Here is a 243,793-nt window from a genome sequence, read left to right as displayed (position 1 = left end):
ATTTAAAGTCGAGGCAAATATATTAGACTATACTATCGGTAAATAACTAAGGTAGCGAAACGATAATAGTAAGCTATATCCGGTAGCTTTCTTTTCGAAGAAACTTAATAAAGTACGTTAAAACTATTTAATTTATAATAAAGAACTATTTACTATTATCGAAGCGTTCGAGAAATGGAGGTTATACTTTAACGATATTAAATATAAAGTATAGGTCTATATAGATTATAAAAATTTACGGTACTTTATTACTATAAAGGTCCTTAACGTACGGTAAATATAATAATTAAAGTTTTTTTTAGAATTTAATTTTTAAATTAATTATAAAAAGGGTTCGGAGAACGCTAAAGTAAACGTATTTAGCCGGCGAACCGACTATTATAAGGATATACCTAGGGAGTTACTATTACTACTTAAAAAGGCGTTAAATAATACCTTTAAGTATTTACTATAGCCGTAAATAGAATATTATATAATATATTGCGAAAAAGCTACTTTTAATAAATACTAAAGGAAGTTAAGTAATAATATTATAAAGTAATATTAATAGGAAAAGCTAAAGCTATAAGGTATTTAAAAGGATAGTTAGGGAAGATTATAATATAAAAACTAAACGTACGTAAGGCTAGGTAATAGGACGGTATTAATAATAAAGATTTATATATTAAAGCTCGGAGGATATATAAGTATCGTTAAAATTATAAAAAAAATTAAATAATATTTTAACTAGCTAAGGATAAAGGACGACGTTAAGGAAACTATTTAGTTATACTATACGTATAAAAGAACGAAGGTTATAAAATATAAACCTTATAAATTTTTAAAGCTACTACCGGTAGTAGAACGGCTATAGAGTTTAGTTACGATAGACTTTATTATTAAATTACTAAAATCTAAAAATATAGTAACCGGCGTTAAATATAATAATATATTAACGGTAGTCGATAGGTTTATTAAATAAGTATACTTTTTACTTTATAAGGAGACTTAATCGGTAAAATAATTAGCGGATATAATATTATAATATATTATATTAATATATATATAATTAAAGAAGTTTATTATAGACCGCGATACTAAGTTCGTATCGAAGTTCTAGAAAACGTTAATAACGAAATTAAAGGTAGTAAGTAAAGCGTTTTCGGTTTACTACCCTTAGACGGACGGTTAAACGGAACGGTTTAATTAAATTGTAAAATAGTATTTACGGAATTATATTAATTTTAAATAGGACGATTAGGTTAAACTATTACTTACGGTATAACTAGTATATAATATATCGTTAATTAAGATAATTAAAGTTATATTGTTTTTCGCGAACTTCGGTTACGAGGTAAACCTATAGTAAGGACCTACGGTTAAGGTACCTAGGGTTAAAATTAAAATAAATTAAATATATATATTTTACGGTAAGTTTAAGTAAAAACTAAAGTTTATAAAGGAAAAAATATAGAAATATTATAATATTAAAAAGCTCGAGGGACTTCGCTTTAAAGGAGAAAATATAATATTTCTTTTTATATATAATTTACGTACTAAAAGACTTAGTAAAAAGCTAGACTATAGGAAAATAGAATTATTTAAGGTTAAGAAAAAGTTATCGGAGACGGTATTCGAATTAAAGTTATTTAATATAATATATTTACGGTTATATACTTTTTATATTTTACTTTTAAAACCTATACTATATATAAGTAAGGCTAATATATAGGTAATAGCGAAGGACGAAAAAGAAAAGTATAATATAAAAGAAATACTAAATTTACGGTTTAATAAAAATTAATTAAAATATTTAATTAATTAATTAAAATATCCGGCTATAAATAACTTATAGGAACTATAGGTATACTTTAATTACTTAAATAAATAAAAAAAATTCTATTAACGATATCCGGACCGATTAAAACCTAAGTAAATAAAAAAATTCGGCCCCGGCTTATAGCTAAATAACTATAAAACGGAGCTAAAAGAACCTCGACGGGAGTCGAACCCGCGCCTTCGACGTAATAATCGACGTACTATATATTATATTACGAGGTTAAAAGGTATAAAGGAAACTAAATATAAGTAATACTACGCGCCTTAAGTACCTTAGGAAATGGAAGGCGCGCTATTAACGGTACCTAGCGCGATTAGGAAGGAAGAACCGGCCACGCTAGGATCGAAGGAAAGGTCGGAGGGCTAGTCTAGGCCTAAGGAAGGATCTAAAGCGTAAGAAAACTACGGAATAGTATCCTAGGCAGCGTCCGGCCGCGTAGGAGTATCCGGCGAAGAAGTAGGAGGCGCCGTAGCGGCAGACTACGCTACCTGGGTATCCTCCACCTGGATATCCCGCGCGAAGAGGCGCTCTTTACGTACGCGAAGAGAATAATATATTCGTTTTACCCGGATAAGTTAAGTAATTAATTACGAAAGTTAGTCTTTAAACTTTTATTCCTTACGCTCGAGTCTATTTTACTCTTTTATCGTTCGGGTTACTATAGAACGGTTAATTATAATATAGAAAGAAAAGAAAGATCTACCTATAAGCAAAGCTAATATTAAATCTATTATATAGGATCTTATAGCGTACGTACTTAACGTACTATAAAGATTTAGGGGCCATAATATAAAGGGATTCGGCGGTAAAATAGGTAGAATATAGTATTACGATAGAACCACAATAGCGAATTCAGGAGGAAAGGGCAAAGGCCTATTTAGTTTTATAATAACGTTTCTATATACGGTTAAATATAATAAAGGTAAAAAGAAAAAGGAAGGAAAAACCTATAATATAGTTAGTAATAAAAGAAGATTAAGCCGTAAAGGCTTCGGCCTAAAGAGGGAGCATTATATTACGGTTCTAAAAGATAGTAAGACCACGAGGGACTAATTAAGACTGGACCGCGCCGTTAAGCGGGGCTTACGGTCTAGAAGAGCAACGGACTAATAAAATAGGGACCGGGGACCGCGGTGGGGCTTACGGTCTACGGTCCGGCATTAGCTAATTAAAAGCGGACCGAGGACCGTCTATAAGTTAACGATCCACGGTCCACAGGTCTATATATACGGAGGAACTGGCCGGTATAAATAGATAGTTTTATAGTATATAATATAAATTATAATCGTTAGTATTTAGACTATTATAATAGAGATAAGCCGTTATTATATACTATTTAGCTATACCGGACCAGGATTATTCAGAAGTGCCTTTAACTAGTATTCCTTTCAGAGGTTCTGGATAGGGGTTCGTCACACACTATCGGCTCTAATTATAATACAATATCTAGTTCTAACCCATCGTCGACTATGCTCCTCGGATAAGGCAAGAAGCGTTACACTAAGATACTGGTTAGAAAGAACTTGGATCTGAAGGCCCGGGTAGAAAAGCTAGCGAAAGAGAAGGACTAAATGTTAAAAATGCTCTCGGGCATATAGGAATATACGGACGCTACTAAAGATATATTAGCTTACTTACTAAATTAACGGAAGGATAAATATAAAGGCGTTTATAAATTAGTAAAAGGCCCCTTTATATTATTTAAGTTAAATATTTTCTATTAATTACTTTTTTTTAAACTATAGCTAAATAGAAAGTAAAAAGATTTTAAAAAATAAAGTTATTAGCGTCGTCTATGTAAGATAGGCGTGGTGTAATATAGTTATATAAGTCCGGATTAATTTTAATTAAGGTATTAGAAGGAATATACGATAGATCGGTTAGTTTAGATAGCTAGATAGATAGCTATATTAAGTAGTAATTTCGAATAATATTTAAAATTTAATAAAGCTAGTGCGATATTCTAATTTTAAGATTCTAGTTTAAGGAGGCTTTAACTTTACTCTATTATCTCCTTCTAAATATCTTATCCTTTAGCTTATATTTAAAGTACCGTAGATACTTAAAAGAAAGTCTATATTTATTTCTTTACGATATTTAAGTAAAAAGATTATTTAAGGTTTATAACCTAATAAATTAAAATAAATTATAATAATTTTAAAATAAGTTAAAGTATTAGGTTACCTATCCTTTTTTTAAATTCTAATTAACGTCCTTAAAAGCTTTATCCTAATATATATCCTCCTAAGTAGAAATTAAAATTAAAAGCGAAATTATAGTTTTCCTATTTTAAAACCTATTTAAATCTTTTCCTAAAACTTTATAAAAACTTTTTTTAAATTTATCCTAGAGTTTGCCCCTTAATAATATTAGTAGTATATATAAAGAAAACTAAATCTATTCTATTAGCAATAAAACTACTAAAAAAACACTACCCCCCCTTCCCCCCCCTAAACCCAATTTAGGTTTCTATCCTAATTACTACTATTATAAGAGTAAACTACTATTTAATACTACCTCCACAATCTAGGCATCCTTACCCCCTTAAGTCTATAATCCTAGCCTTTTCCTCCTTAGGGCGCTAGCGAGCCTCCCCATCATAAAAGTCAGAAGCTAAGCAGCCGGTCACGGCTAACAAAGAGCATACCCTCTGGTACTACTCGATCCCTGCATCTCTATCCTCCACATTACTTTTCAACCAAGCAATAGCAGACTTGCTTTAAGCAGACTTGCTCCGAACAGTCTTAGGCTGAATAGTTTTGGCCTGCCAAAATAGGCAGAGTATTACCTATTCGCGCTACTGGATATTAGAAGTTAAAATGCAAAGATAGAGATGCCTGTTTGCGTCGGATAGTTACGGAGGGGCTATTTAGAAAGGCAGCGATAGACTACGTCTAAACTTATGACTAAAAGTAGCGTAAGTAGTTACCGATACCGTAATTTAAGTATATAGGGAAATAAAAATAACTAATTAAAACTTTGTTTTTAAAATAAAAAAGAGGAAAAGAAGTACTAATAATAATGGATCGATATAAAAGAGATAAGTGCGAGAATATTATAATTTAAAATAAATAATTAAAGTATAATTATATTTAAGATAGATAGTAGGCTAGAAATATATAAAGTTAAAAGATAATTAATATAATATAAATACCGTTCGTAATAAAGATATAAGAGTAATAAAAATAAATATAGCGCTAGAAAGATATCCGGAAAAATAGTAATGGCCTTTAGATATAATAAATAGGCCTCCGTAGATAAGTAATATCCCTTAAGAGATAACTACTTGGCCTTTCTAGGTCGTTTAAAGGGTTCTAAAAAAGTATTTACGGCCTCTAAAAATATTAAAAAAGCTTTATAATATAGTTTAAAGTCCCTAAATAACTACCTAAGACGTTTTACGAGATAGTCTTAAAGAATAATTTTAGTTTTTAAAGCCTTTTAACCTTATACTAATCTTTATTTTCTTACCTAAATAACCTCCTCTCCGACCTCCTAACTAATACTATAACTATAGTCTAGACTAACCTTTTTACTACCCGGTCTAATACCCGTATATTCTCTAGCTCTATATTAGCTACCTTACTCGCGTTAACGGGAGTAAAAATCTTAAGGGAGGTAGGCTAGTCGGGAATAAAGACGTACTTTACCTTCCGTGTAACTACTACGTAGGTAATTAATATTAATAAATATTATAAGTAGGTAAAGGAGTTAATTATTCGGTATCCTAGGGCAAAGATAGTTTTATTTAGGGAGGGGGCGGTGACGGAGTATGCTAAAAGGGAAGGGTAGGTAGTAATTGCTTATTAGGTTATGGTTATTAAAAGGGTAGGATAGGTGGGGAGGGAAAAAAGGGTTAAGTTAGGAGGAATATAGAGGGGAAATAGGGAGATAGATATTAGGTGATAATAAGAAGGTAAATAGGGAGGAGGGGATTGAAGTGAGGTATATAGACTTTAAAAAGGAGGAAAAGAAAGAGGAAATAGGTATTAAGAAGGTTATAGTTAAAAGTAAAGAGAGGGAGGTAATAGTTTTAAGTATAGACAATAAGGTAGACTAAAATAAGGACGTAAGTTTCTATTATAGGTATCTTTAATATTATATAAAAAACTAATTAACGTTATAAGAGTTATTATATATAAATATCCGCACGATTCGCGGTTTAATATTTACCTATCTTAATAACGAAGTATCTTTTTACCCCTTCTATTGCTCCGCCTCTTACTTTATCCCTTCCACTTCTTTTACTAGCCCTCTAACGGCTAATACTAGGGCCTATCCTCCTTAAGCTCCTTACTCTTTACCCCTAAAACGTAACTTATAGCCCTATTTAACTCCTTTACCTAACTTTCTAAACTCTCGATTCTAGCCTTTAAGCCCTCGCCCTTAACCCTTAACTTCTCGCCCTCCCTCTTTAAAGCTGTATTTTCCTTTTATATATCTATAACCGCGGCGCGGTTCTAGATATTAATAGTACTAATGTCGCTATTAACCTAACGTTTAGCTTTACGAAAGCGCTTATATATATAATGTAAGCCTTTATAGGTAGACATGGCCCTGCAGGAATTCTCCCGATCCACGATGTAGGGACTGGAAGTAGTGGCGGCGGGAGCGGCAGCGGTAGCTTCCGGTTAATATTAATAAGGTATAGTTAGTATAGATCTTTAATAGTATATAATACTTTATTTTAAATAAGTAATTCTATATTAGATAAGCCTTTTAAGTAAGGACTAAATATCCGGATAGGTATATAACTAGTGCCTTAGTTTATATTCGTCTAACTTTTATTTAAATTCAAGTATAGCTAATATCCGGATTTTAAAATGGCTGGAGCAAGAATGCAAGGACACAGAAATATAGTATTATTATAAAAGGGAAAATTTATAACCGGGGCAGCAGGAAGATCGGCCGCGGTAAGAGCGGCAGCAGGAGCGGCACTAACGGGCACGGCAGCGGGAGCAGACAAAGATTAGTGATGGGAGCTTTTAAGGCGAGAGCTATATTGTAGGTATAACTAAAATCGAAATCCCGGCTTAAATTAAAGCTTTCGTCGGGGTAGTTTATCAAGTCCAGCATTACCCAAAAGTCTAGACCTTTTCCTTTTCCTACTCGACGTATGTAATTCGAAGCGATATATATTAGAAAACTCCTTATTGACTCTTTCGCTTTAGTAAGGTAAAAGCTAAAGTTACGGATATATTACTTTTTACTAGCGTATAAAAAAATAAAAAAGTTAAAAGTATTATTATTACTAATGTTTATAATATAGTACGGGAAATACAGCTAATTAAGCTTAACTAAACCGCTAAAGTACTTAAATAAATTAAAGCCCTATAATAGAAAAAGAAATTACTGCCCCTGTCCTTACTATTTAATATTACTTCTCTCTAGTTAAAGGCCCCTATCCTAATTATTTAAACTTAATTTATTATATTTCTTTTATAAACCTTTATACTTATAGATCTCCTTACAAAGCTCTCTTTAATAATTCTTTAACTAACTCCTTATTACTTTCGATCTTAAGTCCGTTAAGAGTTTTGGCCCGAGAGAAGGCTATATATATTTACTTATCCTTAAAAACGTTTTTAAAATTAATAACGATACGCTTTAGTATTATACCTTACGCCTTATTGTAACGAACCCCTATTTAGAACCTCTAAAAGGGATATTAGTTAAAGGTACTTTTAAATAATCCTGATTCGGTATAGCTAAATAGTATATAATAATAGCTTATCTCTATTACAATAGTCTAAATACTAACGATTATAACTTATATTATATATTACGGAACTATTTATCTATACCGGCCAGTTCCTCCGTATATATAGACCCGTGGACCGTAGACCGTTAACTTACAGACGGTCTTCGGTCCGCTCCTAATTGGCCGATACCGGACCGTGGACCGTAAGCCCCACCGCGGTCCCCGGTCCCCATCTTCTTAGTCTATTGCCTATCTGGACCGTGAGCCCCGCTCGACGGCGCGGTCCAGTCTTGATTAGTCCCTCGTGGCCCCACTGTCTTCCAGAACCGTAACAGAGCATTCTGCAGGATGCAATGTGCTAGGAAATGATCGAGGGTATAGCACGACGAGCACTTTAGGGCCTTAAGGTCTATATATACGGAGGAACTGGCTAGCGTAGATAGATAGTTCCGTAATATATAATATAAGTTATAATCGTTAGTATTTAGATTATTATAATTAAAATAAATTATTATTATAATTAAAATAAATTATTATTATATATTATTTAGCTATACCGAACTAAGATTGTTTAAAAGTGCTTTTAATTAGTATTCCTTTTAAAGGTTCTAAATAAAGGTTCGTTATACGTTATATATTTACTTTAATTTTATTATAGATAAATTAAAGGCGTTTTTTTTTAATTATAGCCGGACCTAAAAACGTTTAAATAGAAGGCGTCCCGCTTAGCCTAGGCGCCGAAGGACCTTCTAGATATATACCCTTTACCGTAAAGTAAGTCATTAAGTATTTTAAAGAACTCGAGGACGAAGCTTAGTAGACCCGGAAATAGATTTTCGTTATTTCGATTACGTTTAAGTCGACTATTAAGTTTCTAGTACCGGAGTACTATAAAAGAGAAAAAGTAAAGCTTAAAGGGTTTTTAATTTAATTTAAAATTTATTTTCGTTAATATTTAAACTAGTTTATTAACGAAAAAGTAAAGGTAATTTTATAACTATTAAACTTAAGGATAAGGCTCTTATATAATTCGAGCCTATCCTCGACGACTATTATAAATAGAAACCGGAAAATTAAAAGAAAATTATTATAAACTATTTCGAGAATTACTATACCTTTAAAGTTAAGCTTAAAAAGGTATTTAGGAAGTATAATAAGGTAAGGCGCGCGTAAAAAAGGCTTTTAAGCCTATACTAAACGCGCTTAACGGCTAACTACGCGGTTTAATTTAAAATCGATAACCTATATAATACTATTAACGATAAAGGGTTAATATAATTCTTTTACTATAGCTTTAAAAAAAAAGTAAAAAATAAATTATATAAAAAATTAAAGCCCAATATTATCGATAAATATATTACTATAGCTATATAGATCGACGATCGGTAATTCGAGCGTTATACGGAGAAAAGAAACTATAGTAAAGGTATTTACGGTAATAACTATAAGGAATACTTTAATAATAATTATTTTAACGATAAACCTAAACGGAAATATCTTAATATTAATTACTCCGGTATTATATATTTAAGACTAATAAATATTAATATTATATAGTAATAAAGGCCGTAAGGCCGGAACTAAAGTAAAAATAATTTTAAGTATTTTAACTACGGTAAAGTAAAATACTTTAAAAAAAATTATAAGGTATTTAAACGGCTCGGATAAAAAAAAGAGATTATATTAATTACTATATTAAAGGAACCGAGGGTTATAAAGGTAATAACTATCGAATATTAATAAAGTAAAGCGGTAAGCTCTAAAGAAAACTTTAATTAATATACCGGATAAGAAAATATAGACTTTTAGGAAGTAAAAGAAACTTTAAAAAGGCTAAAGGTAAAGTATAAGGAAAAAGATTTTTAGATATAAATATTATAGGATTAATTAATATAGATCGCTATAAAAGTTATTACGGAAATCGTTAAAGACGAGAGTCTTACGTAAAAATTTATTAAATAAATAATATTTAAAAAGTAATATAATAAATATAGAATTATTATTTTATAAAATATATTATAGCCTATAAAGCTTTTATATAAAAGCTAAGAAAAGTATTAAAAAGGAAAGAAGGTCGTTAATATTAAAATCGTAAAGTTATTAAAGAATATACTAATACCTATATAATATATACCCTATAAGGAAGATACGATATAACTTTACTTTAAGTATCCGGAATATTAGAAAGTACCTTAATTCTAATATATTATATATAAATATATAGAGTACTATTAAAGTAAGTCGCTATATAGTTATTAGTTAATACGTAAAGTAAGTAAAGAGGGTAAGCTATAATTAATTAAAAAGATTATAGCCCGATAAGAAAAGGTTTAGTAAAAGGACTTAAACGACTATATTTTCTAAAAAGTTTAAAATTTAATTAAATTAAAAGATAGCTTTTAAGTTATATAGATTATATTAAAGTATATAAAGTATTATATTAAATATATAAACGGTTAAAATATAAACGATAGTATACGTTTATAAAAAAAAGTAATATTAAAATTGTACCTAAACTTAAACTACGTTATATACCTACGGGAGAAAGTTAAGCGATATTATTAAGCTAAAACGCTTAAGATTAAGTAAAAGAACCGTTATCGAGCGTAAATATAAAAAAAATATTAAAGACGGAAAATAAAAGGAAATTAAGTAAGTATAATTAAAAAACTTTATATTATTAATTAATCTAAAGTAAAAGGATATTCTTAAACAATATAACTATTTAAGAAACGACTCGCGGTCCTTCGCGGGAACCGTTAATCTTTAACGGATTATAAACGATATCTTCGAAAGTATTAATATAAAGCAAAGGTATAGAATAATAATCCGGCGCTTATTAGCGAGGTTACTACCGTATAAGGAAAAAATAAAAAAAATAAATACTTTTAAATTACTATATATTAAAAAGATCTTTAAATAATAATATTAATAAATAGTAATATAAAAATAAATTTAATTCTATTATAATTTATATATTAGGCCCGTATATTATAAAAGAAAAAGAAAAAATAAATCGTTATATAAAGACTATTTTTTACGTAAAAAGTTTATAAAAAAATATTACCTTTAAATATTATAATCGAAAGAAAAATAATATTAATTATATTTAATATTATAGATATAGGACCCTCGAAGGATATAATTTTAAAATAACTATAATATAAAAACTATAATCTAAATATCGATTAGAGGGATAATATTTACTTATAATTAAAAAATTCTTAAAAATATTTAATTAACGATAAAAAATTAAAAATATATATAAAGTAAAGTATAAAATAAATATCCTTTACGGTATTACCGTAAGGAGTATAGAAAATAATAATATACTTTATCGATATAAATAGTAAGATCGAAGAAATAAGGTTAACGACGTTAATAGAAATATCGGAAGTTAATAAATACGTTTATTATAATAATATAAATAAAGGTAAGGAAAAAGCGGTATCGGTAAAATATTAAGGATATTTAGCCTTTACGGTTAAATATTTAAAAGGGCTTCTAAAATAAGGACCGTAGGATTACGAAATTAAATTAAAAAAAGGAATTAAACTATAATTATTTAAAGTTTATTATACTAACGATAAGTAAAGTAAGGAGCTACGGAAATATTTAAATAAAAATTTAAAAAAAAAATATATTAGGGAGTTTATATCGCTAATAAAATATTTTATATTTTTGGTACTAAAAAAAGATAGTAACTTATAATTATATATAAATTATTATTAATTAAATAATAAAATAATAAAAAATAATTATCTGTTACTATTAAGATTTAGGTTACGAAGTTAATTAATAAAAGCGCGATACTTTATACGCTTAAATATATTTATCGGGTACGCCTATATATAAATTAAAAAAAGAAATAAATAGAAAATAGTATTTTATATATTTTATAATTATATTAAGTATTTCGTAATATTATTTAAACGAATTAATATACCTACGACGTTCTAATCTCTTATTAACTATATAATATAAAAGTACCTCGATAAAATAATAATATATTATTTCGATAACGTTTTTATTTACTTACGTACTTTAAAGAAATATAAGCGGTACGTATAAAAGATATTCGACGCGCTATTTAGAACCGGACTTTAAATTAATAAAGAAAAAAGCGAGTTTTACGTATAAAAAATAATATATTTAGGATATTTAATATCGTTAAATAAGGTTTATATAGAATTTAGGAATATTATAATAATTAAAGATTAACTTACGCCGTAATTATAAATATATATTAAAGAATTTTTAAGGTTTATAAATTTCTATCGGATATTTATCCGGGGCTACGTAGGTATTATAAGGTTATTTAATTATTTAATTAAGAAGGATATAGAGTTCCGGTAAAGGTAAGAAAAAGAATAAGCTTTTTAAAAGTTAAAAAAAGTTATTTTAAAAGACTTAGTATTTAAATTATTAGATCCTAATTAATTATTCGAGATCGAGGCGGATATATTAAATTATATAATCGGTAAATAATTAAAATAATAAAATAATAATAGTAAGTTATACTCGATAACTTTCTTTTCGAAGAAATTTAAAGGAATACGTTAAAACTACTTAATCTATAATAAAAAATTACTCGCTATTATTAAAGCATTCGAGGAATAAAGGTTATACTTTAACGGTATTAAATATAAAGTATAAGTCTAAACGGATTATAAGAATCTACGGTACTTTATTATTATAAAAATCTTTAACGTATAATAAATATAATAATTAAAGTTCCTTTTGGAATTTAATTTTTAAATTAATTATAAAAAGGATTCGGAAAATACTAAAGTAAACGTATTTAATTAAAAAGCTAATAATTATAAAGATATATTTAAGGAATTACTATTATTATTTAAAAAGATATTAAATAATACCTTTAAGTATTTATTATAGCCGTAAATAAAGTATTATATAATATATCGTGAAAAAGCTACTTCTAATAAATATTAAAGGAAGTTAAATAACGATATTATAAAGTAATATTAGTAAGAAAAGCTAGAGCTATAAAGTATTTAAAAAGATAATTAGGGAAGACTATAATATAAAAATCGAGCGTATATAAAGCTAAATAATAAATAATATTAATAATAGAAATTTATACGTTAAAGCTCGGAGGATATATAAGTATCGCTAAAACTATAGAAAAAATTAAATAGTACTTTAATTAGTTAGGGATTAATGACGACGTTAAGGAAGTTATTTAATTATATTATATATATAAAAGAATAAAAATTATAAGGTATAAGCCCTATAGATTTTTAAAGCTATTACCGGTAATAAAACGGCTATAAAGTTTAATTACGATAAACTTTATTATTAAATTATTAAAGTTTAAAGATACGGTAATTAATATTAAATATAATAATATATTAACGGTAATTAATAAGTTTATTAAATAAATATATTTCTTACTTTATAAAGAGACTTAGTCGGTAAAATAATTAATAAATATAATATTATAGTATATTATATTAATATATATATAGTTAAAAAAGTTTATTACGGACCGCGATTTTAAATTTATATCGAAATTCTAAAAAGTATTAATAACGAGGCTAAAAGTAATAAATAAAATATTTTTAGCTTATTATCTTTAAATAAACGGTTAAAGAGAATAGCTTAATTAAATTATAGAATAGTATTTATAAAATTATATTAATTTCGAGTAAAACGATTAAATTAAATTATTGTTTATAGTATAATTAATATATAATATATCGTTAACTAAAACGATTAAAGCTATACCGTTCTTTATAAATTTCGGTTACGAAATAAATTTATAGTAAGAACCTACGGTTAAAGTACTTAAGGCTATAATTAAAGTAAATAAAATATATATATTTTATAATAAACTTAAGTAAAAACTAGAGTTTATAAGGGAAAGAATATAGAAATACTATAATATTAAAAGGTTCGAAGGACTTTACTTTAAAGAAAAAATATAATATTTCTTTTTATATATAATTTATATATTAAAAGATTTAGTAAAAAGCTAGACTATAGAAAAGTAGGACTATTTAAAGTTAAAAGAAAAATATCGGAAACGGTATTTAAATTAAAGCTATTTAATATAATATATTTACGGTTATATACCTTTTATATTTTATTTTTAGAACCTATACTATACGTAAGTAAAGTTAATATATAAGTAATAATAAAGGACGAAAAAGAAAAGTATAATATAAAAAAAATATTAAATTTATAGTTTAATAAAAGTTAATTAAAGTATTTAGTTAATTAATTAAGATATTAGGCTATAAATAATTCGTAGGAATTATAAATATATTTTAATTACTTAAATAAATAAAAAGAATTTTATTAATAATATCCGGATTAACTAAAACCTAAATATATTTAGAAAAGCCTTATCGGGTTTTATTAAATATAAAACTTTAATAAAAATCGAATTTATATTTTTAATATAATAATTAATATATTATATATTATACTATAAAATTAAAAAGTATAAAAAAAGTAAAATATAAATAATATTATATATTTTAATTACTTTAGGAAGTAAAAAGCGCGTTACTAACGGTATTTAGCGCGGTTAGTAAGGAAAGACCGGTAATATTAAGGTCTAGAGGAAGGTCCGGAGGCTAGTTAAAGCCCAGGGAGGGATCTAGGAAAGAAAAGTCGGAAAAAGAAATAATAGTGGAAGAAGGGGTAGTAAAGGTATCCGCTGCCGGCGGGCTATGCGGGATAATAGGCCGCGCGGAAAACTCTTTTTCTTTTTCCTCGAGGAGTTAAGATTTACGACGAAAAATAGCGAGGGCTCGAACTTTAAAGGTACGCGATTACGCCTCGAGGTAAAGAAGCTTATTTAAAGTAGCTTACTTTTCGGTATTTAAATACTTTTTTTCTTTAATAAAAGGGCAGACTATAGAATTAATAAAAAAAAGTAAAATAGCTTAAATAAAGATTTATAGTTTATACTATAGATATCGTAGTAAAAGTAACTCGATTTAATATATAAGAGGTACCGATCGTACCGAAAGGAAATTACGTACTAAAGGCTATTCTTTTTATAATAAATATATTTAGGTATAATAAAGTTAAACTTTTTAAAAAGAATATTTAATCGCGATAACGGTCGGTACTCGTACGGATCGGTTTTTTTATATAGTTAAATATATTAGTAATAATAAAAGGGAAAAACCTATTAGGAAAATATAAAAAAGAAAGTAGGGAATAGAAATTATTTTAGAAATAAAGTCGCCGGAGTATCGACCTAAGAGGAAAGGCATTATATTATAGTTAACCTAACGGTAAGCCGTATAATATATAAGGCGTAGGACGTCCCTAACTAATTATTAAGGAAGTTAGGAGATAGCCAATTAGGGCCGGCTAAAGAGTATTATAGCGCTAAAACCCACGAGTACTCTGCAGGATGCAAGATACTTAGGATAATCGAAGGTATAGCACGACGAGCACTCTGCAGAATGCAAGATACTTAGGGTAATCGAAGGCATAGCAAGATACTTAGGGTAATCGAAGGCATAGCACGACGAGCACTCTGCAGGATGCAATGTGCTAGGAAGTGATCGAGGGCATAGCACAACGAGCACTTTAGGGCCTTAAGGTCTATATATACGGAGGAACTGGCTAGCGTAGATAGACAGTTCCGCAGTATATAATATAAGTCACAATCGTTAGTATTTAGACTATTGTAATAGAGATAAGCTATTATTGTATACTATTTAGCTATACCGAACTAGGATTATTTAGAAGTGCCTTTAACTAGTATCCTTTTTAAAGGTTCTGGATAGAGGTTCGTTACATATTTACTAATATAGTCTTTAATAGCCTAGTTCCGACTTAAGTCGATAAAAGGATTTAAGTAAAGGTCGGGTTCCGGGAGAAAATCGTATTAAACTAGCGGAAAAGGTTTATATATCCGTAACTTTAGTTATAGAATATAATCGAGTATTTTCCAGCTAGCTACCAAGCGGGTATATTTTCTCCTATATTTAGCTATAACAGTTAGAAGACGAATAATATAATAAAAATCTAGGTCGGTATCCTTAATATTATTAATCTACCTGCGGATCCTCCGCTATTCCTCTACCGTATTTAAAGCTTATAGAGTAAAGAGACGATTCTATAAATTAAATTTAACGGGTACCAGTCGATTAATGCGTCTATAAGTTACATCGGGGCTAGCCCTTCTCTTCCTGCTTATTATAATACTTTAATAAATCTCGCGTGTTATTTAAGCGTGTTTTATTATCGTTCGGATAGCGACCGTAGTCTAGTTAGAAAAGGAAAATATACGGTTAAATAAAGGAAGAAATAATATTATAGACTCCTGTTAAATCGTATATAAAGTATAAAAAGGTATTAATTCTATTATTTTTACGAGGGTAAGTTGCCTAGTTAATTGGCCGAACCTAGCGGCTTAGGTCCTACTATTAAGATATTAATTCCTTAATAGTAAACTTTATTAACTATTCTATTAACTCCCAGTGAATTTCTTATAGGGCATTATACGTAAATGCTACCACAGTTAGCGCTTTAGTATAATTTTATTTTAACGTCTCTTTAATATATATATAAGTATATATCGGATAACTCTCTAATCTATTACCGGCACTATTTCTATCTCTTTAGATATATCTATTAGGAAATATAATAATTAACGGGGGCTATTAATAAACTATAGTAGAAACCTATATATATTATATTCATTTATAATCTTTAAAATTAACGAAATCTTTAGACCCTAATAGGTATTTGTCACGGTTCTGGAAGACAGTGGGGCCACGAGGGACCAATCAAGACTGGACCGCGCCGTCGAGCGGGGCTCACGGTCCAGAAGGGCAACGGACCAATAAGATGGGGACCGGGGACCGCGGTGAGGCTCACGGTCCACGGTCCGGCATCGGCCAATCAGGAGCGGACCGAGGACCGTCTGTAAGTCAACGGTCCACGGTCCACGGGTCTATATATACGGAGGAACTGGCCGGCGTAGATAGACAGTTCCGTAGTATGCAATACAAGTCACAATCGTTGGTATTCAGACTATTGTGATAGAGACAAGCCGTTGTTGTACACTATTTAGCTGTACCGGACCAGGATTGTTCAGAAGTGCCTTTAACCAGTGTCCCTTTCAGAGGTTCTGGATAGGGGTTCGTCATAGTATTTTAAAAATATATATTTAATAAGATTTCTAATTTATAGCCGGTACTAGTTAAGATAAAGGCTTTCTTTTTAATTACCTTTATTCCTTCTTTTACTCTCTTTTAAGTTAGAATAAATTAATTTATAATAATATATTTTACCTAATAATAAAATACCTTATTTTAAAAAAAAATTACGAATTATATTAGTTTTTATAAAAGATTTACTATAGAGTTTGCTTCTTCGGTATATATTTTCTTTAAGTAACGGTATTTTTATGATCCGGTTATACCGCCTATATAATACTTGACTTTTCCTTTTATTATATTAGGTATAAAAGGATTATCTTTCTTTAGTAACTAAAGAAGAATATCTAAAGCTAAAAAGGCTTAGTTAATTATAACGAATAATAATAAAGATATATCCCGTTAGCTAAAGCTTAAAAATATTAAACGATATTTAAATAAAAGATTATAGGGTCTAGTTTGTTAAATAAAGTCTTTATCTTAAAAGAATAACCTTAAAGTCGTTCTGGCTAGTAGATATAAAGACTTCGAACAGCCGTTAGGCTGAAAGTTCTATTATTGGAAGGTTCAAATTAGTAGTTTATCTTTCCCCCCTACACTATTAATATCATTACTTATTACTCTATCTAGGGCTTCCGTCATGACCCTTCTCGGGGCTGCTCTTGAAAGATGGGTCCGTGTGACTCTCAGCAGTCCAGCTGAAGCAGCAATATGACTATCCTCACTGCCTCAACCACACCAAGAGCAACCTGGAATAGAAATATGTCCAATAACCTGAAGGTAGTCAATTCGAGCAAATGTGAAGTTGCAAGCGTGCACAGACTATCTACGTGGGGGTATTATGTTGTATGTGTTCTTCCCAGTCAAGGGAAATGTATTGCCGCTTTTGGACTTGGGTGGGGTGTAGTTAGGAGCAGCACTGCCTCTTCCACCCTACCCCTCTGTCAATTTCAGCTTGGGAAAAATGTTTTTGATTCAAAATGTCCAAATTAACCAGCTTAAGTTCGAAGATCTAATTTTCAAGTTAAGGTAAAGACCTAGTTTGTAACGGTCTGAGCCCTGGCATGGACCTCGGCAACCCTCAGCCCTAATGAATCTATTCCCAGAACGCACATTGGTTCGCCGTTTCTAGATTCTTTGGCGATAGAATTGACAGCGGTACACCTTCTTCCCATCCTCCTCCATCTCGGATTCCCCCTGGTCGTCGGGATTTTCCCAGTTGTAATTTTGCCAGGTTGGTAGTGCGAACCATCCACCACCACCCCCAGGCCCCCGGCTGCAGATGTCATGATCGCCGTGGATTCCATCGTCTTGGTATCGGAGTATGCTGAATGGTGATGGTTACAGTTATGGTTGTGGTTGGCTGGAACTGTGGCAGGGTTTTGACTGTGATGAGAGAAAAGAAAAAACTTCCCAGGTGGTCGAAAATGGATAGTGAAGGATGTAAACAAACAGCGGAGGGGGGCAGGGCAGATATACGCGCTTGACCACGCTCACATTGAGCTCAGGGCCGTCAACGAACTTGGCCACTTGTGATTGTTCAATTGGCACCCCCTATCGTAATGTGGTGCTGTCCACCATTCTTACGAGTTTGTTCAGTGCTTTGGCATAGGGACTGGGAGTCGATAAAATGAAAACCAGCATGGGACCAGGAATGGCTCGAAAAGAAAAATGTCCAGAAGAAGGGACCGTTATTCCTCCTTTACAGTCCACCACATGTGATATACCACATTAATCCTACAACTATTCTCCCTTATAAATGAGTGACTGGCCGACCCCTTTCATTCCCTTCACCTTAAACCCCAATATCTTGATACACCTCATTCAATATCGTACAGTGATAAAACATCGTTCTGGCGTCTGGATAACACACCAGGCCAACTTAACAACTGGGCCCTGGACGTGGGGGCGCACTCTCGTGCACTGGAAGGGTCGGGTCGACCAAGTGATCCGGGATCGAGCCCCGGCTCATGTCGTTGTTGTGATCGGTTGACGGGGGACCCTCTTCCAAGGAAGCCTCATTCACGCGTTCCTCCTCTTCATATCCTTGTCCATATCCATGGGCTTGTGACACCCAATCTGGTACCTCAACAACTGCGCCATGCCTCTCGAGAGGCCACAAGGGGTACTGGCTCTCAAAATGGTCGGTGGCATACATCACATGCTGTTGCTGAGCTAGGATGAACCGCGGCGCGGCTGGAAACGCTGTCTCGGCGGCTTGCGAACGGTTGGGCGGCTCAGCTGTCAGTTGCTGCTCGGCTAGTGAACGCTGTCGATACCAGTTAGTTTAGATGACTTTGCAAAGTTGAATGAAAAAAGATCGAAGCTTACACTTGAGGCATCCCGAGGAGCTCTGGCTTTGCGAGGCTTCCGGACCTTCCTGGGACGACCTTGGCCATTTCCAACGTCGATGGCCCATTGATGGCGGTTCCGGTGGTCACGGCCATGACAGGTGATGTGGTGTCTTTTTGTGTTTGTCCGGCGACCTTTGATGGGCTGTTGGCAAAAACGGCAGCGGTAGTAGATGTCCCCATTTTCATATTCGGTCTCCTCCTCTTCTTCAGGGTCGTCCCAGTTGTAGTATGGCCCAGGATCGTAGCGATTCCCGCGGCGGCCGCCTCCAAAGGGAGGGGCATCACCGCCTGGGGCACCAGCTTGCATAAACATGGTCGCCATTTTGTTGGGCTTGGCGGGGCTGGCTGGTGTTTTTCCTTTAAAAAAATGGGACGTTGTGGAAAGGATGAGAAAAGAGAAGAGTCACAAAGAGAAGGGAGCAAAGTTGGAGGGAGGAGAGAAGAGAGGCACAAGGAGAAGAGAGAAAGGTTGTAAGGTGCTCGGAAAGAAAAAGGCCAAGTTGAAGGTAAACAAGCAGTGGAGGGGCAGCGCAAAATATTTGCGCGCTGCTTGACCTTTCCGTGGCAGCCCACACAGTTGACGAACACTGGACCTGCTTGTTATTGTTGATTTCACCCCTGGTGTCGCATACCATTGTGTTATTCACTTGACCAAGCTCTGCTTCTTCCCCCACTACTAGCGGGTCCAGTTGGGTTACCATTTTGAAGAAGATGATGAAGGGCGGTGGCCACTTTGGGAACGAGGTACAATGCGTTAAAGCGGCAAGGAGTTGTGGGCTTCAAGAGGAGGCTTTTGTAGGTAAAAAGTAAACAATCAATGGAAGAAGTGATGAGGATATCTGTATGTCGGTCGACCGTATTTCTATTGCTCAGACCTTGGGCTCTCTTGTTGTTATGATCCTTTCCCCCTATCACCAACTGCTTTATTTACCGAAAGACCACAGGTAACATAAACGGTCGGTCCTCTCGACGATTTTGGCAACCAGGGGCCAGACATTTTGACCATGGCTGGAGGGGTGAAACGGTAGGACGCAAAGCCGAATTGAAATGGACTGACATGGCAGGCGAGAAGCTACATCGTGAGGGGTTCACAGTGGCGGAAGAACTACCCACAAAGTGAAAGTTCATGGGTCCAGGATTTGCTGTGAGATTTAAAGTCAAATGTCTCCTGGGCCGTTGTCATAATTGTAGTCACCTCTGCAGTCATCAAGAAATAAGCCTCAAGCATTGTGCCCCTCTGATCACTTTGAATCAGAGATCTGTAACTATTCCCAGAATACACGTAGAGTATTTGCTATCACCGCCTGTCACTGTCTATCATCGCCGGGTTGAAGTGGGGGACACCAAGACCTCAGTGACTCCAGTCAAAATAAGCACCATGTGGGAAATGCAAAGATCACCTCTGTTAAGGGGGTGGGATGATGGATCTTCGAAATCACTCATGTCTTGCGACAATCAACTTGACGTAATTGACAACCTCATATAGCCGTGATGAAGATATAACAACGCAATCCTATTATACATACTCTACAAGACAAATCCTTTTTTCTTTTGTCCGGTATCCTTCCTCCTTCCCAACCCCAAACTCAGAAGGTGCTCCTCCAATCCGGCGCTTCTTCTCTCCAATATCCCAAAGCCACATATTTCCTCCTGTCAAGCTCAGGCGACGTTGTTGAAAGGTCGGGTCGTACCTTCCCGGATGAAATCGATGCGAAAGAGTCCCTACTCGTACTTGGCCGTCGGCCGTTCCTCAGCGGACCACATTCCCGCACCCATCTAGTAATTCAGAGCGATCGGTTTCCCAAAAGACCACCGTCACAACCCTGGCACCCTCTAATTTAAAATGCAGCTATAACCCCAGCTCCTAGGGACCCGGCCGATGATGTTGTCGAGCTATGAGGTGTTTATGTCCCAAGTGTACCTATTGGCATCGACACAGAAGAGTCGTTTCGTACTCGGCAAATTGCCATCCAAAGCCGACCACATTCCCGCATCCATCTGGTCTCAAGCAGTTGGTCACCCAAAAAACCGAACGCCAAAACTCCCCGATTCTCTCCAAATTCCATCTGCTAGCCATCTGAGCCTTCAACCTTCCCCGTTGAATTTCCTTCGGTCTTGAAGTTGCCGGCCCTGGGTAATGACCAAAGATCTTTGTTCAATATCCCACAAGTCTTTTGTGAAGACGTATCCTTGTGAATATGTATTGCTGTTGATAGACCCCTCAATATTCCCTGCCTGCTTAGCGATGGAATGACTAAGCTCTTGATGCTCGGTATGATAACCGCAGTGTGAGCAAAGCTCATTTGTGTCGATAACTCTGCTCAGTGCTGGCTGGGGCGATTAATCTTGATGTTGTATGTTGACATAACGAGCCTGTGAGGTGCCCGATCTGATGTTGGTACAATGTTGATAAATGTGACGCGGATAATGTCAGTCGTAATTGATGAAGGGGTTCGAAAGATCCTCTTCATCGCCCTCCCTCGCTCTTGTGCAGACTCTGGTTAGCTCCCGCGGAGGGGTGCGCTTGCCGCTGTGGCTCGCTTCGGCCTGGCTGATTTGAGCTTGGATGACCACGGTGCTGAGAGCTGGATCCATGGGAATTGAAGTCTGAGCTTGGGGAGACGGCCCAATGTTGAACTCGCCCCTTGAGACATAAGGGTTCCAGTTGTTCACATCTTGCATCGGGCCATGAACTTCTTGATTCAATCGATCATATGCAGACAATTGCGGGTTTCCGCGGACGACGGCATAGCGTTGGGAATGCAGATTTTCAGCGCCATGGAACATCTGAGGGTATGATAGGTGGCTGCATGTAGAGGTTAGTAACATTCAAGCTTGAATGTTTGGAGAACGTAAAATACGGTGTTGAACTGGGCAAGAGTCTGCGGGGCGGGAAACTGTTGGGCATGCATCTGCAGGGCATGCACCTGCTGGGCCTGCATCGGGGGAGGCTGTATCTGGGGAGGCTGTATCTGGGGAGGCTGCATCGGGGGAGGCCCAACCCGTACGCCGGTACAGCAGGGGATGGTTACAAAACTTGGACGCTGTGGAGAGCAGGTATGACCGGGGTCTGTGTACAAAGTTAGAAAGGTCTCGATTTCTTATGCTTTGGAAATATAACAAACATTACTGGGCTGGGATCTCATACCGCAAGCCATAGCTTGTGTCTGAGAAGGCCTCTGTTCAAATTCGGCCGTAGACTGTGTCCGAAAAGGGCTATGTGAAGTCTTGATAGCTCTGCTGTCAGAGGGTCGCTTGATGGCACGTTTCGCGCTGGATTGCTGCTTTAATTCTGCGCGCCATTGCTGCGGCGTACTGTTTGTGTTAAAGGTTTTGTGGCTGTGCAACACGCGTCGTCTTTAGATCCCATACTCAGCTATTTCCCAAAGTAGTGAAAGGGCCTCGAAGAGCCTCAGAAGCATCAGTTGAATGGTTTCTGAACTGCCTTGCTCTTTTCACCCCACCGTCATACACAACCCCCAGCTTACAAGTTGATATCCATCACCCCTCCGTCATCGACCATCCTCCATAAGCCCTCCATCGTAACCCCTCCTCCATCACCCCTCCTCCAACGGACCATCATCACATGCGCCACCATCACGAGTTCAGAAATTTTCCAAACAAAAAAAAATATATACGTATACACCTGGGCTATCTTTACACTAAAGTACCATGAATAACTGCCTATCGAGCCCCATTGGAGCCTCATGCTTCATGCCAGGGCTTGTGTCCAGGCTTGAAAGTGGTGATATATGTGGGCATATTGCCCTAAGTGTTGGACGACATCATGTATATACTATATAGCCACCACAGCCCCAACCTATCCTCAGATAGGATCTACGTGCTCGGCGAGCCGGGCGGGCCAATAAACGTCACACACACACACATCAGGGCTTGTGTCTCTCTGCCAATCATCGCCTAATACATAGAAAACCTTCACATTCCTAATAACTGCATCCCTGAGAAAGTCCTTTCCCTCATAAACAACCACCATGTCCCTAGTCAACTCCATTATCCTCAAAATCACTGTGCCCCTCCTGATATTGACTGATGTTGACGAATATGATACACTCCCATCCCCATTGGCAAATCCATGCTCCCGATAACTCCTCCATATTGCTGAAAAGCAAATTCTCTCATTCCGCCGATAAACAAATTCCGCTCCGCTGATATCCTCCATACACCTTCTTCTGACCGTACAATACACCCCCCTCATCAAATTCCTCCAAAAAGAAAACTCTGAAAAGAAGCTCTGTGAGAATTCCTTGGACCTGAGTCAAAGCCAGGGAGCAACTGGATTGCAGCTTGGATGTAGCTCACTCCTTTTTCTCGGAGTCTTCGCCACCATTATCCTCGTCATCCCCATTATTGCTCTCGTCATTCTCAACGGCAGCACCATTCCCCCTCATTGCTCTCAGAATTCTAAACAGCGGCACCATCCACATCGTGGCTCTCTCGGTAATCAACCGTCCCCATCTCTGTTCTCAGCATTCTGAATGGCAGCACCACACCCACTGTTGACCAGAGACTCACCGGCCTCGTTTCGCGTTGGAGAAGGACTGGTGACTCTGGGCCGGGTCAACAGTCGGGGATCGACAAGTTCGTCGCTTGCTCGACGCTTACGGAATCGCATCTGGGGACCACTCGAGTTGGAGAGAGGTTCAGGGTTCCTGAGCTGAGGCGTCCAGCAGGAGGTTCGTTGGTCCCAGCGGCATTGTCGCTGATGAGGTGACCGTAGGCATTGGCGTGTTCGGCATTTCTCACCGTGCGCCCAGCCTGTTGGGGTCATCGAGGTAACACCATTGTTGATGTACACGCTATGCGGCAGGTTGTCCGTCCTTTGGTTGCTGAGAGTCACCTGGTCGGAGGCTTGATGGCTCTTGTAGCTGGAACAGGGGGAGGTTTGATGGTGGCTCATCGGGCCAGCATTCCAAGTTCCTGCCGGTGTACCCGCTATTCGAGATGTTGGCCATGACTCGGTTGTTGCGGTTGGTTCCGTATGGAGCTTGGTGGTTAAGCGGATCAGCAGGGTACCGAGAAGGCGCGGAAGCTGGACGTTGACTAACCAGAGCATTGTCTTGGGTATACCTGCTAGTCGGCAGGTTCCTCAACCCCTGACTGTTGACATTCAAGCCATAGCGGGTTTGATGGTTCGCCGCATAGACGGGGTAGGCGGAATGAGCGGACGTGGGGCGTGGGCTCATCACGCCAGTGCTGTTGCTGATGTACCCAGTACTCAGGAGATTTTCCCCGTGGCTGTTGACATTCATGCCGTATGGGCTTGATCGTGGGCCGGATTATATATGGGGTATCCAGAGGGGGCGGCAGACGAATGGGCCAGAGCTGGAGTAACACCGGGAAGTCCAGCAGTGTTCACTGCGGCCGGCTTGTGCCAGGACCTGAGGCACAATTCCGGAAGACCCAACAGTGTTCCCCGTGGCCTGTGTTGCGGACTGATGCGGGACGGGGTTTGCAGCAGCAGATTGGCTTTGCTCAGCTTCCAAGGCCTCCTGCTGTGCTCGGCGGCGCGCAAAGAACCAACTGTTTTGGGGCTCGTCAGGCCCGGGCCGGCCATGGAACTTCCTCTGATGGCGACGACGATTTCGTGTCTCGGGTGTAAGAGTGGGGCTTGTCGCAAAACTCGCACAAAATGGCGATCCATCTTCATCGGATTGGTAGTTTAACCAATCGAAGTCTTCCATAACTGTTGGTGGGATTCTAAGTGACCGATCTATTAACCGAAGTTAGAATAGTTCAGAATAAAAGTCAAAATTGTAGCAAAAGTATGATAAGACCGGATCGAAGCCGCTAGAAATCCATGGAAGCATCTCTCAAGGTGGTGAGCGAAGGAAGGAGTCCTTACTTGACGACTTCTTGCTGCAGAAAAGCTCAATTGAGCGACTTGCGTGATGATAGCAACACCGGAGGTCAAGTAGGAGGTAGATGCCGAGCAATAAACTAAGATGTCCAAGTAGGAAGTGAGTGCCTTATAGGTAAAAATCGCGATCCAAACCGAAAGGCTATGTATGTGGGATGAGAAGGCTTCCGTAGGATCAGACGACAAAGGTTGCGACGGATGAAGAAAGCTGTGTGAGCTACGATGGTGGTGAAGAGCAAAATAACTAGGCCCAACAGGCAAGAAACATTTTATATGGGCCTCACACAGGTGAATACTGTTGCCGCCGAGCTGAGTATTGTCACCGACAAGATGGATACTGTCGTCGACAAAAGTGGGACCAGTTAGCACAGGGCTAGGTCTTATTAGCAAGACAAGGGGAGCGCAGGGGACAGAGACTTTGCTCCGATGATGACCGGCACGGAGGCTGATGGTGTTTGTGCTCCATGAAGAGCGAAGTAATTCGAACAAGATATGGGCCTGAAGTCTGATTAACAAGAAGGTGCATATAAAGCATGCCTAATCTCCCCATCAGCCACTGCGACTGGTAGAAAGTTCCGAAGTCGCTGATGCTTTGGATGGTACTAAACCTTTTACCGGGCTGGACACTGCTATTTCTCCTTTGAGGGCTAATATTTGACAAGAAGTGGAACAATTTTGACAAGGACATAATTTTAGGGAAACATTGAATATCCTGTGCTCTGCCATGACAGTACAAATATATAGCAAACCATCTTATGACAACTTCCTTGTGTTTATTTTCCTCACCGAAAACCTTCTGTGAGCAATAATAATATGGACCAGTAACTGATCTGTCACGGCCATCAATGGAGCATGACAGGCTCTGTAGCATGCCAAAGACCAAGTACCAAGGGGATGCTCATCACAGCCGGAACTGTAAGCCTTGAACAAGCAAACGTTATGTATTCATAGTATCACCTGGAAAACTCACGAGGGCAAGGAGTTCACAGCCCTGAATCATTCACAAGTTGCTATTCATACTTCCATTGCCGTACTCAACCGAGTCCCATTACTGAGACCCCGTCTTTTCAGACCTATGTATCACCGTAATTCCCATCGTCCTTCAGGAAAAGGGTTGAACCACCCCAAGAGGGCGAGAAATACTCATCTAGACTTGACGACCCCTCAGCTCTATCATCTCTCTCCCTTCACATACAACATCCACCTCAGTCCCAATCCTCCTCTTCGTCATCGCTACATACCCGACGTCGCGGCCGATGCCCTCCCCCAGCCGGTCCTTCATTTTCAAGCTGCCGCGCCAGGTTGTCAATAATAAAGGCCTCCCTCTTCTCCCTACGCACGTTCAAGATGTGACGCCACCCCCCCACCCCCAGGGGAAAGCAAGCTCGATCTTGTCCGGGTGATAGTACCCCCCATCCACGAACCACTGCCGAAGCCTATCCGCCCCCCAATTTCTCTGGTTGTTAATCGACGTCAACATTCCCTTCACCCTCGACTCGCTGCAGTCGTTGCAATGTCGCGGGACGGGGACCACCAGCTCCTCCTCGGTCCTCCTAAGCCAATCCGGAAGCGGCGTGGCCCTATGGCGAGACAGAGTTTTGGGGATGTTGTAGTACGGAATCTCACGACCGATGCCATAGACTGTGAGGGGGTGTCTGCAGTATTTGTCGTCGAGAAAGGACGGCTTGTGGCGGCAGATTGGGCAGAGCACGACGATGGGGGGGGTAAGGGTCGTCGATGTCTGGAAATGTGCTGTACCCTTCGATAGCATTCCAAGTTGAGACCTTTTCCCTTGTGAAGGGCGCACGGGGGGGGGGCATGGTGGTGACTTTGGCTGGAAACCGCGGAGCGTTTTAGTCAAGGTAGGTATACCAAGGTCGAGTATACACCTCGAGTATGAGCCAGCAAGAAGTCGGAATCATGGCCGTATGCAGATACTGAGTATATACGTAGACCGCCCTTTTTTCATGTAAGTTGGATTCTTTCGTTCTGTTTTTCTCTTCATGCTATCATCGTATTCTCATCTGGCATATATGTCCGCTTCTGCCGAGGGTGGACTTGCATAAGAGGAGACAATGGCATTGTCAGAAACCGGAGATTGACACCAATATGCCCTATGAGTCTTTGTTGTAGCATCCGAAAGCCAAGATTTCTCGCGCTCAAACCGTGGGCTTTGACCCGAAGACAAAGAAACACTTTCCTCAATGCCGGGCTGGAGGAAGAGCGGTAAATCAAATGAGAAACAGTGATAAGCTGTATCTACCGACGAATTGAGGGTAGGTAGGTAAGCTTCCAAACTCATTTCCAAAAACTGCCCAGCACAGCTCTCATACATCAGGTGCCTCGTCGAGGCTGTGTAACACCCCCAAGCTCAAGACGTTGGAATGAGCAGTTGAATAGTCCAGGGCGTTATCTTAAAAGAGGAGAGTCGTAGATGCTTGCGGTTGGCGGATCTGTGGATCGGAACCTAGTACAGCATGTCCGCCAGTTTTTCGATGATGTCATCGCAAGCAAAAGTATAACATCTTTCTCAAAGTGCGACATAAGAGTCAAGTGCAGCATCAGGAAGATTGCAGGCCACATCCAGGAACCAGGCGACTCCACCGTCACATACAAGCAATCACCTTCCTACCTTAGCTAGAAGATGGCAGTTACCCGGTCGCTCCTGCCTCCTTGATGAGTTTCTTTATCTGTTGAACTTGCTTAACCATGGAAAGCATCTACCAGCGTCTCGGTAGATCCAGAATCGGAAGGAGGTGACTGAAATACTCTCCCAGCCCCAGCAGCCATACATGGAGGTTTCAAGCAGGGTGCGAAAATTCAAGCGGTCAGTCAGCTTGGGCAGAGAAAGATGGGTGTCTTGAGCGAAGGGGAGGGGTAGTGGTGGTGAGAACATGGAGAGTTTGAGATCCAATCAACAAGTACCTAGGGGCTTCCCTTTGGATGTGGTGTTGTTCGAGGGCATATTGATGGAGATGATCTGGAGTTGGTGGTGGTGATGCTGGTTCGGCAAAGTCTAGTTTGGAATATAGGGCTAGTCTGTGTTTTGATGCGTTAGACCTTGGTTCAGTAGATTCATGAGGATCCCAGAGTGTGACATGTTCTCGGAGACTTAACGAATTACTTAGATACTCTTCTGAAGTAAAGGCCACTAAATGATTCTGCCAGGCATTTAAGGATGGCCTCTCCGCCCACAGCCTGTTCCTCAACACCCAAAAGTCGATTCCCCTGCTTTTATCAGCTTGTTTCCATGACAGTCCCGCCAATCATTACACCTCCTCCTGAACGAAAGACCATCCTTCTCCTATCAATCTCGCTCCACCGCTTCTCCGCCTCTCAAACCCACCCCTCAAACCCCCTCACCCCTTGCTTAACTGTCTCAATCCCCACCATGATATTCCCCTCCACCGCAAAGAAAACCCCCATCTTGACTCTCTCAAACCCCCTAAGCAGCAGGTCAAACTCCCCCCTCGACTCCACAGCAGGTCGTGTCAGTGCCGACGCACCCCAGCCTCCCCAGCCATACTCTTCAGCCCATTGCCGCTCCTGCTCTTGTTGCATCCTGGCATCATGCTCCAGCTTCATGATCCATGCTTCGGCGATGTTCAACATCTTGTTCACCCTTGGAACGATGAAATCGTAGGTCTTGGGGTCGTCCTCAAAGTTGGAGTATTCGGGTCGGAGCACGAGGTCGCGGAGGGAGGCGACTTGGGTGGTGAGGTCGAGGAGCATTTCTTCGAGTTCGTCGGAAGGGGACATGTTTTCGGTTTTGGGTTCGTGATGGGATGTGGTATTCTGGTGGTTGATTTTGGAGAAAAAACGAAATGTTAAGCAACGGAGAAAAAGATTGGCCGGATGACTGTTTGGGATTGAGTCTTGCACTTAAGGTTGACTTGTGGGAGTTTGACTGCCAAACTGCCAGAAGCCTGCCCTCACTCCAAAAATGAAGCCCCAGAATCAGATGAATGAGAATGGTAGGCCTGGGTGAAGCTACAGGGTTACCCGCCCCGGCTGCCCACTCCAACCCTTACACAGGACGTCGATTCTAGTAGTCCCGTCAATGATGCTAAGCTGTGTCCTTTACGCCTAGTGTCGTCATTTTCAACTCACCACCCAGATAATGCATGTACCGCCCAAGGTACCTTAAATTTCAATTGAAGCTTAAAGACATGCTGCCTGAAAACCGAGGTTTGAGGACGACTTCCCTCGACTGACAGCGTCATACTAGGTAGGCTGATATTGTATGTAGGTAGGTAACTAATGGGAAGTAGATTCTCGAGATATTGCCGCTGGGAGGTTCAGGTCAACGTAGTCGGCTCCAATCTGTTATCGTGAGTGACAGCTCTGTCGTATCATTCTGATGTTTGTTTTGCACCACGTTACAGCCCTCGTTCCTACCTGGGAGAACACAGCAGGTGGTATGTTTAGGACACCCAGTGATCCAGGCTGATCACAGCTCGTGCCTGGGAGTACACCTTCATCAATCCGAGCCGATCTCAGGCCTTGCAGCTGCTCAAGGTAGCAGAGGTCAGTCGATCCAGCACTTCACTCGAATTCCAGACTGGATCCATCCCCGCTTCTCCAGCTCTATCCGTGAGCCTGCTGGCGACATTGCCCATCCCACCGACGATAGCCAACACTTGAATTTGAATCCCACCAGCTATGGCGCCTACGATGTGTATCTGCCCCGCATGTCTCAACCTAAACTTTGCCAGTTTTGATCCAAGCCCGGACGGCAGTATTGACGAAAGGCTCTTGGTTCTTGCCGCTGCCGCGCTATCGGGTGATTTCTTTGGAAATGGTCGCGGATGCTGCCGAGAACGGATGCGGTATCTGTTGTGATTTTGGAGCAGAGTATATCCCATTTTTGGAGCGATATGTATGGGGATGAGCATGAGGATGAGCATGAAGATGAGTATGAGGGTGAGGGTAAGGATCCATATCATGACAACACCGTGGCCGGTGGGGAGCTGACTCGCAATCATTCTGGGGGCTCAACCGATGGTCCTGCTTCACAAGACGGAGAACACGAAGCATAACCGCTAGAAAAGATCGCTGGCAGAGACGGGAAGCGTCGCCTCCATGTCTGGCGCGAATTACGACCGGGGAGAAACCTTCAAGTGACGCGGGTAGGTCGTCGACCCCACCATAATATGCAAAGAGTGGTCAGGCCTCGGCTGGGCCTTTTTGATGAGCCCAGCACCTATCCAGCCCGAGCAACGGGATGTCAAGGAGTATGTCTGCGGTCTGGTTTTTTGGATTCCTTTGGGAAGGCATCCATCGTGCCGGGAGTGACTGATCTCGAAGACAGCAGCAGAGTGAGACAGCGGTGGTTAGACGGGTGTAAAGATTACCCTGTCTGTTACGAATGGTCGGGGTATCTGCCGACGCGCCTTTTTGATGTCTCGAATTCGACACCAAGGTTTGATGGAGACTGCCAACCCAGCTGGCTCGGCGGCTCTGCGTTACATCACATTGAGCCGCTGTTGGGGCAAACCAGGCTTGGACGCACCTCCGCTGCGCACAACGAAAGAGACGTACAAATCAAGAACAGAGGGCATCGAGTGATCCGAAATCCCTGTTTTTTCCCGGGATAGCATCTCTCTGGCCCGCGTGCTCGGTTGTTACTTTCTCTGGATTGATTCACTTTGTATTATCCAGGACGGCATGGACGACTGGCTCACACAATCTGCCGAGAGGGTCGATATCTACGCCAATGGCTATTTCAACATTGCAGCTGCAGCTGTTACAAATTCTTTGGAAAGCCTATTTAGTGAGCGGCACCAGTTTGTATGGCAACAAACGGATTGTGAATGTGCTGGGCTCCTCTACAAACCTCTGGCTGCCCACACCATAAACTTCCGATTAGACGGGCAAGAATCCACCGCGGAAATCCACGTCCGACCCTCACACTCGGTCACCCACAGTTGTGTTTTGGGGACTTGCTCTATCGGTAAGAAGACCGTGAGCCCATTGTTTTACCGGGCGTGGGTGTTTCAGGAGAGAATGCTCTCACCCCGCGTCGTTGATTTTTCGAAATCCGAGCTTCTCCGGCGGTGCAGACATACCATGCATTTCGAATGCGGCGACATGGACAACATCTCAACGAACTTGACGCAAATCGAAAGGCTGCATGTGGCGGCGAGAAGGCAAGAGGATGGTTTCAGGCCCCCCAGCTACATGAATTGGGCTCGACGTTGGAGGACCACAACTAACAATGAATACGGCAGCATTCACCGACAATTTGCCGAGATGGCAGAAGGGAAGTTCTCTTCGCAACGGGCGCGTGACTTTTGGCTAGAGGCCATGTCAGAGTACTCAAGCATGGTGCTCACGCATGAGTCGGATCGGCCCTACTCTCGTGCCGGCATTGCGCGCCGGGTTCACCAAGTGACGGGCGACAGGTATCTTGCCGGGCTGTGGTTGGAGGACTTGGCACGAGGTTTACTTTGGGTGGGCATTGCACATCCCATCATCAGGAACACCTTCAGAATACCTGGAATTCCATCGTGGTCCTGGATGTCATTGACAAACCCTGTTACCAAATCACCTTCCGCCCATTTCTACATCTCTAATTTGCAAATGGATTCACGTTTGAGCATTTGTCGGGGAAGAACCTTTGCGCTGACGAAGGCTGATGACAACTTCGGGGCTGTTTTGGATGGCCAAATACATCTCGTTGCCCCGATGCGCGGCGCCGTGGTACATGAGGACGTCCATGGTCATCCCTTCTTTCATAATAAAGACGAACACGTGCCAGTGTACATGGATTGCCCACAGGACAAAACGGAGCCAGTCAGTGGTCGAGATGTTTTATATTGCCTATTGATCGGAACCGGGGACCCCCTCTTGGCAAGGCGCGTCAGTTAAGGGCTTTTGAGTGCTGCGGGCTATCGAAGGGGAAGATTCGGTGTATCGCCGCGTGGGGTGGGCTTAAATGATGACGAAACGCTCTTTGAGGACAGCGATGCGCCTGTTGCTAGGGTTACGATTATTTAGCAGATCTTTCCACTCAGTTTTATGTCAGAAGTTGTTAAATACCTATTCTTGTACAGACCTGGGATCTCAGTTGTACATAGTACGGCAATTCCTCAGTCGGGCACATTAAGGTACTTACCAAGATCATTTCATTTACCTCGTTGATTGGGCGTAGACCGCTCAATAAAAGCTTGCCCCTATCCTCTTCCTCATTGTCAATAGCCAGTGCCTCTGAGTGTAACTGCCGAGAGCGAAGAGAACAGACATTGACGCTACTGCGGATCAATCAGAACCATTTCTTCCAAATACAGGAAGAATATTCATGCAGCACTATGAGCCAGCGGCGCAAATGGCGGATACGCGAAGCAAAAAAACGAATGATTGGTGATTTATGAAACCCTCTTACATTCAAAGGTCACCGGACCTCCTCACCAAAGCCCACACGAGCTGTGTACCTGATATTCTTTCAAGTCTTCAAGTCTTCAAACCTTGAAGCAATAAACCCCATGGTCTTCAAACTTTCAAACCTTCAGCTTCCAAAATTTTAAAACCCCTCTTAATGGTGCCATTGACAAGGGACAATGAAAGGTGGCTCATGAACCCTGGCCTAAGGTAGCGATCAAGTCCAAAACAAACATTGGCGCACTGTCGTCCTAGCCTCGTGTCCAGTATCCACTTTATTCACATCCTCATCGTAGAAAAAAACCTTTCGAAACAATCATACGCTCATCATCTTCATCAGCAATCTTATCACAACTCTCTATCAAAAACCCCTCTCAATCTCCTCCCCTCCCAAAAAAAGCCAACTATGCAAAAGCCACCCAACAAGGCCCCGACGACCTCATCTATAAAAAAAATTAAAAACATAAACAAAACCTTTGCCCAATCCCCCAAAACGGGTATCAACCTTGGACCAAAAAGAAAAACAGCACGCATAATCCTACTGCGCAAAAAGACCAACTTCCACCCACAACAACCCCCCTCACTCCAACCCCATCCTAACCTCATCCCCAACCCCCCAACTCCCCTCCTCCTTTCCCGCATCCTGCATCGCCAGCCTAGTCTGCAAAGTCCCAACACCCGCATCGTCATAATCCCCCGAATTACTCCCCAAACTCCCACTAACCCCGCTCGCCCTCCTGCTCCCGCTCCGTCTATGTGATGACGAGAGCGAGCTCGCATCCGTCACCCTCTTCCTCAGCGAAGAGGGCTTGATAAACCGTGATGTCGACCTGCTAGACGTAGACAGCATAGAGGCAGAGTCGTACTCCTCCTCCCTCTCGAGCGCCAGGCTCTCCTTGCTTTCGTTTGTAGTCGGCGGGCTTCCCACCGTCATGGTTGTGGCTGTGCCAGGTGTGGTGGGGATGAGATCGATGGACGGGATAGACTTCACATCGCTGCCTGCAGCGGCGGCATCTTCAGTATCTGCCTCGACAAGCTCAGCATCGCGGTACCACTTTCGTCGGCGTGTCCACTTTCCCCACCCATCTTGGCCCCTCCGACCGTTTTGCCACTATCTCATCGTTAGCACCCCCAACAAAACAACGATGCCACAAAAACAAACCTTATTGTCATAATAAATCCACCCCACCTTCCCTCCGGGCCCATCATAATCCCACTCCTTTTCCCTATCCTCCGCCATCACAGCCTCATCCGGCACCCCATCCACCTTCCACCTACTCCCCTCCACCCACCTCCACCGCATATTACTCCCGTCCTCCACCTCGGGCAGCTCAAACTCATCCCGCTGCGGCACAGCATTGTTATGCTCATCCGTCCACGCCGGCCTCTCATATGCAAACAAACTCGTCGTCCAACCCAGCCCGACCCAGCGCCGCTGGTTCTCATAGATAATAAACGTAAATCTCACTCCGGTATCCTGGCCCCCTCTGGCTCGGCGCAGGGCCTTGGTCAGCTCCGACTCATGGCGAGTAGCCTTGATAGTGCCAGCTGCCGAACTTTTAGTTTTGGTCGAGACAGCACTGCTGCTGACAGTGTTGGCAGCATCGGCAGACGGTGTTGCTGTGGTTGTTGCACCTGCCTTGACAGGTATCTCAAACTGCAAACCAGTGATAAGCGTCAAGAACTTTCTGATAGTGGCGCTTCTCCAGAGGATAGCCCGAGTGACGCGCATCACTCGAGCATGCCAGGTAAGGATAATGGTTCCAAAAAAAAGAATCACCCGGCGGGTGGTGATGATCCTCAACGGGGGCAGCGTAAGCGAAAACCAAAACGGCGTGCAGAGCAAAATCCGGACAAACAATGTCGTCAACGCCGGCCGGGTGGTGGCTGACGTGGCCGTCTGCTGCGTGCTCAAGAAATCCGTCAACTCCAACAAGGGTTCCAGCAGGATATTACACCGAGCTGTGAACTCCTTCAGTGTCTCAACAATCTCATCCAATGTCTTTTGATGTCGTGTATTCGTCGCCTCCGACATCGAGCTTTGATTCCTCTTGTGTCCGGCCGTAGGAGTCGCCGCGGTTCCATTCTCTGTCTTGGTATTCTTTTCCGGCAGTCCATCCACCAACAAGTTCTTGCTCTTGCTCTTCTTCAACGTCTTGGCACCCTTTGCATCTGTCGCGACACCCGTACCATCCCCTGCACCAAGTCCAGGCTCGCTCCAACCGCTACTGCTCAGCGGGCTGAACCGCCGGCCGTACATGCCCATGATGAGGATCAACACCAGTATCAGAGGTCCGGTGGCGCGCACGAGAAAGTCCCCGTAGAGCACCACCGCCCAGAAGAAGGCCACGAGCAGGAAGCTCTCCCACGCATCGCCCGTTGTCCATGTCAATAACCCGACGACGTTGTTGAGCGGCAAGAGAAACGGGTGGCTGTACGCAAGGGCGCGTGTGATTTGGGGGGGTGTCGCGAGAAGCAGGGGTGACTTTTGGTGAACGAGGATGGTGCTCCTCCTCTTCGCGGCCGAGGCGGTGCTCGGGTTCGTCGAGCTCAGGGTCGCGGGGGAGAAGATGGCATAGGTGGGATTCGGGGCGGGAGAAAAGACGGACGAAGCGGCGCCATCACCTCGCGACGGGGTGGACGGGTGTTGCGAGTTGGGATCCAGCTGGTCGCTGCGCTGGGCGCGAGGGGGGGCCGACATGTGCGTGAGCCAAGGGGGTTCCTGTTCGTATGGGCAAAAACAAATTGTCAACGGATCAGTTCAGTCATCCCATGCTATGGTGGATGGCTGGAGTCGAAAGGGGAGGCTAAGACGCGCGGGCATCGTGGAGAGGTCCGAGTTTGACTTTCCGCCTCATCAGTGTCGATGACGCTGACGTAGGTGCCGTAGGCGGAAGCTTTTTGGGGTTGTTCTGGGGACGTGCTTTGGGGGGGCCATGACCAGCTGCCCACTGTCCAATCAACCGCCAAGAAATGTGCCTGGATCAGCCAGAACCAGTGCGACGAGTGTCTTGCGCCAAACCCCCGGACTATCCGGTAATCATATGAAACGGGGGAGAGAGAGAGAGAGAGAGAGAGAGAGAGAGAGAGAGAGAGAGAGAGAGAGAGAAGAGAGAAAAGAGAACTCAAGAACTTACAAAAGCAGCCATTCAAAAAGGTTGCTCGCGGGGAATGCGCCTGGAACGGCACCGAAATTGATGTTCACGTCATAGGCGACAACCGTCCTGACCTGACTCTGATGGGTGATGGTACGGAGACGATGATGACAATGCCACACAACCAGCCAGATAAAGAGCAGGGAGACAACACATGCTTATTTCTCTGGCTTCGGTGTCTCTCGTCATGGGATGGGAACGTGAAAGAACCCGACGCAGAATGCTACAAGCCCAGCACGTGAGAGAAAGCCAAACCGGAACATGGCGCCAGCTGGCGGCGCAGCTAACACGCACTGGAATGCCGACTTGCCTGGACCCCGCACCCGCCAGCTGCTGAAGTGGACGGAATCACATGCAAATCAAAGCACCTCAACGGGCAAAACAAGCATTTGACAAGATAAACAGGATAAATATGTGTGTGATTAGCAATGTATCTACAGTACCAGCTAATGATCAACTACTTTTCCCGTCCAACAAGAGCTAACTCTGCAGCCTCTAACCGCACCTGAACATCAAACAGCGCTAATGAGACATCTATAAACCCGCAGAGTGCTTTGCATTCCCTCGAATCCAAACTCCGAACAGTTGAGGATGCCGCTCGCTCCCAAACCAACATGTCGCAGAAAAGATATATCGAGATGAAAAAAGAAGCCAGACGAACAAATGAAGAGAAGAGCAAAAGGCAGAGTGCCAAGGGGACAAAGATGTAGTAAAAGCAAGAATGTGAAGGACACGCTTCACGGAGCGTTGGCGATACTGGGGCATTCTACCGCCTTGTTCCAGGCCAACAGACGCCGGCAAAACCTCCTGGCTTGGATCTTTCCAGACTCGAGGCGTTCTTCAATATTGACCCTACCCAGTTCAAACACCAGTGTCAGCGTTTTATCCCCAATGAACTCGATCGTGACCTCGCAGCTGCCTCCCTCGCCACGCATGGACCGAGCCGCAGTCTTGATCTGCTTGGGGTCGATTTGGAAAGACGAGACAGCTTCTGGTGACCCCAGGACAGCTTTCAGAACCCCGGTAGTATGATCGTCTTCAATGGACAAAAGGGTGCCGGCGATCTTTGAGTTGAATATTTCTTCGTCGCCCGCTCGAATCACACCAATTGTGAATGTTTCCGGCTCTTCGCCCGCTTCTGTCTTGATCACGGGGAAAGATGTCTTCACCGGGAACTCGCTAGGACCATAAGCCTCGCTGGCAGAGGGCGTTGCCAGAGGTCCAGCACTAGGGGAAGTCTCCCTTGCGCTGGCCAAGGATACGGTTGGGGCTGACGCGGACTCGGTTGCCGATGGGAGGGGGGTTGGATACTCCTGCTGCTGCGGTGGAACAGGCTCAACAGACGGCAAGTGGTACACAAAGGCCGGTGTGGCGGGAGTCGTCAGTGAGGCAGGAGTCAGGGATTCGCTCTGAGCGCGCTCCTGGTCTCGCTCGGCCGTCGTCGTACTCTGGTGGACCGGGGCTGATTCGGCCCTGTCTGGCTTCTGACCATTTGCCACACCGGTGTTGACGACGATGGACGACATGGGCTGTGGCGATACGATGGGAGTCGCTGGTTGAGTTGTGGCAAGCACATTCTTACTCCGGGCATGGATTTTCTCCACTCGTCTTCTTTCGGTAGACGCTCCGGGGACTGGGCTCTGTCGGGAGGGTGGCTCTGCGCTGGACGCGGCGCTCCGTGAGTTGATGGCTGTGAAGCCAGTGCTCCGTGCAGGCGTCTCGAGATTGATGAGGGCCTGGGCGGCAATGGCTTGCGCACTGGGGTGTGGCAACTCCTTCTCGGTCTCTGTGCCTTCGTCGGGATTAGACACGCTCGTCCGGCGACTGTCAGCAGTTGCCATGTCGATGTCATTGGTAGAGTTGGACATTGATTTGGTAACAGATTCTTGGTCTGAATCCGAACCAACATCCGCCATCTCCACGTCGTGTTGCTGCAAGGGTTGCGAAGTCGCCGGCTGTGCGGTGGCCAAGCCAGCGGTCGAAGATGGAAAAGACACGGATGCGGACGGAGACGGGCTATCCGCCATTTTCTTTGGCAACGGGGTCTGGGCAGGGCCGACGGGCTGTCCCCTCGCAGTCATATCTTGTCGAAGATCATCGTAAGTTGGGTACTTTCGAATGGTTTTGGCGTAGTACTCTCGCGCCACCGCCGAGTGGGGAATCTCAGAAGTATCGCCAAAATCAAAAGGAGTCAGGTATTTGGCCTCAATCCATCCAAGTTGCCAGCTTTGCCTACCCATATTGTTAGCGAGAAGGGAAGAAACAGAAAATAGTCGCGACTGTCTTACCGGTCATCGCTATCGATGATGAGCACTGGAAATTCCCGCTTCTTCACGAGGGGGCCGCCAATCCCGTACCCTTCGGCCCATCCTTTGATCCTCCTCACTTGACCCTTGTCATCACGGTCATACTCGTAACACTTTGGAAGCGGACCGGAAAACAAGCCAGCGCTCTCCAGGGTGAGCTCCAACAGACCAGCCGAGTTCAGATTCTCCTCGTCCCACGGCAAAATCACAACAGGGTGTTGCTTTTGATCGGCAGTACAATATCCTGTATACAGCCCAGCCGGTGCTGGATTCGCAATCCCAGAAGCCGCCTTCCGCTGTCTGGAGGCGGCTGCGCTCAGGGGGCTGTTCATGGGGGTTCCATTCTTGTCAAGCTGAGGGAAGCCCTTCTTTGCCCGCTCAGTCTTGTTGAGCTGGTTGGCGTTGAAGGGCTTGTAGCCATTCTTGAAGGCTTCAATGACCATCCTGTTGTTCATCTCCATCAACTTGAAGTCGCATCCTTCCACAATCCAACCCAGCGTTCTGATAGCCTGCGTGTGCTCTTTAGACATCCTCCCGTGTTGAGCACTAGCCAAATGCTTCGCAGCCCCTCGGAGTGGGTGTTCTCCAAAGTTGACGCCGTGCTCCTCGCAGCGAAGGATATAGTAATCTCCACCATCGGGGAACTGGATAATAATGTGCTTGTACTCTGGGTTGCCGCCTCCCCACACCTCACTAAACTGGACTGTCCGCTGCGGACGGACATCCTCACTGGCGGTGGGAGTTGCGCGCTCGAGATCAGCACTGCTGGGTGTGTGATCTTGCTTGGCTCGTTTGACGTCTGGGGGAGCCGAGTCGGTAAGGGTGGCCTTTCTCTTGGGCTGCTGTCCTTCCTCTACCGGACCAGGACGATGCAGCTGAGGGGGGAGGATCGGAGGCAGAACCTGGCGTTCATGGGCCGAAGGGTTGGTGGGTCCGTCACTCTTGGGGTATGTCGGATGGAGCGGTGGCATTCTGCCTGGAGGTGTAGAGTACATGGCAGGACCGTAACTAGGGTTCCTGTGCCAGCCATTTGTTGTTGGCGCTCCTGGAAGAATACGACGGCCATTACTTGTTAGCTGTGGCTGTGGGGGAGCCATCTGTGGCATGGGATGGTACATATTCCGCATGGAAGACGAGACTGGCGCTGGGTGGGCATGCATGGATGATACCGGGGGTTCTCGGGACCCATTGGTCTGGGGTGGAGGCTCCAAAGACGAGCGCATTGTCGGGGGGTAGTGTGGTGCAATCGTCAGAGGCCCGTGTCTGACAGGCTCCGAGGAACCAACGAAGCCTCTGGGATAACCAGACACGCTTGGAGCCATGAGCGGCCCATGTGGATTGTTAGGCGGGGCGGTAGAGGATGACAAGATGGGCGGCTGCGGCCTTTCGGAAGCAGGCAGCTGGATATCCGATGAGCAAATCGACACAAAGTTCTGGGCACGTCCATCGAAAACTTACAGGAGGCGGCCCCGACGTGGAAGGCGGCGGCACATCGATATTCAACACGTTCTGCCACTGGCTGGCCTCCATTTCTTCATAGCGTTTCCTCAGGGCAGCCAGTTCCTCGTCATATTCGCGGTCCAGATCCCTGGCCTTGAACTGGTTTACTTCCTTCAAAAGCTTCACTATCCCATTGAGAAGTTCAGGATGCCCCTCCAAGGCGAGATACCTTTCTCGGTCAGTCCGAAACCACGAGTCGAGGTCCATCTTCTTGTTATCAAGCTTCAGGCGCAACTGCTGCTCATCGACCTTGCGACGCTGCTTCAGTTCCAAAATGTGCGCATAGTTTTGCACGAGGGGATCTGGTTCCCCCTTGGAGGTAGCCATTTTGGGGTGTGGGCTTTGTCGATTCCCATGCTGCCGAGACATATCTGATGGATGACCCTCAGGTTGCCGGCTGTAGGAAGGGAACTCTGGAGTCCTCGCATATGGTGAGGTTGAGGTGGTCATTTTGAGGCGCCGGTCTGGCGACACGGCATCTGTGATTCAGTGTTAGCGGGGGTTGACGGTGAGTGATGAGCGATGGGGGAGAAGAATGACTTGAATGAGATGAATGAGGCGAGATTGGCAATTGAGATGAGGTGGTAGTCGCTTCGGGTGAGAAAAGGTTCACCAGACACATGTTGCACCATGGCACCGCGAAATGCCGATGGTGGTGCGTGTGCAGGGATCCCGTGTCGCAAAATCATCACACTCGAGACGAGATGGAAGCTGGGAGCTGGGCAGGAGCGGTAATGTGAGGGTGAGGGTGAGGGTGAGGGTGAAGGTTAGGGTGGAGGTTAGGGTGAAGGTTAGGGTGAGAGTCATAGCAAATGATGACGACAATGATCATGTTAATGATGGGGGGGGGAGGGGGGGAGGAAGGAAGGAACTAACATATGGTTACTGCAGCAAGCGAGAAAAAAAAAAAAAAAAAACAACTACACGCTATGCATGCGATCGGTAGTCGACTGTCTCTGACCTCTTTGTTGTAGCGAGGGCGAGTAGAAACAACACGAACTCCTACCTCTAGATGGGGAGTGGGAGGGTGTGTATCGTTGGAAGTGAATGAGAGGTGATGATGGCAGGTGGTGAAGGTGTGAGGTGGTGGTGAGGTGTGGGGGATGGAGAAAGTGTAATGGAAAGTGTAAAAGTGTAAACCAGAGGAAAGCGGGAGTCGAGGCAAAACTTCGTGGTGCAGGGAGCAAGTAGTAGATAGCGAAATAGCGAAACAAATTAGAGAATATTATTAGAACAGGGGGGGTGAGTGGAGCAAGTGGTGTGTAAAGTGCCTGGCATCTTTGGTACGACGGGGCCACACAGTGCTGAAGGCGCAGTCCAGCAACGCGCCTAGGCTCGATCTGAGCGGTTGGCGTAAAAACTAGCGACCAGGGCGACAGGGGTCGTGACAGGTATAAGATTGGCGCTAAACAGGTGTTCCGGACCACCAGGAGCCCCCTAGCAGGCCCCTGCTCTCCCAGCAGCACCAGCACCGTCGGGTGTGATGATATCTGCAGTTGCTCCCCGTCCCTCTCGAATATTTTGACTCAGATCATCAAAGGGAGACAAGACAACAACACAAAAAAAAAATGGAGCATCTAGTTCGCCTCCTCCCTTTTTCTCTCTCCCTTTTGTTCATTTCAATCATGCAACACCCGACCTGGGCTCTCATGGAGATGGATCCTGATGACACCTTTTCAAAAAAACAAAAGCCGATCCATGCGACTCCCAGAAATGCGAACTGATCCACCCTCAAAGTCCCGGCATGGCAATTTGGTGCGCGCCCAGCTCCGATCTAATTGATGCCAGCGGGGGAATTTTGTATTTCTTCTTACCTGTTAGGCTCCAGCCACGATCCATCCAAAGTGTCATTCACTCATCCACCCCCCGCATTCATCAATGTCGTTCCTTGACACTATCGTCGAATATCTTCATCATTGCCGGCCTCTAGGTAATTGCCTTGTCGCAGAAGGGCAGTGAGTAGCGTTCCCGTCTAACCCCTTTCCGAAACCAAAACTGCTGATCTTCATCGCCAAACCCGTCGCCATCGGGTGTTTCATCCCCCATAGTCTCTAAACATCTCTGAGCCCGCGGCTATTCGCCATCCCTGTCTCTACTAGGTACCGACCGGTACGTGCGTACGGCATATCGACTCGTGCCATGCCATGCCCTCTCTATGATCTTGTCGCGATTAGCTGCCTGTGTCACTCTGACAAAGCAGGAAATCATAAACAGCTCAGGCAGAACCTTGGACCATGCAGCCAAGAGTCTTCCATAAGAGGCTATCCAAAGCCGCATAAGCAAGGTGCGCTTAGACGCCGCATAACCAATTCACGCCTGCAGGGGAGCCTTTTAGAGAAGGGGAGGGTGCACCAAGCGAGCTGGACCGAACCACGGGACTAGTTCCTCGCGTCTTGTGTGGATCGTGGGTCCAATGATGCCATTGCCTCGGATTACGTGGGTGACTGTAGTGTGTATGTACTCGGGGTACGGAAGTAGATTGGGTGATAGCGACGCCGCTGATTTGTTGCCAGCTGAGGAGGGCGACACAAGCGCTGATACTTTTGTCATGCGGTACTCGCTCGTATGAGCAAGTCGTATCGGCCCAACCAGTCACCATGACGGTTCCACTAGCTAGACCTATCATTTTGGCGATGTACATGACGCCACCAATATATAGCCCGACAAGCTGCATCTCGCGCGCCATTGGGCTTTGATGGCTCCCGTCGATATCACATCCATCCGCTCTCCTCCTTTTCGTCGCGCTCGCAAAACACCACTGGTATGATAACAACACAACAAGACAAAAACCCTTGATGCTGGGATTCGACACCAGCCGGAGTCGGACTACGACACTACAATTCCATCATCAGCTTGGTCGGGACCCAGAGGATTGGACCAAAAGCCCGAAACGCGCAAGCTTCGCCAGCAGGGGCAGGGGCGTGGTAGTACTCGCCCCTTGAGTGGAGATGGGAAAAGTCCGGTGATGAACCGTGGCGCCACAGAACTGACTCGGTGCCACCAGAACAAAAGATTGATTTCTAGGAGGCAACGAAAAGGGACCATATCAGCAAACTTTGTTGAGATATCTGGAAGCTCTAGCGGACGGTGAGACGACTAGCCGGCTGTTGAGTCGGGTATAACGTAAACCCGGCGTGCATCATCCATTCATCCCCAACATGGTGAAGCTGAGAGCCTGAGATGCACCGACTATGCACGCACACCAATAAGTGGATTAATCGGTGCCCAATGGTGATAGTATATTTACTAAGATCTCGATGAGCCAGTCAGACACGATTGTACGAGTATCTGATCATGATTACTGATTTTCTCTGTCCCGCGTAATTCCCACTTCCGTTCGCATCTGACATTTGCAGGATGTCAGAAAATGCCACCATCGATGACTGAGCTACACATACTGAATCTCGGCGACCTTGGCAACAAACCCCTCCGATTTTGTAAGGAAGATCAAGAGAACGTTGCGTCCCCCCCGTTATTGTTCGGAGGCACTGTTTGCTTGGGGCAACTGTCTCGAACATCTGGCATGCAGCGCTTCGGGTAGGGTACCAGCTTTGGGGCAACACGAGGTTTCGAAAAAAAAAATCCGGAAATAGGGGTCCGACTACGAATGCTTGTACGAGAACAAGCCACACCCGCCACCTTTGAACCACCACTTACGGCATGTTTACCACATGTGCTCGCAGGGAGAGCTTGGAAGCATATCTGACACACCGAGGCAGGGGTTGCACTACCGGGATTAACAGTTTCATCGGTAAACGTCAAAGGAAGGAAACGTGGAGAATCCCTTGACAGGGATGCTGCTTCTTGCGAAGGGGGGAAAAAGATTGTGTAAAATTGTACGTACAACTCGGCTGCTTCCGCGGATGGATTTTGGCATCACATGCCATGCTGGCGACGCGCGAGATTTCTTCATACATCTACGCCTTTAACATTGTATCAAGACTGGATTCCAGCTCGATGCACAATCAGATCCCACTTCCTCTTGATCATACCTACCTAAGAGAATAGAATTAACCATCACTACATGTAACCTTCAACTCAAACCCACGATCAACCTCAATCCGGATCTGTGTCATAAGCAAAATATCCCCATATCAATCCAGCCATAACCAAAGACACCCCCTGCGCCACCCTATTCTGAAAGGAGAGATTTTGTGCGCACTTTGGGCATATTCACAGTGCTTGGTCGCACAGTGCGACCAGCCAACACAACGTCACAATTTGACACCAACAACACACACAAAAAACGAAACCTAATACAATAAAAGTGGGAACAAAACATGCCAGTACCTCAGGGAGAACCAACCCATCTCTTGATAGGCTCACGTGTGACCCAAGAGGATGGATAGATGCGTGTAAACGCCGCCAGTTGAGACTTTATCTGCTATACCCGAGCCACCAAAACGTGTGCAGCTGCCATTCTTCTTCTCGCAGTAGGTCCACGCCCTGGGCTTGGGGCCAACCGCAGGGATCACACAATGCCGATGATGTTAGTCCGAAAGGGGGCATATGATTCGACAGCTACTACAGCAAATGTTGTTGGTGATTGCGCCATCGCTGTTACGCCTGCTAGCGCATTGTCGTTATCATTATCCCCCGAGTCTGTCCGGAATTTATAGATGATATATCCCGTCCGTTTGCCTTCTTGCATCTGAGCTGGCATAAACATAGCAACTGAAAGAAAAACCCCCTAGTCCAGTCCGTACCGCGAAGCCAAGGGCTGTTGGTTCCAACACACCGAGTCAGAGACCGCTATCATTCAAGCAAAGACCTTCTTCTGCCCCCCTCTTCTTGGCTCAAAAGCCAATATTCGATCTTATGCTCGGGCACTTGGCAGCAGCAACTTGTTGATTGTAAGACTTGTGTTGGTTCAACCCTTACCTTACCGCTGGAAAGACAAATTTCATGCAGCACAGCACGGGGCGGGCTATTGTAACACCAACTCTCACACATACAAAGCGTGGCTGTGGCCCAACAACTGCTGGAGTTGGGGTTATCTCCTCTGGGTAGGGGTTTTCGTCCGCAGGCCGCACGGGGGTACGCACAGGAAGAATGAACGGTCGGGAGCCGAGTCGGTGTCAAGTTGGGGTGCTGGCATTCTTAAAGACGGCAAACCCGTTTGATGAGGGTATATTGTGATGCGCTTGTTGGTCGTTTCGTTTGTCGGTTTACTTGCAACTTGTAACTCACACGATACGGGACTGGAATGAAAGCGTAGCACCAACCCCATCATCTGTTTGTTTTGCTCCCGTTCTAGAAAGCGATCCCCTCGCACAACAACATTGAACCTTTGCTGTCTGTATGCGTAGTACACGATGCCGAGTCCTTCTGATCTCACAAAAACACAGAGAAAGATACTGGTTGGTGTGATGCGGGCACAGGGGGGGGGGGAAGGGGTTGGGTTGAGTTTCACAAGGTCCGAACCCTTTCAATACTGATAATAATGTCGTTTGGCGGGATTGATCGATCCGAGCAGGCCAGTGCGATGAGCCGATAGAACTCGGGTGTAGGAGATGGAAGTATAGGTACTCGATGGAGATAGCATGGGCCGAAGAAACTCGGATGATGGCTACAAGATTGGGAAAAGTCCGAGGTTGTACCCTGTATTCTTGGTTTCTAGATGCGCATGTGGGGGGGGACATTATCCTTTACTCTTAAGGCGTCTGCAGAGGTTTGTGTGTGGACAGGGTGTAACATATCTGCAGGTTAGGTGCCGTCATTGGGTTATCATCCAAAGTCATATAACTGCCGCCTATCCGCATATCTATGGTAGATATGATGATATGGTTCTGGGTGGGTTCTGCATATACCTAGTCTATGATGTATTGTGCGTGCGGGCGGAGTGAGTGGCAGTTTGATGTGATGCATCATCATTATGCTGGGGGTCTTGAGTCATCGTTTTTTGATGCACTTCTCCAGCTTGTGCATACTGCCGATGGAAGAACCTGGGATCCAAAGTATGCCTGCTTAGTTTATTGAGTTTCCCTGCAGACCGCATTCCATGCTCGGCAAGCGTTACTTCTCCCCAAAAAAGGCAGCATCGCGGTCGGGGCGAAGTAATAATCAACTCGCCATGTACCTCCGCACCGAAAAGACAAAAAACAAGGTTTCAGCCGATAGACCAAGGCACCAAACTTTCAAACCTACCTGCCTAATCGTAGACGTCGCTCGACTCATAGGTAGCCACTGCAGCAAAGTCCGGTAGCTCGGCCCGGAACGGCCGAGCTAGATTATAACACTCCAGTCCCCCGCCATCTACTAATCTACGGTTCCTCTCACGGTGGCGTTTGTCTACCAACGATCAAAGTACCTTACTACACTACACAGAATTTTTTTTTGTTTCTGCTTTCTGGGAGATTCTATTCCATAAGTCCAGCCACCCGAAACAGTGCGAAAGCACACCGTCACTTTTTGACATGTGGCTGGCTGGCTGGCTAGAACCCTAACGCAGTGCATCGGTCTTTTCGTATCTGGGACACACCGCATCATATTGATATCAGATTTCCCACCCCAAACCCCAATTTTCCCTGACCCTAAAATCCCGCAACTGAACAGAGGACAGCAAAAAAAAAATACAAGATAAGCATTGGCCGGGGAGAGATTGGCCACTATCACATGGACAATTAAACAGCCAATTACAGCGGTGACAGCTCAGCTTGATGCAGCTATAGGTTGAACTGATGATTTGCCGGCCGCGCACACGCGGATCGAAGAAAACAAGAATGTTTCGAGGTTTACAGTATTCTAGTTGGTCTGTGGAGGGGAAAACGTGACCAATGTGATATGCAAGACGGAGCAATTCATTTGGGGGGGGGGGGAGATTTGAAGCGCGCGCGAGTGACTATTTCTATCTGGTCTGGTCCACATGTTCTCCTCATGCAGGTGGGTAGGTGTTGGAGGCGCCATCATCACGGGGAGTCATGGCGTTGATAATAATGATCTTCTTGTTTCCTGGGCAAAGCGGTATCTTTTGGATATCTAGAAGATGTCAGCGGTCATGGGAAAGGGAAGGTGAAGATGATGACCTGGCCCAAAGGAGCTGGCCACATAGACCACCCCCGACGGGAACTTTGTTCACGGAATCCTTCGAGACCGGAGGAAGGAGGAGAGACAGGGACAGGGCATGAGGCCATAGTCGGGACGCGCTAGGCCGGACTAGGGCAATGTTGGAGATTCCGTTGGCGTCTTCTTTTTTTCTTTTGCGTTCTTGCGACTCGTCCGGAGAGTCCGCCGGCGGCGCCCGACAGGAGGCCGAGACCAGGACTCACAAATACCCGCCCCCTCCACTTCTCGGATCATATCTTCACGATTGTATCGACAAAAACAAATCAGGGAAGCTGCTATTTCGGGATTCGGATATACCGTAGCATTTCTCGACTCCGTAGTTGGCAGTGGTCTAGTCAGCACCAGCCAAAATCTCTGCTAGCGTCGACTTGGGTAATCAATGCTCCCAAAATCGGCTTTTTGTTTAGCGCTTTTTGTAATCGTGTCATCTTCCTTTTTTTTTCGCTGCTAGCCAAGACCCTGGTGTCATCCACACCAACCACCCGCATCCATATCTACCCAGACTGGCGGCGCTGAACTTGTGGAAGGAGGGAGGACCTGGGCTAAGGATTGAAACGTTGGGACGTTGTCTAACTGGATTTGGGGGCCGCGGAGTCCAAGGCATTGGTCTTGGTATTCGATAGATTCTTTTTCCAGCTCTCCAGCCGTTGGGTCATTGCGATCTTGTTCAAATTGATAGCACGCACACAGTGCGGCAATCCCATATCTATCTGGACAAGGTCACCATGTGGCAATATGACCCAAGAAATTATCAGAAGCCCATGTGTACGATCCGTTGTACAGTCTGGGTTACCATCGTGTAGCTAGAGCAGCAGAGCTAGACCCCCCCCCCCCAAAGTTGGGTGCCGACAACCGAATGGGGTTTGCTTGGCGATATTTAAAATCATGAATTGTTTTTCTTGGGTGGTGGGAGTCGCAAGCCAGCCGAAGCCGGGGTCCGAACTGGCGAACATGAACATGGACGATGCATTTTGGCTCGCGATCCTTCTCTTTCCGGAAATTAACACATGCAACCTTGACGGTGAGCTAGGGTGACAAGGACTGGAGGCTTGCACATGTTTCTTGCAGTTCCCATGTTTCGGGTGTTATTCCCGAACTGGGGTTGAAGTGATTGGGAATAGCGTCATCTTTTCCAGAATACGGGACTGGATGGGGTCATATCGTGATTCATGTGTGTATAGGTAATGTTGCGGGTTTGGTTGTAAGCAATTGGCATGATTCTGTTCATTGCTGATATGGGGATCAGTCATGATCGGTCATCTTACTTGGCTCGATGGACATTGGCTGCGTGGTATCGGATTATAGACACGTACCAGACATACAGATTGTTCAATCCAATCTGTACCCATCCGGGGCAAACTTTCTACAGCCTGACGTCCGAGAATACCCCCCCCCTCCACGGGGCACACGACCCCCCTGTGGTAGGGGTCTCCTGCAAGGCGGCCACAATCATCATCAAATGTTCTTCTTATGGCTGGATTGGGATATACGCATTGCCGCAATGATAATGCGATCGCGGTAAGATTTTTCCACTCGGCGGTGCTGTCGGTGTGTGGCACTGCTTCCAGGTATACATGCCGGCAGCATTAGAGATCAAAAAAAGAATGGGGCAATCTAGTGTCACTTGCTGGAGTCTTGATAGGTCGATTGGGGAGGGATTATGCGAGACCGAGAAATCGGAGAAGGAGAAGGTGTGCGGCGCAGTCTACGTGGCCAAGGGTTTGTTGCAGCATGGCATCACCTCAGGATGTCAGCTTCCGGGCCTAGATAGATGGTGGAGTGTACGGAGTACGCGCTTCCTTTTGTGAACTCTGGTGGGGGGTGGGGGGGGCATCTTACCCTTCCCATATGGAGTAAAGGTGGATGATAACTCGGACTTTTCTCTTTTTCTTATTCCTGCCTGGACGACTTGGTGCTTATGTGGTGATGGGCGCTTTGTTTTGCTCTTGTTTCGCATGTGATGGCATGCTACACTCCTACGCCCGTCTCGATGCTGTTTCTAGTTTCATTCTCGACAATCAATCTCTGCCCTTTGTTGTACCTCGTCCGATGTCGTGTTGTCTTTGGTCAAATCGAAATTTGTGTACAGAGAGTGATTGCCCCTCGACATTTTCAGGTAGCACAGGCTGCGCCGCAGCTGTCACAGATAGAGTACACGAGCGGACTCATTCGCACACGCACAGGATGTGTGTTTACGTGCATAGTGGCTTCATAGGTCCCTGTTTCTCACAGAGTGGTTCCACGAGACGTCCACAAGGTTCCAGCCAGAACTCCGTGTAGGTCCAAACCCATCCCAGTTCGAGTTTGGGTCCTGAGTTCAGGTCCTAGCCAAGATGTTAGGAGACGGATGGATTTACATGCCGTGTTACCCACCCGTCCAACCAACCACCCACTTTCATCTGTAACCTGCTGCAGAAGGAACGGGCCTGGCTGTCTTTCTACACTCTGGGCGGTCTTGGTCGTAAAGCACTGCATCAACTATTGAATGTGGAGGTCATAAGTCCGATGCATAGCGACACTGGTATCGGGCACGAGGCAGAGTGCGTCAACAGCTGTCGCGGAGAAGAGCCTTGGTCTTGTGCAATGTCCCTGATAGGATATGGTTTATGTGATGATATGCAATGCAACATGACGGAAACACGATATACGCCGGATCGTCGCCCCCTTCTTTGATTGGTTTCTGTTGTGACTGTACTGGCAACTCATCAGCGGCGGCGGCCCGAGAGTACGCCCTCGATATTATACGCAATTATATCGGGGGAGCACAGGTTCTACATCTACCCTACTACAGGGCGCGGGTTGACTGTGGTCCTTTGAGATGAATGCAGACTTTGGCGGCTGAAGGGCAGATCGATTCGGCTCTCTCGTCCGAGTCTGACGCAGTCGGATGATGGTGACTTTAGGGGGTTAAAAAGCAAGAAAAAGAAAAGACTGTTTGGGAATTGGCAAGATAAGAGCTAGATGATGTGATTGCTGACCCTTGTAGTAATAGACGGTGTGACATGCGGAACCCATAACCCGGCTATATGTAGCACATGTGACAGTGTTGGCTGGCATTCATGTTAGCCGTCGGTGTTTAGTGCTGATTCCCATCGTCTAGGCACCCATGGAGTTGTGTACCTAGGCAGCGAGAGGGGTGTCGAATGTCGATCTAATACACCCCTGCAGTTTGATCATGGCTCATCATTACATGTACCAATAGCTATTTAGGGACGGTATGGACTATTCAACAAAAAAGCGCGGAAACAAAGTTAGCACTGTTGACTTCAAGAGCTAAGTGTCATATCAACAACAAAGCAGCTTTTTGGTATGATGTGCAGATTCGGAAAGGCAGTATGTATGAGTTATTGTGAGCACGGTGGGTTATTCACGACATCGAGTCCAAAGATGCTAGTATTTGATTGACTTGGGCACAAGGCGACTGCCACAGCGTCTCACAGATCCAACTCAGATGCAGAAAGAGCAAACGTAGTCTACTGCCGTCTCAGCGAGAATGATGCGCTTCAATGATACTTGGCGATGAGATGCTCTTGTCAATGTTGTGGTTACCCCTTTTTACCCCTGAACTAAAGGTCCTCCTCAAAGTTGTGTCAGCCTCGGGGACTTGATTTTGATTTTTGAAGACGAGAGAACAATGTAGTTTGCCCTCCTTTTGTTCAGACTTGCAACAGTGTTAGTGTTGTGGCTGGCTACCTAAGCAGCATAAAGACACCTGCCGCGTTATGTTTCTTTGTTTGCCCTGGGCAGAGAGACTTTGTCAACCCTCGGGGACTTGCGAACCCCCGATTTTTCATTGTGGTGATTCTGACTCTGATCTCAAGAAACAAAACAGCTGGACTCAGACTTCAGGTCATCCTTTGCGTTTTTGAACATACTATAAGCTTGCTGGTATCTGTTTCCCACCAGTCTCTCCCTCGTGATAGTTCAACAAGTCCAACGAACCTTTTTCAGCATCACAGGATGGGTCCTAAAGGAGAAGGAAGAAAAACGACGCCTCTTCCCACGCCAACATGGAATTTCGCCAAGGTTGCTAGTGAGGTCGAAGAGTCAGGCAACTCCACGAACTCGCCTCTCAAGTACCACACTGGCGGTATAGATGACGTGAAGCACGACTTGCTCGCCCTTAAGAAGGGCGAGGTATACTCACGAGACGAGTTCTACAACCGAGTCAAGGCCTGGTACAAGGCGGAGATCGACCGTGTCCTCTTGCTGGAAGACCACAAGAGGGTATTGTACCAATTGTTGAATCACATCTTGCGAGTAGCGCAGTAATGCTGATGGCTGAACGTGGCACCAGGCGCGCGAAGAAAATCACGGGACAAGAGTCTATTGCGGTCTCTCAGAACCAGACGGCGTAGACTGTCTGCTACCTCCACGCTCGAGCACAGATAAAGTCCAAGCCCCAACGCGAGTCCAACCCTCCAGGGCAGCAAAGCGCAAAGTAGCTCCTACTACCGCTGCCCCAGCCACCAAGAAGCGAGCCACTGGCCGAAAGAAAAAGGAGGACCAGTTACAGTACTTCCCCTTGGTGGGAGGTGATTACGAACTTGACTCGTACGATCGGTACGTTGTAACCTGAAAGGCACCTTTGCAATTCTTCACCAGTTTCTACTAACTCTGTGTCATGCAACAGGGAGCGTGCCATCATCCGCTGTGATGGATTCTTCAAAAACGCCCCCGACAACGACGTATCCATCTTCATCCTCCGCGTCTCGCGCTATATCGCCAGCGAAACCACCCTGATCCACACGAACGGCTACATCCGCAGGCGAAAGGCAGGGAATCTCCGCTGCGCCTTGGATTCCGCTCTCAAGAGAAAAAAGTACAAGTTGCCAAAAGAGAGCAAATTCCAATCCGCGGCGGTGGTGCTCCCTGACGAGGACTGGGTTGACGAGGACCAGTGGGGGCCACGTCTCCCACCTTTCCCAAATGCAGGGAAGACCTACCTCGTGGAAGAGTTCTTGGAGGCCAGTAAGTCCACCGCTGAAATTCCGGTCCCGGAGGTCAAGATGGAGATTAGTCCTACGCTGGGGAAGTGGCCGTCTTCTGGTGAGACGCGTGGAGGCAGCCGGAGAAGGAAATCTGTAGACCTTAGGTTGTGGTGTCCGACTGAAGAGGTTGGTCAAGCGAGGGAGAAGAGGGAGAAGGAGTTGAAGAGTAATCCGAAGAGGGCGATATTGGAGAAGTTGGAGAGGGATTGCACGGTGAGTGTGGGTGGATTGAAATTTGCGATTGATTTGTGTGAGTCTGAGATGGGGAGTGAGGATGGGGCGAGGTTTGTCATGTTGTAGTGTTTCGCCATCAATCTTCTTGGGTGTATCATTGTTGGTTCTGTAAATTGTGTATACTATTAAAAAGGACAAAATAAAAAACAGTCCAAGTTTTGCTTCAAACTATCCTACCTTACCCCTTGTTACCATCCCTCCTACCTATTTCCCCAACAACCACCACCCCTTTAAACCCTCCCAGCCCCAAGCCTCAACCCAATAGGCCCCAACCCCAAATCAATGCTAATCCCCCCAGCCCTATTCCCTGGCCGTCCAATATCCCTAAGGATGCTGCTCAACCTCACCCGTCCACTAGTATAATCATTAACAACCTTGTCAATCGTCCCCGTAACCCTCAACACCTCCCTCCAAGTCCCCGCCTCGAGACCACCATCAACGCCTTCATCAATCGTCTTGGCCAACTAACCCCACAGCGTCAGCAAATATCCAAACACCCCCAACTGTCCCTCAAGAAGCTACTACTCACATCATAAACCGCATCCCCCCACCTCTCCAACCCCCGTCCCACCTTGCTCCCAACGTTAGAGAACAACCGTCCAAGTCTACTCTCATCGCCAATACGCTCATTCAGCTTCTTGGCCCGGTCAAACAGATTGCTGATAGCCTTGTCGATATTGCGGGCATCACGGCCGGTGTACTTTGGCTCGCGGCCGCGGCGGTCCTCGTCCATGATGGAGTTGCGGTCCGAGGTGGCGGTGGAGGCGAGGTCTTCGAGGCCGTCGACTACGGTTGCGAAGGGGCCGCGTTCGTTGTCTTTGAGGGAGGTTAGTAAGGGCTAAGGGGAAGGGTAAAAGACTGGCTAACATACCCTTGAACTGAACGGCGGCGCGAGTGGAGAGGTCACGGGCAGCCGGGATGAGGTCCCGGGTGGAGCGGGTGAGGAGCTCGAGGTTGCGGATGACTTCTGAGGCCGGGAGGCGGGCTGCTTCGGCCGGGGCGGCGACGGCGGCGAGGCAGGGGGTTGTGGAGAGCCCGAGGGCTAGGAGGGAGAGGAGTTGCATTTTGGGCAGGGCAGTACGGTGAGGAGAGAGAGTGGTGTACGGGGTGAGAAGGTGAGAGGAAGGGAATGATCGACGAGAGGGTGGATTTATACCATTGTAAAGGGACTTCGTTGTTTTGAAGAGAGAGGGTTGACATGATTGGAACGGAGACTAAAATGATCATGTCTTAGGTTTTCGTCGGGTTGTAGAGACGGTGGAATTTGGTTCCTGGGTTAAACGGACAAAGGCTGGAATGTGGACGGCACATAGCGGTAAGATTCACGATCACGGCCGCGATCGACGGGAGGAAAGGTCCGAGACTAGCATGAGGGAGAGGTAAAAATAGAGGTTCCCAGAGTGCCTGTTTCTTCTAAATACCTGTAAATGCAGACATAATATGGAGGGCCATTTACATCCCGGATATTCTGTCTACACAATGATCCAAATGCCTCCTAAATCGCATAATGCCCAGCTGCTGTCCTCTAAAGACTCGAGTCTCATAGACACCAAGAAGACCTTGGCTTCCCTTGGCTCCCTCCCAATCCACCCTCCTCCGAATTCCATCTGACAACCAGAATAAGCCCGAACTTGTCAGGACTCCGTCTGTCCCGAGCACAACTCCCTATCCACTCAGAAACTTCCCCATGGAATGTCCAGAATACCCCCTTAAAGAGGTGATCACCGCCTCCCACCCACAGTCCCAGCTCTCATTGGCGCCGGCCCCGCCCCCCTCACATCCTTCCCGCTCGGCGTCAAAAGCATCGCAATCCCCAAAGGAATCGGCAAAAAGAACGGCAAAGGGTTATACGGACTAGCCATCATAGTAACCGCATAAGTCTGGTTAATCTGCGTCTTTGTCGCCTGGTCCACCTGCTGGGTTATCGGCGGTCTGCCCCCTACCCCTCCTCCACCGCCATCCCTCCGCCCATGATTTTGTTGCTGTGCTGAAGGACGAAGATTGTGCCGTTGTGGTTGGGGCTGGTAGGTTGGTCCAGAGGGGCGACGGGTATGGGTTGGTGCCGAGGGTCTCCGTGGGGAGGTGTTACTGGACTGCTGTTGTTGAGAAGCGGAAGGGCGCCGGTTGTGCCCGTCTGGTGCTGAAGGGCGCCGGCTGGAGGCGAATTGGCCGATCGACTCCCCTCCTAGAGAGGGACGTCGCCTATGGCCTGTGGTGGTTTCTGTGGCGTTAGAGGGCCTTCGGTTGAGGGATTGGGCTGTTTGGAGGGGTCGGGGGGCTGCGGAAGAGCGGAGGTCGGTTCGCTCTCTTAGGTTGGAGGAGTACGGTGTTGAGCGGGAGCCGGCAGAGGATGGGATAGGTGAGAGGGGTGCTCTGGGGTCGATGCGTTCACTGGCTGATGACGAGTAGGGGGTTGACCTTGACGTCTGTTCCTGTTGAGGTTGAGATGACTGGGTTCCAGCTGTGGTGTTTGAACGCTTGAGGTCTAATGGCTGGGGCGCAAGCTTGCTCCTGGGGACTCTGGGGAAGGCAGAGCTCCCTGGACGGGGATTGGTAGAATTTGATCTGCGCGGGATTGTAGACATGTTCACGGCAATGGAAGATTTAATGTGGAAATTGAGCGATGTGAGTTCAAACCTGAAAAGACGGAAATAGTAGATAGCTGCTGTTATTTATGATTGGGGGCTTCAGGATGAGCTTGATGGCTCACTGGGCGATGGCAATGTGGCAGAAGCATATCGTTCGATGGGAGCTTGAAGCGATTCAGGGGCAGTTTCAACACCCTTGGAAGCACGAGCAAACGTACGATGCAAGAACTCTTGTGCCTGGAAATGACACTCACCAGCAGTGACCGTGGGGATTCTGGTTGTCTTTTTAAACCAGATTTCAAGGAACCGCCATTTTGGAATAGCTTCTATAGCTGCACTGAATCTATTTACTCAGCGTCTTTTCTGGTGCCATTTGAAGTTTTGGGGCGCCTTGACCACCTCGAAAATCAGATGGATCTGTGACATGGCCATGGATCCAACACGGCGCTCAGCCTTCCTGACTTGGGTCCAATGACAGTTCGTGTGCCGCGGCATGAACGGCCATCAGTTTAACATTCCGACCCCGAAAGGTGCCGGAACCATGACGAATGGAAACCGGTGGCGACCGAATCGGAACGGACGACCCACCCCCGGCGGTTTGCGGCATTGTGGACCTCGCATGTACCACAGCGTCGTGGGGGGACCCGAACCATGACGCCGTTCGCCGCCGTGAATGAGTGAATGATTGGCGCGCGTAAGGCCGGTGACCCCGCGGAAACCTCTTGAAAACGCTCGATCAGCTGAATCACCATCTCCTTTGGCTATTCACCACAGATACACTAGCGGTGGGATGACTGGCGTTGACTGGATGAAGTTCACGCACAAATATCGCAGACAGGGGTCACTTTTGGTGGGGGATGACGCAGCTGATCGGCCCTGGTGGACCGTGGCACAGTGACCCCGCACTTTCAACTTACAAGTGTACGTCAAAGGGTTCACGCGTGAGAGGTTGAGAAAGCCTAGAATCTTTCATTTTCAGGGTCTTGTAATGGTTCGCTATTCGTTCACCCAGTCCCGGTGTTAGTTTGGAATCGGTAAATAACCCGATCGGAAGACAAGCGTTGTAGTCTGCCCCAGGAACATTGTGATCTGCCGTACCCCGCTGTTAGGGCGAGCGGCCATATCACAAAGCAATCTCTAGCAGTTAGACGGTGACCTCAACGCCAACGTCCAACGCCAGAGCTCGCCTCAACATTCCGTTCTCAGTATCTACCTATCTTCTTTGCCTTAATCAATTCCCGTTCCAATTTGTCATGGCCATCCAATAACACTCTGCCCATCTGACGCCTGGTGGTCTGGTCACCAACAAATCTAGGTTGCCAAGGGGGTGGACCACGTCTCTAGCGCTCCCCAAACAGCTGCATCCCGCACAAAAGACGCACGCCATGATCCGCAGAACCGGCACAAACCACGCATTAGGTGGCATCCGGTTTTTTTTTTTTGCCATCGTATCTGCTGTGTTGCCTGCGTGCCTGCCTCTTTCTCTTGTCCCCCAATCCGCCAGATCTCGGTGTATAAATACCCGCTTGATCTCCCCTCATTTCTCCCTCTTATTCCACCATCAGCTTCCAATCATCTCACACTCATCAATACAAAACCAACAATTAACTCTTAACCAACAAACCCCAAACAACTATCAAAATGGGTGGCTCTTGCAACTGCTCCGGCTCCGCCTCTAGCTGCTCTTGCGGCTCTGACTGTATGTCACCCTACCCCATCACGAACGACCTCTCCTCTCCTGTCTTTCACATTATTAACAACTCACCTATAGGCTCCTGCTCTGGATGTAAATAAATCATTCCCTCACTCACACACAACACACACACACACACACACACACACACACACACACACACACACACACACACAACACAAGTTTTGCGCGATACCCTTTTTTCACACTCTCTTCAATCAACACACTTTGTTGCCAGCATGGCATAGGATATCTTGGGTCGGTCGGTCTGTTAGTCGGTTAGAGTTATGATGGGGACACAATCATGAGAATAACACAACTACTTTCCTTTTGACACGCTTTGTCTTAGAAGTGAATAAACTTTGTGGAAACCATTTTCCCCATTTTCTGCCCTCCTGTGAAGTGTACATTAGCTCCAGTTTGCAGTTAGGGTTATGTGTGACACTGCTCACATCCTCCACCCACCTCACCTTCTCGCCTTCCAACATCCCAAAAATGCAAACAATTTCCCATATTTATACTCAACAGTCCAATCACAGGAGAGATCTCAAACTTTTCATCTTTCTCAATGACACACTAAAAGCGAGCACCAACAACCCCTCACATCTCACATCCGGCCCCACCACCCACCGACCCGACCGGCCGGGCACGGTCCAAGCCCGGCCCCCAAACCAACAACAAACCACCCGTCCCTTCGGCCAAGGAGTTGAGTTGGTCCTGCAAAGTCCACCACCGCCAGCAACATCAATGTTTGCTTCTCTCCCTCGGAATTTTCCCATTGGTCGCTTTCTCGGACTCCACAAAACCATTCTATTTTTCCTCCCAGCCCGCCCAGACGACGACCGCAAATTGACCACAGCTTGTTTTGAGTGACGAGATCTACTGTACATATCCGTTCCCCCTTGCCTATTCCCATGACCAGGATCAAATGTAAGCTTAACAGAAAGCTGATGCCGAAAAATCCCATTGCTCCAAGGAGCCCGTCTCCTTGGGTGGCCAAACCCGACAACCTCACATCTGATACCAGACCAAAAGTTCGCATAATAACCAAAAACATTCATCCACACGGGGACGGGAAGGATTTCCAAGATTTGTATACAAAGCCACCTTTTATAAGTGATACATGGCCCCCCCAAGTCCGAGCCCGTGTTCACATGGATGTTCTTGTCCCCCTCTTTTTGCTTTCCCACTCTTGACGAACAGTTTGACGACGGGAGCAGCTAGCAAGCGATATACAACACACTTCCGGGAAAGAATGCAACATAACTGAGGATCTCCATCGAAAAGCAACCGCAGTCGCAGCAGGCAGCAAATGAAGACCGGTCGATTGCTACTTTCGGTTACTGTGGGCGTGATAGCACGTGTTGATGTAGTAGCGACGGTGGTGAGGGGGAGGACGGTGGATGTAAGTCTTCGTGTGATCCGACGCTCATGGCATTCATCAACTAACAACCCCAGCCCGCTATCCCACCAAGCAACCTCCCCCACGAACCCATCCACCACCTGTCTCCCCGACAAGACCAAGAACCAGACCCCCCGCGAAGAACGACCATAATAACCGCCCGCACAACCATCACCACCCGCCTGTCCTCCCGAACCCCATCCCCTTCCTCCACAACCGAAGATGACGATACGACAAAAACTGATGACACTCAAACAACCACCAGCGCGGTAGAAACCTCCACAACACTCAGCGCAACAGAAACCACCTCCTCCGCCGCAAGCGCCTCCTCCTCCGCAACTGGACCACCCCTTCCCCCTTCAGAAGAGGGAAGCGGTCTATCCCCCGGCACAGCAGCCGGGATAGCAGCCGGGGCAGTCGCAGCCGTCGCTTTCATCGCCCTCATCATCTTCCTCCTCTGGCGCAAGAAAAAAGGCGGGATCCGCGGTGCAGTCGTCACGGCTGATTACCCTGACACGATGAACATGGTTGACAATACCAAGCCGCAGCAATACCCTGAACCGACCCTTCCAGGTGATCTCAGCAGTAGGAACGGTTCTGTCACAAACGATGAACCCTTCTTTCACAAAGACGAGTACGCATTCGCTGCCGCGGGCGCGAGGAGGCAGTCGAGTTTCTCTCCGTCGCAGGTTGGTGTAGCGGTGGGTGGGAGTCCGGGGGCAGGGGCAGGGGCAGTATGGGGGTACCAACGGGAAGGGCAGCAGCAGTATGGGGCTTACCTACCCCCCCTACCAACACAAGAACAACAGAAGTTTGCAATGGTAGGATCGCCGGGTCAAGAGCAGCAGCAGCAGCAGCAGCACATTGCCTTTGCCCAGACTTCACCCGGCCAACCCCAGCAGCAGTTTGCTTATGCCCCGAATCAGGGATACTACCAACAGCAGCAGCAGCAGCAGCAGTACATCCCCTCCTCTCAAGTCGGTGACCTCGACGCAAACGGCGTGCCCTACCGCCCAGTAAGCGCCTTCACAGCTTATCCTTCCCCAGGGCACCCGGTCCTCCCGGTGTCGCCCCTGACGCCCCACCGGCAGTCGCTCGGTATGGCCTCACAGGCATCACCGTATTATCCGCCGCACCCATCACAGCCATCCCGACCACCACAGGGCCCAGAAAATGTTGCGAGCCCGAATCTACCCAACTTCATGATACCCGGGGGCATCAAGTCGAGAGCGATGAGTTTCAGCGCCTCACAGCCGCAGTATGAAGGGGAAGCAAGGCAAGAATGGGCAGCACCACTACCACCAGTACCAGCAATGCCCACAGCCGTGGCTCTGACCTCACCCCCTCTCTCTCCCCTAAGGAGAAACCCTGTATAGAACCTTTGTAACAACAGAACAGTCGCGTAAATAAAAGTTGTCCTCGTTCAAGTTGCCGTGATCAGTTGTCCGGTGATGTCAATACGATGCTGCCGAGCAAGCTTAAGGATCCCAATTCATATCGAACAACCCCGCCATCCACGCCTCCGGATCCTCGGCATGAAACAACGGCAAGTTCAGCTCATTCGCGTTCCCCGCATCCAGGTACTGTTCCACCGAGCTCGAATGATGCCCCCCGCCGTTCAGATCCACCCCGTCAATCGCCGCCAGCTCCGCCACCCACCCGCTCTTCATCGTCCGCAGCATCATGTTAAACTTGGTGAACCCATCCTCCTCGATCGTCGGGCCCGAGTCTAGCCTTCTTTTGGCGGAGAGCTCCTCAAAGCCTAGCTTGAGCTGGTCGCAGATCCGTAGCAGGTCGAGCTTGTTGCGGACGGCGCGGCGGTCCCAGGCGGGGTCGTCGAGGACGGAGAGCCGGTAGAGGGAGAGGAGGCAGTGGGCCATGTGGCACCAGTAGCTGAACGTCATGCCGATGTAGACGTATGACGGGATGGAGAAGTGGCGGTCGAACCAGTCTTTGATGGCGTTGAGGCAGGCCTCCATGGCGGCGTAGCGCTGGAGGTCGGGGACGGTGGTGGTTGGGGAGATACGGGGCTTGGCAACGGCGGCTTCGTGGATGGCGAGCTCGGTGTAGGAGATGTGGCTGAGGATTGTGTCTGCCGTGGTGTTATTAGCATTTGCAGTCCTAAATGAAGAGAGAGACGAGGGGAGTAGACTGTACCGTTTTGTTGCAAATGACTGGGGAGCTGGGTCTTGACGTTGGTAAGCTGAGTGTGGAGGGCCGAAAGATAGTACGAAGGTGGCGCATTGTCTATTGACTGTGATGTGGCCCTGTTGAGCTGCTCGACGATGAGTTGAATCTTGACCTGAGCAACCAAAAGATCATCCCCTTCCCACTCGTGCCGCTGGGTAAGGAACTGTAAGCTTTCTTCCATGTGAGACGTCCAGGTTAGGGCGTCCAGCCTCTTTAGGGAATGAGATATCTGAGATGTGAGCAGGAAACACGCCAGCACGGCTCGTCGTTCCTCCATCGTCTTTTCTCTTGGTGGAGGGTGGAAGGCCGTCTTCAAACACGCTGAAATGTACGGCTCACTAGGAACTTTGTTCAAGCCAAGATCAAATACTAATGACTTTGCGAGCGATGCCAGAAGGGAAAGGATGGGTTTTTCCCGCTTTATGTGATAATGAGTCCTGCATCTGGGTCAGCACCTTGCCTATTCAGGTCAGACAGACGACAATCCCACCAGCCCATGATGACCAAGAGGCCAAAAAGAAGGTCTAAGCTCTTCTCATGTTCCATGACCATCTTCTGGGCAATGAACTTCTTGATTGACTCGCTCATCACAAGACGTCGATCCGCGTTCTTGGAGGTGACAGTCATGATGCTGAACCACAAAAAGGGATATGTTTTTCGAAGCCGTTGCTCCGTCATGTTGGATGGCAGGTATACAAATGGGAGGAAGATCAACATATACTTTCTGAACGTCACCAGTCCATCAGCAGCCTCGAATGGACTTGGCTGATAGGTGCAATACGGTATGGCTGGCGGCTCGACCGGCGGGGGGGTTGGTGAGCGCGGTCCCACATCTTGAGGCTCAAATACGCTGCCAAGGAGAGTACCGCGAGCGACAGGCGTTGGACGGCCTTTTCCATGAGCCGGATGACAATCTGGTAGCTGGGGAGGCAAAACAGCAACTGGCACCGGATGTGGTGAATGATCACCCGCAACACTGGCCGCCGAACGAGCACTTGGTGCCGGTGTGCTAGAAGCAACAGACGGCTCACCTGGAGAAGGAGCCGTGCCACCCGGTCCGGCCTGATGACGGAGAAGAGATACAAGGTCCTCTAGCTTAGCCTCAAGCTGGGCGGCACGGGAGACATGGGTACGCTTGCCATTTCTCTTCCTGACCGAGACCGATGGGATGCACTCTTTCCGTAACCGATGACATCTGGTTCCATGTCAGCGTCCAAGCAATGGATGGAGCAATGTGTCAACGAAATAGAGGGGACCCCATGGGGAACTGCAAGTGGAACGACGATCACCGAAGCCAACGGCGGAGTTGAGCCTCGTCCGGACCTGTAACCCGGACCCGGTGCTCCGGGACACGGAGCCGCCAACCTGGGACGGGATAGGCGCCGTGGGGAAATGCGGGCAACCGCATACCATCATGCACACCTAGGTGGGGACTTGACCCGTCCCGGCACGGCGGTTTCAGGCTGTTTTGAGCAGATGACCAATCCCGTTCCTGTCTGTCCAACGGTCGTATGCTTATAGGATTCAAAGAGTACAAACAGAAGACGTTGAATAAACAGTAGGAGGCAGTTGAGCCATCACAACTCGGCCGAAAGTCCTCTCGGCCATTATTAGAGTGAAAACGGTGTTGGCCTACCTCTCACAGTCGGCACCGACGGTCCGGTAGATACACCTGCACTTCGCCCTCGCACAGTTTGTGCAAGCCCTCCCGTACGGGGCCGGCATCCCATTAACCGAGCCGTTAGTTGTCGTCGTTGAGGAGGACGATGCTGTCTCCATGATGTTGGAGGAACACTCTCGGAAGGGTTAGGGTTGAACGCTCAAGACGTTGTGCTGCTCAAAAAGGGGCACGCAAACCGAGAAAGGAGACGGGCACGGTTTCGGCCGGAATACCGGTTTCCGATATCCCACACGGTTGAGAGAGAGCGCCAATCTGAACGAGGAAAACTAGCAACGTTGAGAGAAGGAGAGTAAAAGAGTGACAATGGATTCAGCAGCCGGAATGGGTGGTATCGAAGCGCATTGGAGGAGGATTCGTGGCCATGTTGAATGAATGGGATCTCGATGCAAACTTGCCCGGTGAGCTCGGAAGTCGGGAAATCTCGATTTGTCCGAACTCCGCTCCACATGCCTGTGGAGCCGAAGCTTCCATTCCGGATCGCCCGGAACGGAGTGGCATTGGCAGGGTTAGGGTTGTGTTGTTGATCTCCACTTTTGACGACACTCTTGGTTCCGGCCGAATTGCTGCCAGGTTGTTGTAGGATGAGATACTTGATGTGATGCGATAAATTCGACCGCCGTATGTCCTGTTACTCCTGTGTGGTTTGAATCAGCGAAAGAGAACCAATGTGCTGTGAATTCTCAGTGGTTGGCTTGTCGTTGCGATGACCCTCACACTTACTTGCTAAGGAAAGGCGTCATCCACGGATGCGTACAAGTACTCCATGTGGTGTTGTAGGCTGAATGATCGGCCACTACGCACGTTGCTACATGCGATGAAGTTTCGTGTTGAAGCTCATGGCCCATGCGTTAAGCAAAAGTGGAAGGAGCAACTGGCGCTGCGGCCCTTACACTGAAGGCCGAAAATGACGGTGATTCCGCCCTGCTCCAGCCCAGGTGACCTACTGCCCTACAGTAGTTGCAATGGCATCTCCGTCGGCGAGTGATATGGATCTGTGTCTCTGTAGACGCGACTGGTTGAGTTGTTACTTAACAGTCCTCAGTACAACAACTGCCCTTTCGACCTAGTCGACTTTCTCGATGCACTTTTTTGACTTGGCTTCAAATACGACAAATTTATTTTTGCCCGAACTTGGTAAGCCTCCATGTAAAGACGACTGACAACAACAGCATCATCATCATCCTGCTACTCCTTCTCGTGTGAATCGCCGCCACTGCGATGGAGAGAAGGTCGCTTTCCCATCGCCGTCTGCCTTCAGATCCAGAACTCGATAGATTCCCCGGTCCTTCAAGAGCTGCGACAAGAAGCGACGGCCCCTCAAGTCAGCCAAGTCCCTCGAATGAGTTCACCGTGCCCAAGACTATTGAGCCCGAATATGTCGAAGGATTCAAGCTGGCCGCCTTGCTGGCCTCTGTCACAGTCGTTGTCTTTTTGATGATGCTTGATACCTCCATCCTCGCCACTGCAGTGAGTACCGCTATCAAAGCGCCCCTTTTCTCCGAGATACAGGTCGCTAATCTGTCGGAAACAGATACCTCGCATTACGGATGAGTTCGAATCCCTCGAAGACGTCGGATGGTATGCCGCCATCTACCAACTCGCCAGCGCCGCCCTTCAACCCCTCACAGGCAAGATTTACCAGAAGTTCAGCACCCAATGGACCTTCATCACCTTCTTCGCGATCTTCGAGATTGGTTCTGCCATCTGCGGCGCCTCAGTCGCCTCCTGGATGCTCATCACTGGTCGCGCTATCGCCGGGATCGGGGGGGCGGGCCTCATCAACGGAGCTCTCACCATCCTCGGAACATCAGTATCCATGAGTCGGCGGCCAACATACACCGGAATCATGATGGGCTTCTCGCAGCTTGGCATCATTGCTGGTCCCCTCGTTGGTGGGGCCTTCACCTCTTACGTTTCCTGGCGCTGGTGCTTCTACATCAACCTCCCAATCGGCGCTCTTGTCATCGTTGCGCTCTCCTTTGTCCACATACCAGACGCCTTCCAGAAACGGCGCGCTATGGACGTCCTTCGTCGCATCTACATCGAGCTCGACCTCCTCGGATTCGCACTGCTAACACCGGCAGCTGTCCAACTGATGCTAGCGCTGTCATGGGGCGGTGACAAATACCCATGGAACTCCCCCATCATCATTGGCCTCTTCTCCGGAGCTGGCGCAACGACGATAGTCTTCCTCGTCTGGGACTGGTACCTCGGCGACGTAGCCCTCGTCCCACTCTCCCTCGTTACCCAACGACAAGTCTGGACCAGCGCCATCACAAACTGCTTCCTCCTCTTCATCGTCTACGTCGCGAGTTTCTTTTTGCCAATATACTTCCAAGCCGTCCACGGCGCAACCCCCATCATGTCAGGCGTGTACGTCATGGCCAGCATCGTCAGCCAGCTCATCCTAGCTGTCATCGTCGGTCCGCTTGGTAAGTCCCTCCCCTCCCCTTTCCACCACTCTCCAAAGTTAACCGTCGCCCTCCCCTCACCAGTTCAAAAAACGGGCTATATAATCCCCTACACCATCTTCTCCGCCTCCATCGGCGCCGTCTCCAACGGTCTCTGCTCAACCTTCTCCCCCACCACGCCTCCAGTGCAGTACATCCTCTACCAAATCCTCGGCGGCATCGGCCGCGGCGCGGGAATGCAGATGCCCCTCCTAGCAATCCAAGCCATCCTCCCGCCGCAGGACATAGCAATGGGGACATGCATCCTGGTCTTTGTCCAAAACCTCGGTATCTCCATCCTCCTTGCTGGAGCTAACACCATATTTGGGGAAACCCTTCAAAATGAACTATCCCAAGCAGTTCCGTACAGCAGGGAGATCCTCCAAGCGGGCGCGACGAGATTTAGGGAGGTGGTCAAAGAGGGGGATTTGGATGTTGTGTTGGAGGCTTGGTCGAGGAGTATAGGTAAGGTGTTTTACATGGCTGCTGCGGCGGGAGGGGTGGCGGTTTTTACGGCTTTGGGGATGGGGTGGGTTGATATTAGGAAGGGTAAGGCTGGTGGGAGGGGGAGGGGAGCTGAAGGTGATCTGGAGGATGACTAGGAGGGTCCGCCGGTGATTCCAGAGTTGGATGTCGATGAGGAGGGGTATGAGCTGTCGGAGATTGTGCTTGAGGGGGCGAGCAGGAGGGTGTCCAAGGTGGGGAATGAGTCGGTGTTGAGGAGTGCGTTTGGAAAGTAGGAGAAGAGGGTTGGAAATGGATGGACTGCTTGGGTTATCTTTCCAGGAAAGGAGCTTGGTTGATAGCATGCCGTTGGAGTCTTAAGACTCTGTGTTGGGAGTCTTGGGGAATGGTAAAGAGTCTAGGATGAGATACCCAGATGGAGTTCAGGTGCTTTTGTTCGGGCGGTCCTGTCATTTTCCTTATAGATATCTAGATGACGGTAACACACCACAGAAATGAAAGTAATCAGGTAATTGTACAACGACATGAAGATAGGGAAAATGGCTCTTTGACCTGCCATCTACCATACATTCAAGGTTATTGACGGAATGCTATTGCAGGTCACCAGCAGCATTGAACACGCGACTTCAAGTTTGACAACGACAATCATTCCTGCAACAGCTATTCCAGTCGTCCATCAATCGTCATCAACATCATCCATCAGTCATCCATTGCCAAAAGCCCAACAAAAGTAGATAGCATCCATCGCCAATCAACGATAACCATCTCCCACCGCCAACAACCATCACCAAAACCATCAACATCTCTTCCCCATCTCCCAGCTTCTGATCGCCAAGAGGACAGTGAAAAAATTGGTAGCGTCTCTTTGAGTAGCGTGTCATCCTTAGTGCAGGGGCCATGCTAATCTTCTCTGTATCGTTTCAAATTGACCAAATGCCCCGAAGGGCGAGGAAAGAAAAGAAGAAACCGATCAAAATCTGGCTGGGTGGCCGAGATTAAATATCCCTTCCCAAAGTGGCCTGTGCACGCTTGCAAATCTAGGAGCGTGTGTGAAATGTCTGTGCTTTCTCGGCCCACATAGTGGGGCTGGTGAATAGTATGGTGGTGTGACGGGTGGGTGGAAGTCTGTGGCTGTGGTTGGCGGCGGCAGGCAGCATCATCGCATTGGCGGACAGTTGAAGGTTGGAGATAAGGGAGCGCAATCGCATCGCATCGCGTAGACGCCAGGAACGAATATCACAGCAAACCCCAACGGGAGGGAAACCAACAATATCAGGCCAACCAAGCTCGACGAACAAACTGATGATATAGCGACCTATCCCACCACCCAGTTCATCAACCACCACCCCCGTCATCCACCCCAACCCACCAGTCCACCGATCACCATTCCCTCCCGTCCCCAATCATGAAGCCAATACCCCTCCTCTCCACCATCTTCCTCCTCCTAGGAATAGCCTCAGCCTGTAAGCACACCCCCCAACCCCCAACCCCTAACCCCAACCCCTAACCCCAACCCCTCTCCCCGTTTTTCCTTTCTTCCCACTAACCCTTCCCTCCCCTCTGTCCAGCCGCCCCAACTTTCTGCAAATGCACCTGCTTCACAAACAGCACCATCATCCCCCTCGGCCCCCTCCACGACAACCCCCCCTCCCCCAACCCACCCCCCGGCTTCCTCTCCCCCCGAGCCTCCTCCTCCTCCTGCACCCAATGCAACCGCGCCTTCTGCCTCAAATACAACCTACCCATCTGCAAAGACGCCGAAGAAAAAGACGTCGTCACCTCCTGCTTCCAGCGCGACAGCAACAAGGACAAGATCATAGTCTGGGGTTTCATCCTCGGCACCGCCGGCCTGCTGAGCTGGGCGGGGGTAAAAAGGGTTATTGACTCGAGAATGGAAAGACAGAGGCAAGAACGTGGGAATGAGGGGGGAGGGGGGATAATGGGGGTGATAGGGGGGTTGGTTTCCGGTGGGAATGCCCCGAGAGGGGGGAATATTGGTGGAGGGGGGCTCACGAGGAGAGGTACTGGTGGAGGAGGAGGCGAAGGGCAGGGGACGTACAGTCCTTTGGGGGAGGGCGGTGGTGCACGATGATGGAGATGTGTAATAGGAGATGGATGCCATGATGCGACGCGGTGTTTTTGGCGTTTGAACGGGAATATAACTTGGGTTTGGCTCTGTTAAAAGCAATACATATCATACGACGTGTTATGGCCTTAATGGACAAATGAGTCGGGCTTGGTCTGTTGAAAGTAATACACATGGCACCGAACATGTTGACAAGATCTTTTTCATTTCTTTACATTACTCCCCCCCTACGGGAACCACCTTGCTCGCAAAAAACGGTTTCATTATACGGCACTCGACCACCACCCCTCCATCAACCCCGTTTTTGTTGTTGACCAAAAAAGACCGACATGGAACCCTGCTCATGTTTATTCCCCAAGCTTGCTTTTTGTCTCCCTTCCCATGATACGACGCACTTTTTTTTGCCTTCCTGCTTTTGAAATTCCCATTCCTTCCGCTTTTTGTGTTTTCATTGCCCAATGCTAAACCCAGAAACCCCTTGTCGAGGTAAAAACTCCCGAAAATACAACGTATTCCCCATCCGGTCAAAGGTGAGATCCTAATCCTCCTCCAACGGGGTGGTCTTGGCCTCGGCAGCGGCCTCCTTGCCAGCGTTGACCTTGCGGCGCTCGCGAACGGCGGCGGCGAGGTCCTCGAGGACGGCCACGGTGTTCTCCCAGTTGATGCAGGCATCGGTGATGGAGACGCCCTTCTTGAGAGCGGCAGGGCCCTCGGCAGGTACCTTCTGGTTGCCCTCGTTGATGTTGGACTCAATCATGACACCAATGATGGCGGTCTCGCCCTCGCGGAGCTGCTCGGCGACGGTGGCGGCCACTTTGGGCTGGTTGCGGTGGTCCTTGTTAGAGTTACCTAAATATTATCAGCAAAGATGTTCATGTTATGGTTCATCCGAGCAAGGACATACCGTGAGAGCAGTCAATCATGATAGCGAGCTTTTGACCCTTCTTGACAAGGGTCTCCTTGGCAGCCTGGACGCTGGCCTTGTCGTAGTTGGTGCCCTTGGTGCCACCTCTGAGAATGACGAAGCCGTGCTCGTTCCCACTGGTACGAGTGATGGCAGCAAGACCCTGTTTGGTTACACCCATGAAGTGATGCTTGGCAGCGGCAGCACCGATGGCATCGATAGCAACACCAAGACTGCCATCGGTTCCGTTCTTGAAGCCGATGGGGAAGGACAGGCCAGAGGCGAGCTCACGGTGGAGCTGAGACTCGGTGGTACGGGCACCGATGGCACCAACTGAGATCAGGTCGGCCAAGAACTGAGGAGAGATGGTGTCCAACATCTCGGTAGCGATGGGCATGCCGGTGGAGGTGAGGTCACGGAAGAGCTGTCTGGATACGCGGAGACCCTTATTGATCTTGAAGGTCTCATCGATATCAGGGTCGTTGATCAGACCCTTCCAGCCAACGGTGGTGCGTGGCTTCTCGAGGTAAGCGCGCATGACGATGACGAGGTCCTCTGAGAGCTTGTCGGAGAGAGCCTTGAGTCTGTGTGCGTACTCAATGGCGGTGGCGGGGTCGTGGATGGAGCATGGGCCCACGATGACCAGGAGACGGTCGTTGCGGCCCATGATGACGCCGACGGCATCACGTCTGCCCTTTACTACTGTTTGCAGAGCATCCTCGGTGATGGGGATCTCAGAAATAAGAAGGGCAGGGGGAATGAGGGGATCTTGACCCAACACTTTTGAACGAGTTAGTGACTGTTAAGCGCGTGCGTCTGAGGTGGATCGTACCTCTCATGTCATCGGCCTGAAGAGGCGCCATATCGAGTCCGGGCATGGTGAGCGATGTATTATAGGGTATCATAAAACGGTTGCGTGTCGAATGAAAGCAAGACAGCCCAAAAATCCGGGTGAGGGTGTATTGTGAAGGACGAGAAGAGACAACACGAAGCGATGTTCTCCAGAGGTGATGTTGTAGCTGCAAGTAGCAGGGAAGGTGCGGCCAGTTTGGAGGGTAAGATGGGCTGGGGTAGGTTCTTTAAGGCAAAAATTGGGTTGACCTCTGAGATCCGAGCAATTACAATTGTAGTGGGCCAGGTGCAGCAACAAAAGAAACCGAGGAGCTTGAACTTCGATAAACCAATTAAAAGGGGCTTGACTGATAAAGCTTTGCAATTGGAATATTTGAATCGGGACAATTCTGGTATTTCTGGAGCAAGTGGGAGATGAGATGATATTGACTTGTTCAAGTGACTCAGACGGTGCCCCAGTTCAGTGTCCCAAGACCAATATCGGTCCGGGGCGGGATGTCGGGCACTAAAATTTCCAAATGGTAACAATCCCTACCTGTACGTTGAACGCCGTGGCTGAGTTGACATGCCATCGCGAGCTCCAAGCAATGAGCGAGATATACCTTGGGAGATTTGCAAGTTTCAGCATTCTGCGTAGGCAGCTCATGAAATCCAACCCACGATGCAATACTGAGAGCATCGACAGGCTGGCGGGGTGAACCTGACTGGAAGAGGAATTGGCCACCCCGGGCCACTAAGACGATCCCTTCCACGCATGTGTGTCCGAAGACGGAGGCAAGCAGCAGAAACAGATGTCTTTGGCCAAATCCTAGGCTCAATGCAGCAGGGCGTCCGGGCGACGAGTTTGGAAATGCGCCGTTGTAGCGGGTAGTAACTTCGAAGGTGGGGGAGGGGTAAACTTTTTTTTGACGATGCAATGCTTCACCGCCTTCCATTCGTGGTCATCAAGCAGACGTGTAATCAACCTCGCAGCTCATATTGAGCCTCCGCCACCGCCCCGTGTATCAATCTGGATATGCTCTTCGAGCATTTGTGCTTCTTTGCAACACCCTGCTTATGATTGGCCAGAAGAGAATGGGATTGTCGTCAGTTGTGTGAAAGTGCGACACGGAAGATACTCGACCAAACCGCAAGATTTGGAGAAATTTGGAGACAGCAACGAGCCTCCGATTCCCCAAAAGAGGATAGACTGCTTGGTTGGATCCGAAGTTAACGGCTGGGTCCTCCGGGTTCCGGATCCGTACCCTTGGTTTGCATCACACAGCAGATGCTCGAAGGTGACGCATAACCAAGGGTCCCATCAATGCTCGATGTCATGAGCCTAGCAGAGTGCCACATCGGTCACTTGGCGATAATGAAGCCTTTCCACTCCCGAGACGACCGAGGTCTAGCAGGTCGTGATGTTGTGCTTGTGATGCCGACGGACTGGCGGGCTTCTGCTCCACTGGTCCGCAAAAAGGCCGGACCTAAGGGCGACAAGCCCGCGAGACCGGCCGTTCTTTATCGCTGACTGCCGGGTTCCAGGCCACGGCTACCGAAGCCATTGTCGGCCGGGGCCGAGGCCGGATGGTGATATGAGCATGAGTATTTTGAGTCGGCCGGCGACAGTCATGTCTTGAACTCTGTGTGTCCTTTGATTCTCCCACAGTCCCGACCAAGTGGCACTGAAGACATGTTCTTCAATGCTTCTTACACGTTTTGAATCTTCCGGGACTGGAACCACACGAGTCAGCAATAACACCATTGTCCGATACACCCACTATCCACCCATGATAAATCTCTCATCAAGTTCATGATTCCATCAGACCCGACCGCCGATGTCCCCTCCCTACTCGTGGACGGCCTCTCGAGGACCGACCGTTGACCAACGACCACCAACGGCCACTGGTTCCCAGCCAACCTCGCATGGCCGGACCGTAAATTATGCGTCAGCTTGTTATTTTCCATCCTATCTGTTTGCCATCCAGATTCCAAAATGGGACAGAGACAACAAACCGGAAATGGACGCGGTGGACAGTTCTTGAAGCAATTCTGAAACTGACGAGCTTCTCAACGGGACTTGACTGGTGAATAAGGCTTCCCAGCGAGCCGGGAGCACTGACGGTTGACGCCCGCCCCATGTTTATGGGGATGTCCGTGCGTGAGATGCGTCTGGATGGAGGTGGGGTCAACACGAAGAAGCAAGGTGAAATGCTTCTCTTTTCTGGCCAGGCATCTCGACAATGCTTTAGGTATTTTGGATGGCTAACTACCAGATACCTATCCCTCGATGCCCTCACCCTGCAACTCCTTCCCCTTTCCTGTTCATCCTGCTTCTCTTGTGTTTCCTGTTGAACCAGGCAGCTGTGACCCCCTGTTGCATCTGACGTCGGCTGTTGCCCAGCCCCTCATCGAGGTCGTCGTTGTTCTTCAGCTTGCAGTGTTTGTCTCACACTGCATATTCGGACGGCAAAAGTTTTGTTCTCACCATCATCCACGCTCTTTATCATTCTGCCCATCAACGATCACATCAACGAGCCAAATTAGGTATTCATCAAGTTGCATCGACATCGACTTCTCATATCATATTCCTGCCCGTATCGATAAGATAGCATCGTCGGGACTTGCTATCGCTTGCCTGTTCCCGGGGAGTGGGACAGCACGTTCCAGGTCTTGGGGTCGTGCTAGTGAGAAACTTGGAGTAAGCGCCAACCGCAACCTACCGTCATGTCTCTCGCTAACAGCCATTTGAACCCCAGCAGGAGCTGAGAAGACGGCCAAGGCCCAGCCCCAGACCTCCAATCCAGCCTGTCTGCCATTCCTCCCGTCAGCCCTTCCAGACTCCGCCCCCTCCTTTCCTCTGTTCTTCTTGCAAGACATTGAGAACGATACATGGTACTGGAGGGTATCGTCGGCAATTTATTTTAAAACATTCGTTCGCTATACGCACCGCGCAGAATCATTTCATCGACGACCATCATCTCGAATTTGCCGGCTCTCCGACTCCGCTCAACTATTGATAAACACGCAGTATACGACTCCGGTTGCTTGCGAACGGCACTGGTCGAGAGGTACAGGCATAGAGGGGACGCTTCCCAGAGCCTCATCGTCAACCAATTGCGCCATGTTGTCCAACGAGAGCTGGCCTGCGCTCCAGCGCAAAAGGGGGAGAGAAGAGGACCTTGCCGAGATATCCCCTGGTGGTACGCTTGGCTTCACTGAACACAGGAGTGTAAGTCTTGTCGCATCCCATCAGAGTCGACATAGCCGGGACGTCGCTAACATCTGGTGACCCAGAAACGCCTCCAAGCCCTTCCACTTAGGACGTCTCCCCCATCTAAGCGATGGGCCGAACCACCAAGATTCCATGCGCCACCAACAACATTCATCATCCCGAGCCAACCACGAACCATCACGCCAAACAGTTCGGATTCTGAGGAGCCAGGTCATTTTGCCTTCGCCGAGGAGCCAGAGATCGTCACAGTTCCGACCCTACAATCCCCGGTCAATGTTAGTATCACCATGGCAGACATGGACATGGACATGGACATGATGGACACCGCCCCCGAGCCAAACCCGAACCACCTCAACGCTTTCCAACCGGAGCCACTTCCCAGTGTCACCGGTCGCATCCCGACACCAATACATTGCAGCTTTGCAGCTCAGGTTCGAGGCCAAAACTGGAACGAGGCCCACGGTGCGCTGGCAACAACACCGGAAGAACCCACTTCCATGGCCTTTGACAGCAACGGCATGGTTGACGCTGCCGTGGCCCACGACTCAAATCTGACCACCAACGCTTTGGCAATGGCGGATTGGAATCACATCCAGAACCGCCGGCTGCCATCCCCGATCAGCGAAACCGGCGGTGAAGACAGCCCAGCCATGGTGCTTGATTCGTGCTGCTCCCCTCACCCTATCACCACGTCCCCGAGCGGACATCTCAGCCACTTGACGCACGAGCACCCGTTGCTGGCATCTATGAGGGAGCAATCTCCGCGACCGGGTTCACCAAATGGAGGAATGGAGGTGGAATCGGGCTCGCCATCACCGAAACGGGGGCACGCGAGGTCGAGACATACGGTCAATTCGTGGACCGCGGTGCCGCCGGGAGTGAAAAGGTCGTTCAGTATAGGGTACCGGGCGGATTGTGATAAGTGCAGGATGAAGGTGCCGGGGCATTTTAATCATATCATCATTTCTTAGAGGGATGAAGCTGATGGGAGGTGGAAGAGTAGGGTTGAGAGGGTGAGGGAGAGGATTGGGTGTCATGGGGAACAAGAGAAGGGATGGCTTGGTGGTAGGAGGATTTGTGCTGCTTGTTGTTAAAGGGGAGGTTGTCTGACAGATGATTTGCGGTTGATACCAAGGAAGCGTAATTAGGTTTTGGTTCTCACTCGTTTGCTTTTTTTTCTGTTTTTGGTCACTGTATAGGGCTTGGGATGGGTACGCTCTTTTGTTGCCTTTGGGCCGGCTCTTGTGCTTTGTTTGGGACGGCTGAAGGAGTGGGAAGGGATAGCATTGGTATTTCATGCAACGCGCACACACATCATTGCCAGCGAGCAGAGTGACTTCTTTTGTGTATAGTTTGGGAATGGGACAGCGAGCGAGCAGGGGAATTGGGAGTTGAGATGTCAAATTGGGAGGGGAGTGGAATCGGACACAACACACACACACACACAACACACAGCTGGGATTTCTTATATCCAGTAATTTGCATTGGTTGAAGCATTAGTATCTTTCCTGATGAGAAAAAGAATACAAAGCGGAGCGTTGTTATCATACCCTTCCTTGACTGTGCTGCCTTGGGATGTGAGACATGGGAGAGACATGGGAGAGACATGTGTGGGCTTCACTGAAGCGTATGACTTACATGAACAAGTACCACACATAATCTATTCTGCTCTCAATTCAACATCAAATGACTTCCATTATGGTGAGTGTACATGTATGTACAAGATGATGAATATGTCATACAAAAAAACAACAACAAAAAACGCCGGAGTTATGCAACGGTTTCCTTTTTCTCCTAATACACTATCGATACAAGCAGCGCCTCTTTCACAAAGCGGCCTGCTGGTCACAATCCCTCTTTGAAAGTGGTGATTATGGTTGCCTTACAACCCATCCAGCCCACCATCTTCATCCCTTTGCATTTCGAACCTTTCCTTCCAGTCGACAGCACAGCCCTCATCACCAGCCAATACGGTCGTTACATACCTCTGGTTGTGTGGTGGGAGGTCTCTACCAAAACCACCCCTTCTTCCTCTTCTCCCCCTCCTGTTTCTCCTCCAACCCAATCCGATCCAACACCCCCCCCCTCCTCTCATTCTCCTTCTCCTTCTCAAACGCCTCCCTCGCCTTCTCCTTCAACCCCCTGGCCACCCCCCTCCCCTCCGACGCCCGGACAAGATCGCTATCCCTCACGCCCATCCCATCATCCTCCTCACTCAACGACTCCCACCCTAACCTCCTCTCCTTACCCATCACCTCCTCCCCTTCCTCCTCCTTTTTCAGATTAGCAGTCAGCCAAGTCCAGAGCCCCTTCTTCTTTTCCCCCTCTCCCTGTTGCTCTGGCACCGGCGCAGCAGAAGAAGGCCAGCTCACAACCTCCGTCACACTTGGGGAGTGTGTCCTTTCCGCAGGAGCGAACCCGCTGGGGATTTTCTCAAAGAACGACGTCTTCCCCGCCATTCCTTGCTGCCGCTCTCTTTCCATGACTTCTTCTACAAGCGCGATTTGGTCCTCGTCCGCCTTGCCAGTCATGTACGCCAGTCTGGCCTGGGCGAGCTCGTCGGCCTCGAGTTGCTTTTGGGTCTCGATCCATTCTGCTTTGCGCTTGCGGTTGAGGACCATCATGTCGTAGAAGGTGTAGGCTGTTGCTACTATGCCGAGGCCTGGATGGAGAGAGTAAGTGACATACACCTGAAAAGGGGAGGGGGGTGGGGTTAAGTACCGGAGAAGCCTATCAGTGCCATGACTGACAAACGGTGCCCCTTGTCGGCTAGGGAGCGGCCTACGGCGAGGTACTGCTCTAGCTTGGAGACATTGGCGAGTTTGGCTCTTTGGTGGGCGGCGCGGAGGCGGGCGACTTTTTCGTCGGGGGTTTCGATCCGGATTGGGTTCCCTTCTGGAGAACCCCCTGATGGGGGCAGGGAGGAGGTGTTGGGGGGTTTGCTGAAGCGGGCGGTTTTGGAGTCGGCGTGGGGGGTTGTGGCTGTGAAGCGGGTTGCGTCGGAGACGCTGCGAGGGGTGGTGGATATTGGCATGGTGGTTTTGGTGAGTGGGTGGTGATAGCTTTGGTGGTGGTGGCGGTGGTGGTGGTGGTGGTGGTAGTGGGAAAGATATCCCCGGATGCGGGATGAATCGGGTTTGGTTGAAGAAGCTTGAGATCAAGGCGGGGTGTTAGGTAGCTGGTAGAGAAGTTGTGAGGCTGATCCCTGGAGTTGAGGAGCTCGTAGGTCCAGGTATATGCTACGAGAGCAAAAGATCGTGGTCGTTGCCGGTGGGAGGAGGTGGTGGTGGACGAGCAGACGAATTGAAAGCTCTCGACGGGCAGTTCTTCGGGATCCCAAAAGTCGTTCGTCAACCTCTGATCATCCAATGATGCGCCAAGCAAGTTTTTTTTGAATTGAGCTAACCCAGCTCGTCGGATATGTGGCTGGAGCTACCATGTCTTAGCTGTATTTTGCTGAATCTTGCACGTAAGCCACACGGCTAGTTGGAGAAAGTGTGGCTGGTGCACCGTCTCTTTTCCCCGGTTCATTGCCCCACATGTTGTAAAAAGTGCTTGGCATCCGATGGAAATTTTGGCCTGGATGTTGAGCGCTCATTGCCCGAGGTGCCTGTCGTCCACTCTGCGTTTGGGATTCGAGATTTGAGAGGACCGGGCAGAGCGAAATACCGACAACCTCTCCCAGTGCCTGAGCCTCCCAACTGTTTTGATCAATTGGGACACCAATAGCCCGCCTCCTCGCTCCGAAAGAATACACAAACCATGCGCCATCTCCCGAGGTTACGGGGCGCCGTCTCCGCGAGCCTGTGCTGCTCCTCTCCGACCCATATCCGTACCACCACCGCTGTAGCTGCCGTCGCGACGACTTCCTCTTCCTCCACAAAGACCCAATCCATTCAAAGGCGAACTCTTTCCACGTCCCTCCCCCGCTCCGACGCTGTTGAAGCCTACACCCCACCACAGGGTCTCAAACCACCCCCACAAGCACGGAAGGCTGCCGTCCGCCCAGACAAGATCACCGACCCCGCATATGAGCCGGCACAAGATGGATTAGAGCTGGAGGAAGTGGGTGGACTGGATGGTTGGTGGGAGAACCCAGACAACTATGGTGTTGGCAGGCAGTGGGTTGGTTATGGCCCCGCAGAGAAGATTACCGACCCAGCCGTTCTCGAGGTGGCGGTTTACCGTGCGTTGGTTGAGGCCATGGTTGCGAGACGGCAAATGAACACGCAGGACACGACTCCCGCTAGGGATGCTCTGCTCGAGTCCGGGTGGGGCCCCGCGGCATTGACGGCCACCACTGTTCAAACCAAGCTGTGCGGTGGCTCACATGGCACTCTTATATTGAAGCCAGCCGAAGACGTCGAGACAGCTACTGCCGCCGAGCAAGAGGCTGAGGTAACTGAGGAGGCCAAGGAACAGCTCGAGGCAGCTGTCGCCCCGGAGCAAGAGGCTGAGGTTGCGGAGGCCAAGGAGGAAGTTAAGACAGCGGTCGCTTCTGAGCAAGTAGCTGAGATAACGGAGGAGACCAAGGAGGAAGCCAAGACAGGTGTCGCTTCCGAGCAGGAGACCGAGACCGAGCTCAAGGAGGAAGTTGACGCAACAGAGGACTCGGCGGACCATGTTATCAGCACTGAAGAGGCCCGGGCGCTATTGAAGGAAATTGGTCATGAATGGAAGCGGCCCATGATCAAGGACCTCATCTACAAATATTTTGTGAGTCTGGCCCCCTCTTTTGCACAACAAACCAGTGCTAACCATATGATAGGTTGCCAAGCGTATCTACAAGCTTACTGGACACAGGATTCCAGATGGCAAGTTGGTCGCTATCAATTCCGGTGGTGTTCTTCTCAAGGAGATCGTGAAGCCACCTAAGGCCAAGAAGCTCGCCGAGGAGATCGAGAACAAGCAGCTCTTCCAGTCTCTACCCAACGTAAAGGTGTTCCCCCGCAGAGTCACACCCATCGACAAGGAGAAGATGGTGGGTCGCTGGAAGGTTATCCGGGAGGAGCTCGAGAGACGCGGCCTCCCTGTTATTGGCACTGCCAATATCGACAATGCGATCGAGAAGAAGTGGGTTACGGGTGCGAAATAAAGCTGCCGGAACCTGCTGGGTTGCTGTGTGTATATTACCGCTGAGGATATCCCTGTGTAACATGTATAATGTAGACAAAACTCAGGTGTCGATGTAACAACATGAGAATTGTGTCTGTTTTGTCAGTCTTTTTGCCGTCGTGATGGTGCATAATCCAAGATCCACCAAACCAAGGGGGAAGTGGCCAACGCCCCAAATGTCATGTGCACGGACCTCATTGCTCACCGTGACTGCACTTGAATGTTGGGAAGTCACAACTGACTTTCAACTGCCATTCTGATGAAGTTGGACCCTACCAACCGAGTGAAAGCAAACGAGGGCTGAACCTCTGCCTGTTCTCTTCTTCTCTTTCTAATAACAATAGCCCAGTATCGACATCTTACCAATCAGTCTTGGGTATCAGTTACATCCCACTACATTCGTTAATAAGTGTCTATCACATCAGCCGCAGAATCATCGCCAAGATGCCTCTCCCTTTGGAAGAGCAGGTTGCCCTCATTCTCAAGGGCAACCCCGGGGAGAAGCCGAAATTCTGGGAAGCAGTGCTGAGAAAGCTGGTTACACTTTTGCCACGCACCGATCGAGATGCGCTCGCTTGCATTTCTGGTCAATTTGCTGTTGCTGCTAGAGACCGTAAGTTTTTTTGCAAAGCTCATATTTCTGGGACGTTGCTGACTTTGTGAGTAGCATCATGGAGAGAAGTCATTGGGAAGTCGGGGCTTCTGTCATTCCTTCTGGACACTGTTCCCGTCTACTATGACGGTGTCTTTCAAGGGTCTCATCCACTCAACAAACAGGCTTTGAGGGTTATTGCCAATGCCTGTGTTGACAATGGTGAGTGGCTACTTCACATCATGTGCAAAGTGAACCTGGTACTGACAAACGGTCTAGATGAGAACAGAAAGGTCGTGGTCGCCTCTGGCAAGCTGACAAACATGCTCAAGATGTTTCTCTCTGAGGACCACCTTCTCCCTTTTGCCGTCATCACCATGCTCAACGTCTGCGTAGATTACAGTAAGCCCCCTCCCCTTCTTCTTCCTCTCTATCCCTATCAATGAGCTAACACTCCTCCTAGGCTCAGCCCAACTCCAAGTCTCCAACGCAGCACTAAGCAAAGTCCTCATCGACCTCATCTCCGGCGAACGCCTCCGAGCATGCGAGGCCCACCTCACCCAAATCATGACCGTCCTTGAACTCCTCACAAACCATGGTATTTCCCCCCTTCCTCGCATGCCCATAACAACCAGCTAACCGCCACCCGCCCTTTGTAGAATCCGAGTTCAAAATCTGCTACCCCCGCACCCCCGCCGCCCTCCTCACCCTGGCCATCAACAAAGAGAACCGCCTCTCGTCCCCCCTCGATCGGGAAATCTTCTTGTCGATCTGCACCTCTGCCCTCTCCTACCTCGTCAATAGAGGCCTCCAGATGTTTTTTATCCAAAACAAGCACTTTAGGCTATTGCAAGAAGCGTTTTTGCAGTCGTATATCAGGTTTGAGACCGCGGGGGAGGATGTAGAAGAGGAGACGAAGCAGCAGCTGAAGCAAGTTCAGCATGGATTTGTGACGCTCTTTGCGGATATTACCGACGTGGAAGGGTTTGGGGATGTGTATGGGATTGATAGTGAGGAGGTGGGGACGTTGGTGGGGTGGTTGGAATTGGAGAAGTTCCCTCAGTTGCAGAACGCGGCTTGTTTGGCGTTGGGGAATTTGGGGAGGAGTGATGAGTCGACTAAGAAGTTGTTGCCGAGAGTTGGTGAAGGGATGGTGAAAATTTTGGGGAGGTCAGTCCCCGGGAAGGTGAGGCAGGGAGAGCGGCCGAGCTTGCAGCTGACGCATGCTGCGTTGGGGTTTGCGAAGAACTTGGCTATCCCGGCGGCGAATAAACCGGTGTTGGGGGAGATGTTGTTGAAGAGTGGCACTTTGGCTGGGTTGTGGGAGGGGTTTGGGAATAGTCAGCCGAGTATGATGTTTGCTGCTGTGAGCTTGGGGAGGTTGTTGCTTGTGGGGTGTAGGGAGAATGTGAGGTTAGTTTGCAAGCCGGTGTCGATTGCCTCTGACGAAAAGGATGAGAACGGCCTGGCTTCAGCGGAGTCATCTTCTCAGGGGGGGACGGCAACATACAGGACGAACCTTGACCTGTTGTACCGCTCGGCTACTGGCTCTCCAAACGAGGATCCTACCAAGCTTGAGGCTGCCAGGGCGGTGGTTTCGGCGGTTTGTAGAGTCTTGTCTCAGGATCCTGGGGTGTTGGGGTCCTCGGGGGAGCTGGAGGAGTTCTACAAGACACACTCGGACATTATTGCTGGGTCGTTTACGACGATGCTCACGCAGGCAAAGTGGCCGTCTGTCAAGTCGGATGCAATTACTGTTTTGGCGCTCATGGCGAGTCAACACCCTGAGGGGTCCAACATGGCGCTCAAGGTGGTGGAAGACACGGCAGCGGAAGAGGGGGTCTTGAAGGCGCTTGTGAAGGCTGCGACGGGGGATGATGAGATGGTGGGCAAGTTTCTTGGGACTGGTGACAACAGAGTGGAAGAGCTTGAAGAGGAGAAGCAGGGTAAGAATGATGAGGAAAAAGAAACAAAGGAAGTTTCGGAGTTGGTCCAGGGGTTGGGACTGGAACCTCAGCAGGCTAACGCCCAGGCGCAGAAGCAGCCAGAGAGGATGGTCAAGGTTGACAGGGAGAATGCCCTAGTGCTGATAGCTATGTTGCTAGGGATGTTCAAAGATCAGATGTCACCTGCTAGGAGGAGGCTGGTCGAGGCCGTGCTGGAGAGAGGAGGGGAGTTGGTGGTGAAGGATAGGGAGGGGACGAGCTAGGTGTAGGAAATACCTGGGGGATATGTGCGCATGTCTTCGAGACCTCCCACGCCTGGAACCATGTTGGAGGTGAACACTTGGGGGTCGAACTCCCCGTTTGGCTTGCCTGAGGGGGGACGCTTCTATTATCTCGTATAAAGCCTGGATGTGTGACTGTTCAGAGTTGATGGAGGTATATCAGTGGCAGTAAACTCCAGAGGGACAACCTGTACAGCGTTGTAACAGCGAAACATGTAAACAGCATTCATAATTGAACCATTATTTGTAGAAAAACCCAGTCAATTACCGCTGATCACCCGAAAATCATGTGTGGCCATCAATCATGCTTTTTTTTTCCCTTTGTCCATTCATTTTGTGAATGCTCTAAATCCCTATGATGCGTGTTATCTGCCCGAACCCGAGGGTCTGCCCCCGAACTACACAGCCATGGAGAGAGAACGTTTTATTGTTCCCGTCCGGGATACCGGGAAAAGCAGAAATGCAGACCAGCAGAACCAGCCCAATGAACACCTCAGGGAATCATTCCTAACCGTTGCACCCCAACACAAAAAGAAGAACCAGACGCCTATTTCTTGGCCTTCTCCTCGTCGGCCTTGTCCTTGGCGCGCTTCTCGCGGATGCCCTGGTAGCGGGCATCGGATCTGGCCTTGCGGAGGGCCTTGTAGGCACCGCCCTCGACGTTCTTGGGGAGGTCGCTCTTGGAGATCTCGGTGAAGCCAGGAGCAAGAGGGGCACCAAGACCGAAAGCGGAGGCAATGGTCTTGACGGTCTCGCCGGACTGCTGGTCCTTGGGGGTGTCGGCCTTTTTGACCTTGTTGGACTTGCGGGGGAAGACGATCAAGCGGGCCTTGTAGGCCTTGAGGCGCTCGACATTGGCGGCAAGGGACTCCTCGGAGAGGTTGGCACGGCGGGGGTCGACGGCAATGCCGATGGTGGGAGCATAAAGCTTGGGGATACCGGCAGCCTTGAGCTCAGCGAGGGAGAAACCACGGCCGAGGCGTGTCCGACGGTTATACTTGATGGTGCTGCACAGAATCTCGTTAGACCACATCCTCCACTACATATTCCTCCGTTGCTGCTGGAATAAACTCACGGGCATCTGACGATGGGGCGGAGCTTGTCGACGGGGCGAGGGGCAACGGCAGCAGCCTTCGCACGGCGCGCCAGACGGCGGGTGACCTTCTTGCCGGGCTATATTTTCCATCACGTCAGAATTGAGGTTCCCATGTGTTTTCGAGATTATCGGCCGCTATCCCCAGCTCGATCGATGATTACGAACCTGGTCGAAGTGGCACCGCACGCGCCTCTGCCAATCCTTGCGGAAATCTGAAATTCGATGTCAGTCGCTGTGTTCTTCCAAAATCTTCGTAGCCCGGGTTTGGCATCGTCATCGTCTCGTCGGAGTCGCTGTCGGTCGCTGGACTGGGATGTGTAGATGAATATTGCTTACGGTTGTTGGGAATCTGCTGGTTGTGCTTGATCGCCTGGATTTCGAAGAGACTCGGTCAGTAAATCGACGAACAGCAATTGGGCCATCGACGGCAGCAATCGATGATGCCGTCGTTTGCAACAACGAGGGTACTCACCATTGTGAATGTTGTGGATCAAGCCCCTCTGGTCCCTCTGTTGTCGAAAGTATCACCGGTCGTGCAAGATGCAATTTGGGAGGTGGCTCTGCTTGAAGGGCGCTCACCAAATTTTTGGCAGGGCTTGAAAACCCTATGAAAGCGGTGTGAAATTCAGATTGGCCCGCACCAGAGGAAGTGGGGCAGTCGGCAAAAATGGCCTGTGCGGCAGCCGGGGTGGAGACCAGTTGGCAAGCAGCTGTTCTCCCTGCACCCTGTCACTCTGCAACATCATCAACACCGAGGAAGGAGCGGCAACAACACCATGCTGTTATTTGCAACAGCATCCACAGCTCTGATTCTGGAGAGATCCCGTCAGTATTCTCTGCGCCAGATTACTTTGGATAAGAATGAATTGTGATGAATGACTATCTAGACATAATGAGGTACCATCCATGCCTTTGTCAGGGTGTGAAGGCCATACGGAGTATGGCTGGTAGCTAGCTGCCTCGCGAACTTTATTGTCTGAGCATCGTTCCTTCCGTTTAAGAGTGACGCGCTTGATCATGGGTTGAATCCACTCATTTCCCGGCTTCCATCTTCTCTCTGCTACGATTCTCTCGCTCAACATCTTGTGTGTGTTGACTTTGACTGTCACGATGGCCTCTGACCAGAAGCCCTTGAACGGATTCCAAATGCCTCCCAGCAACAAGACTGAGAACTGTCCTCAAGGCACCGTCGATTCCCAAGCCAATCCCGCGATGTCTTCCACCAGCGCGACCCCTCCCCCAAATTCGCTGGCCCCTCATGTTCAAGTGTCTTTTGGGTCCCCTTCTACCATCACCAGCCCAGCCCCGTTCAATCGCGCCGTCTCTGTTCCCAGAGGTACCCCAAAATCCTTTTCCTCCCAATTAAATGCAGTGTCTTGGTCCACTCAGGACATCGCCGACGTCCGTAATGAACTCCGGAAAGCGCTACCATTCTACAAGAACATCTATGCCACCCTCGAGGTCCAACCCGAGGTCGTCTCCAGGCTCGACGTCCTCCAGCATCTGGGAGTCAACATCCACCACCCTCACATTGCTCGTCCTGGCGGCCTGGGTAGCCTGCTTGGAATCTGGAATGAGCTGGCTGGATACTCCAACAAGCAAATTCGGGATTTGAAGAACAAGAATGCCAGTCTGAATCATGAGATCAGCAACTTGAAGAGAAAGGTTGCCGACCTCGAAGCTAGTGACACAAAGCCCGATCAAGAGATGGCCGGTACCGAAAAGAAAGAAACCGCCAAAGAGCCCACCCGATTTGATGGCTCCGAGCCTAACAAGTATGTTCGGTATTTCAACTTTATGCTCTGGAAACGCGACATCACCCGCGCCTGGAGCGACAAGCCAGACACCTTCAAAACGGAGAAGGTCAAGATCTGCTACATCTTGTTTTTCCTTGACGGCGATGCTTTTTGGGATATTGCTGATGCTGTCGAGGCGATTGTGAACAGCGATCAGAGCAGCGATGCTTGGGAGTTCAAGACGGGCGAGGAGCTGCTCGATCACCTCACAGAGAAATATGGGAAGCGAGAGTAGCTGAAGATACTCCAGCGCTTGACCATGTTTATGGATTGTTACAATATCAAGGGAAGGGATATGGTGATTCTTGTAATGGGAGGAGCAGATTCAAGTGGGGAACCTATCTTATCTCTGACTGAAGGATACCTACCTTGAAGGATGCAGATTGGGATGGGATATGTGGTAGCGTCATACCTATACAGATCTGTTGAGCATGAGCTGTATCAAAACTCTGATTTGCGATAACTGGCAAACTGAACACACATGTTACGCTCCATAGCATTGACCACCTGTCAACATTCTGACCAAGTATATTGATAATGACGACATATATTTATTTAAATACAAGATAAGTGTTACTTAGGCATGTGCTGTTGATACAAAATGCTAAGCGTACAACATCATCCTCCTCTGCTTCCCACAACCCCCTCTGGCAACAGGCCCTGGCGTCCGAGTGACCACAGCCCTCTTGAACCCATTCACCAACCCATCCACCGGATCTCTCACCACCCCGCCTCCAAGGACCAACCCATTACCCAGTCTCTGCAACCCCGACAGCGCCCTCCCAACCATGTCATAATCCCCAAAGAACCCATGAGCCCTCACATCATCCCCTGTAGTCGAAGAACCGGTCATCCCATGCCCCAACGTAACCCCCCAAACCCCTCCCCCACCCAACATAATCGCATGCGCCTCCACGTCGTCGTCCCTTTCAAGCAAAACAGAGTAAATAAACCCCGTATACCTCACCCTCCCCCCCGCCTTCATCTCCCGCGGGAAAACCCACTTTTCCCCAACCCTAACAGGATGCCACCCCGTAACCAAAAACCTTTGCCGTCCCCCCTGAACAACTGTCATCCCCATTCTTCTCACGGGGGTTTTCATCACCGCAGCAACCTTTCTCTCTCCCCTCGGAGTCAACACCCTTGCCCCCCTTCGCAAAGAACCAATCTTGACGCTGTTGCCGTTTGCCAACGTGACGAGGGTGAAACCGGCAAAACAAGCCCCTTCTTCGTCATTGTAATCTGACATGTTGATTGTGACGTTGGCGGTGTTGTATACATCACCACTGTTGCCAGCACCGCTGCCCCACTTCCAGCCTTCGTCTCTATAATCCTGGGTGTCGTACGCCGGCGGGGAATCAGAGGCGGGGGTGTACCGGGCGTAGACTGGTGGCAGGGCATTGCTCGGCTTTGGGGCGGGGAGGTGGTCGAACGCGTCGTCTAATTTGTCTCTGCAGGTGATGAATAAAGGGGAGTGGGCTCCGTATTGTTTTGGGCCGGCGTCTTTGAAGGTGTTGCAGATTTGGCGGGCGTGGGCGCCGGCTAGGGAGGGGAGGTAGTGTTTTCCCCAGCGGAAGTAATATTGCGTGTTTGTCAGCGCGAGGGCGATCTGACCGGTCCAGGATGAGGGGGGGGTGGTTAAGGGGTCGATGTTGAGGCCGCAGAGGTCGATGAGGAGGGATTTGCAGCCTGGGTGGGTGGTGGTGTATTTCACGGCGGGGAGGGAGTTGACGAGGGCGGTGAGTTGGGACGGGATGTCGTCGGGGAGGTCGGAGAGGGGTTGGTGCTCGTTTTCGAAGTCGAGGGGGAAGAACTTGGAGATGAAGGAGATGAGGGAGGAGCGGGAGATGTGGTAGGCTATTTCGGCAGGGGGGAGGGAGACGGAGTGGTCGGTGATGTTGCGTTTGGCGGTGAGACGGGTGGGTTGGTTGGGGTTGAAGGAGTGGGTGTCTTCGTGAAATTTGAGGACTACTGTGATGGTTGGGAGCGGGGTAGAGCTTTTTTTGGTCTTGACGGACTTGATGTACTCTGAGGTGCAGTTGTAGCTGAGGTAGATTTCTCGGGATTGGCCGTATTGGAGGTTGCCGAGGGAGATGTAGAGAGTTTTATTGGGAGAGTCGTCCCCAGATGGTGAAGATGGTTGTTGTTTCTCCACGGCATCGCCTGTTGTCTGTCTGAGCTCCAGCGGCGCTGGGTAGGTGAGCTGGAGTTCGGCATTGGTTGCGAAAGTTGACTGGAGATTAGCGACAGCATGTACGAAGACAGTTCCCTGTATTCGTTAGTGCTCTGAATTCAAACCAAATGATAATAAAACTTACAATCATGCCGGCATCTGGAATGAAGGAGTAGTTGCCACCGCCGACCTCGGCAATCGACTTGAGCAGACCAGATCGCAAGCTATACCCAAATCCAAAAGTGTGAATGGAGGCAGGAAGGGTACTCCACTGCCTGAGTTTGGCCACATATCCCTGATTTGGGCACTGGTGATTCGGCATGCCATCTGTGAGAACTAACAAGGCCGGTACTCGGCCACTGCCAGGGTTGCGACGGTCATTGACTGCCTTGAGATTGTTATTGAACAAACTGAGGCCATCACGGATACCATGCCACAGATTGGTCATAGATAACGGCTGTAACGCATCAAGCTGCTTGAGGATCTTGGCCTTGTTGGCTGGTGTCATGTATGTGAGCTCTCGAACCACCTATTTTCAGCTGTTAGTCTTGAGGTCTCCAAGGCGCACACAGACGTAAACTTGCCTTGCTGCTGGTGCTGAACGTCACAATCCCCAACCTGTCATGATCGTCCAATGTCTCCAAGATAGTCTTGGCTGCGTGCCTCACAAGATCCAGCACCGACAAGCCATAATGCTCTCCTTCTGTGCCGTTCTTTGCTGGAACAGGTGCATCTGCACCCATGCTGCCTGACACATCGATCGAGAGGACCAAATCAAGAGGCACATGGTTTCGTTCTCGTAAGTCTTCAAGCTCGGGTTCTTTGGGTGGGTCAATCTTGATTAATACACCATCTTCGGTCTCAAGAGGGTGGATCTGAAGCATCGACTGTGATCTTGGGAGCTCCTCCTTCTCTCGGGTTCTCAGGGGTAGTGTCGAATTCGAGGCACTAGGCGTCCTTCCCCAGTTACAAAGATTGATTCGGACCATGATGGTTATTGAGCTGGAAAAAAAGGCTTTTCTGTGTGTAGGTGAGGGCAGGAGGTATATTCCCGGTTCTCAAAGTGTTGAACTGAACGCAAAGGCGGCCTAAATAGGAGTGCGAGGTGGAGGATCAGTAGGATCAAAAGAGGTATGTATCACTGGCTGAGTAGATGCTGCAGGCCACCAATGTCGAGTTGCTGACGGCGTCTGAATGGTGAGATGAGGACTGAATGTGCAACGTCAAAAGTGAGATGGTTATAAAGCTTCTTTGAATACCTAGAGGATCACTATAAACAAGAGGCCCCTATCCCGGGAGGCCATCAGGAATGCCTTGTGCCGCTTTCATGTGTCAGGAAGTCCTCGCATGACCCACTGCGAAGTGGATGACGGCTTTCGAGATTGCCCACTGCCAAAAGCCATTCATAGAAGGAATTCTGTTGCTGGCGGATATACGGCAGCACAGCCTACCTCGAATTCCTCCACCCTGTGGCTGAAATGCTGCCTTCAAAGTGCCGGTTGGAACCAGCTCCGAACGCTATTGTTCCATCATACTCGGGAAACGGAGATGCGGTGAGATGCGGCGGCTGACTAGTAGTGCTGTCCTCATCGTGGCCGGGCCTGGCCGCTCCTTTGCAGAGGCTGGTGAAGTGTTGGCGGGCATTGCGGCGTTGCCACGTCGAGGGAGCCGTCGACAACACCAGCCAAATTTGTAAATGCGGCCTCGGCTTCTCGGACCTCGAATTGCCCCCCTTGGGAATTCGTGCAAACCTAATCGGCATTAATTCTTAGCATCTGAGCATTGTTCAAGCAAGTAGAAAAGACAGGCACCCCAAGTCAAAAGATCTGGAGGGATGAGACGCCAACGGGAATGCCTCGGCGGGTGATTGGAGCACTTTTTAATTCCACTTCCTGGGTCGAATCCTGCAAGTTGCCTCTGTTGTGTGGGTTGGCACGGTTGGCCGTGTGTGCCTTGTGGTGGGTTAGTGGAGTGAGATTGTCTGAGCATACCGCCACCTGCCACACAACTGCGTATGGCTGGAATTTCGAGCCCCGGCTGGGTGGCAGCCAATCTCCACATTCCACCTTACTTCACTTCATTGCCTTTTCCAGCATCTCAGTTTCTTAGAGATGCAACAAGTCTGCCCTCTTCCTTCGTGCTGATTCGGTCACCGACGCTTGTGAGCCGCCGAACATGTGTTTGAGCCTCGTGTATCTCTCCCCATCGGAACTGCAGTGCTTCATCTCAGTTACCCAGCATTCCCGCTTCTCTCATAATCGTGTCGACAGTTCTCGGCCCAGAATGAGAGCCTCATGTCCTACAGACAAAGGAATTGTCGAGGCGGCATCTTTTCGGATACACCACCCACGTCAGTCCCGTCAGTGCGTTTCTTTGATCGTGTGTCCCACAGGGTCTTCGGGGTCGTTTCTTCCCTATTCGGACGATCCCCCACTCAATAGAAAGTTGCCGGCCACGACGGCGGCGAACCACAGGGCTGGGAATGGTGAGGGTGGTGATGGTGTCGCTCCGGGGGATTCCGGCAGCCCCCACGAAACAAAACGTTACCAAATCTCGAAAGCTCATGGCTTTCTCTGATTGGTGACAGTCTGGTGACGCAGCCAATCCCGAGAGCTTGATTAGCTGCGGGGAAGCTTCGATCACACCCAAGCTACTGCGGCCAGGGGATGCACTGCATGGACTGTGGGAGACATTGCAGTTCGCACCAGGCCATTTTGAACCTTCTTTGAGGTCCATCTCACGATTTTCCCAGAGAAAAGCGGCTGATCCAAGGGTGTTTTCCAAGACAATTCTCGGTCAACAGGGCGCCTGGGGAACAAAGACACCCCAAGTCATCTCCCGCTTCTCCGGAAACCGGCCTCAGCCTGGCTTCCTATTCGTTGTGGTCATGCGACCTCGACCTCCAAGCCATCACCCAAACGCCCACACCTTCCGGGGAAACTTGCCACCCCAAGGCAGTCCTGACCTTTGAGTTTCAGTATATAGCTCGGTAGCCCCCAACTGCGTAGCTAGGCTGCACTTCTTTTCTTTCTCTTCCCTACCATCATTGCTCCAGTCCTGCCATCTGCTCAAACATCAAGACAAACATAATCTCTGTTCAGCATCGCAGCCTCGAGCTAGTACCCTTGCAAACACCTCCATAATGTCTGCCTACCAACCTCGCTGCTGCCAGTGCGGAGCTATGCTCGTCATCAGCAACTCCTGTGTCCACTGCCAGCACCCCCAATGCGGCGAGTGCGTCTAAGCGCCAGTCACCTCGATACAGTCATCTTCCCTGGTGGAAGCCTTGACATGAGGACAGCGCTCTCAATGCGCCTCTTTCTTACTACACCCTACACCACTCGCCCCTCGCCAGCCAGGAGTCACATCACGGGACAGCCCCGTGACCTCCATCTCACCAACACCTCACCGAAACCTTTTCACATCATACCTCTCCCCTCGATATCTTTGCCCACTTCATCCCCTCTTGAAAACCAGAGGAGGATGACATCACCAACCGCTAGTCACTAGGGCTACACTAGCGGCATAAAACCTACTAGTGTCCTGGTGGAGAAGGGATTTATTTCTCGTCGATTAAGTACTCGAGCGATGCTACTTGCGTTGAAAAGGGGAAGGGAATAGGGTTGATTGTTGGCTTGGAGGGAATGGTTTGAGGACTTATTTGATACCCGCTATTTTTGTTCCGATTTGTGTTGATTTTGGTTAAGGAAGCCAGCGGTGACGGAAACAGGACGTTGGGAAGTACTTTTTCAAGGAAGTTTATGTTTGTGTATCATGAGTAGAATGGACTAATTGATGAACTTTTCTCGAATATATTGGTCTGAATGCACCTATTTAACATAAGATACATGGGAGCATGGAGACGAATTTACAACTCTAATCCAGATGCTCTGGCCAGTCGCACGAACCGGGTAATGTGCCATTGTCATACTCTGTAGGTTGAATAAACATTTTTCGCTCAGGCCTTGGCCAATGTTTACGTTCACCCCTCAACAGGAAGAGCAGGTCCAACTCATTCCCATATAGCCAACAGACAGACTGTATACGTATAGCAGTCAGGGATTGGGGAAGGAAATCATTAAACAAACGCTACAAGCAAATTGGGAATCCATGAACCATAAATAAAGAGACAATATACCTACCTGCCTAGGGTAGTCATGAGTTTGACGACTAGCGTGTTATTCAACTGCATCCACACTCTGATGCAATTTTTGAGGCCAACAAGGTGGCAGAGAAACCACTAACATAGTTGGGACGGATGCTACCCACCAAATCTGTAGAAGATCTTTATATCTCAATGTTCTCAACACAGTTCCCCCCGCCCCCCTTTCAATTTTAGCATCACACCCTAGGTAACACGATGTTGCATTTTCTTTTCTTGATAACCCCAGTCTTCTCTGTTCATAATCCAAGCTCGTTTATGTGAAACCATAGCTTCTTTGAATCTTGAGTCTTATACGACCATAGATGGATAAATATAGTATGACGTATGTGATCTCGCCTAAGGAGTCGCGACAAGAACACATGCCCAGAGTAGTGGAAACAGGTCCGTTGTGATTTTTATACACAGCATACAGGGCAACATTTATAATGTAAACACATGTCTTCATTATCCATTCCCAATTTTCCAACCCAGTACCTAACCAAGACACTAAATCGTACAGGACGCTATACTACCACACCCATCCCCCCCTTGGTTTGCTTACTCCCGAACGAAAACACCAGCCATACCCATACCAGTACCAATGCACATGCTCACAACACCAACCTCACCACCCGTCCTCTGGAGACCATGCATGAGCGTGCTGACCATTCTCGCACCAGTAGCACCAAGAGGATGACCCAGCGCGATAGCACCGCCATCAGGGTTGACCTTGCCAGCCGCCAACTCCTTCTCCAACCCCAACTCCCTCACACAGTACAGCGCCTGGGAAGCAAACGCCTCGTTAATCTCCCACCGATCAACATCCTCACTCTTCAACCCAAGCTGGTTCAACAACTTAGGAATCGCAATCGCAGGCCCAATCCCCATCTCATCCGGCTTGCACCCCGCAACAGCACTAGCAACAAACTTGCCCATAATCTGCCCCGTCAACCCAAGCTCAGTAGCGGTACTCCGTCTCATCAACAGCGCCGCCGCAGCCCCATCGCTAACCTGGCTGGAATTCCCCGCCGTGCTCCTCCCATCAGGCTTGAACGCCGGCTTCAGCTTCGCCAGCTTGTCAAGCGTGACCCCCTCCCTGATCCCGTCATCCTTTGTCACAGTCACCCTCTGCTCCTCCCCAACTTTATTCCCCTGCTTATCCACCTCTTGGAACCTGGTGTGGACAGGAACAACCTCCTTGTCAAACCACCCCTCCTTCACCGCGCGGGCAGCACGAGCATGGGACTCCACAGCCAGGGCATCCTGATCTTCCCTCGAGACGTTATACCTCTCGGCAACATTCTCACTCGTGATCCCCATGCTCATCACGCAATCCCTCGCCTCTTTGACGGGACTCTCCTTCAACTCAGGCCAGACATCAACTGGAATCGCCCTCGTGCCGTAGTTCCTTGTCATGCTCTCCATACCGGCTCCAATACCAACACTGATCATCTCGGTCTTGATCTGGCTTGCAACCAAGGTGATCGCCTGGAGCGACGAGGCACAAGCCCGGTTGGCGGTGTAAAGGGAGGTGGAGCTCGTGTCAAAACCGGGGGTGTGGTTGAGCGCCATGCGGGCAGCCTTAGACCCGCCGAGCTCGTTGAGGACCACGCCGACGGCGACATCCTCGATGAGTTTCGGGTCGAGATTGGGGTTGGCGTCGAGGGTGGCTTTGAGGACGGTGGACAGCAACTCTTCGGGGTAGGCGTCTTTCAGGCCGCCCTTGTAGGACCTGGTGATGGGGGTGCGCAGGGCAGAGAGGATGACCACGTCGGTGGGGGCTTTGGTGAGGACGGATTTGAGGCCGCGGGGGAGGGACATTTTGGCGGTTGTTTTTTTTTCTGAGATGTGGCTTCGTGGGTGGTGGAAAAAAAGGCAGACCGGTATAGGAGGGGGTTGTGAGTTCGGCAGTTGTGTTGGTGAGTGAAGTGATCGGAACGCTACACCAAGACGACAGACAGCAGGCAGCTACAGACAAACGGACGGACGTGGAGGGTATCGTTCAGATAAAACCAAAAAGAAAAGAAGAAAAAAGGAGGCAAAAGTAAGAAACCGGAAACAAAACAAAAGTAAATAAAAGGAATCGGGTTTTCTCGCGGCCGCGAAACCGGGGACGTGGATTCCACACCAGACCTCAACCGCCCACCATGTCCCCCGGCAACTGGGCGTGCTGGGGACGCAGCTGGGGAAAATCGCAAACCCGGGAGGCAAATTCGGGCACTGCGGGCAGCGGACTGGGGGTGGGCGGCACTCAATTTCGGCATGCGGGGTCCCCACACCCATAAATCTGTCACCGGGAGATGGATCACGAGGCGCCTGCAAACTGGAGCCATCCCCGGGATGGGTTCCGAACACTTGTCATTGACGTTGCAAGAGATCCGGCTCGGTCCGGCCATAGTGTGCATATCTTCTCCGAGCCGGGCCTTTGGTGACAGAAACAATGCTAGTATATATGTTCCATATTACCCTGCTTGCAATCCTATCCCACCCCATTCTTGACCCTTTTTCACCTGAACGAAAACGCCCAGTCATCAAGATATCTACACCTCAGCAATGATGGCACTTTTGATCATATCCAAACGTAGAATAATCCAACACATGCAAGAAGCAAGGGCTGCAAAGCCCGGCCATAATCATGACCCCATGAATGAACCACCACACCCGACCGCAATCAAAAGCAATCTGTGCCCATCTTATGTCAAGAAGCTCCAACTCCATAAAAGCAAAGGTCCCCAGAAGCAAATAGAGACAAGATCCTCCTAGGCCAATTTCTTCCATTGCTGCGACGGCCCCTCGCACCCATCCTCTTTCATCCCATTTCTCAAGCCGACTCCTGGCTGTACTGTATCCCCAGCCCAACCCTTCCATCTCTCAACTTTTTGCTTTTGACACCACCGACGGCATAGACATCCATAGTCCGCTCAAGCTCACCAAGCTTCCTCTTCCCACCCCCGGCCAAAGCACCACCGCTCTTATTCAATGGCCCAAACAGCTTCGCCTGAAGCTTCGCGCTCTTATCCGCCGCGGCTGGCGTCCCATCTCGTGAGTTTTGTACCGAAGCCGCAACCTCGAAGCTCTCCCTCGGATCCCACCTCAACATCTCCGACGCGGCCTGGCTGGCCTGACTCTCATAAATCTCCTCCTCTTCCACCTCCTCCCCATCTTGTACCCTCTGTGACCCGCGAGACCGCTGCGAGCTGACAGACGCACGGGGGGCAAATGGTGCCGCAGTAGTAATGGACCTCAGTGCTTGCCGTGCCAACTCCTCGTTATCATCCGCCGAGATGGTCGACTCCCTACTCCTGCGTTGCTCACGCTCAGCACTCTTGGGTGCGGTGGGAGTGTGGGCCAAAAATCGAGGAAATCGCTGTGGTGGTTCGGTCTGGGGAACTAGGTCGACTGATGGTAATAATCCTCCGTTATCACCGCGAAATCGCACCGGCGTGGTAGGGAGGGAAGACATGGACTGTACGTTTCGAGTGTGCTTAGGTCCTACGGCGGCCCGTGGGCGGTGACCAGTGATTGGCGTCGATGGCGCGCTGTTGTTATCCTGGCTGAGTGCTTCAAGCAGATCGGCCAAATTGTGACCACGGCCCCGATGATGGACCTCCTTCTGTGCTGACCTAGGCGTTTGTCGCGGTGTAGCCCGCTGCTGTTGAGGGCTCTGCACCTGTGTGACCTTGGGCGTCAGAGCCCCATGGAACATACCCCCAGGACTACAGAGGATATGAAAGTGTTCACGGTTCTCCCGGATGCGGTTGAGCATGACCTCCCGATCCTCCTGTAAGCTGGTAATCTGGTCGGCGCGCTCTTCCAAAACCTTCCTGGCGCCCCTAAGCCGCTGGTTGAGCGCCTTGTTTTCCTCTACCAACTCCTTGTACATCTCCTCGAGCTTCATGTACCGCGCCTGTGCGGTTTCGGTCGCTGTGCTGATTTCGCGCCGGGCTTGCCGAGCTGATTCGGCCTTTTGCAAAACGTCCACCTCCCGTCTGGTGAGCTCGTGCTCGACTTGCGCTCGGTTCGCATCTTCTTGGGCCTGGAATGTGAGCAGCACGTTCTGCATGCGGTGGTGGGCTGCCTGCATCTTGACCTGAGCGTGTTCGGCCACCAGGCTCTGGAGCATGCGACGAAGGGTCTCGGGGGATGCCTCTGAAATTTGTTCCTGCGTTGGTGTCATGTATCCAGGCACGCCATCTTCTCTCTTGACTGCTGCCAGGCCGGTTTCTGGGGGCGAGACGATGCCAGTGAGCTGTGAAGATCCATTGAAGGCCTGGACGTTGAAGGGAGCGGCAGCGGCGACGCCAGGTACTTGTGAGGAGGGGGGTGGGGTGAGAGACGAGGGAATAACGGCGGGTACGGCAAGATCGTCGGTGCTGTCAGATCGGAAAGACGCTGTAGTGTGGTGCAGCGGGGAGTTGGGCATCTCGGTAGCCGGGATGCTCTGCTGCGACATGGGGATGACTGTATCGTCGTCGAGGGGCGTGCTAGGTCCATCGACCATGAGGCGATCTTCATAGGGAATGCCATTCACCATGATCTGCGAGGACTGGTCCGAGTCCGACGCCATGTTTTGTTTGTTTGTTTGTGGGGTAGTTCAGTCAACCGGTCGGTCGGTCGAGTGTTTGGAAGCGGCGATTGCAATCGATACGTCTGGCCGCTCACAAATTTGCTAGGTAGACAGCCAGGCAGCGAAGCGGACGACAAAATAATAACGAGCGAACTGTAGAGGAATGAGGGGTGCTGGTGCAAATGAGCCGGCTCGTCTGCGACCGGGGGCGTTTGTGGTTGTGGTTGATGTGAGACTGAGTTGGAGGTGCAGCTTGGGCTTGGTTCTTCTGAGAATCCACTGGGACACGTCACTCGGACCTGGTTCGCTGCGGTGCTTGATATTCACGACAGCCAAGTGACACGACGACGCGACGGCGATGGTCAATTGAACGAAGCTCTCCGGGGCGGGCAGTGGGCAGCGTGTTGACAGCGGGCCGGCTGGAGGAGGGACGTGAGAGAGGGTTGGTTGAGGTGTGTTTTGGAGGGCTGTCGGTGGAATCGACGGCGCTTGGGTGGAGGAGCACGGTGGATGCTTCTGCCGTTGCCCTGTGAATGAGGGTGGAATGGAAAATTAGAAGGGGTTGGCCTGTGTCACTAAGCCGAAAACGTGATTACTGCCATCCGATACCGCCTTTGAGCCCGCCGACGACTCCAACAAAGAAGCCTGGCCAAGCTTGCATTCCAAGGCAGGGCAGTGCGGAGAAGCTGTGCTAACATGCAGTTTCGTCTTGATTCAATTCCTCCCTTTGGAGTTTAAACGCATAATTACTATCCAAACTAATTCACAGGTACCAACACCCTCTAGGCAACAAAAGCCATCCCCGCCGCAACACCAGCCACAACTCCCATCATCACCACCCCCGTCGGCGCCGCACCCGCAGTCGAAACCGAAGTACTACTGCCACTGCTGCTGCTCCTCTCACCCTCAGCATCACCCCCATCCTGCGCCCCCTCAGCACCCGCCCCCTCAGTACTCTCCACAACCTCCTCCACCGTCCTCGTCACAGCACTCCCATCAGCACTAGTCGAAACAGTAACCAACGTCGTCGGCTTCGGTGCCTCCGTCTCCTCCTCCTCATTTCCAACAGCCCCCGTCTCAACCGGCACCTCACTCTTCTTCGTAGTCGTCGCCTCCACACCCGTCGTCGCAGTCTTCACCTCCGTCGTCGGCTTCGCAACCACACTAGTAGTAGTCGGCTCAGCGTTGAACCCAGTCCAGAACCTCGGCTTGTACTCCTCTGTCCCGGCATAGTTCCCACAACCAGGGACGTTGGTCTTTGGGGGTGCGCGGCCGCCGCCGCAGTCGAGGATTTCGCAGATTTCGCCTGTGTCGGGGAGGTACCAGAGGAGGGAGCTAAATGGGGATGTTAGATTGGGGGGAATAGGTAGCTAGGGGGGTGGGGAAAGGGCAGGGCATACCTGTAAACCAACGTATCCTGCGTCATGTAGGGGACCTTGGTAGAGACGCAGCCTCCGATGTCAGTTTTGGCTGCTGCGCCGAGGGCGAGGGCCAGGATGGGGAGGAGGGTTTGGTGGTGCATTTTGAAGGTGAGCGAGTGTAGACTGTATGTTCAGTGTAAAACGAGTGATTGTGTGTGAGTGATGTGTAAAAGAGTGTAATGTCACGATGGACAGATTGATCAAAGTACACCAAAGAAAAGAGTGACGATGGTGATGAGTGAAAGAGGAGAGAAAGAGAGAGAGAGAAAGGAAAAGGATGGGATTTTAAAAAGAAGAACGATGATGCTTTGACATCATCTCATCTCGAAACTCCCGTATCCCGTATGCAGGGAACTTGTGTTTTCCGGGGTAGGCTGGTGGGAGATTTCCTGGGATGAAGCTAGACCGTCTTGGGACTTGTCAGCTGAAAGGGGTGATACAAGGACATCTCCGTTTGATGCTTGGATTTTGAGAAGGCCAATGTGTGTTTTGTTTGATCTTTTAATGTCTTTTATATTGTGTTTTTATGTCGAGAATTACAAAATTAAAAAATACTTCCTGTGGTATGTGTAAAACCTCGAGAAGATATCCAGCCAACCGCACCACGCACCTGACTCTATCCAACTTCAACCCGCTAACAATATCTATAAACAACCCGCAAGCCAGACGCTCTTGCTTCCATACCGGCCCCCAATCTATATCATATATAACCTACCTTATTTTACCTTCCCTTTTGTGCACAGTCCCTCGAGAAACTCTTAATAGACCCTGATCCTCTCCTTCTTCTCCACGGGCCTACACTGATTCGTCCCATTAAAATACTGGTACAGCCTCGGCGCATGTGTCGAATTCCCATACACGCTCCCCCCATAAGTCATATACCCCGAAATCGCCGTCGGCGGCAGCTTCCGAATCTGCTCCGCATCCCCCATCGTCCAAACCGACTGCATCCCCATCATCATGTGCGAAAGAATATGGCAGTGAATCATCCAGACCCCCGCGTCCGTAATCTTGAGCCTCCATGCCCTCCACCCAGCCGGCTCACCAACACCGACCTGCTCGCCATATCGGTACAGCATCGTCGTGTCCCGCCTGACAGCCTTGTAACCCGTCTGCTCAAGCTTCTTGTTATTCGCCTCGGCATCGTACTTGCCGGGGCCGGAGCCGATATCATAGTAATGCTTGGAGTGAGCGTGGAAGGGGTGGGTTTCAACGATGCCGCCGAGTTCAGAGCCCGTGTTTTGGAAGACGATCTCGATGACTTCGCCGAGCTTGCAGGGGAAGGACTTTGTCTTGGGGTCCCAGCCCCAGTTGGATTGGGCGGCTTCCCAGTTGGGGAGGGCGGCGTCGCCGTGCTGGTAGATGTCGACGAGCAAGGGGCTGGTGTAGGTGTGCTCGGTCCAGGAAAGGTGAGCCAGCTCCCAGACGACCTTGCCGGTGGCGTTTTCTTGCTTTTGCTCGGCGTCGATGATGATGCGGCGGGTGACTTCAGAGGCGGAAGGGGCTTCGTTCTGCTCAGGGAAGAGGGAGGTGAAGGTGTATTCCATCCAGTTGGTGGGATCTCTTGGCAAGTCGAGGACCTTATTGGCCGGGGCTGTGGGGATGGGCGTGGATTGGTCGTACCGGACCACGCCGTAGCCAGTGTAGGGCTCGGGACGCTCGAGGGTCTCGAACTGGAGGTAAAAGGTGGATTTGTTCCCGTTTTTCTCGAGCTCTTCGATGGTCTTGGCCTTGAAGAGGACGTCGAAGCGCTGTCCGGCGCCTATGTTGAGGCGGTCGGTCTTGACGGGGGCGTTGTACTCGCTGCCGTCGACTTGGATGATCGTGAGGTCGTCGTGGTCCTCGAGGCCCATGGTAAGAAAAGAAAGGCCATTGGCGCCGATGAAGCGGAAGCGGTAGGTCTTGCCAGGCTCGACGTCAATGACGGGGAGGGTACAGCCGGCGGTGATTTCGACTTGAGATTGGTTGGAGTCATCACTGCTAGTATCATCAGACTTGGAGTCACAGCCCTTGCTGTCGCTCTGGTCATCATAATCACCGCTGTGGTGACGGAAGTTGCCACCGAAACCATCAGGACGACCACCGAGGCGACCACCGAAGAAACCTCTGCCTCCGCCGGACGGGCCAATGGAGGCTTGTTGGCCGGTGGCAACGCCCTTTCCATTGAGAAGAACGCCGTGGATTTCACCAGCCCATTTGAAAGGGCCTTTAGTAACATCGCTCATCATCTCTTGATCTGACTTTTGGAAGAAGTCCTGGAAGTGAAGGATGCGCTCGTCATCATAGTGGTAAGGCGAGCTTCCACAGTCGTCAACGATCAAGGGGCCTGTACAGCTGATGGCCTGTATATCGACGTGGGAGTGGTAGAAGTAAGTGCCGGCGTCATCATTGTTGGTTGCAATCTCATAGTCGAAGAAGTGCCCTGGAGGAATGGGCCACTGAGAGGCGAGAGGCGTTCCATCAGCGAAGGGGGCCATTCTCTGTGTCAGGCCATGCCAATGCTTGTATCTTGGTCAGCGTATGCTCACCAGGGAGGGGAACTACCAGAGATTCACCATGGTCAGATTTTGGTCAGGCATATCATTGTAAACCCTGATCCAACTGCTCGTCCCAGGCAGGATGTGAAGAGCGGGGCCTGGAGACGTTCCGTTGACGAGGATATCTGTTCGACTCTCGCATGACAGTGGCACCTGAGCCTCTGTGACTCTGAGAATATGATCTGGGTGGAAGTTGTGATCGTGAGTGACCATCTCAGCCAAGGCGGCCTGAAGCCAGCTCCCTAACCAGAGGGAGGATATTGTGGCTGTTTTCATGGTGTTGCTTCTGAGGCTATACGGTGCTTGCGGCTGTGCGGGTATTTCGTGTAAATGTGAGAAGAATGACAAATGTCTGAGGTGGTTATTGATGACCTGAAGCTGGTACAGTATTCTCGAACTGCGAGACTTCTCAAGCACATATATACACTGGCTGTCGCCACGACCTCCAACCACTTCCAAACATACTCTTTGAACTCCTGCCAACCCTCTACCATTCGCCAGATCATCAACGGCTGCCTGATAGCCGTGATATCGTTCTTGGCCACTCACATTTCCGCGGCGGTGCCCGCACTAGACGTTCAACAAGAGAAGCCAGCCGTCCGATGAACACCAGGACAGGACCGACAGGCTGGAACATCAACGACTTCTCCTCGGCCGGTGGACGATGGCCGGTGAACGGCGCCGTTTGGACCGCAGCATTGATGGACAATTGCCAGCCGCTGCTGATGGACGCCTGTGCTGGCTCAACATTGGGACGTGATTGACTCGACGGTCACGACCACTGACCAGCCACAAGCGGTGCAAAAAGCCGTTCACTGGCTAGCGGGCAAGTCGGCCATCTGTCCAACCTTTGAGTGTCCAGCATTTGTCACCCAGGGCCCAAAGATGCAAGGCGGGCACAGTGACAACCGAACACTGGCAGATGTTGTTGACTGTGGTGTGACAGATACACCATGGTGACAGACATGGCGAGCAGTTTGCGCCGTGATGGAAGCGGCGTCAGAGAAGAAATTCCCGATCGATCGGGGTCGGACATTTCGCTTGCGCTAAGTCCAGGGGCTGGGTTAGGGTTGCCGCCCTGCCTCCTCCAACTTCCAAGAAGCACCCAAGAACCCAAGAAGGCTTCCTGCCTCCGAAGCCAAAAACGTTGCGTAGAAAATACTCCGACTGGCAGAGAAAGTGAGAGGTGACTGGGTGGCTGTTCCTGGCGGCTCCAAATCACACGGACCAGACCAGACCAGACCAGACGACGGTTCGTCCCACCAGTCTTCTCAACTTTAAACTCTCAGACAATCTTTGTCATGTTCTGCCAACCCACCGCCCAAAATGGTCCAACATGGTCGCCCGAGAGAGTCCCTGATTCGAATCGCTTCATGAATCGTGCAGTGGGCCTATTGCCTATGCTCGGGGATGAATGCATCCAAGCAGCCTGAATTCGACAGCCTTCAGCATACCTATCATCCTCTGCTCCAATCACCGCTCGCTCCTCCTGACGTCACCTCAGCTATTTGCGCCGCAACATCTGCCACATGGCTTTCAGTTGGATACATGCAACTCTAACCTGTGACACCTTCAGTCTCCCTCCTCCGACCTGTTAAATTCCCCTATGTAACATCAAGCAGTATACCCTATACCGACTTGTCTCTGTCCGTCTACACCCAGCACTAACAACGCAAGCTCCCGTCATGGAGCCGGCCCATCACCAACACCAGCAATCTGGCGACCCAAGTCCACGGAAGTCGGCCTCCGTAACCCCCCAAACTTTGAACTCGACCCAGCTGCACGCGCTCTTGGACATCCTCACCCATCACGAGACATATACAGAGGTCGAAAGCTTCAAGCACCCTGCCACCATTTCAGGGTATGGATATCCCTTTGCCCAACGCACTAAGAATGACAGCACTAGCGCACCGACATATGCCACCGACTCGTCGTCACCTTTACTAGCCGGAGTGCTCCGGACCATCGTTTTGTCATTTCCGGGAATTCGGGATCTGCCGCCAGAGTTTTGGCACCAAAAGTTTCAAGGCATCTTGGAAAAGCTTGCAGAGGCGAATCTTTCCGAGAGCTACGACAAGGGGTCGCTGGGTGCTAGGAAGACTTTGGCCACTGCTGCGTCGTCGATTCACGAAGTTGTTTCCCGGGGGATACTCGGAGGTCTTGAACAAGGAGAGAAGAGAGATCTCAAGGGCAACTATGACCGATCACAAGCGGAGGTTCTTGAGCGGGCATGGGAGGATGCTGTGCATGAGTTGCTGTATGGGAATCTGATTGATGAACTGTTTCGCTGCGCTGCTGAGCAGAAGAGTCTGGAGGAACACTCGTCTGGTGTTCAAGCTGCAGTGGACTACATCATTATCCAGTGAGTCCTATCTTTGAGGTATTTCGAAGCCATTATTAATAGGGGTTTCTAGTCTGGCAACACTGCTACATCATGTCTTCGTCCTGACCCCTGAGGGACCATATCTGCTCAAACTCATGGAAAATGTGCATAAGTTGCTACCTTATTCCATGGTTAAGCAGACTCTGCGCATAGGAAATGCCGCCACCATGATTCACGGCATGATGCGACTTTTGCTGGCCAAAGTGGGCGTCGGTGCACTTTCTAACTGGGTTGGACTCACCCAAGATGCGGATGATGGCATGAATCTGTTACAAAAGTATGCCTCTTTTGCCCTTATCCTGTCTCGATTGTCACAATAGCTGACTCTCTAGGATCATCTCAATGGTTCTCTCTTGGGATAACACCGAGTCAAGAAAAACCATTGACAAGATTGAAAAGACCAGAGGTCAACTTGCCTTGTCCAAGTGCCAACTTGATGCGATCAAAGTTCATGTTGACAAACCAAGGGAGGAGCACGACGAGGCCCGCAATCACAGCATAAGCACCCCAGAAACAATGGTGGTGACTATTCTAAGGAGGTCCAATCCTAGTTTGCTGAAGAACCTCACAGAAGAACAACACGCCCAGTATCTTGAATACTTCTCTACGTTGCTCATGATCAGAGACCGCGAGGAAATTCCAAATGTACTCTGCCGTCAGCAACCAGATCTTTTAACCAAAGCAGTCAGGGATCTTGTGGCTGCGTTTGAGCCGTTTATTCGCGTCCTGCATGAACACGTTGATCTGCGGGAGCATGTAGCGGCTGTTGAGGGATTCATTGGCGATTTTATCAACATCGGCAAGGCGAAACCAAAGAACGGGAACGGCTTCCTCAGCAGCTGGACCAGTGGTTCCCCCAAAAACGATACTGAGGCCCGGACGCCGTCAGTGGAGGATTATGTCATTCTTCTACGAAGAAACAGGCAGTTGTTGTACAATTTCCTGCATCAAGTGGCCAGCCAGTGCCCCTATCTCACCAACGACTTTCGAGTATGGTGTAACAGCACTATCAAAGTGTTTCAGCAGCACCAGCGACCGCCATCAGAACATGAGCAATCAACAAAGTCACCAGACTCGTCAAAATCAAGGAAACGTCCTGGAGGTGCAGGCGCAGTGAGTAGTAACCTCCAGCACCTCTTTAGCTCCCTGCCTTCTTCGACAAGAGAACGCATCCTTCCCAGCATCAACGCGCATGCGTCATATCTCTCTTCTTTGGAGAATCTTTCGAGAAAACGGATGCAGACAATCTTGGATAATTTACCACCGGACGACCCACCTTCTTTTCCGCGACCGACTTCTTCCTTGAGCAACAGTGGGTGGTCAACGCCGCTGTCTTGGGGGTGGTCAGGCGGCGGTGGTGATTCCCGGAAACCAAGCCCGCCACCCACAACAACAACAACAACAACAACAACAGGGAACACAATGCCGTTGAAACAGTCTTATGCCGGACCGGGAATGTTTCTCTCGAGATGGCAGCAATTGTTAGATGATACGGTTATTGGACCCGCAACGTTGGATGGGAAGTTAAGGAGTGGGAGGGATGTCAAAGGGCAGTTGGCGATGGGGAAAACAGGGGTGATGAAAGAGGGAGGGCTGGATCCAGCGAAGTTGGTGAGGATGGCGGAGGAGGAGGCGCCGAGGGCTCCGGATGTCAAGGTGGTGGTTGAGGCTTTGGGTGGGGAGTTTAAAGGGTTGGTGGGGGATATTTTGAAGGAGAATGGGAGGTTTGCGGTTGGGGTTGATAGGGTTGGGGAGAGACATGATTGTGGGAGGGTGAGGCATAGGGATAGAGTAGAGGTTTAGAGGTTGGGTAGAGATACTGAGGGCTTCTTTGATATTTCTCTCTGTTTGACATGTCATTGATTCTTGCCGCTGACTACGCAAGCTCAAATCTAATCATTATCTAGATTCCAGGTGGTTAATAAGGGTTTTTTCTCGCAAAGCCGACAGCTCGTTACATCTCACACCTCACACATCCATCTCGGCCCAGGACTGGATCCACCCCCTATTGCTGGCCTCATACAACTTCATCTCGACCTCGTCCTCGCCCCGAAGGAACCTGTTGGGCTGGAAAAACTTCCATCTGGGTCTCGGTTTCGAACTCACCCTCGACGGCACAAAGAGCCTCGTATAAGTCCTTGCGAGCTGAGAAATTTGGAGCGCAGCGCCAGATATGCAGGTGCAAGAGGTAGCGGCCCGCAGCGGGTTTACCGTGCGAGACGAACTTGGTGAGGTCGAGGTGGATGGTGACGGTTGAGTCCTCCTACGTGTTGTGGGAGATGCGGATGACGCCGCCTCCGTCTTGAAGCATGTGCTTGAGGATGGACAAATGGGCCTACGAAATACGAGTTACATTTGTAGGGGGTTCCCGGGGATCAAGGTGTGTATAGCTAGGTACCCGGTGGTGGACCTGGCCCCAAGCCTGGTTTTTGGGCAATGTCTTAAGAGCTTGGAGGGGCCATCAACCCCGATGTTGAGGTAGGTGACATATAAGACTACGTGAAGGGTGCAACAGGTTATTGGGTTGCCATCCTCAACCAGCTTCCGGATTCGAGTATTCTCCGGCCCGATTGAGTGCTTTTCCATGATGTCGGAAACCTTGGCAATCTCCTCTTGTGAAATGAGCCGGTCGCCAGGATAGTAGAGAAGCCAGTCTCCTCAGTGCCCAAGATGAAGTAGAACAACGATGGGCTCTCGGGGACGTGATGCGATCTGTTTGTTCTACGAAGGGCCCTGGGCGGGGGTCGAATGTTGCAAACGGAATGCAGCCAGCCCGGCGGAAAAAAAGAAGCGCCACTGACCGGTGGTCATTGGACATTTTGTCAGGTGTCAGGACGGAACTGGCAAGGATAACAGATATATTCGTGTTATTAGATAAGATACCTTATGCTTCAGGCCAACCGTCTCTCTAAGGTAGCTACCTAGCAGCTAAGTACCTTAAGCTTCCAATTAAATAGGATAGTGTGTCCCGCCTGCTCCTTCCCTCTGATTTCAACACCAAGCTCCATTCGCCCCGCTACCCATGTGAGCTCAAATTGTCATCAGTCTTTCTCTGTTTCGGTTGCGAATTTTGTCTCGCTGCAACTTGCTGGGGCGGATCAGCAGACGACAGTCACAATACCATATTGCCGTGTTGTCGAACCATCTGAGTTTTTGTCCCCTCGTTTCCAAGCCCGCCATTGGGGTGAAGCGCATACGATGTCTCAAGCACCGAGCTCTTGCGAACTTGAGCACCAAGATGACGGGTCGCAATCACGGTCATGATGAAGAATATCAGAGCGAGGCCAAGCTGCAAAACGATGAGGGTCAACCACACCCAGCGCACCTGCACAAATGTTTGCACCTCAGGGACAGTGCCAACCACCGGGAAAGCATTATCCGCCCCATCGGTCGAATTGATATCAGATCTGATAGAGCGAAGGCTGGAAAAGCGTTATCAACCAGTTTGATACTTCAACAGACTATCTGTCTGAAGGAACAGAGGAGGCTCGTCACTTACCCATTGGTTATGCTTACCGCCAAATTGGTGGCCACATTTTGCAGCCTCTGTCGTTGGATTTCGGTATCCCAGGTCTGCAACCGATTTTCGACTGTTCCAAAGTCATCGGTTCTGTATCCGTATATGGCATCAGCAAGCGTTGGGGTTGCGACATTTCCCACCAGAATCTTCACCGCACCACCATCCCAGGCCCAGATACTAGCTGAATCATGGGTGATGGCCGGGCTCAGGAGTGTCGAACTCCGCACATCTGCGGTAAAGTTTGAACCCTGAGCTGTCGGAAGGCTGCCCTTGAGTGTGAGCACCCCTTGGTTGGGGTTTCTCCCGTCCTGCTGACACTGTGTCTTCTGTGCCCCTCCACTGACCAGTCTTGGTATCGTACAGTTGATTGCTCTCACACCGTGGTCTGAAGGCCCAACCACGTCATGCGACGACAGAGTCACTGTGCGTGCAGTTCCATTGTCAACACGGACCGAGTATCTGTTGACGCAGGCGTAGTAAGCCATCTCGAAGGCCTGCCAGTTCCAAGGGTTCGAGCCTGTTGAGTTGCCGTCAGTGTATGTGACGTTGCCAGCGTTAGACCAGACAACCTTGTATCCGGCCACCCATGCAGCGGCAAGGGTCTTATCTTCGGCGAAGGCAATAGATCGAATGAGACGTGAGCTGTACAATGTGAAGGACACTGGGACAACGAAGTACTCGTCTTCCTCATCAAGGAAGGACACATTGTAGGCCAGGGTTCCGTTAAGCAGGAGGGGGTTCTTGTCAATCGTATTATCCCAAGTTGTCCAGTCACGGGAGGTAGAAAAGGGGACCTGCCCGACCCGTATTCGATCCGTAATGTTGGCTACCTTGGAACAAAGCGACAAGCTTTCAAATTCAGGGAATTCACAGGTTCCGCTGGGGCATACCGGAACCACCTTACTGATCAGTGAACCTGACGGATGCACAAGGCCGGCCGAAACAAAGCTGGTGATGTCGAGCGATCGTGGCCCAGCCAGACCAACACGGCTGCGATAGTTCTGGACAACCGGAATGGTAGCGTTTGGGGTGTCCGGGCGTGGGGGTGGAGATACCAAACGACTTGGATACTCGATGAGAAGCTGGGTGACAGGCGTTGTGACAATGCCCACAATGGATATCACCGCACCAACCACAGTTAACTGCCTCCTTTGAGCAACCTCAGCAGCAAGACCGACCCGGAGACGCCACGACTCACCTTATCAAAAACATCGAAATCAGTTATGGGATGCTCTTGATCGAACCAATTCCACTTTCTCTGGCTGATACACTCCACCACGGGGCTCATGAAAGCTGCTTTAGCTAGGGTGGTGAAGAAGGAAAGAAAGGTGTTGAGGGTGATGTGGAATGAAAGCTTGGGAAGTGGGTGATTGTCATATGTCTTCAGGACACTGATGATGACTGGGGGTATGTTGTAAGCATTTGTGCTGTGACCCTTCTGGAGTTGCACCCACTGAAGAGAGATCCAAGACTGACCACTAGACAGAGAAGCTCAAATATCCAGAATTTCACGAGTTCACCTCGAGGTCTTGGTGGGCAACCGGTGAATTGGTCCTCTGTACCGAGATGATCCTGACTGGCGGGCTGATGAGTATCAATGCCCGTCTTCTTCTCATTGAGGGCTGTCCCCATGGATTCTTGGGATGGAGATAATTCCGGGGAAGCTTGGGCCTGAAATCCTGCGGTTTCCATGATTTGTCGGTCTTTATTGAATATCCGGCAGGAGCAGGTTTGGAATGCCAATATGCCGAAATCAACACAAGAGTTGAGCATCCCTGCAGAGGTGGATTTAAAACCTGAAAGCCGTTGGTCTCTTTATGCATCACATATCTCGAACCACATAAACTTGGCGTCAAGCATACTCGAGTGCGGGTAACTAAAGTGGCCTCGAACTGCCTCACAAGGCGCACTTACTATCCTGGATCCAGCCCCACTCAATTTATATTGCAGCTGCAATGCTTGTGAGTGTGGAGCTTGGTCGCCGGATGTTTTGACCCAGCTGTCCCACAGACGGCTATAGTGTTCGGAAAGAGATAACAGGCCGGTATCTCGATACAACCACGGGCCACTGGCATTGGTCGGGATATGTACGAGACGCAGCACCCCAGATCGTCAAACCTGATAAGCACGCCACCCACAGTCATGGTTTTTTCCCAGCTTTTCGATCTACCGGCATGTTTTAATTACGACAAGGCATATTGACAATCCGTGTCGGAATCGCGTTGTAACGCCCCATTGCTTTTATCTATCAAGATCAACCTATGGGGGGATGGGTGACCTTGGTGACAGGCCTACATACCTACTTTAGGCGATGGTTGCACCGCAGGTAGCCTCTTAACCAAGATTTGGTAGGTATGATTACGCCCACTAGGCCAGGCAGGCGCTCTAAATTCTAGAGGCAATCACGAGACCTAAGTATATACGTATAAACATGACCCTGGTACGCCTTATTAGCTATGTTCATACGCCGCAAACCCTCTCTGTCAGGTCCCATTAACACTTACCTCCGTGTGAACCTTACACATCGGCTTTTTCTGGGACTGCTGTATCGTCATCGCATCTATCCGAAAAACCTGCAGTAGTGCTCGCTATCACCCGTCATGCCGCGTATGCGGCGATTGTTCTGGCACTAATTCTGCCCAGCGCCCTTGCCACCTTGACCACAACAACGGCCACTCCAGCTACCCAGACGCAGAGGCAACACAACTTTCCCGGGAATCCGTACGGCGTGTATAGTCCTCGTGACTGTGTGGCAAATTCGAGCTACACCTGGGCAGAGACATGCTCTTGGAGAGGAGGCCGGAGAGGTATCGACCCCGATGCTGCCTGGTTGCGATGCACCATCTACACATATCAGGTGAAATGGCCAAGAAAAGCCACCATCTGTGAGGACTACAGAGAGTGCTGCGCCAAGAGTCCCTCCTGCAGTCCAATAACACCCGGGTGCATGAGGTTGATAATCTGCGAATTCCACTTTTTCGCTCCGATGTGCTCTTCCACTTCGGTGTATCAGTGGCTGCCGACACGGAGTCAGACATGGACGGAGTTTGGGGAGGGTGTCACGACCGCTTCGATTGATAGATTTGGGGGTGGCGTTGTGGGCACTGATGGTGGTAATGGTGGTGTGTCTCGGAGCGTGGTTCTGAGTGCTGGGTACCGGAGTTTCAAGACGTCTACGACTGCGTCCACTACATCCACTGGGAGGAAGAGCGGCCCACCAGGGATCGGTGTAGCTCAGGAGACATTGCTGCAGGGAGCTCAACCGTTGTGGAACCCGAATTCCAGGAGGCAAGATGGCTATGCAATTTATTACGACAACTGTTCTCGCCTACCGACCTCGGGAGCAGCAGATTCTTAGGCCATACTATCTCTGTTGACCCGGTTCAAGGATTCAACACACTGAGAATACCCTTCTTACTCTGAGGTATCTGCATACACTGTGCCCAAGAGAGAATACCTGTACCAGCTAAGCGTTGCCGCTATGACTTACCCAATAACGGTGTTCTTTTGCGGTGAGTGATCAAGACTGGAACATAAATATCTTTACAGAAGGGTGAAGATTTTGAAACTGTTTATCACGTCAAAATACAGATTACAATGCAGATCCAGAACTTCCAGGTCTAAATCTTGGAGAGGCCAAGCTTTCAGAATTCACAGACCATACCACGTTATCGCAACCACTTGAACGATTGCAATGTTGTCTTGTATTTGCTACCTTCTCCCTATTCTTGCGTCAATAATACGCAAATTGCCTGTCTGTCTGCTTTACTTTGTCGAACTTCAAAAGAGAGGTCGACCCACCGCGTTGCTCTTCACCAAGCTTCAGCCAAGACAACTCACCTGTCTGCACCTCCTTCAAAAGGTCAGTTTTCCAACTTGTCGGCTGGTTGCATTCATATCATGGCATCAACAAGTTCGGAACTAAGAGGCTTGAACTGCCTCCCTCTTGAGATTCCACTCATGATTTATCGTTATATGTGGAAACCAGCATCGGTCGGCTTCGACCCACGGGGGTCGAGAAGGGCAGCCGATCACAGGTACGGAGGAAAACCACCCGTTACCCTCAGCATCAACATTGAAGCACGGAAAAGAGACTTTGAGATATTATCAGGCATTCTCGTATCTATACAGTGGCGATCTTGGCTCCCCAAGACTTTTTCAAGGCTGGATCAACCCATACATTGACACTCTGCATATCACCAGGATTGCAGTCACGTTCATGAAGTCATTGCAGTTCCATACTCTCCGGGAGCCCCTCCTTTTGGTCATCGTTGAGCCTCCAGACTATCCTACCACAGGCATGTATCTGTCCACTTTCGAGGGCCTTCATTCAAGATGTTACCCCGAGCTCTCCTCACTTGTCAAGGTGATGGACTTCCTGACTACACAGGGATCATACCGTGTCTGCAGGACGACCATCGAACAGACACTTGCCCTTATCAAGTGGGAAAACGCCGGGTTTCAAGCAGCCATCAGGGGCCACCGTGAAGAAACCCGGACATCCCGCCTGCACCCTGACGATGTCGACATCCTGAACGGCATCTGTCGGACTTGGGAATGGCAGTATGACCCACCGTCCAGCCATATGATTACAAGCCCACGGTCATCCACTATATCTCCAGAAGATGCAGCCTACATGCCAAATCCCAACCTCCAATCGAACCTGCGTCTTCCCGCGGCGGTATCCCACTTTTTCGACGGCCATGCCTCAGACCATTTCAGACAACACTGTGTAATGGTTTTGACAATGACCCTCCCACTTCGATTCAACACAACAAAGAAGAACGGTGGGAATTTCTCAAGGTTATTCCTTGGTGGAAGGAATTTTCGCATGAGGAAGTGGTCAATATGGCGTTTGATAACATGTTCCATTTCAGACCCGTGGATGGAAGCCCACCGCCGGGTCAGAGTGGCTCATTCGAGGAGGCCATAGAAATGTTTCAGCCCCCTCCCTCAAGGTTTGGGCCAGTTAGACGTGGACAGTTCCCCGCTAGCGGTAAGGTGGTACATCGGGGTTGCGCACCTGACTTTTGCTTTCCACCTGGGGAAGCCGGACGGGAACTGGAAGATGATGAGGGGATGGAAGACTGTCACTTTGAGAAGAACATGAGTTACTTTCAGGGCCGGGACGGGTTCGTACACACAGTAGAAGGGACGTGGTATGAGGTTTTGAAGGAGGACGAAGAGTAGTCGGTCAATGTTGATACTTGTGTGGTACCTAGATTTCAGGGTCTACATTAATTTGCGAGAGGAATGTGTAGATGGTGGTTGATAACTTGCTATACTACAGTCTATATGGGAATCTTCAAGTAAGTCTGGTATCGTTATAAATACCTAGTAACGTGCTTGTGGATCGTGGTGGTGGCATTGTACTTTTGATGTGGTAGTAGTGGTGATGGTGGTGATAGTGGTAGCTTCTAGCCCTGGGCAAATGGACAGGGTCATATATGGGGATGCACAGGAAGTGAAAGGGGGGTGCACAAGTAGAATTTGATTGCCCCCCTACCGACGAGAAAATCGTGCAGCGGGTAGTTGCAACTACAAGATCCTGAAACAGCCCACGAGGGTACCGATCTTCGGTTGGCATCTACTGTATTGACATCTGCCCCTCTCTCGACCAGTAAGTAGCCTTGCCAACTTTGAACTCAACCCGGAAACATGAATTGCGACCCGCAAAAGTGGTGTAAGCGAATCACCATTCCGTTCATCGACGGGGGCACCAGCATCGAGCAAAGCTTCCAGTACATACAGTCTCTACTCCGGTATAAGAGATCCTAGTTGCAATGGGCGAGACAGAACCGATTCGTTGCCGAAAGGTCCGCTAGTATGCTGCAGAATTCCGTCCACTTTGGCACCGTGTTCGGCCATTAGTCGTATCATCTCCGGTTTGTAGGTGAGGAGTACCGCTGTCATTCCGTCTTTGCGTCGATGGTTGACATCTACACCGGTGTTCAACACCAACTTTACCAGCTCCGGTTGCACCCTGAGGCAGTAGCGGGCGACAACATGAAGCTGTTGCCAATCATGGACGTGTCAGAGACGCAATCTGGCAGACAAGAGGGGAAATAAGCGAAGCTAAAAGAAATAACATACCAGAGTGCTACCATACTCGCCGATGTTATAAAGCTCGGCGCCAGCTTCAAGGAGTAACTTGATTTTCTCGAAGTGGAGGGCCTCTTCCTCACCAACACAAAGGTTAGAAGCTGTTCCATAAATAGGTGTTTGTCCCATCTTGTTCTGCTAAAGCTAGCCAGTTCCCTCGTTAAGAGAGTCATTACCATGGGCGTCTCTTGACTTCAACATCATCTCCACCAGCCGAAGAAGCCCGGTATTGACGGCCACTGTCAACGCGCCTGGAGAGGATTTAGACCAGCGATAAGCTTCGTACCATACTGGATAGTTATTCTGGACCCTGTAGCAAATCGCACTGAGCGTTTGCAGCACGGCTTCATCCATCTCCGACTTTGTCTATATCGGCCGCCTTTTCGATCAAGTCGAGTATCAAGTGCGCCCAAAGGTAAGTCCGATGCGGGACACTGAGGAGCCGGTTCAGAAGGAAGTGTTTCTCATTGTCTTTGAGGCCCAAAGAGTGAAGCGATACTTTACACTCTGGCTCGAATGAAGATGTTGATCTCGTCTGATATCTTCTGGATCTCCTCCTGACTTTCACCACGTAGGTGGATTACAGAGGAACCCGGGCTGTCCCTGAGCTGGAACTCCCGTCCAATGGCCTCAAGTGGTCGACTAGTCAGAATGAAGCTTAAATTCGGGCATGCTCTGGTTTTGTTCAGGCGCATGAGCTCTTGAAGCCCTCAGGATCTGTTTACAGTTTGCTTTTAGTGGCGGCCGGGAGGCAATCTGGGTTCGATAATACTAAGTAGAGCTGATGTAATACACAACTCAGCGCGCTGTTCATTGTCTTTTGATCCTCAACATCGTCTTTGAAAAAAAAGTAACAGGTTTTTCGAGCCGTGGTGTTTGGAATGACATCCTCCACCAGATGTTTGGCCAGGGCTGATTTCCCACACCCAGGGTCCGCTGATACCCAGAATGTTCGAACCCCCCCCCCCTTTTCTCACTGGCCAAATAATGAATGCTGTATAAACCACTTACAGGTACCCTGGACCTCATCGGGATTACGATTCTTGCGGTCTAGATATGGTGTTGTAAACAGCACGTCCAACAGGCCGTGAGCCTCAGCCGGGAAATTGCCCGCTTTTCTCGACATCCCGAGGCTCTAAATCTCTTGGGAAAGGTCTCCACACCCCAGCACCTTCCATCTCAAATGCAATGATGCCATCTCGCTCCACAATCTCATCACGATCCTTTCCCAACCTCATCACCGTGTCCCCAGAACCTACGCGTCCAATGTGAATGATAGAGCCACTCTGATAATCCAACCTTCGGCGAATCACAGTCTCGGTTTCCTTGCAGCCGAGCTGTTGACAAGTCATCTCAATCGACCGCATACAGACTCCATCATCACCTGCACACTCTTCACACTTCTCTTCACCGCGATTCTTGTGCAGGTAGTCCGATCTGAAAAGAGAATCCCAACGCGTACCAGGATAACCATAAGACCAGATTTTCCCTTTCAAGACCTCAAGATTACTGGCGACATCTGTCTGTAGCAGCTCCCATGCCTGTTCTGTCCGCAACTTCACCAGCACTCCCCGTATCTCCACGCCTGGTTCCAGGAGCTTCGTCTCCGGCACGAACCGACCGGCAAGCTTTCTCCCCAAGTCATGCTGCAGTATCCCGTCGCTGATGGCCACATCTCCAAGTAGCTGTTCCTGTTCCTGCGGCCGACTTTTGCCTCCAAACAACGGTAGAGGGCCAGGTGATATCAAATGTTGCATTGACAGCTGTTGCCTCAAGAGGGAGGGCACAAATAATTGCAACCCCGAATTCATGTCTTTCAGGCCAGGTATCCCTTTTCGAGGACTGCCTCCAAGGCTCTCCAGCATGCCGAAAGACCTTGACCCTAAACATGCCTGGAGATTCCATCCTGAGCGTCTGAATGATGAAGTTACTTGGGAAGAGAGCCGGCTAGGGTCGGGAGCTATACGTGAATGGCAGTCCTGAGAAGGTGGTGACTGTCAAGCACGCACCAGACATTGGCTTTGGACACTAAAGATGCGAGGTTTCGATCTTCCAGATACTTGGCGAGGTAGATACATTGGATGTCGGGTTTATAAGGTAAGAAAGAGGGGCCAGGCAAACTTTCTGGCATACCCCTGACCCCTTCCCACTGACATCCGGTCGGGGCAGAACAGGAAGGGTCAGCAATATCTTTGATTGGATCACCAGACCCAAAGCAGAACATCTGCACAAACATTCACACAACCACTTCTATGCACCTCTACCTGATCCCACCAATGGTTTTACCCATTCAATACGGGACTGTCAAGAAGAGCAAAGGTTCTAGGCTTTCCAATGCGTTACTTGAGGTTTTATTGTATAGACGGGCACTGTTGAAGCTATCTGTCACGGGGAAACATGGGGGAGGTTTTGAGTTATGGATCAAAACAAATGGAGATTGTTACTTTAGTTGAGGTCTCAAAGGGAGAGTCGAAGACAGACCTGTTTTACTCCATCTTTGGTCCACGACGTGGTTGTTCTGGATCATCCTTGGGATGGGAGGTAGTATTAGAATGTATGAGGGCGTGATTGTTGCAAGCTATCTTGCATGCCATACAGTGCGCACTGTAGCTCATGCACAGGAAAAGTCCAAAATGACTCGAAAATGAAAGCATCCCGACATTCTCTCAGTCTCGGCTTGACAATTCGCCTACTAGATACGCCTCAAAAGATAACCAACACACCTCAAAAGATAATTGACAGGTATTAGACAAACTTACACCATCACGAAAAAATATCTTCCACCGATACCCCAAATCAAAATATGCTATTTGTATTGGCAGGTACTCGCTTTCAGACATCAGAAGTGTGACAGAGCACTCCAAGATCATCTCCTACCTATCCAAACAGTCAGTTCACCTAAATGCAAAAAAGGCGGTCCAACCTGACGCTGAGCAAGACTGTAAAAACCAAGTCCCAAAAATAAATCATTCATACATCATAGATCTCATCACAAGACCACTCTATCAAAATGACAACGCGGTCCCACCAAAAGGTCCCAAACAACCCCTTACCCTGTCTATGTACTATCAATCAACACCCGCCCCTTTCCATCAGCACCACCCCCTCACTCCTCTTTCTCCCGTTCCTCATCCTCCTCCCCCTCCTCAACCTCAACCCCCCAATCCCTCAACCCCTCTCCCCTAACCCAACTGATCCCCTTCCTCCAGCTCCCCTCTTTAATCGCCCTCGCATCCCTCTCATACACAAGACCAGTGAGCATCAACGCCGCAACAAAAACCCACACATCACCCCCCTTCATCGCCCTCCACCACCTCCTCTTCACTCCCACCTTCCAGAAGCTTTCGACACTAGCCTTGGCGCTATACAAGAAGATCTGTCTGCTTCCTTGTCTCCCCTGCTCGATAATCGCCCAGAGACCAGCAAGGAACCCACCGAGGAACATCCGTTGAGTGGGCAGGAAAGTCCGTGGGAACCAGCTCTGGAAGAAGCAGATGCTTGACCAGGCGGTGGCAACGGCACCAGTGAGGAAGGTTGACATCCGGAGAGCGTTGGACACAAGGGTCTGGATGGTGGAGACGGGGAAGTGATAAAAGGACTTCATCTTGGGGACCATCAGGATAGAGTAGACCAGCAAAAGGATGCGGGTGAGTGGTGGGAAGGAGCGGAGCCAGAAGGTGAGGAATGTGCGTGTGCAAGATGGGTCGGAGGGGTGAAGTGTCGCACAAGAAAGCGACGTGATAAGGGGGTGGGCGCCCGAGGTCAGAGGCGCGATGGCGAAGAGCCCAGGGGGGAGGGTGTCCTCTTTGCCTGGGAAGAGGGTTGGCGAGATAAACGCCCTGAAAACGTGTCAGCACCATGTCTTCACCATATCTAGAATGCAAAGCTTACGGCCAGCTCAACTTCGCCATCCTCGCAATCCCGTCCACCACCACCTCAGTTGTAGGCCACTGCATTCCCGCCGGGAAATCCTCTGGCTTGGGATGCAAATACGTCAACGAAAACCTCTCCACCACATTCCCGAACCCCTTCGGGAAACACTCCCTATCAAACACCGCCGCATGCAACAACTGCCCAAACGCCAACGGCTGCAACATCCAACTCCCCCACCACCAAGGCCTCTCCCTCATCTTCCCTTTCCCACCCAACCCCATCTTCTCCCACCCCCAAACCATCCCATTCTCCTCTGCGCAATTCCACCCCCACTCCACAGCCTTAAACCCCAAAAACAAAGCAATCGTCACCCTCAACTGCTCCGCCGGATAAACCCCCAACGCCAACCCCGCCAAACTCGCCCCAACAGCCGGCGCGTACGGACTCGTCAGCGTGCTCGCCGTCTTTGGATTCCGCTTCCTAAACGGCGCAGCACTCGGCTCCAGCAGCTGCACCCTCAACCTCGTAAAAAACCTAAACAACACCCTATACAGAAACAGAATCGTGCTCAAACTCAACCCCAACCTCAAAGTAGGACTCTTGTGCAACCCCCCTTGCCTATCCTTCCCTCCCCCATCCCCCTTCTTCCCCAACAACCTCGTCTGCGCCAACCCCCAAAGCTTCATCACTGCCCCGGTGGCCATAAACACCCTGATGGAATGCCTGATGGCCTTTGCATTGTAATCATCCGCCCCTTGTGCTGTCGGCGGAGCGACATCCTTCCCTTTGATCGACCCCCGTCTCTTATCCCCCTGCCCACCAATAAACCCCTTCCTCCCCTGCTGCTGTGGCATTTGCTGAGGCCCATCCATCATATTCCTCACCTTCTCCACCGTCGGCGCTCGCCGCTTCAGCGCTCGGGATTTCGAAATGACATATTTGTGCAAGAGGGCATATTCGCGAGCGGAGATGGTGTATCGGAGCGCGTTGCGGAGGATGGGGTCGGAGGACGGCGAGCTGTTTGCCGTCGTGGCACCGGCGGCGCTCGAGGGCGAGGCCGCCATTGTGACGATCTCGCAAATTCGGTTGTCGGGTCGATATGAAAAAGTATTGCAAAGCAAAAACGCCGTGATATGTTGAGAATTGGACGTTCAAGTTCGGGTGTAGGTTCTCGGTTGATCCGGAAAACAGTACACTGAAGATGGATGGATATGCGGGCAGTAGGTAGGTAGGTAGGTATATGCACGTCAGGCCAGCCCAGCCCGTCAGGTACCAGACCTCAGTCAAGTGTCAGCTGTAATTTTAACTCGGCGCGCGGCGCGGGGCGCGTCTCTTGTTCCGCGCGGGAAGGCTGATCAACAAATAAACAAGACAGCCAGCAAAGAGTCAAAACTCAAATAAAAACAACCTCTCAATCGGTTGGCAGACGTATCGCGGTAATCTGAAAAGCTCAACACAGCTGTCGTTGATGATAAAAGAGGGGGGACAATGGAGAGTCTCCATCAAGACCTACGAGCTACGGGGAACTCCTCCTTTACACGTGCCAAAAAAAGCCGAGGTCATCCTGTTCCCCATGCACGAAACCCACTTGGCATTAATGCACGGGCCAGAAGACAGGGGTCTTCCCCACACTCTGCTCGAGTCCCATTCCCCACTTTCAAAATCTTGGGGCTCAATGCCGTCATCCAATGCCTCCCCTTTTTCTGCTGTCATTGCCCGAAGCACATGTCACCCCAGACGGACCGGATTTTGTTTACGGACTCAAATGCTACCGAGCTGTCACGTCCCGCCAAACTCCATTTTTACGCTGCAAGATGAAATACAGAAAAACTCCCAACTACGTCAAAGAGCTACCTGAAGCAAACTGTGTTGCTCGCCAGCCCAGTCTGTCCATATTCATGTTTCGTGACCCCGACCGACCAGCCCAACTCTTTTTCAGATTCCTGGAATACCCACCCCCCAATCTTCCTCCAAGGCGAATATCTTGAACCCCTACTCCCACTAACCCATCGACCATGACTCCATAATGCCACGCTGAAAGAAAAACAAAAGACATTAAAAGTGATCAGAGAGAGAGAGAGAGACCGCCAGGTGATGACAACCGACTGCCTCTCTCCAGCTCAGGCCTTTTCTACTGTTTACATGTTTTCATCGAAAGAAAGACCCCGAAACCGCTGGACATCGTCCAGGGACATCTGGTGGCAGTATCGAACCAGCATAGCAATCCCGATTCCGATAACCCCAGATCTTGATGCCAGACCCTCCAAGTCAGGGAAAAAGCCGTGCCAAGATGCTGTGAGCAAAAGACGAGAGGCAAAAAGACCCGTTCGTAAGCTGCACCTTCTGCCTTCTAACCAGCCGGGCAAAACATATGCCCAAATTTTGTGTAAACCATATAACGCCAAACGCAATGCAGTTCCCAAGTGTCAATATGAACACGTGGATCACCCAATGATGCCGAGTTTGTTGCTTGTAAACTCGAAAAAGAGGACCATATCCCGCCCACCATCATAATATCGTAAAACGGTGTCGCCTTGGTGATGTTCACCGCCAGACTACTAAACGTCGCTGCCTTCAGGACCAAGACTCCAGGTGCGAATAAGGAATGGCACGTCACCGATAAAAGTCTCTTCCTTGAAGCCCAAGCTATTGTGCCAAAAGTCGGCCAAATTAACCACAGGAACAGGCTCCGGCTGAGACGCGATCCGCTCTTGATAGACACGCACTTGCATGTCGGTGCTTTCCAATAACTCCCATCGTCGCTTCTCCCGCGCCGCCCGAACCGCATCAATAATCCGCAAACGAGGTCCCGGCGGAAGAGGCCCGGCGTTGGAGCAGAGATTGGGGTGCTCCAGGACATGCTTGAGCAGGTCAAATGGAAGGTTCAGCAATATCCTAGAAAAGAGACCATTGACCTGAGCGGGTGTGAATGGACTGCCGGGATAGAGCTGATCGACGTCAAATCCTTCTTCTGCCAGATCTCCGAACCGGATCTTAGACAGCCTCGGGTTGGCAGCAACACGCGACGACACGTGTGCATTAGGCGGATTTGGTCTGTAAGACGCCGACTGGTTGGCACGAGGGAGCCGAGAAAACCCACAGTCTCCCGCGTTCTCGTCCACATCAAAGCTCTGGGGAAGATGATAGATTATCCAGTTCAGAGTGCTGTCGAGGAACACATCGTGGGTCAAGCTGGGTCCCAGAGCCATGTTGTGCGAAACGAACCAAGCGGCGATACTGATCGTCTCCCACCCAAGCAATCTCCTTGCGCAGTCCGAAGCGATACCCTGAATCCGAGGACACAGCAACATCTGACCGGCAGCCCAGTAGCTAAGGGCGGTTTTGAGCTCGTCTTTGGCACTCCAGTAGCGTAATTGGCTCGGTAGGTTGCCGGCCGCAATATCCCAACCATATAGCGCACGGAGGCAATGCCAAAACACGTCCGGCCGAATCCATTCATCACGAACCTCTAATTTCAAGACACCGCCGGCCTGGACACCATCCTCTCCAATCTTCTCAGCAAGCATTGGACTGCGACCAAGCATAAGCCGATGCGCTGGCGTTCGAATGGCAGTGTTCAGTCGGCTGCAGTCGGGGTGATCCTGGAAGATGTGGCTGACTGGGACATTCACGTCCAGAGTACAATCACTGTACGAGTTGTCGCCCAGCGCAGCCCTAATGTAAGGCGACATCGAGTTCATATGGTGTGCTAATGCAGCCGCGGCCTCGGGGCTCATACCCCCGGTAGGATGATAGGGTCCAGAGCCGTTGATTGTGGGTTGAACACCATTGGTGGTAGGCTGAGGACCACGAATTCCTCCCTGGCCGCCGTTGACCGGGCCAGCGCCGCTCATGGTCGGATGAGTGCCGCTCATAGTGGGATGAGTGCCGTTCATGGTTGGATGAGTGCCGTTCATGGTTGGATGAGTGCCGCTCATGGTTGGATGAGTGCCGCTCATGGTCGAATGCTGGTTGTAGATGTGATCTCCAATTTGGGAAGATTGTGAGCCGTGGTAGCTATGGGGAGTAGGTGGCCCGTGATGCTTTATGACAGTCGGCGGATAAGAATCTACTGTCGGTGATACCAACAAGGGACGGCCGTAGGCGTCAACAGCGGTGACTGGGAGAGCGGCAGACGGTGGGTATGGCACGATCCCAGGAGGGGGGAAACCGTAGCCACCCGAATGAGGGACAGGGGAGGAGGCGTTAGACTCGTGATGAGCAAACACCAAGCTTCCGTTACTGGGGCGAGGATGGTGGAAAACTGGCTGATTCGCAATGGCCGGGTGTGGGGCGGGGAGAGGAAGCTCAGGGGCTGGTGTTCTCGCCGGCTGCTCAAATGCGGGGTTGTGATGACTGGAAGGAGGAGGAGGGGCACCTGATACAAACGGTTGCTCTGTAGGCTCGGAACAGATGGTGGAAGAATCTGTGCACACTCGGGGTTAGCATTGCTCACTATTCTATAGTGCAACTGGAGTAGAAGAGGTCATTGTCGCAAGATTTCGCTTGTGGGGTAGGAGGCAGACACGCCGTAGACCAAAAACCCACACGCTGCAAGTCAACAAGCCAATGGAGGACGGCCGTGGACACCATTCTTTTGGGGAAGGGGAACCATTTCGCTTATCACAGTCGATAGCGTCAATCAAAAAAAGATACACGTACCTGGAGTATTGCTATTCGATGCGGTAGTAGATGATGTAGACGTAGCGACGTGAATGGTGGCAGCGGACGGTGTGGTAGCGTCATGATCGCCGGAATTCTTCCTCTCGGGGCTGGCAGGTCGGGTAGAAGGCTCGTCAACCTTTTGGGTAGACGGGGAAGGTGTGGCTGGCTGATTCGGGAGCCGCTTCACATAGCTGAGAGGGAGAACAGGGACAACGGGAACAACGTGGGAAGAAGCTTTCCGGGTAGCAGGCTTCTCAGCAGTGCCATTGGAAGGCGCCATTATGGGCGGCGGGTTGTATGCTGAGATCGCTACGGTGAGTCGCTGCCGTGGAGGAGGTAAACGCCGGAGGATTCTGGCGAGGACGTGGTTGGTAGGCGGTAGGTGGTGGAGCTTCAAGTCGGACGACGGCGAAGGTCAGGAAGGCCTGATTACTTGGCAGCCATCAAAGATAGTACCTGGGGTCTGAGCTGGGTGCAACACGCTGCCTGGCTCTCTGTTTGCCATGTCAGGTGAGGGTTCACACACACAGAGAGAGAGAGAGAGAGCGAGAGAGAGAGAGGGAGGGGGGGTAGAGAGGATGAGAAAGGGGCATACCATGCGATTGCTGCGGAGAGCGGCAGCGAACGTGGAGGATGGTGGTCGAGCGGTTTGCTGTTGCCAGTGATGATGCGGGCAACGTTGAGAGAGAGTCGCTGGTCGCAGGAGGTGGGAGCAGCAGCCAGAGAAAAAATATTATAATGGGGGTTTTGATTGGTTGGTTGTCCGGTGGAACTCCACTTTTGGCCCCGGTTCGGGTCTTGGACTCTTTTGGCCTCAAGCTTCAGAGGTTGTTCGATGAAGCCAGTCCGGCGCACTGTAAGAGGTTTCTTTCCTACGATGAAGCTCTCCATTCAGACATCTCCGAGCTGACGGCATCAGAAGGCGACCCGGAGTACGTATGTGTAAACGCTAGGATCATATGCCCCCTTTGGTCCAATGCAGGCCTCAATTGCGTGCAGGCCTTGGTGCTTTGGATCGAAGCATAGCATATTTAGCGTCAGCCCACCTAGCATTGGTGCCTGAGCATGATGGCACAGGACTCAGGAGGACATAGGTAGGTGTCAACAGATGGGCATATATACAGGTTGTCAATGGAAACCACAGGCGTCTAAAAGTCGGCGTGCGGTTACACCAGGCATGCCTTATATAATGGCATATGGAAAGATAGTCGACAAGTCTTTCGACCATCGTGCCATCCTAGATGGCATCTCATGGATAGCTCCAACAGCTGATCCAGGTCCGGCAGCGAACCCCAGCCCAGCCCACCCACCACAACTCAAGCCCGGGATTCCGCTTCCTCCCCAGCTTCTTCCTCGTTATCGTGACAAGTATGCCAGTAACCGCGCAACTCGACCAGGCTCCCAGATTCCTGGAAGGCGGTCAGTAAGAGAGGAAGGGTCCCGGCATTAACCCGACCCAACCCAGAGACTGGAGTCACTGGCCGGCCAACCGTGCCCACATATTCCGTCATCAGCTTTGTGTGCCGTGTTGCGGTACTCAGCCGCGCAGGGCTCAAAGAGATATCAGGACAGTAAACAATCAAACGAACCAAACGTTCAGACGGAATGAAAAGTATAATATTGTCCCATCAGGATTGTTTTCTTGTTTAATATGATACCCATGGCGGGGGCATCTTCGCCCTCGTTCTTCCGCTGACGTACTTGATCAGATCTGTCTTGGCGTCAAAAAAAGGAACAAGCTTCTTTGCCCCTCCAAGTGGTCAGTGCTGGCCCCCTGTCTTAGGTGGCCACTAACATCAGGAGCCGAGCCACCGGGCCGGTCCGATAGCCATTCTTATCCGTACCGAGACCTCTTATCAAGGGCCAATCCATCTTTAAGTTGACCTCACTTGACCAACAACCACTAATTTGGACCAGACATACAATGCCTTCTTTAGGCATTCTTTTCATTCACTCACACATCCACGCGATTGCCAGTGAACCGAGTACTCGCCAGCACTTTCGGCATCTTAAACACGTCCCCCACATTTACATAGCCAACCCTGGCTTGCTCACTTCGTACTCACCTAACCCTTGGCTTGCACAGACCTGGCCTGTCCAGAAGTGAAATGTTCTTTCATATTACAATCAGTGTACATCCAAGTAGTCCATCCCAATGTAATCGTTACATCCTCATATTTGACAGCCCCGGAAAGAAGCGTGGTTTTGCTCCCTGCCCCTGTCCCGTATCCGGGCTTCTCGTCGTTGTCATCGTAGCAGAAGATGGGCTGATAAACCCATGTTCTCGCCTTTCACTTCCACCATGATGTCTGCTATCAATACCATTACCCTGCCCACCACAAACCACCCCCTCCATCTCCATCCCCCCTCCCTCTCCTTCCCCTTCCCTTTATCCCCCCCCTCAACCGGCAAGCCGGCCAGGAAACTGCCCTCATACTCACTATTCTCCCTCTCATCATCCTCATCCAACGGCGGCGGCCTCCTATACTCATACCCCGGAACCTGCTCCCCAACCCCCCAAACCCTCCTCTCCCTTCCCCTCCTCCAACCCCCCTCCTCATCAGCACCTCCCTAACCCCTTTACTCAACACACATCTCCCATCCCCCAACCCCCGTCTATGCCAATCCACGGCCCCCCCTCAAAGGCAACCCTCTGATCCGCCGTCCCCAGCCTCTGTCCATACCGATTGAGAACAATACTCTCCCGGGTGAAAAACCCCCTCCTCCCTCCTCCCCAACCCCCCCATCCCTGTGCTTTACAACCCCGTCCTTGACAACCAGTTCCCATCCTCACCCCCCCGTCAATCTTGTTATTGTCCCACTCCCCGCATACCCCACACTCCCAGCGTACAGGGTCGATAAACCGTCCACTGGTGTACAACCCCCCAACAGTCCTAACAAGAAATTTCACCCCCCGTACCGGGTCTCGGCTGGAGGCTGGGCCAGCGTATAAAACACAGTTTACGCACTTTTTGTGGTGGCAGCTGGATGGGCGGAACAGGCAGGTGCTGTACATCTCTTCTGCTTCACCCACGAGGTGGACTGTTCCTACCGGGTCGACGAAGCCCTCTTCTGCGCACTGGCAACAGAGCCAGCGGTTGGTTTGGATTTGGGCGGGGAGGTGGGCGTTGCTATCGGTCGGTTGTTGTTGCCGGGATGGGGCGGGGGGATGGAACAAGAAGGAGAGGTTTCGGAGGTTGGAGGTTGTTTGGAGGGTTGAGACGATGTGTCGCTGGTGGTGGGGGTCGGAGTTGTTGTATTTTATTGTTGAGGGGGGGTATCGCACGGGGGGTTGGGATGGGCGGATTATTCGGGGGGAGGGGAGGCCTGGGGTTGGGAAGGTGAGGAGGGTGCGGGATTCTGATGGGATGGAGGAGGCGGAAGGGGAGGGTAATGGTGGTGATGTTGTTGCGGTGATGAGGTGCGATGGGTGGTGGTGTTGGTGGTGGTGGTGTTGGTGGTGGTGGTGTGTCGGCTGCTGGTGTCGTATCGACGTAAGGGGGGTAGCGCTCGGCGGCGGCGGCGGCGGCGGCGGTGGTGGTGTCAAGGGTATCGCATGCGCTGATGGTGGTGGTCGTCGTGGCGCAGGTTGAAGCGGTGGCAGCCCAGTCGACGCCGGAGAAAACCCCGGTGGTGGTGGAGGCGCACCATGAGACGCAAACCCCCCCGTCGGTCGATGGTGGTATCGGTTGGCATGTTCGTTGTGATCGTGGTAGCCGTTCATCTCTGCTGTTGCTGCTGCTGCCACTTGCTGATGCGAAGGGCACCAACCACAGGGGTAGTGGGTGAACAAGCCCCTCGTCGCTCTTCGCAACCCAGACAGCGACCTCCAAAGCCCAGTACCTCTCACAGACACGAAAACCAGCACGCTTTTTAACCAGTGACACCACCATGCAGCAAAATGGGTCTGATCCGGACGTTTGGGCTCCCTTGACACGATCGATGACCAGATGCAAGAGATAGATGGAAAGGAATTAAGCTGTGCAGACCGGGGAGCGGCGGCCCGGACGGCCATGTAGCAGAACAAGATAGGGACACAAAGGTATGTATGCATTGCCAGCGAGGCCTGGCAGCTCTACTTTCTCCCCCAACCTATTCCTCGAATATCCCGCCGAGGCAAGCAGCTAGCCTTCGGCTGCCAGCATAATTGCAATCAATCCATTCACCGTGCCGCCGACCTCCTCGCTCCCAGATGCCCCGATCAAATATTGACTGCCCATCAAGGCCCTTGCCCACCCCCCTATGCAGCAGCCCGGTCAGAGTCCAAATCCCTATTTTCTTCTCCTTTTGCACAGTTGTCAAACCTACTCCCTCAGCCCGAGACATTGCCGAGTATGTGTAACCAGGCACCTGTTTGACATCCAGGAATGGCATCATCGCTTTGTTCACAATTCATGGATACCTTGAGGATACGCACAACAGTTTGCATGGTTAAAAAGACATCCCTTCAACATGTAGGGACCTCAGATTTAGCTACAACACAGTTCTTTGGTACCTTCACAGAAACTAGATGACGTATACCCGAGTGACAATCATCATACACGAAAACAGCAAAGATCCCATCAAACTTCCCAAGCATCCGTAGATGCCTGATGCCCAACCATAGGTATCCGCCACCAGCGCCGATCAGCAAACAACGCACCATCCCCTGTTTCTTCCTTGATCTACTTCAAAATCCAACTCCCAAGACTCCTGAACAAAGTGATCCTGGTCATCCTTGAAGTTATCCGTGGCCGGATGGATCTCTTCAACCTTGAGCTCATTGTAGAGCTCCTCCGAGAACACGCCGGTCTTCTGACCATGGCGCTTGAAGTCTTGGTACAACTCGTTGGTCAAACGAATGGGCTCAGCCCCAACTGCCTTGAGAAGCTGCAAATGGCGAATGCCGCAGTTCTGGTGCGTGTCAATATGGGGCGAGATACCCGGAACCTTGTAGCGCACAGGGCGGATGGACTGCAGCTTCTGGATGAGGTCCAAAACGCTTCCTTGGTACTGCTCCGGCTCCGGGAAGGGGACCAACCCGGCGATGGTCAGCCCAGAGATCATTCCTCCGAGGTGCTGATGGTTGCAGGATTCTTTGATGTCGGCGGTGGCATCGCCAGCGCGACAGTATTGACGAGATCCGTTGATCAGTGCCGTCAAGGGCTCATCGATGCACTTGTGCAACTTGCGAAGGCAGAACAGCCGATACTTGGACATGCATTCTAAAAATCACAGGTCAATTAGTCAATGCGCCATCAAGAGAATTCCGTGTAGGTTTCTCAGTCATGTCTTTACCGATCAAATGGTCCGGAATTCTTCCAGCGAAAGGACCATCGGCGCCCGTAAGGACGCCGTCCTGAAGCGTAGCCTCGCGGGCAACCTTGGGAAGAGTGCGGGAGAACCAGCGGCCCTCACCAAAGATCCATGTCATCACCATGACCCGCTCGTTGTTGAGATTCTCCCCGGCCATGATGATATGAAAATTCAAATCATGAACCAACCATTTCTCGGCAAACGGCACAATAACGTGGGCCACATCGTACTTCTCCACTACCTGGGCCTACCAAAGTGTCAGCCAACAAGCAAGATCAATCATCCAAGCATATTCATGTATATACCAGGCCATAGAGCTCAGGAATAGTCGGACGAATGCCAAGTTCGTGGTACTTGTGGTGAAGGATAGAAAACACAACGTTCAACCCAAAAGGACTATCGTCCTTATCCGTCATGATGGCATTGGCAGCATTGCCGAATTTCGCCTTTATGGTGCCCGAAGCAGAAATCAGGGCATCCTTGCGGACATGAGCATACCTGTTGAAGCTGACATCGTTAGCAATCAAACACCTCTCCGACACATGGCCGCCAAAGCAAAAACAAGGAGTTGTCTTACCCGTAACCGAGAGACGCGGCGTTACGGACACGGACATACATGTCGGCGTCTCGATGGTATGTCAGGATTTGGACCTTTGGACGAATCTGGACAGGGGGGCTGTCGTCAGACCCCTGCTGAACATCGGAATTGTTGGAGCCGGCGGTCTCTCCCTTGGTATTCTGGAGAAGATTCTCCGAAGAAGACTTCGCAAGCTTCATGGTATTGGTCTCGTCGGAGATAACGGGACTCTCCTCCTGAGTCGTGACGGCATAGTCAGAGCCGGAGCTCTCCTTGTTGATCTGAGGGCCCAAAGCAGCTTGATCCTCGGCCTTGACGGGAGTCTTGGGAGGGCTAGGCGGGCTTTTGAAATCGATGCCGCGATCAGAGCCAGAGGCGCTCTCCTCCTTGATCTCAGCTTTGATGGAGGGATTGCACGGGCTCTTGAACTCGAAGCCGTGGCCAGAGCCAAAGGAATTTTCCTTTTTGATCTCGGTCTTGATGGAGGGGTCATTCTCGCCAACATCGATGGGAATCTCGTCAGTCTCGACAGCAGCGACAGACTCAGACTTAACCTTGTGCTCATACTCGATATTAGCAGGAGCTTCAACCTTGATACTGGCCTTGCTGTCGACACGATCGTCGGTCCCGACCTTGACGTCGACCTGGTACTCGGAGCCGGCAGGAGTCTCAGTCTTGACAGACTGCTCTTTGTCGGCAGCAGCAGACTCATCCTTGACGACCAACTTGGTCGTCAGAGGGGACTTGGGGCGATCGGTATTCTTGCCGCCTTTGCCTTTGCCGCCCTTACGCTTGCTGACCTTTTTGACCTTGCCGGCCTTGCTGCCCTCGGGGTAAGAGGAGCTCTTGGAGTACTCGGAGCCACTCTCACGCTTGGGGGTGTCGGCCTTGGGGTCGACCTTGGGAGAACTCGCCATGGAAGCCAGTTTGGCCTTCTGGTAGGTCAACATCTCCTCGAGGGAATTGGTGAGACCACCGTCGGGGAGTGAGCCCTTTTGTGGCGGGTTAGCAGCAGATCCATCCATCGCGAGATCTTCAAGCGACTTACCGGGCCGGTGAAAGCGGGATTCTTGCCGTTGTCAGACATGTTGATGATTGGGATCTTTTTGATTGTAACGAAACCAAAAGGAGGATTGGGTGACAGGACGTAGGTGCTCGAGCTGATGATCTGGTCTCGAGATGGGTTGCAAATCGTCAAGACAAGCAGTATGAGGGAGAGAAGAGAAAGGAAGAGAGAGAGGATGGGAACGGCGGGAGTAGGAGTGGGAGTGAAAAAGTCGGAGCCTTGTGCCCCTCCGGGACCCGCCGGGCATGTGAATAGGCAGGCGGGGGCCGAAACGTTACTCCGGAAGGTGCTCTCGGTGCCGGGCCGGAGCTGTGGCTGCCGGTGCCTAGCCGATGATAATCTTGTTGAAAATCGTAACATCAAGGGCCGTGAGGTAGGTTTGCATTCTGTGGAGGAATGCAAGGCTCCATTGGAGAAGTCAAACAGCATGGACTAGACAGGTACATTGCGTCAAGGTTGAATGCTGAGCTTTTGGCAGATCACGTTCTCTTTATGTATAAATATCTCATTGTACACTCTTCTGAGCACCTTTTCTTTTGTCAGACAATATCGCACGTTAACCTATATGCTTCAAATCAACGGTTTGGGTTCCAGAACTCAACACGTTCATCCACATAGCCATGATACTAAACCTAGATTGGCTTTCATCATTGTTTGAATGACCCAATCCATGGAACAATGCCTTAATATAGGGACTTGCTTCATGTGCACTCCCTGATTCTGAATGTGCATCCCCCATTACTCCTTTGTGCACGCCTCTCAAGGGTCAGGGTTATAGGTGCGGTTTTCAACAAACAATAGCCTTTAAAGATTGCTCAGAGAGTAACCAAGAGCCACCACCACTGTGTTCAACCATGCCTTCCACACAATGGAACTTTTAGACGCCTGTTCTCGAGTATCACATAGATGGGGAACAAGGACCCTCCCTTTATCATTGCTGTGAGGATGTATCGGTTGATGTGAGTGATGTAGTCCAACACACTCGACACGACCCTTGGCTTTGATTAAACCATTCTTGGCATCGCTGAGCTCCCTGACAACATGGTCGGGCAAGCTATACATTTGACAAATACGCACCCAGTGCTGGCATTACTGTCAGCAACAACATCTACATGTGTGGAAGCCATGCTGAAAATAGCTTTAATTGATAGTCTAGCAATTAGAAGATCTTGATTATACAGTGATTTGTACGGGAATCAGGATAGCCGAGTGGGTTTGAGGCCTCTGCAATAAATGCTGATGAGCAAGAGGCAGTGCTGCAGCTATAACCCTCAGGGTTTATATGGGGGTGCACAAGGAGTAAAGGGGGGATGGGTTGCACATGGAGCAAGTCCCTTCCTATAGGTAATCCAATGTAAATATGCATAAAAACCTTCACCATCCAAGCAAAAGTTGGCAGGTGGGCTTGAAAACGCTGCTCTTCGGGCTTGCAAACGCTGCTGTCCAAGGTGCCCGGCGCCAACAAGCGGACCGCTGGCACCGGCACGCAGGCCTCTAGCGCCAGCACACGGGCAGATCAGAAAACCTCTGGCACCGGCACTCGGGCTGAGCAAAGAACTTCTCGCGCCGGTATACGGCTAATTAGAAATCTTTTGTCAGGTCTACTCCACACCTTGGTTGCTCTGGATAGGGTTTTGTTGCTTCAAAAATATTTCACATACTTTGTAGCTTTTTCTTTTCTCTCTGTTGGATTTCCACCGTCATCACTTTTCTCACCACTTTCGCCTCGCTTTTTGCACCAGTGACCACTGTCCGCTATCCCACAACTTCTGGCACAGGTGCGCGGGCTGATCAGAAAGCTTTGGGCAACAGTTAGTGAAGAGATGAGAGCAAGGAGATATGATCTTGGTGTCCTTGAGGGGTTTTGTATTTGCTACACCTGGCTTAGAATGGTTTAACATTATTTACATCACACATATTGTATCGTGCGCATCTTTTTTGGCAACACACTATTGATATCCTATGCCGACAAACACCGCAAGTTCTTAGCCGTGCGTAATCGATTATTAGCAATCGGAGTGTCTCGGCTGTGATCGCGGCAAGAAAAGGGGTATTATGGTGAGTAAGTAGGTACGGTAGACTTACCAGTTGTTGCTAGCAGCAGGTTATGGTAGAGAATATACACATCTTTCCCCTCTCATTTGGACTGTCTGATATCGCAAACCGTGTGACATGAACCGACCTTAACCAAGCACAGTTTCTGGCGCTGGCACGCGGGCTGATTGAAAGGCTTCCGGCGCTGGGGCACGCGTTGGGACCTCTAGCACTGAAGAAGCATGACACTGGCATCAACATCAAAGCGAGAGCAAGGTTAAAGCCAAGACGAAATTACAGGTAAAGGCCTGGTTTCCTACTTGGTGTAAACACAAAGCCGGAGCCAAGATTAAGTTCATTACGAAGGCCGAAAATGGGATCATGGAGATGCCGACATCAAGGTCGAGAGCAAGGTTAATGCTGAGTCCACTTTCCAGGTCAGATCGACTTTGGCGGCAGGCACAGATCAAGACATAGGGCGGGCTGCCATCCATCAAATGCCATCGGAATCTGTGACAGCAAGGGCATGCTGAGTGGGCACTCAACTAGGAAATCCAGGCGTGAAGGAGTGGGTTGAGCGTTCACCATGCTATGAAAGGCCGAATCCACTGAACAATGCCTTGCATATAGCGAAAAAACATGGCGCATGACCACAGGACCCCAGCGGCACATAAATATACAACAAATCATCAAACCTAAAAGTCAGTGATCCAATCTCATTTCACCAAACAGTTCTCGCCCTAAAACCATCATCTAGGTACACTCCCAAAACCACCCATCACAAATCCCTCACCATCCAAACATTCCCCTCCTTCTCCCCCCCAGGATAAACCCTAAACCCAACCCCCTCATAAAACCTCACAACCCCTTTATTCTCCCCCGCAACCCCCAACTGAATCCCCCCTCCCATAATCATACCCCTTCACCCCCCTTTCACCCCCCTCCACCCCCTCAACAAACCGTCTAATCATCTCCCTCCCAAACCCCTCCTCTGCCACCCCTCCAACAAATCAATATGCAACATCCCCTCCACCCCTCCACAAGCTCCCTCCTCCCTCCACCCCCTCAAGCACCAACCACTTAACACTATAAGCCGTCTGCGCCAAACACCTCTCATTCACCCTCTTTCCCCCCCTCCCCCCCCCCAACCCACCACTCCTCCAGCCTCTCCATCTGCTCCGGAGGCGGTACATCCCTCCTCCCCTGCTCACTCCCCAACACCTCCTCCACATACCTCGGATACATTTCCTCTAGCGCAAAAACGTCAGGCGTCCCAATTACATACCCCACCGCCCTGCCACTCCCATCATCAAGCACAAAACAGTGCTCAGGAAAGAGGTGCGTGAACTGCAACGTCCAGAGGTAGGGCGCCATAGCCACACAGGCCGGGGACGAGGCGAGCGAAGGGGGGAGGGTAGCTCTGCACTGTTAGATGGATCAAAATTATTATCATGAAACAAAAGAAAGGGGGTTGGGGGTTTGGGGGGAGGAGAAAAACATGCAATAAACTTGCAGTCCTCCGTGTCCTTTGGTTCAAAAGGGCGGATGAATGCCATGGTGAGGACGAGGTGACGTCGGAATAAGTGGGGCCGGTTGGGTAAGACGGGGCGAGTGCCTTGAGCAAATGAAGCAGAAACTAAAAGAATTGGCGAATTTGACAACCACTCCTAACCAACATATGGCTGTATATGACAATAAATGCTGTTGTCAAGGCTGTCCTTCTCCTAATCAGTTACAACTAACTCCCAAGAGAGAAAAGTGCAAAATCCGGACCTCGAAGCGGGGGTGTGGTGAGAGAGCAATACATGAGCCGCATGCAAAGCAACGCCACCAATGGGGTAACTTCGGTTGAGATCCACGAAACATCAACCCCCCTCATCCTCCAAGCATAGGCCCTCCAGCGGCAGCCTTCCACATCAGCGACATTCTCAAACCAAAAACCTTCATTTGACTGATTGTTTGTTTCAATTTCATCAACTACAACTACAAGATCCCCCATCCACCAAGCCCCCACTCAAATGTGGCTCTGATACGCTACATACAAAAAACATCTTCCACAATAAATCCAGCGACTGGTACATAAAGCGCGGGTACTCGACCCGCTCATTACAGAATCAGTCGGTCCTCACAAGTAAGAAAGCTGTCAGTGATACAAAGATAAAAACAAGAAAAAACATCAACATATGGGATATCACTTCTTTTGAACAGTACCAGAACCAGCCAGTCCAGAAACCCATTAACCACGACCTAACAAACAAAAAAAAGAAAAACCAAACCAATTCAAGCTCCGCCCCCTTTCCACCCTTCCCAGTCCACACATGTACACACACCTAAACGCAGTCTAGTTTTACAGAGGTATCTCGGGTTTTCATAGCCTCATGACCTTGGCCTGGGCCAGATGTACATAAAGGAAAATAAACAAATATATGAAAAAAAAAACATGTCTGGAAGACAATGGAGAGAAAAAATGCGGGGGAATATTAGAAGAGAACAACGGGTACGAAGAGACAAGGAAAAGTTGGTGGTGGTAGCAGTGATGCTTAAATCATGCCACCGGGGCCCATGCCTGGGTTCATTCTCGGCAGAGGGCCCTTGGCAAGAAATGGTGGGCTCTTGTCCCGAGTTCCGCCAGAGGTCCTGGGGCTTGGGGGAGTAGGTCCATCGGAGGGCCTGGCCTTGCGCAACCTGCGGCGGCCCATCTCGTCTTCGCTGGCATGGTCAAGACTGGAAGCACTGTGGTTCGCTTGGCTGGCGAAAGGCAACCTCGGGGCAGCCATGCCGGAATCTTCCGGCATGCGTCCAGCACTCGAATCATCTCGTCTGCGTCGTGGATTGATCGGAGGCAGAGGCGGCGGCGCACCCCCGCGGCTGCTCGAACGTGACCTCGACTCCGGATACGGGCGTCCTCTATCGTTTCCATCCGGGCCCATAGCACGCTGGTGGGGGAGGTTAACGGTTGGGACGCGAGTGGTGGCTGACATGAGCGTGGGCTCGGAAATTTCTCGCTTGTCGACAATTCGCTTCGCATTCACCGGTCCCAAGGCTGGCGATTGAGAGACTGATGGTTGTCGACCTATCCGGGGACCGAACGAAGTAGATGTTCCAACAGGCGAGGGCGATGCTCCAACACCATAGGGCGACGGGGACGGGAGGCCCATGGGAGAAATGGGTGAGGGTTGCCCGGGGTGGACGTCAATACCGAGGCGATTCGTGTGTAGAGCCAGATTTCCGACTGGTCTCGACTGGTTGAGCATAGGAGAGGCGGCCGGTGACGGAACCCCGCGGCCGGGATAGGGATGAGGAGGCATGATGGGAGACCCCTTGATGTCAGTCCCTGGCAGACCAGGAGAGCGCATCATTGGTGTGCGAGCACTACAGGGAGCCAACTGATCGTGAGACATAATGTTGCCGTTGGTCATCAGGCGAGGAGGGCGGCTATGCGAACGACCACCACCCTCCGATCTCTCCGAGCCACTGCGATCGCGTCCACTCGGGGAGTTGCTGTAGTTGCTTTCATCACTGGGAGCACGTGGCCGGTATGTTACGGGAGGCGGTCTCCTATCGCCGCTCGGCGGCGAGCGTTGGTTCATGCTACGGTCAGCTCTAGGGGGTGGCTGAAGGGGTGTTTGGCCATCGGTAGCGGCTGATGTTTGCGTGGCTTGACGGCGCGCCAGCGTCTCCAGCTCCTTGCGTTTCTGAAGTTCCCGTCTGGCTTTCTGGAACGCTCTCAGACCAGGAGGAGTACGGGAACTGTCTTCATCCTCTGGCTTGGTCGCTGGTTCACCGCTAGTCGCTGATTCCGAAGAATGGCGGGTGTCCTGCGACTCGACCTCTTGCTGTCTGGACTCCTCTCTCATAGTGGCAAGTGTCGAGACATCCTTGTCATCGAAGGATTGCTTGGTTGGCAACGGAGACGTGCTCATGGTTGCAGCACCAATTCCCAGCATCTTGGTGACTTTCGATGGCGCAGCGCTAGTGTTTCGCGATCGCTCCACAATGGAACCCTTGCTCGACTTCGACTTGAGGATACCAAGACTCAATGATGTTGATGATGCGGGAGGCGCCGCCTCTTGGGGCACAGGGGAACCGGCTCTGCTGCTATCTGACTCGACATACGACGTCAACTTCTCCCTGACACGACGGCGGGCATCGGCGAGCTGGGTGGCAAACTCATCGACTTCTTCTTCGGTGATATCGGCCTTGGCTTCGGGGGTTACATCTGGGTTAGCTGTCTCTGGAGCAGGCTCCTTGTCAGGGTTACCGCCGTAGTACGAAACAGCCCACTCTTGATCACCATTCATCCAAGGGTTTGAGCGGGACGCAAGGTCATTAACAATAGATGGGCTGAACAGTGTCGTGTTGAAGCGGGAGTCAACGCCTGATGTCTGAGGTCCGCCGTCGTAGATCGACGAGTTTGTGCTTTCACTACGCAGGTGTTGGCGAACCATGCCGCTCAAGCCAGCCAAGCCGGGAGCTGGGCCCAGGGTTGGCGAATCGATTGGCACTGGCTCTTCAGACACTTCAGACGATGTCTGGATGGTCGGAGGCGGGCTAGAAACCCTTGGGGTGACGGAGAGGGGGGTAGGCATTGCTGATTGCCTGAGAGCTGGGTGGTCCTCGTCAGCCGGGCGTTGGAGGCTGAGGTCGGGCGTGGAGAGAGACAGGTTTAGGTTGGAGATGATCGGTGGGGTTGGAAGCTCGGAGTCGGGAACCGGGGTTGGCGGCATCCCCTGTGAGGCTTGTGACGGCGGCGAAAGGTTGCTGCTGGCATCGAGGCTGATTTTTGGGGTAGGCGTCTCCCTGCCCTGTTGCAGCTGAATCTGGCGCTGGGCGTACGTGGATTCATCATACGGTTGCGATGGCTTCTGGAACATGCCAAGGGCCGTCGCCTTGCCAACATCGTTTGGCTGAATTGGCAGGAAGGGCTGTTCGCCGGTCTCGCTGATGGGTGGACTGAGAGGGGGTGCGGCGCCGAAGTTTGTCTTTGCTTCAGGCTGAGGCGAAGGCTTCGGAACTGAGCTCGCTGAGCTCACAGGAGAGACAGTGGTGGTAGAGCTGGGGGTCCTCAGATTTGGGGCGCTAGCCTTTGCCAACATTGCCCGTCTCTCGCTCACCGATCTGTCGAGAGCAAAGGCAGTTGAGGGGGAAGGTGCCGCTCCTGCGTCATTGCGGGTGCCAAAGGGTCTTTGGCGGGTCATTGTGTCGAGACGAGACAAGGCAGAGGATTGCTGCTCTTGTAGATCCTGATTAAGACCCTGCTCATACAGCCGTCTCGCTCTCGTGACCGGCCCAGTATTCGCGGTAGTCGAGAAAGTTGCCGCTGAGGACGAATCCTTGACGCTATTGGCAGTCTGAGAGGTAATCGAAGTGGCCGCTGTGGAGTTGCGAGCCAAATTGGAAGCCGATGACATGGTTGAGGATGTCTCCCTTTTTTGGTTGTACGCACTGGGTGGAGGAGATGCCGACCGCGTTGGCTCAACATCTTCTTCGGGCTGATCTGACTGAGCCTCTCCTCTCTCCATAGACCTCTCCCGTTCAGCTTGTCTCCATTTCTGAAAAGCCGACATTGGAACGTCGTCGTCGTACAAAGCCCGTCCTCCCAGGCCTCCTGCAGCAGCCTTTGACCCAGCCGGAATTTTGTAAACTTTTTGTCGCCCGCCAAACAAGTTGTTGCCCTCTAGCGGCTTTGAACGGTTCATAACACCCCCTTTCACGTCGGTGTCATCAGACGCAAAAGAGTCTTTTCGCAAGAAAGTAGCAGCCCTGATCGACTCCACCTCAGCGATGTCAGCCAAACCAGCACCACCAGAGAACCCAAAGTCGGCCATGCGGGACTGTCGATTTGGGTATAATACGCTGTCATCGCTGGCCTTCCCAATCTTGGTGTTTGGATCATCTTGTTCCCTCAACATGGAGAACCGGGCGGAGAGGTTAGACATCAACAGACTGGTCCGGAAATCATCGGTGGAAGGAAGAGCAGTGGCGAGATCGAACTCTGGCTTGGTCTCCTCCTGCTGAACCTTTTTGCGATTGCGAAACCCTCTGAAGGGAAGAGACGACTGCTCCGAGTCCTCACTCGACCGAGTCGTCGGCGCCTCCACCTCCTTCTGCTTCTTCTTTGTCCTGAACCGGTTCATGTTGAGAAACTGTTTGTCTATTCAATCGATGAGCAAGCTTGTCGATTCTTGACTTGGTGATGCACCGCGCAGGAGAAGCGGCAGATGAAGATGTAGCGAAAGGGGCGGTGAGATTGACCAATACAACTCGGGTGGATATCACACAGACTGGATGAAAAGGGAACCTGTCAGTATAACTCATTTGCACACATTGGCGGGTTTTCACTCATAAAGAGTTGGGATGTGAAGCTGGGTGTGAAGTGAAGGTGAGAACAGCGGTCTACCAATATGATCGACAAGAGCCCAACGCCCTTGCCTGACCAAAATTGCCTTCTCCGAGTCCCCGATCCTTTTCCAACGAGTTGGGGCAACCGGGTGAATTCACAGGGGAGCGGTCCAGCTCCGACTGGCAGACCAGGCTACAGGGCGGGGGAGTGTTGATCAGGTGCTCACTCACCATTAGCGTGGCCAAAAGAGTTGATGTCTCCCAGCTAACAGCCTAGCGTCCACCAAAAAAACCAGTTCAAAGGGATTGCTGCGGAAACATAAACAAGTTGGGAGGCAGTTCCAGTGAAATAAACGACCAAGATAGGAGTGAAGCGGCGGGCGCAGGCTATCGAATCGACATGCGGTACGGAGTTAAAACGGCAGTGGCACGTTGATGCTGCACCGTCCCGTGGATGGTTCCTGGCAGAATAGCCCGGCGGCAGTAGTTGACTTCGGTACTTCGTATTGAGCCCTGGACTGAGCTGAGCTGAGCTACTTGGGCTGAAGAAGGGTGGCAAAATGTGAAGAAGATATCGAGGAGTTCGGATCAAAAGAATGTGTTTCGTGTGGTCTTTCTTCGGAATCGGTCGAGTGCTACGCGGGTGGTCGGTTCGACAGGCAAATGAGCGGATCAACGAGCGTGTTGCGAAGGGAAAAGAGCGGCGCGAGAACAGGACCGGCAGTTGAAGAAAGCGTCGACAGGTGAGGTGAGGTTGGAAACCTAGAACGGGGGGGGATCTGACGAGATTTTGGATCTGGGGAAAAGCAGCAGGACCTTGGGAGAAGACAAGCCAGGTCCAGCGGCCCAGGGCAAGATTGCATCCACGGCACACTCCCAGCGCAGGTGGAGATCAAGTCAGGCAGGCCAGCATCTCGCTGTCAAAACCGCCGAAGAGGGGCGTGTGCCTAAGACCCCGAGACATCCCGGAATTGGGGTTCATCATTGGCTGTGACCCCTTTCCCTGGACTCGTTCGGCCCCATATGAGTCCGTGCACCGACAGCAGTCACCGCTCTTCATTGGTCAGGACCTGCGTGAGAGCTTCAGGTGGGGGACAGTGGGGTGTGCACGCAACAAATGAACAGGGGATGAAGAAGAAATTTTGGAAACGGAAACAGACGAAAACGACTGGTCAGTGCCTCGAGCTGTGCGAGGGGAAACTGCTGCCCGTTGCCATGACCTCGAACTAGCACCTCCTTGCCTGTGTCGACCTGGAACAGTCTCATACGGATCCATGACATGCAACTTTTGCGCTTTAATTGTGTACACACTTTGTGTTCCCGACTGAGTGGAAAGAAAGAGACAATGGGGGCGACAAGTCAGCCCAGCTTCAGAAGAGAATGGCACACGCTACCTTACGAAGCCTACGCTAGTTTCAACACTTCGTCCGCCGCCCTGGAAAGTGATGGTTTCCATGGCGCAGATGCAGGAGCTGCGAGGGCAGAAACAGAACATGCCACGGCACACTGCACGGTACGCATGAAGCTGTAACCCTTTTCCGCTGCCCATTGCCCCCTTTTCAGCCAATCTGCTGCTGAATTCGGAAGCAAACTCTGGAGCGGTTGGTTAGAAGAGGACAAGATCCGGCATCCGGCACTCACCATTCGGCATTGGTTTTGATGTTTGCGCATCCTCCCCCACTGTGCCCCGGATCAGCTTCATGATACAACTCTCCAGCCAAATCCTCCCATTGGCACTTCACGTCACTACAAGAAGAACTCCGAGACATGTTCAGGGTCCAGAACAGAAGACGACGGAATACAACCCCCCTTTTTCTGAAGCGTATCCTGAATGCAGATTGGTCGCTGCTATCGTGGCACTGGACGATTGTCTCCGGCAGTCTTCCGCAACCGCCCCACCATCTTCAACCACCCAAAAGATCCAAGACTCCAACTTGATCAACGCTTTGCATCGGCGCTATGAAAAGACAAAAGCAAACCAAGCAGCAACACCTATCCTTCTCCTTTATTCTGCGCCGCCAAAATCCCTCCTTCGAGTCTCTGTCACTGGGCGGCAAAAGAGTGCGGGGGAAAGGGGGCAGGGAAGATGCACACCCCCGCATCTTGGTCACCATGGATGGATGGCGTCAATCCTGGTGGGAATTCCTAAAGGCAAACGAATGAGGCCTGCAGACGATCGTGGGGTGATCTCTGTGGCCAGCACGGCGGACAAGTGCATCCAGTGACGGTGTGCGGACATGGACGCAGAGCCTCAAACGAATTCACAATCGGAAAACAAAGAAATGGTCCCAATTTCAACTTGCCAATGGTGATAGCATCTGTTCCCGATTGGACCGGCCAAGCGAGCCCGTTTTGGCGCCTCCCGCCCATTCGTTTCCCTCCGCACGATGTGACGAGGCCGTCAAGAGGGTTGCAGAGCGGACAGACCTCACCCGACCTCGGACAACAGAGAGATAACAGTCTGGAAATGCTACGGCCGGTCGGGCCCTCGACAGTGAGCCGGGCATCCTCGGCCAGGCACAAAAGCAGCCCCGAAGATGGCCATCATGAGGAGCATCACCAAAATCTGCCAAGGGGCAGTTCAGGAGCCACTGGCTGTCAGAAGTCAAAAAGTGTTCCAACCTTCGACAAGCGTTCTCGCTGCTTCCCGCCTTCTCCCCTGATGGCTATATTCACGCCCCCCTCCCCCCCTGGCCGTTAACCGCGCACATCCGTCCCACCATCACGGGTCCGTCAATGCTTCCGCGATCCAATAAAACGGCTGTTCCTGACGCTTAACCTCATTGGGGCTGGCCCCGCGGGGACGCAACCTCCACTCCCACGAGAGCCCCCTGGATTTTTCAGCACCCCTGGGCCTGTGAGTGATGCAAAAGATCGCAATCGATTCATCATCTGGCTTCATCCTGAGATCCGACAGAAGAACAAGAGCCAAAAGAAAGGGCAAGCTTGCGCAGTCTGCAGGGGCAATAGGGGTTCAAGTCAACAAAATGCAGAGACATCAAAGCGCATGTCTCGCGATCTCGCTGGAGCTGAATGAAGAACAAACAGCTCCATCCTGCGACAAGGACATTCTTTCGAACACTGCCGATCGCCCCCCCTCCCGGCCCTTCCCCCCAACCAAGAGATGGTAAAAGAAACTATTTGCTACCTGCACAAGACCCAACAGTAGGTATCACGGTCTCTCAGCATCGCACTTTGCTACAATGCAAGGCACTGGCTGGGCCTCCGCGGTGCCGTCGGAGGGCTTGACTGGCAGCACAAAGCCTCGCCTTCGGCGCCGACAGAAGGAATTTCGAAAAACACGCCGACATGGCTGACTTGTTCCACCACCACCACCACCAAAAGATCCAGCAATCAACTTCTGCGCCGCCTTTGCTTCTTCTCATTACCCAACAAGCTGAAAATGTAAATCTCCTCTCCACTCAAGGCCGAAGCCCCGGAGCTGAGAATGCAAAAAAAGTGAACAAAACTCCACTGTGCGCAATATCGGACACCGCCGTGATCGCTCGGCAATGTCGTTGTCGTCATTATGACCGGCACATCGTGGAAAGCGTCGATTGCTTTCCAAGGTTTGCAATGCCGGGTGTTGGGAATTAGCTCCTGATCAAGGCTGAAACCAGTGGGAATTCCCCTCGTGGCACTTGTGGTTGCTGGGCAATTTTCCCGTTGCCTTGGAACGATTTCCGGGTCGCGGTGGGGAGAGAGATGATAGCGGATCCTCGGAAGTACCAGAAGAGGGAAGGGATCTTCCGCGATTTACTTCGCACTACCGGGGGCAATATCCGGAGAAGTGTTCTGGACTCGGGCCTTTGGAACGACGGGGAGATGTCGGCTTGGAGACAATTTTCCTCACAGAATTTCCGGTGAGTTCTACCAAGGATTGATCATCAACACCCTTTCTCCCTCCGTTCCCGTCCTCGGACCCGGGTTGCACACCTCACCTTGGAGGTCCATTGTCCCACGGGGGAGCGAGGCAAGACGGCCGTGCTCCGTTCCACGGCATCATACACACCAACACCTGACTCTGTCTTGCCAATACATACCTCGTTGCGTGATGGGATTACAAGGCTAGGGTTCGATATTCCTATTGTGTGACAGGCAATTTCTTCAAGCGCACCACTATCAGCCAGAGAATGCGCTGATATGTTCCTATACCCCGGGACGCGCCTTGCGCGAGATATTTCTCCATAAGCCGACGCGTCTTCCCCCCCCCATGCGGGGTAATATCGATATTTGTGCCTGACCAGAAGTGAGGGGAGAATGACGGGATTGCGCAGACGCGAGGAAGATGGGCAAAAGCTTAACATTACCATTGGCATTGTGTTGCAGATGCACCTCAACGGCGTCAACCGCTTCCCGCTCGGTAAACTCACCTTGATCAGGCGAGCCTCGCGATGCTTCGGCGTTCTCGTATTCTACACCGAGGCTACTTTCCACCATCTGTGATACAGAGTACAAAGAAGGGTGAGCAACCCTCCTGTGTATTTCCCCCCATCTTTCCAGCCCGGGAGGGGATGATACTGGGAGCCCGCCTTGCCGGCCGAGACAATGAATAGTAACCCGGATAATTCTCATCAAGTGGTGGTGGTCAAACCGGCTGGTGATGGCTCAAGGGTGGTTGTGCATTTTGTGGCTGGGCCTTTCGGGAATTGGACCACGGCGCCGCGGGGGAAGGGCGGGACGGAGCGAGATGCGATAGGGTAGGTCGGTAGGTCCTCTGCGGGATGGCGGTTGGATTAACCCAGTTTTGAGGTGTTTTGAAGATTGGTCCTTATTTCCAGGGGCTCGCTCATTTGCCACTCTTTTCATTCTGTGACCAAGATTTATTAGATTGAGGCCAGAAAAATAAAAGCGAGGCAAGCGCCTGGATATTTCTTGTGGTGGTGGTGGTGGTCATGATCGACTGGATGGGGGCTACTGGGGATCACTTTATCGCGATAAGATGTTGCTTGGGTATATGTGCTGCCACGATGCAATTCTGCTTTGTCCCGACGGGCAGTTGCATCGTGTGTGCCGTTGGGCTGAGAGAGGGACCTGCTCGATGGGGGATGGTTTGGTGTCGCATGAAGCTATATTGAAGCTGCAAATAAAGCATGGGCATACCTTGCTTCTTCATGACTCACCTGTGAGGGATGATCCTGAATGTGAACTTGGAGGTACTAGGCAGCATGAAACATCGGTTATTACCTTGGGTGTGGCGGTATCCAAATGAGGGGAGCTTTCGACTCCATGGGATACATCACTCTGATGAGGTCTTGGAACAAAGAAAGATGGGATGGTTGATGATGGATGACCCCCCTCGACAGTTGAGGTTTGGGTACTGACGGATGCCCTGCTGGTGACCCAGCGCACCGGGACCGACCCCGCCATGGCCACACCGCGGCCCGGGCCTTGCAGCAAACAACCCATGTGCAGCTCTCAACAAACGACAGGCGGTCAGAAAGATCTCACTCTCACAAAAAGGAGGACTTTTGTCATACAACGTCCATTTCATCTCACTCATCTCACTCGTTCATCATCCGTCAGGCTGTCTTGGTGGCCCTGTTTCTCACTGCCACTATCTGCCCGGCTGCTCTCGGTACCAGCCTAACGAATCGCCACCCAGCTTTGTGACATGCATTGATAGCCGCATACCACTACCATCTTAGCCCGACAACTCACCACACACATCATCCTGCCCATCATGAAGTGTCTCGAGAACATTGGCCGCTATGCCAGCTTCTGGGGCCCAAACCCCCGATCTGCAGGCAGAGGAAGTGCAGTTGGCAAGACCCCAAAGTGGAAGCTCAGCACCAAGAAAGCCGCCATCTCGGTGCTGTCAGCCATTCAAGCCCTCGCCAACCCGCACACATCTCGAACTCATCAAAAGACTATCCTCATCGAGCAAGAGCACAGGGATGAGTTTGTACCATACAAGGCCCCTTCAGAACTGCCATTCTATGGCCGCAGTCCACCGGTTTATCCTGCCCGTATGTATTGCCCCTATTCTATGATATCAGCCCTATTATGATCGACTACACATACCTATAGCTACATCCAATGTAACCCAACACTACAAACCAACCCACTCGTGCCGCAACCTTTGATCACCGAAGCACAACTTTCTCAAAACAATATATTTTTCTCGCACTAACATTAATGTCCCTACCAAGCAACCGCCAACGGCACCACCCCCCTCTGGTCCCACCCCCACCACCTCGCCTCCCTCCTCGTCTCCAACCTCACCCTCCAAGAAAAACTCAACCTTACCATCGGCCATGCGGGCCCTTGCGTGGGTAACACCGCCCCAATCCCCAGACTATCCATCCCCTCCCTCTGCATAGCCGATGGCCCTGCCTCTCTCCGCGGCCAGGAATATGTCTCCGCCTTTCCCGCGGGTGTCCATCTCGCCGCGACCTTTGACACAGATCTCATGTCCCTTTATGGCCGCGCCTTAGGTAGGGAGTTTCACAACCGCGGTGTGAACATTGCTCTTGGTCCCATCGCCGGGCCCATAGGCAGGATAGTCAAAGGGGGGAGGAGCTGGGAAGGGGGAGGACCAGACCCCTATCTGGCGGGAAAGTTATTTGGGAAGGTGACAAGAGCTATGCAAGAGCAGGGTGTGGTAGCGGTGGGAAAACACTGGGTGGGAAATGAGCAGGAGACGAGGAGGAGGTTGGATTGGGATAATGGACGGCATGCTGTTAGTGCCGAGGTTGATGATAGGACGTTGCATGAGGTGTATGTTTGGCCTTTTATGGAGGGGTTGAAGGAGGGGATGGGAGGGGTGATGTGTAGTTACCAGCGGGTTAACCACTCGTATGGGTGTCAGAATTCCAAGTTGATCAATGGGGTGTTGAAGCAAGAGTTGGGGTTCGAGGGGTTCGTGGTTAGTGATTGGGATGGGCAGGTCAGTGGGGTGGGGAGTGCGAATGCGGGGTTGGATTTGGTGATGCCGGGGAAGGGGTTTTGGGGGAGCAGTTTGGAGGAGGCGGTGAGGAATGGGAGTGTGAGTGAGGAGAGGGTGGATGATATGGCGAGGAGGGTGTTGGCGGGGTGGTATCTGCTGGGCCAGGATAGGGGATATCCGGAGAGGGCGATATGGGGGAATTTGGAGAGGCATGGGGCCGTGGATGTGATGGAGGATCATGGGGGGTTGATTAGAGAGGTTGGGGCGGCGGGGACGGTGGTGGTGAAGAATGAGAAGGGGACGTTGCCGTTGGGGAGGAAGCGGAGGTTGGTTTGCGTTTTTGGGTACGATGCTCAGGTGAAGGCCAGTCCGTGGACGAACAGGGATCGGTATGGGGGTGGGTATGAGGAGAATTATGGGTGGGAGACGTTTAATGGGACCTTGATTACTGGGGGTGGATCGGGTAGTACCACACCGCCGTATGTGGTCAGCCCGTTTGAGGCGATTCAGCATCGAGTACGGAAAGAAGGGGGCATTCTTCGCTGGGACTTTTGGTCTGGAAATCCCACGCCATACCTCAACGCAGACGCCTGCGCAGTCTTCATCAACTCTTACGCATCCGAGTCATTCGACAGAAAGAACCTGACCGACAAATTCAGCGACGACCTCGTGCTCAACGTAGCCAGCTGGTGCAGCAACACCATTGTCATCGTCCACTCCACCAGCATCCGCTTAGTCGAAGCATTCATCACCCACCCCAACGTAACAGCCGTCGTCATGGCCGGCCTACCAGGTCAAGAATCCGGCAACAGTCTGGTTGACATTCTCTGGGGCGACGTCAACCCATCCGGCCGCCTGCCATACACCATTGCCAAATCAGAGCAAGACTATGGCGCTGTCCTCGATCCAGCAGGAGCAGAAGACGAAGACTTTCCCGAAGATGACTTTTCCAGAGAGGGTGTCTTGCTCGATTACCGAGCCTTTGACAGAGATGGCATCACACCCAGATTCGAATTCGGGTTTGGATTGAGTTACACCTCATTCTCGTATTCATCCTTGCATACCACTGTCAAACCCCGTGTCGATACCAACATGGGGGAGTGGCCCGAGAAAAACAAGGAAATCGTTCAAGGCGGACATCCAGACTTGTGGGATGTAGTGGCGGTAGTGACATGTCACATCACCAATACTGGTGATCTGCACGGAGCAGAGGTTGCGCAGCTTTATCTCGGTGTGCCGAATTCTGAAAAGGACGGGAAGACACCGGTTAGACAGCTGAGAGGGTTCAAGAAGGTTGGACCTCTTGCGCCGGGGGAGACAAGACAGGTGATATTTGAGTTGACAAGAAGGGACTTGAGTGTGTGGGATGTCTTCAAGCAGCAGTGGAGGATGAGGAGGGGAGAGTACAAGGTTCAGATCGGGGCAAGCAGTCGGGATTTGAGGTTGGAGACGGTTATCATTCTGGAATAGATGGACTTCAGAGGATGTAAGGCGCCAATAATGGCTTGATAGATGAAATGGCGATTTAGACAACTTTTAACACCATGGTGTGATGGATGTAGTGAGCAATCTCGTATGCACATTCCTCAACATCCCAATATCACGACCAATGTGGTAATGTTGGGAGGCAGACACATGCTTAAAACTGTCGATCATGATTGTCTGAATCAGCGCCGGACCTGATTCTTCCATGTTTTCGGACTCTCCAGAAACCTCGAACCATTGCGGGTACCTCAGCCGTGATTTAACACACGTCGGATCTAACCCGTACGTTCCATCCATCCGTATACGTCGACACCCCAGCCACCCACTGCTGCTTTACCGTGCATCTATCCAGCACCCACTCCGCTCAATCTGCAATCGAGTTCCACTCAACCTCTTTCTCGTACTTGTTCTACAAAAATTATGGATTTGTCAGCCGCCGTCACAAAGACCAAACGCTCCCAAGGTATTAGTGAGGACGAACGACTTACATCGTTGCAAAACCAAATAGCCGCATTCCAATTGCAGCTCACCCTCCCGTAGTTGCCCGGTCCGGGCCCGTCCTTTGCCATCCCCGACACCCGTCGGAGGTAATCAATACCTTGGGCAATCTCCCTTGACCAGGTCAAGGAAACTCTATCAGTCAGGCATCCGTAGCTCTCCGGCTCGTCGGTCAAGACGGAGGCCTTGGGCGATGTGGTGATACCCATGCCAACGAGCTGGGCGTGAAAGCTGGTGTTCCAGCCGAGATGGGAGGCTTCCATCTGGGCGATACGTCCTGAACTGTCCTGGTGATGGTGACTCTGGTGCTGGTATCGGGGGCGGAGGGGTCAATGGGGGAGGTCCCGCTGAATGGGAACGATCTAGTAGCCCGAGAAGCCGCCGGCGCTGCTGCTGCTGCTGCTGTTGTTGATGGGGGGGGAAAGGTCAGAAGACGGGGGAGCCGTAGATGGTCTGTGAGATTGTACTAGTAGCTTCTCCGTTGAGAGGTAAGGTTGTTGAGGGGGTAGATCCTACGCAGATGAAGGTCAGTAGACTGGCGAGCGTGGCGGGAATGGACAACATCTTGTCGGTCTTGGCTTGGAGCATGCGTGGGTTGTTTGGTTCAAGCTGCGGTGGGAGCTTTGAAAAGCGTTTGGCAGGCTTCTGATAGATGCTTAGAACAGCCGGCTAGTGTGGGAAAGATCAGAAATTTCGGTGAATCCTCAGGCGGAGCAAGTGAATGGCTCTAGATAAAGGAGCTGGGAACCTCTCTTTCTCTGCCAGCTCCGCAGATGAGCGATATGCTGCCCTGATCCCCACAATTTCGGCCGCAACTGCTCATTAGAAAGTCGGTCGTAGTTGCCATCCAATATCTTATTCAGGGCTAATTCTTCAGCTCCTTGCACGTGCCTTGGAGTACTCAGCAGCCGCCGCCCACTTGCTCAACAGTGTCGGCCTGTTGCCACCTTTCTGGCAAGCCCAACAGCACCATAATCACTTGATGAACTTGTCTTTGAAGCTGTAATGGCAAGTATACAGAGCTGTGATCACTGATGTATAAAGTTGGGATTACATAAGTACATACCTAGCTGGGACTATGGTTGAAAAAGGTGTGATGACTTTCACATAGGACTGCCGTCGGGACAGCCAGTAACAAATTCCCGGATTCAATATTCCTCATCAATCCACTTCCCGGGTTGACGGCAACTGAACTTTCAAAAACCCCGTCTCTTGTCGCTGGTTCGAGCCTGCTTATTGACCGGGTCTGTGGGTGATTGGAATATCAAACACAAAGATCTGCGGCTCGTTACGCAACACCAACCCCGTTTTCTGTGACAGTCTCACCCGTGCCGTACTCCCGCCTCCTGTCAGCGAATTTCCCGCCTGCCCAACACTAAAACAACAAGCTTAAATTTCACGATTGGAAGGATTGAGGGGTTTCCTGTTCCGATCTTGGGGGACGGCACAGTTCACACCCAATGCTGTGTGCCTTTGTCATTCGAAGCCCGAGAGGAGACACGCGCGACAAAATGCAGACGGCATTTTCAAACCCCACCCCTGATAGAGTATCTCTCCGGTTTTGAGTTCTGTTCATACACTACCCGAGCACCACCTCCCCCCAGGGATGATGTGGACGGGAGATGTTTTTCATTTTGCTCTCTCCTTCTACCCACACACTCGTTCGATCATGACACCACACCGTATGATTTGGTGACCATCTCGTGCGCGCAACTTGACAACACAACGCCCTGGCCGGCGACAACATAAGGCTACTTTATTATTCACTTAATTACTCACACACAACATGGACGCCCCAGAAGCAGTCGGGCCACCGGTCAAGTCCCTCTCTCACATCTTCCGCCGGAACCAACTCAGGATTCAATCCCCCGGCCCTTGGAGTCCGAAGAAATGGCCGCCAAAGAGCCCCTTGGGGATGTACGAGTTCTCAACGACATCAGCTAGAGACAAAGAGGAAGGCATCAGCGAATTCACCACCAAAGGAGGGAAAGACAAGGACAACAACGCCGGGCCAACAATATGGGGCTTTCGTCGACCAACCTTCTTCCTGGGTGTAGCACTAGCGGTGGTGATTCTCATCGCCATAATCGTCGGCGGAGTAGCAGGGACAACAGCTGTGGCCAACGCACGGAGGTACCTCTTCCCCCAGGCTTTCTCTCCTATTAACGAGTCACTAACCACCAACCACAGTGAATCTTCCCTCTGTCCCCTCCCCACAACAGTAACCATCACCTCTCCTCCCTCCCCAACCCAAACCACCGGCCCCGAAGCCATCACCGTCCCCCGCCTCGGCCTTCTGGATTTCGACTGCGGCCGCATAGCCATCTCTCGGCAGATCATCACCCTGGGCACAAACAGCTGGTCGTTCGACGTGAACTGCATGATGGACTTCAAGGGAGTAGGCGTGGATTTGACAGGGATGACAAGCTACACCTTTGAAGACTGCATAAAGGCTTGCGCGATTTACAATAACATAGCACGGAACAACACGTGTGTTGGGGTGGGGTTTAGTGCAAACCTGACGACGATATTACCCAAGGTGGGAGGAAATTGCTGGTTGAAAGGGTATTTACCGGAGATGAGCCCCGAGATGAACTTGGGGGCTGTGGCGGTGGTGGTTAGTGGGCCTAAGTTTATGGTTGAGGGGTGATGGGGAGGATAGTAACTTGAACGGGGAGAATGGGAAGAGGGAAAGCATGCAAAACTTGCAATTTGGCGAGGTGTATGCCAATCGTGAACGACGACGATGACGGCGAAGAGAGGTAATACCCAGTGCGGTGTGGTCGCAGATTGGACCCGGGCATTTTTTTTTCTTGTACGTGAGTGGTTGGACAGGTAATGAATGATATGTAATTAATCACATTTCTCTCTCTTGTAATGATGATGATGATGATGATGATGATGATGATGATGATGATGTTGTTGTTGTTGTTGTTGTTGTTGTTGTCTCACTGTTGGGAAAATTGTGCAAGTGTTGATATAAAAAAAAAGTTGAAAGAAAAGGAAAAAAGTAGGTATAAAGGGATCGAACCCACTGCCTAAAGCGAAGAGCTCTAGTGGTGGTCTCCGGACTTTCATACTGATGGTCAGCCAGTGTGGATTCAGATACTGATCACTGAGCTACCAAATCAATGAATCCAGCTACGTTAGCTACTTCGCTGGTAGCTTGGAACAGACTTGGGGTAGGTTGGATGACCAGGAAATGGACCATATATGGATCTGGTCCACCACCACCACACCAGCCACACAACCTTGTTGAGATTACCCCTGAATGCTCACACTGGCCACAACAAGACTAATATTGGGTCAATTTCTATGGGAGTTATACCAAAATGTAGCTCAATCACTGTCAGAGTCAGACATTGCATCTGCTTCTCGCTTGCGCCTGGTTTGAACCCGATGACGTGCGCTGCGCCGCACAGGCTGGGCTGGCTCTGGCTGCTCCACATCCTCCTTGGCTACCACCTCTTCCTCCACCACCCTCCCTTCAATGCGGGCCTCTTCCAGATCACAGAGCCTCACAAACTTGGAATTCGAGTCTTCTCTATTCAACTTGCGCCTTTTTCTTGCTTCCTGGGCCTTCTGGGCGTTCTGTTGGTGCCTTGCCGCATCAGCTTTGTGGATGGATGCCTCAGATATCAGGGTCAGTATAGTACTGGTGAGAGTCCTTGCCGCAAGCCGTTTTCCGGCCGGTGTATGGTTCTTGAGTAGGTCCCTGACCTTCTTGGCCACCTGGGAATCCCCCACGGTATGGAAAGTAGGTGTTTTTGAAGAGAGATCCAAGGGCACCACAGGGACTACCACCTGGCTTGAAAAGAGCGGTTTGCGCCTACGTATGGGCCATAATCCTGTCCCACGCTAGCCGCCGGCAATATTCTCTTTCCTGAAGCCTTGCTTGCGGGCAAGGTTATACAGCCGGACCAAGTCGACCTTGCCGTTAGGCGTACAGTTAGTGAGGGCGTCGTTCACAGCCACAAGCCTCTTATACGCCTTCTTTACACTGGAAAAGCAGCTAATGTTAAGGGGTTGAAGGACGTGAGAGCAGTGGGGGGGCAGGAAAAGAAGGTAAATATTGCTCCTGTAGTACCGGATCATGAAGTCGTTAGTAGTATGTAAGCCATGGCCATCACAAATAAGAAGACGGGGTTCTAATAGATCCTCAGGTTCAGTCCTGGGTATAAAGACCTCTTTAAGCCAACCAACGGTAGGGTTATTGCTGATCCAGCCATTCTCTGATATAGCCACATACCAGTCCTTGTCCAATTGGTCCTTAAACTATTGCTTTTTGAAGGGTTTTGCCTTTAAAGATGACCCCGGGGGGGAGGACTCTCCCGTCTTGTGAGATATACTTAAGTATGGTGGTCCAGGTCCTTCTTCCGTTCTGTTTAACGTATATAGACTTCTTGTCCCGCTTCGAAGACCCAATAACTAAGCCGTTTTCTCCTTGGCCTTCCATTATACCCACCTCATCGTGGTTATACCTGTGCCTAGGCTTGATCCAGTTAACGGTGGAATATAGGTTAAAGAACTTGTTGAAATTTTCCGGGGTAGCTTCGTTGACTCTGGCGTAGTCAATTTTCTTTCTAACCTTTGTTTTAATATCGGGATAACGGCTAATAAAGTGGGATATCTAGTGCTTGCTAAGGGGGTTGGGATCGCCTTGTTTAGCCAGTAAAGTGGCCGCTAAAGCCTTCATATTGGCATGGGTGGGAGCGTAGATAAGGCTTTCCTGACGAAGGATCCATTGAACAATGAGGTCTTCTTGGCCGTGAGAAAGTCGCTGTTGGTTTTCATGGGCAAGGTTCCTTGGTAGGGTACCATTAATGCGGTGCTTCAGGGTGGAACGTGGAATCCCGTGCTTGTTGGACGCTTTTCGCTGGCTTATACCAGCGGCAATGTCTTTCTGGGCATTTTTAACATCCTCCTCGGTATATTTGGCCATTGGTGGGTACCTGGAGCAAAAAAAGTAAAAGAAAAGCTTCATTTTGGTCTCTGTGGGTGGAATATAAAGTGTGTGTTGATATCGGGGGTCCAGGGTTATGAAGGGTTTAATGTGGGTAGATGGCTTGGGTAGTTCAAACTTACCTGGGCCACATCCATATGTGGTCCACTTCCTTGTCATCCAACCTATATATAGGCCCACTGTCTTGCCATCACGCGGTTACTCCTCGACAGGTGTTGCCGGGTGATGACCGGCATGACGACGGCTGTGGGCATGCTGGCCAGTGGCTACTCAAATCTCAACTCGTGCTGGGCGTTTCCTGATCAACCAAGTCCTTGGTGCTTCCCTGTTTCCTACCTGAGTGGACTATGGATCCATAGCCTTTCCATACTAGGTAGGCATATCACCAACCATGGTCACTGTAGCAGGTCAAGCTGCCAAGATTAGAGAAGACTGAGATTAACGACAGTAAACTACTGCAATAATGTAGCTAGCAAGAACCCAACAACAACGAAGCGAAGCGAAGCGTAAACGACAGATATGACACCCAGCATCATCAACTCTTCAAAGCGACCCCCATCCCCAACCAGCCCCCAAGCCGTCCCCTTCGATTTCCACCAGCAAAGCGTGTATTACATATTATCCACCGCACTTCTCAACCCCATCATAGCAATCTCTCTCTTCCAGCCACAAGCTTCTGGCACCACCTTACCAGATAATAAGCGCCAACAAAGCCCCAGCCACAGTCCCCAAAATAGTGTGCAGCAGCGCCTTAACCACAATCACCAATCCCAGTACAACCTTATCAAGAGCCTTGATCAACCCAACAAGAGCCAACAACAACGGAGTCAGAATCTGGAGGACGCAGGCTATTTCCCTGGTTAGCATCACTCCCCCCCCTCTCCTGGTCCAGCTGGGAAAGCTTACCCAACCCAAGCTTGATAATCACCAACTTGATCGTGCAAGCAATCTCCCAAACCAAGAGCTCAATCTTGACAAGGAGACACTCTTTAGTGCAGGACTTATTCGGGCCGTCCTTGCCGCCGCCGTGGCCACCATCCTTGTCATCGCCGCCGGTGCGGGCAAAGATAACAGTGTCCTCCCATGCGCGCTTGGCAAGGAGGGTGGTGGCCGAGGTGAGAGCGCTGGTGATGGCGTTGAAGTCGGGGGCGAGGGCGGCGGCGGCGGCGTTTTGCTGGTCAACGGAGGGGTTGTCTTGGACCGCGGCGGTGGTGGAGTCTGGTGAAGTGGTCAATGTCAGCAAGGGGTGGAATGTGAAGGGGAAAGGCGTGGCGTACTAATGTTGCCGGTATGAGTCTGCACAAGAGCAAGCAGAGTGTCGAGCTGATCAGCCTGGCCCTCGAGCTGGCGGGGAGAGAGCTGGCTATCCGTCACGACGGGCCCGGCGAGGGCCGAGGTGGCCAGAGCAAGGAGGGAGAAGATGGCGGTCTTCATTTTTCGTGTTTGGTTTGGGTCTTTGGGAAAGATCAAGTTTGAGTTTTGCTGGTTGGTGAGATCAGGAGAGAGGCTGGTGCTTGCTGCTGCTGGTGCTTACTACTGCTGGTGAGAAGAATGGTGTCCAAAACGAGGAGAAGAAGCCTCTATTTATCGTCGTCGTCGGACTTGATCGCGCGGTTATCTTCCACAGAGACCTCCATCGAAACAGTATGTTCGATAGAGTCTCTGATCTCGAGGCAGCAGAGCCGATGTCTCCAGTTTCTGCTTGCGACGCTATTCCAAGTTTTCTTCATGAAGGGATCGAGATGTTGGTTGTGACAAGGTCCTAGTTGCATCTCGGAGGTCTCTACTTTTGGCAGAGATGATGTCAACTGGCATGAGAATAAAGTAGCTAGTGCTTCGAGGTTGAACTTCTCTTGGTGGCTCTGGCCTTCACGATAGCTTCAGCACACCCGCTCATGTACTTGGCAAGAATAGGAAAGAGTCGTGCTGATCATAGATAATCCAGTAAATGAACATATAGTAGGTACCAACTCACCACAAAGTGACCAGATAGTCAGAATCAGGCACTATGCTATGTTGTTCGGGCGTCCATTGGCTCAAGCCATGCCATGAAGTGAAGGCAAACAGGTTTCCCAATGCGCAGACTCCTATATGCCGCGGTAGACAAACATGCCACGGCTGCTGGCCCTTATGATCAGACATCCACGGATGTGGTGTTCAGCCGTCCAGAGGGAGGTCCTGTTCGGCCAGAGACAAGAGAAAATTTCCCATTGGTGCCCCTTTTCACCGTCTCTTTGATGAAACGTTGAGAAAACCAGCGAACTCAATATCCCGGCCCCTCTACCTACATCCTGTCGAGGTCTCAGTTATTGAGTGATGCAACGCAATGATGTCAAGAGACAACATTAGAGCCTGAAGAGCGCTGTTGAAATCTGGATAGGTGGTCCATTCTCCGACTATGAAGCCTGATTCTCCTGCCAGATCCAACCGCAATCCATGTCGATTTTTATTTTCCGATAAAGCATAGATGTGATTTGAATAAATCCAACAGCTAGAGGTGTCGCATGGGATACCAGAAAATCATTTGTGCGGGAAATATCTGTTCCTGATCAACATGAAAATCAACGAGAAAAACCTGGGTAGCAGCCACACCGTTGCGCTGCGAACTGACATAGCACAGAGATCTCGCCAGGGCCGGCCGGAAAAGGAGGGCACAGGGGTGGAGAGCCTGCCGGACTGCACGGAAGAGAAGCGCTGCTAGACACGTCAATATGATTACGGAAGAGACCTCCTGTTCTCCCCGGGAACGTATAAGTGATCGGGACGGAGAGGGGTGGTGGCTGATGTGACGTTCGCGGGGCTGATTTACCCAGGGCGGCATGCAGATTGACAGGCACATAACATGACAACTTGCGGGGAGGATGGATCGTCAAGGTATGATCGTGCGCATCGATTCATATAGGCGTTCCGAAATAAAAAAAAAAACACCAGCCCAAGCTTGTGGGACGGGAAGGGCCACTCCATTGTCGCGACGGAAATCATTTCGGACTATGTCGCCAGCGAGTGGAGGGCTCATGGTAACTGACCGGGAGATTTGATACCAACCTCACGTTGAATGCGAGACTGCTGGAGAGAATGTCGAAGGAGGTTTGGCGGTAAGTGAAGCCAGAATACCGGTTGAGGAGTTGGTTCATATATGGGGCATGTTGTGGCACCGGAGATTCTCATCTCCCATGCAAGTCGGTGTCCTTTTGCTCTGCTGGAGGGTGACACTTCTCTAGCGAGCCCTGGGGCCGTGTTGTTGCTGCAGTTGTCCCAAAACAGAGAAGATCAGCGCATCGTCCGATGGTAAAAGTGAAGCATTACGCCAAACACTTCCGACAGCACTGTAAATGTGTCTTGTTGACAGGCGGAATTGAGCGGAGAAGCGCTATGTTATGGTGCCATCACCATCTAAGCACAAGCGGCGGATATCATGGGCAACACTGAGGGCGATAGAATATATATGACGATGCCCAGCAGAGTACGTGACCTGTCGGCTGTGTCAGAGAGGAGAGCTGTTGCTCGATGGGATCGCGCAGAAGGGGAGAAAATCCCCGCGGTGTTCACAAACTTCAGTAATTAGCTGGTGACATCCAAGAACGGTTCCGGTAATGGTTGAAGCTATCACCTACTCCTCTATGACGAGCGAGCACGGGCCTCAAAGACTCGTCTTGATGAGTTCAGGCGCCGTGAGGGGGAGGGTGGGATGATGTCCCTAGGGGTGGGAGACTGACAGAAGAAAACCCCTCCAGAGGTCGGTGGAGACTCTGGGTCAGTGTCTCCGGCTCGGAAGTTGTCAAGTCCAGTGTGTGTCACTTTGGGCAAGAAGGGAGACGTGTCGACTGTGAAGTAGAGGAAGGAACGGCTGTGGGACGACCGGCTTTGGAAACATGCAACTTCTTTGGCAGTGTGGTCGACGTGGGGGTCTGACCACAATTACTCTGATCAAAAAGGATGTCAGCTCTGCAGAACGGAATGTCTGTCATTGTTTCAAAAGCAGTTAAAGTTGGCTCATATTTTACCTATCTTGACCTATTGAACAATTTTACCCCTGCATTCTCTCCCTTACTTGGCTTGGTCTGCTCTGTCGGGTCCAGACGCGCCTCGTCTTTCTCAGGAATGGTACGCGACTACTGATAAGTCAACACGCTTAGGAACTTGGAACAAGCAGACTGGAAATTGCCTACATTTTTGCTAACGTTTTTTGCCCGCCAGATGCTGGCTACCCTGGAATGCCAGGTGGTCGGTCTCAGTCCGTCTCTCTTGCGACTGCCGCACGGCTCAGGGAATTCACTGTTTGGAATGGAGGAAAAAACAAGTGGCCCAAATCACCAAGACGCGTTGCCTCAAAGCTATAACGAGTCGCTCATCACAGATTGCGCCATCATGTTCGTTGCCTCACCACCACGCTCCTTACACCACATTCGTTTTACTCGCCCTTAAGGTCATGCGCCGATTCTCGCCACCTGAATCTCCTGTGGTTTCACCAACAACGGGTTCATGTCCCAACATCATGCCCATGATGGCCAACAAGAACATGAAGCCCGCCGCCATGAAGTCGATGATGGCTACCCCCGTCACCTACATCCCACCACTTTGCGATGGCGCCTGCGGTACCACCCCTCGATCTCAGCAGCCAATGTGGTCAATGATGTGGCAGGAAATAATGCAGATGATGCGAATGATGCCCAACATGTGCTGGGCCATGCTCACCCAGCGCAAGCATATGGCCTGGGCCGACATGGGAGACATGATGATACACACCATGCTCACGTGCATGGAGATATGCATGATGGTTATGGCTGTCCCGCTCTGGATGATGATGCCTGGTGCCATGTTCGCCATGTGGATGTGCACCTGTGCCTTGATGGTCATGGGCATGTGCTGGATGCTCAACAGCAGAGAGCAGATGCACATGTGCGCCATGGAATCTGAGGGTTGGATGATGGGCCCGGAGATGGACAATGAGAAGTGGATGTTCATGGGCGGGATGGGTATGAGGTATGTCCTCTCATTTTTTGCCTGGTGTGTTTAGAGACCACAACTAACCGATACAAGCTCTCGCCACTGCCACCAGCAAGCCCTTCCTATGCTCTCTCGCATGTTTAACCGTCCCATGATGTGCATCTGCATGCCCACCTGGGGTATGCCCTTCGACATGATGTGCATGATGCTCCAGCGTTGCATGGTGATGCCCAGCCAAGTCCGCAGAAACCTCTACGCCCAGATGCGCACTGCTCTCCTCGACGACTCTATGAACCGCTGCGTCGTCCTTTGCCACAACGATAGTGCCGTCCTCGTCTCCCAGGCCATGGCTCAGCTCTGCTCCGACCTGCCCGCTGAGAAGATGTGCAAGCTCGAGATCTACTCCTTCGGTGCCGCTGCCTGCGAGTTCATGATGCCCCGTGGTGAATCCACCATGGACAGCGAGCCTGCCCACCACCAGTCAATGGACATGATGATGAATGACCGCAAGGGAGTTCACATGGAGCACTTCGCCATGACGACTGATCCTTTCGCTCAAATGGGTGTTCTTGAGAGCGTGCGCCAAAACATGAGCGGTCGTTTCTGCGGTGGCGTCTTCATCATGGACAACAAGAAGGCTATGTCTATGGGCAAGATGAGCCAAGACGCCATGAACATGGAGATGATGTGCTCCGGCCTGATGATGGAGGACTACATGATGATGATGTTCTCTGCCCAAATGTCGATGGGTGCTTCCTCGGGCACTCCTAGCTGCATGGACAGCAACATGATGATCGATCGCGACTGCGCCGAGAAACGGGAGATTGCTGCCATGTCCAACTACTATGCCGCCTCTCAGACCAAGAAGGGTAGCAAGCGTTTGAGCTGGACTGGCCTTGCTGCCACCGCTGGTCAGAAGAACGGTGTCAGCGCCGGCATGATCGGTCTTGAGCAGGCTCGCAAAGGATGCAAGGGTTGCAATGGCCACAAGGCTCGTGAGGTCAGCTGGCTGTCGCGCTATGTGTCCATGGGCCATATGATGAACAAGAGCATGTCGGAGGGCAACATGGCTCGCTCTCCATGAGGCACTGGAGATAACATCTACTGATCTTCTTGTATACCTACATCCTGTATTGTGCTGAAGGGGGTAATGTGGAGAGATTTTGAAAGGTTCTCACGGATCCCTATCATTTGTTGTTTTATACCAGGCTGGTGGAAGTGATTGAGGGATTGTCATCGACAAGTAAATTTCATGAAAATGCGAACACGATATATGAAACAGAATCCGTCATTAGATGGTGGTCCACCCTTTCTCGAGATTCAAGGCAACCAGTTGAAGGTAGACACAGAACAGGGGGTTTCCCGGGATCTTGCTGATACTCGGTCTTCGTGTTGCATCCCGGTGTATCACAACAGATGTATCGGGAGGTCGACTACCTTCGTTGTATCACCTGTTTATTGGGTCTGATTCCTTTTTTGGAGCGCCACTTCAATTTCTGGGAGCTTTTCGGAGCCTTTTTCGCGGGATGATACGGGGCCAAGACCGTGACAGGAATAGAAGTCAGCATTCAATATCTTCTTCCTCTCTGCTGGTCTAGCTGTGAAGAGCTTCACTGCCATGCTGTTGTGTATTGCTGAGCGCCGAGCCAAAGATGGACCCAGATTTAACCAATATAAAACCCAGTCCCACCAGACAATCTGTTCTACCGCTCTTTGCTCTTTTTCCTTCTGGGCAGCTTCAAGATGGACGTCGCTATCCCATTTGGTGTGCCACGGGGAGTCTCGTTTATTATCTTTTGGGTACTACATACATCGCTTGCACGAGCCGACCGCTTCACCATCCCACCATATTAGTCGCGAGATCTGCAAGAACACTATGTCATTGGGCAAAAGATCTAGGTCACCTGGGTAGCGGCTGGACTCCGGAAAATCACACTCGAAGTTCGGCAGTGGACGCAGAAGAGGGATGGTGATGTTATTGGCATTCTAGCTCGTGGGTACCTACCACTCATCAAAGCCCACGATGATGGCAGGAGAAAGTCTTTTGACCTTTCAGCTTTCAGAAGACGCACAGAACCAACAGACGCTCCAGTGGGTCATCGGAGAGGGTGACAACATCGACAGCAAAGCCATTGCCAACAACCCACGCTTCGTGCTGGTTATTACTGATCCGCCCCCCGGTAACCATGCCGATATCATGATCGAAAAGTACGGTTACGAGAATGGCTCGCTTTAGAGCCGGGCGTTTATCTTGGAGGACGTAGCCCAAACATCCCTGATGACATCGGCGACGTCAACAGAGACATTTTCGACGTTGACACAACCGACGATATCCAGTACAGTCCTTCCCGACGTCTGATCCCTCTACCCCAGTCAACAACGGCGATCTGCTTCAGACAGCGAAGATCGGCATCGGCGTTGGAGTTGGGCTTGGGTCCCTGCTGCTGATAACTTTGTCTGTTCTTCTGACAAGATTTGTCTTGAAGCGGCGGGGCAGAGACAGCAAGGCGGATTTCGCCAGCGGTCCGAATGAGGAAATGGTTCATGATATTGGCAAACCACCGCTTTACTCAAGCCCTTTCGTTGTGCACAGCGTTAATGGTCATATCAATGCGGCTGAGTTGGCTACTCAGCCTACGTCGGTGGAGGCGGGGAGCTGAAATCGGGTATCTTGAAGGGTGACGGTCGAATCAATGGTCGCGGTGTTAGGTTTTGGTGACATGTAACACATAGGGGTTGGAAGGCTGTAGCTAGGTAGATAGGTATACACCCAAATAATACACAGATGAAGTGGGATTTGTCGAGGAGAAGAGCGAACAACCCAGGGGCGGTAAAGCCTGTCAGTCGAAAGGGTACAGGTATGCAGTGCTGTCATGTCGAGTCGCTTGATGGAAAGACCAATTTGATAGCCCGCTGAGCCACTCGGCACATGTGCCCACTTCAAAGTGTGACAAGTGTCAGAAAGTCACCAAAATGTGCAACCTGTTCAAAAACTCTTATTCGACTCTGTCATCATACACAGATTGTGTCACAACTTTCCATCACTTGTTTGGTCCCTTACGCCTACACGTGTGCTGTTGTACAGGTCCCTCCAACAGGTCTTCAGAAGCAAAGAGGGAGGGTTTTACAACCTACCTTATATTGTCGGAACCCGCGTCGGTGAACTTGATCGCTCCGTCATCCGGTTCTTCTCTTTTCCCCTTCATCCTCGAAGTAAACCCTTTATGTTTCCAAAAAAAGCCATGGGGGTCCGGCTCTTCAAACCAATTCAGCAGGCGGTTAGCCTGGCATTTCTAGTGCAGCATGTAGTGTCGGCTGTTGAACCACTGGGCGTGACGTGGATCAATCCACCTTTCGATGATTTGACTGGGATTCCGCAACGCTTTGCTCTCGGCAGTAAATTTCTTATTGAATGGAGCGTTGGGATGGCATACTCCGATTCCTTGACGATTGAAATTTGGCACTTACGACCTGGACCTTGGGACTCAGGATCGGACCTAATTGGCACTTTGCTCAGTACGTCATTGTTGACCAGAACCGTTGTTCAAGCTGTCGCTGAAGGTTTAAGCTGGTAGAGGACATCTACTATTCATCCGACCCTCGCGTCCAGGAATGGTGGGACATCGGGGACCATGACAATATCAACAACTCAATTCTCCTCGACAGCCGGGAATATAGACTTCGGCTCCGTCGATCTGACGACCCGAACTGGAAAAGTGACAGTAGAATGTTTTATATCCAAGACAATCCACACCCAGATGCACCTTCCATGACGCCTACGACATCCATAATAGGGACAGTCACAGCGCCGGAAACATTGGCAAACGAGGCTCTTGACAGCAGCAACGAAACTTTCCCAGACTGCGAAAACAGGAATTGGGATAGGAGTCGGACTTGGCTCTGCTGTACTCATTGTACTGGCAATCTTGACAACGAGGCTTTTCATGATCCGGCAGAATAAAACTAAGCAGGCGGACATTTCTGGCGAGGATGTCGAGACTCATGATGTCGCTAAACTCCCCAACACTATCCTTGTTTCGTTACCAACACATGAACTGGCGGCTAACAAAGCCCAGTCCATGAGCTGGTCGCGAACAAATATTACCCAGCACATGAGCTTGTTGGAAAGAAATCCGAGAACCTGGTGGTTGAGTTGCCGGCTGAGCCAAGTGCTCAAGAGGGGGAAGGGAAACCTGGGTCTGAGCCTCCCAGGTCAAGCACTGAGGGAAATGATTGCAGTAAATGGCCGGCAACATTCTTTTTGTGGTGTCAACTTCCCTTTCAAACACTGTTGTCAACTGGAGAAAGGGGCTGGGCTAGGTATTGATGTAATGAATATGTTTTCAAGCTGGAATGCAAAGTTACTGCAAGAGAGAGGCTTGCTGGATCTAGGTAATAACATTCTTCAAAAGGCAAGATATCTGGCCTTTAGGCCGTAGGAAGAGTGTATGTATGTGGAATTGCTAAGGTACTATTGCCTAATCAGTCTAGACAGATACCTACGGAAATAAGTAGATACCATCCAAGTGCCCGGTTGAGATTATGTTGTCCGAGCCTTCATTATCTGCTACCCAAGCTTTACTCAGACACGTCCCAGCTTTGAAAGGCCAGGCAGCTTGGTAACGGTCAGGTACAATGAAGGGAAGCCGAATAGTTTCGGTCCAACATTCGGTTCATTGATGCACAGCACCAATTCTACAGGCACCCAACAGTGGTTTCGCCACATTAAGGCATCCGGCAATGCAGGCATGCCCTTTATTGCCGGATCCAGAATGGCCTGCGGTTTTAAACCACAGATATGTAATATGTCTCTCGTTTGCAACCCCTTAGCGTTCTGTGGCACAGAATTACTACAGCAAACCTGGAACTCGCCCTTAACTTGTATCTCTCAGCATGACTGTCTTTGCTAGCACTGTCACCAGCGAGCAAGCCGTTGCAGCCTTTGCTCCCCAAGTCAAAGGACGCACCTTCGTCGTCACCGGCGCCGGCCAACCTAGTATAGGGAGCTCAATCGCCATCGAACTCGCCAAAGCATCACCAGCTCACCTTCTGATCGCCTCCCGCACCGCTGAAAACGTCCACCCGGTGATCACAGCCATCCGGGAACAAGACCCATCAGTCAAAGCAACATTTATCCAACTCGACCTCTCCGACCATGACTCAGTCCGCCGCGCGGCACAGGAAATCCTGGCGGCTACCAAATCCAAAATCGACGTTCTCATCAACAGCGCCGGAAACATGGCCCTCAAGAAATACACCCTCGACAAGCAAAGCATAGAAATGCAAATGTCCGTCAACCACGTCGGACACTTCCTCCTGACGAACCTTCTCACACCCGCCCTTCTCACCGGTGCCAAGAGCCCCTACGGAGCCCGCGTCATCAACCTCACCAGCGTAGGGTACCAAATCTCCCCTGTCCGCTTTCACGACGTCTCCTTCTCCGACGGCAAAACCTACGACATGTGGACAGGTTACGGCCAGGCCAAGGCAGCGCAGATCCTGTTTGCGTATGGTTTGACAGACCGGCTGAAGGACCGCGGTGTGGTGGCTTTTGCTTGCCACCCGGGGTCTAATTTTGATACTAAACTTGGGTCACACTTGGTGATGGATGATTACAGCGATGTTTTGCCCACCACCAAGCGCAACACAGGTCAGGAGTTTAGCTTCATTGTTGGGGATGAGCCGCGGTTCAAGACGTATGAGCAGATTGGTGCTACGCCTCTTATTGCTGCGCTGGATCCGGATTTGGCAGGGCAAGGGCCGGCGTACTTGCAGAATGGGGAGGTTGTGGAACCTGTTGCGAGACATGCGGTGTATGATAAGGGGGAGGTGGATAGGTGCTGGAGGCTGAGTGAGGAGTTGGTTGGGCAGAAGTTTGAGCATTAAGTCTAGGGGAGAATAAAGTAGCCCATGGGAAAGCGGTGGAAAATCATCGTTGTGGCAGGCTGAAGGCGCGTTGTTTGTGGACATCCACTCTTCTTTATGTGTGTGAGGTCGATTATCTCTGATTCAGTCACAATGAATCCCCCTGGTTCTTGAAGTATGATCCAATACACTTGTAATTCGCAAAATCATCTCGTCTCTGGTAACTGGGACACTGGAAAGGGGGGGCAGCCTTGGAATTAGCGGCTTGGCACAAGTGATTCAGGGGCTCAGGGGCTCAGGGGGTCCAAGGACGATTTGGCATGATAATTCTATTAAGCAGTCTAAGTGTCTAACACAAATTGCTTTTCCTGTAGCACTGTAAAATCATCCCACACAACAGTGTCCCGGTGGCAATCCGGAACAACCCATCTGTGCACCTTCTTTTCTGACCCCAATCCTCGACAGATTCAACTTGAAGCCCAGGACTGACTTCTGGTCTGGCCCAATGATCACGTTCTTCTCCCACACCCGCTCATAGAACCACAGCGGCGGTGTTGACATTGGCTTTGGTGTTCTGGATGAAGTAGTTTTGAGTCAGCTCTTGTGTCTCATGACTTCTCCCCAGACTGCCTTCAAGTGCTTGCTTACCTTGAAGAAAACCGACGAAATTAAACTGGCTGCAGCAGCGACGTAAACACAGATGAAAGTCTTATTCCAGGACTGGACAATAATCTCGAGGGCGCGTGATCGTTGCTCGAGTGACAATGACTCAAAGACCTGGTTGCTAGCTCCAGCAACGACATGCGACAACTCCTCGACGGGAATCTGTGGTAGCGCATCATGAAGTCCGCTTGTTGCTGTGTTGATGAATACGGCACCACTGATGGAGAGACCAAACGTGATTCCCGTCAGTTGCCCTACAATAATGTCAGTCATGAAGGGCAAAGTAATCAGAAAGGTTTGTATGATGATGAAGCTTACCAACGAGCATGAGGGCGAGCCCATAGGGTGCGTCTTTGGGGGCCACAACTGACTGAACGACGGCAAATGCATTTTGTGCATAGGCGCCAATTCCAAAGGCCAAGAACAGCTCGATGACATAAAAGGCACCAACCGGTGTGCCGCCATTGATATAGTGGGCTAGATGTCGCGTTAGACACCAAAGCCTTGGTCAAAAGAACGTCACAGATGGCTGGAACTTACCCATGAGTGCAGCTGTGATAAGAGTCAAAGCACTTCCTCCCACGAACCAAGGTTTATACCAACCCCATCTGCTTATCAGGTGTCCACTGACGGGCATTATCGTGATAAGCGCGAGGATGAATGGCAGCAGTCGAAGAGCCGTATAGATTGCTGAGTCTCCCTTGGAAAACTGGAAGTAGATGGGAATCCAGTATGTAGACATGTAGCAGGCCGCAGAGCCGCCAGCGCACGCAATGAAAAGCAATACCGGCATCTTCTGCTTCAGCATGGGCACAGGAAACAGACGTTTATGCTCCGTCGTGAAGAGACAAAACGACTGCTGGAGAGCGAATGCGATCCAAAGAACACCACTGACGACGAATAATGCGACGATCGAGCCACTGTTCCAGGGGAATTGCACTCCGCCTAGATTGATAGCCATGACGATGGTTGCCATGGCGCCAATGCTGATGATGACGCCAACCCAGTCCATGAGAGCGAGCTTTTCAGACTGCTTTTTGTTCGGCAACGGGTTAGCCGACGGGATGACGAAGAGATAGGTAGGCAGAAGGATAGCCCCGAAAAGGAGATTGATGTAGAACCCCCATCGCCAGTTGTACAACGAGAAGGCGCCTCCGACAGCTGGACCACAAACGGTTCCTACGCCCCAGGTGCCTCCGCTAAATGCGCCAGTCAACCATGTCAGTATGGATGACAGCAAATGAGACCATTGAGCAGCGCATACTTACACGTAGCTAAGGTATGTGGGACGCTCCTTATCCGTAGTATGCATAGACATGAGCACCTGAAGACCGACATACATCCCGTTCCCACCGGCACCGGCCATGACACGACCAATGATTTCAGCATCAATGTTTGGTGCTGCGCCGCAAAGTGCCGATCCGGCGAGGAAGAAGACAAAAGATATGATGTAAACCCATTTGGAATCATACATTGTGTAAAGTCTTCCGAATGGGAGGATAGTTGCCATCCCCCCGATCATGAATCTGTCGTTTTTGGGGTACCATCAGCCTTCGGATCAGGAAATGGTGCCGGAAATCGGACTCGTGCTTACCCGACGGACAGCCATGGTAGCTTGTCAACTCCGTTGAGATCGTTAACAACGACCTTTTCACGATCACGAGTCAGTAGGAGGTGGTTTATGGGAACACAATGGTGAAATGTGTACCGGAATGATGTTGGCAACGATAGTATTGTCCAACGAGTAGACGAAGATAGCCGTCAAGGTGCCGATAACAAAAGCTGCCCACTGCCCAATTGTCAGTACGGTGACGTCTTGCCAGCAGCTGCGACCAGGGTCATGTAGGTAAACACACGCGGACACCGGTTATTTTTCGTTGCGGCTCATCTTCTACAGTCAAAGCTTGTTGAGGGGATGAGGAACGAGACGGGGAGGATTTCTCCACTTTCTCCATATCCCTCCCATTACCCAAAGCAGCAATTTCCGTGTTGTTGGCGGGAGTTGGATCGTCCATGAGGTGTGGTAGGGTAGGAGACGGATAGTGACAAGTCGAAACGAACGGCGAGCTGATTGGGACTTCACCTTTCCTTGTTAAGGAACGACGCGTAGTAATCATGCATAGAAAGAAGCGGTGAACCACCAACAAAGAGGCATCAGGGGCCACAAAGCAGGAAATGGAAACTGTTCCTGATTTATGTTGACTTCAATGGCCGAAAAATCTCGGCTGAGGCTGCGATGGCAGGATGCCATCTTCTGCCAGTAAGTCTTCACGGTCTGCAAGATTAGGAGAGTGATATGAGTGTTGGTCTGAGCAGAGGGCCAATCGCTTCTCAAGTATATTACTCTGTTGCATCTCATTCAACGAAATTGGCAAGGAATGGGACGATCTCTGACAGAGCAAAACAAAGTTCCAGTCGCTCGCAACAAGGCAAGTAGCCCTAAAGTCCGAAACGCAAATTGTCCATTATTAATCCGGACATAAGGGATTCCCGACATGAAACCACAGATAAAGAACTGAACCCGGACCCAGATAAGGATTTCGATTGACAGCTCAGTGCTAAGTGATTCCTCGATATGTGATTACTCGCAAGATGTAATAAGGGATAGCTTTTAGGTTCATTAATCTTCAATAACTATGACTGCTCAATGGTAGGCATGGACCAGCAAAGCGCGCAGGTAATGACCGAAGTACTGACTACCACCTTTCGTTTGCATGTTGTGTATGTGTGCATGGACGTTGCATAACCTTCTGTAGCCCTTCCACGGGCATTCATGAGTAGGTAACACCCAAGGACTGAGTGTACGGCCCGAGAATTCAAGGGGGCAAAGCCATAATATATTATGTAGGTAAATGTTCAGCTGCTGAATACCACGGGACGATCGGCAAGAACCCGGGCGAATCGCAGTCAGGGTCCCGGTGGATGGCAAGCTGACATGCATAATTGCTCATACAATCACTATGGCATCACACAGTATGGGTAAGTGCTGACCTACCTAACTACAACATTATCAGGGTACATGTCCGGTGAACTGAATACCCTTGTGGGAAGTAAACTGCGCGCCGATGGCAGGCTATTCTTAAGATATGCAACACTTGATCCTTATGAAAAGTTCTCTCTGATAACTGATAAGGTGCGATTCTCAAAGAGCTATGTCGTTGCATGTGGAGTCGTGATACGCTGTGCTACCTTCGGACCCGGACTAAATCAGGATACATCACCACATCAACTTGAGCCCTATGCAGATTGTCGGTGGCGAGCGCATGGGCATGGCACAGCTAAGCTTGTTTCTGTTCCATGCGGCTGTTTGAGGGGGACTGTGGTTTTGGATCGAGATCGTCGAATGAGTTGGGTATCCTGTGGGCTCAACCAAAAGGAATCCGTCTGCGGACCTTGTCTAAACTAGGCAATTCTCCGGACAAGAACGGCAGAGTGACCCCCACATAGGTAGAATATTGGTTCCGTTGACATAGGTACAAAGCGTATTGATGACTGATGGGATAAACAGGGCAAGGTTTCCATTGGTAGAAATCCGTGCCAGCCCAATGTGTGGCATTACACTGACGCGCCATCTCGGGGACAGAACTAGAGACCTCGGACTGCAGCGTAGGGTCAAGGGCCCAAACATCAATGGAACTTCTTTGAACTATCCTCAAGTCCTTCTCATCTGACGCAAAAGGCCTGTAGACTGTGCTTACCTAGGTAGAGCATGCTGCCTATTTTGGGGGGCTTTTCATCAAACACGAAATTTTCCATTCTTCTGACAACGAACACGCGTTTGAGCTTCTTGCTCCGCACTTTGCAGTAAGGGCTGTGTGGATGGGGCGCAGTCCAGTCAGAAGCCGGATATCGAGACACTCAGTATTCTGGCGGTGGCGCGAAGCGGCCCTTCCCTTTACCGTTCAACGGCTCCCAATTCCGGTACTTGGAGGGCTGATGATGCAATACAATATGCGGCATCCGGGATCACGTATCGGGGTAAACGCAAGACGATGAAGAAATGCAGCTTCAATTGGTGGTGCTTAGTGGTACTCAGGATTGATCGTTGCCAACGGTTACATTTGTCTGTAGATGACCATACTAGTACAGCTCCACACAGCTATCCCACAATGCGGCTCAGAGGCGTAGGATATCTTCTTCCACTTGACAAAGTCGGCTCTACTCGCACTTAAAGTAAATAGGTAGCCCACGAGTGGATGCTGGGGAAAACCGAGTCTGGACCCTGGTGAAGTTGATACCTCTTTCAGCACCCTGAACGCCGAATCGACAATGCAATCAAGCCAGAGAAAACGGGTGGTTTCATCATGTATCCCTTGTTACACTAGGAAACAGAAGGTTGGTTGCAATTGCACATACCAGGGAATCTTGGCATCAAGTCCCTCACTGACATGCTATCCCGTCACAGTGCAACCGGCAGTATCCATGTAACCATTGCAGCCGCCGTCGACGCCCCGAACAATGCGCCTACAACCCTTCTCAAGCTACATTACCACCCAGTCCACCCCAAGCCCAGAAGGACCACCTTCATGATGATGAAATCCAAACAGATGATAGCCAACAGGAGACTCAGGCTGAAAGGAGGCCCTCTGCTTCATCTTCAGTCCAGGACACGATCAACTGGGGGGGTCTCAAAGAGGGGAGAGAACCGACATCCCTTGCGGAGGTTTTCGGGTATTTTGAGAATAGCAAATCCAACACGATTGCTCTGGTGAGAAAGGTAAGTTGCGTCCGAGTCAGACGTCTTTTCTCACGCTTACCACGCCTCACAGCTAGGGGCAGATGACGATGCAACGGGGCACAGCAGCGAGCCCACACCAGTGCCAGAAGAAACGGCGATCATAGCCCAAAGGCTGTTCGCTTCGATGCCTAATCGTTCCATCTTCGACTTTCTTGTACGGTATTTCATCGCGGAGGTTAGCTGGTAAGTTCTGCCGATGCAGTTTGTCCAACCACGTTACCTATTCAACGAAAGAGTAGCTGACAAGGCTTCAACCCAGGATGGATCAGCTCATATATCCGCCTTGGTTTCTTTCACATTATCAGAAATGGTGGGAAATGGAGCGGACATCGACTGCCTACGGTATCGAGTTTGCAGTGCTGGTTCTCAGGATATGTTCCTATGCCTCTCAGTTCCTCCCTTCGCCGACCTGTACTATCGACAGCATCAGGGGAGTGCCGCTGGCTGACATCCGTAAGTCCTGTGATAGAGTGGCCGATGCACTCACACCAATCTGCTCACGCCTCGACGCACGCGGGTCTCTTATACGGGTTCAGCACGTCGCTTTTGCTGGGCTGAGGTCACTGTGCCAGGGCCGAACAAATGCGCACTGGGAAGCGCTAAGTTGCGCTGTTCGAGTGGCACAGAGGATTGGGCTGCATGTTGATGCCACACCAGGTTTTTACAGCCCCAACATGGACGAGCTCGAAAAGGAAATGAGACGGAGGACATTTTGCAATCTTTATGTCTGGGACAGTGTGCTATCTAAACGTCTGGATCAAATCCCTTTCTTACCAGACGCACTGAACCCTGACACCATGCCTCGAATGCACCTTGTGCTTGGCCTCGACGACGTCCCTCAAGCCGATGCTCCTGACCTGTTCACCGAGCGCGTGCTCGAGGCACAGCTAGCCAACTTCTGGCGGACTCATGGTTCCGGGAACGCGACTGAATACGACCCCATTGCTGCAGAGGAACGATACGAGAAGTTCTGCAGCGAGTTTCTTCCCGAAATACCACCTGTCTTTGCTCTCTACCCTGACACATGCGACAAGTGGGATGCCCGTCTTCCAACCTTACCGTTACAGCGTCAGATGTTTCATATGGCCATCTTGGAGTCGCTTTGCCACAACTTCCGCCCTGCGCTATTTCAGGAGGTCAACTCGATTCAGCAACTCCCAGCCTACAAGCAGATATTGCTCTCATCCCACAAGCGAGCGCTGGCCGTCATAGCATTAAACTTACTTGAAGGTGTCTCTGCCCTCCATCTGATGATGGGTGGCTCGCACACACGCCATGCGAGTCTCATCATCCCAACCTTTGAGGCTGCAGTGGTCCTTTTGTGTCTCTGCTCCGACGGAAACTTCTCACCAAAAGCAGAGACCACACTCCGAAGGGGGTCCACTACCAGCATGACGAAGTCCTCAGATCCTTTCGGAGTAGGCGTCACTGACGTTACTAAGGACGAGTGCATCCAGGCTGTAAGGAGTGCGCTAGGCCGACTACAAACTCTTGCCGATATGAACCACATGGCTGAGGTGGGCGCAAGAACGCTCACACGCCTTCTTGGAAAGATAGAGAAGATCAGTGATACCACGATTAGCGAGGCCAACACACTAATGAGACTGGATACCGACCCAATCGTCGTCACTGATCCCGCACTTCAGCTGTCGGAGGCGTGGAATTGCCTACAGACGCCAGACTATGCCGAAGTAGAGTTCTTGGCTGAGAATACACCAACAACTGATATGAGTGTATTTAGTTGGTTTTGAAGATATGGATTTATACGTGAATATTGCATGAACAGAAGACGGGCGTTAGGGTGTTGGAAAATAGGGTCATGTCAAACTTACGAAGCTGCTCTCAACTGATGATCCTGGAATAGCAAATAGATACTGTGTCTTTTCCCCATGTCATAGCAATAATGGTACTTTTGTACCAGTTGCCTGCCTTACCTATTTACCTACTACATTATAGAATGGAGACAGGCAGCGTTGGGCCGCTCGATGCGCTCCATAGAGAAATGACATAGTGAAAATGATAAGGTATTATACACATGGATTACGTTATGTGATATGTAAAACCGAAAGTGGCCCTTGGCCATTGATGAAGCTGTAAAGGATGCAGCATCCCGCAGGTTATGCAACACAAATGAGCAGACATGATTCATATGTGCACGCACAATAATATGCCTCACACTCATGCACAGCTCTCTCGTCTCCTAGTGTAGTCCTCATCTGAGCATCTACAAATAGTTGGGTGGACGACAATCAATTCTCTGGCTCGGTGCTACTCTCTCTGAAAGCTATACATCCGTTCCCTCCGAGCAGTCGAGCCGGTACCTTCCGACCGGCAGATATCGGCCGACATTTCTCGGCTCAGACTGACCCTCAAACTCACTCTCGTGCGTGCCCCGGCCTCAGCCTTTTCGAGCGGGCCCGCTCAGGCAAAGCTGGTTGTAACACAGAAATGAATCGGCCGACGTAGCATGGTTTCCGGTCCCGGTGGGGGCCATTGGTGCTGACGCCGAGCCTGGCGGGAAACCACCTTCATTGCTGCCATCATGGGTTGAGACTTCTGCTCATCTTTCCCCATTGCGTATGGAAGCATTTGTATTAGGCTCAACACAACCGTCCCCTAACAGTGCCTTCAGTGCAAACTCCCACAATATGGCTCTTCTGAACATCTATACGACGCTTACTAGCTTCCTGTCGCCAACAGCCACACTCTGGCTGACTGTTTCGCTCACAGTCCTTGGTTCTTATTTGCTGTACCAGTGGCTGCTTCCCAAACCGCTCCCCGGCATTCCGTTCAACACGGAAGCTACAAAGTCGTTGTTCGGTGACGCACCTGCCATGAGCAGGGAAATCAGCGTCACGGGAGAGTTTAGCATGTGGCTAGCCCATCAGGTCGAACGAATGGGTGAACCCATCTGCCAAGTCTTCATCCGTCCGTTTTCCAAGCCATGGATCCTGGTGGGCGATTTCCACGAAGCTCAGGACATTTTGATGCGCCGCACCGAGTTTGAGAAGCCTCAGTTCTTGATCGACGGGCTCCTCGCTTTGGGTGATTGGAATGCGAGGTACAAGACCAACGACCCCACCTTCCGAGCCCGCCGCCACCTCAAGCAAGACTTGATGGCACCAAACTTCCTGAACAGCTTCATGGGCCCTTTTCTTCACAGCGAGGGGTTGAAGCTCGTCAAGCTTTTCGAGGCAAAGATGAAGCTTGCCGACGGGAGACCGTTTTCTGTGCGGTCGGATTACTACCACGCTGCCCTCGACACCATGGTACACTACGCTTTCGGCGGAAATATTCCAGACTCGGCAACGGACCCTCAGTTGGAGACGATATCCAACATGAGGTCCTCGCAAATCCCCCCAGCCAGCAAGGACGAGCCTGTGGTCTTTCCTGAGACTCCAATCTCGCCATTCCTCGCCGCTGTCCATCACGCACCTGATGTCTTGGAAAAGACCACAATTGCCTGGGCGCCCAAACTCAGTTTCTGGTGGTGGAGCCAACAGCCATGGTTCCGGAAGATCTTCTCACAAAAGGAACAAGTCGTCCCCAAGCAGCTCGACGTGGCGATTCGGAATTTTGAAGCGGGCGAGGTCAAGACAGCTCTGGAGCACCATCTGATGCGGGAGAAGATTGCAGCTGAGAAACAAGGGCGTGAGCCTCTGTTGAACAGTCACATCATGGTCGATGAGGTGAGCGTGGCCGCAGCAAGTAGCCAAAAAGCAGGTTGTGCTAACGAAAATCCTCTGCTAGATTTTTGCAGACATGATCGCCGGTCATCATACCACAGGGGGATCAATGGGGTGGGTTACCAAGTATTTGACTGGCTACCCCGAAGCCCAGGCTAAACTCCGCGATGCACTGTACTCTGCTCTTCCAGAGGCTGTTGCAGAAAAACGCTTCCCCACCTTTGAAGAACTTCGCCGAGCGAGAATTCCTTACCTTGAGGCGGTCATCGAGGAGACGCTGCGCCTGACACCATTCAGCATGACAAGAGAGGCTACGGAAGACACCGAAATCCTGGGCTACAAGATCCCTAAAGGATGCCAGGTCTTTATGGTCAATGCCGGACCTGGATACCTCTCCCCTTCGCTGCCTGTAAACGAGAATGCTCGTAGCCCGACGTCCAAGGCGGCGAAGAGACGGCCTCATTGGGATGAGTCCAAGGATCTGAAGCTGTTTGAGCCTGAGCGCTGGCTTGTCACCAAGGAGGATGGGAGTGTGGAGTTTGATGCAGGCGCGGGACCGCAGCTGGGATTCGGCATGGGTATCAGACAATGCTGGGGGAGGAAGCTGGCGCATCTGGAGATTAGAACGATTATGGCGTTGGTGGTTTGGAATTTTGAGTTGTTGGAGATTCCAGAGGCTTTGGGAGGTTATGCTGGGTTTGATGGAATTTCGAGACAGCCGCAGAAGGTTTATGTCAGGTTGCGGAAGGTGAATTCCTGGTAGATTGGATAGGGGCGTTGGCCTTCTGTTTGGGAGAATTGAAGTTTTGCTCAAGTAGGACATATGAATACCTACTATGATCTTGACATCATACCTCATAACAGCATTGTGCGTTTCTCCGCCATTCCGGATCTTGGTTTTATATGTGCTGTTACCTGGGCCGCCGACCAAACAACAATTGTGGAAAAGCTTCATTACTAACCAAGGTTTCTACAAAAGGAAGCCATCCCACATCGAAAGTCATCGATTTCTAATCTACCAACTTTCAAGTACCGGCAATCCCTTTAGAACAACTTTCTCAATTCACTTCATTGGGCATTTCTGACATTATTTGTATCTTCTTTGCCACCTCTCTGGTAACGAATATGTTGCAATTTCACTTTCAAATAACAATCACCTTGACATTTTCCTATGACACTTTGAAGAATCTGGGCCAGCTGGTCGGAGCTAGGTGGAGTTAAGAACGTTCCAAGACTTTGACGTTACCAACAGAAGCTGGTTGGTGATTACTCGGTTGAAAGCCGAGATATTTCGGGGCGAAATCGTACCATACCAACAACACGCCCAATCCAAACCCGATCTTCTGCGATGGATAATACTACCATGGCCACTTCCGGTGTTCCGCACACCGCCGCCACGGCGGGATCTGAAAGTCGTGAATCCATCTGTCGGTAACTACATCTACATGCATCTCACCATCTTGATCAGCCCGTTCACTTCTGGACCCCCATAGACTTCTCCTAATCTGCCCAAGCATTGTATCTTCACAACGATGCCGTCGCTCTATTGTTTTGTTGCACTGGGCATCACCCTCACCCAAGCCCTCGCTGCGGCGTATACCAACCCAAAGGACTACGCTCAGATGCCAGTTCCAAGACAGAGCCCCTTGCCGTCTGAGTCTGTTCAGCAAGGGCTCGGCCCTTCGCTTTCCAAGAATGCCAGTATTTTTGGGCCAGACGACTCCCGTTGGCCGGACGCTACCGAGCGATATCAAGATTTCGCGGTGCCGCAGGTGCAGGTTGTTGTTCAACCCGGGGTAGAGGACGATATCCCGACGATTGTAAGCGGTCCCTGCCTATCCACTCAGAGCGAGAAAACCAACAGTTTGAACTAGGTGAAATATGCAAATGAGCATGGTATCAACTTCTTTGTTGTCAATCGCGGGCACTCATTAACGTCAACTGTTGGAAGGTTCAACGGCATCCAGATCGACGTGAGAAGTCTGACAGACATCTCCATCAACAAGGATGCGATGACGGCTAAGCTCCAGGCTGGGGCACGGAATTATGAGACGATTGACGTCCTTTGGAAGGAGGGCTATGTTACAAGTGAGTTTCTAGCCTTGATAATCAACGACTATTTAGAAATTAACAATGTTCCTCCTCCTCTCAGCAACTGGAAGTTGCTCCTGCGTCGGCATGGTCGGACCAGCATTGGGAGGCGGTCACGGTGTGCAGCAGGGCGTCCATGGCCTCATAGCCGACAACCTGATCGGCCTGAACGTTGTGCTCGCCAATGGAACAGCCATCACGGTTAGCGAAACATCCTATCCCGACTTGTGGTGGGCGATGAGAGGCGCCGGCCACAACTTTGGCATTGTCACCAGTTTTGATATGAAGATTTACCCGGTCACGGTCCCGTCTTACTACTACAGGAACTACGTCTTCACAGGAAAACACGTTGAGCCGCTCTTCGAGGAGCTGAATAAGTTCCATGCAAATGGTAGCCTTTCGCCGACGTGGGGAGGGGCGTTTGGTGTTTACACCATGGAGCCGAGCGTGAGCACTACTGAGGTGAGATAATGGCCAGCACAGGTACCGCCGCCTACCACTAACAGTTCTTCAGGCCACAATATTCTGGACATTCATCTACGGAGGCTCCAAAGAGGATGCCGCAGCGGATCTGTCATCGTTCGATGCCCTCGGCCCCGTGGCGGTGGATGAAGGCGATGTGCCATTCACCTCCATCTCAGACATCTTGATCAGCGGACTGGAATCAGATCTGTGCGCGCCGAGCAAGGTCCATATCACAGGCACAGCCGGCCTCCAAGTCTACAACGTCACTGTACAGCGGCAGCTCTATGACCTGTACAACAAGAAGGTCTCCAAGGAGCCGTTGCTGTCAGGCACCAAGCTAGTCCATGAAGGCTATGCCGTTGAGGGTGTTCTGAGGGGCAAGCCGGAGGGCTCTGCTTTTCCACTGCGTGACGATAATCTTCTGATGTGAGTGAAACAGTTCCTGCCGCTGTACCACAGTATTGACATTTCACCGCAGGTACTTCGACGCCATGCCTCCACCAAACTCGGGCCTGGAGGACTTTGCCTTCCAGTGGGCTCGGGAAACGGAGGATCTGTGGAACGCAGGCGAAGGTGAATGGCGGAAGCCCACGACATACGTCAACTATGCTGCGGGCCACGAGTCGCTGGAGTCCATGTACGGCTATGAACCGTGGCGGTTGGAGAAGCTACGTGCCCTCAAGGCACAGTACGATCCCCTCAATAAGTTTGCATATTACAACCCCATAGTTCCATTGGAGAGCTAGGTAGACGGAGGCACGGTCTACATAGGTAGCAGGAGTCCGTTTCGGGGCTGGAGCACAGGAGAAAGTCTAGTGTTACCCCTTTTCAAACACGCATCGCCCCCTGAGAACCATCGCGGCTTTAACGCTAACCCATCGCAAGGCCCGATATTCACCAGATGATATACTCTATCCCTATTCCTACCCCCTTCCTTCCCCTAACCCCAACCAGACTGTGGGTAATTCACGTCTCGAAAGAAAAGGTCGTGTACCTCTAGCATTTCTCTCAAACAAACACGGACCTCATCATCCAGCCAAGTATTTTCTTTCCACGGAAAGTACTTTAGACACAGGTAGAAGATGCCGAGGCTGGCTAAAGGGACAGCGATTGATTTGGCTCTCACGAACTAGGCATATCCTGCCAGTCAAGCGTGACATCCAACCCACTAATCCGCCACGGATTCTCCCCCTTCTCCTCCGTCTCCTTAATCCTGACCAGCTCCAGCTTGTACGAGCCCTACCGTGTCACAAAGTCAGCCACCCAACGAACTCAAGCAACCTCAACACTGACAGAAACTGACTCACCCCATTCCTCAAAGCCATAACACTCGGCCTCCCCTCCCCCCCATCTCTCTTGTAGAAGATCCCATGAGCGATAGCCCTCGCCTTGACATTTTTTGGCCTCTGCACCCCACCCCCCGGCTGCGGCAGCTCAATCAAAACGTTCCTGCGAGGGAATCATCAGCTTCATCTATGCTTGGCGATGGGAAAAACTCACTGAATAATATGCTCCGTCGTATCAAACTTGTCATGCATATGCTCCAGACTTTTAGCCCACTCCTCACTGGAGATCTTCTTCTGATGAAACTCATCACCGAGCAACAGCTTGTCGTAGCTGAGCTCGATGACAGGCGCATAAACATCATTGATCAATGTTTCAGTGGCGGCGTCGTCAAAGGCGAACATCTGTTGCGGGAAGGAACATCAGCAACTCCCACTGCCCGGACAAAGAGTACCCACTGGCAACTCACCATGCGGATGACAGTGTCGCGGATGTTTTCCTTGTCGAGCAAGTAAGTCGCAGCGTCATATGAACCGGCCATTTTGGAGATATCGCAATTGCGTTTCTTGTTGAGAAGTTTGCAGGATGTGTCAAGATGAAAAGCAGCGTTGCTCTCGATGGTGGTGGACGTTATGGTTTATGATAGCATTGCCGGACTTACCGGGGATAAGCCGTATTAGTGTTAGGGTCTTGGCGTCACCCCGCCTCGGATCAAGTGCGGAGGGATAAGCCTGTCGATCACCGGCCTTGGCACGGGAGCACCCGAGCAACTTCGGCCGACGCCAGTTCTGCGAGTGCCCGAGCTTGGGATGAACACGTGAACCTACCGCAGTGCTTATCACGACAGTCTCTGATGGCTACCGCCTGAGCATTGGAAGCAGGTTAGGAGTTCGCATTTGGAATCGCATCAGGGTCGTATCAGGAGTTGCATCAGGAGTTGCTTCAACGACTTCATCTGTCTATCTAACGCTGCGAAAAGTAATGACATGAATGCTCAACCTACTCCTTCAACGCCGCATCTACAATATTCTCAGCCAGTGTCTTGATACTCGTCTGTGCGTCCAGCAGTTCCCCCATCTTGAGGTTCGTCTTCAACGCCTGGTGGAACCAGCTCCGCAGTTCAGCCGCAATGAGGCTGTCAACGCCATGCTCGGCAATACTCTTGGCAGGGTCCACTGCTGACGCATCGATAAACAACATCCCAGCAACAGTCTGTATCACGCCTTCGGTCACGAGCGCGACCGTATTGGCCCGGGCGCCAGCTCCTCCCTTGATCCCCTCCGAGAATGACGACCGCAGTCGGGCCACGGCCGACTTGCCTGCTCCGCCAGCGCCATCCTGAGCCGCATCTGCCCCGCTCGCTTGTCGTTGCGCGTCCTTCATTGCCCGCATGATAACCGACACGCGCCCATCGCGATACCAGCGTGGGATATGATCGTTCATCGACGCCAATTCAGCCAACCCGACCGGATCGAGACATGTCAAGATATTGGCCTCCGACAACGGGTCCTGATCCTGCCCAACCCAGCAAGTTGTCTCCGCAGGCAAGAAGGCCGGCTCCAGCTGGGCGAGGACCTGATGCTCTGTGATTGTCATGGTCTTGTTACGTACGTACATGTCATCTGTGCCAACCGAGTTGTGAAGGAAGTCCGACTTGACATCAGCCACCAAGCCATACGATACTGTGGACGCGGGAAGGCCGAGTCGTCGACGGTAGCGGGCAAAATAGTCCTGAAAGCTGTTTGCAGCGATGTATGCCGCTTGAGTTGGTGGTGCCCAGATGGACTCGGTCGACGTGATCATGACGAAAAAGTCCAAAGGTAATGAAAGAGTGGCTTCGTGCAGGTTGAGGGTACCCAAAGCCTTTGCAGCAAACCCATCTCGCCATTGATCAATGGTCAGCTTGTCGAACGAGAGATCTGTCAATGACATGGCTGCATGGATCACTCCTTTGACAGGCCGGTCGCCCGATGCAGCGTTGCGGACCGCTTTCATGACATTCTCTCGCTTGCTCACATCACAGACCGCTGGCTCGACACGAACGCCTTGCGACTCAAGATCCTTTACCAGCAATTTTGCAGCAGGGGTGTTGATACCACGCCTAGAAAGTACCACAAAGTCACGAGCGCCACGACTGACCATCCACTTGATAATGGCTCGGCCAAGCCCGCCCAGACCTCCAGTGACAACATAGCGTGCCTCAGAGTCGAACTTCGCTGCTGGCGGCTCTTGGACAAGCTTGATCAGAGAGGCTGGATTCTCAAATGACACCACCAGTTTTCCAATGTGCGTGCCCCTGGACATGCCCACCAAGACTTGGTCGAGCTCCGACACATCGTGAACGGCAAAGGGGCGAATCGGCGCAATAACGTTCCATCGATAAAGGTCATTGACTGTCTGCATCAACTCGCGTCCAAGCTCTGGATCATTGTCCAGGAGGACATTAAGATCGAACGAGGTCAGAGTGGCGTTCCTCTGGAAGTGCTCCAAGCCAATGTCCTTGGCTTCAAGTACGTCGAGCCGACCAACGTCGACAAGATGTCCCATGGGAGCCAGCGCTTTAAGGGATTCGCACAGGAAACCTCCTCCGACAACCGTACTGAGAATGACATCAAAGCCGCCCCTGCCTGTTGCTTTGGCAGCATTGGATAGCGCCGTAGGGTCCCGAGAGGAAAAGATGTGATCTGCCGGGATACCCACAGTGTGAACAAGGAACGAGACCTTTTCAGCAGTGCCAACAGTAGCGAATACATCGGCACCCCGAGCCCGCGCAACCTGAATAGCCGCCAAGCCCAGCCCGCCTGTGGCAGACTGTAGCAACACCTTCTGGCCTTTTCTAAGCCGTGCCACATAGTCAAAGGCATAGATGGCTGTCATGTACACCAGTGGCATCGTAGCCATCTCGGTGAGAATGTCTCCTGGCTCGAGCTTTTGTGCAAATGCGGCAGGAACTCTCGTGTAGCTTCCAAACTGGCCTCTGCCGACACCATAGACACGATCCCCAACAGACAGACCATCCACTGCGGCACCGATCTTGGTTACAATGCCGGCGTATTCTGACGACAGGTTGCTGCCAGTTGCGTCAAATCGACCTGACGTGAGGCCCAAATCCTTCCAGTTCACGCCCACAGCTGCCACTTGAACGTCAACGTAGTCCGCTGGGATGGGCTGCAAGAGCTCTGTATAGGCTCGGAAGTATAGCGAAGTAAGGATGCCGGGGGTCTCGAATGCCGCACGAACAGGACCTTGACTGCCAATGGGAACCATCCGAGAGCCTCTGCTCGTAGGTGTTTTGCTTAGGTCGATATACACGCCGAGCTCTGTGTCAGGGACTACCCGGCTCACCCACATACAGCCGTCCTGCCAGACAAACTCTCGGTCCTTGCTACCTTCTTCATCAGAGGCATCCTCATTCTGCAGGGCTAGCTCGGATTTGACGATGTTGCGAATGAGAGCATCATCCTGTTCTCCGAAAGTCTCCGCATCAATGTCAATGGAGAGGAAACGGCCGGCCGGGTTCTCAGTCGCGATGGTTCGGAGAAGGCCAATCATGAAGGCGGCCCGAGGGTCCTGACCTTTGGCAATTCCACTCGACGTCAACCAGACCATGCTCTTGGTGTTTCGGGCAAGATGCTGGAACGAGTTGAGAAGGCTGGCGTTTTCAGTGTCAAAGAGGTCATTCTCGTCGTTGAGGAATACCACGGTGCGGGCGTTGGGCTGTACTGTTTCGGACGCTTCATTGATCGAACATGCCACAGCTTTGACGCCACAACGCTCAAACTCACTGGAGACTTGCTCCAAGAGAGGCGACGGGCCATTGGCTCCGTGCAAAAGATGGATCACGGCGGCCGGACCTTCCTTTGCCTCTGTGTCTTTGTTGGTGACCACGTAAGACTCTTCGACACGGGTGGAAACGAGGATGGAGGTCGTGTTATGGGGGCGGTTGTAGTCATCAAGGGCCAGCTCCGTGCCCGAGAAGCCGGCCTTCCTCAATCGCCTGTCCCAGGTCTCCAGGTCCATGAAAGGCCCCTCAGTACGACCGTCACCAACCCCCAGCCAATAACCCGTGAGAGTACCGTACAGCAGCCCCAGCAGCACTCTCATACGCGTGCTCTCCACTAGCACTAACCTGCCTCCCGGCTTCAACAACCTCCGGCAGTTTTCGAGAGTTACATCCATACTGGCCGTTGCGTGGATAGCCTCACATGCAAAGACCACATCGTAGACCGGCTCAAACCCATGGGCGAGCGGATCCTCCCCGATATCCAAAACAGCGTAGTTCACATCACGATAGCCTGACATGAACTCATGAGCGGCCGTCAAGAAACCAGCCGAGATATCAGTAAACGTGTAATCAGCGTACCGCTTAATGCCGTTCGACCTTGTCAGCGCCCCCATAGCTACTCGTGTGCCTGCGCCAGTACCTGCGCCGACCTCTAAAATACGCATATTGGGATTGGCATGGCCGAGGCAGTCGAGGACATTACGTAGCTGCGGGTATGAGCCCACAATGACATGGCCTGTCTCGTACAGCGCCGTGAGGAGTCCATCCGGCACGAGGACGTCAATACCTGTCTTGCGCTCTGCGAGGATTTCACCCATGTTCTCGTGCAGTCTCCGAGCCGCCTGTGCCTCGGGCCGATCACCGGCCTCAACGTACAGCTTCTTAAGCAGCTGGTGACGCTGGTCGGCAGGAAGACTCTTGGCTTCGACCATATTCTCCCGATTGTCTTCCTCAACGCACCACTTCAGCCAAGAGACCCAGTGGCGGAGTTCACCTTTGGGCTGGGGTACGCTGGTTGCGCTTTTGATGAATACCTCGTAGATGTCCGCCACGACCAGGCAGCAGATCATGTCGACCACCTCGAGGCTTGCGGCACCTTGGTTATTTTCCTGTAGGGGGGGGAACAGTGCCCGGATCTGGTCGTTGTTAAGAGTACGGATGTCGGGCTTCCAGGTGAGCCTGGTGAAAGGGCTGCTCAGGGCCTTCTTGGACTGCATGGTGTACTCGTCCGACTTGGACTCCTTGAAACTAAGACAGCGCAGCGTGTCGACGTCCAGGACAACGCTGCCGCTTTCGTCAGTCATTTGCAGCTTGATGTAGGCACCGCGCAGGCCTTGGGTCTGACCGTGGGCTATGGCTGTTGCGGGTGTATGCGGGTTGAGTCCTGCTTTCAGATACATGCTTGAAAGGTGGACAGGCACGAAGGCAGTGTATGCACGTTCCAATTGGCCACCGTAGCAGGCAATGAGACCTAGCTGGAAGGTGCCGTCGAGGGCCGCCGGATGGAGCGCATAGCTTGACTCTCCTCCTTCGATCGTGTTGTCCGTTGTGTTCAGCGCCACGGTTGCTTGGGCTAAATTCTGGTTGGGGTCTGCCCGGATATCGGAGAGAGGCTGGAAAGTTGGGCCATAGCCGATGCCAATCTCGGTGAACTTGTTGTACCACGCATGTGTGCCGGGGAATCGGGGGTCCGTCAAAGAGCCCATCTTGCTGGCCACCGCAGGCTTCTCCGAGATCTCGACTTTGACGAGACCTGTGCAGTGCTCCGTCCACTCATCGGAATCCCTGGATACCGAACTGACGGTGAAACGGGACCAGCCAGGTGATTTGACCGTTGCGTCCGTGTCTGCCAGTTCCAAACTGAGGATGATATCAACACCACAATCATCTTCGGGAAGCCGCAGGGCGGTCTCGATGTCAACCTTGCGGAGCGAGTACCCCGTGATCTCATATGCCTTGGGGAGCTCGTGGTACACCTGCGTGGCGGCCTCTATTCCCATAGCAATGAAGCCCGCCGCAGGGAAGACGGCGTCAGGAATCAAGCGGTGGTCGCCCAACCAGGGCACATCCTTAAGTCGAAGAATATTCCGCCATTGAGGCCGTAGCTTGCTGGCGCCGGGCAGCCGGGCGCCTATAAGGTCGTGCCTAAGGACCTGTCGAAGTCGATATTCCTTGCTAAGCCGGCTCTCATAGTAATTGACCGGTCCATATGTGTACTGGTAAGGGGGGAGATCGACTGCCGTACAGCCGTGCGCGAGACTCCACCGGCCCTCGTGCAAGCCATCATCGACTGCGTTTACTGCAACCAAGTCCACTTCGGCATTCAGGCTAAACAGGGTGCCGGCGAGCTGGAGCACAGACTCCCGGCTGTCTTCTCCTCTCTTCAGTGATGCGACATGTGGTGCAGACTTGCCGATACTCTTCAATATCTGGTCCACCGGGCTCTTCAGCGCCGGGTGCGGGCCGAGCTCCACCAAGATATCAACGGCTTGGTCACCCTCCAAGCTCATCATCCCGCTGACAGCCTCGGAGAAGCGGACGGATGATTCAAGGTTTGCTCTCCAGTACGAAGCACCCACCTCAAAAGCCATGGCCTCATCAGGGGTCACCGACGACACCCAGCGGATGAGAGGGTATCTCTGGTTCTTGTCAACCAGTCCGATATTGTCGATGTGCTCAAGTCCCTTAGACAGCATGTCGTTGTATTGCCCGCCCAGTGCCACCATGTGATGTGAATGGTAGGCATTTCCGCCAGTTCGAAGGACACGGTTGAACACGCCTTCCTCGTTGAGCGAGGCCGACAGGGACTCGATGGCATCCTCGTCACCAGACAGCGTGACACTGCCGGGCGAGTTGATCGCCGCAATCTTAATGCGGTCTTCCTTTCCGTCCAGGTATTCCATCACGGCATCCATCCCAACACCCACAGCCAACATGGCGCCCTTTGCATTATTCTGCGACACGGCCAAACCGCGAAAGTAGGCAGCAGTAATAGCTTCGGCAGCTGTGATATACCCCGACGCATACGCCGCTGCCATTTCGCCAGAGGAGTGGCCAACCACTGCGGCAGGCGCGATAGACCACGATGCAAGCAAATCGATGAGCCCGATTTGAACGGCGGTACAGGCCACTTGGGACACTTGGGGTGACAGCACGAGATCGGGCTCGCAGTTGCCGGCTAGGACATCGGAAATCTTCCACGTGGACCGGGATGGTAGTGCATCCATCACCCGGTCCAGGTGGGTGATCGCCGCGCGAAAGACGGCGTACTCGAATAGCTGGGCGCCCATGGCATGCCACTGTGCGCCCTGACCCGTGAAAACATATCCGATGTTTGCTGGCCGCAGGGGGCTTGTTAGGATGCGACTTTCTGTGGCGAGCCCGGTTTGGATATCGCTCTTGGCGACGATGCGGAATGAACGCTGCTGGAAACGTGATCGTTTGGAGCTCAGGGTGTAGGCGATATCTGCAAGGGGCCACCGGTGGATGACGCGAGAGAGGGCGGCAATATTCGACTTGAGGGATTGCTCGGTATGGGCCGAGAACGGGAGAAGCACGAGGTCACGCGTGGTGGCGTCTGCCTTCGTCGTCTTTCTCGGTTTAGTCGTGAGAGGGGAGTGGTCAGCAGGTGGCGTCACCACTCCGTTGTTGCCCTCGTGGGCCTTCCCGTTGGAATACCCGTTGGCGGTATGGCCGTTGGCTGAGGCGCCGGCCCCAGAGATTCCGGGCTTGATGTAGTCGGGGAGAACCACATTGACGTGGTCGATAATACAGTGCCCGTTGGCCCCGCCGAACCCGAAGGAATTTACGCTTGCGCGCCGGAGCTTTCCTTCCGGCCAGGGTATCGTGCCATCTTTGACAACTTCGACTTTGGCTCCCGCAAAGTCGATGCTCGGGTTCAGTTCCTCGATCCCAAAGGTTGGTGGGATTTGGCCTGCTTCGAGGGAAAGAACCACCTTCATAACCGAAGCGATGGCACTTGCACCTTCCGTGTGGCCAAGGTTTGGCTTGATGGAGCCGATGAGGAGCCGGTCTTCCGGGGCGTCTGACCGAGAGGAAGCAAAGACGTTGCCGACGGCCGTCACTTCAATCGGGTCGCCGGCTTGTGTGCCCGTGCCATGGCACTCGAAGAATGTCGTTTCTGAGAAGGGGAGGCCGCCGGCGTGTTTGTAGGCCTCGCGAATGACGTCTTCCTGTCCGGCTATGCTGGGTCGGGTGATGCCTCCTGTCCGGCCGTTGGCGTTGATGGCGGTGCCTCGAATCATGGCTCGAATTGGCAACGAGTCTACCACGGCTATGGTGGATTTCTTGAGATATAGAGCGGCGTAGCCCTCCCCACGGGCGTAACCGTCTGCAGAGGCGTCGAACGTGTGACATCGCGCCGTGGGCGAGAGTGCGCCGAGCTTGTCGAGCACAAACTGCATGCTGGGATCGGATATCCAGTTGGCTGCCGCGACTATGGCGCCGTCACAGTCACCACTGCGGATCGCACTGACGGCCATGTGCAGGGCATACATGGAGGATGAGCAGGCGGTGTTTGTGGCCAGACTGTGGTAACCATTAGCCCCTGATTGCCCGACTAACGTTGATTTCTAGGAAGACCGGTGCATACCTTGGACCATGAAGGTTGAAGATGTAACTGATACGATTGGCGAGAATACTCGTGTCCGCTCCCGTGGCACCGTATGACTTTGGGCTCTCCCAATCCCGCGCCTGAATGAGGATGTGATCGAGGGCGAAGTTGCCGATATACACCCCGGTTCGTGTTCCTGAAATACTCTCCCAAGTCTCCCCTCCGTTCTCGAGAGCCTCGTACACCACTTCGAGCAGCTTCCGTTGAGACGGGTCGAGGGTTTCGGCTTCTCGCCCGGTGATGCCGAAGAGGGAATGATCAAATAGGCGAGCATCTTCGTCCATGAGAAACGCACCGGGTGTTCTCATGGATCCTGGGCGCTCTTTGTTGGAGTGGTAGAAGCCCTTGGCAGAGAATCTAGGGTGGTTGAATTCGCGCCAGCCGTCACGTTTGTTCTTCAGAAGGGCCCATAGCCCTGAAGGGTCACGAATGTCACCGGCCCACCGGCAGCCTGTGAGAAACGTTAGTATTACATGGCCAGTCCAGAAAGGACTGATGAGATTGCAGCTTACCCATGCCGATGATGGCTACGGGCTCATGTGGGCCTTCGAGGATGGATGAGGAGGACATAGCTTAGTGTTGAGACTATCTACGCTCTATTGACATTCGTTTTGAGACAGTAATCTTCCGCTTGGGTACAATGGTTCTATTCTGGATCTCCAAAATTCTAGGCACGATCACAAGATATGTATCTCGGTGAATCTCTGGTGTCCTCAAGCTGGCAATCATACACCATCGAGTCCTTTAGCGTCTGTTGATAGCAGTGATCTCAACTGCTCCGACGTCCTTCGGCCGAGGCCCTCCTGATTTGAAGATTGTATGTCTACTGTAGAGTCGACGGACAATAACGCATCCCCTATGCGTTGAGACCGCACCGTGCAATATCGGTGCAGAGAACTTTGGCCGATGATCCGCAAGTGGGCCATTCTGCTGCGGAAATGCAACCTGTGGTGGTCAGACCGAGATTTCTCGGGCATCTGCTTTGTACGCTCGATGCATGAGATCAAGATCATCACCCAGATCATGCTCACGAACTCGGCCGAGGATCAATCGCGATTGTGACACTTCCAATCCTTCAAAAACCTTGATCTTTGACCATCCCACCACCGTCACTACCACACACTTGACAGCACACCAACCACCATCACCATACATCGACAGCAACCAGATCCCACTCTAGGTACCAAACCTCCACCATGTCCGACACCGCCGAAAACGTCTCCATCCTCGCCCTGGCCGAGGGCATCCTCTCCAAAACCAAAGAAATCACCGCCTACCTCCAATCCAACAACCTCCCCGCCTCCACCTTCTCCCCCTCCTCCGCCTCACCCCCCAACAAGGCAGACTACCGCGAGCTCCAAGGCAGCCTCCGCACCCTCCTAGAAGACCTCCAGCGTCTCGTCGACGGACCAGCGCTCTTCTACCGCCACTTCCTCATGCGGGGCTACGAAATCGCCGCATTCCAAATCGCCCTCGACTTTGACTTCTTCACGCTTATCCCAGCCGAGGGGGAAATCTCCGTGGAGGAACTCGCAAAAAAGGCAGGTTTGGACACCGACAGGACAGGAAGGGTGGTGAGGTTGTTGATAACCCATCGGTTCTTTCAGGAGAGGAGGAAGGGGTATTTCTCGCATAATTCGTTCTCTTATGCGCTGCAGCAGGATGATGAGGTTAGGTCTATGGTGCATTATTCGTGAGTCATCTGCCTTTTCCTTCTGTTTGGGTGGTTGTGGTCGTTGACTCTAGCTGCATGACAGGTTTGACGAGATGATCAAGGCAGCGGCCGAGTCGAGTGTTGCTCTGAAGGCGACTCCCAATGAGTCTGACAGTGTGCATTGCCCGTTTTACGCCAGACATGGGGTGCCGATTTTTAGGTATTATTCCAAGCACCCGGAACATGCTGGGAGGTTTGCGAAGGCGATGGCTGGGTGGAGGAAGAGTAAGTTTCTGCTCGGCTTGTTATCCTGGACAAAGAGTGAAGGTATCTGACCATCGAATCACAGTGGAAAACAGCGTCACCGAATTGCGTGATAACTTCAACTGGGGAAGCATCAAGGGAAACGTGGTAGATATCGGCGGTGGAAGCGGCCATGTCGCTCTCATTCTCGCTCGAGTAAGTCCCCTTCCCCTGAAACATGACTTCCCCAATGTTTGCTAACCTTCACAGACCTTCCCCCATCTCAACTTCATCGTCCAGGATGAATCCGACGATATGCTCGCCCAAGGCCAACGCCTCCTCACCGACGATGTCCGTAACCGCGTGTCGTTCTCTCGGGCAAGCTTCTTCGAGCCTCAGCCATACAAAGGCGCTTCGGCATACCTCATCCGGCAGTGTACCCACAACTGGGCAGATCACGACGTTGTCACAATGTTCAGATCGGTGGTTCCTGGGCTTGAGGGTTCACCAGAGGGCACACCACTGTTGATCAACGATATTGTGCTGCCTGAGCCGGGGACAGTCCCGAGGTATTGGGAGAGGGAAATGAGGCAGGCCGATATGGTGATGTTGGTGAGCTTTGGCGCTAAGCAGAGGACAAAACAGGAGTTTGAGAAGCTGTTGAAGGAAGCGGATGAAAGGTATGAGATTCGAAAGGTGCATGATAAGGGGGCATTGGGGTTGTTGGAGGTTCACTTGAGAAGGTGATGTGGTCACACTGATACAGTACTTAGTTCGACCGGGATACCCTGGTGCCAGAAGACTGATAATGTAACTGTCAATTGTCTACATGTACTTGCAATTTGAACCCGTATCTATCCAAACGAAACCTTCTTCTAACTAAGCGGCGGGAATGATGCAGCACCTGGCCTATGATACCACTGGTCAAAAACCGAGGTGTATGGTAGAGGAGAGCTGTCTTGGAGGCGCCTAGGTACTTGGGTTTGAATGAGCAATACTTGTCACGACATTGGTACCAGCACCCAGCTCATGAGTCAGTGCCCGGCACAATAACGCATTCGATAAACGGCCCGCTCCCACGGCGGCAAGTGTCACAGGGCTGCCGAGCAACGGCCCCCGGCTCTTGCATGAGAACAGCTTCACAGTTTTGAGGACCGTGCCACTGCCCCTCCCGACCTGGCTCAGGCGGGTAATGAATCCACCAAAGGCCTAACAGACTGCAAAGTCATCAGCTTCACTTCTAGATTGATTGCTGGGGCTAAGACGACAACTCAAAACGTACCTTCATTTTCGCCATCTCCTTCATCCGCCCCGAGGGTTTGACGTAACTGCCGACAATGGCCTGAATTGTCTCTTCCCCAACAACCTCAACCTCAGGTCCACCATGAGGTTCCAAATCTTTCCCTACCTCTCTTGCGTGACGTGTAGGAGGCCGTCCAACACGTTTCGCCGGTCTTTCCACCCGCCCTTGCGATGTTTGAGCGTACCCCGACACCAGGAGCCTTGGTTTCCTCCTACCCAATGTCTTTTCCCCAGCCAACCCTCCTCCTCTTCCGCTTCTCCCTGTGCTCGCGTGCCTGACTCCTCGCATCGTAGTTTTGATCACATCACCTGCAGGTTCCTCCTCGGCGTCGTCATCGCCCTGGCCTGAGTTACCCTGGCTTGTGTCTTTCTCATAATCACTCAGCACGAGAATGACATCGATTACCCCCTCGCCATCATCTCCACCATCTACCGCACCCGTTGATGCCCAGTACCCGCGGGGGATGTCGTTTCCCACCTTGCGAAGAACCTCCTTGAATCGGTCTTTCAGGCCCCCACACTCGCCATTTTGAACAGAAGGCACACCGGGTATGGAGACAAAACGAGACCCAAGCTCCTGGATCTCAACCTCATAGTCGGTGAGGCAAGGCCCAAGATGGCTGGCGATGAGATGGGGAAGTTGTTTGTAGATCGTCTGTGTGAATTTGGCGATGAGACTACTGCGTATAGTAGAGGCCGCTTCCTCGAAGGCACGTTGGATGAGAAAATCGATGTTAGTTTCTGCCTTGATGGCGTTTTTCCGGCGGTTGATCCTAGGGGATACGGGAGGTCGCAGGTGAGAACCCCCTCTTGGGCGCCATCCGATCGTTTGGTTCCTTGTTTACTTGTACAGCCCTCACTCCATGTCGCCAAGGCTAGTGTTTGAGCTTATTAGAGGACCACCGGTTGGCAGACTGGAACAGAGAGACACCCGCAGCACAAATTTAAGCTGTTGTTTGCTCTCATGAATTTGCAAACTCACTCGTTTCGATTCCGAGCCATGGCCGGTCAAGCTTTGAGCGAGTGCCTCATAGGTTGTTCACAACAAGTCTGCCTTGTATTACAAACCATCGCTTTCATCTACCGCTATAACAATCTTCCGCTACCATGATAAGGTTGCAGATACAGCGGGTACCCGTCTAGCGCCACTCTCTTGTACTACCGCATACACGCGAGTCTCCTTTCGACGTCCCAACGAGCCAATCGGAACCCACGTTAGGTATCGCAACTCAACAAACGGGACATACAATAGACAACAGAGTCGCTTCTGCGTTTCAAGGCTTATGGCTTCCAAGTACTTTAATGCTTGGTGAAACTCCATATTACTGTTGTTTGGACGCTATTGATGCATAATTATGGCAAGAGGAGCTCATGTCGTAGCGATCAAGATGCTCGCTCTTCTCAAGATCCGGACTACCTTGTGTTCATTGCTCTATCCTATAAGCCAGATGGTTACGGGCTGTCTTACAGCGTGATACATGCATAGCTCGATAGCCATCAATACAACATAGTGTCTCCGGCAATAACTAGCCCTGATATATGAAGATTGAAAACAAAACAAAAGCTTGCATCGTCCTGCAAAGACCAGTATAATCCGACAGTATATCTAAAGCTCAAGGCCACTCTCGCGGTATTGCAAACAATCACCACCATGAAGGTATCCCTACTTCTCTGAGGTGTTCATATTTGTGTATCTGATTACGTCGTTGCTATTGTTCACCCACGCGCTGATCTGCTGAACCGAGCCTGTATCAAAAATGCCTCCGGTGACTGTGAAGCAATACCAAGTTAGTAAATCACCAGGAAATGGTCATGGCCAGTCTCACATACCTTGGTATCCAAAGCGCTCCACCAACTCCTAGTCAGTGCCGAGCGGATGGCCAGCAACAGGACACCCTTTCTCAAAATGTTTTCTGAGACGAGTCAACATACCCGGACCTTGGTTAAGACAGTTGAAACGGCCACAACGAAGAACGCACCAGCCGGAGCTCTGAAAATTGAAAATCCACTCGCGGTGCTGAACCTCGTGAAGGTTAGCTCTAGATATGCAGAGTGGTTTTCCGTGACAAGGCTTTGAAGCCTGGGCTGGCTTCTTGGTTTGTGCTGGCTTCTTCTTCGCAGATGGTGGGGCGGCCTTAGAAAGGTCGTATCGCTGATTGGAAGGTGTTGCATGGTGAGCAGGCGCATTCTTTGATTGGGATAGCAAAGGTGATGGCGATGGATCCTGATGTCCCGAACTAGAGTTTCCACCTTTGGTGAGGAGGGCTTGCGGCAACGAAGGGGAGGAAGCATGCAGAGCATGGGACAGGGCTGGCGTAGGCTCAGACACCCGGGATGCCCCGTCCTCTGAAAAATTGACTCGGCGACGCTTGGTCGGGGTAGGTGATTCAATCTTGATCGGGCTCTCGCTGCGTTTCTTAATGGGAGTCTGGCTGACATGCTGTCCAGATAATTAGACCCGGGTAAAATAACTGAGGTACTGACTGGTAGACTTACTCGGTCGTAGCCATCTAGCCGCCCCGAAATCTCACACTGGGTTGAGCCTTGTGAAGTTGACGGAGACACGTCCTCAATGGCCAGTGGCCGCTCAGCCAATCCCTCAACTGGCTGAAGCCGAGAGAAGGCCAAGTCCTCAAGCCTGGCCATCAGGTTCAACTTGGTTGGAATCATGGCGAGCAGTCGGTTTGCCTGGGTACCGTCGGCCTCAGCAGCCATAGCCGTTGCGATCACATCGAGCTTCTTGGCGAGTCTATTGACTTCCTGCTCGATAACAGTGGCGATTCTGTCGGCGGACCCTTCGATATCCAGAGAGCTGATTTCGGCCGCCCAATGCTCCTCGGCCTGTCTTGTCATGAACGCCTGGAAGCTTTCGCGATGGGCCTCCACATCGTCATCGTAGTCGCTCAAAAGGCATGGAATGACCTCTTGATGGCCGGACTGGTATTGATCCGCCATGGTGAAGGTGTTTGGAGGAGTGGAAGGAGTTGAAAAGACACAAGAGTTGTAGAGTTGAGGTGTTTTGTCACAAGAGTTTCTGTTGAAGGTGGGGCAGAGATGGTTTGCCTGTGGAAGATCAGGCATCAGATCATTGCGCACAAGGCAGCCACGACCTAGAGATGCCCACAGCGTTGCGACTTCCGCACACGAGACTTGTATCGGCTAGGTACATTTTACCGGCCATTTTTGGTTGATATTGAGAGTGTAACCGCTGCACTTAAACCCCAGTCCCACAGGTCGGCGCGAGTAGGTCTGAAACCCACTCTGGGTTTGATTAAGTGCAGCCTTACAAGAGCTGACAATTAGATACCTCAGGCTTTACAAGTTATCAGCATTGAAAACAGAGTTTAAAAGTAGTCGAAGAACCTGAAAAGTAAATTGTTCAACGGGCCTGTCGTGTCGAGTCAATATCATCGTGTCACTCAACACCCTGTGCTTGAACCCTCTATCGGCTTATGCTACCTACCGTAAATCACATTCTTGAAGAGTTTGTCAAGCAAAAGAGAATTCCAATCGAACTGCTCCCAGATGATGGAAATCACATGTGGATTGCGATGCAAAGCGCAAGAAAATATTGATCTGGCCAGGTCATCGTCGCAACGACTGCAGTCGACGTGGCTCACGCTTCGGAGCAAGTGACAGGAGAAACAATACCTACTGTCCCCCCACCAGGCCTATTCACTCTTATTCTGAATAGATAGCTGTCTCTCCTCTTAAGATCTTGTCCTGCCTTGCCAGCAGAAACTGGTCTGCAACAACACAACAACAACAACCGCGCCAAATACCAGCAACGAACAATCCCCCGACTCTTCACACAGCACCTTCACACAACACAAACAATCCTTGATATATTCGCCAAGATGCGTGTAAATATTTCATCGATCCCGCGCTCAACGATCCTGATCGAGGTCCTAGCAGAGGAGGACCGGTCTCTCTTCGACAAGCTCGACTTAACGGGCATGATCCGAGACAACTCGAAATCCGACGCCCTCAGCTTTCACATCAAGGCTTTCTTCGACCAACTCCCCCTCTTCCCTGACGATTCGTATGTTATCCACCACCCATCTCGTATCCGTCATCTTCACATATACCACGATCACAAAAACTAACACCATCCTCAGGACCTCCTCTCCTCCCAAACCCTCCCCCAAGAAAGTGGCATTTTCTTGCGACTCTCCTCACTACAAATCACCCACCCCCTCCAAGCTACGCAAGAAAAATAAACTGTTCGGCATTCCCACAGTTCCTACAGTCAAAACCCACAAGCAATACACTTGCCCCGAAGCCACCAACCCGTTGTCCATCATCTGGCCCGACAACAACAATCCCCTCCCCACCGATAGCCGCCAACCAACCTGCCACCCTCACATCCGCCTCTCTTGCACTGACCCCTCGCCCTGGATTACCCCCGACGAAAACCCTCCCACACCATGCCACCACACTTCCTGGTACGCCGCAACATCCACCCTCGCTCAGCATGCCTCCAAGCTCCTATCGTTAGCCTTCACCAAACAAAATATAACCACTCTCTTCGCCCCCATGGCCAACCTAGCCGAAGCCAAAACCCTCGAGCTGAACATCCTCCCCAAGCTCCACCTCGCGTACAGCCTCTACACCGCCCACGTCTTCATCACCGGCCGCTTCAAAAAGTTCGTCATCCACATCTGTCGGCACTGCACCAGATCCCTCACCCTGGCCAACATCCAGATCCTCGAACACAAGAAGCCGTGGACTCTGCTGGAACATTGGCTCGAGAAGATCAAAGTGGTATACGATGCTCTGAATACAATGCATCTCTGGCTCTTCGTGGCGGCTAAAAAGCTGGACAAAGCAGTCAAATATCTCGCCGAGGCTGGCAATGTGAGGATGAAGGGGGGGGATGGCATGACGAGGGGGGAGATGCTGCCTTTGTATCGGTGTATGATTGAGGTTAGGGGGTGGATCAGGAGGGAAGCGATACAAGGTGTCATGGAGGATAAGGCGCGTGTCAAGGAGGTTGTGGGGAGGTTGATGGGGGTTTTGCATCCTTTGACGGGGTTGGGATATGACAAGGCTGTGGTGGAGGCGCTGGGGGGTTTGTGGAAGGTGGAGCAAGAGGAGAAAGAGGGTGATGAGAAAGGGGAGGAAGGTAGTGATGAGGAGATGGCGGACGGCAGAGAGTTTGAGGATCTTGATGATGGTGCTGGTGACTCTGATGAATCTAACGACTCTGACGACTCTGACGACTCTGACGACTCCGACGACTCTGACGACTCCGACGACTCTAAAGACTCCGGCGAGTCTGATAACTCTGATGGGCCGGACGATGAAGACCAGGATGAAGCTAACTCTGATGAGGAGATGAAGGATGATGAGACAGATATTGGCGAGGATGAGATTGCTGACGAGGGTATCGAGGTCTCGATGAGCAATTCTGTGGAGGATGATTTGGGGGAGTTGAACGGTGATTTGGATGACGATTTTGACAAGGAGATGGAAGAGCAAAAGTTTGTGATCCGCAAGGCAATCTTGGAAGCTGCGGTCGAGGTTCGCTCGGTTTGTGAGACGTGGAGGAACCATGCGGCTTTCATTCAGGCTATTGAAAGGGGACAGCTGAATGACCACCAGGATTAGTTTTTCTTGATCTCGTTGGATGTTAGCTTTGGTTTGGGACAGTGGACGAGTGGTGTAATTAGCAGCAATATATAGCGTTCTTTTGACAGCATCCTGTCTTCCTGTACCGCTCTTTCCATCTTCTTGCGTTGTTCCTTCCGTGCTTATCCACCGTTCCTTCCGTCTTTAACGCATTCGATTGTGATTCATTCCAGTACGTGTCATGAGCAGAGATCATCTTACACTATCATACAACCCCCATCTAAACCACACCCCATCATCCCCTTTCAAACCTTCAGCAAAACCCCTCCCTCTCCAACCACCCCTCCAAAATTTTATTCGTCTCCTGCGCCTTCACATGATGAAACCAATGCCCAACCCCCTCCACGGTCACTGTCTCAACCCCCATCTCCCTGTCCGTCCCAACCCAATACTCACTACACCCCAGCGTCAGCCTCTTCGCCTTAACCCCCTTGGACAACTCCATCGCCACCTCCTTCCTGCCCAATCCATTCTTGTTCGTCCAGCAGGCATATGTCATCGCACCAATACTGCTTGGATCCATCGCCTGTTTCCACTCATGTCAGCGTTGACCCTTTTGTCTCTGGGCTACAAGAGACCTACCATCCCCCTCCTCTGAATCCAAGTCGTATGCCAATCCCACTCCGGCCCCAGCGGTGGAATAGGAACCAGCCCTTTAGCCGCAAAGTTCACCATCAGGTTTTGCATCGTTGTTGCTGGGTCGGAAAACAGCTCGTCACACGTGGCGGAGGACATGGAATGCAGGGGGTCTAGTAGGACTAACCCTACCACCAGGTCTGGGTTGGTAGCAGCGAGGTGGACTGACGTGCAGGTTCCCAACGAGTGACCGATGACGATGACGTTGGAGGTGATGTCAAGGTGGGCGAGCAGAGCGGATAAATCGGAGGACAGATTCTCGGGTGTGTAAATCCCTTCATCGACAGCGGTAGGGGGAGCGGAGGAGCGGCCTTGTCCGCGGGGGTCGGGGGTGACGACCCGGAAGCCTTTGGAGAGGAGGAAGGGGACTTGCCAGGACCAGTCGGATAGGTCGCAGGTAATTCCTGGGATCAGGAGGCAGGTGTGGGTTGGGGTTGATGAAGGGGGGGATTCGTCGATGTAGTAGATTGAGACCGAGGGGCCAGGGGTGGGGGAGGGGAAGTATGGCATTTTGACAGGTTGGTATGGTAATGTGTGGTTCTTGGGAAAATGCTAGAGTTTGAAGACCTGAGGGTAGTGACTAGATGAGTGTGGTGTGTCTTGTAGTTTCCGGATGAGGGAATTTAAATATTTGATAGCAATAACGGGCCCCTGGACTGGATTTAACGAGTCAGTGCTGGTAGACACTCAAAAGGGGATGATACTTCTGCAGTATAAGATGACTACCATCAAGCTCCAGGTTGGAATGCTTGCTAGCCTCTGCATGAGATTTTTTTTTCAAATCAAGTGATGTTTGAAAGTTCCCTTGGCTGCTTAAGGGGTGAGGAGCTATCGGGAGAAGCCGGCGGGAATTACCTAAACACAATAGGCGTGCCAATAAGGAGGGTGATATCTGGCTGAGAACTGGTTGCGTACGACGTTTTGACATTGTATAGCTATCGCCAATCGTTCAAATCCGACGTAGTGCAAAATCCTTAATTTCTCAAAGGAATGAATCCATGCTCTCGGCATCCTGTCACAATGCCATTGACTCATCATTGCTGCTCAATGAATTTGATGAATTTCGCAACTCTGCAGTGACCAAAAAAAATTTATGGTATAATTTGGCATGCATTGTAGCTGTGAATCTGTAGTCTGCAATACCACTGATGCACCCTACCTTAACAAGGGGTAAGAGACTGGAAATCACCATGATAAATGCAACCGCTAACATAAGCTCCACCAAGCTATCACAGGCCGTGTAGCGCAATGGTAGTGCGTTACTTTCCGGTTTCAATTTCTCGAAGCTAAATCTCCAGTTGGTAAAGGTTCTGGGTTCGAGTCCCAGCATGGTCGATCATCTCTCCTGCTGGACTCCACTTCATGAGTGACATGAGCTTTTTGTCGTTTTTGACCTTGGGCCCCCTGAACTTTGTCAATACCTGGTACTCTCAGTTGATGTCTCCAGACCTCATAGGACCAAGAAAAGTGTGCATGAAAATGCTGTCTCCCAAGGGGAGTAAAATTTTGTGGCATTGGTACGCTTGTGGCGTGAGAGAAGATGGTTATCAAGTCTCGCCTACCTACCCTTCTATGAAAAGCACTCAAAACTCCAAAACGCCCCATCGTCTGCTGACTCAAGCGTACTGCTCTTCCCGACAAAGGAGACACGCATCTCGAAGAGCTGTCGGTTGATAATGTAAAAGTCCAGATAGACATCTCCGGATTGCAGGAAGCGACGTTAGTTACCCGGTAGGTGAATTACCTCGCAGGAAAATCCACCCCCCTTTGCAACCCGGAGCTCGACGCACTCTCCCCAACTCGGACTTCCTGCTCCAAGGCACCACCATCACCCTGCCCGCTGGTAGCACTTGTGATCCTCGGCCGTCTCTGGGCAGCCACACTAATACCACCCGCTCCGGTCGCACTGGTGGCTACGCTGGCAGCAACACTTGTTGTCGTGCTGACACTATCACTTCTAACCCTTCGTGAGGCACCTGCACTGGGTGTGGCTCCCGAGCCACTGACATCACTTCCTCTCCGGGCCCGAACCATTCTCTCGAGCTCGCGGACTCTCTTCTTCAACTCATCATTCTCTCGCTTAGTGGCCTCGAGCTGCTCGCGGTAGAAAGCCGTCTCCTGATAACGGTCTGTGGCCGGGATCAGACCGGGCGAGAGGTCGCATGTGGAGCCAGGGGTGGCGAGCACAGAGGTACTGCTGCTCACGTGTGGGACCCTGGAAGAGAAGTAGTTGGCCAAAGTCGGCTCGTTGGAATAACTGGAGCCGTACACCAGAGGAGCTGGTGACCCAGCCCTACTACGGCGGGAAGTGGTACTGCCTTGGCGGGAGAGTGCAACACCGCCCAGGGCAGTGGTCGGATAAGGACTCGGACGGATAGGCGCGGGGGACGAGATTCCGGCCATGGATGTGGTCGAGACTGAACCCATATTGCTTCGCGTGCTGGTGTTGGAGAGTGTGCGAATGTGTCGACCGGAACGGGGATCGCCTGGCTCGGTGCCGGTAGCGCTGGTCGAGGATGCATTGGAGACGACAGATTCGTTGTGGAGAGCCCTGAGGGCAGCGAGTTCACGGGTAAGCCGGTTGATCTGCAGATGAATATCGGTTAGACACGATTCTATACCGACGGTCTCTGAGGGTGCAACATACTCGAGCCTCCTGCTCCTTCTCAAGTTCGGAATGGAGTTCTGCGGCAGTTGGGGGCCGGGGGTGTCGAGTTGGCCCGGGGCCGGAGCCAACGCCAGTGTTGTCGCCAGTCGTCATGGTGCTGCCGGGCAATTGACTGATGGGCGGTGGAAATTGCGGTGATGACAGTACCGGAGTGGATGTGCTGTTTGGGTTGTGCACGGCGGCTTGGTTTGACGGCAGAATCAGCGAACTGGGGGCTGGCGGTGGCATCTGCTGTGATACACGACGCGAGAGGAAATGGGGTGAAGGCGGTACGGAGTTGAGGTCGGGCATTGCAATGTGATTGGAACCCTTTGTTTATGGCACGTTTTGTATGCTGAGGAAGTCGCAAGCAGCTTCCGGGTCAAACACTCAGGCAACATGTCACGAAACCACTTTACACGCTTTCGTCGGGAGAATGGCGCGGTGTCGTCTGAGTGCTGGAACAGCTCCCCACAGGCGACACGTGCTGTAATTGGGTCTGTGCTTGAACCGAACTGAGGTGCCCAGGCGGTGAGCTGTCACACTCGTCCCGGCTCTTTGTCAACACTCCCATTGTTTTTGAGCTATAAACACCTAGTACATGGTGTAGAAAATGAGTATATCAGCTGTAGTCAGAGCAAAACCAATGGAACCACTTCACAAACACTGCCATGAGCAACAGAGGCTCCCTGATCGCTAACTGCAGCACTTCCGACAGGTTCAGTTGGCGCCCCACCAAGCCAAGCCCTCGACATAAAAAGCGGGGCTCTGGAAAGCCACCTGCATCTGGCGGGGGCATATGATGTAATGGTGTTTGAGAGACGGGATGATGAAGCTGACGTTGAGCAGCCGGCAGTTTCCCGATGGAGGTGCTGATGTCAGTTACGGATCTTTCTGTGTGTATAAGAAGCTCTGCTTCACTTTTGAACCAGCTTTTCCTTGACACAAACAACGCACCTCAGAACACCCCTTCTCTACAATTTCTTCAGGACAGCCAATCCTTTCATCACAACTCTTACAACAACCACCAAACCTTCAACATGTCTGATCGCGCTGCCCAGTCCCCTCCTCCTGAGGAGCAGTCCGGAAGACAGCTCAATGACCCCCCAGCCAGCGGCAAGGGCACTGATGATGCTTCTAACAAGGAGCAAACCAACAAGAGTGGTCTCGAGGTATGTATAATAGAAAAGCTGTTATGGATGGCACTAGCAGCAACAAGGCTAACAGTGCTCCAGAACTTGAGCTCCAACCCCAAGGGTCCAATGGACGACGAGGTCACCAAAAAGTTTGCCAAGAATACTAAGATGGGAGAGTCACAGTAATTGTTGAATGGCTTCTTGTATGATACATGGCTCGGACATGACTGGCGTTGGGAATTAGTATTAGCATAATTGTGTTCCACCATTTCTTCAAATCATCACGAATACCAACGAGACTGTATATGGTCTGTGCGTCAATGACTCTCCAGCAAGACAGTGACAAATTCCGCCAGTGATCCTCCCTAATTAACTGCAGTTTGTTACGTACAGGCTGAGTGTTGCTCACTTGAGCAGGACTCAAAACACCCTGTACTGATACATAGCACAGGTTGGCGAAATAGAGTCAACTTTAGCCGCGATAGTCTGTGGTGGCATCTTTGTAGCAATGCGGCCAGCTTTCACATGTCAAGAACGTCATCAAACACCAAGGGTCGTCGTCCCTGGGCACGTCAGTCCACAACGCAAGCTCCATCAGCCACAGTCCAGGTGCTGGCCGCTGGTGGGGTGTTCGGTTGATTGGCGAACTGCCACACAGCCACACGCAATGCCCCTCGATCAGCCGATGACGACATGCCCCTCCTCCAGACCTTCGAGCTCGTTCCAGCTCTCTGACACTTCATCTTATCACCTCAAATAAGCATTTAACAAAACGGTTGGCCTCCCAGACTTTCTCCAATTCATCTTCACATCTGACGACTTACTCGTGTTTACTTTTTCCAGAACACCAATACTAAACATTTGCATCACCCCAACAACCTGATAGCTCAACCCCGCACCGTTACGCTATCTACCCAACAGACAACATTCAAAATGGCGACAACTGTTTATGTCAAGAATATTGCCTCCAACACCGAGGACAAGGAGATCAAGGACTTCTTTAGCTTCTGGTAAGAAATCTCCCTTCTTCCCTGCCCCATCACTCGTTCGCTCTGCTAACGCACCTCCCAGCGGCAAGATCAACTCCATCGACGTCACCTCCGAGGGCGAGACCAAGTCCGCGACCGTGAACTTCGAGAAGGAGACCGCCGCCCGCACTGCTCTCCTCCTCAACCACACCAAGCTCGGCACCAACGAAATCTCCGTCACCGGCGGCTCCTCCTCGGACGATGCCCATCCCGATGACTCCACCACCGATCGCTCCCCCGACGCTGGCCTGACACAAGAAGAGAAGCCCCGCGCCCGCGTCCTCGCTGAGATCCTCGCTCATGGCTACCTCGTCGCCGATACCGGTCTCGAAACAGCCATCCAGCTCGACGAGAAGCACGGCGTCACCAACAAGTTTGTCAACACCGTCAAGCAGCTCGATGAGCGCACCCACGCCACAGACAAGGCTAAGGCTGCCGATGCTAGCTACGGCTTGACCGCTAGAGCCAACTCTCTCCTCACTGGCCTCGCGTCGTACTTTGAGAAGGCTACCCAGAGCCCCACCGGCAAGAAGCTGGTTGACTTTTACACCACCAGCTCCAAGCAGGTTCAAGATATTCACGCCGAGGCGAGACGGCTGGCGGACCTGAAGAAGGCCGAGCACGGCGGGAATGCCTATGCTGCGTCGGGGCTTGATAAGGTCTTTGGCCGGTTTACTGGTGGCGCGGCCAAGTCTAATGAGGAGGTTTCTGGTGGTGCTCCTGCCAATGCGGCGGCGGTGGAGAGTGAGACTAAACCCACTGCGCCGGCTGGTACTGGGGAGTCGAAGGTCATTCACTAAGGGGGTTGAAGGAGAGTAGACAATGACGAGATGAGAATGAAGTCATGGCATGGGATTGGGACTAGGTTTTATGGGTCATGATCACGGCTCTTTTGCAGACGTTGATTCCCACCGGTGTTTTTTTCTTCTTTTTTTTTCCCTTTGCGCTTTTTGTATCCTTGCATTTAGTGTAGTCAAGGCTTGCTGGAATGAAAATTACATCCTATCACAATGTAGTCGTGGATCAGATCATCCTCAACAGGTGCTGTGTGACACAGTTTATGCCTTGTGCAATGTTGATGCCCCGTGTTTATCTATCCATCTATATACAACAAAGAGGTATCGAAAAGATTACTATGTAATACTGGAAATGTATACTTTTCCTCATGAATCCATCGCATCAGGCTCGTCACATCTCCAACAGCCGTGCCAGTTTAGTTAGTTCGAAATCGGACTCACTCATCCCTCGTTCATGTCACAGGTACACTTTACCGCTTATTGAAATTTAGGAATCGACTCTGCACAACACTCTGGTCAGCATGTGATTCTTTGACCAAAAAAAAAGCCAAGACAACTTACCGCCAAGAAGAGAATAACCATGTTACTCCCAATAAACCCGATAAAAATCCCCAGATCCCTCCACCTGTAGTCGTACGAGAAACCCAACGGCTCAAAGAACTCGTTGCCCACCTCAAAGGCGCAGTAGCTGCAGTCGCTTGTGTTGTTGCCGCCGCCAACTAAATATCCCGAGCCGCCCCTGCTGAAGAAATTGCTCATGTACTCGGAGCAAGTCTGACCGATAGGCGCAGTGAAGTTGTTGAGCTCTTCGGGGAGACAAATAACGGGGAGGTCGTGGAGAGCAGTGACGACTGTCCCCCCAATCAGACGGGTGAAGGGGTTGAGTTCATAGAGCCAGGTCCTATACCCGGCAGGCATTTGAGGCGGCGGGATGGTGACGCCGCAGAAGAGGGCAAAGGTTACAAAGATGAAGGGGTCGAATTGGGAGGAGATGAACAAGCTTGGTGTCAATGCAGAAAGAGCCTGGCCCAGGGTGACAGAGAAAAACTCCGTGATAAGGATCATGAGGAATTGGTACCCTGCTCTTACTGGCTCGGGCTGCAGGCCAGGGAGGTAGTACAGTGGTAAGAAGAAGAGGACGGCGCAGAGGATGGAGTAGGGGATTTCCGCGATGAGGAGGGAGGAGGCGAAGACGAAGGATGAGTACATCTTTGAGGATTGTTCCCGGAAGAAGAGGACGCGCTTGAGGTGGTACATGACTTCGATCTGGCCGATGATCAGGGCGGGGAGGACGGTGATTTGGAACATGACGAAGACGCGGTATTGGAGGGATTGCCGGGAGGAGGTGAGGGAGAGGAAGGTGAGGCCGGTGATCAGCGCGATGATGACGTGGTTGAAGACGCGGGTGAAGAGGTAGTTTGGTGTGCGCCAGTGGGCGAGGTTGGCGCGCTTGACCACGACGCGGAGCTGGTGGGATAGAGGGGAGGCATACTCACGCTCGAGGGAGGGGTCCTTTTGTGCTGTGGTGGCCGAGGCAATGCGGGATTCCTTGAGCTGGGAGATGGTGTCTTTGACGTTGGCGAGCTCAGGGGAGTCAGCCCAGATGTCGGCCCAGTCGCGCGAGCCGATTCGGGGCGCAGAGCCAGCGCCGATGGCTTCGAGCATAAACTCCGCAACATTGTCGGTGGGCTTGGCTTCGGCTCCGTGGCGCCGTAGATAGTCGCGCAGTACGTGGGCGTCTTTTCCAATATCCCCAAAGTACACGCAGCGACCGCCGCTCTTGAGAAGGAGGAGACGATCAAAGTTCTCAAATAGGGCGGCATTCGGCTGGTGGATAGTACACAGAATCGCCTGGCCAGCGGCAGCCAGTTTGCGAAGGAAACGAACAATATTGAAGGCACTCTGGGAATCAAGGCCAGAGGTCGGCTCGTCGAGAAACAAAAGCAGCTCAGGCTTGGCCGCAAGCTCAACGCCGATGGTTACTCTCTTGCGCTGCTCAACGGTAAGGCCAGCCTCGGGTGATCCAATAATCGCATCCGCAAACGTCTCCATTTCCAACAGAGCAATGATCTCCTCCACATATGCATACTTCTCCTCACGGGGGGTCTCGAAGGGCTGGCGTAAGTCGGCCGAGAACCGAAGGGCTTCGCGGACAGTCTGGGTCGGGTCGTGGACATCAAGCTGCTCGGCGTACGATGTGCTGCGCTGGAACTCCTTGCCTGGCTTCACGCCATCAACCAAGATATCGCCGTGAATAACACCAATGTTCTTCCTCGCAGCCAACACATCCAAGAGGGTTGTCTTGCCAGCACCCGATGCCCCCATGAGAGCGGTAAGTTGACCCGGCTTGACATACCCATAGACGTTATCGAGCAGTCGTCTTGTTCCGCCCGGCACCGGCACATCATAACACAACCCTTCCCACGTCAGGACGCTTTCCGAATTGATCTTGAGCTCCGAATCTGACTGCTCAGCCCTGGCTTTGCGTCGCTCTTCCTTCTTGGCTATCAGTTCCTCGTTCAGCTTCTTCCGCTCTACGTTGGGCTTCTGAAAGACCTTGGCTTGATTGCCACCCATGCCGAAGCGTACATATTCACCAGCCACAATATTCACGAAGAGAAAGAAGGCCATCAAAACAAGGACAATACCCCAGTTGCGCCACAGCAAACCGGGCGTATAGGAGAAACCTTGATCAATGTAGGATGAACCGGACAGCTCGAGCGTACCGGGCGTGGAGCCAGGCAGCGTGCAGACCTGATGGTTGATATCATCGTACCCAGGACCCGACGGTATCAAACTCTCGGCTGTACATGTCATATCAATGCGCGAAAACTCGTTTTCCATCAAGGAACTGAAGATCAGACCAAGGACGTTGATGTAGTAAATCCACCGGAGCCAGACTTGCTCTGTCAGAGTATTAGCACCACGTCCTCTCTCATCCCCCGGTTCTTGTGTCAGGACTTACCACTCTGCCACTGGATCAAATAGCCACTGGTCGTAATCATCAACGTAATTCCAACGGTTGCAAACTTGACCGCATAGTCGAAATCCGGGCTTAGACACCCGATCACACGGAAAAACAGCGTCATGGCAATGTTGCCACTCAGCAACATTAGATAGAACACGAAGAACCCCCCAGCACTCCGGCTAAGATTCGTCATGAAGTAGACAATCACCGAAAAGACGAAGACTTGCGTGCTAGCGAAGACCTGATCGACAAGAATATTCGCAATCCACAGCGCTGACGGCCGGTGAAAGGCATACGCCCGGTGTTTGTTCACCACGGCTCTGCCCAACATCGTACCCGCCAGCTCGGAAAACGACTGGAAGGCGTTATGTAAAAGCGAAATAAACATCAAGCCACCCTTGGAGAAGGCGCTGGCAGACGTCTTGCCGAGATTAAGATAGAGAGTACCGAGAACAATGCCAATGATAATGTTGCGGAGCCAGGACAAAATGAGAGCCAGGACGTCTTGCTGCTTGAGAAGAAACTGCCTCTTCATCAGTGCCCAGACTTGCTGATGAAAGCCGACGCTGTAGGCGGAGCGCTTCGAGGCACCACGACGCTTCTGGTCGCGGACAGCAACGCGGAAGTCTTCGTGTTTGTCAGTCTCGCGAGCGAGGCTTTCCCTGTAGGACAGCATTTCTTGCTCGAGGTCCTGGGCGTACTTGGAGGACTTGAAGGCAGCTTTCAGGGTGAGAGAGTCGTAAGGGGCATTCTCAGGAGAACGGCCATCCTGGTACTCGCGCTCGAATGCGTCGGTGCAGCCCGTCACATAGTCAGGGGTGGTCTGGCGGGGACGGGGGAGGAAGCCGAGACCCTCGAAGTACGACCGTGCATCTTTTGCGGGACCAAAGTACACCTGCTTGCCCTCGTCGATAACCAAGACCTTGTCAAAGAGGCTGTAAATGTTCTCCGATGCCTGGTAAAGGGAGACAAATGTGCTTGTCTTGTACAGGTCGGTCTGAATGCGGAGGGATTTGACGAAGTCGAGAGCCGTAGAGGCGTCGAGGCCGCGGGTGCTGTTGTCCCAAGAAAGAATGCAGGCATTGGTGGTGAGCATTTCGGCAATGGAAACGCGCTTCCTTTCGCCGCCTGAAACACCACGGATAAACGAGTTGCCAACAATTGTCTTGCGGGTGTGTTCAATGTTGAACATCTTTAAGAGCATGGTCACAACCTTGTCCTTGAATTCCTGCTTGGTGATGCCAGCAGGCAGTTTGCCTGGGGTCTTGACATCAAGGGCAAACCCGAGCGTCTGCTCCACGGTGAGAGTCGGGTGGTGAACATCATCCTCCTCGTTGTAAACAGCCTCTCCACGATAAGGACCAAATTCGTCGACGGCAAAAGGGCCGTAGAGGACCTCACCGGTGATTGACGTGTAGCCATAACGCTGGTTGGCGATCGTCTTGAGGAAGGTCGTACACCCAGATCCAGGCTTGCCAAGCACCAGTACCATCTCTCCCGGTTTACAAACACCCCTGAACCCGTCCAACAAGGTGGCCTCCACTCCTTTCTCCTCAAAACCCAGCAGCTTCCTCACCGGTGAGATGATGTCGAAAAAGTCGGTGAAGGCATCAGGGAACGTTTTGACGTAGTTGGTCTGGCCTCCGATACCCTTGACCGTCAGATCGTCCCAGTAAACCCCAATGTGCTTGGGACGAATACCGGCCTCTCTTTCGGCATCCAGGTCACCTCTGAGGGCCGCCTCCAGGTCAAACTGCTCAAAGGTCTCTGAAGAGGTCTCGGTTTGGGCGTTGCCCTTCTCGGCATCGGTGTGACTGCGCGAACGACTGACGCGTGACATATGCGACAGTTCCCGTTGAAGCTGAGCAAAATCCGACACCGCCTGCTCAACAGAGACACCGCCAACGGCGTGAGTGGTGCCATTGGGGTTGTTGCGCCGTGCCTGTTCGACGAGGTCCGCTGCATTCTGTGTCCTGGACAAAGCAGATGATGGAGATGGCGGTGCCTTCTCCGTCACAACGGCCTCCACGATAGCCTCCTTTCCAGTTCCCAGCTTCGTCGACATCTTGGGAAAAAAGTTTCCGGTGGCAATAGTAAAACTCAGCGAACTGAATCCCCCCAGACCTTAGGCCTGGAGGTGGACAGTTTATGAAGCGGTGACCCTTGAAGAGTTTGCTGGGCAGGTGCGTAGGTCTTCGAAATGGAGAAGTTGGAGAAGTAACAGAGAGAGAACAACGTTAACAAAGGAGGGACAGTCTGCCACAAGCAGCGTGACAGTTTGGGAAAAAGCTTCTCGAAAGAATCTGTCCGAGGAAGGGAAGAAAAAAGGAGACTAATGGGCGCTTGGCACCCATCCCATCATTAATAATTACCAATCGAGCTTGACCATTGAATGCTACTGAGCTCCAACTGCAACACTGACGGCTCGTTATCCGATGAAACGGACAAGGTTCTTTTGGGGCTCAAGAGAACCTGCAGGAATAGTACCCACCCACTAAATGGGGGAAGGCCACGAGGGCGTAGGATCCCGAGTTAGGCAGCTCAACGTCGGGAGGTGGGGGAGGAGATGTTTATCAAGTCCACGTTAGTCGAGCTTTCTTCCACTCATACAGTCCATGTTGTTGTTTCTCGCTGCCTGTTGGACCGTTGAGCCTGCTTGGCCTTGGCCCGAGAGACACACAGTGTTGTGTGGTGTTGTCGGTGTTGGACGGGCATTGACAAGCGGGAGCAAACATGTGAGTGGGGTGGCAACTTGTGTTGATGTTTTGCGCCGGAAATATCATTGGTGAGCGTGAAGCTGGATTTCCTTCCCGTGGTGCCGTGTTCCTCGCCATCCATGCCAATGTAACGAAGGGCTGACCCCACCATGGACCTGGCTAGAGCTCTTGATCAGCAATGGGGGTCTGATGTGGGATGAGGGATGACATGCCATTGCTCAGCCTCCGGCCTTCGTGGAAGCTTTCAACAAGCTTGACATGACAAGGCCATACGGCGAGTGACTCATTGGCATGCAGTGTATCCAATACTGCAGGAAACAGCGGCAGATCAATGGCTCAGGGCGAGCGGAGCCAGAGGGTTGGGGAGGGATGAGGTACGGTGGAGAAAAAGTATGGTTTGGCTTTGTCGGCCCCACAACCCCGAACTGTCAAGCGAATGTGGGGAAACAAGCCACAGCTGGAGCGGCAGATGAATGCTTGATTTTGGTGAGTTGAGCCACACATTCCAAGGCGTCAAGCCACAAAAATGCCGAATTTCCGCTTACTCAGCGGATCAAAGTTGACTTCGACTTACGCACTTGTTCATAAAAGATAAATATCTGATAGGACCTATGGAGTATACATGCAAGCAGATAACAACAACTGCCAGCACTAGCAAACCCCAAGAATCACATTCAGACCTTTCCCTCTTGTAGAAATAATTGCCTTCAATTGTCTATCATTGCCCAATACTCCCATTACATCCCAAGACCAAACCAACCATCCAGCATCCAACGCTGTCTACAATCTGCTGGCCGCCAACAGACGTCGTTTCCCAGTCTCACGGTGGGAAATAGCTGAGCACAACACCTAACCATGCTTGAATGCTTGCTTGTATGGCCGACGCCAGTTTTGTTACAAGCACTGCACTCCAGATTCGCAACAGAAAGAAGAGAAACAAAACGTTCGCTCAAGATTTATGCTTATGCCATGTTATGCCAACCAACTAAAGTTCCGATTCGGCGCCATTGGCCTCGGTGGCCATGGGGCTCCCATTTTGCCCTTGTCTCTTCACCCTCGCATTTCCTGGTCGACGTCTCCTTGCCACCGGTCTCCCACTCATGTTCATGTTCTCGTCATCGTCATCCGAGTCGCCATCCTCTTCAGCAAAGTGACGGGCTTCGTCCAGCACCGTGATATCCTCTGGCTTTTTCCGCAGCCATTGCATTCGTGGCCCGGAGCGTGCCAGTTCCGAAACTCTGAAACCATAAATCTTTGGCTCGTAGACCCTGCCTTTGCCCAGACCAGGCGCAATATTCCGCGCCCACATGCCATTGATGTTTAGCGACTCGTCAGTCCGAGTAAGGTTCGCAAGCTGCTCGCCTCCTGACTTTGTCAAGTCGTAATCTGGGAAGGTGAGAAGAAAGAGAGCGCCAAAGGTGCGGCCAAAGAAGGCCCCATCGACCGTTTGGAATCGGCTGTTAGGGGGTACATAAACGTCGAGACACGATGGGCAGAAGAGCTTGACTGTGTCCTCACCAGGCGTATCCGAGAGGCCAACTGGCAGCGTTCTCGTCTGGTTGCAGTTCGTCCGGGGGCATACTCCGAAGTGACTGAGCTCGTACTTTTCCGACATTTGCTGGATGCCGGCCCTGGAACAGATATACCGCTGGTGGATGAGGCCGTAGAGCATCTCGGCCGAGGACTCAATGACCGATAGGTCGCTAGCTATGCGGCTGTGATGTCGGCGTTCATGGCGACCGGCAAGACCATCTCGTCCATCTCCTGAAATGTCCTCCTCGTCCTCCTCTTCCTCGTCCTCGTCATCCTCATCGTCTTCTGGTTCAACATCGAGAATCATCTGGTGAAACACGCGTCTGATTAGCATGGCTCCTACAGCTCAAAGTAACAATAGTCAAACATTTTACCCACCTCCAGCGCCTCCTTGTACATAGTCACCTGGCTTTGAAGACCAGTGAGGTTGAAGTCATCTTCGATAAAGTCCTCTGACACTTCGGCAAAGTATTCGTGGCCGAGGAGGGAGCAAAAGGAAGAGATCCAGGACTCTGGTGATCCTGAAGAAGTCGACATGTTGGTGTGTTTTCGCTTGCTAGGAATTACTTGATCAGAAACTGCTTTGCGCGCGCAGACAGCTCTGTCCTGGTGACTGAGAGAGGTATTGTTTGAGGTGGTAGTAGTCTCGTCGCGGGAGGACGTTGGGCGAGTTGATCTCGAGATATTCTATGTTCTGATCATTATTGACTATGCTGTTGCGCGTCGGTTTGGGCTGGGATGCTGCAGGGAGCGGTGGGACGATGCTTGCTTGTGGTTGCTTCAGAAGTCGTCAAAGCCTCATTTCCGATAGGAAGCCTTGGGCCCTTCTGTGGGCCCCACCTTCGCAATAGCCCCGCGCTGATTGCGGCCTGAAAGGCGAGGTGTCAGTCCCAAGAGGTCGGTAGGCGGTCACGTGCCACCGCGTTTCCCTCGCTCCAGCCCCTCCATCCAATCGCAGGTCGCCAGTCTGATGCCAGCCTGCTAGCAAATGATGAAGACCAAGTCAACTCTTCGTTCTCAGCCGCTGACCATGCGCTGTACACTTCACCAAATTCCCCGGTTGCCTTTCACAAGGTCTCGCAGGACGTCTTTTCTACCAGCCTCAAGGAGATCACTATGTGCTGCGCGTCAGATCCAGGGGCCCATCGGGGTGGAAGAATTTCGGAAGCAAGCCATGGAGAAGAATGAGCCTCTGCTCATCAAAGGGCAGCAAGAAGCCTCGCAAGCCATGACAAAGTGGTTCGAATTCCACCCAGTGCCCAGGACAATAAACAAGACAGCTGTAGCTCTTTCCGAGCATTTCACTCATCCATTCGACGTTAAAATGGTCCCGTATGAGCTCACGGTTCCCACATGGCGTCCCAGAGGCTTCGATGGCGACAATGTGGACCGGTTCATCAGCTGGATGGCCAAAACACAAATAGGTTGGCCCCATCTGTGGCTTTCGTCTTACCTTCATGACATCAAACAACAATTGGGCGATGAGTACGACGAACACCACCGCTTCCTCCGCTTCGAGGCACCAATTTCCCTCATGTCTGCTGCGCTGCGCTACAATGCTGTCAAGGTTTCATTCCAGCGCGTCACTCAGCTCTACATCGCACAGGCTCCGATATCTGACTTGCCGGCCACTCTCCAAGGCGATGTGGCGACACCAGAGATTGTTCTCAAGGCGGGCAAGGGCGACGTGTATGGTTCCAGTATTTGGCTCGGGTTAGAGCCAACCTACACGCCATGGCACTGTGATCCAAATCCGAATTACTTCTGTCAGATCTATGGAGAAAAGGTGATCAGGCTTCTACCACCAGGCCTCGGCAAGAGTCTATTCCGCAAGGTTCAAGCAGAACTGGGACAGACGGGGAGCTCAACCATTCGCGGGGACGAAATGATGCAAGGCGAAGAGAGGACCTTGCTGACAACAAAGGTCTGGACCGAGGAAGCACCAGAGGAGATGATGGAGGTTGATGTATCTCAGGGGGATTCGCTTTTCATTCCCAAAGGATGGTGGCACAGCGTGAAAAGCGTGGATTACAAAGGCGATCTGAACGGGAGTGTAAACTGGTGGTTTAGGTGAGGCTGTCCTCGAATGAACTGATCATTCAACGTTCGTTTTGCTCGCATCCAAACGCTGTGCTTTGCCCCTTGGGCACATCTGGTGTAACGCCCATGCATGAGCACCTGCAAGAGGGTGCCCACGGCCGCCGCGGGTGCCGATGGATCTGTATTGGTTGTCTTGGCTAGAAAATTTGGATCTTTCCTCTCCTTCGATATGCCTTTCCAGACACGGTCACTCCAAAAGCTCGCAGGCCGCGGGTGAGCGTGAGAACTGTTATCGCTCGGCCTTTCAACCATCCAGGTCAGGCTTCCCTGTCTGACACGAGGGAGGATGACACCAAGTGGAAAATTGTCTGTTGGTTGTATCTCGGCGTCGCATCTTTGGCCGGCTCGCATCGCAAGACATTGGCATTATGCAGGCAATTACTGAGTCTCCTCCGAAGGGCTTACCATTTAAATAACGACATGGCAACAGTATGCCCTCGAGATTCTTCAAGCTTCAACACGATTTTCTTTTGTTGAAGGCTCTACGCCATTTATTCTTTCGCAATGTCCGACCAGATCCAGCTCACCAACCACAAACAGTACGATGTGATAGTTGTTGGCGCCGGGCTCAGCGGTCTTCAAACAGCTGTCAAGGTCCAACATGCAGGTTTCTCCGTTATTGTTCTAGAGGCTCTTGATCGTGTGGGCGGCAAGACGCTGTCGGTGCAATCCTCGAGCCAGGGCAAAGGCGTCAATGACCTTGGCGCTGCCTGGATCAACGATAGCAGTCAATCCGAGATCTACAAGTTATTCCTCAAGGCTGGCCTGAAACCTGAAAAGCAATTGGATGAGGGCAACACCCTTCGGCAGATTGAAGACGGCAGCTATATCTCTGTTCCTTTCGGTCAACTCTTCGTAAGCGTCCCTAACACATGCAGCCCAACCGACTGTCGCGGTGCTTGTTCTGACACAAACCTAGGTTGACGAAGAAGAAGCCGCAGCCTTTGCTGTCCTCTTTGGCGCTCTGCGAAAAGTGACTGATGCTTCCGACCTGGAAGATCCCATCACCGGGCCCGACGCCAAACGGCTGGACAGCCTGACTTTTATAGAGTACTGCAAAGAGCTCCTGGAGTCCCCTTCGACACCCATCATCGCTACCTACCTAGCGCGTGCTCTCCTAGGGGTGGAAGGTGACGAGGTCAGCGCGCTGTTCATGATCAACTACTTCAAGAGCGGAACCGGAATCCTCAACCTCGTCTCTGATGGCCCCGACGGTGGCCAATATCTCCGCGCCAACAAAGGCACGCAGACAATTTCCAAATATCTCGCCGCCCAGCTGCCCTCCGGGTCCATCCACCTCACCAGCGTTGTCAAATCCGTTAGCCAGTCTGCGGCTGGTGTGGAAGTTGTCACGACCGCCAACAAGACATTCAGGGCCGCGCGCGCGGTGGTCTCTCTGCCCAGCGCTCTGTACCCGACCATTTCCTTCTCCCCCGCGCTGCCGCCATCCAAATCCATCCTGGCAGAGGGTACAGCCATCGGCGCGTACGGCAAGATCATATATGTCTGGGCTATTCCATGGTGGCGTGAGGCCGGGCTCTCTGGGACATTTGAGGCACCGCTTTCTGGGCATGTCTCTTTTACGAGGGAGACTTCCGTGCCGGAGGACAACCAGTGGTCCATCACTTGCTTCATCGTGGGTGATCCTGCAAGGGAGCTGTCCAAGTACGCCCAAAAGGTCAGGAGGGAGAAGGTTTGGGCGCAGTTTAAGCAGGTGTTTGAGGGGTCGGGGGTGTTGAAAGGGGCGAAGGTGCCGGAGCCGATTCAGGTGCATGAGATTGCCTGGAAGAGGAACCAGTATGCGGATGGCGCGCCGACTGCAGTGATGGGTCCGGGGGTGTTGACTGAGTTAGGGGAGGTGACGGTCAATCCGCTGAGGGAGCCGTGGCGGAGGGTACACTTTGTGGGCACGGAGACCAGTTTGGTTTGGAAGGGGTATATGGATGGGGCTGTCAGGAGCGGGATCCGAGGCGGTGAGGAGGTGGTGAAGGCGTTGCGGGAGGAGGGGAGGTGATGGCTTCATTCGCATCGAAAATTGGGAGAACCAAGCCATCTTGTGTATATTCTTCATCCGACAGTGCCCAGTTGTACTACTTGTCACATGTCTAGGCTACACTCCACCGTCACGCACGATCACCAACCTCGCCCTCTTCAATCAACCTGCGGGCAATCGAACAGGCCATTTGAACCACCCACAAATTAAACGTAACCCACCTGTCTTTCTACTGGAGAAATTATAGCTGTGTGTTTCCCCGGGGGGTTAGGGTAATATACATCCTGACTTGCACTTCATCAACCACATTACCACTCCCAGCCACACCTACTTGCATGCAGTTAGTTGAAAGCCTGGGAGTTGGCCTGGAAATTCAAGGCCGGGCAATAAGAGCCATCGCAAATAAAACCCTGGCAATGAGGCCCTTGCAGGTGGTGGCGCGCGTGCAAATATGCCCTCCATTGGCCCATAGACAACAATCAACAGACAAATATACCATTAAAGCCTGCATTTCTGAGCAAATGATTTCACTGCATTCTGTATTAGACAAAATGCGGTGAGGGTGGTTTGTTCATGTAGGCGAGTAATAGAATGGCGTCGCTCAGGACTCATATACAACCCTAATCCCAACTCGGGCTGCACAGCGGTAACACAGGGTTTTAAGGGCTTTATTGAAAATAAATAAGCCAGTTACATAGTATCTTCATCGATTTGTATGGCACTTCCTATGTGTTTCAGTGCCGGTGAGAAGTGATATTGTCTGTTGAGATGGGTTGTTGAAGTCAGGGTGTGATGTTCTTGTCACAGAAGAATGATGACTTCTCCATTGATACAACCTTAACCCGTGTCAGGGGCACGCGGATGAGGATGGAGGGACGATGATTTACTTCCCAATGCAACTCGGTCGCTGGTAGATGCATGATTTATGCCGATTGTTGGTTCCAGTCCTTAGTTTGGTGATTGCATGGAGTGCAACCACATATATTCCATGACCGCCTGCATCTTGAAAAAGTCATCTTCGCATTTTCCATCCATCAGGTACCCCGCAGCTGAAGCTATGCCAGAGTGTGCGCCTGATGGGGCGCCCTGAAAAAATGGCCTTTTCACACCAAGCGTCCCTCTCACCTGACGCAGCTGCCACAGCGCACTGGGCGCCAGCGCGCCCAGTGACATCTACGACAACAGGCCCGGCCGCCGGAGACACCACGCAAGCGCACTACCTTCGAATCCCGGCACACCGCGATACACACCGCGGATGAAACAACGACAGCTGCGATGTTCTGTCTACCCAAAGGGACCTCACTTTTACAATCTTCTCACCTTCAATCGAGATGAAAGCAATGGCGCAGCTTCACTCAGCCTTGCGTCCAGCTCAGCAAGGGGCATCCGAAAGGCTGCTCTGAGACTATCTGTTAGCCAGTACCTGCTAACCCTAAGAAACTCCCGTTCTATCCAGACAACCCCCGCTGCCCGCGGCGTTCTCGTTCCGCTGCCGAAATCCTGCTCGACAACCCCCGCGCCCCTCCGCGCGCGCCCTTCCGCCGGCGCAACACTCTGCCTGCTCGTAACACTGCCGAAATCCAGCTCCACGCCTAGGCTTTTGAATACGTACATCTCTAATACTCAGTTGCCGCGCGACAGAGACGAAGCGTCCCGGCGGCCTCCAAAACCGCAGGTCCGCCAACACAAATTGGCCCGGCGGTCACCCCGAGAATTCGCAAGCGCCTACTCCGAAGTCGACAACTTCAACCGACCGTCCTCGAGAAAATTGAAATAGTCTGGATACAATTATATAACCGCCTGCGTGAAGGGAGCCCGGCGTGCTTGGGATAATTTACGCCATGCCGTTAAGTTGCTAGAACCAGTCCACCCGAAACCCGGCAGCATCACGCATGGCCCGGTGCCCTTGGGTCGCGTGCGTGATGACGGAGGAAATATGATGGATCACCACCACATATTATGTTTGGAGGTCAAATGATGTGCATATCCACGTGGGGAGAGAGCGTCTCGCGTTGTGTGCATCGCGTCCATGCTGCATTGGCCTACAGCTGATTTGGTTACCTATACAAGCAAAGAAGGATGCGGTACAGTCAGGGTATTTCCTTCTCCCGGTTCATCTCATCCTCCCCATTGATCTTCCTCTCATCGATCGCCCTGTTCTTCCAGTCCGCGCTGTTGTCGCTGTTAGGGGCTCTTCTCACCGCCCGCCGTCTCCTCTCCACCTACCGTCTCCTCTCCGCCTACCATGGGTGGTCAGTCGTGCGAAGGAATCTCAGTTGTTGGTGCTGCGCAGGAGTCAGTCGAGTAATCTACTTGGCGAGGACATATGTATGAACACCAAGAAGATTATTACAAACGAAGCTGAGAGTATGACACTTACTCGCATTTGTTTGTGGCTCCGAAAAAGAACAATGAACCGGCGACACCGCCACCAGATCTGGTGTCTTTTTCTTAGGAGCCCCAGGGTTACTCTGTTCTGGTTCGCGATTTGGGGTTTCCATCCTATAGAATCTAGAACGGTGGTAAGTATATGCCGGTGTCAACACAGTGTTGGAACCTCGAACACAGACATAAGCTTTTGCCCGTATCGTTTTCAAGCAAGGCACTTCAAGAGCAGGGAGTGTACTTGCTGGTGCGAAGCAATAGCTGTTGACCAATTTGGGGGTTGCAGTTGATAGTTTACTTGCGAGAGGCGGTCATTTTCTACCAAAGATGGAGTGCTGCTGTTTAGCACGTCTCCATGTTCATTCGCCGTCGTGAAATCCAGATCTGTCTCAGCCCAAACCTAAGAGCGGAGAACTAGTTGGGTTTGGTAGGGAAGCCTGCATATGGTGAGTCCCGTTGGACGTCCTGTTGGAGAGAGTCAAACCCGAACTGGGCATTGAGATGCTAGCAGGTGGTCAAACACGAAGATGGAGATAATGCTATCAGCCTACCGGATGTGAGGTCTGTCTCCTAGGATAATCAGGGGACATGATTGCGAGCAGTAAGAAGAACGCAACACCCGTTTCTCATCTGTCCAAAAATTGCAAACGTCTATCGTGTTGGGCAAACCATTGGTTGTAGTGAAACCAAGGCTTCATCCGCGCTGGTCTTCTCCTGGATTGGTGGGTGATATATGGCAATGTGCAGCAGCTCCGATGCGGCAAGGGAAATGCCATTCGACTACACGTCAAGGGAATCCCAGACAGGTCTTGTGTTTTCAGGTACTGTGGATGCTGTGGGTACCAAGCTGGAATCAAAGGCATGAGAGCTGGAAGCAAAGGCATGAGAGCTGGTAGGCGCACATGTTGTTCAAACCTCCAAGAAACGACGTGCCGTTAAACATGACAATTGTATCAGCTTAAAATGGACAACCAGAAACTAAAATGACCCGCAACTCTCCTCATAATCTGACATCATGATATTGATGGAGAAATTGAAGGCAATGGGGGCCGGGAAACTCCAATATCCGCCCCACATCGTCGACCACGTCATCGAACACATTTCCAACCACAACTGCCGAAACCCAGGGTTTTATCTCATTCAACTTGCACTACAAATGTACGCTCGAGCGTGATAGGACCCCTCCATTTATATGGTGTTGATGTTGTTGTTTGCGTGCAAATGCAAGCCCCGCCTCCATGCTCAAGTTTCCGGTGCATGGTATTTGAGAAGGTTATATGCAAAAGCTTTAGTTGAGGGCGGAAATGGTGATGTGGTTGATGAGACATCACATGTAACTCTCACTCCTGTACGGGACAATTCACGGCTCCATGTTGTGCCATCTTTTCACTTCGTCAAGGCCAGTTCTTTACTTTTTAGGCAACATGATAGCTAAACAGTATCATTTTGCGCAATGGGCCAACAACTTGAGCACTGTTTCAGAGCTCTATTGCGTAACAACGTCACCGCAAGGCTTCCATTGCCTTTGCGCCGCCAACACAAGCATAAATCTCCCATCTAGTCAAGCCGAATAAACAAAAATAACTGACAGTGAGAGCAGAGGAACGGTACAATAATGGTCTGGGAGCCTTGTCGAAAACCGTAGGAACTGGAGCCTCGGCTGTCGCCAAGACAACCACTTACAAGGCTGGATATCTTGAGCCAATCACAACGTCGAGAATTCACAGCGCGATGCAGCCTTGCTTGCCAGGACAATCGACCTCGATAACATTAAACAAAACTGAGAGTCGCAGACCAAAGAAACCATCCAGCTGGGGGCCTAGCATCTCAAGCTGCCATTGCCTACTATTGCCTTCGGAAAGAACACCCACGAGTCTTTTGCCGCCCACCGACAATTCGCACAGGCACCTTTGAACTTGCCCGGCATCACCACACACTCGGCGAACCGGCCTTGACCCTCCCTGCATCGATCGCAGGGCTCTGGAGCAATATCACCGCGAGAATGTGCGAGGGCAGCCTCACAGTCGGCATGTGGCTGCCAGTTGTACATGGGGTTGCGACGGTGGTCCCTCCTCACGCCCACCCCCACGACGGTTTTCGTCCACACCTTAGCTGGCCTGATGAACTGCTTTCTTGTTAGCCAGGTGTCTGGAACAAATTGCTTTGGGTTCAAGTGGGCATACCTGTTGAGAGAAGATCTCCTTCATCACCGCACTCTTCTTGATGCAGTTATGGTAGATCCCACGAAGTGCCTTCTCGCCTATATACGACACCTTTCCATCCTTATCATGCTCAAACCTGGGATTGGTTGCAGCGGCGGCAACAACGGTGGCAGTTGGGGGTACTTGTCCTCGGTGGGGCCCTGCAAAGGGGTAGAAGAACGGTCAGTGGGGTGCCAAATACCTAAGCAGTTTTGCTATACGGCAGAAGAAAGACGGGTGGCGTTTCAACCTAGCAGCAAAGAGGAAAGACATGGAATACAGGCAGCAGAAATGGGAGCAAAGGTCCCTGCCGAAGACGGTCGCTAGACAGTGGTCAAAAAGAAGAAGAGGCAACTGCGCTTACATGTTCAGACTCTGAGCCACTCTCATGCTCAGAGACACCCTGGGCTAATAGGAGACTGGGACGACTCGGAGAGATGGAACGCCGTAGTCCCGTCATCATTCTTTTGGCTGATCTCAAATTTCCCCCAGAGCTAGCACCAGGACCATGTGACTCCCGTATCTGATGATCGTGAATGGCGGACCGTTCACTTCGGGGCTGAAACCGCAATGTTTGGAGTGAGCAGAAGATCAGTTGGTGATCACAATCCCGAACTCGGGGCAATAGTACTCACTGGAAGCGAAAAAAGATTCGATGTTAAGGTTGCGAGGGGCGGAGGCTGGTATGGAGTGTTCGTTGCTACGTCCAACTGTGCTGGTGCTCTACTTGGCGACGCTGGAATTGCTTTTTGAACTTTGCGACGATTTACCAGCGGGGGGCGCCTCCGCTGCTGCGGTGGTGAGGTCGGCAGGTCTCTGCTCTGGACTGAAACTATTGGGGCACAAAAGATTCAAAGTCAGCTGCGACACTTGGCGCAATGATTCCTCACCAGAGGGCGGTTCAGCGCCGGTTCTCGGTCTTGCAGTACTCGTGCACTGTCCGGGAACGCTGATGTTATAGTCGGGTGTCGACGATGGTGTGCCAGCACGGGACGCCTCCGCTTTAGCGGTGCCCAAGTCAACAGGCCTCAGCACCATGTCCGTACAGAAGTCCATGTAGGCCACGTGGGACTTGACCCGCGGCGTGAAGTCCTCCAAAGAGAGGCAGTCAATGTCGACCACAACTCGGGCCCCGCAATTTGCGCTGCTGGGCTGGGTGCTCATCTCAATTGCGTACTGGTCCGCAATGCAGCTGTTCATGGCACGGCTTCCTGATTCCATAAGCGCTTGTGAATCGGCAGTACTGTAGAGCAGCCTTGTTCTTTTCTGCTCAACTGTCTTCTTGTAGTTCATCGCCCGGGGTTTCTCTCCGTCAAGCCGCAAGATCTTCTCTTTGACTTCCCTCAGCTCCTTGTCCCAGGAACCCACCTCTTCGGCATCTTTCTCGGCTTTCTGGGTTGCCATCTTCAGACGATCGTACATGGGCTTGATTTGGACAGCAACGCCATGTGAGGTCTTCTCGAGGCTCTGTTGGCGCCGTCTCTTGTACTCCTCAATATACTGATTCTCCAAGATGGCTAGTCTATCGTTGGAGCCATCGTCAGCCTCTTGCTTGATGGACATGTTGTTCATAGTGGGTGATCAAAGAAGTTTGACAGAAGGGTTGTGAAACAGGCAGTTGCGGACAAGTAGGACCAGGCAGGATCAGGGACAACTTCAATAAGTCATCAGGGCCGCAGCATTTGTCGTTTCGTTGATGCGTCTTCAGCTTGCAAACCTGGCGCTGTCTCAACAGGGTTGGGTGAGCTGCATCGAACTGCAGCGCCCATTCGTTCAATTCCAGCCATGTGGGTCCAAACAAACGGCGGGCTACCGGCGGCTCGATAAGTGCTGCCACCCGTCCGAGCCGGGGCACGCCGGGGACCGCTTTTTCTGTTCTTCTTTTTTGTGGAGGGGGGAGGGGGTTTGTAGCCAAACCCGCCTGGTGGTTGGGTGTGGAGTGTGGGGTGTGAAAAGGAGCTGTGCAAAGCTGCACAAATTGAGTTTGATGCCGCTGAGCGACCCATGGAGGCCGTTCATTCCATATTCATCTATACTCTTTCTTCGTCTTTCCAACGGCCTCTCTGTGTTCAGTATTTTCAATTGAAACACCATCGCCTTCGTCGGGTAACACGTAAAAGGTGCAGCCAGGCAGCCGCATTCTGTCCGCCGACTGAAACATGTAACTAGGACTAGGAGAGACTTGGGTCACCATCTGCGGACTGCTACATTGGGGCACTAAGATGGATCTCCGCCTCGTATTGCATTGTTTGCTATGAAGACACTGCCGTGTTGACCAATGGCACAACCAGCCGGCAGCCAGCAGCCAGCAGGTGTGTTCTATCACGCACCGTGCAAGATGGGCATACCGCACCGGACAAGATGACGTGGACAAGAGACTTGAGCTATCATCTTTGGACTGACGCCCATGATGGCCATTTCCCATGAAATCTTGCCGCTGCCTGAAGTGTGCACAACAGACCGGCTGGACATATCTCGCCGGCTTCCCTTGCGGCCTGGTTCCAAGCCGCACCAATGCATGAAGCCCACCATAAGGGATATTGTCGGCGGAGGCACTCGGGAACTCTGACAACGCCGATGGTTCGTTCAGAAGGGCAAGTTGGCGGGATCCTGCATACCTACCTAGGTTGGTAAGGAGGCAGCAAAAGAGTCGAAGCTGACGTGGACGAGGACGCACAAGTTTATATCTTGTTCATTCATCCCCATTCTTCACGAGCTCGGGACCAAGCATCACCAACCTATCGCTATCGCTTCCTCTCCCCATGTATTCCAGGACATCAAGCAAGAAAGAGGCGAGCCCACGATCCAGAAACGCCGCGCACAACATGACTCACGATGGGCTGAGAAAACATCACAGTCACTCTGAGGGAAGTCTCACAATTAGATGGAGAGAGGAAGGAGAGAGGGCCGGTCTATTTGGGATGGCTCCGAGGAAATGAATCGACAGCAGAGCATGGCAAGATCACAGAAGGAAGTCTGAAAGACCAAAAGAAACGTCTGGAGGCACAAAAGAAAAGTTTGGAGGCACAACTGGCTAGCACGGAAGGAGAACTGGTCAGCATGGAACGGGAACTAGGCAGCGTGGAGGAAGAACTGGAGCTTGCGTCGACAACCGAGAGGAAGCTGAGGAACGACGGCCTTAACATCGTAGAACGTTATCACAGCAGGATGAGCCACAATGCAAAGAGATTTTCGAAAGAGTCTGGACTCGAAGGCCTTGATCGGATACAGCCTTCTCTTGCTGAGGTTGGCAGCAGCCTCAACATTCCTTTGCCTCTCATTGCCACCAATGATGAGGTAGAACACAAGGGACTGTCGGGGACAGCCGACCCATGCCAGCCATGCGTGCGGAGACTATAGCGCCAACACAGAGAGAGGGGCGAGATTGGCTGTTGGACTCGGATCAGAACTTGGTGCGTACATCTAGTCCTCCATCCTCAAACTTGCCCTTCACATCAGGGTTCGCGGAGCGATTTCTCTGACCTTTTTACCCTCATCTAGGCCTCAGAGCCAAGGGCCTTCCCACAGTCTTCGGAATCTTGTGCCATGCAGGGGAACTCGGCTGAAAGGGCGATCTCCCGGCAAGGGGACACCTCTCCGGCGCGAAGGCATTACACCAGTTCCCTACTGCAAGGTTCCCTGCACCTCCTGTCGGCGGGAATGCAGAGGGGGTCGTCGAGCCAACAAGAAACCTCTTCGTCCACTCTTGTGTTGACCAGTCCCCAGGAGGACTCTGACACAGAGATGGAACAAGACAAGGTTGCTATCCTTGACGAGCAAGAGGTTGGGCAACTCTGGCGCATCAATCATTCACAGGGGGCAGTGTCCTATGTGATAAGAAGGATGTTAGAAAAGCCGGCAAGTCATAATAACCACATACCGAATGAAGAATAATCTGCTTGCAAATTGGACACCGGGCAGTATCGACGACCAGCTCGCTTGCGGACAACCATGCCCAAGTCCGACAAGAAACGTGTCTATAATTGGAACGATCGGTCTAATATGATAGCTTTGGTTGTCCAGACCAGCGGACAAATTGTCCAAGAGGGCTGTGGCCGTTGTAAGAACAAGGCTGGGCCATTTACTGAGTGCGTCGTGGACTCGCAGGTTGGTATTGCCTGTGCAGGCTGCCAGTGTAACAAAAACCATGGGAGGTGTTCTTTCAATCGTCAGCCTAAGAACGCTGTCGTTTGCAAGGGCCTTGACGACAACCTTTCATCAGGGGGGGCAAACTTCAATCGGTTACCTAGTCTTGTTGAGAAATAGATCCCTTGATGTTGCTCTTTTGTAACCTGCCTTTACATTGGACTATACCGGAAGCTCTCACGAACTCCCTGGGGTAATATCTCTCAGAACTCTCAGGTTACCTGTCCACACAAATTGGAAGCCATGCGCTGGCTACCCATTTTGATACACACTGCCAGCACCTACTTGGCGACCTCTGTATGCCACCACGATGTGAACTGAAGAAAGAAAAAGCTGCCTTACCCAGTGTGACTGAATAAATATCTTGGACTGGCCCCTAAAGCCCCTTAAGAGGCGGCTCTCTTGTAGTTCTACCGAGCCTTCGACCAGACAGGGGGACCGCAGTTTACCTAGTTGAGCTTGACCTTGTTAAACCTTTTGTTCAGCCTCTGCTTCTGGTGCCTCTTCTCCGGTCGCCTGCCCTCCTAAATTTATGCAGCTATCTCAATATTCGGGCAGATTTAGGGTGGTCCACGAGATAACACGGCTTTGGCCTAGCTTGCAGAATGATCCTCTCCATGAGTACCTATACATCCTCGAATCTCGCTCATCATCACAAACTTCGAGAAGGCTTCCCAAGCTAATATCCGATTTAGCCACCTGGTGTTCGGTTGAAACCTAGCCGCTAGATGCTTTTGGACTTGGTTCCAAAGTCCCGGCGTCTTAGTCCTGTCCGGGGTAGAGAAAGAAGCACTCGCCAAGCAGGCTGTGGCAGCCCTGTTCATCTCCACCCTCCTCGTTCGCAACTTGAGGACCAATCATCAGACGACCCACTTGCAGAAACTGAGGACTGTTTTTCTGGCTAGTCCCGACCTTTTGGGTCAGACGGTGGCATGTTGTTGGCGGAAACTGCGTGGCTGCCCGAGAGGGTGGGCACGCAAGGAGCAAAGCCAAGTCGCAGAGCCAGCCACATGCGAGATGTGTGCGTCTTGGCAGCAAGTTGGTCACCCAGTTCATCTTAATCAGACGTCAGGGTCACATATGTTGATGGTGTATAAGATGTGGGACAATGCCTTTCTCACTGATCAGCCTTCTTTCATCTCATTCTCAGCAACAGTCTCACCACCAGTCGTTCTCATCGCTCTTTCTCTACTCTTTTTGCTATCGAAGATACCCGGCCTTTTACCCGACCTACATACATCTTGTTTTCTAATTCTATCAAAATGGCCACTCCTGCTCCCCAAGCCGCTGCTGCTGCTTCCACCCAGGCCGCTGGCCTCATCTCCGACGCCGACGTCGCCGAGTGGAAAGACAAGTTCAACAAGGTCTTCGCCGCACCCTCAGAGCACTTCAACTCCAAGTCGCCGGCCACCGCCCAGCCATGGACACACAACTTCTGGAATTTTATCAACCCGCTCGAGACATGTCTTATGACTTGGTGCTTGCCATGCGTGGTGTTTGGCAGGACGCATCACAGGGTCAACAAGAGCGCCGGTTTGAGAGGCTATGAGCCTATCAACACTTCGGTATATTTGGGCTCTGTCATATTATTGCCGTTGATGGATTGTTAATATAGATCCAGTGCCTTCTCTTCTGCGGTTCAACAGCCGTCTGCATGCAATGGCTTCCCATGGCAATTCAGAGAGCGGATTTCAGAGCCAAATACAACCTTCAGGGGAGCTGTGCGGTGGACGTTGCTTTAGCGTGCTGCTGCGGGTGCTGTGATATTGTGCAGATAGATAAGGAGGCTGAGTTGAGGGCTTCTGGGGAGCAGAGCCAGAATGGGGTTCAGGAGCAGTATAAAGCTGCGGAGGTCATGGTTGTGCCTGAACAGAAGCAGTAGACGGACGGAGCGATGTGCATGACGAGATACTTGGGGAATTTGCTGATGGATAATGGGTTGCGGCTTAGCTATGATACCTCTGCTAGTTTGTTTGTGTTTGTTTGTTTTGGTCAAGAACATAATACTTTTCTCTAGCTCTTCAGATATTTCCTCACAGTTTTTTCGGAGGAACTGCGTCATCAAGGGTCAATCCAAGGGGACAACCCCCTGCCTGTCAAGTGCCAGATTGTGGGGTCAAGATCTGCAAATGGCCCCTGCTAGCGCTGAGAGCAGAACTGGACCCTTGCTCGGCAATTTCACCCCAATGTGGCATCCATCCCGAGATCAACGACAAAGTTGGTGATGGCTTCAACAATACGATTTGGAGTTAACTTCTCACAACTCGAATTATGGCCCTCACCTAGTCCAACCTCCTAGATAGTTAGTCCCTCCCTAAACCGGCAAACCATCACTTTGCTGCCCCCCTCCTTAATATCCCTGATGCCTGTAACCTTAATAACCACCATAACCCTGATAGTATCCCCCGGCAACACCATATGTCTGCTGCTCCTTCTGTGGAAAATCAGGCTTCTCAATCTCAAGATCGGTCAGCATTTCCCTCGGCGTCTGCCCCCTCCAATCCGCCACATCAGGGCTCGCCCCCGCCTTCACGAGAGCCTTTGCAATCTTTGTCACCGCGTCTTTACCCCCAAACTTATTACACCCCAGCCCCACAACAAGCAATGCCGTCCTCCCCTCTCTATCCTTGCTATCGATCACCTCCCGCCTCAGCCCGGCGTCCTCCACCTCTTTGAGTGAGAACTTTATCGCCTCAGGACAGACACCAGTAGCCGCCCAGTGAAGGGGGGTCATACCCCAGAAATTTTTTTGTTTGAGCAGATTTGTCCACTTCCACTGGCCGGTGTAATTGGTGGGCTGGAATTGGGTGTATCGGGTGTGTATTTGATATTGAGGCGTGTATGTAAATGTTCTGATCGTTGTCATGCTTTCTTTGATGGCTTCCAGCGCGGCCACGTTGTTGTGATAGGACGCGAGGTGTATGGCTGTTAACTGAGAAGAGGCCGCGTTCAGCGTGGCGGTTGGGTCGGCCCCTTTTCCTAGGAGGACTCGATGACGGTGGCGGTCTTGGTGCTTTTCCTGGTGGTGGTGCACATGTCGTGGAGGGCGGTGTGACTTTTCGTTGATGTTGGGCGTGTTGAATTGCCATTGGAATCTCTGGGGTTGGAATTGAAGGCCGGGTTGGGTACCTCGGATTGGGAGAGGTTGACCGAATGGCTGTCGCACGTTGGAGAGGATGTTTTGGGAAGTTTGTAGGAGCGGTGAGGCTATTTGTCTAGATGTCGTCGACGGCGCGTCAGTACACAAACCTTCCGTGAAACTGGTATAGACATGAAGGTTTGGGGGATCACATACAACCTAACAGCCTGAACAACCCGATAAATCTCTCGTTCCCTCGCATACAACCGACTCGTCAACCGATGCATCTCAGCAAGTTGATATATCTCAGACAGCTTGTGGGAGCAATACTCCTGTGGGACTGGCAATCAGGTTGCTCTAGGGCTTCGGCCCTGGGGCCCACGTATATGGAAAGGACAAGGGAAAGGTTTTGCTCTCTAGAGTTGTTTGTTCGAGTACTTAACAATATCATCAAATATTACCAAAATTCTCGCTGCCGTACAACACAGCTTTGTGCAACCTTGCTGGGGCATCATCTTTTTTGCCTTCTCATAGGCGTCCGCAAAGGCCACCTTGCACTCCTTAAGGTTCGCCTCAAGTCGCGGGGATAGATCAGAGGTTATAGGGATGCTGGTAGTACCAGACCTGAGCTGTCCAAGAAGGCCTCTGCAGGAGTCTAGTGCCATGGAGACGGCCTTGATGCTATTGGCAAGATCTCTGAAACTGTTATCACTGCATAGGACACGGTAGGTCAGGCTGTTGTAGGTCGTCGAGAGCCGCTGGGCGGAATCCTGCAAGATGATGATTTGATCCAACATTGTGTGATTTGACTGTGGGTGATTTCTGTGCTGAAGGACAAACGGCAAAGATGGCCTTGAGTTAAGGTGGGCAAGAGTGGATTGAGGATTGGACGGGGGTGGCGGTGGCAATCCGAAGATGATTTGCGATTTAGACTCCCACAGATTGCCCTCGCGAATGTGGACACAGCCTCAAGGTCGGATTCAGTTGGCCCTTGAGCAGCATGTTTGCGGCTCATTGTGCTGACATGATAGTAAATCAACACGACTGCGCCCCCCCCGCCCCCCCCCCCTCCCCCTTTGGCAGCAGAGCCTCACTTCCCTATGGAGGCCTTTTCTTACTCCTGAAACTACTCTGACCACACGCTTCATGCTTCATGCTACAATAAGGACAAGAAACATAAAAAGCTACAAAGAAAGCCGAGAGCCTTCAGCACACCAATTATAGCTTTGAAGATCATATTTCTCTATAATATTGGTTGTGTGCACACTCAGATTCAATTAACATCTAGAGATCTCTCATCTTTTATTCCTAGGTAGGCTATTCCAAGTCCAACTCATCAATAAAAGCCACAATTAACTGGAACACTTTCCAACCACTTCTTGATAAGAGGTTCAGTCTGTAACATCTGACCAAACTGAGGACCTGCTTCTACAAGACTGTCCTTTGACGGCAACACTTGATTCCAAAGATCACCACCTAACGTGCATGATAAGCGAGCGACGCAGATAAGCGAGCGACGCACTCTCCACCACAACACGTCTCTTAAATATCTTCTACTACAATTCACCACCAACAACCATGGACGGCCCTTCAAAAGAAGCTAGACTTCTTCTTGCCCTCGAAGCTATTCAAAATAAGGAGGATCTTAGTATCCGTACTGCAGCCAAGTTATATAACGTCCCAGAAGCAACCCTCCGCCATAGGCGTAATGGCCGACCAATGCGACGCGATATTCCAGCCAACTCACGTAATTTAACGGATCTGGAGGAGAAGACGATAGTTCAGTACGTCCTTGAGCTATCTGCACGCGCATTCCCACCTAGATTAAGTGGCGTGGAAGATATGGCCAACCAACTGCTACGCGTACGCGACGCGCCTCCTGTTGGCAAACGCTGGGCCCATAACTTCGTTAAACGCCAGCCACAGCTCCGTACGCGTTTTACGCGCAGATACGACTACCAGAGAGCTAAATGCGAGGATCCAAAGGTCATTACTGAGTGGTTTATACTCGTACGGAACACCAAGGCCAAGTACGGTATTGTAGATGACGATATCTACAACTTCGACGAGACTGGGTTTATGATGGGCATTATCTTCGCAGGTATGGTAGTTACAACCTCGGACGGCCTTAGCAAGGCAAAACTGGCCCAGCCTGGTAACCGCGAGTGGGCAACGGTAATACAGGGAGTCAATGCCCTCGGCTGGGCTATCCCGCCCTTCATTATCTTGGCCGTACAGTACCACCTTGCCAACTGGTATACCGAGTGCAATTTACCGTCTACTTAGCGCATCGCAACTACCGATAATGGCTGGACTACCAATCCGGTAGGCCTAGATTGGATCAAGCACTTCGACTATCATACAGCGTTCCGTACGAAGGGTAAATACCGGTTATTAATCCTCGATGGCCACGAAAGCCACCACTCAACTGAATTCGAGCGCCACTGCCAGCAGAACAATATTATCACGCTCTGCATGCCTCCACACTCCTCCCACCTCCTCCAGCCACTCGATATTGGCTGCTTTGGGGCCGCTAAAACAGGCGTACGGCCGCCAGATCGAGGGCTTAATGCGCATACATATCAACCACGTAAGCAAGCTCGAGTTTCTCTGTACCTTCCGCGAGGCTTTCTTCGCCTCTATAACGGAGAAGAATATACAGGGTAGCTTTGCGGGTGCTGGCCTTGTTCCATACGATCCAGAGAGGGTGCTTTCTAAGCTAGATATAAAGCTTCGTACGCCAACACCCCCATCCTCAAGGCCGGGCACGGCACTACCTTGGGTATTCCAGACACCACAAAACCCCCGAGAAGCCAACTCACAGTCAACGCTTATTAAGACTCGCATTACCAACCATCAAAATAGCTCCCCGACCTCGATGTTGGTTGCTATAGACCAGCTTACTAAGGGTACGATGGCTGTGATGCACCAGGTGGCCCTCCTTCAGTCAGAGAACGCTTCGCTCCGCAAGGCCAATGAGGCACTAAGTAAGCGCCGGAGAGCTAAAAAAACACGTGTACGGCTCGGAGGATCACTTACTGTGCAAGATGCACATGATCTACTGGACCAGAAGGCCGTGGGTGGGGAGGCAGTGGAAGAAATACAGCCGGATGGCGGTAGTGCAGGGGGCTCGTACGAAGGTTCAGTGCTGTGGTGTGTGCGGCAAGCCTGGCCATAATGCCCGCACTTGCCAGGAGGCTGCAGAAGGGTCTGATTCAGCTGTTTCTGACGTAATTGTAGTTGGTTCTTAATGTTGTGGTTCAGCAATTGAGGATAGTTATAGTAAGGTGGTGGAGAGTGCGTCGCTCGCTTATCTGCGTCGCTCGCTTATCATGCACGTTATGTCTTTTTTATTCCGAGCAGCACCTCCTTTCTCGCTGTGAATCCCATTTCTGGATGCTGTATCCCGCTCAGCACCCCTCGTGCTTTTTCTGACCTCGCCCGTGGAGACTCTACTCTTAAGCTTCTTTTGGCTTTCACTTTGAGATGACACTGGACGCATCTTGCATTCGGCATCTTGCTTCAAATCAGGCAAGGTATTTTGGGACCTGCTCCTCTGGTTCACGGGGGGCGGTAAATTGGCTGCTCTAGTATTTGGACATGGTGGTGGCTTGTTCATCTGGCTTGAATGAACACCTCGAGGTTTTGGTGTATTCTTTCTGGGTTTTTGTTTCTCACCGGCCGCTTTGTCGCTCCTGCCAGTGTCAGGTGTCACTTTGTGACTCGAAATCTTATTTGTGCGCACATCCTGTCTGGTGACCTGTGGACTGTTCGACCGTTGTCTGTTGGTCCTGTTTTGGCTGGCGTCCTTCGTAGGTGCCTTGGATCTTCCACGGCGGCTGTCGCTCTTTCCCAGTGACCGGTCATCATCTCTACGATCTGGATATTTGAGATGGCTTTGGTCATTCTGTCGTTGACCTGAGTCTGGGGTTGTATTCCGACCACGGTCCTCGTGTTTCTGTGGAGATCGAACCTCAGACCTGCCTCGAGGCGGGCTCCGGCGTGGTTGCTGGCGTGGAGTGGTCTTTCACGCATTCTTTGTACCTTCATGTTGCTCGTCGACTTGAGGTAGCGCCTTAGCCTGTACCTCCTTTGCTAGTTCCTTCTCTTGAGCTGCAGCCAAGTGTGCACCCGCCTTTTCGAACGCAGTCTTCATCTTCCTGAACGCTCTTTCATCCTTATCTCCCCTGGAAAAATTTCCAGACAAGACATCCCAAGGCGTTCTTCCCTTGTCGTCCTGCCCCCTAACCAACCGCTCACTCAGCCTCTCTCTCACAATCTCGCTAACCAAAAACTCGGCCGCCTCAGGTGCTGCCCCCCAAGCAACCATGTGAAGGACATTCCTACCGTTCTTGTTGGCCTTATATAGGAGACTCTTCCATTCCTTTTTGTGGCGTCTATAGCGCTGCACGGTTGACACCGTACTCATCGAAGTTGAAGGTCGACGGGGTGGTGTCGTTACCTCTTGTTCCTTGGTGAATACAGGAAGCTTTGTAGCTCGAGCGGCGAGTGTCTTGGCATCAGCAGGTCCGTCGTCCTCCGGCACCAAGCTTCTCTTGATAGCCTTCAGTGCTTTCACGTTGTTGTTGTAGGTAGCGAGGTGTAGGGATGTCGACTGAGCACCTTCAGTGGTAAGCTTTGGATCAGCCCCCTCGTCGAGCAGAAAGCTTACAAGAACAATTTTGTTGTCGGATTGATCGGGGTCACTATAAGCATTTTGTAGAGCAGCGTATCTGTTAGGCAGTTGTCGCTTGTCGACGCTCTCACCGTTGAGCAAAAGTGTCCTCACCAATGGCAGAACCCAATCTGCAAATTGGCGTCCTGGGCTCGGTGAGCGGGATGCCTTGATGAGTTTTCTGAGTTGGGATTCGATATTGAGGACAGTGGCCTGTGTTCGGTAGGCTACGGCGCCGTTTTTTTGGACGTCACTGTGTAATTTGGAGGTCATTCTTTTTGTTTGGTCGGCCGTGTCTCTTGCTTGGCGACAGATATGCTTAGTCTGGTAGGACATGTCTTTTATTTGGCGCACGTCTTTGAGTGTTTGGGCGCCTATCTCCCTGTTTTAAGCACCCGATGTCAGCGGACGGTTGCCCTTGCATGATGTAGGCATGAAGTATCATATAGCCAAGACCTCTCACTGGAATAGATGAAAGAAACAGTAATACTGGCCAGAAGAAAAAGCGACTTACAGGTGGATGTCCTCCACAACTGATCGCAGGTCTTTGTCTCTCGACCGCAAATTGTCCCTCAACCTTTTCACCTCATCAGGGTCTAGAACTTGGAGGAGTTTGCGGCTTCGACTTTTGAGAAGCTTGTTTGACTTCTCCTCAGCTTCTGACAACGTCTTCTGACATCTTTCCAAACTGGTAATCAATCTTCGCTGCAACTGCTCGGAGAAGGAGACCCGAATCGTCCCTGAATAGATCCGCTCATAGACCTTTTTACATGTGCTTTTTTCCCTGAGATACTTTTGATCTCTTTCGCGAGATCTTTGGCACCATCTCCCAGGCCGTTGTAGTTCAAAAAGGTCTGGTAGGCGAAGCTAGCAATACATGTAACCAGATCGAGCATGTTGTCAAAGGTACCAAACATTTGCAAAAGAATAGTCCAAAACCAGAACTCAAGTGGTGATGTAGGAGGCTGATGTGCAAGGTATATGTGCCTCGACCAGGCTCATGTGGCCGTCTTCCCGCTAGCACTCGATGCATATGCATTTGCAATCCTACCGCCCAGTCAGCTACATAGCCACATATCCGTTCAAACCAGACCTTGAGGCTTATCCTCGATAAATATTGCAATGCTCTGGTTGGTCACCTGGTTCAGTTGGGCATCAACTGTTGGCGAAATATGCAGGTAATAGCACCGCCCCAGTTACTGCACCAACAAGATGCTTAGCAACAGCCGCAAGACAAGGCTCTAGAATAGAGAGAATCACCAGAGGTCTGCCTTGAATTGGATGCAATAATGATGAGGTGGATGAATGGACAAGTATCTCAGATGATAGCCAGACACCGATCTCCCTGTGGCCCAAAACCCTCACAGAATCCGGCAAGTTCCAAAGTGTTGGCTTCCTATTAACGAATCAGCTATCACTGATCAATGCCAGACAATAAGGGAAACTCACTCCAAAATTCATGTTCCATAATGGTACATCTGCTCCGGAACTCTTCCTTGTCAGGCCGACACCCACCGATGCCCCAAGATTGAGACTACCCTGGAAGCCGTTCTGAAAGCCTCCACAAGCCATGCAAGTCGTAGCTGCCCACCATGTTAGTCAAAGCCAATCGTGAATCAGCGTCTTTTGGGGAAGGGCAGACAAACAAGTGATTGTCTTTAAAGACGCAGACAAAGTTGGCGCTTTCGCAGTCAACTCAGCAGCAAAGCCCGTTTCTATAAGAGTGTTAACTGAGATGATATCTTCACACCAGTGGAGAGAACTGTTTACTTACCAACAACACTGACTTCCATCCCGATCGAGCCCTTAAGGAAAGCCGAAGCGCGAGCTTCAACATTTGCGTCCACCTTCAGGGGCTGCTCCTCAAACGTGATCTTCCAACCGCTCTTACTCATTCTGGCCTCATTCAAAAAGTCAAGCTTGGCAGTTGATCCCTTGGGCAGGCTAGCCGTGCCCCCCAGGGTGACGCCAAGACTCCCCTTCAGCTCACCAAGCTCAGCACCTAAAGAGATAGCTACTGTTGGGCCCAGAGTGAGCACACCAGGGATAGCAATACCCGCAGGCGAGAACTCAAAGATCGGAATACTCTGTGACAAGGCAGCCCCGTTCAACACACTGCCTTGCGCCTTCAGAGCAACAATGGCAGTGGCCGCCAGCTCGTCGGACAAAGAGATCTCCACGTTGGCCTCGGATAGCTTGAACGCCTTGGCCGCGAACCTTGCCTCAATGAGCAATGACCCGGTCGTAAAGCAGTTGACACATGTAGCTGAAGCGTCGATTTGGTCCCGAGAGAGCGAGATCGTCTTTGCCGTGAGATTCGACTCGAATGGAATCGAGAAATCGGGGTTAAAAGCTGGGTCGAACGGGTTCACCTCACCTAGCACAGGAACGGTAACAGCTGGAATCTCCTCGACCTTCTCCTTAGCTTTCCCGATGACCTTGTCGGCGGTCTCTTTGATCTTTTTTCCGACCTTAGTAAACCCATCTTTGATTTTGTTCCACGCATCCTTGAAGAACTGCCTCTTTTCAATCTTACTGGGAGGGACCGCCGGTCGGCCGACGGTCAAGTCAAAAGTATGTGCCGCTTTCTTCCACGTTGTTTGCTCAACACTCAAGATAGCAGTTTTCTTCTTGTCATTATAGATCAGCCCAGTGACATTGTAGATGATACGCTCGGTGTTGTTGCCACAAACACCATCACCAACAAGCAGGAAGAAGTGGTTGTCAGGCTTCTTGTTGACCCACTGCCATATATCTTCCGCTTCGTCAAAGTCGGCTTCCTCGGAAAAGGTAAGCTTCAACTCGCCGTCGGTCTGGGGACAGCTGACTTGGGTGATGAGGTCGTCGATGAGCTCGAGGTTCACGAGATTTTCGTTTTCGCCGGCGGTCTCGATGCGAAGCTTGGCGATGGTGCCGTCCTCGCCAGACCAGTAAAAAGTCTCTTCGGACTTGAGCGAAAAGGCAGCTCGGAGCTCACGTCTGGTATTTACCGGGCGGGGAAAACGAATGGGCTTCAGGATGACAGTGTTGGGTTTCGCCAAGACTGTGTCTTCGATGGATGATGAGCTCACGTCGCGAGTGTCAATGATGGTGTTGGGCGAAACATGTGGAATCGCGCTAGCAAGAGCAGAAATGCTGTGCGCCAAGGCAGCAGCGAAAGGAAGGTGCAGGCGAACCATGGCCTGATGGTTGAAACGAAAGAATTGAAAGGGAAGGAACGACTGTGTATATCTTGAATGGAAGGAAGGAAGGATCGAGGGCGATGCTTTTCACAACACCATCATCCGACACTTGCAACGTTGAGATACCCCGATCTTACTCTAACTACATTGAAAGTAGAGCGGTGCCCAAGTATTAAGCTTGTTTTCAACAGCCGATCCTGTTTGTTCATCATGGGAGCTAAGCGCGCATCTCGGCGTGCCCCTGAGTCGAGATGAAGAATTGAACGCTGCCCATCGGTTGGGCTGTGTGCAGCATGGATATCAGGGTGCCATATCAGGGACGTTGGCCATCCACAGCGTTTATTTGCTGGTGATGCTAGATCCCCTGGATCTGATACGCCCTATGAGACGGGGCATCCAGGATTAGCGGGGCACAGTTTGCCCCCGACTCCTGGGAGCTGCTTGTTTCATCGCTATGATAGGCTGCCCTTTTTCATGTGACACACAACAGGGTCTTGTTCGCTGCAACCCAACCCCTGAGGCAGATCGCTATGGTAAGACTTTTTAGTTGTTTTCGGTACCTCAACCGGCAGGTGTCAAGAAGTTGACTGCCGTCCGATGTCACCATGAGGCTTGAATTCTCCGAGTAAGGCTTGGACACGATCATTGACCATGATAAAAACACCTAGCCAGGCTTGGCTTATCGGAATTGAGGTATGCCCAAAGTACATTCCCAATCATGTTCGGTACCTCTGTTGCGATTGCTACCTATCTACCTATTCTAACTGAGATCACTCTTTGTGCCAACTTTCTCTATCCTACAACTTCACCATCTTCTTTTCCTCCGGCTCTCCGCCAAGCATCATCCAGGACCCAGTAAGAGATACCCACCCTTCCTCTTCTTCCTTTTGGTCTTCTCGCACCATAACAGGCACCCATCCCTGAGCCTCATCCTCGGAAAAGTCGAGGAAACCATCATATTCACATCCGCTTTCCGATCCCACGCTCAACTCACAATCACTAGCCGAATCCAGTAGCAAGAGCTCAGGTGGTTGCAAGTACGGAATCTCTTCCACCAACGGGGTTTTGAAGCTGACCCGTTTCTTGATAGTCTTCTTCGGGGTGCGTCGTTGTACTGTTCTAATCGTATAAGCCGGCTCCGCACGAATGATATCCTCCATTCTCATTCCCTCACCCTCCTCGACAGTTGGAGCATTCCAACGTCTGTTTTCCCTCCACAAGTCGCTGGGCAGGATTTGCTCTCCAAAGGCCAGTTCCTTGCCATCTTTCACAGGATCATCAAGCGTCACGACTCTCCCACTGCCCCTGAATCGAGGTTCCTTTCTCCACACCGTTGCATTTCCTCTCTGCACCATTCTCCCACCCTGAAATCTTGCCTTCTCCGCCTGTCGCTGCTTAACTCGTTCTTTCTCTTCATCCTCCTCTTGCATAGCTCCTTTCATTTCCTCCGGCACACCCCGACAGTCAAACTTCAGCCACCAAACCGTCTCCTTTACCGCCTTGTTCTCCCTTTCCTTCTCTCCTGTGAGTTTTGATGAACTTGAGCTGAGAGCCTTGACATCGCGTAAGTGGCTTTTCTTCGCGGCGCAATTGCTCGGCCAGGGGCTACCTAGAGGAAAGTCCCCGGAGATAACAAGGCGCTTGTGCGGTAAGAGGACGAGCGTAGTATCTCGCTTGACTTGTGACTGATTGTCGTGTCTCCAATGTTCGCCACCGTTGACTGGGACTTCGGGACAGGGAGCTCGATGTAGGTATTGGTAATCAGGTAGCCAGTTCGTCAGAGTTGTTCGGTATGCTACGTAGCCGTTGGATAGGGCCATATGTGCTACGTAGGCATCTGCTTGACGTTGTGAATTTTGATTGTTGGTCCCTAATGCTAACTTTGCTGCGATCAGGGGTTGCCCCTTGGTGCCGAGGTGTGTTGTTGACATGTTTATTTGGAGTTTATGACTTGGTTATGTAATGGCGATTGTGTTGTTATGGCGAGATTAAAAAGTGCGTAGCTGATATGTTTCGACTGGTACACAAAATGAGTTGAGTAAAATATGTCCAGCAAAGGAAAACAAAAGTCTATCGTGGCTGTATATAACATTCTGTCAGGCCATCCGGAACTCGGAATCAACAGCACTTTTTCTTGTTTTCCAGGTTTTTCTGCCGACCTGTTTTGCATCGCTTGATTTGCAGGTCACTAGAGATGGCCTTGTGGAGGTCATTCGTTGGACTGGCAGAGCACAACTAGGTTCAGTCCGAAGGGCATCTTGTGTTAGTCACGCCGCATGGAATTTTTAGCCCTGGCCTCTTGGTGGCCTCCCTCTGGTCTGATTATCGCCGAGCTTTTCATAACAGTGGTGCGGCGCAGCAGATCTGGGGACATGCGGGTCGGGCCCGAACGAGGGTACTGAGCTTTTAATGGGTCACCTCGGAGGTGGCACCCCAACGCAACTGGTCTTAACGGGAGATCAGGCTTTGGGCTAGCGTAGAGAGGTCGAGTTGATGGGCCGTTCTGGGAGGAAAGTGACATGGGGTACCTAGAATGCAAGAATTCTGAATATCAAGATCGAAGACAAACTATAACCTGAAACCTATATAGCTATGACTCATTTTCCGACTTGAATATACCATCTTCTTTGATTGTGGTTGGTGAATTGTTCTTCTTACTCGGTCGCTGCTGGTGGTGGTACTTGGGGATTACTGGGAAGATAACTTGCAAGTAGTAAATGGGTTCCAAAAAGTCCCCGCTATGATAAATAGACAACAACCAACAACCCGAGGTAACCTTCTCGAACACCTCTCCCTAGCTTGCTATAAAAGCTTCATTATAAATTTGAAAGGCTGGGATGAAGACCTGGAACGTTTGAACTAAGGATATCTAATACTTGGATAGTGGCTAGGAAAAGTTTAAACTAAGACTTTGTAATGCTTGGATTGTAGACAGAAAGGCTTAGAATAAGCTTTTTAATGCTCGGATAGTGGATAGCAGAAGCTAGAATGAGGGGTATTTATAATGCTTAGATAAGTAGAAAATAAAAGCTAGAATACTACTAACGATTGAATCTGCGCCCAACTATACCTATCTATTTACCTTAGGTATTTACCAGAATCAAGCGTTTTTAAGCCTGCTTTTCAGCTCGTTTCATCATTAAATGCATCCACTGCTTTCAACATTTAGGATTCTACCGCTCAGACCAGCTCTCCCAGAGGTCTGCCCACAAGCTAGATTCGACTAAACACTAGAAAAACTGCAACCCCAACCGAAAACCCTAGCCCTAACCCGTGAGGATTGAACTGAAGGGAATGGACATTCCCACTTAAAAGACTACACCCAAAACCATATTCACGACTGGAATGAGAGCCGGAATCCCCGGTAGCGCGGAGACCAAGGGGTAAAATGTCTCATTTTGCATGCCCGATTTAAACAAGACGCGTACAAGAGCATCGTCGACAAGAACCTACAGCGGGGGTGTGTAGTGAAAGGGTGAAGGTTGGTCGGGGGTATTGAGGGGTCAATCTCTTGGCATCTGGTGGAGGCTGGCCCGGCCTGCAGGTGACAGGGGACAACACCTTGCAGAGCCGACCCCGCCTTTAACCTCATCCCGCGCCATCAACGACACCAAGAACGACACCGTTTCCGGACAACTCAACTGCGTAATTAACTTCTTTTACTTCCATAACCGCAAGCCTCTCACAATGCCTGGCTCTTCCCTTTGGCTTCTGCCTCCACTGACGCATCCCCTCTACTCCATCCTCACGAAGCTCATCAGTTCGACCCTCCCCTCCAAGTGCCCCTCCGAAGCTGCATCATCTCCTAAAGTCAAACCGCACTTCTTCTCCCCCCACATGACCCTGACCAGTGATGTCCCTCCCTCTGTCTACGCGTCCGACCCACAAGCATGGCTCGACTCGATCCCCTTCCCTTCTGCCGAACACGTCAAGGTCCGTTTCGGCAAGGTGAAGAGTCAGGATGTTTTCTATAGGCGGTGTTACATATCTGTCGGGTACGAGGGCGTCAAAGACCTTGCGGGGGTTTCGAGGGCGAGGGGAGTGTTTGGGGAAGAGGACGAACGGGGCGAGAAGACGAAGGAATGGTTGGAGTGGTGGAGGAAGCAGTTTGGGCCGCATGTTAGCTTGATGTAGTAAGTCTTTATCGCTTGTTTTGGTCTTTTTTGCATAGGGATAGCGAATGGCTGACATGCATGCCATGTGGGAAACAGCGGTGATGTACCGATTACTGAGGAGAAAATGAGAGAGGTAAGTCGAATAATTGTGGATGCCGGGGTCGCTTTGCCGGATGATGGACAGGCTGCGAGCGGAGAGAGAGGGATGTACGATGGCTGGGATGGTGGTGTGGTATGGCTGGTTCCATCGGATGGACCGATTCAGGAGTGGAAGCCAATCGCAGTGATAGAATTATAGTGCGGGTGTAAAAGGTCAGCTGGGGAAGTGAACGATTCATCTAATATAGGATCTAAAGAAATCTTTGTACAGGGCTATCCACGATAGCTCTACTCACTGTCTGTTGTCATATCCAAGTCTTTCCTTATCTACATATCTAACTTCCCGGGTTTCTCACCTTTCCAATTGCTACTATTTAGTAAATACAAACATGCTTCGTGTATGATGGCACGATCCAATCACTATCCTCTCTAAACGAGAATAATATTTCCTAAGTCCTACCTATGGACCGACGTATAGTTAACCCACCCAGTAAAGGGAATATATCTGGCATGCTGAATAACTACGCACTTATGCGTCTGTAGTGGTTAATAGGAAGCTCGTTACAGCGCGATTCTGGTGTTAGGTATATGCAGACCGCCTGCCCAACTGCACTAGGGATTCAAGCATGCTTGGAGATTTGTCTATGGGGTGGTTTTGGAGCGATGGGTGGGCGGGATGCTGTAAGCGAGATGGAAAGGAAAGCACAAAAGCAGTGAGTGTGGTGTGGCATTGTCAGAGATGGGCTGGTTTGAATAATTCAAAACTAAGGACCGTATCTCTCTCCATAAGGATTACCTGAGATAGGTAGCTGTGGAACAGCAAAAACGAACGCAAGGGACTCTGCCCGAACGGATAAAAAGAGAGTGCTACAAGCCTCCGTGTGCTGTTCCAGAGCTAAATAGAATGTCCTAAATACGTCGTACATCTACGTGATCCCCCAATAGAGTCACACATGTTGGCGAGTCCAGATACATATATATTCTAATGTTTGAGATGTCAGCCGGATCTACATTGTGCAGCACATACATGTTCGATTGGCCTACATGCCATAGATTAACAGGAACCAAGTATGCACTTGGGTTTGCACCTGCATACATATCCAATCAATGGTTAGTTTGAATGGCGGTTCAAAGCCTGAAAATGATGCTTCCATGTGTAAGTACCTAGTTCAATTAGTGGTTCAATGTACCTACCTAGCCGGTGATGGAATGGCTGGTTTTGTAGGTTACCAATTCAGAGCCATCTGTGCCACATTTGGCGCAGTGTCACCTTAGTCACAGGCCATCATTTTAATGACTGGAGATGAGATAAGACGGCCCTCGATTTGACTTGGCTCATCTCATGTACGGGCTCATCTCATTGACCACCTGGCCATCAACAAAATCCTGATTGCGCACCGAATCCTCCACTCCAGTGTTTTCAATGTTCTTTTTTGGTTACGACTCCTCACTACCTGGCCAGGTAGGTATACTAAGGTACTCAGTATTTCAAAGCCTACAATGCTTGGTTTACATCAATATTGGTGTTTTTCGATGTTGAACTCTGGCGAGCGGATGGCTGGCGCGCAGCTCGTGGTATCCGGCATCGGATCCCCGCATATAAAACAGACGTTAGTGCCCTTAGTAACCAATACGGTCGGGTCTATAAAATCTATCTAATTCATGGTAAACAGTGTTTGCACGGGGATTCCATCTGCTTCTCAACAGTTATTTCCCACATCCTCCAAGTACTCCAAAGCTTCCACGATGCATGGGTTCAGGAGCGTTGAGCCAAGAGTAAAGGTACTACGGATCCCTTACCCGTGTGGTAACAATGGTTTCTCCCGCGCTTCCCCGGTCAAAGCTGAACCAAAACGTCCCTTGCGCTATCTTTCAACCGCAAGATGGGATCACGTATTCACATGTTATATCGCTTATTACAAGAAGACATACGGTTTTGCAAGTTTAGTTTCTTGTGTAGCCAGTATCTTACCTCTCCGGAAGCCTTGGAGGCGCACTGCCAAGCACATTTTGACAGACGCGAAGTCCCTCTGCGGTACGATTTTGTTCGATTCCGCCAGTCTACTGCCTACGAGGGAAGGTGTGCAACTTGTTACGGTAACAAGAGCTTGCCAGCCGCTCGCCGATTACACGGGTACCTAAAGAAGGCAAGTTGGGAAAAGCACACCAACGCATGCTTCACGGAATATATTGGCGGGTTGAAACAGAACTCCATTATTTGTCCCCACCTGTAATGCGCCGTGGTTTCCAGCACTGAGCAGGAATGCTGATGGCACCTCCAGGATGCCCACAGCTATCCAGCTCGGAAAGCCGGAACCAAGCCACTACCCAAGAACAGAGGAACTGGAGGGGGCTGCAACCAGAAAGGCAGAAAACGTTGCCGGGGCAGTGAGGACCGAGAATCGTGTGATGCCGAGTCCAGATCGAAACGAAGGCGTTCCTCGTCATCTTTACCATAGTTGGTTAGCAGCCCGAAGAGACAGTTCAGAGTTCTTGTACCAGAGGACTTCGATCCGACGGAAGGCGCCAATCGGCAGAGTGCACCCAGGCAACATCATCAAATCAAACTCCTAGTATCACAGAGGAGAGTGCGGATTCTTCCCGCCCTAACACGCCGCTCTCTTCAGGATTGACATCGATTTCGAGCTTCAGGAATGCTTCTCGGCAACATCCGTATCAACCCCGTTCCCTTGAAGTAATTTCTGTCGACGGGGAGCGTGCAATTGGTTCATGGTCTGCTTATTGGTCAGCCGGTACAATTGCCACGCAACAGCATGCTAGGGATGCCACATTCTATACCACAGCTACGACGGAGTCGCCTGTCACAAACGGTTTCTCGCAGATAGGGCCAGAAGAAAACCATGATGGAGGTTGGTCCTATCTTCCGACCCTTCCGGAGGAGTCTCATTGCGCCGTCTCTCCAAAGAACTCTTCTCAGGCGACGGACCAGTCTTTCTCGAAGCACCAGCAGACACAAGCATGTCGACTTCTCCGCAATTTTCCCTCGCCTCTGCAGAACACATTGACCCTAGCCCTGGAGATAACAAAGCGCCCTTCAAGCAGATTCATACCCTAGCAGTGGAAGATCTCCATGACGAAAGGTCACCCCCGATGATTCCATCTTCAGCTACCTGGTCAGAAGATGTGATGGCAGAATTGTCATCAAGCAGCCTAAAGTCAGTTCTGGGAGAGGGCCGAAGCAAGGCCATCCCTTGTATCCCTAAGACCACGCGAATTGTTATCAAAGCGCGGGGAGGACAGAAGTCAAGCCCTATAGACCACCTCGAAGATGATCTGGCAACACGTCAGTATGGTCCTACGGATAGCGAGGTGGACAATGCCGCCCGCTTTGCTCGATAAATAGGGAGAGGATGTATTTGTGGAAGGGGTTGATGGAACCTGTAGTTGGAAGCCTCAGAAAACCATCAAAAGCAAGGAGCTTACCAAAAAGCCTAATACGGAATATAGAGGGCTATACTGGGGTATAGATGTTCTGCGTGCTACCCGGGATATAGAGGGTGTGTGGTATCTGTTGCGCTGGAAAGGCGGCGAGTGAAAGAACGATTGGATTCACGAAAGTACATTCACCCTGAGTTGATACAGACGCATAGACCAAAAAGGAAGGCGAAGCGGAGGAGGAGAAACTAGAAATCAGTCTTGTGTTGTTAATGCAGATAAACCGAGTAGCAATCCAGGGCAATCTGCTGCGGCAGAAACCGTACCATTGCTTACACTAATTCTTATGATACGCTTTACACGCTATTCCCCAGTACCTATGGAGTTAATATCATGCCTGTGATCACTAGCCTGACAATAAATATTCCGAGCCTTATGCTACTTCACTAAATAGCGCTAGAATGTAGCATAGTGCTCTTTCTGCAACCAAATAGTAGACCATCTTGTGCTGCTAAATTAATGGACTGATGAACTGCTAAAGGTTACGTTCATTTCATGAAGACAAGATATCTAATTTGACCTCCTTAATTTATTTTCGTTGTGGTGGTGGATAGTTTGAGTAGAATGGACTTTGAGTTGTTGATGAAGGCTAGATAGGGTCAAAAGGCCAGAATAACTGTGGGAATTGGTGGCTTGTCTTGACGAGTGATTTGCACCATAATGATCGACCAAAGAAGTGAGAGAGCTCAGGGGCTGCGACCGAGCGGTAGTAGTCCGAGGACAGTCTCGTGTAGTTGTTATCGAGTAGGTAGTCTGGATAGGTGCTGGGAAGTGTTGATTGGACTGGTAGGGGAGGTGGACTTAGGTTGAAGGGGACGGTGACTATGCACCACTGGGTGGGTTGATGGACTTGTAGCCACCGCAGACCTCAGACGGCGACGACAAGTATCTCCACAACCCAAGTTACGGTTCAACTCAGCTCAGCATTAGAAAATAGCTCCGCGACCAGGGCTTTGGCGTCTTCCCTCGGTCATTCATTGGCCTACTGGAAACGTTGTCAGTGACAGCGTTCGGCTGTTAAAACTGGTGCTGTCATCGAGAACGGGGTCTTCCGATGGCGGTTGGTTCTGTACTGGTGAGCCTGAGGTTGCTGACGGTGAACTGTGGTTGACCGGGCAACCGATGCAGATTTGAGGTTGACCCTTACAACCGTCATCCTCGATAAGTCTGCTCTTAGTTGGGCAGAGGCTCGAAAAAATATCGGAGTTACCAAAAAAGTTTGGAAATTCTAGTTGCTAGATCTACTCCCCTTTTAGTTTCTAAGCCAACCAGGTAACATTTGTTTACTGCCCCTGAGAAGGAACGTGCTCAGAAACATTTACTCGACTTTATGCTAACCCTGGCTCTTGGACGGCCACTAGATGTCCCTATGAATTTATCCAAGCACCTGCTTCGTGGGGAGGGGCTATAGGCTATCCCACAGCTGGCCTGACCGAGGCTTGGACACCTAGAGCTTTGGGTATATAATCCCCTCTTCGACCCGTCCTGGACCTCCTCCTTCTTCTTCCCTCATCCGTCGATTTTCGCCTTCCCCAGCCAGTGAGCCCCGGTACTTTATAGAGTCATCTCGTTTTCATCACACAGCCTCCATCTGTAACCACCAGTCGCCGTTCAACGCTACATCGGTGCAAAATGATCACCAACTACACCCAGACGACCACCACCATCTGCAAACCATCGCTAACCTCCTCGGTATCGCATCTAAGATCGTGACACTCGCAGGGGCTGGCATCAGCACAAACTCAGGCATTCCTGTAAATATTACGACCTCTTCTCTTACCTGTACCTCACCAAATCTAGGACTTCCGACCAGTTTTCGTCTGAAAGCAGGGTGGCCGAGAAATGGAAACTGTTTTGGATCCAGAGTCGCTTGCCCAGCCTGCACTAAGATATCCAACGATAGAAAAGCAATAGGGAAACGCGCATCCACAATTGGGAGGCTTCGACCTGATATTGTGCTCTATGGTGAACTGAACCCCCGAGCTGAGTCGATCTCCGCTGTTGTACGGCATGACCAGTCGCTTCGCCTGGACGTCTTTCTGATTATGGGAACAAGCCTCGCGACACACGAGTTTCGGCACCTCATCAGGGATTTCGCAGAGGTCATTCATTAGCGGCGGGTTGGGAAAGTGGTATTTGTGAACCTTACTAAACCAGCCAAGAGCCGGGACAACGTGATCGATTACTGGGTTAAGTGGGACTGCGACGCGGGTAGGAGATTTGATGGAGCGCCAGCCGGCACTTGACCCCTCTACAGCGACCTTTGGGGTTCCTTTGCACCTCCCGCTGCTGGAGAATGCACAGCATCTTTCACGTGGTGGTGCTGGGACGTCAGCAGACGATGTTATCCTGATCTCGAGCGATGATGAGTCTGATGATGATCTTGACGAGGGCCGATCCGATATATATTTTGAGTCACTGGACAGGCTCCTACAAAATGCACGCAACAGGGTGAAATTCGGCCGTGTAACTGGTACAGGTATGTGCTTAGATCTCGCACTTCTCGGCAGGGCAACATGTTGACATATCTGAGCAGGCAAAGGTGTCGACGCTGGTTCCAACGATAGCGACGCGCCAGAGCCCTTGGTTTCCAGCAACGCCGGCCCAGAGAGCCAGGGAGAAGTATCTCTTAACGGAGACAATGATATCCTACTTGATGGATGGGAAGCTGAGGACATTATCGGCGAGGAATTTTACGACGACAAGCCGCATTACCGGGTTCGGTGGAAAGCAACCCTTGAACATGAAAGCCATCTGAAAAATATGGGCAATTTCCTGGCTAAGTGGAAGGCTATAAAGCCTAAGATGGGACACCGGTCTGGCGCGGCCGGGATAATGAAACGTCGAGGACAGCCGCGTAAAATTCCACTAGACTTGGTCAGCTGTATTTAGAGAGAAAATTTGCTGCACCGGCTTGGGTTATCTCAAGTTAATATATTACCCTAATCCGCGCACTAGATCGATGAGGTTATACTGGGTGGATAGGCGGCTTTGGGGATGGGGATGGCCGTTCTTTTCCTTATAATATCGACGTTCACCTCCTTTACTTGGGCAGAGGATCTTTATGGTAGAAGAGCACACTGTAAATTCGGTGTAAATATATAGCGAATGTATGCTTATAGAGTCTGAATATATTCCAAGTACCTTATTCCCTAAGACTTTTCATTGTTTCGCCTGAGAGCGACTTGGTGCTGCCCTATACGACGAGATCCCTTTTTCGCCAGCCTCCTCTGAGGTTATAATTAAGAACTTTGGGCCAGTAGCAGATTACGCCTTTTATGCTGCGGGTGGAGACGAAGCTTACTGTTCCGATTCTAGTGCTGGCGCGATCCCAGTTGGGTAGCGCAGCTGATGGGGAGGGTGATGCAGCCGACTTTGTGAAGAAGGGGCTGGGTATATATGAGAGGCTGCCGCTATTCTGCATGGCGCGGAGGCGGAGGTGACAAGGTCTAAACCACCAGTCTAAAACACGGAATTTTGGGTTACTGCGTGGAAATGATGGGATCTAACTGTATATTTGTATTAGTTCCTCTGCTGGACAGAACGGGGGGATGATGTAATGGTAGGATGGAGATCGGATGGAAAAGACATCGCTTCCACAGCCTTTGCAGGTACGAGGAAATTCGTGTGCTCGCTACTTTCTCTGGTAGACAGGCAGGGGAGAGATTAGGTGGAAAAAACATCACCTCCACTACTTTCGTAGGTAAGGAAGCCTCGTTTCTACATCTGCTCCGATCGACCTGACCACATCCTCTCCCGACATCATAGAGACTTAGAACCATAGTCAGGGAAAGACCTTACGCACAGTTGACCTTCATCCAACACTTATATATAAAGCAGGCGCTGAGAGATTGCGATTCCTTATTCTTCTTTAGGGAAACCAATCGCAACCAGTCAGAGAGATCCTCCACTCAGCGCGAGAGACGCCCGTCGGCTTCACCAAGTAAGAGTCCCATCCCAACCTTCCCTCCTTCCGAATTTCAACCGTAGTTGGTATTCCCTATTGTACTCCTTCCTTCTTCACTTATCACCTCTTGCCGAGTTAACTGGTCACTGCGTTTTGACGAAGGCTTTTGGCAGAGAGCAAACCTTTTCACTTTTTCCATTTTCAACATCACGCAACTACCGTTTGTTCTTGCGCTCGGCGGGGGTTTTTCGCTCGGAAGACGTCCTGCGAATGCCTTTCCACTCGATTGTCTACAAAGCTGGGTTCCTCCTCTTCCACCTTTCTGCAACCAGTTTTTTCCCATTGAAGAGTCAATACTTCTGCCTCTCATTCCTCTGACATCTGTGCTTCGGCCTTCACTCATTTTTTCTACCTATCGCGGTCGCCGATCTCCGTCTCGACTCTGACCTTTGCCCAGTAAGTCAATTCGCCTTGCCACAAATCCAATCCTCACCGCTCACATTGCCATTAATTGCCTGTCGAACCTCTGTTGGGGTTACGTCTTAAAGCACCGCATCGTAAGGTCTTGCGTCCTCCCATATTCCAGTGGTCACTCAGGTACGTAACTATGTGTACCAGCCAGCAGAAACCATCCTGTGACTTGTCTGATTGGTTTGGATCGTTCTGCTAGTTGCTGCCTTTATCTTAGCCCCCTGGTCAAACCCAGTCTTGGATCACGATGCCCAGCCTTTTCAAGAATGTAAGTGTCGGCTTCCTTTGCTAGCCTTTTGTTACTTATCTTCTTCCCTTTTGAGTGTTGGAGGACAGGCTAACGATATATATCAGAGGTTGATGATGCGGAGCGCAAGCTTGCTCGAGATGCCATCGGAGAATTGCGTGACCTTTCCAACGTATCAACCAAGTCGATGGAACTTGGTGTGAAGATCCTCAACCATATCCTGGGCCCCAACGCATATTTCTGTTTCGAGTACACACCAGGAGAAAACTACGTCATCCCATCCCCATCTGCGGCCTTTAAGGTCTGTATTTTCCAACAGGTTCATGGTGTTTGGACCGTCACTATGCTGTTAAAGGGCACGTCCACTGCTGAGACCTTTGATAGTCTTGGCGATGGGGCTTTGATGGACCTGGATAACGAACATAGTCGCCGCCATCTGGAGCTAAAGACATATTTGAAGGATGTTTTGCACATTCAGCAGGTTCAAGACGTCAGCCTGTATTCATGTCATCGATAGGCGGAGAGCAGGGCTCTGGTAAAGAAGGACAGGCTGCTGGTGGCGTCTTTATTCACTTCTCATTCTGCTCCAAAAGTAGCACCAGGCTATCATCTGCCACAAACAAAGCAGAATGCCCGTCTCTTCCCACACTTCTGCCAGGCTATGAAAAGGGGAGGAAGGGGAAAAATGAATGTTCGGCGGGGTTTAGCTGGCACTCAAGGGGGGTGGTTAATATCACAGATAATGATGGATGGATGAGGGGGCGGCAGGAGCAGGGATTGGTGAAACAACAAGAAATGGCTAGCTGAGAATGTATCCAAAAGATGTGAGCATTTTATCCATGTTGGTGACGAGGGTTGGAAAGGATGGACAAGCGGTAGCTCGGAACTTGCCGGTTTTGCCGCGCGTGTCAGAAACAATTCTGGGTGCACGTTCCTTCGGCAACTTCACACTTTCGAATCCAATCGTTCCACCGTCAAGAACGCCTTTTTCTACACATTCGCAATGGCCGACGAGCTTGCCAGACTACGAGAGGCTCTTGCGCAAGCTAAGCTCCAGGCTTCGGAGCAACAACGCCTGCGCGAAGAAGCGGAGAATCGCGCCTTCGATGAGCAACGCCGACGAGAAGAGGAGCAACGCCGACGAGAAGAGGAGCAACGCCGACGAGAAGAGGAGCAACGCCGACGCGAAAAAGCTGAAGAGATTGCAAGAAAATCGCAGCTACAAGCACTGGAGGGTTATCTTGAGACCTGTCACTCTCTCAGTCTTGCTATCCAGGTCGTCACCGACCGTTCTCTGACCACCCAAGGTGACACGACCAATCCCGTCGGCCGTCTTTACCCCCAACGAATCGCTGAATGGCACGACTTTCCAGCAAGGCAAGAGGAAATATGGAAACAGCTCTCCATCCCGTCCTTCGCCGATAACCCTGTGTTCCCATCCCAACACCAGATGGCCTATGTTGAGTCTTTGATCAACCCGATCAGCAGCGAGCAAGGCCTTCGCTCCTTCGAGCGCGACACCGTCGAGAATGCAGTACAGAAGCTGTTTGCTGCAGTATCCGAAAACACGCAGCTCCGAGACTCCCTTGGCCTACGGGGAACCGTGATGTTCGAGAGCCACACGAATCTCGGCACCGTCGACGACACACTTTCCAAGCCTCTCGAGCGCATGTCCCTTGCCGGGAGCCATGCCACAGATACACCCCTCACAACGACCGCAGCGATCCGAAAACCGCGTCGCGGCGCGAAAGGGAAAGGCAACCGAGCGGACCAGTTTTGCATATACAGGACGGCAGACGGCGCCAACATCCCGGCGATGGCCATTGAGTACAAGGCGCCACACAAGCTAAGCCAGGATGAAATTGTTACCGGGTTGGCGTCTGATATCCAACCGAGACGAGACGTGATCAACAAGGACTGCGAGGGCTTTGTCCTCGCGTCGAGGGCGCTCGCCGCCGCTGTCGTTACCCAACTCTTCTCCTACATGGTCGGCAAGGGCATGCAGTATGGATACGTCTGTACGGGACAAGTCTTCGTCTTTCTCTATATTCCAGACGATCCCGCCACGGTCTTCTACCACGTGTGCGTGCCGAATTTGGATGTGATCGAGGACGACGAGAACAGACTTCATCGCACGGCTGTCGCGCAGGTCTTCGCCTTCATACTCCAGGCCGTCCTTACGCCACCGCCCCCACAATCCTGGCACGACGCCGCTGAACGACTTGACATTTGGGACGTGGAGTTCGAAGATGTGCTGAGCAAAATCCCAGTGACAGTTCGCAAGGACAAAGAACACGCTTCCCCATACAAGCCTCAGCGCTGGCGCGGCTTTACTCGCTCGCCAATTCGGACTCGATTAAGTTGCAAGCAGGCCAGCATCGAGTCCGGTCTACCACATGAGGACGATGATGAACCGCCACCCCCTTCACCGACGGCGGATCGGTTGACTCGTTCTGGCAGGAAACCTGCGACATCAGGCGCCTCTGGCGGCGCGGTCGCCACATCGGACGCAAGCTCTGGAAAAGGAGGTGGCGGAAGGGGAAGGCGGCCAGACATACAAGACCGAGCGTACTGCACCCATCAGTGCCTTGTTGGGCTTGCACTTGGCGGCCCGATAGACCCGTCCTGTCCGAACGCCCCTTATCATAAACCAGGCCACATTAGCCGCGTCGACTTTCTGCATCTTCTTCGTGCACAGCTGGCCGGTGACCGCGGCCGTGACGCCGACTCCGCACCGCTGTACCTGGCGGGAGCTGTCGGGTCGCTCTTCAAGGTCCGACTGTCCACCCACGGTTACACACTTGTTGCCAAGGGCGTCGAGTCAGCAAATCGTGGCCGCCTACAGAATGAGGAGAAAATTTACAATCAGCTCTCTGTTATCCAGGGGAGGCACGTTCCGGTATGTCTCGGTCTAATAGACCTGGTCCTCCCATACTACTGCGATGGCCGTGTTTCCGAGCACTTCCTGCTGCTTAGTTGGGCTGGGCAGCCACTGTCCAAATGCGTCGACCGGATCGACAAGGTGGTTGCCGTCGACGCAATCGCCATCGCCTATACCGAACTTCATCGGCTCCGAGTTTTACACTGCGATGCGGAATTACGCAACGTCATGTACAACCGAAATATTATGGTCGTTGACTTCGAGAGAGCAGAGGTCCGCAGTCGCCAGCCTCTTGGCCCGCTCAGCCCAAACGGCCAAAACCGGAAGAGGAAGAGGGAACTACCACAGAAGAAATGCAAGGATCCTTTCACAGAAGAACTACAAAAGGTTGTGAGAGACATCTCGGGATATTTCGGGCAAAGTTGAAATCGCGGCGCTGGCGACATGAGCGCAGCCCAACGGGCCGATCCAGGGGTCCACTGTAGCTTGTCAGGTTCGGAAACGGAGAGAATTAGGGCCAGTGGTTGGTTAGGCCGTGCTGAATTGAGATGATTCGTTCCCTGTATCAATATTACTCTGATAGGAGATGTCGACAAACCAGGCAGGAAGTGATAGCATGTTGTCTTGACAGACGTGCCGAATATTTAATCTCACCGGTATTATTTTTCCGTGTCACCTGCTGAACTTCTCTACATTATGATCTCCTTAGATTGGGGATCCCGAAAGCAAGAAACAGGTAATTCGCAGGTAGGGCACAGTCCGCTACTACACTGCGCCAAGTCGGCGGTTGAAATATGTATCCACTACAATGGACCGGGTAAAGACATTGGACTAACTGAGTTTGACAGCTGGAATTACGAGGGTGATGACAAACCGGCAGACCTAAAGAAAGGGCATGTATCTGATGAAGGAGATTTCATCAATAGGGCAAAGAAGAAATTCACGCCTTATTACCAGCTATTAGTCCCATGGGTCAATAGACTACGGAGGAAGGTATTTCCGAGCGGTGAGAGGTGGAAGAAGCCACAACCAAACCTGTATTTCGAGATGAGGAAGATCCCTTCCGAAGCGGTGGCGGAGAAGGTGGAAGAAGCTGGCCACAACCAAACCTGTATTTCGAGATGAGGAAGATCCCTTCCGAACGAAGTCTGTGATACCGAAAAGAAGAAGAAGAGATACAGTCTTGGTGTTTCCAAACGCGTATTTTATCCTTCCTCGCGTGGCCCGTGCCCTTGTTGGCCTCAGGCCATCGCCAAGTCCTCCGATATCCTCCTGGCCAGTGGCCTTCCTTTGATAACCGCCATGCCTCTGTTTGCCTGCCTCACTTTGAATGAGAGGTTCTCAACGTGCAGTTACCCCTCCTTGCGGTAGTATCGGCGGTGTTGTTGGGCATGGTTGCAGGTAGTTGGCTTTTGCCGTGTGACACCATCTCCCCCCTTCTCATGCTCGCCCTCGAGCCTGATGATGGCTTCATGCCTCCAGGCGTGAGTCCTTTGGCTTGTCAGGGTATTGAGCGTGGAAGGTTCGTAAAGCTGTCTTGGCTCCATCGCTGTAGAAATGATCGAAAGGTTCCCACGTCCAATGTTTCCTTTGAGGCCAACCTTCCCACTTGACCAGATACTTAACTTCTTCACCCATCGTGGTCGAGTCCATCCTTTTCCACTTGATAGTCTTCTGCCTCTACCGGCTCAGCTTCTCGCAGGACCTGGTCTGGGTCAGGCAGTGCCTGTCCGCCAGCGCGATAGGGCTCGATGGGGAGACGTGGAAGGTATTGTGGATTCGCCAGTGCTTGGGGAGAGTCAGTCGGACAGCGGTAGGCGAGATCACCTTCTGGATTTTGAACGGGCCTAACATCTTCTTATCCAGCTTTGGAGGGTCGACGGGTCTTGATGTGCCTGGCGTTAAGCATCACAAGCTGATCCTGTTCAAACAAAGGTGCTTCTTTTCTCTTCGAGTCTGCCCACCGCTTCATGCGCTTGCGGGTGTCTTCCAGAGAATTCTGCGCTTCCTTGTGAACTTGGGTCATCCAGTGTGCGTATAGCCGGCTCGAAGGGTTGTGAACGGTGGTGTTCGACGAGGGGTTATTGGAGGCAGGGTGGTAACCGTAGTTGGCGAAGAAAGGCGACATGCCTGTTGGTGCCTTACGGGCGTTATTGTACGCGAATTCTGCCATGGGAAGTAATTCATTCCAGTTAGCCATCTCGTAGTTGACAAAGGCGCGGAGATACATCTCTAATTCTTGGTTCACGATTTCTGTCTGTCCGTCTGTCTGAGGATGGAAGGCTGTACTCATACGGCTATTGATGCCGACGAGCTTCAGGAAGTCCTTCCAAAGGTGCGCGGTGAAGCGTGAATCGCGGTCAGAGATGATATCTGCCGGCACGCCGTGGAGTCGCCAGTATTCGCGCGCGAAAATCCGGATCAGGTCGTCAGTTTTCTTCGCTTCCACACGTAGAGGGATGAAGTGTGCCATCTTGGTGAACATATCCACGATGACCCAGATCGAGTCACACCCGGAGGATAGTGGAAGATCCGTAATAAAGTCCCATAGAGATCGCTCTCCACGGCTTCCACGGAATCTCCATTGGTTGGAGCAACCCGAAGGTGCCATGGCGTGGGTGCTTGTTCTGTTGACATTCTCTACATCCTCGTACGTACTCGCGAACTTCCTGATCCATACCTGGCCACCAGAAGTTGCGTCGAATAAGGTCGATAGTCCTGTCCATGCCTAAGTGGCCTGCGACGACGGAGTCGTGCTCAGATTCGAGGATCTCTTTTCGCAGTGCTGGGTCGCTAGGGATCCTCAACAGGTTGTTGTGGTACAGTAGACCGTGGTCCTCGTGCTCATTCTTAGGCGGTACTGCTAGATCCTTGGTATAGTCGGTATCTCTGCTAGCAGCTGTCTTGACCCGGGCGAGGAAGTCGTTGTTCCACGCCGGGGCGACTGGTATACTGGCGAGCCTTGCGGAAGAAACCAGGAAAGAAGGTCCTTCGTTTGGCGGTGAAAAGTGGTGATTCTTTTTAGGACCGAAGTGATGGTGGTCCTCATCCCCCCCCTTCTCAGGCCGATACTGATCGAGTCTTGAGAGCACGTCGGCCTTGCCGTTAAGTCGTCGTCAGGCCGATACATGATAATGAAGTTGTAGGCGGCGAGCTCTTGCGCCCACCTTGCCTGGCGTCTATTTAAGACCTTCGCTGTGGTGAAGTATGCCAGGTTCTGATGATCGGAGTACACTTCGATGCGATGCTCTGCCCCTTCGAGGTATCTCCGCCATCTTGCAAAGCAGTCGACTATAGCCAGTAGCTCTTTGTCGTGTACTTCATAGTTCATCTCTGGTTTGGTGAGCTTTCTAGAGTGGAAAGCAACCGGGTGGAGCTTGCCATCGTCCCCCTTCTGGGACATTACTCCACCCAGGGCGAAGTCAGACGCATCCGTCTCCAGGACCGCCAGCTTTGCTGGGTCGAAGTGAGCGAGGATGGGAGCAGTGGTAAAGGCCTCCTTGAGCCTGTTGAATGCTATTTCCATGGCTTGTGTCCACTTCCACTGACGTGCGTCGAGCTTTAGGGATGCCGTGAGGGCTTGGGCAATGGCAGAGAACCCCCTAATAAAGCGTCGATAGAAGTTGGCGAAGCCGATGAAGGATTGGGTGGCCTTGAGTGTGGTAGGTCTCTCCCAGTTCAAGATGCAGTCTACCTTCTCCTTAGACATAGAGATACCATGCTCAGAGATGATATACCCAAGGTACTCAACCTGCCTTGTAGCCCACATACACTTCTTTGCTGAGATGGTGAGGTTATTCTCTTTCAACCGCCGCAATACTTCTTTCGTGAGTCGGTCATGCTCCTCCATGGTCTCGGCGTATATGAGGATATCATCAACGTACGCCAGTACCCCCATGTCGATCAGGTCACTGAGGACTCCATGGACCATGGCTTGGAAGGTGGCTGGGGCATTGATTAGCCCAAAATGCATGACCGTGAACTCGAAAAG

At 50.8% G+C, this 243,793-nt stretch overlaps 73 protein-coding genes and 1 non-coding gene across 74 annotated transcripts; 31 read left to right on the top strand and 43 right to left on the bottom strand.

Moving 5' to 3' along the window:
* Positions 1-17,777: 17,777 nt before the first annotated feature.
* Positions 17,778-20,115, bottom strand: QC764_403485 (uncharacterized protein). The gene is made up of 2 exons (XM_062946633.1): positions 19,001-20,115; positions 17,778-18,938 (listed from the first exon to the last, which is right to left on the bottom strand). Exons 1-2 carry the CDS (start codon positions 19,343-19,345, stop codon positions 18,552-18,554), a joined length of 732 nt encoding a protein of 243 aa, XP_062800362.1. The 5' UTR covers positions 19,346-20,115; the 3' UTR covers positions 17,778-18,551.
* Positions 20,116-28,237: 8,122 nt separating this feature from the next.
* On the bottom strand, positions 28,238-28,660 carry QC764_403488 (uncharacterized protein; the record flags this gene model as incomplete). The annotated part of the gene is made up of 1 exon (XM_062946634.1): positions 28,238-28,660. The coding sequence occupies one exon, from the start codon at positions 28,658-28,660 to the stop codon at positions 28,238-28,240; it is 423 nt and encodes a 140-aa protein (XP_062800361.1).
* Positions 28,661-30,301: 1,641 nt separating this feature from the next.
* On the top strand, positions 30,302-31,842 carry QC764_403490 (uncharacterized protein; the record flags this gene model as incomplete). Its single annotated transcript, XM_062946635.1, has 3 exons — positions 30,302-30,438; positions 30,499-30,724; positions 31,723-31,842. The coding sequence occupies 3 exons, from the start codon at positions 30,302-30,304 to the stop codon at positions 31,840-31,842; spliced, it is 483 nt and encodes a 160-aa protein (XP_062800360.1).
* Positions 31,843-32,050: 208 nt separating this feature from the next.
* Positions 32,051-35,642, bottom strand: QC764_403500 (uncharacterized protein). The gene is made up of 3 exons (XM_062946636.1): positions 33,444-35,642; positions 32,286-33,392; positions 32,051-32,154 (listed from the first exon to the last, which is right to left on the bottom strand). Exons 1-2 carry the CDS (start codon positions 34,980-34,982, stop codon positions 32,862-32,864), a joined length of 2,070 nt encoding a protein of 689 aa, XP_062800359.1. The 5' UTR covers positions 34,983-35,642; the 3' UTR covers positions 32,051-32,154; positions 32,286-32,861.
* Positions 35,643-35,829: 187 nt separating this feature from the next.
* On the bottom strand, positions 35,830-40,508 carry QC764_403510 (uncharacterized protein). Its single transcript, XM_062946637.1, has 4 exons — positions 40,119-40,508; positions 39,201-39,721; positions 37,725-39,142; positions 35,830-37,668 (listed from the first exon to the last, which is right to left on the bottom strand). The coding sequence occupies exons 2-4, from the start codon at positions 39,690-39,692 to the stop codon at positions 36,174-36,176; spliced, it is 3,405 nt and encodes a 1,134-aa protein (XP_062800358.1). The 5' UTR covers positions 39,693-39,721; positions 40,119-40,508; the 3' UTR covers positions 35,830-36,173.
* A 9,759-nt stretch (positions 40,509-50,267) lies between these two features.
* QC764_403513 (uncharacterized protein) lies at positions 50,268-51,570 on the top strand (the record flags this gene model as incomplete). The annotated part of the gene is made up of 4 exons (XM_062946638.1): positions 50,268-50,534; positions 50,605-50,870; positions 50,941-51,511; positions 51,568-51,570. 4 exons carry the CDS (start codon positions 50,268-50,270, stop codon positions 51,568-51,570), a joined length of 1,107 nt encoding a protein of 368 aa, XP_062800357.1.
* A 192-nt stretch (positions 51,571-51,762) lies between these two features.
* QC764_403514 (uncharacterized protein) lies at positions 51,763-52,767 on the bottom strand (the record flags this gene model as incomplete). Its single annotated transcript, XM_062946639.1, has 3 exons — positions 52,404-52,767; positions 52,062-52,348; positions 51,763-51,996 (listed from the first exon to the last, which is right to left on the bottom strand). Exons 1-3 carry the CDS (start codon positions 52,594-52,596, stop codon positions 51,763-51,765), a joined length of 714 nt encoding a protein of 237 aa, XP_062800356.1. The 5' UTR covers positions 52,597-52,767.
* A 486-nt stretch (positions 52,768-53,253) lies between these two features.
* On the bottom strand, positions 53,254-54,117 carry QC764_403516 (uncharacterized protein; the record flags this gene model as incomplete). Its single annotated transcript, XM_062946640.1, has 1 exon — positions 53,254-54,117. One exon carries the CDS (start codon positions 54,115-54,117, stop codon positions 53,254-53,256), a length of 864 nt encoding a protein of 287 aa, XP_062800355.1.
* A 1,650-nt stretch (positions 54,118-55,767) lies between these two features.
* Positions 55,768-61,496, bottom strand: QC764_403520 (uncharacterized protein). The gene is made up of 5 exons (XM_062946642.1): positions 61,042-61,496; positions 59,896-60,600; positions 59,373-59,842; positions 55,971-59,307; positions 55,768-55,934 (listed from the first exon to the last, which is right to left on the bottom strand). Exons 1-4 carry the CDS (start codon positions 61,182-61,184, stop codon positions 58,694-58,696), a joined length of 1,932 nt encoding a protein of 643 aa, XP_062800353.1. The 5' UTR covers positions 61,185-61,496; the 3' UTR covers positions 55,768-55,934; positions 55,971-58,693.
* Positions 56,995-58,642, top strand: QC764_403519 (uncharacterized protein). Its single transcript, XM_062946641.1, has 2 exons — positions 56,995-57,218; positions 57,272-58,642. Exons 1-2 carry the CDS (start codon positions 57,126-57,128, stop codon positions 58,589-58,591), a joined length of 1,413 nt encoding a protein of 470 aa, XP_062800354.1. The 5' UTR covers positions 56,995-57,125; the 3' UTR covers positions 58,592-58,642.
* Positions 61,497-61,686: 190 nt separating the features above from the next.
* QC764_403530 (uncharacterized protein) lies at positions 61,687-64,527 on the top strand. The gene is made up of 3 exons (XM_062946643.1): positions 61,687-62,553; positions 62,618-63,518; positions 63,582-64,527. The coding sequence occupies exons 1-3, from the start codon at positions 62,305-62,307 to the stop codon at positions 64,136-64,138; spliced, it is 1,707 nt and encodes a 568-aa protein (XP_062800352.1). The 5' UTR covers positions 61,687-62,304; the 3' UTR covers positions 64,139-64,527.
* Positions 64,528-65,081: 554 nt separating this feature from the next.
* On the top strand, positions 65,082-66,229 carry QC764_403535 (uncharacterized protein). Its single transcript, XM_062946644.1, has 2 exons — positions 65,082-65,464; positions 65,570-66,229. The coding sequence occupies exons 1-2, from the start codon at positions 65,407-65,409 to the stop codon at positions 66,091-66,093; spliced, it is 582 nt and encodes a 193-aa protein (XP_062800351.1). The 5' UTR covers positions 65,082-65,406; the 3' UTR covers positions 66,094-66,229.
* ARO4 (3-deoxy-7-phosphoheptulonate synthase) lies at positions 66,187-70,347 on the bottom strand. The gene is made up of 3 exons (XM_062946645.1): positions 67,824-70,347; positions 66,992-67,771; positions 66,187-66,936 (listed from the first exon to the last, which is right to left on the bottom strand). Exons 1-3 carry the CDS (start codon positions 67,894-67,896, stop codon positions 66,626-66,628), a joined length of 1,164 nt encoding a protein of 387 aa, XP_062800350.1. The 5' UTR covers positions 67,897-70,347; the 3' UTR covers positions 66,187-66,625.
* On the top strand, positions 69,479-72,612 carry QC764_403550 (uncharacterized protein). Its single transcript, XM_062946646.1, has 2 exons — positions 69,479-71,054; positions 71,120-72,612. The coding sequence occupies exons 1-2, from the start codon at positions 70,947-70,949 to the stop codon at positions 72,026-72,028; spliced, it is 1,017 nt and encodes a 338-aa protein (XP_062800349.1). The 5' UTR covers positions 69,479-70,946; the 3' UTR covers positions 72,029-72,612.
* A 454-nt stretch (positions 72,613-73,066) lies between these two features.
* On the bottom strand, positions 73,067-74,091 carry QC764_403560 (uncharacterized protein; the record flags this gene model as incomplete). Its single annotated transcript, XM_062946647.1, has 2 exons — positions 73,067-73,719; positions 73,779-74,091. 2 exons carry the CDS (start codon positions 74,089-74,091, stop codon positions 73,067-73,069), a joined length of 966 nt encoding a protein of 321 aa, XP_062800348.1.
* Positions 74,092-74,554: 463 nt separating this feature from the next.
* QC764_403570 (uncharacterized protein) lies at positions 74,555-76,278 on the top strand. The gene is made up of 2 exons (XM_062946648.1): positions 74,555-75,773; positions 75,826-76,278. Exons 1-2 carry the CDS (start codon positions 74,820-74,822, stop codon positions 76,150-76,152), a joined length of 1,281 nt encoding a protein of 426 aa, XP_062800347.1. The 5' UTR covers positions 74,555-74,819; the 3' UTR covers positions 76,153-76,278.
* Positions 76,279-76,514: 236 nt separating this feature from the next.
* QC764_403580 (uncharacterized protein) lies at positions 76,515-79,217 on the top strand. Its single transcript, XM_062946649.1, has 5 exons — positions 76,515-76,785; positions 76,840-76,986; positions 77,044-77,166; positions 77,228-77,362; positions 77,424-79,217. Exons 1-5 carry the CDS (start codon positions 76,617-76,619, stop codon positions 78,971-78,973), a joined length of 2,124 nt encoding a protein of 707 aa, XP_062800346.1. The 5' UTR covers positions 76,515-76,616; the 3' UTR covers positions 78,974-79,217.
* On the bottom strand, positions 79,049-81,139 carry rpl13 (60S ribosomal protein L13). The gene is made up of 5 exons (XM_062946650.1): positions 80,560-81,139; positions 80,424-80,457; positions 80,253-80,299; positions 80,067-80,164; positions 79,049-79,998 (listed from the first exon to the last, which is right to left on the bottom strand). The coding sequence occupies exons 1-5, from the start codon at positions 80,560-80,562 to the stop codon at positions 79,539-79,541; spliced, it is 642 nt and encodes a 213-aa protein (XP_062800345.1). The 5' UTR covers positions 80,563-81,139; the 3' UTR covers positions 79,049-79,538.
* A 58-nt stretch (positions 81,140-81,197) lies between these two features.
* On the top strand, positions 81,198-82,118 carry QC764_403595 (uncharacterized protein; the record flags this gene model as incomplete). The annotated part of the gene is made up of 1 exon (XM_062946651.1): positions 81,198-82,118. The coding sequence occupies one exon, from the start codon at positions 81,198-81,200 to the stop codon at positions 82,116-82,118; it is 921 nt and encodes a 306-aa protein (XP_062800344.1).
* Positions 82,119-82,487: 369 nt separating this feature from the next.
* QC764_403600 (uncharacterized protein) lies at positions 82,488-85,045 on the bottom strand (the record flags this gene model as incomplete). The annotated part of the gene is made up of 3 exons (XM_062946652.1): positions 82,488-84,152; positions 84,202-84,585; positions 84,641-85,045. The coding sequence occupies 3 exons, from the start codon at positions 85,043-85,045 to the stop codon at positions 82,488-82,490; spliced, it is 2,454 nt and encodes an 817-aa protein (XP_062800343.1).
* A 3,713-nt stretch (positions 85,046-88,758) lies between these two features.
* Positions 88,759-90,021, bottom strand: QC764_0064920 (uncharacterized protein; the record flags this gene model as incomplete). The annotated part of the gene is made up of 1 exon (XM_062940561.1): positions 88,759-90,021. The coding sequence occupies one exon, from the start codon at positions 90,019-90,021 to the stop codon at positions 88,759-88,761; it is 1,263 nt and encodes a 420-aa protein (XP_062800342.1).
* A 1,000-nt stretch (positions 90,022-91,021) lies between these two features.
* QC764_403630 (uncharacterized protein) lies at positions 91,022-92,767 on the bottom strand (the record flags this gene model as incomplete). The annotated part of the gene is made up of 1 exon (XM_062946653.1): positions 91,022-92,767. One exon carries the CDS (start codon positions 92,765-92,767, stop codon positions 91,022-91,024), a length of 1,746 nt encoding a protein of 581 aa, XP_062800341.1.
* A 688-nt stretch (positions 92,768-93,455) lies between these two features.
* QC764_403635 (uncharacterized protein) lies at positions 93,456-94,289 on the bottom strand (the record flags this gene model as incomplete). The annotated part of the gene is made up of 2 exons (XM_062946654.1): positions 93,456-94,102; positions 94,168-94,289. The coding sequence occupies 2 exons, from the start codon at positions 94,287-94,289 to the stop codon at positions 93,550-93,552; spliced, it is 675 nt and encodes a 224-aa protein (XP_062800340.1). The 3' UTR covers positions 93,456-93,549.
* Positions 94,290-94,946: 657 nt separating this feature from the next.
* LMCO1,AO1 (Ascorbate oxidase (AO)-like protein) lies at positions 94,947-98,123 on the bottom strand (the record flags this gene model as incomplete). Its single annotated transcript, XM_062946655.1, has 2 exons — positions 96,744-98,123; positions 94,947-96,689 (listed from the first exon to the last, which is right to left on the bottom strand). The coding sequence occupies exons 1-2, from the start codon at positions 96,999-97,001 to the stop codon at positions 94,947-94,949; spliced, it is 2,001 nt and encodes a 666-aa protein (XP_062800339.1). The 5' UTR covers positions 97,002-98,123.
* On the top strand, positions 97,897-100,911 carry QC764_403650 (uncharacterized protein; the record flags this gene model as incomplete). Its single annotated transcript, XM_062946656.1, has 3 exons — positions 97,897-99,087; positions 99,140-99,385; positions 99,441-100,911. Exons 1-3 carry the CDS (start codon positions 98,411-98,413, stop codon positions 100,909-100,911), a joined length of 2,394 nt encoding a protein of 797 aa, XP_062800338.1. The 5' UTR covers positions 97,897-98,410.
* A 107-nt stretch (positions 100,912-101,018) lies between these two features.
* Positions 101,019-101,929, bottom strand: QC764_403655 (uncharacterized protein). Its single transcript, XM_062946657.1, has 2 exons — positions 101,507-101,929; positions 101,019-101,443 (listed from the first exon to the last, which is right to left on the bottom strand). Exons 1-2 carry the CDS (start codon positions 101,692-101,694, stop codon positions 101,077-101,079), a joined length of 555 nt encoding a protein of 184 aa, XP_062800337.1. The 5' UTR covers positions 101,695-101,929; the 3' UTR covers positions 101,019-101,076.
* Positions 101,930-101,958: 29 nt separating this feature from the next.
* On the bottom strand, positions 101,959-104,489 carry QC764_403660 (uncharacterized protein). The gene is made up of 3 exons (XM_062946658.1): positions 104,083-104,489; positions 102,608-104,029; positions 101,959-102,530 (listed from the first exon to the last, which is right to left on the bottom strand). Exons 2-3 carry the CDS (start codon positions 103,111-103,113, stop codon positions 102,221-102,223), a joined length of 816 nt encoding a protein of 271 aa, XP_062800336.1. The 5' UTR covers positions 103,114-104,029; positions 104,083-104,489; the 3' UTR covers positions 101,959-102,220.
* Positions 104,490-109,372: 4,883 nt separating this feature from the next.
* QC764_403680 (uncharacterized protein) lies at positions 109,373-110,487 on the bottom strand (the record flags this gene model as incomplete). Its single annotated transcript, XM_062946659.1, has 4 exons — positions 109,373-109,447; positions 109,503-109,666; positions 109,748-109,865; positions 110,056-110,487. 4 exons carry the CDS (start codon positions 110,485-110,487, stop codon positions 109,373-109,375), a joined length of 789 nt encoding a protein of 262 aa, XP_062800335.1.
* Positions 110,488-111,598: 1,111 nt separating this feature from the next.
* QC764_403690 (uncharacterized protein) lies at positions 111,599-114,105 on the bottom strand. The gene is made up of 2 exons (XM_062946660.1): positions 112,622-114,105; positions 111,599-112,569 (listed from the first exon to the last, which is right to left on the bottom strand). The coding sequence occupies exons 1-2, from the start codon at positions 113,665-113,667 to the stop codon at positions 111,837-111,839; spliced, it is 1,779 nt and encodes a 592-aa protein (XP_062800334.1). The 5' UTR covers positions 113,668-114,105; the 3' UTR covers positions 111,599-111,836.
* Positions 114,106-114,296: 191 nt separating this feature from the next.
* On the bottom strand, positions 114,297-117,548 carry QC764_403700 (uncharacterized protein; the record flags this gene model as incomplete). Its single annotated transcript, XM_062946661.1, has 2 exons — positions 114,297-117,029; positions 117,266-117,548. 2 exons carry the CDS (start codon positions 117,546-117,548, stop codon positions 115,162-115,164), a joined length of 2,151 nt encoding a protein of 716 aa, XP_062800333.1. The 3' UTR covers positions 114,297-115,161.
* Positions 117,549-117,711: 163 nt separating this feature from the next.
* QC764_0064820 (uncharacterized protein) lies at positions 117,712-118,333 on the bottom strand (the record flags this gene model as incomplete). The annotated part of the gene is made up of 2 exons (XM_062940560.1): positions 117,864-118,333; positions 117,712-117,754 (listed from the first exon to the last, which is right to left on the bottom strand). The coding sequence occupies exons 1-2, from the start codon at positions 118,157-118,159 to the stop codon at positions 117,712-117,714; spliced, it is 339 nt and encodes a 112-aa protein (XP_062800332.1). The 5' UTR covers positions 118,160-118,333.
* A 251-nt stretch (positions 118,334-118,584) lies between these two features.
* Positions 118,585-120,992, bottom strand: QC764_403710 (uncharacterized protein; the record flags this gene model as incomplete). The annotated part of the gene is made up of 3 exons (XM_062946662.1): positions 118,585-118,677; positions 119,597-119,824; positions 119,862-120,992. The coding sequence occupies 3 exons, from the start codon at positions 120,990-120,992 to the stop codon at positions 118,585-118,587; spliced, it is 1,452 nt and encodes a 483-aa protein (XP_062800331.1).
* A 902-nt stretch (positions 120,993-121,894) lies between these two features.
* QC764_403720 (uncharacterized protein) lies at positions 121,895-124,165 on the bottom strand (the record flags this gene model as incomplete). Its single annotated transcript, XM_062946663.1, has 4 exons — positions 121,895-122,472; positions 122,546-122,810; positions 122,869-123,061; positions 123,141-124,165. The coding sequence occupies 4 exons, from the start codon at positions 124,163-124,165 to the stop codon at positions 121,895-121,897; spliced, it is 2,061 nt and encodes a 686-aa protein (XP_062800330.1).
* Positions 124,166-127,353: 3,188 nt separating this feature from the next.
* On the bottom strand, positions 127,354-127,796 carry QC764_403730 (uncharacterized protein; the record flags this gene model as incomplete). The annotated part of the gene is made up of 2 exons (XM_062946664.1): positions 127,354-127,660; positions 127,750-127,796. 2 exons carry the CDS (start codon positions 127,794-127,796, stop codon positions 127,354-127,356), a joined length of 354 nt encoding a protein of 117 aa, XP_062800329.1.
* A 984-nt stretch (positions 127,797-128,780) lies between these two features.
* On the bottom strand, positions 128,781-132,377 carry QC764_403740 (uncharacterized protein; the record flags this gene model as incomplete). Its single annotated transcript, XM_062946665.1, has 1 exon — positions 128,781-132,377. One exon carries the CDS (start codon positions 132,375-132,377, stop codon positions 128,781-128,783), a length of 3,597 nt encoding a protein of 1,198 aa, XP_062800328.1.
* A 1,446-nt stretch (positions 132,378-133,823) lies between these two features.
* QC764_403750 (uncharacterized protein) lies at positions 133,824-140,968 on the top strand. Its single transcript, XM_062946666.1, has 2 exons — positions 133,824-138,551; positions 138,735-140,968. The coding sequence occupies exons 1-2, from the start codon at positions 138,266-138,268 to the stop codon at positions 140,939-140,941; spliced, it is 2,493 nt and encodes an 830-aa protein (XP_062800327.1). The 5' UTR covers positions 133,824-138,265; the 3' UTR covers positions 140,942-140,968.
* Positions 140,969-141,320: 352 nt separating this feature from the next.
* On the bottom strand, positions 141,321-142,173 carry QC764_403755 (uncharacterized protein; the record flags this gene model as incomplete). The annotated part of the gene is made up of 3 exons (XM_062946667.1): positions 141,971-142,173; positions 141,445-141,907; positions 141,321-141,365 (listed from the first exon to the last, which is right to left on the bottom strand). Exons 2-3 carry the CDS (start codon positions 141,715-141,717, stop codon positions 141,321-141,323), a joined length of 318 nt encoding a protein of 105 aa, XP_062800326.1. The 5' UTR covers positions 141,718-141,907; positions 141,971-142,173.
* A 654-nt stretch (positions 142,174-142,827) lies between these two features.
* QC764_403760 (uncharacterized protein) lies at positions 142,828-144,358 on the top strand. The gene is made up of 2 exons (XM_062946668.1): positions 142,828-143,587; positions 143,645-144,358. Exons 1-2 carry the CDS (start codon positions 143,241-143,243, stop codon positions 144,102-144,104), a joined length of 807 nt encoding a protein of 268 aa, XP_062800325.1. The 5' UTR covers positions 142,828-143,240; the 3' UTR covers positions 144,105-144,358.
* A 2,558-nt stretch (positions 144,359-146,916) lies between these two features.
* On the bottom strand, positions 146,917-147,851 carry QC764_403765 (uncharacterized protein; the record flags this gene model as incomplete). Its single annotated transcript, XM_062946669.1, has 3 exons — positions 146,917-147,265; positions 147,324-147,635; positions 147,695-147,851. The coding sequence occupies 3 exons, from the start codon at positions 147,849-147,851 to the stop codon at positions 147,105-147,107; spliced, it is 630 nt and encodes a 209-aa protein (XP_062800324.1). The 3' UTR covers positions 146,917-147,104.
* Positions 147,852-149,687: 1,836 nt separating this feature from the next.
* On the bottom strand, positions 149,688-150,953 carry QC764_0064730 (uncharacterized protein; the record flags this gene model as incomplete). The annotated part of the gene is made up of 4 exons (XM_062940559.1): positions 149,688-149,743; positions 150,469-150,529; positions 150,587-150,692; positions 150,817-150,953. 4 exons carry the CDS (start codon positions 150,951-150,953, stop codon positions 149,688-149,690), a joined length of 360 nt encoding a protein of 119 aa, XP_062800323.1.
* Positions 150,311-152,448, top strand: QC764_0064720 (uncharacterized protein; the record flags this gene model as incomplete). The annotated part of the gene is made up of 2 exons (XM_062940558.1): positions 150,311-151,400; positions 151,458-152,448. Exons 1-2 carry the CDS (start codon positions 150,847-150,849, stop codon positions 152,446-152,448), a joined length of 1,545 nt encoding a protein of 514 aa, XP_062800322.1. The 5' UTR covers positions 150,311-150,846.
* A 659-nt stretch (positions 152,449-153,107) lies between these two features.
* On the top strand, positions 153,108-154,173 carry QC764_0064710 (uncharacterized protein; the record flags this gene model as incomplete). Its single annotated transcript, XM_062940557.1, has 2 exons — positions 153,108-153,129; positions 153,428-154,173. 2 exons carry the CDS (start codon positions 153,108-153,110, stop codon positions 153,598-153,600), a joined length of 195 nt encoding a protein of 64 aa, XP_062800321.1. The 3' UTR covers positions 153,601-154,173.
* A 355-nt stretch (positions 154,174-154,528) lies between these two features.
* Positions 154,529-155,803, top strand: QC764_403775 (uncharacterized protein; the record flags this gene model as incomplete). Its single annotated transcript, XM_062946670.1, has 3 exons — positions 154,529-154,880; positions 154,940-155,080; positions 155,253-155,803. Exons 1-3 carry the CDS (start codon positions 154,589-154,591, stop codon positions 155,801-155,803), a joined length of 984 nt encoding a protein of 327 aa, XP_062800320.1. The 5' UTR covers positions 154,529-154,588.
* Positions 155,804-156,257: 454 nt separating this feature from the next.
* Positions 156,258-157,250, top strand: QC764_403780 (uncharacterized protein; the record flags this gene model as incomplete). Its single annotated transcript, XM_062946671.1, has 1 exon — positions 156,258-157,250. One exon carries the CDS (start codon positions 156,258-156,260, stop codon positions 157,248-157,250), a length of 993 nt encoding a protein of 330 aa, XP_062800319.1.
* A 259-nt stretch (positions 157,251-157,509) lies between these two features.
* Positions 157,510-160,283, bottom strand: QC764_403790 (uncharacterized protein). The gene is given in 9 exon segments (XM_062946672.1): positions 157,510-157,544; positions 157,555-157,803; positions 157,878-158,146; positions 158,211-158,369; positions 158,433-159,091; positions 159,161-159,418; positions 159,487-159,539; positions 159,601-159,681; positions 159,749-160,283. 8 exon segments carry the CDS (start codon positions 160,007-160,009, stop codon positions 157,762-157,764), a joined length of 1,782 nt encoding a protein of 593 aa, XP_062800318.1. The 5' UTR covers positions 160,010-160,283; the 3' UTR covers positions 157,510-157,544; positions 157,555-157,761.
* A 1,641-nt stretch (positions 160,284-161,924) lies between these two features.
* QC764_403800 (uncharacterized protein) lies at positions 161,925-164,518 on the top strand. The gene is made up of 5 exons (XM_062946673.1): positions 161,925-161,946; positions 161,977-162,227; positions 162,298-162,609; positions 162,662-162,813; positions 162,890-164,518. Exons 2-5 carry the CDS (start codon positions 162,162-162,164, stop codon positions 164,379-164,381), a joined length of 2,022 nt encoding a protein of 673 aa, XP_062800317.1. The 5' UTR covers positions 161,925-161,946; positions 161,977-162,161; the 3' UTR covers positions 164,382-164,518.
* A 433-nt stretch (positions 164,519-164,951) lies between these two features.
* Positions 164,952-167,079, top strand: QC764_403810 (uncharacterized protein; the record flags this gene model as incomplete). The annotated part of the gene is made up of 2 exons (XM_062946674.1): positions 164,952-166,319; positions 166,381-167,079. Exons 1-2 carry the CDS (start codon positions 165,210-165,212, stop codon positions 167,077-167,079), a joined length of 1,809 nt encoding a protein of 602 aa, XP_062800316.1. The 5' UTR covers positions 164,952-165,209.
* A 769-nt stretch (positions 167,080-167,848) lies between these two features.
* QC764_403820 (uncharacterized protein) lies at positions 167,849-169,694 on the top strand (the record flags this gene model as incomplete). The annotated part of the gene is made up of 5 exons (XM_062946675.1): positions 167,849-168,136; positions 168,191-168,404; positions 168,469-168,869; positions 168,922-169,298; positions 169,351-169,694. 5 exons carry the CDS (start codon positions 167,849-167,851, stop codon positions 169,616-169,618), a joined length of 1,548 nt encoding a protein of 515 aa, XP_062800315.1. The 3' UTR covers positions 169,619-169,694.
* Positions 169,695-169,830: 136 nt separating this feature from the next.
* On the bottom strand, positions 169,831-170,893 carry QC764_403830 (uncharacterized protein). The gene is made up of 4 exons (XM_062946676.1): positions 170,626-170,893; positions 170,373-170,560; positions 170,166-170,321; positions 169,831-170,111 (listed from the first exon to the last, which is right to left on the bottom strand). The coding sequence occupies exons 1-4, from the start codon at positions 170,695-170,697 to the stop codon at positions 169,901-169,903; spliced, it is 627 nt and encodes a 208-aa protein (XP_062800314.1). The 5' UTR covers positions 170,698-170,893; the 3' UTR covers positions 169,831-169,900.
* A 171-nt stretch (positions 170,894-171,064) lies between these two features.
* Positions 171,065-180,658, bottom strand: QC764_403840 (Type I Iterative PKS). Its single transcript, XM_062946677.1, has 3 exons — positions 179,086-180,658; positions 178,553-179,024; positions 171,065-178,488 (listed from the first exon to the last, which is right to left on the bottom strand). The coding sequence occupies exons 1-3, from the start codon at positions 179,141-179,143 to the stop codon at positions 171,156-171,158; spliced, it is 7,863 nt and encodes a 2,620-aa protein (XP_062800313.1). The 5' UTR covers positions 179,144-180,658; the 3' UTR covers positions 171,065-171,155.
* QC764_403850 (uncharacterized protein) lies at positions 179,634-181,335 on the top strand. Its single transcript, XM_062946678.1, has 4 exons — positions 179,634-180,266; positions 180,331-180,512; positions 180,577-180,686; positions 180,741-181,335. Exons 1-4 carry the CDS (start codon positions 179,770-179,772, stop codon positions 181,215-181,217), a joined length of 1,266 nt encoding a protein of 421 aa, XP_062800312.1. The 5' UTR covers positions 179,634-179,769; the 3' UTR covers positions 181,218-181,335.
* Positions 181,336-181,536: 201 nt separating this feature from the next.
* Positions 181,537-185,020, bottom strand: QC764_403855 (uncharacterized protein). Its single transcript, XM_062946679.1, has 4 exons — positions 184,269-185,020; positions 183,752-184,212; positions 181,753-182,545; positions 181,537-181,687 (listed from the first exon to the last, which is right to left on the bottom strand). Exons 1-4 carry the CDS (start codon positions 184,851-184,853, stop codon positions 181,652-181,654), a joined length of 1,875 nt encoding a protein of 624 aa, XP_062800311.1. The 5' UTR covers positions 184,854-185,020; the 3' UTR covers positions 181,537-181,651.
* A 501-nt stretch (positions 185,021-185,521) lies between these two features.
* Positions 185,522-187,382, top strand: QC764_403858 (uncharacterized protein; the record flags this gene model as incomplete). Its single annotated transcript, XM_062946680.1, has 2 exons — positions 185,522-185,814; positions 185,891-187,382. Exons 1-2 carry the CDS (start codon positions 185,630-185,632, stop codon positions 187,380-187,382), a joined length of 1,677 nt encoding a protein of 558 aa, XP_062800310.1. The 5' UTR covers positions 185,522-185,629.
* A 14-nt stretch (positions 187,383-187,396) lies between these two features.
* ABHD8 lies at positions 187,397-189,106 on the bottom strand. Its single transcript, XM_062946681.1, has 2 exons — positions 187,986-189,106; positions 187,397-187,929 (listed from the first exon to the last, which is right to left on the bottom strand). Exons 1-2 carry the CDS (start codon positions 188,547-188,549, stop codon positions 187,657-187,659), a joined length of 837 nt encoding a protein of 278 aa, XP_062800309.1. The 5' UTR covers positions 188,550-189,106; the 3' UTR covers positions 187,397-187,656.
* A 167-nt stretch (positions 189,107-189,273) lies between these two features.
* Positions 189,274-189,374, bottom strand: QC764_0064580. Its single transcript has one exon. It is a non-coding gene; the product is annotated as a tRNA-Arg (tRNA).
* A 124-nt stretch (positions 189,375-189,498) lies between these two features.
* On the bottom strand, positions 189,499-192,317 carry QC764_403870 (uncharacterized protein). Its single transcript, XM_062946682.1, has 2 exons — positions 190,687-192,317; positions 189,499-190,625 (listed from the first exon to the last, which is right to left on the bottom strand). Exons 1-2 carry the CDS (start codon positions 190,996-190,998, stop codon positions 189,780-189,782), a joined length of 1,158 nt encoding a protein of 385 aa, XP_062800307.1. The 5' UTR covers positions 190,999-192,317; the 3' UTR covers positions 189,499-189,779.
* On the top strand, positions 191,382-192,008 carry QC764_403875 (uncharacterized protein; the record flags this gene model as incomplete). The annotated part of the gene is made up of 2 exons (XM_062946683.1): positions 191,382-191,858; positions 191,922-192,008. The coding sequence occupies exons 1-2, from the start codon at positions 191,550-191,552 to the stop codon at positions 192,006-192,008; spliced, it is 396 nt and encodes a 131-aa protein (XP_062800308.1). The 5' UTR covers positions 191,382-191,549.
* A 234-nt stretch (positions 192,318-192,551) lies between the features above and the next one.
* Positions 192,552-199,723, bottom strand: SNQ2_1 (ATP-binding cassette transporter snq2). Its single transcript, XM_062946685.1, has 3 exons — positions 196,613-199,723; positions 194,209-196,553; positions 192,552-194,147 (listed from the first exon to the last, which is right to left on the bottom strand). Exons 1-3 carry the CDS (start codon positions 198,678-198,680, stop codon positions 194,118-194,120), a joined length of 4,443 nt encoding a protein of 1,480 aa, XP_062800305.1. The 5' UTR covers positions 198,681-199,723; the 3' UTR covers positions 192,552-194,117.
* Positions 192,756-193,902, top strand: vip1 (the record flags this gene model as incomplete). The annotated part of the gene is made up of 2 exons (XM_062946684.1): positions 192,756-192,832; positions 192,894-193,902. 2 exons carry the CDS (start codon positions 192,756-192,758, stop codon positions 193,648-193,650), a joined length of 834 nt encoding a protein of 277 aa, XP_062800306.1. The 3' UTR covers positions 193,651-193,902.
* A 280-nt stretch (positions 199,724-200,003) lies between the features above and the next one.
* CKB1 (casein kinase 2 regulatory subunit) lies at positions 200,004-201,710 on the bottom strand. The gene is made up of 2 exons (XM_062946686.1): positions 201,244-201,710; positions 200,004-201,172 (listed from the first exon to the last, which is right to left on the bottom strand). Exons 1-2 carry the CDS (start codon positions 201,400-201,402, stop codon positions 200,318-200,320), a joined length of 1,014 nt encoding a protein of 337 aa, XP_062800304.1. The 5' UTR covers positions 201,403-201,710; the 3' UTR covers positions 200,004-200,317.
* A 146-nt stretch (positions 201,711-201,856) lies between these two features.
* Positions 201,857-202,939, top strand: QC764_403910 (uncharacterized protein; the record flags this gene model as incomplete). The annotated part of the gene is made up of 1 exon (XM_062946687.1): positions 201,857-202,939. One exon carries the CDS (start codon positions 201,857-201,859, stop codon positions 202,937-202,939), a length of 1,083 nt encoding a protein of 360 aa, XP_062800303.1.
* A 530-nt stretch (positions 202,940-203,469) lies between these two features.
* On the top strand, positions 203,470-205,468 carry QC764_403920 (uncharacterized protein; the record flags this gene model as incomplete). The annotated part of the gene is made up of 2 exons (XM_062946688.1): positions 203,470-203,820; positions 203,885-205,468. The coding sequence occupies 2 exons, from the start codon at positions 203,470-203,472 to the stop codon at positions 204,977-204,979; spliced, it is 1,446 nt and encodes a 481-aa protein (XP_062800302.1). The 3' UTR covers positions 204,980-205,468.
* A 3,621-nt stretch (positions 205,469-209,089) lies between these two features.
* QC764_403925 (uncharacterized protein) lies at positions 209,090-209,934 on the bottom strand (the record flags this gene model as incomplete). Its single annotated transcript, XM_062946689.1, has 3 exons — positions 209,090-209,468; positions 209,527-209,705; positions 209,919-209,934. The coding sequence occupies 3 exons, from the start codon at positions 209,932-209,934 to the stop codon at positions 209,163-209,165; spliced, it is 501 nt and encodes a 166-aa protein (XP_062800301.1). The 3' UTR covers positions 209,090-209,162.
* Positions 209,935-210,267: 333 nt separating this feature from the next.
* QC764_403926 (uncharacterized protein) lies at positions 210,268-211,107 on the bottom strand (the record flags this gene model as incomplete). The annotated part of the gene is made up of 2 exons (XM_062946690.1): positions 210,268-210,365; positions 210,435-211,107. 2 exons carry the CDS (start codon positions 211,105-211,107, stop codon positions 210,268-210,270), a joined length of 771 nt encoding a protein of 256 aa, XP_062800300.1.
* A 3,667-nt stretch (positions 211,108-214,774) lies between these two features.
* On the top strand, positions 214,775-215,719 carry QC764_0064480 (uncharacterized protein). The gene is made up of 2 exons (XM_062940556.1): positions 214,775-215,255; positions 215,312-215,719. The coding sequence occupies exons 1-2, from the start codon at positions 214,953-214,955 to the stop codon at positions 215,570-215,572; spliced, it is 564 nt and encodes a 187-aa protein (XP_062800299.1). The 5' UTR covers positions 214,775-214,952; the 3' UTR covers positions 215,573-215,719.
* Positions 215,720-215,887: 168 nt separating this feature from the next.
* On the bottom strand, positions 215,888-217,566 carry QC764_403935 (uncharacterized protein; the record flags this gene model as incomplete). The annotated part of the gene is made up of 3 exons (XM_062946691.1): positions 215,888-216,905; positions 216,986-217,109; positions 217,269-217,566. 3 exons carry the CDS (start codon positions 217,564-217,566, stop codon positions 216,065-216,067), a joined length of 1,263 nt encoding a protein of 420 aa, XP_062800298.1. The 3' UTR covers positions 215,888-216,064.
* A 2,613-nt stretch (positions 217,567-220,179) lies between these two features.
* QC764_403940 (uncharacterized protein) lies at positions 220,180-222,340 on the bottom strand (the record flags this gene model as incomplete). Its single annotated transcript, XM_062946692.1, is given in 6 exon segments — positions 220,180-220,200; positions 220,206-220,521; positions 220,530-220,793; positions 220,801-221,826; positions 221,959-222,184; positions 222,238-222,340. Coding segments are annotated over 6 exon segments (1,956 nt in total).
* Positions 222,341-223,043: 703 nt separating this feature from the next.
* Positions 223,044-224,974, bottom strand: QC764_403950 (uncharacterized protein; the record flags this gene model as incomplete). The annotated part of the gene is made up of 2 exons (XM_062946693.1): positions 223,219-224,974; positions 223,044-223,159 (listed from the first exon to the last, which is right to left on the bottom strand). Exons 1-2 carry the CDS (start codon positions 224,621-224,623, stop codon positions 223,044-223,046), a joined length of 1,521 nt encoding a protein of 506 aa, XP_062800296.1. The 5' UTR covers positions 224,624-224,974.
* A 449-nt stretch (positions 224,975-225,423) lies between these two features.
* QC764_403960 (uncharacterized protein) lies at positions 225,424-226,446 on the bottom strand (the record flags this gene model as incomplete). The annotated part of the gene is made up of 1 exon (XM_062946694.1): positions 225,424-226,446. One exon carries the CDS (start codon positions 226,444-226,446, stop codon positions 225,424-225,426), a length of 1,023 nt encoding a protein of 340 aa, XP_062800295.1.
* A 1,779-nt stretch (positions 226,447-228,225) lies between these two features.
* On the top strand, positions 228,226-229,202 carry QC764_403970 (uncharacterized protein). Its single transcript, XM_062946695.1, has 2 exons — positions 228,226-228,759; positions 228,838-229,202. Exons 1-2 carry the CDS (start codon positions 228,314-228,316, stop codon positions 229,037-229,039), a joined length of 648 nt encoding a protein of 215 aa, XP_062800294.1. The 5' UTR covers positions 228,226-228,313; the 3' UTR covers positions 229,040-229,202.
* Positions 229,203-231,819: 2,617 nt separating this feature from the next.
* Positions 231,820-232,200, top strand: QC764_403977 (uncharacterized protein; the record flags this gene model as incomplete). The annotated part of the gene is made up of 1 exon (XM_062946696.1): positions 231,820-232,200. The coding sequence occupies one exon, from the start codon at positions 231,820-231,822 to the stop codon at positions 232,198-232,200; it is 381 nt and encodes a 126-aa protein (XP_062800293.1).
* Positions 232,201-234,519: 2,319 nt separating this feature from the next.
* HST3_2 (NAD-dependent deacetylase hst3) lies at positions 234,520-235,093 on the top strand (the record flags this gene model as incomplete). Its single annotated transcript, XM_062946697.1, has 3 exons — positions 234,520-234,775; positions 234,833-235,019; positions 235,087-235,093. The coding sequence occupies 3 exons, from the start codon at positions 234,520-234,522 to the stop codon at positions 235,091-235,093; spliced, it is 450 nt and encodes a 149-aa protein (XP_062800292.1).
* A 2,831-nt stretch (positions 235,094-237,924) lies between these two features.
* On the top strand, positions 237,925-240,228 carry QC764_0064400 (uncharacterized protein; the record flags this gene model as incomplete). The annotated part of the gene is made up of 1 exon (XM_062940555.1): positions 237,925-240,228. One exon carries the CDS (start codon positions 237,925-237,927, stop codon positions 240,226-240,228), a length of 2,304 nt encoding a protein of 767 aa, XP_062800291.1.
* Positions 240,229-240,498: 270 nt separating this feature from the next.
* QC764_404002 (uncharacterized protein) lies at positions 240,499-240,927 on the top strand (the record flags this gene model as incomplete). The annotated part of the gene is made up of 1 exon (XM_062946698.1): positions 240,499-240,927. The coding sequence occupies one exon, from the start codon at positions 240,499-240,501 to the stop codon at positions 240,925-240,927; it is 429 nt and encodes a 142-aa protein (XP_062800290.1).
* Positions 240,928-243,793: the final 2,866 nt, after the last annotated feature.

Source organism: Podospora pseudoanserina, chromosome 4 (assembly GCF_035222485.1).
Source record: "Podospora pseudoanserina strain CBS 124.78 chromosome 4, whole genome shotgun sequence".
Taxonomy (NCBI): Eukaryota; Fungi; Ascomycota; class Sordariomycetes; order Sordariales; family Podosporaceae; genus Podospora; species Podospora pseudoanserina.
Note: the sequence above shows the minus strand (reverse complement) of the source record. Positions and strands in the feature narration are given on the sequence as shown.

Coding starts and splice junctions, on each gene's coding strand:
- QC764_403840 (XM_062946677.1), bottom strand. CDS start 179,143: ATGTCCTCCTCATCCATCCTCGAAGGCCCACATGAGCCCGTAGCCATC. Junction 179,025..179,085: donor CGTAGCCATCATCGGCATGG/GTAAGCTGCAAT, acceptor CGTTTCTCACAG/GCTGCCGGTGGGCCGGTGAC. Junction 178,489..178,552: donor TTCAACCTTCATGGTCCAAG/GTATGCACCGGT, acceptor TGGTTACCACAG/TCTGGCCACAAACACCGCCT.
- ABHD8 (XM_062946681.1), bottom strand. CDS start 188,549: ATGCCATACTTCCCCTCCCCCACCCCTGGCCCCTCGGTCTCAATCTAC. Junction 187,930..187,985: donor GGATTCAGAGGAGGGGGATG/GTAGGTCTCTTG, acceptor GAGTGGAAACAG/GCGATGGATCCAAGCAGTAT.
- QC764_403790 (XM_062946672.1), bottom strand. CDS start 160,009: ATGATTACTACGCGTCGTTCCTTAACAAGGAAAGGTGAAGTCCCAATC. Junction 159,092..159,160: donor CCCACATACCTTAGCTACGT/GTAAGTATGCGC, acceptor TGGCGCATTTAG/CGGAGGCACCTGGGGCGTAG. Junction 157,804..157,877: donor TTTCGTCGGTTTTCTTCAAG/GTAAGCAAGCAC, acceptor TACTTCATCCAG/AACACCAAAGCCAATGTCAA.
- CKB1 (XM_062946686.1), bottom strand. CDS start 201,402: ATGTCGACTTCTTCAGGATCACCAGAGTCCTGGATCTCTTCCTTTTGC. Junction 201,173..201,243: donor TGTACAAGGAGGCGCTGGAG/GTGGGTAAAATG, acceptor GTGTTTCACCAG/ATGATTCTCGATGTTGAACC.
- QC764_403750 (XM_062946666.1), top strand. CDS start 138,266: ATGAAGTGTCTCGAGAACATTGGCCGCTATGCCAGCTTCTGGGGCCCA. Junction 138,552..138,734: donor TCCACCGGTTTATCCTGCCC/GTATGTATTGCC, acceptor GTCCCTACCAAG/CAACCGCCAACGGCACCACC.
- QC764_403520 (XM_062946642.1), bottom strand. CDS start 61,184: ATGGAGACAGCATCGTCCTCCTCAACGACGACAACTAACGGCTCGGTT. Junction 59,843..59,895: donor CTCTTGGTCATCATGGGCTG/GTGGGATTGTCG, acceptor ACCCAGATGCAG/GACTCATTATCACATAAAGC. Junction 59,308..59,372: donor CAGTCATTTGCAACAAAACG/GTACAGTCTACT, acceptor ACACCACGGCAG/ACACAATCCTCAGCCACATC.
- QC764_403830 (XM_062946676.1), bottom strand. CDS start 170,697: ATGGCCGGTTCATATGACGCTGCGACTTACTTGCTCGACAAGGAAAAC. Junction 170,561..170,625: donor GCGACACTGTCATCCGCATG/GTGAGTTGCCAG, acceptor TTCCCGCAACAG/ATGTTCGCCTTTGACGACGC. Junction 170,322..170,372: donor ACGACGGAGCATATTATTCA/GTGAGTTTTTCC, acceptor ATTCCCTCGCAG/GAACGTTTTGATTGAGCTGC.
- QC764_403760 (XM_062946668.1), top strand. CDS start 143,241: ATGGACGCCCCAGAAGCAGTCGGGCCACCGGTCAAGTCCCTCTCTCAC. Junction 143,588..143,644: donor GCTGTGGCCAACGCACGGAG/GTACCTCTTCCC, acceptor CACCAACCACAG/TGAATCTTCCCTCTGTCCCC.
- QC764_403655 (XM_062946657.1), bottom strand. CDS start 101,694: ATGGAAAAGCACTCAATCGGGCCGGAGAATACTCGAATCCGGAAGCTG. Junction 101,444..101,506: donor GGGGCCAGGTCCACCACCGG/GTACCTAGCTAT, acceptor CGTATTTCGTAG/GCCCATTTGTCCATCCTCAA.
- QC764_403870 (XM_062946682.1), bottom strand. CDS start 190,998: ATGCCCGACCTCAACTCCGTACCGCCTTCACCCCATTTCCTCTCGCGT. Junction 190,626..190,686: donor AGAAGGAGCAGGAGGCTCGA/GTATGTTGCACC, acceptor ATTCATCTGCAG/ATCAACCGGCTTACCCGTGA.
- QC764_403530 (XM_062946643.1), top strand. CDS start 62,305: ATGGAGAGAAGGTCGCTTTCCCATCGCCGTCTGCCTTCAGATCCAGAA. Junction 62,554..62,617: donor CCTCCATCCTCGCCACTGCA/GTGAGTACCGCT, acceptor TGTCGGAAACAG/ATACCTCGCATTACGGATGA. Junction 63,519..63,581: donor TGTCATCGTCGGTCCGCTTG/GTAAGTCCCTCC, acceptor TCCCCTCACCAG/TTCAAAAAACGGGCTATATA.
- QC764_403500 (XM_062946636.1), bottom strand. CDS start 34,982: ATGTCGGCCCCCCCTCGCGCCCAGCGCAGCGACCAGCTGGATCCCAAC. Junction 33,393..33,443: donor GGATTTATTATGACAATAAG/GTTTGTTTTTGT, acceptor ACGATGAGATAG/TGGCAAAACGGTCGGAGGGG.
- QC764_403660 (XM_062946658.1), bottom strand. CDS start 103,113: ATGGCTTACTACGCCTGCGTCAACAGATACTCGGTCCGTGTTGACAAT. Junction 102,531..102,607: donor GCGGTAAGCATAACCAATGG/GTAAGTGACGAG, acceptor ACGCTTTTCCAG/CCTTCGCTCTATCAGATCTG.
- QC764_403510 (XM_062946637.1), bottom strand. CDS start 39,692: ATGACCACCTCAACCTCACCATATGCGAGGACTCCAGAGTTCCCTTCC. Junction 39,143..39,200: donor CCACGTCGGGGCCGCCTCCT/GTAAGTTTTCGA, acceptor TCGGATATCCAG/CTGCCTGCTTCCGAAAGGCC. Junction 37,669..37,724: donor ATCATCGATAGCGATGACCG/GTAAGACAGTCG, acceptor CAATATGGGTAG/GCAAAGCTGGCAACTTGGAT.
- QC764_403970 (XM_062946695.1), top strand. CDS start 228,314: ATGCCTGGCTCTTCCCTTTGGCTTCTGCCTCCACTGACGCATCCCCTC. Junction 228,760..228,837: donor CCGCATGTTAGCTTGATGTA/GTAAGTCTTTAT, acceptor TGTGGGAAACAG/CGGTGATGTACCGATTACTG.
- QC764_403550 (XM_062946646.1), top strand. CDS start 70,947: ATGTTGTCCAACGAGAGCTGGCCTGCGCTCCAGCGCAAAAGGGGGAGA. Junction 71,055..71,119: donor GCTTCACTGAACACAGGAGT/GTAAGTCTTGTC, acceptor CTGGTGACCCAG/AAACGCCTCCAAGCCCTTCC.
- QC764_403519 (XM_062946641.1), top strand. CDS start 57,126: ATGAAGACCGGTCGATTGCTACTTTCGGTTACTGTGGGCGTGATAGCA. Junction 57,219..57,271: donor TGAGGGGGAGGACGGTGGAT/GTAAGTCTTCGT, acceptor TAACAACCCCAG/CCCGCTATCCCACCAAGCAA.
- QC764_403570 (XM_062946648.1), top strand. CDS start 74,820: ATGCGCCATCTCCCGAGGTTACGGGGCGCCGTCTCCGCGAGCCTGTGC. Junction 75,774..75,825: donor ACCTCATCTACAAATATTTT/GTGAGTCTGGCC, acceptor ACCATATGATAG/GTTGCCAAGCGTATCTACAA.
- ARO4 (XM_062946645.1), bottom strand. CDS start 67,896: ATGATACCCTATAATACATCGCTCACCATGCCCGGACTCGATATGGCG. Junction 67,772..67,823: donor TCAGGCCGATGACATGAGAG/GTACGATCCACC, acceptor CTCGTTCAAAAG/TGTTGGGTCAAGATCCCCTC. Junction 66,937..66,991: donor CATGATTGACTGCTCTCACG/GTATGTCCTTGC, acceptor GATAATATTTAG/GTAACTCTAACAAGGACCAC.
- rpl13 (XM_062946650.1), bottom strand. Junction 80,300..80,423: donor CCAGCAGATTCCCAACAACC/GTAAGCAATATT, acceptor ATCGAATTTCAG/ATTTCCGCAAGGATTGGCAG. Junction 80,165..80,252: donor TGCGGTGCCACTTCGACCAG/GTTCGTAATCAT, acceptor TGGAAAATATAG/CCCGGCAAGAAGGTCACCCG.
- QC764_0064480 (XM_062940556.1), top strand. CDS start 214,953: ATGGCCACTCCTGCTCCCCAAGCCGCTGCTGCTGCTTCCACCCAGGCC. Junction 215,256..215,311: donor ATGAGCCTATCAACACTTCG/GTATATTTGGGC, acceptor ATATAGATCCAG/TGCCTTCTCTTCTGCGGTTC.
- QC764_403535 (XM_062946644.1), top strand. CDS start 65,407: ATGAAGCCAATACCCCTCCTCTCCACCATCTTCCTCCTCCTAGGAATA. Junction 65,465..65,569: donor CCTAGGAATAGCCTCAGCCT/GTAAGCACACCC, acceptor CCCTCTGTCCAG/CCGCCCCAACTTTCTGCAAA.
- QC764_403850 (XM_062946678.1), top strand. CDS start 179,770: ATGTCCGACACCGCCGAAAACGTCTCCATCCTCGCCCTGGCCGAGGGC. Junction 180,267..180,330: donor AGGTCTATGGTGCATTATTC/GTGAGTCATCTG, acceptor GCTGCATGACAG/GTTTGACGAGATGATCAAGG. Junction 180,687..180,740: donor TCGCTCTCATTCTCGCTCGA/GTAAGTCCCCTT, acceptor TAACCTTCACAG/ACCTTCCCCCATCTCAACTT.
- QC764_403580 (XM_062946649.1), top strand. CDS start 76,617: ATGCCTCTCCCTTTGGAAGAGCAGGTTGCCCTCATTCTCAAGGGCAAC. Junction 76,987..77,043: donor CAATGCCTGTGTTGACAATG/GTGAGTGGCTAC, acceptor CAAACGGTCTAG/ATGAGAACAGAAAGGTCGTG. Junction 77,363..77,423: donor TGAACTCCTCACAAACCATG/GTATTTCCCCCC, acceptor CGCCCTTTGTAG/AATCCGAGTTCAAAATCTGC.
- SNQ2_1 (XM_062946685.1), bottom strand. CDS start 198,680: ATGTCGACGAAGCTGGGAACTGGAAAGGAGGCTATCGTGGAGGCCGTT. Junction 196,554..196,612: donor TTTGATCCAGTGGCAGAGTG/GTAAGTCCTGAC, acceptor ATACTCTGACAG/AGCAAGTCTGGCTCCGGTGG. Junction 194,148..194,208: donor TGGTTATTCTCTTCTTGGCG/GTAAGTTGTCTT, acceptor AGTGTTGTGCAG/AGTCGATTCCTAAATTTCAA.
- QC764_403855 (XM_062946679.1), bottom strand. CDS start 184,853: ATGCCTGATCTTCCACAGGCAAACCATCTCTGCCCCACCTTCAACAGA. Junction 184,213..184,268: donor GGCTAGATGGCTACGACCGA/GTAAGTCTACCA, acceptor TTATCTGGACAG/CATGTCAGCCAGACTCCCAT. Junction 181,688..181,752: donor AGGAGATGGCGAAAATGAAG/GTACGTTTTGAG, acceptor ATGACTTTGCAG/TCTGTTAGGCCTTTGGTGGA.
- QC764_403690 (XM_062946660.1), bottom strand. CDS start 113,667: ATGGCGGCCTCGCCCTCGAGCGCCGCCGGTGCCACGACGGCAAACAGC. Junction 112,570..112,621: donor ATGGCGAAGTTGAGCTGGCC/GTAAGCTTTGCA, acceptor ACACGTTTTCAG/GGCGTTTATCTCGCCAACCC.
- QC764_403485 (XM_062946633.1), bottom strand. CDS start 19,345: ATGGCGACCATGTTTATGCAAGCTGGTGCCCCAGGCGGTGATGCCCCT. Junction 18,939..19,000: donor CTCCTCGGGATGCCTCAAGT/GTAAGCTTCGAT, acceptor TGGTATCGACAG/CGTTCACTAGCCGAGCAGCA.
- QC764_403800 (XM_062946673.1), top strand. CDS start 162,162: ATGCAATCAAGCCAGAGAAAACGGGTGGTTTCATCATGTATCCCTTGT. Junction 162,610..162,661: donor CGATTGCTCTGGTGAGAAAG/GTAAGTTGCGTC, acceptor CACGCCTCACAG/CTAGGGGCAGATGACGATGC. Junction 162,814..162,889: donor TTCATCGCGGAGGTTAGCTG/GTAAGTTCTGCC, acceptor GCTTCAACCCAG/GATGGATCAGCTCATATATC.